Source organism: Camarhynchus parvulus, chromosome 1, assembly GCF_901933205.1.
Source record: "Camarhynchus parvulus chromosome 1, STF_HiC, whole genome shotgun sequence".
Taxonomy (NCBI): Eukaryota; Metazoa; Chordata; class Aves; order Passeriformes; family Thraupidae; genus Camarhynchus; species Camarhynchus parvulus.
The window spans coordinates 94,315,254-94,577,464 of NC_044571.1; the positions used below are offsets into that span (position 1 = coordinate 94,315,254).

General features: G+C 42.5%; 5 protein-coding genes across 11 annotated transcripts; 3 read left to right on the forward strand and 2 right to left on the reverse strand.

Annotated features, from left to right (window-relative positions):
* Positions 1–5,813: 5,813 nt before the first annotated feature.
* SLC19A2 (solute carrier family 19 member 2) lies at positions 5,814–17,521 on the forward strand. Its single transcript, XM_030946769.1, has 6 exons — positions 5,814–6,121; positions 6,258–6,863; positions 9,950–10,172; positions 13,611–13,803; positions 14,683–14,824; positions 15,060–17,521. Exons 1-6 carry the CDS (start codon positions 5,936–5,938, stop codon positions 15,183–15,185), a joined length of 1,476 nt encoding a protein of 491 aa, XP_030802629.1. The 5' UTR covers positions 5,814–5,935; the 3' UTR covers positions 15,186–17,521.
* A 3,706-nt stretch (positions 17,522–21,227) lies between these two features.
* CCDC181 (coiled-coil domain containing 181) lies at positions 21,228–29,994 on the forward strand. Its single transcript, XM_030948379.1, is given in 8 exon segments — positions 21,228–21,352; positions 24,270–24,421; positions 24,942–25,452; positions 25,552–25,781; positions 27,737–27,883; positions 28,497–28,651; positions 29,228–29,345; positions 29,347–29,994. Coding segments are annotated over 7 exon segments (1,335 nt in total). The 5' UTR covers positions 21,228–21,352; positions 24,270–24,292; the 3' UTR covers positions 29,392–29,994.
* Positions 29,995–30,545: 551 nt separating this feature from the next.
* On the reverse strand, positions 30,546–38,982 carry BLZF1 (basic leucine zipper nuclear factor 1). 2 transcript variants are annotated; one of them, XM_030948504.1, is made up of 7 exons: positions 38,820–38,982; positions 37,363–37,419; positions 35,610–36,049; positions 34,776–34,975; positions 33,112–33,240; positions 32,280–32,499; positions 30,550–32,099 (listed from the first exon to the last, which is right to left on the reverse strand). In XM_030948504.1, the coding sequence occupies exons 2-7, from the start codon at positions 37,379–37,381 to the stop codon at positions 31,914–31,916; spliced, it is 1,194 nt and encodes a 397-aa protein (XP_030804364.1). In that variant the 5' UTR covers positions 37,382–37,419; positions 38,820–38,982; the 3' UTR covers positions 30,550–31,913. The 2 variants fall into 2 exon arrangements, with proteins under 2 accessions (XP_030804445.1, XP_030804364.1); XM_030948585.1 differs by lacking the exon at positions 37,363–37,419 and having other exon boundaries at positions 30,546–32,099.
* Positions 38,983–38,993: 11 nt separating this feature from the next.
* NME7 (NME/NM23 family member 7) lies at positions 38,994–128,201 on the forward strand. Of its 6 annotated transcripts, XM_030948728.1 has the most exons (14): positions 39,102–39,123; positions 46,180–46,246; positions 51,025–51,152; positions 56,385–56,492; positions 59,792–59,958; positions 65,035–65,145; positions 69,171–69,221; positions 71,626–71,833; positions 74,812–74,917; positions 87,840–87,904; positions 88,704–88,772; positions 92,452–92,553; positions 112,464–112,571; positions 128,066–128,201. In XM_030948728.1, exons 3-14 carry the CDS (start codon positions 51,102–51,104, stop codon positions 128,096–128,098), a joined length of 1,179 nt encoding a protein of 392 aa, XP_030804588.1. In that variant the 5' UTR covers positions 39,102–39,123; positions 46,180–46,246; positions 51,025–51,101; the 3' UTR covers positions 128,099–128,201. The 6 variants fall into 6 exon arrangements, with proteins under 6 accessions (XP_030804853.1, XP_030804940.1, XP_030804768.1 ...); XM_030949080.1 differs by lacking the exons at positions 46,180–46,246; positions 51,025–51,152 and adding an exon at positions 40,023–40,099 and having other exon boundaries at positions 38,999–39,123; XM_030948908.1 differs by lacking the exon at positions 46,180–46,246 and having other exon boundaries at positions 39,088–39,123.
* On the reverse strand, positions 128,128–142,899 carry ATP1B1 (ATPase Na+/K+ transporting subunit beta 1). Its single transcript, XM_030949305.1, has 6 exons — positions 142,609–142,899; positions 139,944–140,072; positions 132,924–133,079; positions 132,067–132,251; positions 130,118–130,198; positions 128,128–129,515 (listed from the first exon to the last, which is right to left on the reverse strand). Exons 1-6 carry the CDS (start codon positions 142,706–142,708, stop codon positions 129,249–129,251), a joined length of 918 nt encoding a protein of 305 aa, XP_030805165.1. The 5' UTR covers positions 142,709–142,899; the 3' UTR covers positions 128,128–129,248.
* Between the last annotated feature and the right edge of the window lie 119,312 nt (positions 142,900–262,211).

The window sequence follows — 262,211 nt, forward strand, 5'->3', positions numbered from 1 at the left end:
CTAAAACACCCCTGTGTTGTGAACACTGCCCTAGTCACAAATCTAAGCCACAACACCCTTTGGGCAACTATGATGGAAATTAACCCCATTCCAGTGGTGTTCTAGCCTGCCCAGAAGAGCAGGGATGTCTGGGCCCTGTGCCACCTCAGACATGAGGCCATTGCTGATAACAAAATGTTCCCTTGAACAGCAGAGTAAGATTAGTGCTACAATAAATAGCAAAAGTCCAAATCAGTCACTAATGTGCCAGACTCTTATATACAGTAAGGCAAAAAGTATAAACTGCTGCCAATAACAGCTAGAAATTCTACTTAGCACACTCTGATCAGGGGTGTTATCTCAAAATCCTCTTGTCTCACATAGGACACCAAAAAGGACTGCAGTAGGTTGGCCTCAGCTGGCAGCTAAGTCCTCATGCAGTCACTTGATGGATTTCCCCTGGCAGGCTGGGGGCAAGGATTGGAAGAGCAAAAGAGAGGAAACTTGCAGGTTGATATTAAGGCAGTTTGATAAGCAAATCAAAGCTGCACATGCAAGTAAGGCACAATAAGGAATTCATCTGCCACTTCTCATCAACAGGCATGTGTTCAGCTGCTTCTAGGCAAGCAGGGCCTCCTGACAGTTGCTTGGGAAGACAAAGACCATAACTCTGAACATTCCCCCTTCATCCTTCTCCTTTTCCCCTGCATTTCCTGCTGAGCACAATGTCACACAGTCTGGCATAGCTGTGCACAATGTCACACACCCTGGCTCAGCTGTGTCCTCTCCCAACCTCTTGTGCAGCCCCAGCCTCCTCACCGGTGGGGCAGGGTGGGGAAAAGAAAAGGCCTTGGTGCTGAGCAAACATTGCCAGTACCAGCTAAAACAACGTGTCTTACCAATGCTCGTTTAGTGAAAAGACCAAAGCACAGCACTATATAGGCTGCTGTGAAGAAAATTAGCTCTAGCCTAGCTGAACCACATACACAAAGTATTTTAATTTTATTAAGTAGCCAGCTTAGATTGAATTTGCCAAGGCTTTTGAAAATCTATACTTAAACCAGTCAGTTCTGCAGAGCCTTTTACACACTGTGGAATGAAATTCTGTGTATGTTGAGATTATCTGCAAAATACACAAGGAGAGCAAGAATTCCTGCAGTTTTCTCAGAGACTAAAGATGAACGTGACAGCATGAAGGTTAACAAACATAAACTCTTTAGAACTGAGGGAGAAATGCAGTGCCAAAGTTCAGAGTAATACAGGAAATAATTTCTTCACAAATCTGGCTGGATGCCTTCACACTGGCCTTTGATCTAAAGGTCGAAAGTCAACTGCTTTTAGCCTCAAACAGTGTCACAATGGAGTTGCTGCCCTCTAATGCTCATTTCAGCTTCCAAGAGGCTTCAGTGTGTCCAAAGCTGACCATCTGCAAGTGACAATACCACATGGGTGGCTGTGCTCGAAGCCTTGTGCTTTACTCACAGCCAGCTTAACTAGGTGTTTCCAGTTTCTTTCCAGAGGTGGTGGCTGTACTCCTTCACACAGACACTGAAACTGGTTGTGTCTGCACTTGAATTGGAAAGGAGTTGGAAGTATGTGTGAACACAGTTGAGCACCTCTGAAACAGATACTGACAGCAGCACCACAGTAGTTTCTTCAGAGCCTGATGCAGTAGTCCAGTACCCAGACAGGTTTGTACAGAGTGCCCTGTACAGTCTAAAGATGCAGGCCATCTCATGTGGATGGGTACAGACACCTCTGCCTTTTAGAGGAGATGTAGCCTCCATTTTTGCCAGTTTTTCTGCTAGTTGTTCTGAATGTAACACCTGCACTGCAGGGATACCTGCACTGAAGCCAGGCCAGCTCACCTTCACCAAGGTGCCCAGGAGCCTGCAGACTGGACGGTTCCTTCCACACAGCTGGCATATCAAAGCAGAGTGGAGACAAAGCTGCATGGATTAAAGCCAATGCAGATCCTGTTTCTGCGTCCCCTCAGAAACCTGAACTGTGCATCAGCACAGATGCAAAGGTGAATCTGGGCTTTGGGGCTCTTCTTACATTAGAGATGTCCATGAGGGTGCATGGCAAGAGCATGTCTGAGTGAAGGGCCAGGAGAACCCTGCAGAAAAAGCATCAAATGGGAATGTGTTCAGGACTCCAGACAAATAACCAATCTTTTGAGCATCCCCCAGCACCCCCTGAAATGGCCATGAACACTAGTGGGTGGGTCAGAATTTTAGGATGGTGCTAAGGGACAAAAGGAGGACTTGCAACTTCACAAGCACTCATACTCGTGTCTTTCATGACAGGAGAAGATTTTTTGGCACATACTTGAGAGAGAAACAGAAAGCCTCTGTCCATGCCCACAAATATGCTAGGGAAGACTGTTTATCAACATTACCATGAAGCACCAGAGAAATGAGATTGCAGCACTGTCCTATGTGGACCAACTGCTATTTTGTATGAGTCAGTTATTCCTCTTAATCAGTGCAAAATATTCCTCTTCTTGCTGTGTTTATTCGTGCTAGCTCTGCATCATAACCAGTTTATCCACCTACACTTTCCTATCATTACTGTGCCCCATTCTCCATTTGTTTGTTACACCCAGTGCTTGAATCATGCTTTAATTACAATCTCCTCCAGGTAGGGACTCCATCTTCTTGAATGTTTGAGCAGCACTCTCCAAAACAGGCCATGGGATCATTCTCAAGGTTCCTGGGCACATCAACACCATTCCTAATGGGAGCAATACTGTGTTAAGCCCACTGTGATCTACATACACCAAGCATGACGTAATGCAGACCAACCTATTTGTTTCTTCATTTAATAAAAGTCCAGGGTATATGTCTTTTAGGTGCTTGTTTTACTTTGTAACATCACTATTGTACTCTTTTAGCACTTCCCATGAAAATTTTTCCACTGTTTGTAGCAGACTTGAGTGGCTTTTCCATTTTTAACTTGTGTAGCTGACTGCAAATATTTTAAACAATTACATCCATAATGTCCATAATGGAAATGTATACTGCTGTACAACATGACCCATCTTACCCCAGGAGTTATTCTGATATCCTGTGGCAAGTAATTCCTCAAATTCAGCCATGAATGCCTCATCTCTAACAGCTCTCTGCTTCAGTCTGCTTTGGACACAATGCAGAGCTTGCTGTGCTGTGCAGGGCAGAAGGGAAGTTCTCTGCCAGAGGCTTTTGATGGTAACCTGTCTCCTAATGACTCCTGTATTTTGGAGAGATGGTTGGTTGTCCTTATGCTTCTGCAGGTCTTGGAAGCTTGGATTTTAGACTGGCTTCTGTATCAGCTGTGTTCCAATGAACTACAACACCGCCCGCCGCCTCCCCAACCCCCCTTTGCCCCATGCACAGGGGTTTTAAATTGACCCTTTATGGCTGCATAATGTTTATCAGTTTCCTGTTGAAAGCCCCCACATTATCAAAGGATCAACTGGGGGTTGGAAGTGGAAGACATATGCCTTCAAAGTTATATTTAGTCTACTGTTCTAACAGATTGCTATAATCTATAGGCTTTGATCTAAACTAATCAGCCTGCATTTCAGAAATAATTTAGAGTTTTGTTTTGTTCTTGCTAATTCTGTTTCATTCCAACATAGATACTAGTTAATGGAGTCTACTTCCCCAGATTAGTTACAATGGCCAAAATAATAAAAAAAAGGAAAGTGGTTGCTGCTATTTGTCACATTTCTGTGCCTTTGTTCCTTCCATACTCAACAAAAGACAAATCTGTTTTATTCTCTCAAATATTTGTACCATCTTAGTGCTTTCACATACTGAGAAAACATTCTGAACAAACAGCTTCACAAGAGTGCAGTTTTTAAAGTTTTTAATTTACAGAAGATTTTCTCTAAACAACTTGGCAGGACTTTAGGAGAACTTTTCACGCACATATCTTTTATTAATTCCTCCACAATACACTGCAGCCAGAAGTTGAGAGAAGAAGGAAATAAGTAAGATTAAGGAAAGTGTGAAAAACTCTACTTTTCACAGCTTATGTCTTCCACCTTAGAAAAAAATATTGGAAGTGTTCAGGTTTTTACTATCAAACATGTTTAACCTTTCATTACTTTTTCTAGTGGAGTGGGGAGATGGAAAGAGAAAATGTGGAGGAAGGCTAAGAACAGAAAAGATAGAAGTAAAAAATCAGGGAATAAAATTTTATCTTGTTCCCAAAGGCTGAAAATAAACCAGGGTGAGTTATTTTGAGAACAAAACCAAAACCCTGAGAAAACATGGAGCACTTAAGTCAAAATTTTGTTCCAGTTTTTGGGGGAGAAATCTATTTTGCCTGACTGACTGTGTATTTTTTTTTAAGGAAAAGGGCTAAACTAATGTAACTCGTTCTAATCCACTGGAAACAGCAGTTGAGCTCCAGTGGCACAGCTCTAAGGATTGTTGTTTTGGAAAAGAGCAAGGCCACCCATGAGATCCTGTGAGCAGCCTGGAAGCTGTGGGAACTGTTGCCTCTAGGCTGGGCACACCAAGAACTCCAAGGTTTTGTTCTTTCCTCCTGACCCTGTTTGGCATGAAGCAATAGTCAGAGGGTGCACACCACCTTGCTAACAGCCCATATTCCTTTATTACCTGCTCCTGGGCCACATGCCAGCGGGACAGAGGTTCTGCTGAGAGAGACGGAACCCCTAGCAACGTGTTTATCAGTAGTGGCTTCGGCTCATTTCACTCTAACCATGCTCTTTGAAAAGATCAGCCATTCCTTGCCTGTGGCTGAAATGGATGCCAATATTAGCAGGAACTGATTCTTTGTATATAGGGTTTTGCTTCAAGCTAAAAGGTAGTGAAATAGCAATATCTTTTTTTCCTTTTTTTCCTAATAAATCTTACAGGTTTTCTACAGACGAGGATCTGGAGAAAAATAGAAAGGAAATTTTGCTACACCCAGAAGATAAAAGCAGCAAACCCATCAAGACCAAAATATTTAACTGTGTTTTACAGACAGTTGAGTAATCTTATGGCTCAAATCCTCTTTGTAGCTATGTTTACTAAGGCATGATTATGGTGATTGCAGTAATAAAATAGTAATAAATATATAATAGTAATAGATAGTAGTGAAATTCTGCACTACAAGGAATCTGTTCTGGGGCTGAGAAGAACTTGTTCTTTCCCACCCAAGTCCGTATATCCAGATGCCTAGGAGGAAGGATATGCAATTGCACAGGTGGGAGGCTTGACCCCTGGTGTGAGTTCTCTCTGGCATCAGCCAGTTTGGAGAACAAACTGTAGGTATAAAGAAGGAAGCCCTAGGAGTGGTAGCAATGTCGTGGAGATCAAGGGAGTGGAGCAAAAGGAAAGGCAAATCAAGTAGATAGAAAGGAAGAGATTGAACAGAAAATCAGCAAATAGTTCAGAGGATTGGCAAAGCTCTAGGAACAGTATTACTGGGCAAAACTTTAGATAATGACTTCGAATGCAATCGTTTTATTTCTTCTGGTTGAACAACAAGGTGCTGCTTTATTAAACCACAGAAGTGATTCAAGCTCTTATGTCCCGAAAGGGAAGAAAGCGGCAGCGGTCAGCGGCCGAACGCGCCCGGGCCTGGACAGCCGGAGCAAGGCCGGCACAGGCGGCAGGACCTCTCTCGGCGGCAGCACGTTTCCAAAGCAGGCTCGCCCTTGCCCTGGAGGAACGAGGGCAGGCGGAGCTCGGCGGGAGCGGCCCTCGGGGACCCCGCCCCTGCCCCGCCCCTCCCGCACGCTCGGCTGCTGGCCCCGCCCACGGGGGCGGACTGCCCAATCCGAGCGCGGTGCGTGGCTCCGCCCCCCACACGCTGGCCAATCAACGTGGGGCGCAGCGCCGCGAGCCGGAGCCGGAGCCTCGCCTCGGGAGGTGACCGGGACGTGCCCGCCACCGGCACCTCGGGCCCCGGGAGCGCCTCTGGCCCCCGGAGCGCCTCCGGCCCGGCCCGGCCCGGCATGGCGGACTCGCACGGGGGGCGGCCGTCGCGGCGCTCCGCCCGGGCTGCCACTGCCAGCTCCTGCTGCTGGGCGCTGCCCACAGCGCTGCTCTGCGCCTACGGCTTCTTCTGCAGCGTGCGGCCGTCGGAGCCCTTCCTCACGCGGTACCTGCTGGGGCCCTACAAGAACCTCTCCGAGACCCAGGTACCGCGTCCCCGCAGGGCTTCCTCCCCCGCTACATCCCCCCCACCCGCGGGTGTGTGTCTGTGTGTCTGTATATCTGTGCTTTGTTCGCAATACGGCAGTGCTGGCGGTTACCGCCGTCTTTTCCCTCCCGCAGGTGTTCAACGAGATTTACCCGGTGTGGACTTACTCCTACCTGGCGCTGCTCTTCCCCGTGTTCCTGGCCACGGACTATCTGCGGTACAAGCCTGTGGTCCTGCTTCAGGGCCTGAGCCTCATCATCACCTGGTTCATGCTGCTGTACGCCCAGCGACTGTGGGCCTTCCAGCTCCTTGAGTTCTTCTACGGGATGGGGACTGCCACCGACATCGCCTATTATTCCTACATCTACAGTGTCGTCGATATCAACCTGTACCAGCAGGTCACCAGCTACTGCCGAAGTGCCACCCTGGTGGGTTACACAGTGGGCTCGTTGTCTGGGCAGGTCCTTGTGTCAGTGGCAGGATGGTCCCTCTTCAGCTTGAACGTTGTCTCCTTAACCAGCATATCCATTGCCTTTGCCACGGCATGGTTCCTGCCCATGCCACAAAAAAGCCTTTTCTTTCACCACCTCTCAAGTCAGCGGCTTAGTTGTGAAATGAAGGTCATGGACTGTAAAAATGGAGCAGCTGTCCAAGATCATCCTGACGTGCAGAGGGCACCTGGCTGGGAGGATGAGACAAAAGTTCCCTTAAATGGGGAGGGTCATTCAGCAGAGAAACAGGTGAGTTGTGCCCTGAGTTTACACAAGTAGAAGATGCCATACTGACGTGGTTGTCACACATGCATATATGTACGTAGCAGCAGAGATGTAATATCTCATATACATATCACATATCTCATAACAGCAAAAAAGTATCCCTTTACATATCCCTCTTCCTTTCTTGTGGCTCAGGGAGAATTATTACTGGCATCCTTTTGCTGTTTGAGCATAGTAGGCTGCTCCTTAGTTTTTGTGAAACTGCTCTTCATGTCTCACCAAGGCTGCAGTTTGAATGCTCTGGGCATCAGATTGCCATCCAATGGTACAGAGCAAGGGACATCTCTGGGACACTAAACATTAAGCATATGTCCAAACTCTGTGTATGCTTCTGGATGCACCCAGTGACTTGCAGAAAAGGGGCAATTCTTCATGTACTCAGATTTTGGCATTGTTACTCCAGCTGTTGTGTGAGTTGTGCTGCAATATGCTGTGTAATGATTGGGGTTTATCGTATGATCCTGGAAGGAAGCTGCTCTAGGAAAGAAACTGCAGTAGTTCTTGGGGGCACTTGGAAGCAGACATTGATTAGTAATACAAGGGCAGAATGTGAGAAATTGCAGGAAGCACATCTGCATGATATTGGCTTAATGCAGCCTCTGAGAATGCCAAGGCAGTGCCCTGACTTGTGGCTTTTGTGGGCAGCGTAACTTGGCAAAGTCATGTACAGAAACAAGTGCAGGGACTCTTGCTTGGTGGAGAGATGTGCTGGTTCCCACCATGGGTGAGCAGCCTCCAGTTTTGGGGCCCAGTGTGAGTGCGTAGTTGCCTGCTGGGCAGGTCCCTGCTGGCCTCATTGCTCCAGGAAATGCAAATATGTGAAGATTCCTGGCAGGGGGATTCGAGGCCCTGGGGAGAGGCCAGCCTTGCTCCTCAGACAGAAGGAGGCTGTACTGGTTCTGAGGACAAGGCAGAAGGTAAGCACAGCTGCTGGATTAGTCAGCAGTGGGTATTTCTTAGCAAGTAAGCCACAGTTAGCTGGTTTGGGGGAGGCAGCATCCAGGGCTGCTTTCTGCTTCTCCAGCTACAGCTGGGAATTAAAGGTATTAACATTCCAGGGACTTAGTCCTGCCCCATCCAGCACGATCATGTGTGACCAAGGATATTTTTACCCGAGTTATGCTTGCATGTTGAAGGGTATTCGTTAAGACATATTCTGTGCCATAAACATATAACTTATCCATTCCTTTTGTTTACCTTACTCCTCTCCTGTGAGAGTACATGTAGTACCAAAGTAGTGGGGAAAAGTTTAGAAAAGGAGAGAGTACGCCTGCCTAACTCCCCTGAGGCCACTTACACCCGGTGCTGAAGGCTGAGAAGCATTGGAGTGTGATGATTGTCCTTCTTGCTGAGGTAACAGCAACCATATTTCACAAACATGGATGGCTGAAGGAATAATTGTGAAGAGGCACTGCCAGGGCAGGGCAGGTGTGCCTTTCTGCCTTACCAGACACTCGCTTGGGGCTGAGCAGCCAAATCAGTTTTTGCGCTGTGTGTGACCGTTCCCTTCTCTTGTTTTCCTGAGTCTAAACTTGTGCTTTGTGTGAAATCGTCAGTGTGGGAGTCATGTGTAAGGTGACATTGCCACAAGCTCACTTCTTCCCAAGTTGTTCTGCTGTGTTTTGGAGGAATGGTATCCACATGCAGAGCAAGAGTTACACCATTGGCAAGGCACCAGTGGGACTGTGTGGTGTTTGATAAAGATGCTTAGAAATCAGTGACGCTTGAAGGGGTGGAAGAAAGGAAGTTCAGGACAGGTTTCAGGCTGTGGTCTTTTGGAGTTTAAATCAAAGTTTTATTGCTCATGGAAAGTAGTATTTCCCAGGAACACACTACATGATTCCCCCAGGGAAAGGGCATAATGCCAAGAGCTCAAAATTGCTGCTGCTCTCTGGAAACCACTCTGAAACTGGGCATGTGACAGCACAATGTGCAATAGCTCAGTCCTGTGACAATGCTGTGTGTTTCCCTGCAGGGAAGCCAAGTTCACAGGGGCCTGAGGTGCTGTGTGGGCCTCGGGGCTCTGTCCAGTCTCACATTAAGTAACTGCTCCTCTTACTTAGACCAGAAGGAGTCTACACTATGTCTGTACGTGTGTGTGTGTGCAGCGAATGTAACCAGGAACTTTTGTCTACAAAGACATGCTCTTTTACTCTGCTGCTGTTGACATAAAGTGGTAAAGAACTTTAATTGTATGTAAAAAAAAGCAACTGTAGTAGTCTGTATGTAAAAAGATAGTAAGAACTGTAATAGTCTTTATGTAAAAAGCAATTTTGATTACTGTCATCCCCTGTTGCTAGAATTGATCTATTTTCAATTATTTTTAAGGGTCTGCCCCCTTGCATGCTCTTTCTAGAAGGATTCGGAGTGGAAAGGTTTATTTTTTATCTCCTGCCATTTGTCAGGGCACTTGTATGTGCAGGACCTGCCATTTGCAACAGCAGTGTCTGGTGGAAGTAGCTTCTGTTTCCCTTTAGATCCCCAGGTGACATCTCTCACCTTCTCTAGAAGCCCTGATGAGCTTTAATAGGGGTACAGTGTGTGGTAATGAGCTTGCTTCTTTGAGTATTTATAAACTCCCAGTGCCTGTTGGGGACAGATGTAGTTCCCTGTGCTACAAAATTTGGTTGAATTTGAATCAAGAGTTTAAAGTGTCAGTGATACTTTTTGCCTTTATGATGTAAATGGCTGGCTTCCGATCCTGTCTTGTCAAAGTGGATATTGTGTCCTGTTCTCCGGTGTTTCTTCTGTGGTACCCTTCAGTTGCTCACATAACACGTGGCAGTCCCTGCTGTCTGTCAGGGAGAGCCAGAGATGGGGAGATGCTTGGTACTGAACCCTTCCCCTGCATGTAAGGATATGGCCCTGTTTGGCACAGAGACTGTGGGATGAGAAAGCTTTTTATGCATTACTGTGTGGGGGTTTGTATCCAGGAGTGGTATTGTCACTCACCAGTGATCAGACCACCTGAAAGGGGCAATTTTGTGGAGTAGTGTGTTCATAAACAAAGACTTAACATTTCTCTCCCCTTCCTTCTCCAATCTATGCAGAAGCAGAAAGTAGACATCGCAAAGGTGCTCAAAGACCTCTGGCTGGACTTCCTGCAGTGCTACTCCTCCAGGACCATGCTCTGCTGGTCTGTGTGGTGGGCACTGTCCACCTGTGGCTACTTTCAGGTCATCAACTACGCTCAGGGCCTGTGGGAGATGGTGCTGCCTTCTCACAGTGCGGACATCTACAATGGTGCTGTGGAGGCAGCCTCGACACTCCTAGGTAAGCTCCCTGCTTAGCTCCTGCTCGGCTGTGAGAAACGTCTTGTTTCCCTCAAGGTCACTAGAGCATGATTTGGAAGTGCCATGCATTCCCCCAAGCATGCAAGGAGAGCTAAACCCTGGCATTTGGGGTGAGTCTTCCCTGACATGCATGGGTAGGGTGCTCAGTGTGAGTTAGTCATGGAAGCAGCCCTGATTCTTGTAATCCAGTATGTAGGTGTTTAGAGGAACCTCCCAAAGCAATCATCATTCTGAAATACTGGGCACAAGGCTCCAGGCATGTGGCTGACTGTGTGCTCTTGACTGTCACCATGACAGTGGGGTTATGTTTGTTTTAGCTACCCAGAATCAGACATGGGGTTCTGCGCATTTGGTTTTTCTCCAGGAGCCTATGAAGGTTTCCTGTACGCACCCAGCATGCAGTGAGCCATGGTTAGTCATTTCAGCACTGTTAGGAGCAGAAGCTATTAAGATGAAAGAAGTTGGTTGACTTGAAAGGGACAGGTAGGTCAGTGAACACAAGCATTTGTTTATAAAGTTGTTTAATACTGTTTCATTACCAGAACTAGGACAATACTGTTTAAAAAAAACTAACATACCCTTGCAGAGGTTTTCTAGATGTTGCTGCAGCACATCCCTTTTCTTTGATGGAGTCATTGTTCCGTCATCTGCTGTGGGCATCACTTACTTGGGGGCAAAAGAAACCAGGGTACACAAATTATTAGTGCTTCCTTGGGTGTGCTCAGCCCCTTCTTGAAGTTCAGTAGGAAGCTGTGGCTGGTTTATAGTTCTAAAAGCTGGTACACAACCCATTGTTAGTTGGGTTTGAAACTGTTGGCAACTTGATGACTTTGTCTATTCAGTCCTTGGTGTACTAAATCTGCCCTTAAATACCTTGCTGTCATACACTGTTTCTCCACTCTAGCATGAGCCTGTGGCTCTTACTTCTTGTTTGGATTGGCTTCATCTACCATCCTACCTTTTTCCCAGTAGAAGAATAATTGGTATCAAGGAAAAGAAGACCCATAATGTGGCCTAATAGCAGCACAATTTTAAAAATAAAAAAATGGGGCGAAGGGTATTCTTCAAACCTTATAATGAACAACTTTGATTACAAGGTCCTTTTTAAAATGGCCTGTGGACAATGGACGTAAACTCTTGTAAGACTGAAGTTTTTAGTTTCCCATTTTGATTTTTTTTCCTCAAGTACCATTTTTATAAATAGTTGAATGATTTTGGGTGATGTTTTCAGGCAAATTAGCCTGAACAGCTCAAAAGACAGAATCCTTCCAGTTGATAGAGATTAATTTCTTGAAAGAAGCAAAGTTTAATGAATTAAGTCACAACTAAAAGCTTGAAGTGTGTGACAGGACTGGAAGTCTTAACACCCATTAAGAATGAGCATGCAGTGACCTGACTTCCTAGGCACTAGTGCAAATGCTCTAATTTCTGATTTCCAGTTTGAATTTATTAATGAGCTGTTTATTTATCTCTGATGTCATGCCAGGGTTGTATTTTAGCACAAAATCTTTGCTCTGGGCCAGACAAACCAGGTTTTTCTAGCTGTTCTTTGGTAAAGTTAAGCTCTTTGATCTCTTCCTTAATTCTGCAAGAACACAATGTGCCCATCTTTGCACCAAACCTGGCTTGAGTTTCATTCCTTTTGAAGGTGGATAATCTGAATTGCACTCAACTTTATTCAGTGAGGCATCTGACTTACAGAAGAACATGCTGTTCATTCTTCTCCCTGTATTAGAAATCTCTCCTGCTGTGTCCTAGATCTGATTTGCCATTTTCATTGCTCTTAGTCATTCTGTGCTCAGTTAGGAGCAACATTTGGCAACCTTTTCATAAGGTGCTGTTGCCATCCCTGCCCTGCAGAGGGGTTTAAGTTGGCATGGTGACTCACGTAGCTGTTGGCTCCCTGTCCTGGGAAAGAGAATTAGAATTCCTTCTAGGGAGATCAGCTGACTGTTGGGTTGCATCCCTGCACCTTCTTTGGGGTGTGGCAATCCTTTATCAGGTTTGGTTGTGAAACCACTGATCAGCTGAATGTGTCTCATTGAAGGACAGAGACTGAATGTCTTAACTAGGCGTCAGGCTGATACAACCTTGGCACATAAGGAGAACACAATTTTGGTGAATTGCCATGAGATCCTCATGTCTGTTCTCAAATTTCAGAATTGCTGAGACAGTAGGAAGAATGCTCTAGGACTGAGCTTCTTTTTGCATTTCAGAGTTTTGCTACTGGAGGAGCCAGACTTCCAAAGAACAAGATGTTAGTCAGACTTTAGTGGGGGAAAATAAATCCTTTCCCTTGGCATAGTGCTGTTCTTCACCAGTCTGCAAGATTGATGTAAGGTCTGACAGGATTGCAGTCTTGTGCACACTGGTGGTGCATAAGGAATCTTGGTGTGCTTGAAGGTTTTCTAAGACAGCATGCCAGCTAAGGGCTACAAAGAGCTTAGATGGTGCACTGTAGCACTTTTGTGCAGTGGTCTACTGCTGAACACAATCCTGTTTTTCAGAGCTGTCCTGTAAACCTCCCTTTGTCAGTATGCTGTTTGTCTGGTTTGCTGTGTACCGCCATTATGCTGTTGGTTGCTATTTGGCTTATTTGCAGAACAAGGCCTACTTGGAATGGGAATTTTCTATTAATGCAATATGTATTTAGACTTCTCAGTAGTTGCAACTATGATAGTGCATGAAACACACCTTGTCTGCTCATTGAATTGCATGAAATACCACATACTTTCCCATCCTCTGATTTGTCTTTTATCCCTATCCCCTCTTCACAAAATCCAGCCAGAGTTACAAACCTGGCTGGGTTGTAAAGGATTGTTCTTACACAATCAATAGTGCATGATTATAACCCGCTGCATTCCAGGAGATGTGGATTTGGACTCCTCATCTTACTTAATCTTACAGCCCAGTGTGGAGATGACAGTAAATGTGGGTTTTTTGCTTCCTGGGAGAGAGCTCTAACAGCTATGCATTAAAGTGAGTAGTGCCTTTCTCCCTCCTACCCTCTGCTAAAGCAACAATAAATAATTCAGCAAGTGCTTTTGAGAACCAGGGTTTGCATTTCTCAACAGAAATTACCCAAATATTGACAGCACTGCCACAGTCAAGCACAGAGGAGTGAGTGGCAGTGGTCTGAGGCCTGGGGCTGTCATGCTTCTGGAGCCAGAGAGGAGGCTTTAGAGGCAGTCAGCATTGACCTATGTATTTTTTGTCCTGTTTCTGTAAAAGTAAATGGGAGTTTACAGCAGTGTTCCAGGTGAGGGAGGGATCAGGAAGGAGAGCTGCTGAGGTGTTCCCATTTGTGTCCTCCACTTCATTCATGTTTGGCTCTTAGTGGCTGTAGAGCTCCCAATGCACCATCTCCAAATTGCTCCAACTGTAGTTACTAAGATTTATGCTTTCTTTTCCCTCACAGGAGCGGTTGCAGTTGTTGTCGTGGGTCACATAAAAACATCCTGGGCAATGTGGGGTGAAGTGGCACTTGCCCTGTTCTCCCTTCTTATTGCTGCTGCTGTGTATGTCATGGACACTGTTCGTAACATCTGGGCGTGCTATGCATCCTATGTCATCTTCAGAATTATCTACATGATGCTAATCACAATAGCAACGTGAGTATCTCTGTAACGTAAACTGCTCTCAAGGTTACAGCTGCTGTGAAAGCGGTGCCTTTCCTGTGGAACAAGAGTCTGTTGCAAGGGTTTGTGTTGTGATTCAGGTTCGAAACTGAGGCATGGAGATATATTTGGCTGGCAGTGTGCCAAGGCTTAAAAGTCTTGTGACACTGAAGTGGATACCTCTAAATATTAGATAGTGCTGATTGCTAGGGGGATGTTTTTCATAAACGTGGCTGGAGTGAAGTGTTAACAGATGCGGAAAGGACAATGCTTTGTCTGGATTGAAGCATCAACTTCCCCTAACCTGTAGGAAAACTACTTCAATGTTGTTTGTCACTTTGGGGAGGAAAGCTTAGCTGGTTTTGAACCACAAAATCACTCCAAGACAGCTCAAGCACAAGGAGAGGGGTGATGCTGAAACTGGCAACTGCAAAGGGAGTTCTGGTTAGAAGGATGCAAAAGGTTATGGACCACACAGCAACAGACTGAAGCTTTGAGATTCAGCCAGCTCCTCTCTGCAGTCAGAGTGTGTTGTATCTTCTCCACGTGACCAGACCCTTTACATCAGACAGCTGGGCTGCTTCAGTGACACTGAAACCCACACAGCTCCCTTAGAGGTGTGTTGGGTTGTTTGTTTGCTTTTGAAAAAAGGGGTTGCATGTGTCTGTGGGTCTCTTCTAGCTATTAAGTTAGTCCATTGTGGTCGTATTTAGAAAAGGACTCTATCTGTGCAAGGTAATTTAACTGTGGAAAATATGAAACCAATCAGTGTGACTCCTCAAGTTGCAAAGTTGTTCTGTCCAGAAACGTTCCTGCCATTTATACATTCCTCTGCTTTTTCCCTTATGTTTCTGGTCATCCCTTTCTTCCCAGGTTCCAGATTGCTACAAATCTCAGTGTGGAGCGGTATGCCCTGGTGTTTGGAGTCAATACTTTCATTGCCTTAGCCCTTCAGACTCTGCTCACTGTGATTGTTGTGGATGCCAGTGGGCTTGGCTTGGACATCTTCACCCAGGTATGATAGATGCTCTTACCTTTATTGATGGGAGGTGGAGAAGGGAGGAAGATAAACCAAGCTGTAAAGCTTCTCAGCTACCTGTTTCTGGGTCAAGGATTTGACAGAAATAACCACTGAATCCTGATATTTTAGAAGTGGAAGGGAACTCATTTATTTTATTAACATTCCTATGAATCTGGAAACTGCTTGGTTTAACCACTTCTTTTTATTTTCTTTTCCTCTTCTCTTGCAGTTCATGATTTATGCCTCTTACTTTGCGGCCATCTCACTGGTGTTCTTGGTCAGTGGCATCTGCAGTATTGTAGGATCTTACAGAAGACAAGAGCAGCTGCAAAGCAGATCTCCTGAAAGCCAGTAGTGCACTAAGCAAAGACTCTTGGTGACTACACATGAAGATATAGGTCTGTTTTTAATCTCTGCCTTTTCTTCCCAAGGCAATCACCTTAATGGTATATGATCCATATTTATACTATATTAGTAGCATGTTTTAGAAGGTAAATATATTAGCTCTTACGTAAGTAAGAACAAATATCTTCTTTCTAAAATGCCTTTTGTTCTTCTGTTGCATGTATGGGATGTGCAGCAAAGAACAGTAAGTTTTCTCAAAGAATGAGAACCTTGGGAGATTTTAGTCTAACACTGTCCATCTGCAGACAGTTTTGTGATTGTCTGGTCAACTGCTGCTCTCTGTCATGAGATGCTGCTACAGGGCAGAAATGAGGGCACACTAACAGACCTCTCTGTGGAGAGCCCCAGACCTGGGATAGGAGGTAGCCTGAGGACTGTGCTCTGGCAGTGTGGCTCTCTGAAGCTGCCCTGTGATGCTGGATGCTCTGTTTTGAGGACTGGTACACTTACATTTCTGTATGCGCACATGCTTCCTAGAGGAGCTTGTACTGTTTTTCTGTTCCTGTCTGTCATCCCTGCTGCCAGAGGTTTACCTTAGCTGATCATGGTTCTTCCCCAAAAACATGTGTCCTGGGGCAATTTGTGGCACTGGTGGATGGGCTATTAGCAGCACTACTTGTTCCACAAATGCCTGTGCCCAGGAAGGACTGTAACTGGAGGGAAACTTAGAGGGAGTTGAAATAGGCAAAATGCTAATCCACAGGACTCTTGGATAACTTTGGCTTTGTCCGTTAGGGCTGCAAGTTCCTGTGATTACAGGAGTCACTGCCTCACAACCCACGGGCTGGACTGTTTCAGGGATGGTGTATATTAGCATAGCATTGAGAAGGAAGGTAACTCACAGGATTTTAAGCTATTCTTTGTGCCCTTAGAGAATTGTGGCTGTGGTGATTAAATTGACACCTTCAATTATGGTAGTTCGCAGAATGACTGCCTGAGGCTTTGGAAAATTATGATTTATGGTCTGTCATTTTTCCACTGTTATTTTAAAATGCCTTTATGCTTCTGGTGGGTCTCTGTCCACTAGTTCTACCTCTTCTTTCCACATGAGCAGAACAATGAATGTTTAGAGTGGGCAATTCTTTTTCTTGTCCAGTTTAAGCAATTTGGGACTTGCCTTATACTGGTTTTTTAAAATAATTTATTTTTTCCAAATTGCTTCAACACTGAGGAGAAGTTGCAGAGAGTTGTCCTGGGCTTGGGCACCTGGGTACTCAGGCATCATGACCAGAACAGCAACAAATGCCTATGGAGTGTGCTTGTTTCTGTGCAGGTTGTGGTGAGTTTAAGTGTACAGGAGAGCTGGCAAGGGAGAAGGTGCAATGCAGCCTTTCCCTCCATGCCTTCTCTCTGTGTGTTTGTTAGAGCTCCTTTCTTCTTTCAGCTGAAGAAGCAGCTTTGGTTCATCACCTGCTTTTAGTGTCAAGGAGATTTCACAGTATTGGGGTTGGGAAGGTGTTTTTCCCCTGGCTGGGACACTTCCCATCACTTTCTGTGAGCCTCAGCCTTTAGTACACAAGGTGCATGATTAATGTGTTTGGCATGTGCTGCCTGGGATCCAGGGAGCCCTTCCAGGCCAGCTGCTCAGGGGACCCCACTCCCCAAAAACTTTTCTTTCTGCAGGCTGCCTCTTGAAAGAGCCCCCTAAAGAGGGGCTCAGCTGCACTGGCATTTACACACGTAAACGTAACTGCCTTATCCTGAAATGGAAACTTGAAGCTACCCATGTATATATTCCTTTCTCTATGGTTTTTGGTTTTTAAAAAAATAAAATCTGAAGCCATGAAATGCTAGCTGATGAGCTGTCCTGGGATGGGATAGTCTGTCCTTTGAGTTCCTTGGTCTGATGGCAGTTGGAACAAAGCAGGGGGAATGGGTACACAGCACTCCTGTCAAGTGACCAAAAGGAGCAACTCAATTTTAATCATACTTTTCCTACAGAGGTCAAATCTTTGATGGGGAACAGCACAGTTGTTTTAAAAGCAAGCCACAAATTAACTAATGACTTACAGCAATATCAGTGATTTTTGTACCAAAGTAGTGAAACTGTGGCAACTACAATAGAAAGGCTTCTTATGCTGTGTATGTCTTCAAGCCCACAAGGTATGGAAGCCACACCTGGATGTCATTCAGGTTCTGAGCTCTGCTGTTGCTTTGGCATTGAGGTGACTATAGAGCCTGATTGGAGCTGTATGCAAAGTTAACAGTGATACCTAGGAAAACCTGTAACCATGTGGATGTTGTTGGTTTCTAATTAAACAGCTATTTTTGTTAAATAAAAATACTCTGAGCTATCCTGTGTGGAAGATGGTTTTTTTTCTATTTTGATTCCCTGCTGATCCATCACACTGCTGCTGCAGGTTATTCTGAGCATCTTTGTAACAAAGAGAGAAACAATCTAAAACAAAACATACAAAAAGAAGCAACGCTTCAAGAAGCTGATAATTGATGGCTGACTTGTGTAGGTTTGCATAACGCTGTGCAAGTGTCTTGTTTTGGGGATTCTTAATGCTGAGCAGTCCAGAAGCACCACTCTAATTCCAGTGCAGACTGGTCTGCAGAAGGAGATCATCACTCACCAATGCGGGGTAGCCCTGGTCAGGATGCTCCAGTCTAACTGGGGGTGACAGTACGGGAAAGCAGGTGGAGGGTTTCCATGCAGGAGGACCTTTCTACTTACATGGACCTAATTGCAAAATTGAGGCCTTAAAGGAGAAATGCTGTAAGCTCCCCATCCTGGCACACCCTGCCTTGGATGTGGCTTATACCTCATAGTGCAGGGTGGAGGGCACAGTGGTTTGTGTGGATAAGCAGCCCAACAAGCCCTGTGCACAACACCAAAAACAAAAAAGGGGTGTTCTGGGGAGGAGGGGGGGAGGGGAGGCTTTCTTGCACATGCTTCCTTCAGAGCTTTATTGCTGAAGGATAGGACTGTTGGCATGTCAGGTCTGTTCTGAATTTCATTCATCTGCCTTCCCTGGGTGAATACAGGAGTCAGCTGTGGGGGGATGAGTTTCTTGACAGAGTCAGGGATTAAAATATCTGCTTGCATATGTCAAGAATATAATTAGTAGGTCATACAGGTATAGCATTATACTTAAGGTGGGTTCAAGTGTTTCTCATCTGGTGCTGGTGAAAGGCTGCTCTCTCCTGCAAGTGAAGCAAGTCCACGTGAACTGTGGCAATCCTTGCTCCTCCCATCACATCCTGCCACATCGTGGACAGCTGAGAGAGCTGAAAGGGGCACACAGCTGCTGTGAAGGAGCAGAATTTCTGCACTGGAGATAGAGCATGCAGCGTTGTTTGGAGGAGATGAGATAAACACTACATGCGGCTGTCTGCCTGGGGTGCTGGGGCTGTTTCTTTGTTCCAATTGATGCTGGGGGCTGCTGGAGGTGAGTGTTTCAACTGAATCTCTGTCCTGCACTGGGCTTGCTGTGATGCTGGTAGGATGAGGTGTAGTTCCTGGGATCACTGCTACAGTGAGGGACTGGGTGCTGGGCTTGTTCTGTCCTAAAAGCCAGGAATAGTAAGAGCTGCCAGAGGCTGCTGTTTCAGGAGCAGCACCCACTGCTGTCCCCCTGGGCTAGCAGTGGCTAGGCAGGGTTGCACTCAACCCCTGATGTGGCTGTGTGTATGTGTGACACAGTCTGCTGCTCTGGCAGTGCTCTCAGGGAAAGGGAAGGGCTCTGTGTGGAAGCGGTTGTGTTTTCTTCTCTTATTGGTGTGATCATACCCAAGCACTGGGAAGGAAAGAGGGACTTTGACTATGGAGGGGGCAGGAGACTGCATGCTTTGAACCCTGCTCCCAGTGGCTTTTGACAGCATCAATTGACAGTGTTCCCTACACTACATAAAAAAGGTGTTAAAGTGCTTGCTTAATGCTGCTCTGGGGATGTTATGCAGGTTTTCTCTGTGAAACACACTCACTGTCCATGAATCTGTTGTCTGAACATAGTGTCTGATGCATTAGTGACAAGGAAAACAGCAGCCAGTATGCCTGGATCTGTCCTTGGAGCCCGGCACTGCTTTACTGCTGTTTTCGTTGCATTTTTCATAACCATGCTCTGCAGCTTCCTCACACATGGGAACATCTGAAAGCCAACATTTAATGACATGTGGGTTAATGACTGCATAGATCAATTTTGATTGACCGTAAATCATTAAGTTAATATTATCAAATATCACAGCTTGGCATCCCAACAATAGAGTCTAATCCTTGTCTTAATCACACTGATTTGTAATTAGTCGCATAACGCATCTCTTGTGAATTAAAAGGATAGCACTGGCTTTTAAGAGGAAGGATAAGTCTTACAATAAAAGCAGAGCAGAAAGCCTTGGTATTGTACCCAGTTTTCTGTATTTTAGACTGCTATGAACTTGTCAAAATGGAATGTGGAAAGTCAGAAATTCAGCATATTGCCTTCAAGGGTGGGATAACTGCATGCCCTGGGTGAGGTTACTGGTTGAAGTTTCGCCAGGTACAACAGGAACCATTGCCAAGCAGCTAACAGCATTATCTCTGGTAAGTGTAAGGGAGCTCTTCCAGCCCACTAGAACCAGTGTCAAAACCTGGTTTTCTTTTTCACTGTATGGTGTAAAATGAGCAGAAGCCCTGTCGTCATGGAGTCCTGCCTCCTCCTATTGCATGTGGCCTATGATGACAGATGTCTTCAGAGAACTCGTGAACCCCACCTTGAAGGGGTTCAGCTTTTCTGTCCCATATGACTTTGAGTGAAAGGGGGACCCTACTTGAGTTACTCTGAGAGTTATCAGAGCTCTGGCTTCATGGCTGTTTTTCTGCCTGTATTTTCTTTCATTAGCATTAACCCTTTAGTACAGGGGAGGTCCTGCCCTCTGAGGTGTGTGGCCATGACAGTGTGATTGGCACCACGTCAGTGCTGCCAGTGAGACAAACTCCCTCCCTCGCTCTCTCCCTCTTTCCCCCCTGAGAGGTCTATGCTACTGCAGCCCCAGCTGGTAGGAAGGCTGAGGAGGATCATTCCCCAAAATTCAGTGCTGGGAAGCATCTTGTGATGCTGAATGAACTTTACCACCCTGAACGGCTGCTGACAGCTGCTGCCTTTGCAGTGAGCGCTGTGTGTGCTCTGTGGGGAGTCTGGTGGTCACACAGCTCTTTGGGGTCCTGCTGGCCTCAGGGGCACAGCGTCCACTACTTGTGGGGTGTTTGGCTCTCTCTAGAGGAGACTGCAACCTGCCGCCTCCCTCCAGCTCCACTGAGGAGCCTGATCCTTCTCCCTCTGCCAGCCCCCCTGGCTCCGCAGGTAAATCAGGGTGGGGTTTTTTGGCCCTTTTTTTTTTCCAAATTCAAGGAGCAATGTGTGGTTAACACAGAGACGTGTGTCTCTGGAGATTCAGCGCTGTCTTCATTAGCGCTGAGATGCTGGAACAGGTTGTCCAGAGAAGTTGTGGATGTCCCAGCTCTGGAGGAGTTCAAGGTCAGGTTGGATGGGGCTCTGAGCAGCCTGATCTCGTGGAAGATGTCCTTGCCCATGGCACTGGCGTTGGAGCTTCAAGATTCCATTCCAATCCAAGCAATTCTATGATTCTGTGATTAACAAAAGCCCAGATCCTGACACTGCTGCCTCTTGGGCTGATCCGATTGCTTATTGCCAGCCGGAGCATGATGAATAATACAACACACAAACCGAGGCTGCTCCCTGACGAATGCATAATTTAACAGCATCAAAGAAGGGCTTTCGGCTGGACAGGGCGAGCTGCCTGCCCCACTCCTGCCCCTCTCCTGGTGGAGTGTGTATCCCCGCTCCCCTCAGCGTTCCGCTTCCCCACAATTTCCAGGCCTTAGGTGGAATTGTGCCACACGGAAAAGGGGGCGGTGAGGGGAGGCCTGTCTCCATAGCAACAGAGCGGTGCGGCCCGGCCTACTCGCGGGTGCCTGGGGCCAGCGGGAGGCGGCGTTTGTCCCTCGGGAGGCGGTGTTTGTCCCTCGGGAGGCGGTGTTTGTCCCTCGGGAGCCGCCGTGGCGCTGTGCGGTTCCGCCGCTGCCACGGCAACCGCAACGCCCGGCGGCGGCAGCTCCTCGTCCCCGGCCGGGAGCAGCGGCGCCGGCGTGTCCCAGAGGAGCAGGGAATGCTGGTGAGGACGTACCCCACCGCCTCGCGTGGAGTTCGGGTTCGTGGATCTGTGTATGCGTGTATGTTTTAGTGCAGGACAAAGAGACAGAAATCCGTCGCTCTGTCCCGCCTTTTGTTGTGGCTGTGCCTGAGTATAACCGCGAGATGTTACTAAGCCGTGCAGAACAAATGGTCACAGCGCGCACTCTCCACAGGCACACCCCAAGTAGAACAGAAGCAGGTGTAAATGAAGATTTGAGATTTTTCTGAATACTTTCGGTCCCTCTTAATGCTGAGTCCCTTTACTTCATAATATCCAAAATAAAATAGGAGCTGATTCAGGATTTTCTGGTGCCCCTAAGGTACCAGAAGGACATTGCATAAGAAGGATATGGAACTGTTGGAACAAGTCTAGAGGAGGCCACGAGGTTGGTAAGAGGATGGCAGCACTTCCCCTGTGGAGACAGGCTGGGAATGTTGGGGCTGCTCAGCCTGGAGAAGAGGAAATTGTGTGGGAACCTCATTACAACCTTCCAGTACCTGAAGGGACCCACAGGGAAGCCGGAGAGGGAGTCCTTGTCATGAACTGCAGTGGCAGGACAAGGGGAAATGAGTACAGACTGAAAGAGGGGAAATTTAGGTTAAATAAAAGGAAGAAATTCTTTACTGTGAGGGTGTTGAGACATTGGAACAGATTGCCAGGAAGATGGTGGATGCCCCATCATGAAAAGTGTTCAAGGCCAGGCTGGATGGGGCTTTGAACAACCTGGTCTAGTGGGACGTGTTCCTGCCCATGGCAGGGGGAGTTGGGACTAGATGATGTTAAGGTTCATTCCAACCCCTTAACATTCTATGATTCTATGAAACAAGTCATTGAATTGGAAGTTCTCTCTTCAGCCATGGCTACTTTATCTTACAACAGAAGAAATTGATTTTTATGCTGCTCCCCATTATTTACACTTCACCTAAATGAATTAAGCAGCATGTTCAATGTGTTTGTATTGAGTGCCACAGACTGATGTGAACATGTTTTTTAAAGGCACATTTCATCTGGGCAGCTTTTGTATCTGCCTATCATAATAATGAAATCACAGAGAAATAGTTCTTTTGTGCTGAATATGCACTAGAGCAAAGTAATCTCCACTAAGATCCCAGGTATGTCATCACCCAAACCAATAATATTTGTTAAGGAAAGGGCATTTCCCAGCAAAAATCATTACGTGTCATATGAGGTGGTGCAGGAAAAACATGATGGAAATAGATATATAGTGTGGAAAGCCAAGGCAACAGTCTGGATGAGCTCTTAAAGTTTAAATTCTGTGAAATCTAGTGTGAATGAGTGATTCCAGTGACAAGTGGTAGCTAAAAAGAAGTGAAAAAACTGACAGATTTTCTTGAACAACATATGGATCAGAGAAAACAAAGAGCTTTTAAAAGTTTCTATACAAACAATTTTGCAGCAAATGCCCAGCTTTATTACCACTCCAAACCAAATCTTGACTAATCTTTGAGGCTTAAAAGAACATCACTCTTTACCAGCATGAAATATTGAGTTCTAAAGAGCAGAGCTGGTGTTCCTGAGAATAAATGAGAACTCAGAGATGCTCATCAGAACTCAAAACAAAAGCTTGGAATAATTTAAGCAACATCTGCTGGATGAAGGGTATTTTACAAAATGCACAGACGGATTTGACAGTTCAGGTGCAACCCTTGTTGATTCTCTGATTCTGTGATTCTTGTCCGGAAGGGCAGGACAGTCACACAGCAAGAGCTATCTTGCTGTTCTAGGGCAAACCAGAGTCAGAGCTCTCCCTTACACCCCATGTTGTCTTGCCACATCATCACAGAATGTTAAGGGGTTGGAATGGACCTCATCAAATTGTGACCTTCCTGCCATGGGCAGGGACACCTTCTACTAGACCAGGTTGCTCAAAGCACCATCCAACCTGGTCTTGAAGACTTTCAGGAATGGAGCAGCCACAGTTTCCCTGGGAAACCTGTTCCAGTGACTTACCACCGAAACAGCAAAGAATTTCATCCTAATATCTAACCTAAAATTCCCCTCTTTCAATTTGTACCCATTACTCCTTGTTCTGTCACAACAGTCATGATCTTTGGTATATTGAAAATGACACAGATTAATCCTCCTAGAGACACATAGAAGTGGCACCTTCCAGCCTACAGCAGATGGTACAAAAAGAACAGGAAAGTTGAATAATTGATGTTTTCTTCTTCTGTGCTGCTTTTGTAAAAAGAAATTATTGAAGGAATGATGAGGGGCTAAAGCTATAAACAGAGCAGAATCAGCTCTCTAGGCTTGTGAGTGTGTCCGCATCTTTAAACTTTTGCATCTTAGATGCTTTGTACTGAGAGAGCTGAGCTGAGGGGCAGCAGGCAGTCTGCCTGAAGCACCAAGCACTGGCAATTAGGCAGTCCCTCAGGAGCTGGTGGCACCTGTGTGCTATGCAGTACAAAGATTTTTTAGAAGATTCAGTCCTTATAGTGGCTCATCTTCAGTTTTGTCATGAGCATGATTATATCCAGCCTGATTAACAGGTTAATGAGTGTTTAAAGTTATACTGGATTTAAACAAGTTAAGATATAAACAAGGTAAGATACAAGCAAGAAGTTTGTAGCACTTCTAGCTAGCATAAAATAGTGGTCTCTTTGTCCAAGCCCAAGGCTAACTGTTAAGAGATCATGAGTTCTTGTTTAAGCTCTGTCAGAGACATTAAATCCCCTTGAATTGCTTTAACTCAAACTTTCTTCCAGTAGCCAGAGCTGGAAAGGCCAAAACCAGTCATGTTTATGAGCCATTGGTGATCCTTAGTCCTGAGGTGCTGTGGCACTGTCTAACATGCTTGTATTAATACTGCTCACAGCTTGGATGTGGGTGTCACTAGAGTTTGAAAATGTTTTATTCCCTCTCCTTTTTGTAGTATTACTCTAACACATCATCAAAATGAGTGAAAAGGAAGCTCAAGGAGATGTGGGTGATTCAACAGAAAATGCAGAATATGAGGATGATTTTGAAAAAGACACGGAATGCCTAACTGATGAAGAAGAAAAACAAAACCCTGGTGAAAAAGAGGTATTTGTTATGTTAAATACTAGTTGTGTTATTTAGGAGACAAAATTTAGTAATATTTGGAATCATAGGCACAAATTCAGTATTGCGTGAAATGTGTAGGTGCATTCACTGAATTTTGACAAGGAAAGTTATTTGGCTTTATAGTGAAAAACATTTCAGCAAAGTGGTTAGTTTGGTTCTAATATCTGTCAAGCAAAAAATTCAGTGTTCATTGAAAATGTTACTTTTTTTTCAAAAGTACTTCTGTGTTCTGTTAACTGTTTGTATAACACCCATTGCAGTTTTATGCTGTCACTAATCACTTTACTGGTTAGTTAAACTTTGTGTGAATGTGAACATGAAGAAAATGAAGAGACTTGTTAGTGCCAAAAAAGCTGTTAGTTATGATGTGCACTATTTGACAACCTGGTTTAGAATGCAGATTGTTTGTACTGCTCTTCTCTCTCACTGTTTCTTTCCTCTTTCTTTGATAGCTCTTCTTTTGTTGAGAGAAAAGACTAGTTTATTTTAATTTTTTTAGAATCCTGAAGAAAAGGAAGAGGATGTTGAAACAAAAACTCTTAAGGAAGACAATGAAGAAATGAAAGAAAATCTAGATCAGCTTTCAGAGGCAGATGTAAATGTGAAAGTATTATACTCTAATGAAAAGTATTTGCAATCTGGGGCAGATATTGAACAGGACGACCATGGATCTGATGCTGAGAGAGAAAGCTCTATCCAGGAATCCAAGCTGGAAAATGAGCAGGAACTGGATGAGGGAGAGGATGAAGAAATAAAGCGTTATGTCTTGGAAAAGATTGAAGAAGCCAACAAAGAGCTGGAAAATCAGGCTCCTGTGGATGAAAAAAGAGAACGGAAATTAAAATTTGTGGATGAGGTCGATCTTCGTCCAAAAGGTGCTGAAGTTGGTAAAACTGACCTTGCAAGAGGAGACGTTTCAGATGGGCTGTCTCAGCTGAATATTTCTGACAAGGGACAGAAAAGCACATCACTTTCAGGACGTGCTGGCTCACATGAGGAGAGGACAAATGGTAAAGTTCTAGTTGAAAAAGATGGAAAGTTTGAACTCTCAAGTTTATGTGATATTGAAAGCCAGGGTATTTTGGCCCCAATAAGTGTTTATTTTACAGATATTGAAACTCAACAGACTTCAGAACCCACTGCCACTCAAGCGGAAGAAATGCCTCCATCTGACTCTAAGCAGCAGCCAGATTCTGCTTTGAATGGTGCAAAAGATCTGGGAAAACAGAAGACTGAGTCTGCAAACATACCCGTGAAAAGCTCCACTTACACTCTTACTCCCAGACAAAAAGAATTAAGGAGGCAGATAGAACTGAGGAAAGAAAGACTGAAGAGACAGGTAAATATATAGAGAAAAATAAATCACAGTGACCATCCTATTCTTCTGCTCCACAAAGACCATGTGCTCAGGCTATTTACACCATTCTTCCTTGATAAAAGAGGCAGCAATAATAGTTGTAGTAGTAACAACAACAATAATAAAAACAATAGTTCTCTGGGGTTTGTATAGAATCTTTCAAAGCTCCTTTCCCAGAGTGGCATAGGACCATGCCTTGCTCAGAGGAGAAATGAAGTATTTGTTTAATACATCCTTCATAAATGGGCCTTCTTCTGTTATAGTTTTCTTACTGCTTTTGCTTCTTGGCTCTCTCTCTACCTAGGTTCTCTTACAGTCCCACACTTTATGGAATATAGCGCATGGTGTCACATCTGCACATATTATACTGCATTGCAGGAATTTTATATTAACCACAGTAAGGCTGGGGCACATCTGGGTACTCAAGAAGTATGGATTGGGCAATTATCACATGGGAGAGTGTTCAGTCATAATATACCATTTACATAGCAGAGTGACTGTAAGAACCCTTTTAATTCTTTCTCAGTTCATTACACAGAAAAAAAAATGATAGTCAGCCTCTGACAGCTGTAATGAGGACTTCAGAAATCTTTACCAGAGAGTTAAAAAATGTTGATTTTTTTTCTTCTTTTTGCATTATAATGATACAATTACAAAAAGGTAACTTGCTATGTGTGTTACTCTATAAAAGGAGCATGAAGCATCTGCCATTTTTATCTGCCATGATGTACTAATTAAGCTGACTAAGTAGCTTCCAAGGTTACTTTCTATCTGTGGAAAGAGCTCTAGCCTGCTTTATTTGAAAAGGTTGCTGAGGCTCAGTTTAGTAATGAGGGGTATGAAATCTGATGAGCAATTGAAGTGTTTTTTTTGCGCACACAAGACTAGATCTCTTGAAAACATGCTCTGTATATTTAATGTAAAATGTAGGGTAGTGAGGGGAAGGAAGGTTATTTTCCTAACAGCGTGTGCTAAGTTTCTTCCTTTGTTGGCTGAATTATGGAAAAGTAAGGATGTGTTACCTTATTTCTTCATTCTGGAACGGAATTCTTCCATTCTGTGATAGATTTCACAGACATTAAACATTTCTTGACTTTACTAGAATCTATCTGCTTCATTTTGGTGGTGTTTCTTTCATTCCAGTAAATTAGAAGTGGTAAGTTTGGAGGATATAAGGAAGTTGTGTGTAGGTGGGAGGAACATCATGTATTTGCAATATTAGATTTCTCGAAGTATTGAAATGAGTTGGGTTTATATCTTTTGTGTCAAAGAGAGTAAATCCTGGTAAAAAATGTCCTAATCAGCTTTCTGGAGCATTAATTGAAACTTTTTCACTTCCTTGTAGATACTTAACTAAAATGTAATTAATAAGTAAAAGAAACTCTTCTCAATTTTGTAAATATAATTTTGTACACTTGAAAAAAGCCTGAAGCTATTAATACTCCTTAAGTAAATACATTGCAACTTCATGTCCAAAAAAGGTCCTTATAAATAAGGTAGTGCCTGCAATCCATGTGTTGCTAAATATCCTTTAGGGTTCAGTGGTCCATCAAGCCGGAGAGCTGCATTTATTTTTAAAATTTATCCATTTAAAGTGATTCTAAGCTAACTAGAGATATTGGGCAGACTTAATTTTAAGAGTTTTTGCCTGATGCTATTTGAATGTCTGTGAGTCAAGAGGTGTCATGGAAATGGAGGTAATCACAAAAAGGACTAGACTGAAAGTGTCTGAATATATCACAAGCAGAAGTGCTCCAAGCAATTTCTTCCTAAATGTTTTATCAGCTGTGATGCAGCTTTTGAGTATTCTTGTTTCGTCTGTATTTTAGTGTGTGTCTCATGCAATTCAAATGGCTTACTTATTGCCTGCAACAGTCTTTGCAAATTAAGATCTTTCTCTTAAAAACAAAGTTTATTCAGTTTTCCTTTCACCTAAGGAAGAAGAAAAGAACAAGGAACTAGAAGAAATGAGGAAAAGACAGAACGAAATAGTTTTTAAAGCTTGGTTACAAAAGAAGAAAGAACAGGTGCAACAAGAAAAGCGAATTCGTCGTGCAAAGCGGCTGGAAGAGCTGAGGATCAAAGTAAGGTCTTCCTAATCTGGAACTGGGATCTATAGTGCTTTGTTAAATAGGAAAGCCAAATTCTAAACTTGCCTTCTTAGCTAAGTGTATGAAAATTTACAGCAATGGGAAATGTTCTTGTTGCATTGTTTTCAGTGAAGAGGTAGACCTGCAGGTTTATGACTGATCTGCTTAGCAGAGTGGCTTGCAGTGTAGAAGCAGCACACATGAACTTAACTATAAAATCACAGGGGATACAGTGATGCTCCCATATACCAGGAGAAAGCCTTGATTGAGCCCTGAGTGAGCAAGCAGTGAGAAGACTACTTGGAGTGTGTTTCTTGCCATCAGAACTTTTTAGTAAGCAGTTAATGTGCATGACCCAATCAAAACCTGGAGATTCAGATGCTGTTCTAAAGGAAAATCTAAATTCAGTACTTTTTTTAACATGGGGCTTTGAATGCTTGCTCATGTATATATTCTATGCCAGATTAGCATATGCTCTAGTGTGTTTATGAAGTGTGTTTCATGGAGGGGAGATGCCGGCAGAATACAAAAAAACCTATTATAATGAGATTATGATAAAGGTTATTTACTGATAACCCTTGTGTGTACATGTCTTTTTATTAATTAGGAGGTGCACAGGGATCCAGAAGAAGCCTACAGTTTATGGCTTAAAAAAAAGCACCAACAATACGTGAGAGAAAGACGGATAGAAGTCTTGAGACGCCAAACTGAAGAAGTGGCCTTTTATCCAAGCCCAGAGGATTGCGACAGAGCTTTTAGAGAGTGAGTAGGGTCCTTCCTAAGAGACCACATTTGAAACTTTTGTAGTCTATCATCTCAAACTGTAGCTATCTTATGGTACATCTTTGCTATTGAAGTCTTTGTTGTTTTGGAGGGGTTTTTTTCATATGAATATGGCCTTTTAAACTTTTACCCTAACAAAAATATATCAGTTCCTTGATGTTGTTTGTTCACTGCTGTGAAATTATTTGTCAGAACCTGAGCTGAAAAGAGCTAATTACTTTTGCTAAAAAAGGGATCTTCTCCTCTAACCCTTGTTGCCTGTTCTGGAGCAACCTTGGGTTGATTCAGTCCAAGAAATGAGCATAAAGCTAATCCAGTTTAACAAAAGGGGGGAGGTAAAGATGGCTACAGAAGGAGGGGAATTGGGGTGGGAAAGTAGTGCTTCCTATGTTTGGGTATGGCAGGCTTTTAGACTGTCTCAGCCATGACACCCAACTTCACCCTACAAGACATGGTGGGCTACAGTTAAGTGGGGGACAAATCTCCTTTGAATGGATAATGTAAAGCTTGAAATTACAACTGCCAGTACTTCTGGTCCCCTTTCTCTCTCCACAGCTGGCTGAGAAGGAAGAGAGAAGAGAAACAAGCAGCAGAACTAGCTGCTAAGGAGAGAGCCAGGCAGCTTAGATTAGAAGCCAGAAGAGCAAGACAAACGCGGAACATCCACTATGTTTAATTCAGAGCCCGAAATCTTTTGTTTCTCAGATCATTACAGTTGAAAATTTGATGTAGCCACAGAGTTCTTGGTGACAATCTTCTTAATTTTTACGGCTTGATTTTTTGCCCTTTACAGCTACTGACTTTTTGTGGTGTTTTTAAAGCTTTCAAGCAAGTTTAACAATTACCTTCAGTGACAATGATTTTACTATCTATTTATTTGTAATTTAGTCAAAAAGCCTGCTTTAATGCATAACTCAGGGATCTTCTTGGTTTAACCAAATCAAAATGAGTGCAAGATGTATAAATGAGGGTGGCAAATACACATTCCCTTCTTTAAAAGGCACTTTATACTCATCATGGATTCCTGGATGCAGGCTACTGTGTAAAATGTTGAATTTTTGGTGGATTAATATTGCTGTTTGATGCTGCTAGTGATTAAGACTGTGCAAGGTGTTATATTGTTGGAAAATGATGTTTCTTGTACCACTTCCTATTGATCTGTTGACCAACTCTAGACCAGAGAATTGTGTTCTTTTAGGTTTCTGGAAAGTGGTGATTGAAGACTAATGTGTAGGTGATCATGCAACAGGTTTTGAAACTTACTTCTGTGAGTCATATTCAGTAGTTTTCTATTCCATGGAATTAAAAGCTTGTGCAAATTATGACCTTTTTCCAGTAGTAAGGAAGCTAGGATCCTTATATAAATGTTGATGTTTATTATAATAAATTTACCAAAGTACATCACCTTACCCAGCTAAATTGTGAACTCTTGATAGAGATCATGCCAAAATTACTCATGAAATCATAAAGTTAGTGAATGAAGAAGAGCATTCTGTCCAGCTGTATGCCTCAACAGATTTCATGATCCTGGCATTGCTTTTAAATTTTTCAACATTCAGTGTTTTCTGGGAGTACTGCAGCAGACAGAAGTGTAGTAGATGCAAAGCTGATTTGCTGGTAGTATTTTTCTCGGTTATTTTTGGGGCTAGTTACAGGCATATCGAGAGCACTGGTGTTGGACTGGAGGCTGCTCTGTTGCAGCTTTTGCCAGCATAGAGAGCAAGCATGGACACAAAATGAAAATTTCACATGCTCATGGGACATGTAAGTAACAGGTGCCTTCCTCCTCCCAGTACCTTTCCCTGACACCAAAGGCACAAAGAGCTTTCTGTGTCTAGCAAGCAAATTCAGGAGGAATGTTTGCAAAGGTTCACACACACCATCTCCCTAATTGTAGAAAACTACAAAAGAGGTGCTTCTCTGTTCAGTGCCTCACACCAGCAGAGTGAAGAGTTTTACAATTCAATGTCATATAGTTCCATTTATGCTACAGAGAAATCAGGGTCAGAAATGTGATTTCATTAAATCCAGAATTACAGCTTGAAAGCAAGCAAAGGAAGTTTATTGTAGCTTTCTTCATGTAAACCAAATCAGAAGCAGCAACAGCAAGAACTTACAGCTTACATATCCTGATCCTGGGTATGAGATTCAAAGGAAAACTGGGTAAAAGCAAACATTTCAGAAACCTTTTCCCTAAACTAGACAGCTTCATATGGTAAATTTGGGGGTCAAACTAAGGAACTTAAATAGGCTTCTTTGGATTTAGCAGATTGTCTCCTAAAAGTTCTCTTCAAAACCTATGTCAAGAACTTCAAATCTATGTCAAGATTATAAAATCATACAAGTAAAAAAATACTTTTTTTTAACAGTACCTATGCAAACTTAGTGCTTGTCTTCACCTTCCCATAATACTCAGGAAGACCTTGGGCAAGGACTGAGTCCTAATGCCAGGCCAGAATTCAATACTGTGTACTAAAGGAAGTATGTCAGTCTGCCCTTGCTGAGGATCAGCTATGCAGCAACTTCACTCTAGAAGCTGAAACAATGGAAAAGCCATTATTTGAGCTCTATGGCAACACAAGAAAAACCTCACCCCACAGAGTTTTCTAAAACCCACTTGAAAGCAGTTACTACTTATATATTATAGCTAGAGTTCATTCAAGCTTTATCTCCTTCTTGACAGGAGGGCTGACATTGTATATACTCTTGCTTTCAGAACTTACAGCTATGAAGAATCATTGCACATACGCCTTTTTATAACTAAATTTAAAAGGTAGTACATAGACTTGAGGGCCGTTCATCACCTTGGCTAAAATTAAAAACCATTTACCATTACTTTATTTTTAAATTTAGACATAACTGATCAGCACTTCATTTGCTTTGGTACGGTTACACTTCTGTCTCCCTCTAAAGGGAAATTCATTAAGATTTGCTAATAAGACTATAAATGTCAAATAGTCAAGAGCATCTCTATGCTCTATAAATTGGACCAGCATAATGTTTTTTGTCTTGCCTTTGTATAAGAAAATAAGTAGCTTTCCCCATTGAGAAGTGGTAGAAGCATCCCAGAGACTATGGAAATCCTGTCAATCCCTAACTTCATGAGGTAGAGAAGCAGAAACTGCATAATTTCCAATGCGAAACCCACCCATTATGGAAAAAGGACAAAGGGAAGCCTGCTGAACATCAACTAGTGTAATTCTTCAGAAAGAATGCATGTGCAGCTGCCTTGGCTGGGCTTTTAAAGGGCTATCAGCTCTCCTTGACAATGATTGCAACAATTGAAGGTGATATCTTCATATCTTGTATATGGGTGAAACCTTCCAATACTTTTCTTTGTGGAAAGGAAAGAAGATGGAGAAGTCTCAGAAAAAGAAACTTCTGTTGATGTTTCTGGATGTGCAGCTGGATCCAGTACACATAGCATCTAAGGATGGAAAAATTGACACTGAAAATACTTTTATACAATTTAATGTGCTTTTTCCTTCTCTTAACAGCTAGGATTTCTGCTCAAAAGCCATTTGTCATCTTTTTTCCAACATGAAAATGAAACATCTGTTTACTCCGAACTTCAATATAAAGATTAACATGCATCAAGAGCTCTTACCATTTCAGCCATTTTCTCAGCAGGGGTATTGCAAAACTCCACAGCTGTTGAAGTCTTTTTTGGACTGTTAGTGCCAACATTTCCTAGAAGATGTGAGCTTACAGCTTTGGCTAGCTTACAATTCACAGCTGCTAGCTCTGTTGTAGTGAAAGGCTGGGCACTAGGATAGTATGTCTGTTGTCTCCCCCACTGAAGAGAGACCATGAGCTCTTCCAGCAGCCTGTGCAGAAAGAAAAGAAGCACTGCTAGTAGGGTTTGTATTCTATATTGTATAACCAGCACACAGCATACTTCAGAGGAATCATCTCTTCCCAAGGCTTACTGCATAAGCTAAATCTTAAACCAAAGAAATAGACCAAAAAAAGTGTTTAAGAACAAGGAGACAAATGGGCTATGGGCTATTCTCCAAGGCAAGGCCTCACCAACACAGGTGATTAATCCTGGGAACACTTATTTGACATCTGGCAGAATAAGCACTGTAAAGTCCATGTAGGTAGAAGAATCACTTCTTTGATATTTTGCGAGGAAACAGAGAAGACTTGACATCAAGTCAGTAAGTGATTAAAGAAAGAAAGCCTGAGGATGTAAGGGATGTCAGTTCCATAGTTTATTACCCTTAAGACCTCAGACCTCTAGAGAATGAAGCAAGTATTCTATTATTTTTGCTCTTTCAGCTCTAAGACTGGAAAGTGACCATACTATACATCAGCATTAACTGATTTTTGTTGAATATCACAGGAAGAAGGGAAAGTTATTTGATTCTCCTCTAGCCTAAAATAAACTGACAAAAATGAAGTTTGCACAAAGGTAGTCTGGATTGGAAAAATCATACTTGTGTGTATCAATCATCTCTTGACGGAACTGATCGCGTTCATTCAGCAAGTCCTGGATTGCACTTTGTGCATCCCTGGTTTGGCGCTGAAGAATTGCTCTGGTATTGGTCAGTTCATCAGCCATCACCCTGCAAAGGAAATCTCCAGTCAGTAGTGCAAGTGAACAGCTTGAAAGTCACTTTTTTCTATTACAGACCATAATTTGTCTGCTCAAACTGTCTGCTGTTCTCTGTCCCCTCTCCCGTGCAGAGCCTATATCAACTTAATTAAGAATAATTTCTGTTCAACTACAGCCAACACCAGTGCAAGATTATGTTTTGACCGAGTTTAAACAATCTTAGGTCACTTAATATAAATCTAATAACAGACATTTCAAAATACCTTGAGAAAGTGTACATTGACAAGGTTCCTGCGAAAGAAAAAGCTAAATACATTTTTCTTTTATTAACAATTCTCACAAGTATGTTGTAATCACATCTGTTCACTCTTCTCTAAAAATGGAAGCTATGGCTATAGACTGCATCCATTTACCTCTTTGCCCTACTCAGGGGCAATCACCAGATGCCAGATATGAGTGTTTAAGAGCTACAAAGGAGACAGCTGTTGTCACATTTGCTATGCCATGAGGCTTGGCACTACCCCTCCAGCAGGCATTTCAAATGCCTGTGATATTCCAAATGCAAAAACCAGAATGACATTTAAATAACTACCAGTTAGAAATAGGAGATAAAAATGAACCAGAATGTTACAATATTGAAGAGTGTTACTTCAACCACACTGCTGAGACTCACAGCTCTGATGTCAGAGCTCCTCATAATGTTAAAAAACCCCCAAGTTTACCTAGTAACTCTTGCTAAGACTTACAATTACCGTTACACCCCATATGTTACAGAAGTTACCATTCACCCCATATGCTGAAACTTCTCCAGCAAATTAAAGGGAGGAGACACTATTCTATTGCCATTTCCTTCGAGCAGTAAGGTCTTTTATCATATGCATTAAGCATCATAATTCAGTCAGTTATATCCAAGTACAGTAGAAAATTAAAAATCCTAGAACACTATTTACAGATCTGGTAAGACAACTAAGCAAGTTTAAAGTCACTGTCAAATGAGATTTTGACTTTCAGACCTGCTTTTATGGTTAAAGAAGTAACAGTAACGTCCTGAGCAGTAACACCACCAGTTTTTAATAAAGAGGCCCCCGTACTTTTTCTTCTATAGTAGATCGCTAACTCACTATAAGCAGAGCTCCTAAACACATCAGCTTCTTCTCAAATTGATGACTGTACCATACTTGGGGGGTGGGGGTGAAAATCAATTAAATACCTGTAAGAAAAGTCAGCTGCCTTAGAAGACATTTTTATACCCTAAACTGCATGCATTTTTATCAAAATTAAGAGCTTCTCTTGCTTTCTTGACAAGAGCTGTAGTTGAGATTTTAGGGAGGGCTAGGACTCACTGTATTAGCTCTGAAAAGCAGCACTATTCAGATTTACAAGGAGCTTACTTTCTTTATACCTTTCCTATATTCTCAGATTTCACAGTAGGTATCACTATGGCTCTTGTGGCTGTCCTCTGCATACGAAACCACACTGCAATGAGTGTATGTGATGAAAGACTGAAGGAGAATGCTGTTAGGACAGCTCCATGAGAGGGAATACCTGCTTGCTAGGAACTTGCTTCTCCACACATCACATTGTATAGACATGCGCTCCAACTGTTCCGACAACTGAGACATATTCCGGCCCAGGACTTCATTTTCTAGGATGAGCTGATTCTTCTCACGAGCCATCCGTTCAAAGTGATACTGCAGATCATCCCCAACAGAAGCAACAAGTAATTTCTTCAACTCCCGATTGACCTAGAATTAGACCAGACTCTCTTGTAACTATCAATAGAGAATAAACACTCTTGAGAATGCAATGCAACTTATTGCAAATTGCTAACAGTAAATTGTCTTTCTCTTTCCAGAATGGGATGTATCCAGGCAAGCATAAACATTTATTTGAGCCTAGTGTACATCCAACAACTTCTTGTTTAAATTCTAACAGTCAAAGAGGAAGAATGAAAGCCTACTGCAGGAAAAAAGTTTCAGTAGTATTCAACTCCTGAATCGGTAAGATAACAAAGGGTTAGACAAGACATCCACACGTGTATGAAGTAGGAAGTTATAGTCAACCTTTCTACGGTTGGCATAACACTTTCCATTTAGCGATTAAGGAGCAAAGTCTTTCCTCATGAAAGATTCATTTCTCTGCAGCTATCTAGTGTGTTTCTCCTAGCTAAGTCTTTGACTCTTTCATCTGTTGTCAGAGAAGCAGCACTGGAATACTTTGATGTACTTCTACTCTATATCTTAGCTGGTAAGTTCAAAAGGGAACTTAATTGTTTCAAGGCTAGAGTGTCATAGCAGCTCTCTTTCCTCACATTCACAAACTGCTTCTACAAACCAAAACAGTTCAGCTGTGGGAGAGAAAACACCTTTAACTTCTTACCTCGGTCTGTATACGCAGCTGATTAGAGAGACCTTCTTTATCTTGTAACAACCGCTTTTCTGAATTCTTTAGCTTTTCAATTGCATTTTTCAGCTCTATCTGTTCTTTCTTGGGATCTGTGGCTCCATCTGACTGATGGAATGTGTCTCCTTTATGTCCCACAGATTTAGCTACCTTAGCATTTTTAGTTGGAACAACATGGGTGATGGCTGCTTTGGGGACTAATATTCGAATAGCTTCAATCTCCACTGATTTATCTGCATGTACTTTCCCCAGCTGCAGAACTCCAGGACTCAGGGAAGAAGCTGTCTTTTTATGGGGGCTGTGGTGGATGTGATGGCTTGCAGTGTTGGCTCCAGTGATTACTTCCACTGCTCCAGCTGTTTGCTCTGTTTCCATGCCATCTCCAGGTCCTCGAATGGGTGCTGAGGCATCATCAACTGAAATTTAGAAATCGTGGAGGAAAAGTTTACCACCTTTCACTTGGTTATAGCGTCATTGTAAGTCTTCCCTTAATTTCTGCACTTCAAAGTTGGAGATTTTAATTGTACGCTGCATGTGTCAAATAGTCCATTGCAACAGTGATTATCAAGCACAAGTCAGAAAATCATAGAATGGTTTGGACTGGAAGGGACCTTCACGGTTATCTTGTTACAACACCCCTGCTGTAAGCAGGGACACCTTCCACTAGACCAGGTTGCTCAGGGCCCTGTCCAACCTGTTCTTGAACACTTCCAGGGATGGGGCATCCACAACTTCCCTGTTCCAGTGTCTCACCACCCTCACAGTAAGCCCTTACTCAAATGTGCATTGCTCATTAACAACAGCAGTACAAGACACAAACATTGATCTGAATTGCATTAATTTTAATTTGCTGCTGCCATACAAGATTAAATGCAGACACAAAAAAGAGCTTTCCTGGAAAAAAATTTCTTGACAACATTACTTATGAACTGAAAACAAAATCAGGTTTTGGGAGCTGGCAGAATCAGAGCAGTTTCATTTAAAAAGCAAGAAGAAAATGAAAAACAGCTATTACCCAGACAGCTACTGACACCTTAAGAAGTTTAGCAGACTTTTAAGTACTAACAGATTTTAGTTGCCCTAGTGAAGGTTTAAGAAAACCCAGCCCTGCTCACTTCTGAATTACAGACTCCAGCATTCCCAGTAATGCTGCATTCTGCTCCATAGTCCCCAATATACATGACATTTACTGAAATTAATTTTATTTAAGTCCACCAAGTTTTCAGCTGAATGAATTATTATAGTACTGTTTCCTTACAATGGGTGAGAGATACGAAGTTTCTGAGGGCATGGCTACACATACTGCTTTTTTTTCTCATACTGCAGACAGTAATGTGAGCTTGTGTCTTCTATCCAAATATTAATGGATTTCAAAAATGCTGTAATAACACCATTAATTGCCTTACTTTCAAGTTTGCTGAATCAGTACCAACAGGATCTAAATACCAGAGAAGGCTGTCAGACAAGTGTACAGACAGATCACAGTACCAATGACAATCTTATTTTTCAATATCAAGGGGGATTAGAAAAACTACATTCAATTGCTGTTCCATCCAGGCAGCTCTGCTTTTCACTGCAATAATGAAGTCACAGAACTACTTCCTCATAGCTACATAAAAGGAGTAAGTTTAAATGAAAGGAACCTGGTATACAGTGTAACTGTTGTTTAGAATTCCAGTTAAAGTACTTTTTTAATCCAGTCTGCTTAGATGTCATATGAACAACCTACCTTTTTCTAGAGATGTCATTTTCTCTTTAGCAGTCAGCTCTTCCTAACTAGGTAAGTCTGAGGAAGAAATAAGGAGAGCAGCGAAAAAAAAATCTTTAGCAAGGTAACCGCAGCAGTTAATCTTGGATTATCCTGTTTTCTAGTAAAACCTCAAAACTCCAGTTCAGTAGCACAGTGAAAAAATCCACATCAAAACAAATGGGGAAAACACAAAATTATAAAAACTACACTAAAACCCACAGAGTTAAAAGGAGAAGATTGTGAGTCTTCTGGCACTTGTGTCCTTTTTTCACCAAGAGCTGCACTTCAACTCCTTTGCATTGCTCTTCATCTTGTTCTAGTTTCCATTCCTCTTTTTTTTTTCTAGTCTCCCTCCCTCTTTTTTTCAGTGAGCCCCCATCTTACCCTTTCAAAGTCTGTAACACTCCCACAGTACAACTGCATGACTGTGCCAAGATAACCTAAAATAATCACAGAACCACAAGAAAAGGAAATCCCACGCTGTGCTTCAAGCAAATGGAGAGGTGAGGAGGAAACAATGGCAGCTGCACAATTCCTTCAGTCCTGCTTGCTGAAACAACCTTTTTGATAGGGCCAATTCTCAGTCAAAGAGGGAGTCAGTGCCCCGAGGGATGCACATGGTTAGTTTAACTAACAACAAAAGCTGACCTCCAGTTTGGCCCAAACCACCATCCTGGCCATTTTCTCCCTTATCCACCAAAGGTATTGACCATTGACACATTCATCCACAGAGCCTTCCACTCTCAATTATACAAGTCACTCATCCCTCTTTTCTAGGGTCTAAGTTCCTTTGAGATCATTATACTATCTTGTTTGGCTGGCTTTTTTTTTTCCCTGAAAAAAAAGGATTCTCCCCATTACTCAAGGGAGATGCCCAGGGCCCTTGCTTCCTTTCCCTGTACCAATAACTGAAATGGTTTAACTACAACTTTTTGACTTCCATCGCAGCAGCTCTATGCCCTAAAAAGAAAATGGCAGCAGTGAGCACACTGCTGCTTTCGGGGTTTCTAGACTAAAGATTTGTTTTGTGTCAGGCAGGTTTATCTTTTGTGATTAACAGAAGGGCCTTTTCGTCCTTGAGCTTTGTCAAACTACAGACACAGAGATGTCTCACCATCTGTTGCTTCTACAACTGGAGTTGTGCGTTTCCTTACTTAATAGCATTAGCTGCTAATCACCACTGTTGTTCGTTCCTTCTGACTGAGGATCTCTATTTACTTGATGAGAACGAGGAGGATAAAAGCATAGCTGCTCAGGAAGAGGCAAGAATACCCAACGAAAGACTGATTAGGAGCTTTTGGGCTTATCTGCTCCATCAGACACGACCTGCCGGTGATCCTGCTCCTTCGGAGTTCACGCTACAATCTGGCCAGTTACGTGCGGGAGCACTTAAGCCTCTCAACATGTCCCCTCTCCCTCGCTGCTTGCATCATTACCTCTCAGGACGCCGATCTGCAGGATCCAGGGCCTCGCACAGCCACCGCCTGCCCAGCCTCAGCCCCCCGGGCCCCCTGCCCCGGCCCCGACAGACCGGTCCGCAGTAGCGATGTCGCGACAGCCCCCACGGTTGTCACCTCGGCGGCTTCCGCGTCCGGCGGCGGGCGGGGCGCCTCGCGCGTCGTGTCCGCTCCCGCCCAATCGCGGGCCCGGGCGCGGGGGTGGCGCTTCGGTTGCCGGGGCAGGGGCGGGCCGGGCATCGCCATCGCGGCCGTCGTCATCCTCATCACCGTCATCGCCATGGTGAGCAGGGACACGGGGCCGGGGACAGCGGCGGCTCCGCGGGCAGAGCCCCTCCGGGCCGCGGGAGGGACGCGCCCGGCTCCGCCCGGCCCTTGGCTGAGGGGCCCGCGGGGCGCAGCCGGGGGGTGTTTGATGGGGCCGTTCGGGCTCGTTGGTGCCCAGCTGTTGGGAAGCTGCTGCTGCTGCCCCCCCGGGAGCCGCCCTGAGTTGGGAATAGACTGTGCCAGGAGCTCGGGAGACCGGGCGGAAAGGCAGTGGTGCATTTGGAGGAGACAATACGTTTCAGGTGCCACAGTCTTTATTCTTGACTGGATCTGCTGTGTAGTAATGCAGGGCAGACGACAGGATGTCTTTGCAGGGGCAGTAATAAGAAAAACCCAGTTTGCATTTTAATCTCGGGGAGGGTGGTTGGGCACTGGAACAGGCTCCCCAGGGAATTGGTCAGAATTCGGGAAGTGTTTGGACAATGCTCTCAGACATAGGGTGTGACTCTGGGGGCTGCCACGTGCAGGGCCTGGAGTTCGACTCGACAGTCCTCGTGGTTCCCTTTCATCATAGCATATTCTGTGATTATAATGAAACTCAGCTGGGTCCCCTTTGCCCAAGATGGTGTGCAAACCCCAGTGTTATAGAGCTGATTAAAAAATCAACAGTTTGGAGCTGCATTTTGTACTCAAACTCACGTGCAAGACACGTGCAGTAGCCAGGGACATGCGCCTGTGGGTGGGTCCACCCTTACACACCTGTCCTCAGCACCTCAAATTTTCCCCAGCCCCTCCAGCAGCTTATTTTGCACCTTGCTTTTGGGGCATAAACTCAAGATCACCATTTGCCACTTAAATAGAAATGCCACTGTTTGTTTTCAGATAAAGTGGTTACAAGTGTTCTGTTTAATCCAGGTAAAACTGTAATTTTCAATTCCCACGTTGAATTTATTCACGTCGGCAGAAGTCCTGCTTCGTGAGTTGTACCTTAGGTAAAGCATTTGCTTTGTTTACATTGATTGCCACTGAGTTTGACATGTTTCTAACCTTTTATTTCTGAGGTGACACCAACTTAACTTCATTAAACAGTTCGAAATCTTACAGCGACATCTAACAAAATGTTTCATGGCATGTTTGTTTAATTTATTTTGAAAAGCCTTCAGTGATAGGAACTACATGATCTGTTGTCATGATTTCATTGCATGATGATTTTTATAGGTTGCTGAGTTTTTTCCTGTTATATTCTCTGCTGGAAATGATACCAGTGATTATTTGTTCTGTTCTTTGTGGTTAAATATATTCCATTTTATCTTTTATTTGTAGAAGTTCTTGAAGATTTTAACTTTGCCCTTTCCTCATTTCACATTTTTCTTCAGTAAACAAATTTTGTTCTCTTAATATTTTTCTTCTGATAACTGTGGTTTTAAAATTTAGTCATTTTCCACTCTGCCTGCAATTTTCTCTAAATGTGGTGTTTAACCTGCAGGTTTCTTCCCAGCTACATTGTGTTCCACTGCTGCTGAACAGAGCAAAATATTTGTTTCTTGTGTCTTAGATCTTCATATTGTCAAAGTTACCATATTTGTTTCTTTCCTGAACTGTTCTGCACTCTCACTACAACCTAAAATAAATCAGATTTCCTGTGATCTGGCCAATTTCTCCCCTCATATTTGAATTTTTATTGTAATACTTTGCATTTGTTTCTTTCGAATTTTCATATTACCATGCTGATTTCTGCTTCTAAGGTGCTTGCAATCTTTCCCACACCTTAGTTGTCAGCCCAGATTCTGGAAATGTGCTTTCTCAGTTTCATTTTCAGAGTAGTAAGAAAAATCTGAAATAAAGCAGGTGCATGGCAGATCATTGTGGAACACCATCTGACTCCCAGTTGGCAAGGGAAGTATTCCTAATTACATCTTCATATGATGGATGTAACTGCTCTTTAGTTTAGGCCACAATGCCTTATTCAGCTTGTCAGATTCTCAAGTGTCAGATTAAAAACCTTATCAGTTGCCTTTTTGTCACAACTGTGGCTTCTCCCTTGCTCACAGTGTCAGGAAAAGATTTGTTCTTGACAAATTTTTATGATGTTGTTGTCTTAGATGTTCAATAACCAGCTATGTAATAACTCGTTCCACTACCTTCCAAATACTGCCTCTCTTGCCCTTCTCCTGTGCCCTTGAAGTGTGGGACCTTTCTTCTCTGGCTTTGAAGTGTTACAGAGTCCTGTTGGTTTCTTTCATACTTAAAAACCCGCTAATTTTTCCACTCATATACTCTTCATTGTGGCAGTTCCCTAAAATGCATTAAGAATAATTTGGCAGCTGGAAGGTGATGGGAGAACAGATGTTTGGGAATGAGTGCTGCTCATGTGGACACAGGATCCTGGGAAAGGGCTGAGTTATGTGACTGTTGGATGCCATGGCTTTATGCACCTGACCCATCTTAAAGCTGTTCAGAACATCTTTTCTCAGGAGCAAAATCAGAATATAAAAGATGTCTTCTGGTCGATTCTAATACTGACCTACAAGCTGGACTTTAGCCTCAGCATTTTAATTAGATTCTGAAAGTAATGGATTTTGGGTTAGAAAGCTTGACCAACCTTTAGTACTATATTGCTTCCACTTAATCATGTAACTTCAGTAAGTTTTAACGTATATGCCTACTCAGATAAAACCTGTGACAAGTCATCTCATGGCCACAGAAAGAAAAGGGTAGTAACTTTTATTGGAATCAGTTTGGACTGTATTTGTGTCACACCCTGTACTCCACTCATGTGCAAGTGGTGCTCTGGAAGTGGTTGTGTGCACTGTAAAACTGGGCAGGCATATTCCTGTTGTGGCAGAAGCTGAGGTAAAGGGACAAATGTTCTGAAATATCCTGCAGTTATTAGTCAAACAGCACTTTGGCTTTACAGCCTGCTAATCAATGGAGACCAGCTTTCCTTGTCATCAAATGTCAGCATTTCAGATCAGTTCTGGTGCATTCTGGTGTCTGGTTTCTAATTGTGTGAGACTTGGCTGCTGTGGACAGGGAGCAGTAAATTCCCAAAGGGAGACCTGCTTTTCTCCACCCAAGATGTGCTCTCCCTCTTGGCTGCTGGAGTGCTCTACTATTCTGTAATGGTACCTTTCATACAATCACATACAGAGATGTATTTTTCCATGATCTTAACAATGTTAGTTTCTCTTGATTCATGAGTTTGGTGCGCTCTGACACTTGAAAGTGTTTCAGATATGGAAGTGCAGTATTTTCCAGAGAACAATGGGCTCTGTTCACCGCAGATACGGAGCCTGATTGCAGTGGAAATTCTGTGCCTAGGCACAGATTAGAGGATTTCCTTTTCTTCCGCCCTTTGAAACAGTTATTGTTACCCCTGCATTCTGACAGCTGCATTCTACATTACAAAGACTCTTTGAACAACAGGACAGACAAATTATTTCCTTCTTGTGCATAAAGACATCAAGGCACATAAAAGCCAGGTGACTTGTCTAATTTCTGGTTTTGACCTTGTGGATGTAGAAGGACAGAGTTAGTGGAATTTAGGTGTCCAACTACTTTAGTTCTTTTTGCAGAGTTAAGGGAAAATATATATGAAATTTGCTTTCCTGGTTTCCAGAGCTAGCAGTCTTGTAATTTTGACAAAAGACTTATATGTATCAAGGGATGAGCAGTTCAGCCCACTTCAACAGAAAATTTGACACCTTGTGTGTTATATGTTTGCTGTAATTATTATTATCATCAGTTCATTGGTAAAACCCACAGCTTGGAGAACATCAACATGGAAATCATCACCCTTTAGACAAGACAGGGAAGAAAAATGAGAAATTTTTTAAAGTGCTTTGATTCATCACTGGAAAATATTTTTTTTTAGAAATGGGTCATAGGAAATGAATCAGGAATTTCTAGAACTTGACAATAGGGGGGCCTGGGTTTTCATGGCGTGTTCAGATTTTCAGTTGAAGACTTTATAAAGGCAGAACAGCCCATGGGGCTGTGTTGGTTTACAGGAGTTTCTCTTGGGACCCAGTGATCTCAACCATACTGGATGATCTGGTAGAATTGAATAATTTTGATGAAGATCTGTCATTCAGAACCGCTCATATAAGCATACTAATCTCTTCACTGCTAATAGACTTTCCTGAAGAAGTGCAAGTTTATAAAATGACTTTTTGTAATTTTCAAATTGCTTACTTCCTGTTGCAAAACAGCTGCCATTAAAAAAAAAGGCATTTTAAACTCTTCCAGGAAACTTGCAATATCTTTGCAAAAGACACTTTCCTAATGCTTAAGAAATTTTGTTTCTTTGGTCTTCAAACAAAACTCCGTTTCACTTGAGTGACAGCTGGGGATTACATTGAATTTTCCTCAGCTGCGCAGTGGCCTGATCCTGTCAGTTGAAAATTTGCAAGGCAGAACCAACCACAAAGACAATTCTCTGTACTTAATGTCCAACTCTCATTTACAGTATTTCATCACAGGGGAAAAAAAATGTATGCAGCGTAAGGAGAAAATAAGCAGAATGCTATCAGGTAGCCTCTAACTTCTTATTTCATGGTGAGTCTTCCTGTGAGCATCAGGAGAGTGTCATGGTTTTGTCTTGAATGGTGATTGCAAACAGTGGAAATTTGCTTCTTCAGCAGTTAGGCTGTGTGCATTGCATAAGATGTAGCTGATAAAATAACAGATTCTTTGGCACTCTGTCAAGCAAGTTTGAAAACTGTCAAAACTGTTTGAAAACCCACATAACTTCCCTTTGTTCCAAGAGCTCATTTTGGGTTTGATGTTGACATCTTTATGACATTATGTGCTTTATAAAATACCACCCTACAAATACAAAGTTGACAGCTTTAGAATCCATGGGATAAATTACCTCCCTCTGTAGCCAAGTCTTGGCTTTGGCTTGCAGATATTACCATCTCTCCAAATGTAATTTTAGATTAATTGATGGCTCTTCTGATGGGGTGGCTCAAACAGGTGACATTGTGATAGTCAAAGTTACCTAACATTGTCTGATGATAACTTTGATACTGATCTCCCTTTGTCACCCAGAGTTGTCTGTCCAGATCCTTTGGGTTGTGGGTACAGATCTTAATAACTGACATGTTGGTCCTAATGGTATGCTGGGTTTTTTTAAAATATATATATTGCTAGAAACTCAAAAAGTTCAGGAATTACTCAGTGAACGAGTGCCAGGAATAAAGAAAAGTTACAAACTTTCTGTTAGCAATAAAAAAACAATAGAATTTGATGACAGAGGCAGTAGTTATTTAGAAAGATGTTCCAGGCAGATTTGATGTGGGTAAAATTTACAGTTAACCATCAGAGCTCAGCACTTTTTGAAAGTACATCTAAATAGTTCTTAATACAGGAACGCAGCTGGTCTGTGTCAGATCAGGAGCAGCTTGGAAGGATGAGCATTACCTTTGGGCAAAGAGACACCAAGCTATAATTACAACCATAGAATCATCATTTAGGTTAGAAAGGACCTCAAACCTGCTCAAAATAGGTCTAACCAGACCAGGCTGTTCCAGGCTGTGTCCTGGCAAGTCCTGAACATGTCCCAAGATGGAGATTGCACACATCTGGGCATCCTATGCCAGTGCTTGACCACCCACTTGGTAATTCTTTGTTTTTCTAGTGTATGACTGGAATGTTCTGTGTTTCCATGTGTGTCCTTTGCTTTTTTTGCTCTCACTGTGCACCTTCAGGAAAAGTCTAGATCCATCTTTTTGGTGTATTTCACTTAGGCAGTTGCAGACAGCGGTAACGTCACCCTCAGCCTTCTCTAATCTGAGTGGGCTCAGTTCTCCCAGCCTCCTCACGTGTCCTGTTCTCCAGACCCTGAATGCCTTGGTGGCCAGTGGCTAAGCGCTAATGACTGAACCTTTTAGGTTTTTCTGTCTGATAGTGTCTGTTTCCTTTAAGCCAAAGGAGTGGTGACCCTCCAAAAAGTGGTTTTGGCTGTTCAGTTGCCCATTTTAGTGTCAGTTTCTAGTATCCTATGGTGATCTAGTATATCTGGGTGGGATACTCTGTTAGTCATGAAGTGGCTGGTGAGAAACAATGATTGTAGGTAATAACTACAACCAGTTATTACCTATTGCTCTAAGTCTGAAGAGGGCTTTTCCATAAACACTGACTTTTAACTATAATTGTAGCTGTGAGAAATAATCACCAAAAGTACTATTTCCTGACAGTGAGCACTGTGTTTTGCATAATGCATCCAAACTATTTTGAGTTCCCTTGTGTCCTTATACAGATGGAAACCAGAGGCTCTGGTGCCTGAGCAACACACCGAGGTCACTCAGTAGTGTTGTGTGGGTGGAACCCCATAGTTCTCTCCCAGTCAGGAAAATGGAAAGAAAAAACAGCGTAAGGGGAGTAAATTATGTATGGCAGGGCTTTGGAACATGCTGTCACAGTTTAATACTAAGAATGACAGCTTAGCAAGTATTTTCATCTCTAATGAGCGTATCTCAGATCAGATGAGCACATACAAGAGGTAGAAGTTTGGGGTTTTATTTTCTCACATTCTGTGCCTGTTAGAGTTATGAGATAAATTCTGTGAGGTGCCTTTATGAGTTGTCCTGGAGTGGGCAGCTCTGATACCCACTTAAGAACTGTGGTAATGAGAATTTTGGGAGGGTGTGGGATTGGCATTGGGAGGGTGGGCCTCGAGGAAGGCCAGGCATTGAGGAAGGCTGCCTGCCCATGTGTCTCAGTTTTCATGTGTGAAAGGACTTCGTCACCGTGGCTCTTGGGATCTGTGCTTTATCATTTAGTCATTTTTATCTGCTCTTATGAGGTTACTTGTTTTTAAGCTCTAGGTGTACTAGGAAGAGATAGCAGTGGCTTCTAACTGATCATTTCAGAAGTGAATTCTTGAGGTTTAAATGAGGTGCTCAACCCGTCCTTGGGCACCAGAGGGTGCTCATGTCTTTGGAAAGAAGTGGTGCTCTCCTGAGATGTGTTTCTGAGAGCCTGTTGCATGATCTTTGTTTGCATGGGATCCTCCAATGATTGTAACTACCTTGATTATCTTTTTTTTAAAATCGCACTTTTCCTGCAGAATACTCCAACACACTTGGAAGGAGAGCTACATATAAGAGAGGGCTACACATGGGAAGTGGAGAGAGGTGGGTAGGCATACTTGAGCCTGTGTACCTGTTCTTGCACATTTAAGTGTGATCCCTCACTAAATTAAATACTCCTCCTATTTTTAGCCTTTCCTTGTTTTCTTTCTCCTACTGTAGGGACTGTATCATGCTGTATGTTTTCTAGTTATATAGGGGCAATGCTGTCCTCGCTCTGTCCCGTGGTCTCTTTTACAATACGCTCTTTGAACTGTGATCTTTTAAGTTGGAGGACTCCCAAATCACTGGGATGGCGTAGAAGAACTGTGGTCTGGATCCAATCCTTGCAGCTACTGACGTTCTGGACTAGCAGTGTTTCCTGAAGGCAGCTGCAGAGGCAGTGGGCTGGGCAGCATTTTCCCTTTCTGACTTCTTCCACTGGTGCCTGGTTCCTGTGCTCCAGTGAAGGGTCTGTGGAAGGAGGAAATTAGGATGAACTCACTAACCTGCCTCTGCTCTGCTTTGTCAAAATGAATGGAGATTTATGATGCCTAAATAGTACAAATATTTTAGCTGTTAAATCTTGGTATGTTTCCATGAAAGGAGTGATGGTGATGATTATTCTCATTTTACAAAAGTGGGGAAAATAGCCTCCTTTTTCAAAAGGTCCTGAACATCAAGTGCACTAATGCAGGGGACAGCTGAGTAGGTGGAACTAAGCAATCTTATTCATCTATATATGGGATTGGAATCTCAGTCACTGTCTTCATCCAGCAGAGATGTTTGCATCTGAGGGGAATAACATAGTTCAGTTGTGCAAATCTGATAACAAAAGTCCTATGCTTTGGGAGAGAAATAATCTGTAAATTGTAGAACAAATATTCATCAAGTGAACCTGTAAAAAAAGCCTGTTAGGATTGGCAGAGTTTGGGAGTATGATTACAGTCACCCACAGAAGATTTTTTTTTCTTACTTCACTAGTGGGAAATTGCTGAACAGCTTTTATCATGAGAACTGCTGTTTGCATGTAACTTGTCATTAGTCTGACTTCAGAATAAATTTTGACCATGACATCTGTGGGCTGAAATCTGGATTTAGTCCAACTACCTTAGAATTTGACACAATCTGAGAAAAAGTAAAGCTAGCATTGGTTAAGCAGTAGTGCAGACAACATACTAGCTGTTACTGCCCATAGTAGTGAATGAGAAATGTGTCAGCAGAGTTGTCAGCTTCATAGGACCATAAATTGCTACTAGACCATGGCAAGCTCTTGACTGTTACAGGTGGATGCAGCATGTGTGGTCTTCAGAGCATTCACACAGACTCCTGGGTGCTAATTGCTCGTGATATTGGCTGGCTGAAGGACCCACTCTCCCTTAGCTGTGATTCCAAGGCAACCAACTAGTTCTTGCTTGAAAAGCTTTTCAGAAGATTATTATGAGCTGAGATAATCTGAAGATGTTGTAGGCATTAAAGTGCTTTGAAGTGCTGTTAACAGCTTTAGTTTAGGATTTGTAGGTGTTTCCTTTCAAAGCTCTACTTCCCAGCTGCTTGTAGCTTTCTCCAGTTTTAACCATTCTGTGTAAAGATTTCCACATTGATTCTACAAGAGGTTGAAAATTTAATGGAATACCTGAATAAGAATGTGTGGGGAGTAAATCTGAAAAGTGCTTCAGAATCCTAATAAAAACACACACACACACACACACAAAAAAAAAAAAAAAAACAAACCAAAAACCAAAAACCAAACCAAAAAACAAACAAAAAATAAAACCGTGTTCCTTTGGAAAGCTTTAGTCCTCAAAATACTGGAAATTGAAAGCTAAAGGTTTGGCGGAGGAATGGTTTTCTGTAAAAGGAAACTACCTTTGAGTATTGACATCAGTTTTAATGTTAGGCCAAATTTTGAGCCTTTCAGAAATGTTTTTCCTCGAAGTACAGTATTGGATGGATCTTGTAATGGGGTGTGCACAGGTAGCTCAGTGTTTCACTTCCTGGCATGGTGTGGAGGCATTAATGTCGCCGTGGGAAGGTGGAGACACAGCATTCAGCAGCTGACCAGGGCAGAATTAGTTCTGCCACTACTGGCTGATTAAGTGCAAAGCACCTAAACTTTGTGCTCAGATGTGATTATGTGGGATGACCTGCGTTGCAAATCGTGCTCTGAGTCAGGGAACAGCTCTGCTTTTGCTTAAATCACTGTCAGGCTCTGCTGGAGTTAGTGGAGGCAGACAGGCACGTGCTGAGCACTACTGATTGCTCTGAGAGGAATTACCTGTGATCATGTAATTACAAGTGCAATAATATATGATCCTATCATCTGCAGCTTTATAAATGTGCAATAAATGGCCACATGTTCTGCTAAAGACAAGATGTAGCTGGTCTTCTAAAGCTAAACCTGGCTGGACAGAGCAGTGAGGAGCAGTATGGCATCCTTCATGTGTTTTAGAGAAACTGTTTCCAATAATTAGAAAAATAACATGAATCCTGTAAATAAGTATTCAAGTATGACATGCAATTGTAGAGTGAAATTTTCACTACGTAGGCTTTGGTTTCTACAAGGAGAGGATAAAAAGAGATACACTTGTAAAATTCATCAGTACGCTTTTGAGTACAAGGCTTAGGTTGAGAATTGTCTGTAGTCAAGACATTGTCATGGAAATTGCAGTTACCAGATCTTTTTCCTTTTGAAAAGTGATCTTTTGATTTCACTTTTTCACTAAAGAAGAACCTGTTGAGAAAGTAGTGGGAGGTGCAACAGCAGTGAGGGGGCTGCAAAATTGGAGTTCTAAAAATTATTCCTACTTGTGTGTCAGAAGCATGAATAGACGAGGAGGAGGAAAATGAGTTTTAAGAGACAGAGCTAATTGAGTGCTCTATCTACACAGTGTTGTGGATTTAAGTTTTGCCTGGAAAATATCCTGTATTACATAAACTGTGAAGGCAGAAGATGGCTTGAATAACATAGCTTAATAAGCATGCACTGATGAGAATTCATTTTTGTATTTAAGGTGCACTAAAATGCTGAACATCAGAGCACTTTCTGCTGCACAGAATGTTAGACTTCGCTGTGAGCTCAACTATAGTTAGACAATGGAGAATCCAGGCGGGTATGGGCCTTTATTAAACACCTGAGCTGAAGAGAGGCTCTGGTCACAACAGTCAGGGATGAGAAACATGAATATAGAGAACCAGGCCCCATTATTTCTCATGCTTGCAGTAGTACTTTTTAAAGAGATTTTTTATAAATTTCAATTGTTTTAAGTGTTATTGAACTTTATTTTTCAGCTTTATGTCTGCAGAGGGTTGTCGCATTTAAGATGTCCTTCCATCAAAGAGTAGCACTCCTGAACACACTGGTTAAGACTGTCTTTGAACCTAATTAAAGTTAGATGTTTTTTTGGTCTGGTGGTCTGAATCTGCGACCACTTGGTGCCACGTGGGAAGTTTGGCATCGTGCAGGGCCTGCACCTAAAAGCATTCTGCTGAAAATAAAGCAGGACTTGCCAGATGTTGAAATGGGAGAGCAGGAAGGCTATCAAGTCAACCATTTAAAGCAATCAGAGTATTTCTGGAGCTCTGGACAAAGCAGGTGCTGCTGTGATGGTGCTTCTGTCACTGGCCTGCGGGGGGAGTATAACACTGTCAGTGGCTGCTTCTGGCTGAAATTCTTGGCTCTTGCTCCTCAGAGCAGGAGTTTGCCAGTCACTGCTTTTCATTTGCGCTGAAGCCCTCTTCAGGCCTAGGAAGTAGCATTAAATCTGAAGTGGGGATTGGTCTGGGAGAGCGGTGGTTGGAGATTTATGGGCTTTGAGGAACAGTTTCAAATAATTCATAACAGGACTTAGATACCTGGTAGAGGTTGATCATACATTTATAGCAATATCTTCTGGACTTTGGAAGTTGATTATATGTTTATAACAACAGTTTCTGGGCCTAATTCTGAAAATAATGTTCTTGGTGAAAGCAGTTGGTCTGGTCCCACACTTAGCCCTGTGAAGGCCAGCATCTGTCCAAGGAATGCACCAGCACAAATGGTGATAGTTGGTGGGTTTTTTGTAGAAACTATAAAGAGGAAAGATAAAGATACCTCTTCACTGGCCATTTCAGCTTTTCTTTTGGTTGCGAAGCTCTAATACTTTTGTGATTTTTAAAAAATCTTGTTTCTTCCTAAAAACATAAGGTATGTACATGTTCATGCATAAGCAGGCTACGGGATGTTGGAGTCAATGAGCTTCATGATATCTTCACATGAAATGTTTTATAATAACTCGTATTCTTATGCTTTGAAACCATCTTATTTTTATAAAAATACTCTTGCTCTTCCAAAGTATTTTTGAGAGTTCACCAACCTGGTTTGAAGGGGGAATAGGTTGTGAAAAAATGTTTCCTTAAAATTGTTCATTTTAAGAATTTTAGGCAGCTTCAGAGCAGCCTTTCCGGAAAGCTTTTTTGGTGTATTAGGAGAAATACCCATTTGGTATTTCTCACAGATGCAGACCACCAGACCAAAAAAAAAAATCTGACTTTAATTAGATTAAAAGACAGTCTTAACCAGTGTGATAGGAGTGTTACCCTATTTCTATTTGGTGTGAGAATAGTTCCTGTCCGCTGGTCCATCCTGTTCCCAGTGATTTTCATAGAAACAGCTTGGTCTGTGCTTTCCTGGAGGTTTTCCCTGTGACAGCAGAGTTTTACAAAATATAGAACACAATATCAATATAGAACAATATCAGGATGGATCGGATTCAGCTTTTACCGAGGTTTGTGAAGTCTTTTTATTGCTTCATTAGGAGATGATTCAAATACTTTGATTCTTTTTCTCTTTGGTCTGATTTCAGAGTCACTGAGTCACTGAGAAAAATCGAAGGAGCAGCAGACAACAAAGGTGCACACTTAAAATGTAGCAATACTCTGCATGACTCCTAAAGCTGTAATATGTGAGCAATGGGCCCTGAGCCTGTGTCAGGTAATGTCATGCATGCTGAAGTTCCTGACAGCCTGTGTAACCTCATAGAAACCAGATTGCTAATGGCATATAAAGGTGCACTTTCTAGATACCTCAGGGCTTTCTAATTTTGAGAAATACTCTGGTACTGTTTCATGTGAGGTTCTCTTGAGCTGATAAAAAAATCAGCTCCTGATTCCCTGTGTTCTCGATTGTAACATAAACTCTAGTATGAAATTTCTAGTCAAAATCAGAGGAGGAGGAGAGAAGTAGTCACTCCAGAATAGTATAGTAGTGTGACTGTCAGGTGAAGCATTTAGAAAACCAAATCCAGGTCTATGTTCTTCATAGGACAAATCAGAGGGGTAAAGTTTCTCCACCTTTCCATGGGAATTCCTTAGTCCTTGAGCTGCTCTTTTACCACTGTTGCTTCTCATGAAAACCTTTTGAAGATCTGCTTTTGTTTTCCTGTGGACAGAAGCCTTTTGGAAGTCTAGAAGGTTTGCAGTACGAGATATTGTGTCCTGTCCAGCTTGTTAGGAATTCTGCTTCTTGGTTTTGAATGTCCTTGGCAGTTTAGTTCCAAACACACAGTTTCCCTCTGCGGAGTTTTCTGGGAGAACAGTTCTTTCATGGATGCTTGGATTTAGGTTCTAGAACTTAGTCCCATGGCTAAGAATGACTGCTTCCCCCATCACTTTCAGAAGTAAGTACAAAATTTAGGATTTTTATTTCCACTGTACTTCAGTAAATGTTTCTCATGTCCATAGAGCCATCCTATTGCATATTCACATATGCCAATATAAACAAAAAAGCAAAAGGTAGCAAAACCCACATGCATTTGAATGTATTTAAATGTTGTCCTGGGCAACTTACATAAGGAAGAGGACAAAACCTTTCCATCATCACGGTGGGTGAACTCTTGACATTGCTGATCTCAGTTCTAGAATTTACCGTGAAAAGGAGATGTAAATCCTGTATCAGCATGCAAATGTAAAGTGCATAATCACCGCTGGACTTTTTAGTGGTAGCAATTATTCCACTAATGCGAGCATTTGTGAAAATATATTTCTCCCTCATTAGTTATTGCTTATTGAATTGCATAGTCATGAGACCAGAGGCTATGTGTGATTTTAATAAGGGAATGGTACAGAAATGAATGTAAATTAATCCTTTGAAGCAAGAATTTTCTGAGTTATAATGTACTTATAGATTCACTTGATTTGTTATTTCTTGAGCTGTTCAAAGGAGTGTGATTTCAGTGGTGGCTAAGATGCCTGTCCCATTTCCTGAGGGAATGAACTGCTCCCTGGTCAAGAGCTGTGAGCCCTTTCAGGACTCCTTCTCGGTCTGAAGCAGTGTGGTGCATTGAACGTGTTACCCCCTGACAGGTCACCACTGTTCTCTAATCACTCTTCTTTGGAGAGTTATTTTCTCTGAGTTTCCTTTGTTAGGAGCATGGACAGAAGCTAACAATGAAACTTAGCTTGCCTCCCACAGTACTTCCTAATCCTTGAGATTCCTTCCCAGTTTGCAGTCAGGACACACTAGTGAAGGGGTATATAGGAAGGTTGTTTGCCACACCAGTTCTGTTGATTGAGTGGTGTACTGATTGAAAATAAGTGTTCAGAAATTAGAATTTCAGGTCTATGAAGGCTTAAACAGTTTTTTCAATTCTCACAGTATGTGATAGAAAGTGGACAGTTTTTTATGTTTGGTTTTTGCCTTCAAAATCCTACTTCATTAAATAAGTAAATAAAAGTTTCTGTTCTCATTTAAAAACCTGATATATACTCACTTTTAAGAACTTACATTTTGAAATTGTTTGGCATTTTTGATGACTTGGAGTGGCACTTTGACAGCAATGCCTGGCAAGGGCTTCCCAAAATAAGCTCACCATATCATGATTGTATTCCGTATTGTCTTTTATCTGTTTTAAGACTACTTGCACGAATCTGCAATAGTAAGATCAGAGTCCTACTGTATTTTAGGTACTTATTTGGCAGGGTCTTCAATTTGCTTTCAGTGTTGAATTTCTTCAGAGTCAGACACTGTAAAGTGTCTGCCTCTGAAACAATTGACATGTTCACAAATATAATGTTTCCACTTAGAATGTCTCCCATAAGCTTTGAACTTTTTTCTGATACTGTTTTATTGTAATAATTCTATGTCCATACAGCAGAGAAAATTCTAGTTATGTCTTAGGAGAAGCTTTAGAGGGTTTTTTTTTGGTCATTTTAGAAAAATACTAGGTCTCCATATTTTCTGGATACATAACAGTAATGGATTCAAGCTGTCCTGCTGACTGATAGCATTTTCTGGGTGTTTGGGGATTAGCTCTGCAGTTTTTCTTGAGTCTAAATAGCATTTATTACCTTGCTTTTGCTTACAATGCCGAAAGAAGATAATACAGAATGGTGATTTCTGCTATTCAGTGGCCAGCAGGGCTTGCTGAATAAGAAATATGAATAGCTCAGACACTGAATAAAATCTTATAAAATAGATTTCAGATTCTTAATGAAAATCAGATTCTTAAATCCAAGGTTGTGTTAAAAGAAAAAAAAAGAGGCAATTCCTCACCACACAAGGCACACAATGCAGTTTCTCATTGTAAACATGAAGGTGCTCATGATTGATACTGGTGCCTAAGTAAAAAAATCTAATGGTGCGTTCTTTGATTGTTCACATAAATACATTACTTCCCTAAGACAAGTAATTTACGAATTTTGGAAGTTTTACTTAAATGAAAATCAGTAGCTTCTGTGGCAACTGCTACCTGGAAAATATTGTTGAAAGCAATGCTATAGCATGAAAAAGTAGCATATAGAAATGCAATTATATGTCTTCATGTTATGAAGAGGCATTGATTAAAATGGTGCATCTATTTTATTTCATCCATTCAGTAGTCATTTTCTGGAGGTAGTACTTGAGAAATGCCTCATCTCTGGAAGTGTTCAAGGTTGGATGGGGCTTTGAGCAATCTGGTGTAGTGAAAGATGCCCCTGCTGCGGCAGAGGGGTTGCAAGTGGGTGGTTTTTAAGCTCCCTTCCAAGCCAGACCATGTGGAAGAGGTTTTACAGTGACTTCTGTGAGCCAGAGAGAAGTTTAATAAGAGGATACATGTTTACTCCTGAAAGAATTTTCTGCCAAGGTCATTGACATAGAAACCAAGAAAGAAAAAAGGATAAATTAAGAGCAACCTGCAACTGCCAAACTGCTGATTCCAGTAAGCACTTTGTTTGTCTTTCGTGACAATGAGTAAAGTGTAAACTTATGAGTTTTTTAAGAATGTATAAAAAGCATGCATGCTATAATAAAAACAGGTTTGAAGCCTTCTGACAATGGAATGTGTTGCTTTGTATTGTCTCCATCTCAACTATGACAAGACCATTCCATGGTTCTATGGAAGTGGACTGTTTCTCTATTTAGACAAGGTTTTTGGCTGAGAACTGCTTCTCTATAAAATCCATTCTTGACAAGATGATGGTCAGCCAAATCAATTGATCAAATATCTTGTTGTCCAGTAGTATGAGTGTGAGATTGAAGTTGAAATCAGTCTGCCATCCCTAATTACTCCTTATTGCCTATATAGAAAAATCAAGAATGAGTTTTGCTGTAAGACAGAGTTTGTTCTGATTTGCATTTCTCCAGAATGATGGCAGTGGCAGTAACGACGCAAACACATCCAGCTCAAGCAAGGGCCGGAAACCAGGCTAAGTCACTAGGGTGTTTTCATGCTGGATGCTGCACGTAAAAGATGAGTTTAACTCTTGTCAAAGGCTGCAGTGTGTGCTCTACAGATAATACAGGAGTTGGAGTAGCTGATGCTAATATGGTTTCCAGTGCTGCATAACCTTCTACAGAGAGAAATGGAAACTTTGCATCCTTCACAGGGCACTGTGCTGCCCTCATGGCATAAGTGTTTCTGCAGTACAGTCATACTTTGTTTGCAGTGTAGGGAGTACCATAAGAGCTGACAGGAAGGTGGTGCATTTGCCATGATGCTAAGAGGTACTAGTATTCATCGCATTGTAAAATTCTGAATTTGTTCTTCATTATCTCATTCTTTCCTGCTACTGCTTCTCTTAGGACTTTGACCTGTGAAATTGCTTAGTCCTAAGTCAGTTGTAAGCTGAAGATGCTGGAAAATTATAATTCTTTTCCTACTGGTGTTTAAGAATAGTCATGGAAGCTTACAGGAACTCTCTGTCTTTTTGCTTATTAAGTGGTCTTTGTAAAAACTGAAATGCAGCCCTTCTCTACAATCTGAAGTACTGAAGAGGCCCAAGTGGCTTTAAAGTTAAACTCCCAGGGGTTTCTCAATATTTAAAGTGTATAAGAAGAGTACAGATATGTGTAAAGTGTGGAAGTCTGTGATAAGACCGTGCTTGCCCTTACGAGTAGCAGTCAGATTTAGAGGAGATGTGGGAGTTAAAAATTTAGAGCTCCATCTAACTATTCTAGATATCAAATAACTGATACTGCATCAATAACTAACAAACATGTGCCACTAAGAGGAATGAGAATTGCACATCCACGTGCTGTGCCTGATCTTTGTTCTTGCTTTGCTGGGGGCTGTTATCCTCTGAGGATGAGGCATGGAGAGAAGCTACTCATGTAGTTACACTTCTGGAATTACTGCAATCCATTTTCCTCATCTGCACTCCTTAGGGGCAGAAAATGAGTTGTAGATGAGGTTGGGCTGTTTATGCTTTATGTAAATTTCAGGAAGTTAAGTAGTGAATCAAACTAATGCTGTCCTTAACTTGAATATTTTTATCTTTATCTCATCATTACGAGAAATTTAGATATGACTGTTAAGGAAGAGGAAAGTGTTTCCTTGTAGGATGTATAGAAGATGTGTTAAGAGTCTGTAATATAATTGTAGGTGAACACATTTTTTTAAGGAAAGAAAGTAAATCAAATACTTTGACTAAGTTGGGAAGTGTAACAACAACTTCAGCAGTAGTCCATGCTCCATGACTGGTGAAATCTGGGTAAGTTATGAGATTGTCTGGAAAACTGCCATGATCCAAGTTTCATCCTATTTAAAAGATGATAGCTAACAAATGAAAAGATGTCACCAGCTGTGGTAGACAGGAGATAATATGCAGAGTGAGCAAGTCCATTTACAAGTGATTTTTTTTTTTTTACTTTTCTGATAAGAAATGAATCAAGTTTTTTATTTGTGTATTTTTACGTATAGACTATGTATGCTTTCTGTAATAGCCAGTTTTGCCCTTTTTTTTCCAGAGTCAAGATGAGAGATACGCTTTCATTGCTGAATGGTATGACCCAAATGCTTCACTCTTTCGGCGTTATGAACTTCTGTATTATCCAAAAGACTCATCAATTGAAATGGTAAGGATGTAAGAAAAACAATCTGTTGTCATAAATGTAATATCCAATTAAATAGTTCATAAAATGGCAAGTCACTGCCTATACCTAATAATTTTCCAGGTAAGAAAATTTAATTTAAAATGTGTCTTGCTCGGTTTCTAAAATGAAAAGAAAAGCAAGTAAAGCATATGGAATAGCTTTCACATTTATGATTTTTTTTTTTTCTTTCTTAAAGCTTGCTTTGGTGTGGAGAGATTATTTTCACAAATCTGTTTTCATTCAATCTCTACTTGGGTTTCAGAATTGAAACTCAGCAACTCTGGCCTACTGCTTGAGAAGAGTAAGCTGACGCTAATTCCAAACAGGAGACTAAGCTTCAGCAGGAATTGCAGAAGTCTCTGAACAGTAAAGTGTAAGAGATTCTTACCAAAGTAGAGGAAATGGTAAATTTGGTTTAATGAGAGGTAGGACATTTTGGGCAGTGAGATCCAAATTTTTTCATCGGTGGTGCTTGCACAGACCTTTCTGACTTGTTCATACAACTAATCCCATTGCTTATTGACAGCAGTGAAAACCAGCATTTTGCAGTAGCAGGCATGTATAGAAAAATATAATATGTACTGTAAAGATAATCCTTGTGCCAACCAATGCTTTGCGCTTCCTTTTAGGAATGATTTAAGTGGCATGGATTAGTCTGTTCCAATTCTTAGTGAAGAGTCTAATAATAGCCTAGATTTGGATATTCACACTTAGTAATTTCATTATCAAATTTTAACTTTCCTGCTATAAAAGTCAACTGCAGAAATAAGAAATCTAGAGGAACTGACTTTTTCTTACCCAAACTGCTCCTCACTGAAGCGATAATACCCAGTTGTGTGAGAAGATGCATTTTGCACTGATTACTAAGTTAGTTCGTTTTATGATGTCTGTATGTGCAGTTTTCAAAATGTGAGGTTTCTAATTTTAATTTCCCAGAGACAGTTTAGCTGATCAGTCAGGAACTGTAATAATCTTCCTACACAACCATGTGTAGGCTGGCAAAATTATTGTTCATTTCACCTACACGTCTCAAAACCAAGAGCTTCCAAGGTGTTCTTGGGCTTCTTAATGCAGTACCTATGTTTTGGCAGACTTTTGCGTTTTGTTGGTGTGCTCTTAGTTTAAAGTAGTGTGGTGTCTACGCAGCCATAGACTGCATGTCAGCAGCACAGGAATTAGGAGAACAAAAATGTATGTGAACACCCTTAGAGAAAGAATATCTCAAAATCACTTTTGGGGATTAGTTTGTGGACAGATATTACTTTTAGAACTATTTTCTGGATTGTTTATTTTTTATTTCTGCAGAAATTGATTTTTTCATTTTTACTGCCTTATTCTTCTGCATCTTCTAGTTCTTTCCTGTGGAGATGACAACCTACTCTTACCTCTAACATATCTGAGAGAAAGGAGGTGATGGTTATGAGCCAGCTTTCCCCCACATATGAGGGGGATGTTTCATCCCCTTCCCCCCGAACCCTGACAACAGCTCTCCCTTGTCACACACCTCATCTGCAGGTGGAGCAGAGCTATTGAAGCCTTGTGTTATATGAAGTCCTGAGCTTAACTTTTCTTTCTGTCCTTCATGTCTTGTTTGTGAAGTAGAATGCCATTGTGAATAATGAGAGAAGTTTCCAGCTTGCTTTGCAGCTGTAAGAAGACAGCATAGATTTTTGTCAAAGGACAGCAAGCAGTTCTCTCAGTCAAACTGGATCTCTTGACAGAGAGACCCCATTCTCCAAGTCTTCCATAGATAACAACTCTCGTGGGGAATTCTTAATAACGTTTCTTCCTACAAAAGATTTCTTAAAAAGAGAGAAGAAATCTTTAAAAAGGACAGAGTCTTATCAGAGAACTATTTTGTTTTGGGTAATTTACTTCTACATGTACATGGGCAGGAGTGGAATAATTTAGTTTATAAAAAGATCTTTTAAACATATTCAAAAGTCCACTCTAAAGAGGAATCCTTTAACACAGGTAGATCTCTTCATCTTTTTGAGAAGAGAAAAGCACCTCGGGGTGCCTTTCTAGCAACCATTAGTGAAATAACCAAGGAAATACTCAGATTTTTGGTCAAGATATTGAAGAATTTGCTTATGATTGAGACAGGCTAATAGGCTTCTTGGCAAAGTCCTGGTGAAACAAGTAGCCAAATTCAAGTTGGTTTCTTTGATTTTTTTTTTTTATCATGTTGTCATTTCATTCCGTACTGCACTTGAATAGTGAAAACTTAGTAGGGGCATGTATGAGGGGCTAAGGACATATCAGGAGGAAGGGATTCTTTCTTACAATCATGCCTCAGCAGCAGGCAGTATCAAAATAATTTGCAATTCTTTAATCTGCAAAGTTTTGGCTATCCTGAAAACAATTACAGTTCTTCTAGCCTTCTAACAGGACTGTATTCACACTTTTCAGAACATGGAATTTTGCTTTTCAATTTTTTTCCCCTCCCAAATCTGTGGGAATGATGTTCTTTTTTTTAATGCTATTCTAGTGGATACACCATTGCAGTGAGGACAGCAGCTGTAGGTTGAGACAGAAGGGGACGTTTGGCCTGGGGAGGACAAAACTCTTCCTTTCATAGGCTTCCACTTCCCCAGGAATTGGAAGGCATCTGTAATATCTACTTGCAGTGAAGAAACTGTTCAGCAGGTTGACCTCCGTGCTTTGCCAGCCCACCCAGAAAAGTACACATTACTGTCTGGCTTCTTGCTTGGAATGATAATACATAAAGCTGAATTGTCCTGACAGGCTTTTGAGCTTGCAGCTCTGGGCAGTGAGAACATCTCAGCCAAGTGTTGCAATCATCTCTCGGTCCCTAATGCTGAGTCTTACACAGTCAAATAAAGCATAATATCACTGGAATGATGCCCTGAAGAGGAGGCCTGCCAGTGTGTATCCTGCTCGTTCTGGTGCGAGCCACTGGGCTGTGAAACTGTACGGATGTGCTGGGGGAACTCTTAGTGAGGCTGGGCAGAGGCATTCACCAGGCACCTGAACCTTTTATCACAGCTTGAATTAGAACAAGCAAATTACAAACCAAAAAAATTTCAAAGATAGCCCTTAGCCTGAGACTATTTAAATGCAATAAATTTGTAATTGTGGTTTAGTCTTCTAAGCTTTCTTGGTACACCTGTAAGTTCAGAGGGCTTGGAATTAAATTCATTAAGTGATCAGATTCAATCCCATAGTACTAAGGAAATTTCTGACAGTAAAGATTAAGTTGAGTTTGCCCACAACTAAATCTCTTGCTTAGGTAGATTTTAATCTTGTTTTTGCTGCAGTATGATGTGAAGAACCGTCGCACATTCCTGAGGCGCACCAAGTACGAGAGCTTGCACCTTGAGGATCTCTATGTGGGCAGCAAAGTCACTGTGTTCTCCCGGCACCTCACCATAGTGGACTATGGGAACCTGTACACATCTCGCAAGCTTGGGAGCCGCAAAGAGAGGTGAGAAGGGAGATTTTGGAATCTTGTGGTTGGGGTTCCGAAGTAGATGTTTGCTAGAAATTAGGTTTCTGTACTAATGTGGGCAGAAGAGGAGATGGCTGCATGTTTGTATGCAGTTTGAAGGGATCTGATTTTCTGATGGCTGCATAGAAGCAAAGTGGTACCTTGCAAGGCCAGCTTCTCTATGGCGTCAGCTGCTGGCTCCTCTAGGTATCTTGGGAGAGAAGAGGAGGAGGAGGAAAATGAGTCCTATTCAGCTTTGTTACTCAGCCAGGGCAGGCACCAGTAGGGTTCTTGTGATTTGTGGATTCTCCTGGGGCAGAATTGATGAGGTAAATGATGTGTGCTGGGCTTGAAAGGCCTGGACCTTGTGAAGGTTGCAGCTGTCTCTCTGGGGTCTGTGCAGAAGCCAAGTGCCTCACCAGTCTGATCTACTCTCCTTTAGTAGTGATAAATGAAAGTCCTAGAGGACTGCTCCCATTCTCTGTTGTTTTTCCTCACTGTGGAGATTTTTTCTGAGAATTTTTTCAGCTTCTCTTAAGCTCTGTATGCATGAGGACAGAAAGTAGAGTGTGAGAATGTCTGTAAAAATTACAGGTTTGTTTGTTAAGATGAAGTTTGTTTTTGTTTGTTAAGATGAAGTTTGTTTATCATGGATGAAGATAAGACTCATAATATATTTTTGATTTAAAGACTTGCTTTGGAAAAGACTTTAAGAAGCCATCTGAGAGCACATATGAGGACTAAGAATACGAGAACACTAAGGTTAATTTAAAGAAATTTAGATCTGGTTTAATGGCAGTGCAGGTAATCTCTGAATTCACAAATTAATACACTTTTATAATTTCCTCTAGCCTTTTTGAAAAGAACACAGAACATTTTCTTAGGTATGATATTCAGTTAGCCTTAATCACTTGCCATCTTGCTTCTTCCTAGTAAATGGACTAGTTTTAAACTCTTTTTGGAGAGTTGTACATAACCAGACAGAGGAAGAACTGCATGTTTTAACACACATCTTTGTCTTAACTGCACAAAAAAAAATCGCTACGAAAATACATGCCATAATATTTTTTCAGGAGCTCTGGTACTTCTCTAAGCTGGGGCTGGGCATGGTGAAAGAGCAGCAAAGGAGGTAGAGAACATAAGGGGATGGATTGTGTACATGTGGCTACTCTTTCTGTTTGTCAGTGCAGCTTTGGGTAGATTGTAAAGATTTGGTAGATCTTTATATCAGTGTAAAGTTATGTATTTCCTACTCTGCCTAAACTAACATAATGCCTGGTGCTCTTGCAGTGCTCCTGCAGTTACACCAGGAAAAGGCAGCTAATGATAAAACGACATTTTCTTTAGTAGGAGATGTTGCAGTCTACATGGCAACATTTTAATTGTGTTGGTCTTAGGAGGAGGCAAATTTTTGTACTGCTCTACAAAAGGAGGAAAAGGCATTTATGACATGTCAGCTGTTTCGAAAACATTTTAAGAATGTTGGCTGAAAGATAACATAGATATTCAAGTGGTGTTACATATTCAGAATAGCCCAAAGGAACATAGAGAAAGGTACCTTACTCAGGCAAAGGATCCTCAAAATTCAGTTTCTTCACAGAAGCTTTCACTGAGTAAACAGGGTCATATTAAAAGAGTTTCCTTGGGCAAAACAGTTGCCTGTGAGTTATTTGTCTTTTTGGCCTGTTCCTAGCAGGTTTTACAGCAGTTATTAGATGTAACAAGATTTATGCCATGCATGATAATTCCCAAAATAATCTGCAATTGGAATTATATTAATGATTTTAATGTTGCTGTATGAAGCAGAATATTTCTCAAGACTACTGGCAGATCAGTTTGGCTTTGGAAATACATTCTTTGGTCACTCAGTGTGTCCTTAGGCTCAGCAGAGGCTTTTGAGGGAGACTGTGGAGTGAATATTAAAAAAATCTTGAATGTTTTGAGTTAGGGACCTTTACTTTTGTCAGCAAAACAAGCGAATGGGACCCTAGGTACATGAGATGCAAAACAGATATGTAGAAGAAGGCTAGATTTACACAGGTGCTTTCTAGAATTAAGCTAGAATTATTAAGACAGTTTTATTTCAGTTTCTATCTCTACTTTTCTTAAGTCTTGGGTCAGTTTTTCAATATTGTTGTATTTAAGTGTTCTGCATTTATATTCCCCTCCCAGTGTATCATAAGAAAATCATCACAAAGAGTGACTAAAGTGGTTAGGTCAGCATGTGCTTACTTACAGTGTGCCACATAAGGAATCACTGGCTTGGCACAGGGCTTTCTCTTTCTGTGGCCTTGTGATCCTGGGTGATTGTAACCTGAGGTAAAGATTTGTCTGACCAGTGTGTCCTGCCTAAGTGGGCGTTACTTAGAGTCAGTGTCAGGGGTATTGAAAATTATGTTAGAAAACTTGTGTGTCATCCAGAAATACTTGTGTTCTATTTTGAATGGGGTATGTTATTCTTATGCTTCTAGTCATTGACATAATCAGCATTTCTTCCCCTTCAAGACATAAGCTACTGTACGTGCAGCAGTGCTAATATTAGAGGTAAGTAGGTCTCAAAAGCATAGTCACAGCATGCTTTGTGCATTGTTCCTTTGATCAGTTCTCATTTTCTGTTGTTTCAGTACTTGTTGCGGTACTGTCACACAGTCCCTCTGAAAATGTAAGCGAGCTTAATTTTCCTTCTTTCTCCTTGGCTCCTAGACACTAAGCAGTTTTCAAATCTGCAGACTGCACACTGCAGACTGCGTCATGCCAAACCCCATGAAACATATTCCTAATTAAAACTAAAAATAGGGCACATGAACCAAAATCCTATCTCAGAAACAGTCCTCAGCATCCTGAAGTCTGCTTTTTGTATCCTGCTTGCTTCTGAAAAGCTCACACTGAAATGCTAAAATTTAAATATCAGTGTCAGACAAAAGACATTGCAAGGGTTGCTCATTGCAGTTTGCATTACCTCTTCTAGGTAAATTGCTTCATAATGCAATGTTTCTTTGCAAATTTGTAGGAATTACGCTATTACTAAAATCCCTTGAAATTAGAAAAGTAAGGGACAATTTATTTCTAGCATTACCAGTCTGTCTCAGACAACCTATGTAATAACATAAACATAAAGTGTTCCTTGAGGAAATGCAAATGGTTCTGGAGATCTCATTCCAGAGGTTTGATCCTTATTGTTTATGGGAGATGAGAGTGTAGAGAACCTCTTGTGCCAGCATGCAGGTCATGCATTGTGGGATTCTCACTGATCAAACATGCATCTGCTCCTCCTCATGGGCCTCGATTCATGTGGTACACCATGTGGTATGATAAATAATATCACAAAATGAGGTGGAGCTGTGAAATCCTTGGGGAAGAGGGGAACAGACTCTAAGGCTGCATGGAGTATGCTGGCAAACTGTGTTCAGTGTTGGTGAGAGGTCAGCCTTTCCTGCTCTGAAAATGGGGTTAAACCAACTGTAGCCTGCACAGCCGTGGACTGAAGCGCAGTGTTAGTTGACTGCTTCCATGCAGTTTCTGGCTGCAGCCTTAGTCCATCCGTCTTTTTGTATCATACTTCCGCATGGGTCTGAGCCTGAGGTGCTCTGTATATGGGAGCTTTGTGGTGCTTGAGGAAATCTGTTTGTTTCTGAGCTCTGAAGGTCATCTACGCCTCTCCCTTAGTTGCAGATGTCGCATATGTTCAAATTTTCCTGGTTACATTTCCTGGTCCTAACACCTCCCTTGCTCTACATTTGCTGTGAAATAGTCTGTCTCTTGCCAAAGCGTCTGTCGATGTGGGGTCACTTAAGGTTCAGAGCAAATGTACTGGAAGTTCATCCATCTCCTATAATCTCAGCATATTTGCCCTGGATGGAATATATTGCTGCTAACCTAAGGGCTACTTTCCATGCTATGCTGGTATATAAAATAAGAAATTTGCCATTATTTGTGTTTCATTCAAGGAAGTACTGCAATAAAAAATTCCATCTTGCAGAGCTTTCTTTATTGGAAACTGTAAAAGATGGAAACTGCTCTTTAGGATTGTCAGAGATGTGGCGTTTCTGAGATGCAGGGTTGAATAAATCTGTTGGTTTGTAAGCCGAGCACATTTGAAGCTGACTCACCACAAGATGAATGCAAATAGAAAATGCAATTTTACAGACCTTCTTTTTGTGCTTGTTATTTTTGATTAATAATACGATTAGTGCTGATGGTGTTCTTGGTGCTGTGCAAAGCTCACTAAAACAGTCCTGGCCCTGGGGATGTACAGTGTAAAAAGATAATTACCTAGAAGACCGGATGTACTCGGAAACAAAGATGTGGGGGATAGTGTAGAGATTTTTGGATTGATGTCCCTTAGAATACAGAATATAGCTGTCAGTCAGTATAAGAGATTAAATACCTCCTCTTCCATCCTTTTATTGTGTCTATTAACAGTGTCAGCTATTTGGCATGCACATTCTATACCATGAAGTTTTTGTACTGTACCAAGCGCAAGAGGATCTTCTTCTCACAGAGGTCTTCAAGTATTTTAAAAGTATTAATAAAACAATCAAACTCAAACTTTGAGTTTTATGGAAGAGGCACATGTTTGAGTAACATTTTTTTAACAGGAATTTTAACAGCTTCAATTTTATGTTTATGATTAACATTAGGGAAAAAGGGAGTTGAGCAAGCAGAGGGAGTTGAGCAAGCAGATTAACAATTCAGTTGTGTTCTGACCCAGACTGAGGAGCTGTTGAGATACCAGTTATCTAAGGAAGAAGTGGTCAAATCGTGTGCTCTGAGAGCAAAGGGAGAAGTTGGTAAATAATAACTGCTGGTAGAACATTGTGAGCTGACTTGGGTTAGAAAGCCAAGGAAATTAAAATGTGCAAACCTTGTTCTTATCAGAATAATGTGTTGCACAGGCATTCAAGAACAGCGTGGAAATTGATGAGACACTGGGACAGTGAATATGTGACGGTGACAAAATTTCTCTTTGATGTGCTAGTTTTTTGTCTGAATATGAACCAAACATGCACACCAAATGCTCTAAGGGAAGTTGTGTTGGCTGTATCTCTCTAATATATTTTTTTTCCTCCCCAGAACGCTGGCTTTGATTAAACCTGATGGAATGCGTAAGATGGGACAATTATTTGATATCATTATTAATGCTGGATTGACAATAACTAAGGCCAAAATGATGCTGCTTTCAAGGTAAGGAATTCTTAAGGTTAGCTCTATTGTGTCTAAATATTTTTACAATTAAGAATATTCTCTAAAGCTATTCTGTGTTGTCCCATCTGTCAGATCCATTCCAGTGAGTAAAAGAGGTAACTCATGAAGCTCCTCAGTTTCATAGTTCTGCAGGTTTCTGAAAGTATTTAGAGATTTAAACTAAGTATTAAAAAGTGCTGTGCAAATGAGTATGGGTGATGAAATATGTCATGTCTGTATGAACCCAAGGTGGCTACCCTAGCTTTAGCAATCCAGCAGTGTTTTCTACTGACATGTCTGTATGTCCTCACCTCCAGGCTTCCTCATACAGGCGGTATTGCTCTTTATAATAATGTTGTCTTTTAAGTATTTGGTTTGCTTGCTCTCAGTAAATCTGTTGTCTTAATTTTTGCTCTCAGATTTTTTGCTGGAAGTCCTAGGCAAAGCAAGTGATCTTCTGATGGTGCAGGGTTGGACAGGTTTTACTCATGCACCTTCCTAATACCCCAACCTTCAGTGTTCTCCACTTCTTAATGAGCCCCAAGATTTAAAAGAAGGCGTGCTTCAGAGGAAAAGAGAACATAATTAATTTACCTCAGAAGACTTTCCCAAAGTTACTGCATTATTTTTCCATTGCTGCTTTGCCAAACCTAGTCGTATGCAGCATGTTTTTTGAAAGAAAAGCTATCTATCTTACATAATAACATTTTCATGTATTCTTATTATTTATGTGAGAGGTCAGCAACAAGTTTTCCTTCACTTCAGAACCTTTTGGCTTTCTGAAATACTGATAAAATCACTAAAAGACTTCCTCCTCTGCATACACCTGCTGCAATATCTGATGGTAGTGGTTCCAGATCCTCCACCCAATAACTCCACGTGTTCAAACATGTTTCTAATGTTCCTTTGCAATTCATAATGTTCTTTCAAACTAGCTTTTGTTTTTGCTTCCTCTCTCCTGCCCACGAGAGATTTGATCCTGAAGTGTTGTTTTGGGTGATGCTTTGTTTGAGTGTCTCTCTGAGAAGTCAAACTATTGGGCCAAGTCATGTGCTTTAGAGTTGACTCATGCTGAAGGGAAGAAATGGAGACTTGAACTTTTACTGCCTACTGCAGAATAAAAGTTTCTGGTTGTCTTGTATAATTGAAATTAATTATTAATAAGCACAAGAATGGGCTGTGATACTGAATGTGTTTAAATATTGTCTTGAGTATTTTGTGGTTCCTCTGCATACCATCTACTCAATTTCTTGGGACTGTGCCATTTTAAAATGATAGAACTATGGCTTGCCAAAGTCTTCTACCCATATATTTCTGCAGGCTTGCTTGTTCAAATCATCATCATCATCATCATCATCATCATCATCATCATCTACTGCTTTCTTTAAAGGGATTATTAACAACAGTTGTCTGTCAATCACTGTTAAATAGATTCATGCCTTCTGTAGAAGTTGTAGTGAAGATACGGAAGTGTGGGCAGGCACTTGCTTCTTCAGTCTCTTCCTTTAATCCTGTGTCAGTTCAGTCTGTTATACATAGGTGGACACTGTTTTCCATTATTTGAAAACAGAGAACTAATAATGAAATTTAAAAGGAACTAAGTTATACAACACAACTGCGCTTTGATATTTATTTCAGTGGGAATTGTTAACTGAATAGTAGAGCTCAATTTGTTTCCGAAACAGACCTCTCAAATACTTCTTTGCAATCAGAAATGGTGATACTTAATGTCTTCACATACCCTTTTCATATTTGCTCTCCAAAATTCTTTGGTGAATTAATTTCAGAAGAAGGTTTTCTTGTGAAATAATGAATTGTAGGCAAACCTTTTCCCCAGTGTAGGCTTGAAGCGTGAGATTGCAAGAGTTCTGGTGTCTAGCATAATTTTTACATCATGCTTCTGCCTTTGTTTGAAAAGGAAGAGAAGTAAATATACTGTATGGTTGATAAAAATATTTTGGATTTTGAATGGCTCATACTTATACTGAACTAAAAGCAACAAACCAGGAATTACTCAGGTCATTTTATAAAAAAGCTGGAGAAAAATGTGACTGTTCAAATGTGGATAAATGTTAAGAAAATTAAATTCTTCTTATGTTCTTCTTGATGTTATTTCTTTCCTCTGGCAACAGTTGGTTTAAGTCTGGACTGCAAATGGGAGAGAGGCATCAAAAGTTCAATTTCAGATGACAGAACTATGCCTTTCTTCATACTTGGAATCTGTTATTTGAAAAATATGCAGGCAATTTCTGTCAGTAAAGAGAGCTGCTGAAAATGAGCAAACTCATGAAGACCAGAAAAATTTAGAAGACTGTGCTGCAGGTAAAAACAACTTTCCAATTTGGAATCTCACCCTACAGCACTGCTTTATTATGAACTCTGTACCCAGAGTAGAGGTCAGCAATTTTTCTTTTTTTCACTTGTCAGTCCTCTTGAAGAGCTTCTCCTTCTCTGCAAATTCCAGCTTCAAAAAGTGGCACACACCAGAATTTGGAGCAAGCCAACACTGAGCCTGTGTTCTTAACAGAATTTCTGAAGCTGCAAAATAGCAGGTTTAGAGCTGAAAAACTCCATGGATTTTTCTAGCTGTTGCCATGCAGAAAAAGCAGTTCAGTAAGCAAGAGTAAAACGTGAGAAGCAGCTGGAGAAAAAGACAGGGAAGAGAGTAGAAGAGAGTAGGTTGGCTGGTGGCAGGGCTGGTGGGGTCAAAAGCCACAAAACGGTGTGTCCATTGGTGGATGGATGGTAGCTCTGCCCTGTAGTGGTCCCCAAAACCTTGTAGTTGGGTTACTGAGCCCAGTGCTGGTAGGACTGTGGCTGTGGCAATGCAGAGCTTGGGAAGGGCCACCACCCTGTCTGAAAAGGACATCTTTTTGCTTCCAGCTCCTGAGGAAAGGCTGAGTAACAGCTGTGCTGCAGACACACTGGATATGCCTGGTAGCCTTTATTTGCCTGGCAGTGTAAGGAGACCCCTTGCTGGTGACGGAGAGAAACGGGGAGACTGACTCAGTGATCAGAATCCGATTTTATTGTGGGATACAAACGCTTATATACTATTTCAGGGAGACCTGTAATGTGTACTACAATGATTAGGTTAAAATCATATACACAAACTTATGCATATAACAACATCTCTTGCTTGCAGAGTTTAATGGGATTTTCTTTTTCTGGTAAACCTGTTTGATTTATTCTTCTTGCAATCTAGGTCTAATTTTCGAAATTCTGTTTGCTTTTGCCAAGGCATCCTGTTATCAAATCTCTTATGTTGACCAGGCCAAAGTCCATCATCTGTCTTGTGTCCCCCAACATTCCAATAACCCCTCACTGCAGAAACCCCATTGCTTTGGAAGAAAGGAGTGTGTAGTCACTGCTGTGTTCCCTGAGGAGACTGCAAGGCCAAATTGAGTTTTGAAGCGTGAAAGTGTGGGAGAAATCCAGTTTAAATATGGAAGCTATTGTGCTGCCTATGCAACTTGTAAGATTTGAGGACATGAATGGAAACCAGGTTATGCAGTATTTTGTTATGCACCAGTTTAATCAAAGACTAGCCCTGATAAAGAAGTGTTCCAGTGGAGCAGATAAATTGTTTGTGCTTTAAAACCAAACTTCATTTAGCAGTATTCCCCCTCAAACTGATGAATGATGAAAGCAACATAACAGCAAATGGCTCGCAAGAAAGTGACTCTGCTGCATTTATTTCTCAGCCTGAGAATGTGGGGACCATCAATGACCGTGAAATGGGCTTTAGTAATTCCTTCTCAGAGCAGGAGCATGAGGAGTAGTCAGCTGTACTGGTAGCCACACAAAATACGAAATTTAAATGTAGTTTCTGTTATTGAACATGAACACCCAACAGTGTCCAGCTTAGGAAGACATTGCCTGTAGAAACATGTTTTTGGATGGTATTTGAATGAATGATAATTGTGGTTTTCAGGGCGGTTTTATGTATGTATGTATGTATGTATGTATGTATGTGTGTCTACATATATATATATAGCTGTATCTCTGTCTTTTTACTTTTTCAGAAAAGAAGCAGCTGATTTCTATGCTGATTATCGAGCAAAACCTTTTTATCAGTAGGTATATCAATTTCAGCTTGATGTGTATTAAGCTTATTAATTGAACACACAAAATTAATTTACCATTTTTGATGCCATGGGACCATGGGAGAATCAGAGCTTGTCTTAGTTGAGTGGAGCCCTTTGCAAAGCATGCACCTTTTCTTCTTTCTCCAGGGAGAGATCCTTATTTCAGCTATTTATGGTTTTAACTCACACTTTTTACAACCCAGTGGTATCAGGGGAATGTCTTTTGTCCCTCAGAAGTGAAAATACTCCTAGCAGGGCAAAACTTCAAAGCCAAGAGAAGGACTATCTTCAGGATCAGGGTGGAGCTTGGAGATGAGAATTAGGGGGAACACTTAGTTGTAAGAATTGATTTGGTAACAAGTATCCCAAATAATAAGTAACTGAAAGGGTAGTTCATAGGGTAGTTTTTACTGTAGTGCTACCCTTGGACAAGTGTCAAACTTGCATGATGTTAGACTGCTCCACCTGATGTGAGAAACCTTAGTCTTTCCATAACTGACCAGATGGATGCTTATGACCCAGAGATTGAATTGTTTCTACTTTTCCTGAAAGTGCCAGCAACTTTCTTTTCCTCCCTCTCCACTTTGCATTCTACCTCTTCTAGGGAGAAGGTGCCTTGTGTTTTTCAGCCATTTTGGTGCGTGTGTTTGCACTGATGTGGTTGAAAGACCTGGTTTCAGTACTGACACGAAGTGCTTGAGAACTAGCATTGCCAGATGCTCTCCAGCAACAGCAGCTGATTTGTTGTGGGTCCAAACTCAAGCCCTTCAGAAAGACATGGCCCCAGGCTATGTCTGACCATTTGGAGGTCAGACAATGCATGATTTGGAATTACCTTTTCTTTGCTGAGTAAGCCTGCTTGAATATGTTGATAAATAATCAAGAATTTTGCCTGAAGTCTTATTTCAGAGATGTCTATCTATACTAATGGTAATTGTCTGAGGAACTGTAGCCTTTGTCCTCTGTGATGTGCCTGTCTCCCATCCTACAGTCCGACTGGCTACATCTTCTGTATAGGATTTTTCTCTAAATTAGAAATAAATAGCTCTAGAGCATTCCAAATCAAATAGAAACAAGAAACGTCAAGGCAGTAAAGTGTGAAAATATACGACTCATTTATATTTGATGTTGTATCTTGTCTTTAAATTCAGATTTCATTTGCAAGTTCACTAGTCAATGTAAGTCTAGTGAATAGTAAGGAAAAATAACAATTCTATTGTTTGGAAAATAATGGCTTTCATATTAAAGAAATTAAAAAAAAAATTCAAGGATTAGTCTGCGCAGTAAATAGTGTTGTAGAAATTGCTTTTTTCTTGGATGTATGCATGTGTACTGTTTAAATGTCCTAAACAAGCAGGCTGACCAACAGAACCTGATATCCAATAGCTTTTTATTGTGTTGTTTCTTTATGTAATTTTTCATAGTTTTAACATTGTTTCTTTTTCAAAAAACTACTAGGATTTCTCTTCTCTTCTTGACCAGTGATCATTAGGAAGAAGGTAGTTGGAGAAGCATGCGCATACACAGTTACAATTGTGTGAAGCTCTTCTTTTAAACAAAATAGTACAAAACTCAGGGCCAATGTTCTCCTTTGTTGGTTCTGTCCAGACTAAACAGTGAAAAGATAGGCTTATTGGTATGCATGTTTTGTGAAGATACTTAATTATAGTTACTGGTGTTTTGTTTAGTTTTTAAATGGAATGTTTGGGTTACCAATTTTGAATGGTTGTTTTCTATCGTGAGATGGTCAAGACAGGAGGCAGGCTGCTCCTGACAACAGCTTCTCCTTATTTGGATTCATCCCATTAAAATCACTTGAGTTATGCCAAGATGTAATAGCTCACTTTGTGAGTAAGTCCCTTATCCCATGCAAATTTTCAACTCCTTCCCTTCTCTCCCACTTTGGACGTTGGCTGGGTAAAATCCATGGGAGATATCTGTGGGGCAGTGGAGAATTCAGCTTGAAAGCAGTGCTGATGTTCTGTCAGTGGGATACACATCCAGGTCATGTATGAGAGCCTTGAAATGCTGCTGTGCAGAAGAGGAAAGCTTAGGAATCATTCCTGTTAGTCAAGTGGTTACCAGGGTATCTCCTTCACTGTTACCAGGACATCAGTACTGATCCTTTAAAAATTCTTTTGAAATCTAAGACTCTACAGAGTAGCTTGAGTGAGTTTGGGTTAGCTACATGTTGGTTTTTTTCTACAACCATAATAAGGGAATGTCTGCACATGACCTAATCTGACCTGTTCCTCAAAGTAGAGTCAACTTCAAAGTTAGATCAGGTTGCTCCAGATCTTGCCAGTTTGAGTTCTGAGCATCTGCACTGGGTCATGTTTTTATTGGTTTTAATTTGTAGCATGAATCACCATGTGCTGTTTCCCTTTTGCAGTGAGCTTCTCCAGTTAATAATGAGTGGCCCCATCCTTGCTATGGAGCTCTTAGGAGATGATGCAGTGACTAAGTGGAGAGCAATAGTGGGGCCAGCAAACCCTACAACGACTGAGAGTGATACACTGGACAGCATCTCAGAGAGCTTTGGACATTGTGGCCTCAGAGATGCAGCTTATGGCCCAGATTCAGTTGCTTCAGCTGCTAAAGTAAGTTTTTGACTTTCTTGACTGAGGTTTATTTTTACTTTTATCTCCTAACAACCGGATTAGGAATTTCTCATTTTGTTTCTATGCTTGAGTTCAGAACTAGTTTACATATTCTTCATGTGCTCCTTTTTAGCATGGAAAAATAAACTGTCTGAAAAGAGAAATCTTGTTTATCACAAAGGTGAATCTTGGGTGCTTTGATCAGGAGGGCATGCCTGGTCATTTTTAATGTCTCCTGTACATCACAAACAGCGATGTATTGCATAGTCTGTGTAATCTACCTATAGTCTACCAATGTTGGTCATAAAAAGAAAGGGATTAAATGATTAAATTTTTTTGTGGCCTCTTGTGTTTCACACATCTGTTCTCCTTCACAGTTCTCACTAGTGCTCTGCTTGCAGTCTGCTTTGCTGTTATTGTTCAGAATGAAAAACTAAAAACCAGGCCACTTTGTAGTGCTTTGTGCTTTGAGAGGTAGCACAGCAGACATGGCTTTGAGGAGTTTGGTTCCATTTTGCTTTGTTGGCCGTGTTTCTTTTCTCAGTGCTAAGAAAAAGCCCTGAGACTGGGTAATAGATATTACCATTTCTGTAGAATTAAGGTGACTTTTGTGTGCATTGTTGTGGGATAGATATGCTAATAAATGATAGCAAGAATAATGTTTATCTCATGGTTGATTGATGTGTCGCTGTGGTGTCTCAGCTGTAAACCACTTTAGCTGGGGAAAGATACCAGTTGTTACTTCCTTGATTTTAGTCTTCCCTCTTTAAATTGGAACAGCTGCAGTAGCACAGCTGGAGAGAGACCTCTGGTTAAATAGTTAGATGTCTTCAAATATAAGGGTGAAAGTTTCTCTTTTTTCCTGTGTACTACCATGACAACTGCGCCAGCTTCTGAACTGAGAGTGTAGGAAAGAGTATCTATTAGCATAAATTCTTGGTTAGAAGCATAAGTGTGTGCTTAGGTTTTAGTTTGTTATTCTTGCTGCATTTCATTATATTTGAAATGTTGTCCGAAGGCCCCGTTCATCTGCAGCATTTTTATGACACTGAGATTATTTTGCTGAACATCTGCAGGTGTGTGCATCTTTGTGGTGTTAATGATACCTATCTTTAATAAATCAAACAACATTTTGAATTTAGTGCCCCTGTGCCTTTATTAATTTAGTAGGCCTAGTATTATATGGCTGTATAGCAGTTGCTATGGAAACTAGTTGGCTGTGCCTGCAGATTTGCTGAAAAGAAGGAAATATAAGATACAGGGACCTACATTAACTCTCCTGACAGAAAACTGAAGTCTCAACCACGTTTAATGAATGTACTGTAAGATGAACACTTAGAGTGGAAAGCTGCATTGTTCTTTTGATGGCTAAATGACAAGTGAAAGTATGTCTCTGATACACTCTAAGCTGCTGTCTCTCTGCAGGCCAAATTTTGTAATTTCTTTAGATCAGGAATAAAGGGTAAGGAAAATGATTTTTTTTTTAAGGCTCAACAAGATTATAGTTTGGCCTTTCATTATGCAAGTCCTTTAGCATTATTGAGTTAATTTCCTTTTATGAATTTTAATGGATAAAACTAAGTGTTAACTATTACACATATTTTACTGCTTTTTTCTGGCTGCTTCTTTTAGAGTAAATAGCAATTAATAGAGTGGGACAAGTTCCTTGAATCATACAGCATTTTATCAGTAGAAGGATGTAAGGAACAAACCCTATTGTCTCAGGTGCACCCACTTAAAATGTGGATTATTTGCCAGCAGAAAAACAAAGGCACTTTTTCCATCTGTTAAAGATACATTGTCCTGGATCCACTGTCCAAGATCCAAAGCACGACAAGTTTGAATTGTGTAGTTCTTCAAGAAGGGATTACAGAAATGGTTGAAGTGCCATGAGCTAAATGTGAGTCTATTCCATTTAAGTTGAGCTAGTAAATTAAGGGAGACAATTCCAGGAAATGGCCTTTAGCATTGCTACTGTTAGACAGGAAAAAATCAAATACATTTGGTAGTAGTATTTCTTGGATGAAACATTTTCTCTTAAATAGAAATGTATCATTTCTCTTACTGAATTTGACTGATAGGTATGAAATGGAACCTGTGTTTTGCACATTTGTTGATTGGCAGATTGTGTAACATATGTGAATAAATGGTATGGAAAAAGTGTGAAGCTGGCAGTGAACAGTGAAAAAGTATCGGCGAGGAAAGAAACCTGTCTGCCAAGTTCACCCCAGTATGGTCTGAGACACGACGTATATGATGCCTAAATAGTGATGGTCGGAAGAAAGAAATTGAAGGCAAAAAGGTTTCTTTGATTTATCTGAGAAATCAAAGCAATTGGGTTCATCAGCTTCAATTCAGTGAGACTGAATTAATTAATATAATTAATATAATTTTAAAAAATTATAGGGCTAATAAGGCATGAAAAGTGACTCAGCAATTTTAGACAAAGTTTAATTGTTTAAGATGAAAGGAAGAAAATGTAAACAATTTGGAAGGAGGTCAGTTTTGTATATGGAAAGAAAACATACTGAGAAATGGATAATAGTTGTATTTTTGCTTATGTAGTGGAAAAGATGATTTGAAAAAAAGGAAAAATAAAATATGTGTGTAAGGGAGTGGATTTGGAGGGATACTGAGGAAAGAGAGAGCGTATTAGTTAAACTGGGTACACCTCTAGCAAATTATTGTTGCATCAGCATTTTGAGTGCTCCGAGTCTGAACAGATTGCATTGCAGAACTGAAAGGAAGACATTGCAAGGAATACTCCAATCCTGTTTTTGTGATTGTAGCACTGATGCCAGAGAGGAAAAGATACATTTGAGATAATGCTTCAGGGAAGAAGTATTTGTAGGAAACAAAATATGCACTAAAGGTTTATCTTATGTGATTATGGATACTTCAGATGTTGTTACTCATGATAAAAGCTGATGTGTGCAGCTAGATCAATCTAAAATGTGTTTAATTACAATTGTTTTCAGGAGCTGGAGTTGTTCTTTCCCTCCAGTGGAGGTCGTGGACCAGTCAGCAGTGCCAAATTCACAAACTGTACTTGTTGCATTATTAAGCCTCATGCCGTTAATGAAGGTAAGCAATGCAGATAGCAGAGGAGAAAACAGTATGTGTCTATTGTATCCATGACCATTCCTGTGCCCTCTTTTTGGGAGAATGAGACTGTGTGAGCAAAGGGTGTATTTCACATGCAAAAGCTTGCAGATACATTGTCTTTCATTTAATATTTCTGCAGTTCATTTCCCTGAAGAGTGAGTGGGTCATGTGCTTTCCATGCAGATACCTGTTCACTTCAGAATAAGAAGGGAGAGGCGAAAAAGATTAAAACCTATGTGAGGTGTGACATATCTTATTGTGACAGCTTCCCATGTCCTTGCTCCTGTCTGCCCAGCACAGTCACCTGCAGAGGTGAGCATCCTCCCAAGAGAGTGAAAGCAGGACACCTGGCCATGATCCAGGGCCCTCCGCTCAGGCAGTAGCACATCGGATCCAAATGACTCACAAAGGGAGATTTGTGCTGTTACGAATCTCTTTCTGCTGAATGCGGTCAGGATGGAAAGTAGGAAAGGCTTGTTTATGAAAGTGAACCAAAGACCTAAAGCATTTGGTGAATTCTGTGATGCTTTCTGTGCTGGAGAATGCCCTGGGAGTTTACCATATGAATATTAGGAATGTTTAATGCTCTGCTGTTACCATGCAGAAATACCCTCGCTTGTGTGTCCTGTGCTTAGATCCAGTAGCCATGTGTAGGAGCAGTGAGTGCAGTAAAATATTTTGACTCAGGCACTGAAACAGTATTTTTGAAGGCAGAATAAATATCACCATGTGAGAGCATAGGGTTTTTTCTTAGTAAGATGCAGAGCACACTGCAACATTCTAATCACTTCTTTGTGGATAGCTTAAATGGAAAGAGCAGAAGTGGCTGGAGCAGTTTCCAGGCCTTTCACACCTCAGGTGGGATGTCTAGAGAGCTTGCTGAAATTAAAAAAGGCTTTCACAAGAAGGAGTTTCGTAGTTGCTACTGATATTGTGCCTGTTATCTCTTCCAGACCTTGCATAGTATCTGCTGCTGCTATGTCTGCCATGCAGCAAAGACACAGCGATGTTCCTTTTACAGAAATATGGGCAGCAGCTGGGACTATGATTTTACCCAGCTACATGTTTGCACAGGACAAACTTTTCCATGGCAGGATTGTTAGAGTCCTTCATTTGACTGTAAAAATAGCAAAGTGGATGGCTTGGACTGTTTTTTTTTTAGACTTAAGATAAAATTTCTGTTACATATAAAGTTTCAGACTCAGGTTTTGCCTTCCTATTTTTAATCTTACTCATCTCTGTAGATTTCAGTGTGATGTCTGTTCCTTTTTTTTCCTGGAACTTCTCTGAATTTTTCTAAGTTGCCAGAAGACAAATTGTGACCCTATTTGCACATCCCTCTGGGTGTGTGAGTGCCTGTAGGAGGCTGAGGGTGGTGAGGAGAGGAGGTATGAATGTATGTAAACAAAAAATGTGTGTGCACATCCAGCTTTGTAGCGTGAGTGCTGGTCTTAATGTCCCCTATATAGTCCTTTTTCTCACACCACAGAGGGCTGGAAACTCAGAGGACAGCTGCCAAAAAGCAACTAAAATTTGGAAGACAAAAAGGATACCTTGTGTGAGCATTCTCCTTCCATACAGCTGTAATTACTACCATCAAAAACAAAGAAATCAGAATTGACTTCTCTAAGTCAGCAGACTGTTTTAATGCTCTGTTGTGGTTTAACCACAGCTGGCCACCAAACCCCTCACAACTGCCCGCTCACTTCTCTGGGACTGGGGAGAGAATTGGAGGAGTAAAAGTGAGGAAACTCATGGGTTAAGATAAGGACAGTTTAATAGGTAAAGCAAAAGTTGCACACACAGTCAGGTAAGTGGAAACACAGCAGCTGGAGAGGAAAGGAAATCCTGTGTGGCCTTCAGTGTGGAAAGGTGATTTGGCAAAGCCAGAGGCATGGAAAGAAAATCACGTGGGTCAAAGCATCAGAGTGTCTTCTGCGCTGGAGTTTTGATTTGTGCTCTACAAATTTTCAGTATTGATATCTAAAAATAAACCTTTTTGCAATTTCCTATGCACTGCTGAGGCTTTGAACTTGGCTATCTAATTACCATGAATATAAGCTACTGATTGCATATTTACAATTACATGAAGTTTCACTTATGTACTTCAGTTTATATGGAGATCTAGTCTTTATTTCTGTAGAGACATTTGGCTGAATTAATGATTTGAATTTTGCTTTCTGACCCTTTTCCCCAGTGTTTGTTTTTCCTCCAGAGTCTGTTGCATAACTGATTCTTAGAAGGAAGAATCTTCCTGGTTTTCTGTCCTAGAAGATGATTTGCTTTAATGGCAGCTGTAAGCTAGGGTGCTTTTCAGGATGTAATCTCTAGTTCATGCTGGTTAATTCTTGGGCACAATACTCTCTTAGGAAATGACTTTGATAGCTACAGGTGGTTTCTATCCAGTGATAAAGTAGAGGAAAGTTAGTGTTGGTTTTAGCTCTGGCCATGCTGCCTCTCTCCTGATGGACAAACAGAAGTGTCTGGTCCTAGGCAGCCACAGCAGCGCAGCCCAGCCAAACACAGCAGGACCTGTGCAGTGCCCAGGCACCTGAGAATTCCTGTAAACAGGAGTGTCAGCATGTCTACCAGGCTGCAGAGGAACCCTGGCCTGGTAAATGGTCTTGGGGGACTAAGGTGAAGTTTAACCTCAGCTGCCAAGAGTGCTCATAATGCTGGCATTGCTGGCCCTCTAGGAGTGTGTACCATGCACATCTCTTAAAGAAGTAAGGCCATAGCTATTGTGTCAGTTTGGTGTCAGCATAACATCTGTGGAGGATCAGAAAGGGGTAGGCCATGGAAAGCAGTGTAGCTCAGAGCTCTGGACTAGACAGCTTTAGGGAGCTCCCTGGTGGCTGCTCCCAGTGGAGATGGAGAACTTCCCTGGCTGGCAGCAGTGAGGTGGTGGTACTTTAACTCTGAAGAGGCTTTGCAGAGCAGTCCAATTCCTCTTCACTGAGAGCTAGAAGAATGCAAAAGCAACCCGATGCTACTCCAGGCAAATTTGCTCTGACCAGGGCTGCATCAGGGAGACATGATGGGTTTATCCCCTCTAGAATCTATGAACTTCTCAGTGTCTTTCAGTTTCCTCCTCTGCTCCTGAGACCAGTTTTTAGTCAAGTAGGTTGGTAACTAGTAAGCACAGCTCTAGGATTGTATGGTTAAGTCATTTAACAATTTGAAGTTTTTAGTGTTGGTCTGTGTCCTGTAATCCTCCTGCTTCTTGTGCTTCTGATACTTGAGACATGAGATCATAGTTGCAATCACATAAGCATTCTCTTTTTGTAATTCCCCTCATGTTAGTAGATCTGGAGGTATTGGCACTAGTGCTCAGAAGCCAAACTTGTAAATTCACCACAATGGGTAAACATCAGTGTAATGCCCTTAGGATAGTTATGATTCGACTGTTTTGTGAGCAGAAATAGCACCCTATAGATCACTGGGTGGGATTAACTTTTAGTATTTTTATGTGTAACAGTTTAGTCATGTTTGCTCTAGGAAGTAGACTTTGGTATTTTGTGACAGGTTTAAAGTTTCTTTGATGTGGCCTTTAGCTTCTTCCTTGGAAAATTAGCAGGCGAAAAATTTTAAAATAGAGATGATCAGGCTATAAAGACTGAGGTCAGAAGTGTCTAATATGCAAACTGAAAAAGCTGCCTAGAGGAAAGGAAGTCTCTATGGTTTTGAGAGGTCCTAGGCGTGAGACTGACTACCCAGACAGGTTTGCTCTCCTTGTATGTGTTAAGCTTGAGATTTTGTTCTAACGTATCTGCTAAATTAAATCCTTTTTCCTCTTAATTAAAAAAGACACAGTACTGTCTTCCACAGTATTCTTCAACTAAAGAAAATTCAAATCTTACGGAAAATAAAAGGAGCAGGAATACCTTCTTGCCAAGTGAAAAAGATACTGTGTGAAATGTGGTTTTAGACCTGTTCTGAGTGGATGATAAAAATTAGACCTCTTCTATATTAACTTAGTAACTAGTGGACAGCTTTAGGAAGTTGTAGAACTTTTTATTGGTTAACAAAGTGTTGCATGACAGGAAATCATAATAATATTTCCTTCTTTATGCAAAGGCAGAAAAATTCCAAGTGAGAGAATAGTTTGTAGCTCCAAAGACAAATCTAAATGTGACAAAAAGAATACCAAGGATGGTAGTTCAGTCTCAGACAAGTACAGAAACAAGGTTTACTTATGTAGAATCTCAGGTGAATTTACTGTACAAGAGAGAGTGAGGAGTGTAGAGCATGGGAATCTGGCATTGTAGTGGATTATCTGACTGCAGACAACTGAAGGACTGTCCTGACACACAATACACTTGTTGCTCTTTAAAAGAGAGAAGGCATCACTATGAAAATGTTCAGTTCACCTCTGTATAATGCTAAGTGTACTTACATATGTGTAGTTAGGAAACTGAATAAGCTGGAAAAGAAAAAGAGGATGGTATATTAGAGATACAAATCTATTATCACTCTTAGCACTACTTATCTATTTCATAGGTTTTTCTCAAGGCAATTTGTATTCATTAGATAGAAAAACTTTGGAAATTGTTAGCTTTTTTTTACCCTTTTAGGCATAAGTCTGAGTAATTAAGTATTTATATTTTCAGGAGACCTAGAATTAGAATAGGGTTTTCAGAAAGCTGGCTTGAGAAAAAATGAGGAGTGCAATTTTCTCATAAGTTATCTGAAAGTATATCTTCTGTCTGTGATAAGTGTGCAGATAATAGACAGGTGAAGTGCAGATGCTGTGGAGTTTACCCCATTACAGGAAGAACCTTTCTTTGGATTTTGTCTACAAGACAGTGCCAAGTGGAAGGAATTATTTGTAGATAGAATCTGGAAGCAAAAAAAAAAATTGTGGAATGAACAAAAATCGTTGCAGATACTTCAGAGTGGATGGTTTGAGATGTGACCTCAGGGTATTCCCACATGCAACATGGCAATCTTAGTGCTGCAGTCATGTGAGGACTAACTAGTAAAACACTGCTTTCAGCTGCAGGCATTCTTTTGCAGACAGACTTGCCCAGGGAGGAGAGGTATTTTATGTCAAATGAAATGCAGTTTGTTTCTTGTGTTTTCCTTGAATATATATACTATGTAGGATGTTGAAGCATTTGGTGGTGTCTAGTGGTGCTGGGGTTTTTTTTGGTTGGTTGGGTTTTTTTCTCTTTAGAGAAGCTAGAAAAAAGTAGTTAAAGTGAAAACAACCTACTTTGCCACTTCATCACTGTTTTTTAGAATAAAAAAGATTTGGCTTTCATGAAATCAGTCATCCATACGCTTCCATCTGTGTTGTTAATTCTTTGCTGTAGTTGTAATGATGGATATTCCTTGCTGGGGATGTTTGGTTTTGAAACTAAGCCCATAGTGTTTCTTGTTTTACTTCTGCCTAAAGTTTTAGCACCTTGGCATTGGTTTCCCAGCTTAGACTGATTTTGGATTTCAGTGACTACTGGGAAAGTGATATCTATTTTTTTGATGTATGAAAAATATATTTTACATTTAAATAGATTTTGGTAGGGGAGGAGGTGAACTGAATTTGGAAATCCTTTCTAACAGTTTGAGACAGGAAGGAAGAGGAGGAGACACACTTCAGAGTACCAAGCAGATCAAATGGCACAGCCAATCCTTGCTGGAGCTCATAAGTATCCTCCAAGCGGAAAAAATGTATTTGCTGCTGTGTTCAGTAGACTTATAGTGGTGGTGTTCATGTTACTGGAAATCATCTCTGTGCAGGGACAATGGTATTATTGTAAAAAAAAAAAGAGACATTAGAAATGCGTGTTTACTACTGCATTTTGGGATTTTCACTTGTAAAGGGTTAGAGAAAGGTCATTTCTAAGAGTGGACCAGGATAGTGAAACTTCTTTTCATACCAAGGAAACTGATTAATCAGGAGTGTATAATTTCATTGAAATCACTCAGTGGTTGATGGACATTTACCAGCATGTATTTTGTGAAGGAAAATATGCTATATTGATCTCTGAATTCTCCAAGTATGCTTTTTCTAAAGGAAGGTAAAACAGTGTAAGATAGCCTAATTCACTTGGTTATCAGTGCCTTTGTGAAAGTTCTTTGCTGTCAGGAAACCAGAATTTTCCTTTAGTGGAGTAAATTGTTTGTTTAGATCTTTACAACATAGGCATCTGCATAGCTTTAAATGTTTCCCTGAATGTAGGACTGGACATGAGCACATCAAATTAAAAGGGCTTTACAAACCAAGTCTTACCAGGCATCCTGGGGCCAGTTCTTGTCAATATTGTCATTAATGGCTTGGATGGGTGGGGTTAGAGCATGCTTGCAATGTTCACACGTGGTATTGAGTGCCTACTGAAATTTTGAAGGATGTGAACAGAACATTTCTGTGAACAGAACATCAGAACATTCATGATGAATTACAGAAATTATGTGTTGCAAAGATGATGAAGCTGAGTATAAACTGCATAACAGTACTATGGAGAAGGGAAAAATAAATGCAAAGATATAAAATAAAGAAGAACTGGCAGAGTATCAGTGAAAAGTTTGAGAAATTGTTGGTATAGTGATGAAACAGGCACAATCTGTGTTCACTATATACCCACTAGTTCTGCTTAATGAAAATCCAACTAATTTATCATATCCAATTTCTGGGCTCTCTGTTTCAAAAAGAACAGAAAAAGAGAGCAAAAGAATAAGAGATTTAGCCAATGAAAGCTATATGGGTTTAATTTATTTAACCTGAGATATGTAGGACAGGGATATACAGCTTTCTCTAAGTACATTTACAAAATATGTGCATATTTACTAATTTGGGAGAAAGAAGGTTTAATGTAATCAGTAAGGAATACTTTGTAGTGTATCACTGGCCTGATGTTTGGTGATATAATGGAACCTGAAGTTACCAGAAATTTTTGAGAACATTTTAGAAAAATGAAAAAAATGTGACCATGCCTAATCTAACTCACTGTATCTTGAAGCAAAAGGTAAATATATTGAAGTATCTTCTTTTACTACCATTTTTAAATCAGAGTGTAAGGAGAAAGGCAGGATACTGGATCTGAAGACAGCCAAGGCACAGAATATAGGAATATGTGATAGTCTTCTGCCAAGTGGAAAATAATTAGGGAGCTTACAGTGAATTTACTATTGTTCTAGGAGAGTGAGTTGTTGAACTTTCCAGATTGTAGGGGATTGCATGAAGATTTTAACCTCCAGAATTAATTTGACAGTGAAATAGTAGAATAGAGTTATTGTTTGTAATTGCAGGCTAATGCACATTCCAAGGAGTGATTTTAACTACTTCCTCTCTGTAGCTGTAACCATTAATGAGAAGTCCCATGCACAGTGTTCAGCAGGGATAACCAGAGAAAAGGAGAGAAATGTTACTAAGATTGTGAATGGTTTGAATTACAATACTGAATGCTTTCATATAATCCAGTGGTATTATTATATGGATAATTTTGTTATCCATATAATAAGATATCATATTTAATTTTGTTCACACTTAAGAAATAAGCAAAAAGAAATGAAATTCATTATAGCCATAGAAACATTCTACTAGCCAGAATGATTGACCATAATCTTCTTAAGTTGAAAGAAAAATAAAATCTGATTGGATGTGCTAAAGGAGTACAAAGTAATGAACATCATGAAAGAAAGAGCAAAGCAAATGGGGTATTTCTTTTGAAACTTTCTCTTAACACTGAACAAAGAAAGACAGAAAACTAAGCTTTTCTGGGTTTTGGGTTTTTTTGGAGATACACAGCTGTCAGTTTGAGTTCAGCATAACTGTTGCACAAATACTGACTTTTCTTCATAATATTGCTTTCTTCTCCAAATTCTCTTCTCTGGTGGCTCACACTGCCCAGCCAAATTGCTGGATACTTTGTATAGTCTGGTTCTGATCTTTGCCTTGAATTTCTCAATGGGCCTTTTTATCTGAATGCTAAGTGTGACTCTTCCCATCTGTTCCCATGCAAGAATTTCCAGAATACCTTTTTTTCCCTGTGGCTTTTCGTCATTCTGCATCTTATAATGCCCTGTCTGCCATTCACATGTGTGGTCTTGCCTTGTTCATAGAAGTTCAGAAAGTTGCAGCTGAAATTAAGCCTTTGAACCTTTCACCCCCTTTGAATCTGTCAGTTCCCATTCTCAGCGGCGTCACATACTTGGTCATTTTGGTTTCAAGGCCCCCTGAGATTTAATATCTGCATGCATAATTTTTCTTGTGCTAGCAGTATCCTGACTTCTACTTTCCAGTAAGGCCGTGGTGATATCTTTGTTTTCACTCCTTTAACTTTTAGTATTTTCAGATGAATATTTTCTGTAAAGGTTTTCACCAGTGCTTCAGTGTTGACAAAGTTCTCCATAAATGTCTGTAAAACTGCCCTTCAAACTTCTCGAGGTTCTCCTTTAATACAGTACTTAGACAGAAATGAGGGATAATAGAAAATCCCGGACTCTATCACTATGAACAATATTCTTTCAGCATTTCCTCACATGCTTCTCTCTCTCCCATCTGTCTTTTCTTTTCCTCCTCATCACTAGCCTGGGAGGCTTTTGAGGTCCCCCTCTCCTTTGCTGGCCCAGAGTGTGTCACTCAGGAGACCCTCTGTCATTCCCTGGTGTGCCAGAGCACAGGTGCAAGAATGACTGCATATTCTTTCTCACACAGTACACAGTGGGGCTGGAAGACCAATAATTATAGATTATCACCATGACCAAACTTTTGGGGAGTCAAGAAATGGTATCTTTATGCTGCATAGTAAAAATGCATAGAGTTGTGTTATTCCTAAGTAGAAAAAGAAGAAAAGAGAGAGAAATCTTGTTCTTCAGGGTATAGGTTGAGCAACTGATAGGAAGAAGTGCACTTTTTGAGAACAACATTTGTCATTTACTTACTGCCCAGTGTTTTCCAATGTTGTCTGAAACAAAGATTAGCAAGAACTGCAACTGAAGTATATTGCAGGGGGGCCCAACTCTAAATCCCACTTTTCCATCTTCTAGAGTTCAAAAAGGACTTTGCTTGGAGTCAAGCCTGATTGTGATTCTCTGGAGTTTTGAAATAGGACCTTACCACTTGGCAGTAAAGAATCAGATTATTTCATTATACTATGAAGCAAAATTGCATTTCAAAATGTCAGAAAAAACCATGAAATTAAATTCCTACTTATAGTTAGTGATATGTTAAGCACCCAGTATACAGGTTACTTTTAGAAATATATTACTGGATGAGGTGGATCATCAATCTGATCAGTCATGGCAGTTTTTGTATTCCTGTCAAAAGCCCCCTGATATTTAAGAGGAATTATTTTTAGTTATTGGAAGGATTTAAAAAAATGACATATGGAGGCTGAGATGAGGAATCTAGTTCTTGCCTTGATTTGAAAGCAGTCTGCTATCTTGCCTAATGAGCTTTTATCAGAGGAATGGTTAAATTAGGAAACAGGTCAGAAAGGGAAGAGAATGTAACATTCCTATTTGTAGGGCTGGTGGTTCATAGTGCACTGGGATTGAAAGGTCCCCGGTAGCACAGCTGCTGTGGCTCATTGATTAAAGTCAAAAGTGACTTGCATTCAACTGTTTTATTTTATCCCAATGCATAATTCTGCAAACTGTGGTAATATTTTTCAGTCTGATATCTTCCCTGCTATTTTCTGTTTCTTAACGAAGGACAATTTTCAAATATTGTATGTTGTAAAGCAACCAAGTCGTATAATATTAATGTAACTGAGGAAGTCTTGGTACTTTATCATTTTACCTGATTAAAATATATTGGAAAATTATTTCTGTCTATATTGGAAAATTATTATGTCCTGTACTAGGTATGTAGTAATATAATGCTGCCCAGAAGACAAAAACTGTGTGCCCGAGCTCCCTTTCTTTCACTCCTTTTTCTTGTATTAGTGTTAAATTCCCTCAGTTGTATTTAGTAATGCTTGGGATTCTTTTGTGCTTTGAGACTGAAAATTTATCATAACTGGTGCCTAATCTGTGGCTTTGATTTGTGTTCTTACTGTAATCACATTTTAAACATCTGCTGACCCTTTTTGAAGGGTCCTTAGAAAGTTGTTTTTTCACTACAGATTTGGATTTTAAAGTTGAAAAGCACTGTTGAAAGCTGTGAAATGGCACTCTAATTAGCTCATATTTTCCTGAGCCTTATCTGCCCCCAAAGAGGATATGTTCCAGTTCAATAATGCAACTAGCTGAAAGCCTCAGACAGATCCCAGGCTGAGCCTTGAGCTTGCATTCTTCTATTGCTTGGGGATTGCCTTTGTGCTTTTTGTTTCTATTTTGGTTCAGGTAGAATTTGAAAGGAAAGTGTCCCTAGGAGAAATGATATGTGGATTGCCTAAACTGGGACAAGGCAGAGCAAGTCACTGGATCTGTGGATCTGCGCTGCCACTGGCAGCTTGCTTATGCTCCACTGCCTCAATTTCCACATCCTGGAAGTGGATCTAACATCCTGCTTTGCAAACATAAATGAAATCTCATGGCCTTTCTTCCTCAAGGCACTTTGAATTTTGTGGGTGAGGTGTCTATCTGTCTGAATGGTGACAATAAGTCCTTTGGTTAAGCCTTTTGGATGTTGAAGACATGAGCAATCTGTCTGGAGCAACAAAGTGCTCTGCTGCTCTGATGAGTGAGAGTGAACTCAGAAATACAATGTAGAGGAAAATCTTGATAGATTTATCACAATTATTAAAGAAACCTTGTATTAAAGACCTTTATGCAAAATACCTTCCTACTTTCATTTCTATTGCTAAAGGAGACTATCTCCTCTCTACAGAAGAGATAGGTCTTAGTGACTTCAGTAGAGAAACAGTCCAGAAAGCTGAATAGAGTCCCCCTTTTCTTCTTCTATACATGGATTTTATTTGTAGGTTGTAAAACTGCTGAAGACAGAAGTTCTGTAAAAAGCAGATCTCCATAATACCCCCTAAGTTGATGTATTTTAATTAGATGCTTGCTGGCTTAGAGTGCCTATGCAAGTTGTCCATTCTTGACTGATAAAGTGTAAAATGGATATCTGTCAGGCAAAGCAGCTCTCTCTTATGTTTCTAATAGCTCTTTCCCTGCAAGTGAGGGTGACCATTTATCTGCCAATGCCTTGTCTTCCTCTTTGCTTGTTTCTGGTGAAGCAGTTGACCAGAGTGTTGTCTTTGAACTTTGAGAATGAGGAAATGTTTATGCTGTGTCACATATTTAATTAGTTAATTAATTAAATTCATTTATTTATTCAATTTATTTATTCATTTCCTGAATTATTCCCAGCCAGTCACTTGATCTCTTTACAAACTGCCCATTTATCTCTGAAAACAAGACTGAAGGCTCACTGCCTCAGTGGAATCTGTGTGGAAGCATCTGAGCTGCTCAGCCTTTCCAGCAGAGTGGACAAAAAGAAATCAGAGCTCTGGGTTCTTTCTCTGATGTGGTCTTACATTTCCTGCACAAACCTGTCCAAGACCCTTCATTGTCCTGTTACAATTTTTTTTTTTAAATCTTAAAAAATGGGTATTTTTTTCCTCTGGGTTCACAGAAGTGAACTTTCGCCAAAACATGGTGGAACAGTATAGTGGGACAGGAATTGTATTTGCCTCTGCTTGTTTCTGTGTTCTTTAAACACAAAGAACTGCATGGACTGAGTATGCACTGAAATCTCAGATATTCCCTTCAGTAGTTGGGAGATTTTTGGAAGAAATATGCAGTGTTTTGTAGAGGGAAAGCTTTTCTACACAAACCTTAGTATGAAAATATGGTAGCAAATACTTCAGAGACATGGTTTTTCTTTTTCATTTTCATTTCTAAATATAATTTTTGAAAGCCTTTCAACCCTCAGTGTCATTTACCCAGAGCTTTCACTGACCTTTTAATGTAGTAGGAAGCTCCCCAGTCCTATGCCACAGGTAGGCTGTATCTCAAGCATGCTATAACTTCCATACTAGCTTTGTTTTATTCTCATCTCCTAAGTTTGTGCAGTGCTAAATATCCTGCAATTTAAAGACTACTTAATAAAAGGATCTGATGACCAGGAGTCACATCTGCTGTAATCATTCGTTACAGGGTATTCTTCTATGATTAATTCTTTTCTAGATAAATGTCCAGAAATTTGTGGTTTCTCACAAATTGTACTAGAGGACAGGCATTTGTGTTCTATAAAAAAACAATGATTCTGTGAAATTCACTCATACAGAGTACTGTGCTTGGCTGACATAATCCATAATCTCCAAAATTGCCTGATCTTATAAGCACAGGCAAATCTAAAATATACATTCAGTGGAAAATCAGTGGTTCTTGTTTTCTGAAGTTCCATGTTTTGTTTTACAATATCAGTCACTCTTTGAGGATTCTGGAGAGAAAAAGCAAGCAGTATCATCAGCAATAGCATATTTGTGAGCTGTAAACTTTGAAGGAATAGGTTACTTTGCACTAATGTGGTTTTCCCATAGAAGACATGAACTCCTGTGCTAGTTTATTGGCAATATTTGTTATCATCCTGCATTGTTTCTGGCTTAAAGTAGGACCTGCAAAAAGAAAAAGACAGCTGGTGCTCTGAATTCATGACTGATTAAGCATCAGTATTGCCAGTGGGTCTTCATTAAAAATATAAATCTTGGTCTTGCAGCAACTGGGTGTTTTGCAGTTGATCTGAAAACAGCAAAGGCTTCACTAATTACCTTTTTTGGCAGAAATGCTTTTCAACAGCTGCATGGAGTTTAATTATTTGAAACCATCAACATGTAAGCTCATATAGAATATAGAGTGTGTGAACTCAGCCCTGTTCTCTGCTTCCCCTCAAGCATTACACAAACACTATTTTTTCAATTTGAGAATAAGCAGTATATTGGCATAATACCTTTCAGTTGTAAAATCTGCTTTTTTGACATTGAATACTGTATTTTCCATGTTTCTTCAGGGCTTTCTGGGAAGATTATAAAAGCCATCCTCAAGGAAGGATTTGAGATCTCAGCTTTGCAGATGGTAGGTTTCCTTTTGTTTGTTTTTATGATAAACAGAAGTTGGAGTAGTGCTGTATGCATGTCATAGTGGTGCACAGGTGTCTTCCTGCAGTATAAAACTCTTGTGCAGGCTGTAGCAGTGTTTTGGGATCAGCGTTGTCTTGGTGATATTTGTGTTTTAGTATCTGACTGATCAGATAATCTGTTTCTGTTTGCTTGGTGACCTTGAGCCAAGACACTTCACTTCCCTGTATCTGAGTTTCCCCATACTTAGCAGGGGGGTAATTATATCTGTCTCTTCTGGAGCAATTTGAGATATCTTTACAAAATGTACTAGCTAAGATTAATTAAACTATTTTTAATATCCTTCCTTAATTTTTTAAAAAATATATATTTAGTATGAATTATGGGGAATGCTTTTAAAGGTACTTGAGGGATTTTGACACCCTGAATACCTCAGCAGTTAAAGGGATTTGGCACAGAGATTGTTCCCAGGAGTGCTGCCCTTCAGCTGTGGTGAAAGTCTCAAGATCTGACATTCTCCTATCACTCAAATCCCTATCACAAATGAAGAATAGTGCCTTTCTTAATGGGATCAGCCAATGCTACATTGTCTACTTGTATCTGATGTGGAAAAGGTACGGTGTGCTATGTTGCTTGTGCTATCACTAAGTTGCTGACAAGCTTCATATTACAGTAGTAAAGCCATTCCTTTTACCTGGTAAAAGTTAGAGGATTCTGAATGTTTGCTGGTTGAGAATGGCTGTCTATGTATACCTGTTGTTGTTTAATATAGACTGGCTAACATTTTGGTTTTTTAGTTCAACATGGAGCGTCCAAATGTGGAAGAATTCTATGAGATTTACAAAGGCGTTGTCCCTGAATACCTGGTAAGCCTAAATTTAACAAGAATCTGTTTAAAAATAAAATATGCTGAAGTGAGGAAATTACCACATTTCTTATTGCTTGGGATTGTGATGTGGTTTCTTTTGTTGAACAGTTCTAGTCTGTTCTCAAATAAATTAATTCATTGTGAGAATTGTGTTATGTGTGTCATAATCTAAGACAGCCTTTAATGAAAAATGTTCAGCCGAGGAATTTGTAAAATACAGCAGAGTCATGTCCCCAGCTTCCCCAGAAAAGTTCTTTTATTGATTTTGAACTATGAGGCTCCATCACATCTGCATCTTTATTTGATTGGATATTGTAAGAGTGGCTTGGACCAAAATACATATTTATCATTTTATTTACAATGAGGCTGCTGTGTTGGAGGCTATCCTAATGGCATCTTGAACTATTTTTTTGTTTATTTGTAATATATAAGTCATTTGACTTATATATAAGTCAATCTGACTTTCATAAATATTCAGAAAATTTAAGAAGTTTGAGATATGCTGTAATCCCAGTGGACATCTGAGACTCTCTACAGTGTTATGATTTCTTGTACTGTCACGTAAAACTTCCTGACTGCAGATAGAACAATGGGAATACAAGAAGATGAGCTTCTATTCTGGATCACCTTCTCTCAGAGGATTTTGGTTCATTTTACCCATAGTAATTTTTACTTTACTGTGTAATTTACTCATAGTAGTGAGTTTAGTTTCACTGCCATGCTATTATGTTGCAAATTATCTTTAATTTTTAAATGGTTACATTATTGTAAGTTTTCTACATATTTACTAATACTACTCTGAAAATGAAATTTTTATTATTTTTTTCCTCCTTTATGATTGTTCAGTCTAACTTATTTCAACAGGGTTTGTAGATTTGTCTTTAAATGGGTTAGGAGTGCTGTTAATTCACTCTCAGATTGGGGAATACTCATAAGGCATCCTCTGAACATCATTTTTGACAAGTACCAAAGGGAGATTGGACAGGCATACTTGTGGGTATGTGGCAGAATTTAAAAACTGAAATATCTGACTAGTATTTCAGGGTCTGAGGAGTCCTGTAGTGCTGCAAAAGTCTCTGCTTTGAACAAAATGGGAAATTCTCTGCCATTTTCTGCAGGTCTTGGGCTGCACAATCTCTAACCCTCTAACAAGTTGCAAATTTTAGTTACATAATTTAATTGGAGAGTTACTCAGAGGGAAAGGTGACGTTTAAACAAGGTAGGTCAATAAATGAAATGCCTTGTAGGTGATGTCAAGAAAAGTGAGAATCTGGGGCTCCATCCTGCAGGTTATATGTGCTGGATTGACTCAGTTGAAAAGAAATCAAATTCATATTTTCATGCATTCAATATCTGAAAAGTAGGAAAACATAGAAAAGCTAATCATGATGGTAAAGGCTTCTGGAAAAGGCACACATGGGAACAGCAATGGATATTGTCAGTGCAGTCCAAATAGGAAAGTGTGTTACAAAAAAGGATATTGGAGAAAGAATATGACCACTTCTGTATGTGACTCAGAACCATCTGTTTTGGTCTAAATTTTATTTATCATTCCAAAATAACTCAGCAGAAAAGATACTAGCATCCAGAAATCCTTTTAAAAAACTATAGTTCCATTTCTTCTGGTTATTTCTTGTCAGTCAGATAAAGGTTTGACATTGTATTTAAAGTATTCTGTGAAAAGAGAAAGCTGTACAATTGCCCAAAATTTTAGCTTTGTTAGTATCTCCTACATGGGATTTTACATACTGTTGCTTAGTTTTTGTGCTGTTTTGCTTTTATTTCCTACTCTAGCCAGAACAGAAAATGGGGAAAAAGAAGTGAGATTATTTCAGCTCAGAATCCACTTTATTAATCAAAAATCCTCGAGCTTGATCCACCTCCAGGAATGGTTCTGGCTGACCACAAACCATGCTATTTGATGAATATATTTGCCAGAGAAAATTTGATGTAGCTGTAATTGGGAGCCTCACCAGACAAACGTTGTCTGCTATTTAGACTCAGCTCTGGACTTGATGAGGCTGTGTAAGTAGATCAGGCTTGTCTGACACAGAACCACCTGCCTCTGTGCTGTACCTGGTGGCATCTGGTCTTCAGGTCTCAGCTCTGTGCAGTAATGAAGGAGTGAGGAGTCGCTTCGGTCATGTTGTTCACTGTTGCTGGTGGAATCTTTGTGCTGAGACAGAAACAATAAAAGAGGGAGGAACTGTTTACTGTTTCTTGGCAGAATGAAATACGTGCCTCTTTGACCTGTTTCGAACAGAGGATCTGTTGGTGATAAAACAGTTTTTGGAATTAAAATATGTATTTATGTTGTAGAGCATGAAGCCTAGTCTGCACTCCTTTCATGTCTTTAAGGAATACTTCTACCTAAATTTCCTAGGATCTGGTTCATGATAGAGGCACTGGATAAAATTCAGAGAAGGGGAGCTTAGGCACACGTTCTCAGTATGGAATCCAGTATGAGGATAGTAGCTTTTGGAATAGTGCTGCTTGTCTCGGAGTCATTGTGTATTTCTTTTCTGTCAGAATTCATAGAAGGAAGAGAAGGACTTAGTTGTCATTTTCCTTCTGCTCTTTCATCCACTCTGTATGCCGTGGTTCACCTTTGATCTGCCTGTGGCTGGTGGGCATGATTGCAGAACCTTGTTCGTCCTTACCTATCCTCCCTTACTTTCTGTGCATGTTTTGTCCTTTCGTCTTTCCTTGTTGGTTTTGATTCCTTTAATTGTCTTGATTTGTTTAAAACTTGTCTGTCTAGATTTCTAGACAACTATGCAATTATAAGGCCATGATTTAAAAAAGGAAGTCAGACTAGAACATCAAAATAGATTCTTTCTGCATGTGAAACCCATACCTCTAATTAACAAACTCGAAATTGGCACTAATGCCCAGGGTTATTTTAAGCTTATGAAAACTTAGACCTATCTTCATCACCCACACAGAACTCACGATGTCTCTTTACTCTCCTGGAGACTCCAGGGAAACAGATGATTTCACTGTTACTGAGATCCTGGTATTAGTACATCACAAGAATGTTGCCAGACCCTTTCCCTAAAAGGTTGTGCCAGAGGCACAGATACTGTTGACTTGTGTGTTTCAGCTTCTGTAGTAATCTGTGAGGAAAGGACAGAGAGAACCAAAAGCCCAGGAGACATTTTGATGACTTAAAGCCATCAAATGAGTGTATATTTAAAAACAGATATAGGCTGTGCACTGTGCTTCTGGTACGGAACACTGTAAAGTACATTGCTGCCTGTGGAACTGGCTGAACATAGTGTGATTTTTCAGGTTTAAAACCCAGCAAAGTACATTCCAGTGATTCAGTCTAGTTTGACAAGTTACGAGATACTGCCTTGGAATCTAGGTCCAGATCAATAAGGAGGTACCTACAAAAGAATTTAAAGTATTGTGGACGCTGTTATATGCTATTCAGAATTCTGTTGAAGCTGAATATCCAATTTTTCTTAATTTCCACCTTCTAAACCAAGTAGCAAAATGGAAAACATTTCTTTTGTGGTGAGTACTAATGGTATCTGTTTAGTGTCCTCACTTTCTTAAATGCACGTTTCTTAATTGTTCCTGTCCTGTAAGTTTGGGCCTTGTTTTGGGGACAAATGCAGCCCTTGCTGAATCCCAAAGAGTTCAACTTTTTTTCTGTCTTCTTTCTCTTCCAGGAGATGGTTTCAGAGTTGTGTTCAGGCCCTTGCATAGCAATGGAGATTAGACAATTTGATCCTTCAAAAGTGTTCAGAGACTTCTGTGGTCCTTCTGACCCTGTAAGTACTTTCTTGAGTGATAAATAAAGCATAAAATTGATGTGCTAAGTGAATTAAAATGTCAAAGTGTGGTATAGCTGCCCCATGTCTGCTGCATTCATTAGAAATATGTATTACCTTATTATAAGAGGTCAAACACTGACCTTGGTGGACTAATTTGCAAATCCTTTAGCAACCCTTCTGATCTTACCTAAACCAGATTATAAAATACTGTGATGACATTTATGTGAAAGGAAAGCTATCTAGGCAAAAATCTCTGTTTAAGAATTCACAAATATAAGAATGCAAAGCTTCAGAGCCCTGGAATGAACACTTATTTCTTGTGGATGCTAGTGTGATCACATGTTAATTCACTTCAGTCTGTGGCATTCTCCTAGGATGAAACTGAAAGGAGAATAGGTTCCTTTGATTTTTAGAAGGAAGCAAACAAAAAAGTGTGTCAAAGTTCTTATACCTGTTCGCTTCTAGCTTTTGTTTTTCATTTCTTGAGGTGTATAATTACATGTGTGTAATACTGTGTGCAATTTGAAGACACGTGTAAGTACTGTATCAAAAAGTTTGCAGATTTCTGTTAAACAGTGAAGGCTGCTCTACACACAAGAAGAATGAGGTGAAAGGCGCGATGGAGGCAGTAAAGTCAGGGCTTGTATGTTTTTCTTGTTATTATTTAATGTTTTAGTGGCAGACTTGAGGCAAGTCACCAATCTTCTTGGAAAATAATCACACAAATGAATGTTTGAAGGGGAGAACAAGTGATTCAGGATGTTTTTCTTCAGATACAGAGTTTTCATTATAGAAAGCACAGGTTAAAGGCATTATCCAAACTTTTATTGCCTTTTCTGTTTGGTAACATTCAAATATTTCCCTGCTGGGTTAGCATCTTGTAAACAGAGCATAAGCCATTTATCTGACTTAGTTTTAACTGTAGGATGGTATATCAGTAGTAATGTACACAATGTAGTGGTTTTGGTTTCAAATTCCATGTTTAAGGTTACTGGTCTTTAAAACAATCAAAGATAGAGTCATTTTATTTGGGCCTATTACATCCTTTTCATATGTCTGCTTGTTTAATACCTGATAAATTAAAATCAACGTATGCTTGCAAACATCACAGTGGCTTTTATTTATGAAAGACAATTGTTTCTATATAAGGGGAATTTCATTGGCTTTCCTTACTCACATGAAAAACTGTAATAAATATGCAATGTGTGTTAGCAGCTATCGATGAGCTGAGGAACTGAGGGATGTAAAAACTGATGGGTTTTCTGGGTAACAGGAGAAAACCGCAGAGGAGGGAACTAATTTCCTGTCTCCCAGATCTCTTGCTCCTCAGTGACCTAGTGATGCTGTTTCTGTTTCCCTGGTAATGGTTTAATGTCTGACTTGTGAAGTGAAAATGAGTACCTGCCTGCTTCTAGTGGAAGCACAGGCTGTAAGTTTTGGACGCTGACTTCAGAGCAGTTCCACTAATGGTATGTTTGGAAGACAGTGTTGTATTTCTGTGCTCTGTTTTCTGTATAAATTGCAAATTAATTGATTCACCAAGCACATAAAGCCTGTACAGATGCTCTCAAGACTAATCATTGCCTGAAGTTAATCTGTCTCTTCAGACAGTGTTTGTAGCTTGTCCCCGAGGATAAAGGGGCTTTTGTCATTCCCAGCTGGAATTGCCAGAGAAGCTCACACCTGCACTTTGTGGTTACAATATTTGTCTAAAATAGGAGTAGCAGAAACCATAACAGCAGTTTCATTACTGAAAGAGGTTATATGCAGACCATGAAGATAATTTGGACTTGATTGATATTCTAGTGGTTAAGGAACGTCTAAGTGTCATGCAAATAGTGCATTATCATTAAGAGATCTGGATCTCTTTATAGCTTGTCTTTTTACATATGCTAGATTCTGATGTGTGTGCAGTCTGTTCAAAAATACAGGAGAAGACCAAGTTCACTACAAAAATTGACTCATTTGGGTCACTTTTGCTCCTGTTAAAGAGTACCTTATCTGCCATTGTAATCACTGTCATTGCTTTCAAGGCAAAGTGCTATTTGAAGTGAGTGAAGGTGTTGGAATTTGACTTATATAATGAATCTTTGCCAATCCCCTGTTCTGTTAATTATATCTTAAATACATAACAAATATAATTATTACTTTGTGGCGCATCAGATATCTAAACCGGGTGTGAATGTTAACAGCCCTTTCAGTCTGTTCTTGGTTTTACAGGATGTATAGGGCTTAAGAAAGAATTAGAATTCTTCTATTTTGAAGATCAGACTTCATTAAGATAATTTATAACAAGTGTATAATGCTAAAAATGAACTGGAACTCTGGGCTATTTTCTATAATGGGTAATAGTTTGTTAGCACTGCAGGTCAGTAAAGCTCTCTGCCAAAAATACCCTTCATTATAAACCACCTTATAAATAATTTATTGAAACCTCCTCTGTGGTAGTAGGGAAGACAACTAAACAAAAAACCTGGTTTGAGCCTCTTGGTAATCATGTGTGAAGACCGTATCAGACCTGGAAAGCAGGTGATGGAATAAAGATACTTCTCTGGGAAGAGCTGTGCTTGCTGAACGTACTCACTCCCAAAATTACTGTGGTCTGATCGGAGGGTTCAGTGTGGCAGATTTCTGGCTTGTGGAACACTTGTCCCCAGTAGATAGTACATGCAGTAGGATATATGCCTTTCTGCAGATCCTGCTGCTCCTTGCATCCTTCTTGTATGCTGGCACTTTTCTGCTGAATGTCTGCCTGGCTCACTGTACTCTTGGTGTGCTGTCAGCCTCTTTAATCATAGGTCATTCTTTTGTGTCATTGGTGGTCACACCTCAGGCCTTTCTGTAGTCCAGTTGTGATGCTTGTTTTTGTGTTCCAGTTGCATTTTCTAGTCAGGTCTCAGGCTCCTTCTATGCCTTGCTCTTGATGTCCCTCTGTGCCTCTTCCTCTCTGCCCTGGTTTGCCTCTGTGGCTAATATGTGGGCCGTGGAAGTGGAAGGTTCTCTCTACATCTGCTCTAACAGTTGTTTACTCTTTACTTATTTTTGCAGTACCGCTGTAAAAGGCCAGCAGTCATACTGATGCCCATCTTGAAAATGTTTATTTGCAATGTTAATAAGAGCTGTTTAAAAAGGTGTCTGAATGTCACACAAGACTGCAGCTTTTCAGGGAGGGGAGGCATCCTCAGACTGCTATGCACACAAAACTATAAGTTTTGAAATGCTGACATCCTATGAGCAGCTGAGAACTTTTGTTCAGATATTTAAATTACAAATAAGAATGGGGGTTTGTGAAATTACTTCAGGTCCCACTGATTTTCATGTTGTGTCTGGATCATTTAAGCCCTTTAAATTACACATTTTTTTTGCTGGATGCTATTTCACTGTGTTTCTATTGGTGCAGTTGAAAAAAAGGAAAAAAATTGAAAGGAAAAAAAAATTTAAATTTCACCTATGACAAAGAGATAGCTGTTCTAGAAAGCTAGGAAGAGGACTTAAAAGTTAATTAAATCTGATTCTTACAGAACACTTGTCTTTTCAACTTTCAGTGCACACTGTTACTTGGAGGTAAAAGTTATTAACTGGACCAAAGTCTGACAGAAATGAAGTTGTGTTTCTCCTTCATTGTAAGGAAATGAAGATGCTTGGAGGGGTAGGGTTAAATGCAGCACAGTGTGCATTATGAAAAAAGCTGTTTTAAGTTCAGTAAGGAAAAAAAAGAAAGCAACCTATTCTGCATTGATTTAGCTTGCTTTAACATGGACCGGGTTGTAAAATCTGTAATGGAAAACCTTGGAACAAGGGGAAGGTGGCCAGGGAATCCTGTCACCACTTGAGTTTGCTGGCATTGATATTTCATTTCACTAATGTTTGTATATTCTGGGCCTCTGGAGCAGTCAGAGGCTTTTTGTTATTACTTAGGTCTGAAGCTACAGCTTTAGTTTTCACATCTTTGTGCAGCTTCTATATTGAAGTAACTGCTTGGTACCATTTTGTCATGGAGTTGTCAGGATGATTACTTAGTATTCATAAAACACTTGAAAAACGCTGTAGAAATTAAGGTGGGGGTTTTTTGTTTTGGTTTTTTTTGAACTTTGTTCATATGCAAATTAAAAAGTTGGTTATAATACATTATTCCAAGAGTCTACATCAGCTACATGTTCCTGGCTGACTGCATAAATTTTAGTATTCCTAAGAGCTTTTACTTGGAATTGGCAGTACACTAAACGTGACTCAAGTCCCTTCTGTTGTGAGATATTATTAAAGTGATGGGGTGTGCTGCAATATTTCTGTATCCTGTGGACTGAAAGGGGATTTTCATACGCTTGCTTTAAATCCTAACCTGCATTCTTTTTACACTGGGGATTTGCACCTCTAAGTGTAACAATGTATCAAGTCATTTGTACTTTTGCATGAAAGAGCTGAAAGGGAGATTAGATGGTTTAAAACAAAGCAGTGAACTGAAAGAACTGGAGTCTGCTTTAGCTCCATTCCTGACCTCGCTGTGTGACCTTGGACAAAAAGTTCAATATCTTTCTGCCTCAGTTATTCACATCAGTTAAACAGGGAAAGCTATGAGCCAAAGAGCACTGTTGCTGTAAGATTTTTGTTTTTATAGACCTCCTGTGAATCTCTAGCAGTGAAAAACAGGTATATGTGAGGCCTTATATGTTCCTAGAGCTACATTATCAGCACAACATTTTCATGGTGCATCATGTAAAGAATAGTTCAGTGGAAGATGTAAAGGAATATGAAGGCTATTTTTGAGCTTCCAAGTACTCGTTTTCTATTAGTACCTCTATAGCTATTTCAGTGTGGATTCTCCCTATAGCCTAGTGAGCCCTGATGAGAGTGTTGATAATGAAGTACATAATGTCTTTCAAGAGAAATAAGATTGTTTTAATCGAACTCTTTATTGAAGAAGATTTTAATATAATTGATTATCTGCTCAGATAGTCTGAGTCATGTAATAAAAATAAAAACTTTAATTCAGGTGCAGACTGTTACTAGCTTGAGTAGTAAACAGACCAATCAATACCAGTTACAATATCCTGCTGTTTAAGCCAGCAATAGGAAAGACATGATTGAATTGTTTAGAAGTTATTTAGGGTCAATCATCTGACTCTGTCTATTCAGTTTTTAATTTCTACATTAATTTCTGCAGGCCTAATGAAAAAGTGTTCTAGACAGCACTAAGGCTCTTAGTTGGTAGACAGGGTAGTTTTTATCTGCGGAGGTGCATTCTTCCCTCTAGTGCAGCCCCCTTTTTCTGAGCTGGCACTGCTGATTCCTAAAGCCCAAGGTATCTGTAAGTTCAGGACTTCTCCTGCCTTTGTCCATGTCACCTCTTTGTGCACAGGCAGGGGATCTAGAAGATAGGAAGTGCTGAGATAGCTGTGCTCTAATGACCCTTAGCTGCAATGTGACTGCAACTAGGCGTTGTCACCACTGTTTTAGACTGTCCGTATATTGGTGTATGATTTGAAATTTACCTCCAGCAGTATTACAGTTTCTTGCCAGAGACAAGCCTATATCTGTGGATGCCAAACACTGCACCTGTGGTAGTGAATGGCTTTCCCTGGTTTAAAATGCATGGAATCTGCACTGGCTGCACCAGGAACAAAACTCATAATTGTTTGTTCTTCCTCTCAAAGCTCTGTGTAGCCCTGGGAGCAGCTGAGAGTCAAGAATCCAATAAGTAATTTTTACAGGCATGAATTCAGTGATCATAGTAAGTTCTCCTGATGACTTTTTTGCTTCTGAATATGTACTGCAGAGGTCTGGCAGGCCTTGATACCCACCCTACGCCTGCTGCCCTATTTTCTTTGATCACATATATATGTCCTTTGTAGTGGCATGGATGATCTGCTCACAATTTTGAAGTGACCAGCTTAGAGCTGTGTTTCTTGCAGACTGTCTCCTCCAAGCCGCTCTTTGCAGGTGATGGGCAGGTGTTTGATGGCAAGAGGGATTTCAGCCCCAGGGCAATATGTCTTTGTGCAAAGATTAGAACAAAAATCAGAGCAGTAGTAGTGGAGGAGCCCTTTACTTGCAAGTGGTTTGCTTTTAGATGTGGCTTGTTGTTGCCACAAGGTTGCTGTCATATGATGGCTGTTCAGTGTCATGTGGAGCTGGAGCTTGTAGGCTCACTTTGATTCTTGATGGCTAGATTGAAATTTGCTGTTATTAGTGGTGACTGACAGTCTCCATCAGGAGACTAAATATTGACAGAGCCCTCAAGACCTAACTCTACTTTAAATCCAGTATGATTGAGGCATGTTGGCAAAGTTACAGTTGGAAAAAAAATGCTTTTATCTGCCACTCCTTGTCTGCTGCTCCAGAGCTACTGAACTTGAATGTGTTATCAATGCAACTGTTGCTGCCTAAACACATCCTGGATGTGAGCTCACTGGACTTGAGTTCAGTGGTCTCAAATTTGAGTAATTTGCTAAAATAGTTAATAAAAGATACTGCACTGTCTATTACCAGGGCCACTGCCACCACAGAGGCATGATACTGAAGAGTTTGCTGCTTTTGTCCTCTGGAGAGAAGGTGTTTATGCCCTCTGGGGAGGACTGAGAGTATATTTGCATCTCATTTCCAGTTGCTGCAATGCCTTTTTTTATAATTAGTTGACTACCAAAACCCCTCTAGCCTATGTAGTAGGGGTTTTTTTTTTTTGGAGTTTCTTCTGCTACCTGACATTATGATATTTTAGTATCCTCTGATGACAAGACATGTTTTAAACTGATTTCTGGAGATTTGCAGGAAGTTACAATATTTTGTCAAAGATTCTGTATGTCCTTCTAGAAAGTAGCATCAGCTTCAGAATCTTCAGTGCTCTCATCTGCGTTTGTCTTTCCCTTATGTCAGTCTATCTCTGGCTTGGAAGTGTTTCTTTCGGGGTACCTCTCACCTCGTTCCAGGCTGGAATAACTTGCCCTCTTTTAGCAATAGGAGTGAAACTTAACATGAGCCCAGAGACTGAAGGAAAGCAGAGCTGTGCCACAGAGCATTTACAGCATTGGTTACTGATCTTCCTTGACTTGCTGAACTACCATGGAGATCTCCTAGTTACTCTGCAGAATGGCTAATGTGCCAGGATGTCCTGGAGCTGGATGTTTGGGCCTTTCCCGAAAAGTGTCACAGGACTAGCCATTTTGGTAAGGGTTTAAGCTGCACCTAGAATATTTACTTTTTAAGAAAACTCAATTTTTTTGGTCAAGACCTTGGTACTGATCAGCTCTGCAGACGCACAAAGACTTATAATCTGATCTGAAATAATAAAGACTAATTGCATCTGTACGTAGGTGGGAATGAAGACTGAAAGACTGGCTTAGAAATCATAAAGGCTCCCTTTGCACTCAGACTGAGCACAAATCAAATAAGTAGGTGTGTGTTATTAAAGAATTGTTTATTTTAAGCAGCTGTGATGAACACAGGATTCTTATAAATGCTGTAAGTTACATAAATTTGTCTATTCAGCCTTGAGGAGGTGTGTTTTTTGTGATTGCAGAGAGTTTTGGTAATAACTATCCATCTGTGGGTCTTGTTCTGCAAAATGAATGCTTCCACACCCTGTTTGCATTGGATCTTCCTGGTAATGTTCTCTCCAAGCTTTGAATAAATGCCATGCTTCAGGGTGGTGTTACTGATTTAGTATCTCATACTGATGGCTCATATTTTATTTTAAAAGTGACCACACAAAGTTTTAGAAGTGCTTGCCTAGTTTCTTTCAGCATTTGCTTGGTTTGTGTCTAAATAATACAAAATCAATATATCATATCTTTGTTGTATCTCTGCTTAGGTATTTTAGATGGATTAAAGGGAAAAGTTTTGGTTCCCGCTACTGTAGAGAAAGAGGTAGGCTTCTAACATAGCCTCTGATTATGTGATGTCAGCCTAGTATAGACAAATATACAAGGTAATCCTTCACTGCTAGGTTGATCAAATGTAGTCTGCAGGGTTCTCTCCAGGACTTGTTTCTCACAGCTGCACTGGATTACAATGTGATTTACCTGGCCTGTGGGAGGGTTTTAATACTGTTTAAAAATAAGAGTATACCCCCCGTCATGAAAACAGTCTTTGTCATTAATACAAATAGCTGATCATCAGACCTTTTAGGTTGTAGTGTCCTCCTGCAGTCAGAGGATGTCTGTCTCCCTTTCTTTTCATTTTTTTAGTATTTTTTCTCCCTTCATTTTCCTTTACACTGTTCTATTTAAGGTTCTGCTGTAATTGCAGAGGTTCCTAAGAACAGATTAATTAATATATTCAGTCCATAAAGGCAAGGTAAGAGCCTTTTTGAGAATATGATGGTTCTGGGTTTGTTGTTTTCTTTGCTTCTGTTGTGTTCTGTTTGGTTACAGCAGACCGCAAATCACTCTTTTACCTTGGACAGCAATGTTTTTGATATATAAAATACCAGAAAATAAATATTCAGGAAAATAAACCAGCTTATATCTTCATTTTTCCTTGCAAAAAGGGAGCAATGTTTCCAAAAGATATGGCAAGTTCCGAGGTCATTCTGTCTGGGAAAGAAAATTACACTATTACTGCATTAAACAACTATTTTCCCCTTTAGTTTCATAGCACTCTGGTCACGGTGACCTCTTGTGTTTGTAGAATCTTTGATTTGAATAGATTAAGAGCGTTTGCTTACATGCATGCCTCAGGTTTTTGTTGACTGTAGATAGCCTTGTCCTTTACTAGAATTCGTCCCAGCCTCTAGTTGGAACATATTGGTTATGTTGTGCTGTTGCAAATACTTCACATTATGAGGTAATATGAGTGATATTTCATTTTTTAAAAATTAAGAAAATAATAAAGGTATAATTTTTACAAAAATCAAGGTAGAATGTGGTAGAACAGCAAGTGCTTTTTCTAGAGCTCTGTAGATGGCAGTTGGCAAGAGTCAACACAGAAAGCTGCTTGATGAAATTCTGCGATAGAGAAAGTTATAACCGTGTTGAAAAAGGGCAGTAGAACAGTTAACTTTTCCACACAACTGATGCCTTAAGTTTTAGCTTTCATGTTTTCCAGATTCTGTACTGCATTAGTATATAACTCTGAACTTCATATAAAGTGTTAGCAAGTTCTTCTCAGTTTAGTTAGACAAAACAATCTTTTTCCAGCCTGAGAACCAAGGACACTGTTACAGCTTCAGGCTCAAAAAGTATAAACAGCGAATTGCGTACAGCAAACTGGGAGGATGGGACTTCATAACCTGAAGCTGTTATGGGTCAATTAACCCCAATATGTAAATGGGCCAAAACTTACAAAAGTGTGAAAATGTGTGACCCATCATCCATCTTGGGTGTAACCTTAGCCAGGCTCTTGTAATGCCCAAGGTGTATTCTTAGAAGGCCCTTTTAATAAATACCTACTTTATTCCTTTAGCACTGTCTAGCCTCTGTTCTAGGTAGCCTCTCAAGGCATCACAACCATGATGATGTTGTAACTGTGAGTATCCTGAAGTTGGCTGTAACTGTCCTGGAAAGTTTCATGTTTTTCAGTCAGCAGATTATGAATGGTGAATTCCTAATAGTGCATTACTTACTTTTCTCTTTTCCTTATTCCAGAAGACTTCTTGTTCAGGCTCTGCTTGGTCAATACTATCAGTAGTAGAAGTAGTAACAGCCAAACAAGAAAGGAGCTGCAGATCACAGTGTATCTTAGGTACTCCTGATGATAAATTGTCATATGAGAGAAATTGGAGTTATGGAGAAGGTTATTGTGGAAGGTATTGAAAAACACTTGAAAGACAATGCAATCACTGGTCACAGCCAGCATGACTTTGTTGAGGGGAAAGTCCTGCTTATCAAACCCGATTTCCTTTTATGACAAGGTGACCCACCCTGTTGATCAAGGGAAGCCAGGTGGTATAATCTTTCTGGATTTTGGTAAAGTTTTCGACGCTGTCTCTCACAGGATCCTTCTGGACAAGGTGTCCAGCATACAGCTGGATAAACACATCATGGCATGAATGAGCAGCTGGCTCACAGGTTGGGCACAAAGGGTTACAGTTGTAACATCAGACTGGTGACCTGTCACTTGTGAGGTTCTGCAGAGCTTCATCCTTGGCCCTCTGCTCTTCAACATCTTCATAAATTACTTGTATGCAGGGCTGGAAGGGATACTGAGCAAGTCTGCAGATTATATTGAACTGGGAGAAGCTGTTGACTCCCTCCGAGGCAGAGACCCCACAAAAAGACCTTGATAAATGAGAAGGCTGGCAATAACCAACCGTATGAAGTTCAGCAAGGGAAGGTGCTGGATTTTGTACCTGGAATGGGGCAACCCGGCATGTACAGAGACTGGGGAATGAGAAAGCAATGGGGAAAGCAGCGCTGTGGAAAGGGACCTGGGGGTCCTGGTTGATGGAAAGTTGAACTTGGGCCAGCAGTGCCCTGGAGCCAGGAGGGCCAGCCCTGTCCTGGGGGCATCAGGTCCAGCATCACAGCCGGGCAGGGGAGGGGATTGTCCTGCTCTGCTCTGAGCTGGGGCAGCCTCACCTGGAATATTGTGTATAGCTCTGGTCACAACATAAGGAGGGTATAAAGCTGTTAGAGAGTGTCCAAAGTAGGGTAATGAGGATGGAGAAGGGGGAAGCTGTATGAGGGGCAGCTGAGGTCACTTGGGCTGCTCAGCCTGGAGAAGAGCAGACTGAGGACAGACCTCACTGCAGATACAGCTTCCTTGTGAGGATGGGAGGAGAGGCAGACACTGATCTCTTCTCTGTGCTGACCAGTGACAGGACTTGAGGGAATGGCCTAAAGTTGTGTCAGGGGACATTTAGGGTGGATATTAGAAAAAGGTTCTTCATACAAGGGGTGGTTGGCCCCTGAACAGGCTCTCTGGGGAAGTGGTCACAGCACCAAGCCTGACAGAGTTCAAGAAGCATTTGGGCAATGGTCTTAGACACATGGTGTGAGTCCTGGAGTGTCCTGTGCGAGGTCAGGAGTTGGATTGACAGTGCTTGTGGTTCCTTTCCAAGGCAGCTTTTTCTGTGATTCTGTATGTGCAGTTATTTTCTGTTTGAACTATATTAATGAAGGCTTCAAAGTGGGTGAAAACAAATACCGTGGCCTAAGCCTTCCCTTCTATAACAAAACGTAGTAGTCTGGTTTCACATTTACAATGATGATGGGTATTGTTCTTGTTATTATTGTTATTATTCTTCCTCCTCTCATCATTGCTATTATTCTTCCTCTGCTGAAAGCCAGGCTTAGCATTGTTGTGAGAAAAACTGCAGCAGTAGTTTTCAGTATATATCACTGGTCTCATTGCCTGGGGATACTGTTAACTAAGCAAAAGCATTTTAGAAGCTGGATATAAAATGCTTAATTCAATTTCTGAGAACTTGCTGAATAATTTGGGGTGCTGCTTGCTGGTCTGTTTGATTCAGGCTGCCATTCTCTGTTCTGCTGCAGGGCCACCTGAGCTGAATTTTTATCAGCTTCTTTCACTTACAGTATGATATACTGTGTCTGATGTGCAAATGGGACTTCCCTTCAATGCTCCTAATAAGAAGTTTTTCCTTTCTCTGCTTCCATTGATTTCCCACATCAAGGAACTAGAATGTGGCCATGGTGGAAGATGGGTAAGCAGCAGTTCTTCATATTCCCATGGCAGCTCTCAAGTTCCCATAGGTGACCTGGTATGGTCTGAGTTCTGCAGACTGTGGCTTATCATCAGAGTGCTACCCAGGAATTACAAAGCATTACATCAAGGAAAGAGAATAGTTGAGGAGCTGATCAGAGATTTTAAAGATATGAGCTGAAAGTTAGACATTGAACTTGTATTCTTGTGAATTACGTATTTCTTTTGTGCCCCTGGAAAATTACTGTCTCACTGTCTTGGTTTCCCCACTCCAGAAAATGGGGTCCATGCTGTTATTTTCTGTTCTTTGTGTCTCTTCCTATAAGTTTTCCTATGAGATTTCCAGGCCAAGAACCATCTGTTATTATGTATAGGCACATTGACTGATACAGCTAGTCCTGAACAGAGCAGGAGCTTTTAAAAAGCTTTGTAGCACAAATAATGAGTAATTCCTTCCATCAGAACAGGGCTGCTTACAACTGTGTAGGAAGATGGCAGCACTGCTGCCTCCAAGGTTGCACTGGAGAGGCTTTAGGGCACAAAATGGAAGGGGAAGGTCTCTCGCATTTGATGCTAAGAATCAAATGAAAATGATCTCTGGGTTTTGCAGCAGACATGTGAATTTTGTCTTTCAAGCCATCTTCATCTTCTGTTGAAGTGAATGGGCCAAAATTGGTTCATCTTGGGAAGTCTCAGTGGAATTTCAGAGCATTTTTTTCTGCTTTGCAAAGTGTAAAGCTCCAATACCTGGACTGCTTTGCAAATGTAGAATTTAATCTCAAAAAAAATCAGAGGACAAGGTGATTTGTAATTATCCTTGCTCTTACTGGGGAACAATCAGCCAAAATACCTGCAGATGAAAAATAATGTCTTGCAATGTCGTAGTGACTTTTACTGGAGGCCCTTCACATATTTTGCTAATCTGAATTAATAAAATCTTGAAGTATCTTTTGCAGCCTAGTGTGTTTTTGTCCTTGTTTTACAGGTGAATTAATAAATAAATGATATTCTGGGTGCCTTGGGAGGCATTGGAAAAGCATCTCACCTTTCAAATTTAAAGCATCTAATAATGAAATTTACAGTTGTACTGCATGGTCTCATGTCTTGTGGGGTTAGTTGCTTTTCAGTTGTTAAATTTTTTCTTTTTCCATCTTGTCAAGTAACATAAATATCCCTTATGGCACCCAGATAATGGGACAAGATAATGGGACAAGGTGGATATTTTATCTTTGTTCCTGTTTTGTGACCAGCTTGTATTTGGTGTCTCAATTATCTTCAAGGTTTCACCATCCACTCTAATTTACACTTAACTCAGGTGTGTGACTACCCAAGTTCAGCACTTTGGCAATGGCAGACAGGTACACAAACTTTCGGAGCAGGACACTTATCATTAGAATCAACCAAAAGCGCCAAGATCAGTGAAAATACTGTCTTAGGCTGGCAAATGTGCCATGTGTGCTGCCCACAGCAGAGCACCTGCAGAGAGCTGGTGCAGAACCTTTGGGGTGCCAGGGAGGAGGAGTGGTAGGAAGGTGTGGGAGTGAAACAGAGAGAAGCAAAGTGCCTGAGGGGATGGAGGGTGAGGAGGAGACAGTGTAACAACTTGTACAAACTTGCAAGCTTCCAGAAAACTGCCAACACTGGAGTGTGGAATATAATTTTAGGTCTGTTAAGAAAACTTTGAAAGACACAGGGCTTCAGACTGGTAGTTCAGAGGTTGGCTGACTTTAAAATAAACAGAAAAGTAGACGGATTTTTTTTTTTTTTTAGTCAGACAAGAGTAAGCTTACATAATAAAATAAACTATGGTTTGAGAAGTTGCTGCTACTGTTACAAAACTGTTTGATTTTGGAAGGAGTTTCACCTCACGTGCACTTTTTATAGGCCTTGCAGTTGAAAATTTGACTGCTGTTGCCTGGATCAGATAAATTAATTTGCTGAACAAACCTTTACAGCCATCCTCTTTCATGTACAGAACTATGGACACATAGACTTGGCTCAGTTAAAAGTATGAGAACCGTGTCAGAATGGACAGTAAGTGATCTATTCTGCCATCAGCCAGGAGAAGACAGGCTGGAAATCTAGGTGAAGTGCGCAGTACTAAGGGGAGAGATGGTTAGGCTACATACTATAAAGACTTTGCAGCTTTTCCAGGTTCTTGAATTTGGCTTGTGATAAAAATTAAAAGGTGAGGGGAATTTTGTGTGTGTGTTTAAAGGAGGTTACTTCAGCTTGATTTTTTTTTTTTGTGATATGTGGAAAGTACAAAAGCACTTTCAGGTTACAGTGATTCCCTTGAAGTCTGTGTAAGGCCTTTGATACTGACTCTGTATTTGTACATGACATTGCTACAGCTCATGTGGAACACAAAGAGAAAACGTGTCACTCAACAAGTGACTTCTATTCTGGATTGGTTTGTGAAATGTAAGCTGAAGGAAGCCTCTTGCATGCTCTTTAACACTGACCTGGTTTTGTATTTAGAAGCTTTCTGAAGCACCTTTCTGCAGGCAGACCCCAGGTTTCAAGGCAGAATTCTTCCCCAGTTAAAGTTTTTACAGTGTCAACAGCACCACCGTCTTACGTAATTTTTCTCTGTAATAGAGACAGAAGTGTTAGTTTAGGGGTGATGAACTGGACCTTGAGTTGCTGCAGGAGTAGAAAATTGTATTCTGCAGCAGCTGATGTTGATTTCCAAGTGGCCTATTGCATGAAACTGAGCAACATAAACCAAGGCAGAGCTGAGATAACAAATCAGGAGGCACACATGTCACAAGTGGTTTGCTAGAGTTTGGAGGGAGTATGAGCTGCAAAGAAAACATATGAAGCAAGCCAAGGGAAGCTAGCCCTTTTGGTATCATGCACAAGGTCACCTATGACCACAGATTTCACTTTTACACTTAAGCATTTGTCTTTGGATGAGAACTTCTGTGAAGAATCTCTTGGACTGATCTGAGGTTGTTCTCACAGTAACAGTAGCATTAAAGTGTTTGTAGCTTCGATCAGCATTGCAGGAGGTGCTTGTCTAGTATTCTGTTTTGTGTGACAAAGATTGTACTGCTTTTGTCATGTTACTTCTTGCTGATGGCTTGTAGGAACAAATATTTTGTCCAGCTCCCTACTGCAACCATCAGCGTTTGATATGACTGGTGCTAAAATGCCCTGAAAATAAAAGTCACCTGAAGAACTATGATGATGTGAAGAGAGAGAGACACTTACCGTTCCTTAGCTTCCATAATTGCTGTGCTGCAAATGTTGTTTTAGATAATTTTTATGCACTACAGAGGAAGCTCAGGTGCCTTGCTTGGATGAGGCAGTAGGCTTTCCATTGCCTGAAGGTCGGCCAGACAAATTCTAAGGTGAATGGCGGAATTTACATAATTTTATTTGTTCACAGTTAATGTATGTTCTGTTCTCTTGACAAGGGCATAGCTGGTCCTTATGAGGAGAAAGGTGCTTGATGTTTGCCTGAGGCTGGCTCAGTGTTCTGGATTAGGTGGCACCCTCAAAGGGAGAGAGGGTCCATCTCATTGCTGCCAGCTGCAGAGCATGGAGAACTGCAGAAGGAAGAAGCTTCATGAGTGCAGGGTGGGGAAGGCAGAGGTGGGGAGACCAAGTCAACATAAAGCCTTTAGAAAGGGATGAATGAGGAATGCCAAGAAGAGCAAGGAGCAGGAGCACAGCCAGGGCTCAGCTAGAACAGGAAAACAGTTTGTGAGAGTGTGGAGGGATCTGTGCAGTCTGTTACAGCCCAAGAGGTCCTCTGAATGCTGCTGATCTGAAAGCAAAACTAAAAGAAGGAACCTGCCTGCTGAGCAGAGAGGGTGTGGCTAGAGAAGGTTTGATCAAACTCCTTTTTTTATTCTGCTTCATTCAAGAGGGCCGGTAAATTTTCAAAGTTCCTTCATTCTAGTTCATGTTTAAGAAGAACAAAATCTTAGGCTGTAAAGGTTCCTTTGTGTAGTTTTGATCCACTCAATGGCCTTTCTAGATAACCAATTAAATATTCAGGACAGCATTTAAAAAAATTGGCCAAATTTTCTTGAAATTTGCAGTTTTGACTAAATTTTCTTGAAATATGCAGTTTTGGCTGGTATACATGTTACTATTCTACTTAACTTCCATCTAGCCCATGAAAAAAATGCAGCCTTTTGGAGGAAAAGCAGATAATGAGCTTTGCTTATGAATATGTTTATGATGTTTTCAGTTTGATTTTGACATATTACTGGCATTGGTAACATTTTTATTTCCTTTCACTTGTGTAGAAGTAGAAAAATTTTAGAAATGTGCTATGTACTTCATGCAGGCATTGTTGCATTGGACACAGTTACATGATTAAGAGAAACATGAAATATATGCATCTGTATCTCACACAGGATAAGGATCTTCAAAGGGCTGTCTGTAGATCAAAGCCCAGCTGTAAGGGCTGATCAAATAACCTGCTGAATAAGACCAGAGGCTGAAGCCTTTTGGTACAGCAGCCCTGGTTTGTTTTGCCATAGACAGTGTCTTCTTGTGTGAGGTCCCAGTTTTGTGTCATCCCCATGTGCACGTGCACACGAAGCTCCAGCACACACACATCAGTCTCCTCTCATGCATATGGCAGAGCTGTAGCAGCTCTTAACTCCTCCATCATCCCACTCTCAACTCCTTTCAAAAAATTCTGAAAATCATTGCACAAAACACATACTCCAGAAACTAGACTCAGCCAAAAGCTTAGGAAAAAGGTTTGAAAGGGGATGGTGGGGCATGGGGAAACCAACCCAAAGCCCATTGTTTGTATCTCCCTGTTGAGACAGATGAGGCTCTATAAATAAAATGATTGTTAAGCTTCCTGTCATGGACCAGAAGAGTGTGTATTAATACCTGCTATGAGCAATAAGTTCCATAATGAATCTCTTCTTCCCTGAAACATTCCCAAGATTTCCAGCTATACATACACAAGGACACAATATATGAGCTGTACAGCTCTTTGTATCTCCATCATTTACAGAGACCTTGTTTCTTCATGATTCCTCGATGGTGTAATAAGAAAGCAGTGGAATAGTAAAACTTTGGAATTGACAATTATTGTACTTTTTTGGCTGTGTAAATGTAAGCAGAGACAGTTACATGCTGTTTGTTAACTAATGGCAAGAAAGGTTTATTTAGATTCTTACTGATCAGGTCTTAACAGTGTAAAGTGCTGAAGGACCTACCTTTGAGCAGTTCTGACCCAGTGCAATTCCAGGCAGAACAGAATGCATCCCTCTTTGTGCAAGAGTTTCAGGAGGGCACTAGAATGTGTAACAACCTGTGTTGAAAAATGGAAGGAAGAACAGGAGATTGCACAGTGCAACAGCAGGAGCTTTTGCCCAGATTAGTAAGAAAGAGTGAGTCCACAGGAAGAAACATGATGTCTTTTAAGTTGTGAAGTAGAAATGACAGTTTAGGGCAAATGGTAAGTTAAGAGACCATAGCTGCTCTTAAAAACAGAAGAGAAGAAAAAAAAAGAAAAGTGGGTTTGATGAAGAAGAAGATGAGTCAAGGAAAATCTTGTGGAATTTTCATAAGAAACGGCATTTCTGGACGTGTTGGAGGACAGAACAGTTTTAGCAAAAGAGTTTTTGATGGATAGGAAGTAAACAGAATATAATACCAAGCTTTAGCTTTTTAGACTTGAGCTGTCCCTAAATTGTTTCCAAAGGTTTCATAGCGTGATCATTTTTTCTAGTATTCCCGAACTTTCATTAAAATGATTGAAAGCTCCAGTGCTATTGCTAGCTTCCTGGCAGCTAGTTGTTACTGCAATCAACAGTTGCTTGAAGGAAGGCTTGATTAAAGTGTCACATAGTTGTAGTGAACTGGCATGTGACTTTTGTTTCTCCAGCAGACTTCCTTATCTCAAACCTTTAATGAGGACCATGTAGAAGAGTTTTTTTTTCTCCTTGGGGCTTTTTTTCTTTTAAGCGGAACTCTTGAACTTTCCTCTTAAGCAAAATTCATTTGATGTTGAGTGTGTCTTATTCAAATGTCCTTGACATTCATATCAAAAGATCTTGTATAACCTGTGATGTACACACTGTAACAATGAGGAACTGAAACTTCTCATATCATGTTTTGAGTTATACACACTCCAAGCATTAAAGCAGTTTAATTGTCTTCCAGGTGGGTAACAGACCATAATAATCGTTAATTGTTATGACAGGAAAATATATAGGACTTGCTGAGCTAAAGTCCAATTGTCTTGGTTTGGTAATGAGACATAAACAATGGGGGAAGCTGGAAAGTGGACAGAGGGTGTTGTTTGTCAGATAATGCTCTTGTGAGGTCTTTTGGAACTAGCTTAAAACATTCACTGCCATCCCAGAAGAGACTGTGCATCATGGACTGATTTTCATTTGTGCCTGTGCAAGGTTTTCCAGGTCAGTGAAGAGCTACGATTAAGTCATTTTGAACCCATTTGACACTGAAAGTTAGAACGTGCTTGGATAATCCAGTTCGATGACTCTGTTGTGGGAACAGTAACCTCCAGCTGTGACACTGAAACAAACACCTGGGAGTGGCGCAGTGAAACTGCACTGGCCGCTTCCGAAGTGATTACACCCTAATGTACCCAGTGCCTATTCAGAAAGGGGCTGATGAAGGCTTTGTTGGCAAGGAAGGAGTTCTTTTCTTTGTTCAGTAGCTGTAGTGTGAGCTTGTCATCCACACGTCCCCTCACAGGCACTTGTGGGAGAACATCCAAAGGGTTTTAAGGAGGGAAAACTGGATTAATTTCACTGTGCATGAGATAGATCTTGGAGGAGAGTGTCCAGGGTGTTGGGAAGAGAGGCCAAGGGTGTGCATGGCATAGGAAAGGGGTTAAAAGACAACAGTGCGAGGTGACAGTGCAGAGAAGTACAGCATACTCCCCTCCACCATACTCAAGAAAGAGTATGGTGGAGGGGAGAGCCAGTGAAGGCAGTCCTCCGGGTATGAGGGAAATACCACAGTAAAAATGTAGGGGAGGAATGTTATCTCAGGACCTGATTATCTGCTGTAGTAAAAAGGCCTCTGAGAGGCCTAAGAGGTATTTGGCATTGTAAATGAAGAAGAGGATTGAAATGTTAATTTCAAAGAACAAAGAAAGATGTAGATTCTGGACTGATCCTTAGAGGGGATCAGATGTTGGCACTAGTCGCAGTGTCAAAGGAGAAGACTGAGAGGAAGTTCATCAGCTGGACTTCACAAATGTCATATTCTGAAGCAAGTAGCTCTGTGCTAAGGGAAGCAATCTGCAAGGCAGCACATTTGTGTCTGCTCACAGACAGCACATCCAGTGCTTGAGAGCTGCAAAGGTCTTAACGTGAGCTAACTGTGTTAATGCAAGTGCCAGTAAGGTGTTTCTGCAATATGAAGGGTCCCGTATACGTACCAACATGGCTTGATTGGCCCAATTTCAAGCAGGTATTCCTAGCCGTGGTTGTGTTTTTTTCAGCAGCTGTCTATGTGTGTAGTACAGGTTGGAATTTCTCTTTTTATAGAATCATAGAATGGTTTGGGTTGGAAGGGATCTTCAGGATCAAGTAGTTCCAAACCCTCCTGCCATAGCCAGAGACACCTTCCACTAGACCAGGTTACTCAGAGCCCCATTTAACCTGTCCTTGAACAGCTCCAAGGATGGGGCATCCACAGCTTCTCTGTACAACTCATCTCAGTGTCTCACCACTCTCGAAGTGAAGAATTTCTTTGTAGTTTTTTTCTAAACCTGCTCTCTTTCAGTTTAAAGCCATTCACCCTTGCCCTATCATTGCCTGTCCTAGTAAGGTCACTCTCCAGCTCTGCTATAGCCTCCTTTAGGTACCAGAAGGCTGCTCTGAAGTTCTCTTGGAAACTTCCCAGGTTTAACAACCTCAGCTCTCTCAGCCTGTCATCACAGGAGAGGTGCCTCTTTCATGGCCCTCCTCTGGACTCACTCCAACAGGTCCCCGATCTCCTTACGTTGGGGGCCCCAGAGCTGGATGCAGAATGCCAGGTGGGGTCTCACCAGAGTGGAGCGGGGCAGAGAATCCCCTCCCTCACCCTGCTGGCCATGCTGCTTTTGATGCAGCCCAGGATACAATTGGCAAGTTGCTGGGTTGTGCCAACCTTCCTGTCCACCAACACCCCCAGGTCCTTCTCCTGAGGGCTACTTTCAATCTAGGTTTTCTTTTACAGTGTACTACACATATTTTAATATACTACTGATATTTTAATAGCATGATAATATTTTACTTTATAAGGTTATCTTGCATCCATGATACAAATGAACAGTGTGGTTCACGAAGATCTGGTTTGTTTGTGTTCAATAGGTATTAGCCCGTCACCTCCGACCTGGAACTCTGCGTGCTGTCTTTGGGAAGGACAAGATTCAGAATGCTGTTCACTGCACAGACCTGCCTGAAGATGGACTTTTAGAGGTAAGGCTTGCTAGGCAAACATGTTCTCACAAGAAGTTGTAAAGTGAAACGCTTCTCTTGACACTCTTTTAAGCCAGTAAGTGTTTTCTATGTGGAGTAGCTGTGTTGTAGACCAGACTAGACACAAAAAGAGGAAGTTTATTAAGGGTGTTTGACTCAGTTCATTCTGATACTGTAAAAAAATTCATCCATGCAGTTTTCTTGAATGATTATAGTACAATGAAGTATTCAATGGAATGAAACTCAAGAGTCTTCTCTTTGTCTGAATATGTCCTTGGGTCTGAACATCAGTACCTGACAGTGCTTCTGCAGCGACGTTTTCTTAGCCCTTTCTTGGATGACCACCCTGACTCCTGAACTAAATTGTGTCTACAGTGAACTTGCGTGGAGCTTGGAATATTGCAGGCAGTAGGGATTCAAATCCTCCAGATAAAGCCTAGGTTTATTTGTAGACAGTCATACTTACACGCATCAGTTAATATTTCCTGTGTTCTATATTAACTTACTAATTATTATCTGATTTTGGCTTTGTATGCCAAAATTTAAAGTCCAATAAAATGAGAAAATGATAGATTGCAGGAATTTGTAAAGACAGAAGTACTCACTATGAAAACCAGAACAAGCTCATTCACTTACTTCTGTGCCTCAAAACTAAGGTCCATGGCAGGGGGTTGAAGTGGTGTGTAATCTTGGATGGATCTCTGTGTCAATGGAGATGCTTTTCCAGTGCATGCACAGCTTATTTTTTGCTGCCTGTATGTATTTGTGAGTGCTTTGCTGTCAGATATAGCAGAACCACTGAGCAGCAAGTGCTGTCCTACTTAGATAATTTTACATTGCCAAAATGGTGGTTTCATGGGGGAGTGAGGAAGAGCTAACTTCATCTTTCTCTGTGAAATAACCTGTGGGTTAAAGTGCTTTTGCTAGGAAATCCCATCTAGTTTAAGGCACAGACTAGTGAAATTCAACACTGAGAATAGCAACCAGTATAAAAAAAGTTGCAGATTTTTTTACCATTTTCAAGATATCATTAAAAGTTAACAAGTTTTAGTTTTTCCCTTAGGGTTTATACAAGCAAACAGGTATTTTTTTCACCACATGCCTGAAGTTCCTCATCCATGGCTTTCCAGTGGCAGCAGAACAAAAGGCACCGCCTGTAAGGGAAAAATTAAACAAGCCAACACTCAAAGAACGTTTTAGTACTCCATCAGAATTTTCCACTTTCTGTTGCCTTTACACTGGTGCAAAGCAGGTTTTGCTGGTTGTTTAAATTGTGTTCAGAGCTACTATAAGTGAGGCAAGAATTGCTTCTCCAAAACAAAAACTGAGGCTGGCATTCTTTCTCAAGGGTCTCCATTACATGTGTTTGTCTTTCAAATCCTGCAGCTCAGTCATAACCGAAGTTGTTGATCTCGTATTACTCTGACTACACACCTTGTAGTTCCTGGTGCAGTCTGATCATTTCAACACTAGCTTATTGATTGTATTTTTTTGGGAAAGGGATCTAAGATAGTTTTTTACCATAGGCATAATTGTATGCAGAATATTGCTGTTCATCAATGTGTAGTTTCTTTATAACAGCCCAGGTTAAGCCTGCATTTGTAAAGGATGTCACTCTGTGTTGTTTAGTGAGTAAATAAAGCAGTGAATGTTTTGAATTGAGCACCGTGAGTTTGTACAAAGGAAGCCTTGGCTGTACCTGTTGGTTGGTGTGTGGAGTATTTACACTGTTAGTGCTGAAGCAGCTTATTAGACGTCCCTGCCACAGTCCTGACTCCTGCTGTGGCTGCGTGTCCTGTGTGCACACAGGGTGTGTGCAGGGCCTGCAGTGCCCAAGGCATACTGGAGGAAACATGGAGGGACTTCTGCTCTTGACACTGTGTGTGGAAAGCTGAATAGCTTGGTTTGTGTCTTAATTGGTTTTGTGCCTTTTGAACTTCCAGAACCAAATGGAGATGGAAAGGGGAGATCCCTGGTTGACCAAGTATTCTGTGATGGGCCTTAAAATGCATAGTGTTTATGGAAGCACAGCAGAAGCATGTTCCCTTGTAGAAGGGAACACACTGGTGCCTTCCTGGGAACTTTGGTACCTTTAGTGCAAGACACTGTTTATCTTAAGATTTCTCCACCTTTCTCTTCAGTTTTCATCCCCCAGTTTCAGATCTAGCTAAAATTTGAAGAATTTGCAATAGCAACTGCTGTCTCATTGTCCACAAACGGAGACTTCTTAGAGGAGATGAGCTAGGTAATTGAGAATTACATAAAATGCTTCCTGAAATTAATAGCCAAACTCTAGGTGGCTTTGGTGTTTTGCACTTAATTGACTGTCACTGGGAAGGGCAAGGTTGTAACCTTTCTCCCAAAAATCATGACTAAGGAGTACTTGGTGAAAGGAGACAGAACACTGTCTTGGGAACGACAAGGACTAACTAATTAAATAAGGGTCAGCTTGTGCACCTAGTTTAGAACGCTATACTTAAATAATGTAGTACAGCAATTTTTCAGTGTTTTTCTCTTAGACCTCCTTTCCATGGATCTGAAAAAAGGAAAGTTTACTTTTAATCTTAAAACGCCCTCAAACAAACAAACCAACCTCAAAAGCAAATATGAGCCCTTGCTCCCACCAGTATAACCCTTAACTCCTGTCTTTGTTCTACAAATGACTTCACATTTTAGGCAGTGACTAAAGAATATCAGAATTAATGAATAACTCACTTTTGCTCAAGAAAGGAGGGGAGATGCAGTTGAACCTTAAATGCAGCTGGTCACAGTAGTAAAAGCAGTGTACTTTCCTTTGCAGAACTTTAAGTGCTCTTTTTTATTCCTAGCTTAGCGATACAGGAATGTGAATATTGCCCTCATCTCTTAAATGAGTTGTTTGACTTACTAGGTCAGGCACTTACTTATTCACTTCATAGACTTGTGTGTCCTCTTATCAGTACAAAATGTATTTTTACAAGTGACAATGAGAAGACATAAATAGCTCAGAACAGTCTGTTTTCTGAGCCTTGTCATCAGTTTCTCATTTTAATGAGAAGAGGAAAGAAAGGAGGTAGAGTAGAGAAGGGAGTCTGATAGCAGTGGAGTATTTGTGAGATGATGCAGTTTCATTACTGAAGGTTTGACCAGCAGCTGATTGTTGTGTTGGACATTCATTCAGAGCAGGCAGTTGCATTTGTTTCCCACATCCAAAGCAGGTACAGCTCTACCTCTCGTCAGATTTTTTTCCTGTTTTGTATAAAGCAGGTACTATTTGGGGAAAGCAATTACAGTACTCATCTGCTTTCATGTTCCTTGTGAGTCAGGTAGGGCCAGGACTGGAACATGCATATTTTATATGCCAAGGAACTGCTCTGTTTCACAGACTAGGGATGTGTCATCTACATGTGATGAAAGATGGTTCTGTTTCTCAACTCACCGTCTTTGACCTGAGGAACGTTTCTGATAAATATCTTGATGAAATAGAAGCTTGCAAACCATTGGATCTGATGAATCATCATTCTCTAGACAAAAGAAGTTTCCTTAAAATTGATCATTCCTGGAATAGTTCTTAATCAAAGTAGTGATACACGTATTGCGGCTACCAGACTTCACAGTTTATGTCCCTCTTTAAAGAAGTGAAGGCAAATTAAAAATCAATCATAAAGGCCTTATTCACATCATTGAAACTACAGTGAGTAAAATTTCCCACAGGAGGTGGTGCTGTACACACACCTCAGTTCCCTGAGTCTCAAGTGGCTCAGTACCTTTCAGATTATGCAGGAAACCATGTAATTAAAAAACTGGTAGCGCAGAACTGCAGTTATAACAAAACCAGAATTTCTGGGGTTTGGGACACTCTGCCTGTAACTTGTTGCTCATACTGTGCAGTTCAAGGTTTTTGGTTTCGGTTTTTTGTGTGTTTGAGCAGTTCCATAAGGGCATTTGCAATGCAGAAAATCACTCTGGGGGTATAGAATGCACACATCTGGGATGACCTAAAAGGTCTCTCCATTGCAGTGCAGCCTGCTGAGCCACCCAGGCTGGCTTTGTGTTCCTGTGCCGTGGTTTTGGGGCAATCAATCAGTCTCACGGAGTTTCTTTGCATAATTACCAGTTCCTTAATAGTCATACATATGTTTGTGTGTGTGTACTTGGACGCAGGAGAAGATGCTGCCCTCAGCGAGACATGCATGAGAAAGGATTTGCTGTGGGATGGATAAAATTGAGTTCTGGGTGAAACAGCCTTTTCCCTGTTGCCGAGGGCGGCACTGTTATTAGGTGACTAATCCTTGGACAATATCGTGACAATTGCTGCGGGTGTGTGCTTACCCTTGCCTTTGTGTGCCTGCTAGGCTACGAGTGGAACTGCAGAGGGGGGTGATCTCTCAAGCCACTTTTCATGGGAGTGGGGGATGTGCCAACTGCCTTCCCAATCTTGTGTCCCCACGGGCGCTGTCAGCTGGCACTGCGTGTGCTACCGCATGGCCGCCGGGTGCGTCAGGCTCCTCCTTGGGCATCGGCACCGTGTCAGTTTTCAGCGTCATGGGCAGGTCTCCAGACAGGCAGGAGCGAGGACCTCCTCGAGTATCGTTTGCTGGCCTTTCCCCTTGCCTCAGAGCTATTTGTGGCACTCACAGACATGAAAATAACCTATCAAAGGGGGATGACTGTGCTGTTATCAAAGAGTGGGTTTCATCTGTCTCCTGAGAGAGCTGTCACGATGGTTGGTTTTTTCCCTATCACTTCTTTGAATTTCAGCTGTACAGTGGTGTTAAAGTGTAGGGCCAGGGACTGGCTGACTGTACAACAAACTGCTGGAGGCTCTTTGTTCCTTTGCTCAGCCTTGCATCAGTGAGACTGGCTTACTGCTCCTAGGGCATTAAAGCAAACAAGTAATATCACCTAGGGACAGATCAGCTACCGTGATCTGCTGGACAGAGACTCCCACAGCTCTGGCACTGGAAGTTCAGCCGCCTGGATCCAGCCTTGGGGAGATGTGAGGTCATGTTGTATGGTGAGCGGTGACAGGATGGTCCAGTTCAGCAGAAGTGTTTTGTCCAGGCTGGTGCTGTGGACAATGAAAACTGTGATAGTTTTCCTCAGACTTGGAGACTTGGTATAAGCTGAACGCTCTGCTCTGAGTGTTAAGAGCCGTACTGCTCCTAAGCTTTTGGTGCAGTGTGTATTCCGCCTGCTAGAGGCCAGCTGTCCTTGGTCTGGCATTCCAGATCATGCCAGGAGAAGCATATCTTATTTTTCCTTTCCCTTCCCATTTTTTTCAAGGAGGCTGAGGGCAGGGTGGTATTTTAGGAAGCTGTTCAGGGTGGACAGGGGAGCAGTTGCTGTGGAGGGGGGAACACAATACATGTTTCCATAACCACTTCCTGTTACTGAAGCACTCTGCTGGCTGCCACCTTGCCCTTTCCTGTGTTCTGCTTCCTTGGCTGCCCACTGCCATTGTCTGGGCATGGGAGTGTGCTGCAAGGTGCTCACTATCATCCAGCCTGGAAGTGCTTCTGTACCACTAATGAGCTGATCCATGGGCTGAGGTTAAAGTGCATCAGTTTAGGATGCAAGACATCAGAAGGATGTAGCTCTGTTAAACTAGTCCTTTTTGTTGCATCCAGGTATAGTCCAAGCAATTTAATAAAGCATGTCAATGAGTAACTCTCAGAAGCGTTGATGGAATTTGTGTGTGTCACACATGGAGCAAAGGTCTCCTGCATTGCTTGTTACCGATTAACTTGTCTGGTATTATGCAAGCTGCCTCTGCCAGCCGAGAACTACCTCTCCTCATTCACAGAGCAGCTCAGCTTGTAAAACATTACACAGCAGAAGTGCATAGCATGGCAATGAACCTTTCACTGAGGGCATTTCAGCCCTCTGCATTTCCCTCAGGAGTCTTTGAAATATTTTAATAAAGAAGCCATTGTTTCACTCAGTCGTACAGTAATTTTGCAATGAAGTCTTTTATTAGAGGCCCACACTGAGCTGCATAATCCAGGGTAAAATGCTTTTCAGTGTTTCCAGTGAAAAGTAATAAAAATTGAGTGGTTTGAGTGAGGTTGGCTTTAGCACTTTTTTCTCCCAAGTTTTCATCCAAGCAGTAGCTATTTTTGTCTGTCAGCTGGAAATTTCAGTCTCTCCTGGTACAAGATGATTTCTAGAGAGGTCTGTCAGATAATGGTTGTTATGATTCAAGTGCTTCTCCATTTAAACTTTCTGAGACCTTTTATCTAACAGCTGTGGGAACAGGTTGGAAAGAATCTGGAGTGTAAGAAAACTTTAATCTCACTTGGTTGTGGTTTTGCATACCAGAACATGTTAGCCAGCACTAGAATGCTGTCTCACGATGTTTCCTGGTGCTCTATATATACTTGTACAGAGAATTAAGTAACCCTTTTGCCTAGGCCTATCTGAAGGAAATGAAGAATTAAAAATAACATTAATAGATGGATGGATGTTAGAGATGTTGGTGATTTCTCTTTTAAAGATTATTGTATTATTCGGTCACGTGCAGCCTCATTTTGAGCGTAGGTTGTATAATTATTATACTTGTGGGCTAGACAGGCAACCTAAACCAGGAACTTGTTTAAACAGAGTTGTGAAATAGTTCACCTCTTGTGCTTCCACTTCTGGGTAAAATCCGAGGTCCAGTTACCCCTTGTTCTGCCAAGTCTGTAAGTGCCAGAGAGAAGAAGTTAATGAGTGTGAACCAAGCAGCTGCCAAAGCTCTTTAAGTTTCACCTGATCCTGAAGGTAATCTATGTGATAAATAGGGCTTGGCTTTTCGCACATGTTTGTGTTGAGCTGAGCAAAGCAATTTTGTGGAGGGGAGGTCAAGGTGGAGGGAAGGTGTGACACTTCTTGATAACTCATCTGAGGCCCAGTTTGTGTCTTTGAGACTGCTGCCTTCTTTCTTTCCCTCAGCATGTTCTCATTTTTTAACCAAAAAGCCCAGGTCCTTTTTCCATTTCTCCTTTTCCTTGAGCTGAAGCAGAGCAACGGTTGGGCTGCAACTCAGCTGCACCCTGGGCAAACTACAGCAAAGAAGACAATAAAGCTCAGGGGAACAGCTTATACAGCAAGAGCAGTAAGGGCATGCTGTAGTTGTACAGCCATGTAGAAGCTCAGAATATCCTTCACTTCTGGAGCAAGGGGCCCTGCACCTTATTTGGGGGGTAAGAGAAACACTGTTGGTCTAAAACAAATATGCTCTGAGATGCCCATAAATTTTTATGTGGTTTCCTGTTATTGACCTCAGCCATTGCAGCTCCCACCTCTCTCTCAGAGGTCAAATAGACAAATTATTATCTCTGCTGGTGCTTCCTGTGTAGGGTTTACCCCTTCCCGTCTCACTGCAGCTTCCTTCACTGACTACCATCAACCAACAGTAATTAAGAGGAGAATTTAAGTGAGCTGTTTTCATACATGTGTTGAAATATATATGGAACATGGGAGGAAAAACTCAAAGCCAAACGTGTTAATATGGATAGAAAACTGTGAATAAGGTTTCCTATCTGTCATAGATGCTAATACCATGGCATATACTGACACTAGAGTTTGTCAAGCTCTAGAAACTACTTCTTCTTTCGTAATTAATAATAGCTAATGGTTCAAAGCACAGTCTCATGCCACTACTGGTTTTGTGCTGTCTTAGCGCTGGGCTTAGACACTGTGTTGATCTTGTGCTAGCAGCTGTGCAAACACAAAACAGGATGGCACTGGTCACCTGAAAGGATGTTAGCTGTAGTCTAGGGCTCCTTGAAGTCACCCAGCATCTTCTGGTTTCAGTAAGAGCTGCATTCTTCCTCTTTGTCTTTAATCCCTAAGTGCACTGGCACATAGGCAGGAATGATGCATCCACAACTATTCCTGAAATACACTGACATATGTCAGCAAGTCTCTGAGCAAGAGGTATAATACCAGACAAGTTAATTCTCTCTGGAGTATTCAGAATTGCTAAGTGGGCAAGTTTCCTTCTACATTGGTGCCAGTTACTGCTGTTCTGATGGGGAGATACAGTGTGCCAAGACTATCCAGCCACAAACTGTGGGCTTCCTCAGGTAGCTGCCTTAGTCCAGCCATTGAACAGTAACTAGATCTCTGAGGTGTCCTGCCATGGCACTACATGGTTCAGCACTCAGTGGCAGTGTTGAAATCACTGAAAGCTGATGAGGCTTGAAACAAACTCTTGGCCTTTTAATATTGACTCATTCCACAGGGAAATGGAGCTTTCTAGATTCAGTGACATCTCTCAGAAGGTACTTTGAGCACTGTGCTTGGGGAATTTATGCCATTAGTTTGGTGGGATGGTATGTTTCCTGTCAGCACACTGAGCCACAATCCGAGTAGGGGGTAGGGGCTTGTGGTGGTGCATGCAAGGCCTCTGCCGGTAGTGCCTTCCATTGGTAATTTCTTTCAGGATCTTTTGTTGCTGTCTCATCTTCATAATTTTAGCACTCTTGCCATGTGCACCCTATTGGGTCTCCTGCTGAACATCACAGTTGCTCAGGAAGGACTTTAAATGATGGGTGCCTTCTACCTTTTTTGCTTCTTTGCTGCTTCCATCCTCACTTGAATCTATGTGGTTGGAAAACATGGTCTTGTCTCTATGCGATCACTTCCTCCTGTCTTGGCCATAACCTGGTAGCTCGTGAGGACCATGACTGTCCGTGCTTTGTGAGCAGGCTAGAGAGGCTGCTCAGCATTGGCAGTGCCTCTGGCTTGTACAAACACATGCAAACCTGGCTTTACTTAGATACTGCAGATATCTACGAGCAGCACGGCCCTTTCCAGTGTTTTTATCCAGAGCCTGGGACGTGTTTGCAGCTTGCACTGACACCTGTGGTGTACTTATGGTGTCTTGTTTCACCTTAGCTTGCTGCTTCAAGGGCATCCACAGCAACTACTGACTGTGAGGCAGGGAGCAAGGTAAGTGTGAAGTGCAGAGGCAGTGATCTTGATCACTCAGTGAGCTTCTTGGGATCCTCAGGAAAGCAGTACTTGCTGTCATGTTGGAGTTTGTCACGTCTGATGGGAGATGGGATCTTACACTTTATTTCATTCCAGTGGCTTTACCAAGCCATTGATGTGTTCTGATGGTGACCAAAGATGTTACTAGATAAGAAGTAGAACTCCAGGTGGGAGAGTTCTGAACTAATATGTTCAGCTCCAGCTACAGAGCAGTTGGTTTATGATGGGGACTGAGGAGATTCAATGAACTTGTACCTTCTTGTTAAATCTGCAGGTATCTGTGCTTCAGAAGTCAGTGATCTGACTCAGCACAGTAGTTACACATGATTTAAAAACAACATATTTTTGTTTTAAAGTAGTTTCAGAGTTCACCTATTTTTCTTAGAGTAAATAGCACAAAACTCACTTTCTTGGTATTTGTGATTGTGGTATAATGAACTACTGTCTTGTCCTCTCATTCCATCCTGTTTGGAATTCACATTTTTCTAATCTTTTATTTTATTGTTACGATTTCCAAATAGCTTCCCTTGCCCTTCTCTTCCACTGTATTTTCAGAGTTGAACATAACCATACACAATTTTTGAGGTGACAGTGTTAACAGCACACAGCGTAGTGTAGTGTTTATGTAATAAACACTGTAGTCTTTATGTAATAAAACCTTCCATTGCAAGGTTGGTTTTTTTTGGTGCATAGGGGTTTTTATCCCAGCTCTACTTAAGAAATTATTGTGGATAGTTGAAGTGCGTGTGTACAAATTGTTCTGTCTTGGGCCACCTGATTTGCTTTATTTCTTAAATTGTGTGATGCTTGGGAGAGAGGCAGGACTGATAAACCTGCCCTCTTTTTTTTTAACAAACTAAATCCTCTTCAGATTTGTGGGGGAAAATACACAGAACACATACAATATAGTAAATAAGTAGACTATCTTCTTTGACAACCAGTCTTCTTTCTGGAGTGCTTGTGGCTGAAAGGTTGGTATGAATCCATGGTTTCCATATGTTAATCTAATGATTTAGTTATGTGAATCAGCTGAGTGAACTGTAGCTGAAGTGTGGTATAGGTGTCAGGTGTTAGCAAGTGTCCTTCCTAACAGCATTGGTGAGCTCACGCAGATGTACAAACCAATGTTAATGGGCAAAAAAAGCTTTTTGTTTCCTTGTCTTGGATTAGAGCAAAATTTGGGAGAGAGAGTCCCCAAGGGGGCTCTGGTAGGAAGATAAATTCAATCGGCACCCCCCAACCAGTCCAGGAGAAAATACCTCTTTGGAGAAAAGTGGAAAAAAGCTGTTTATTAAACAATAGAACCTAACAATATTAAACAATAAAACCTCTTGCCGCTCTAAAAGAGATGACCAACTGAGAAAACCCCCCATCCCCGGGTTGCAGCCCAGCTCACTCAGTCTCTTATCAGTCCTTCTGGTGCTGGAATTGTCGCAGGCCAGGCCCGGCCCGGCCCGGTGGCCACAGGTGCGAGCTGCTGATGCTCCCCTGGGTGTTCAGTCCAGAGCAGGTTCCAAGAGGTCCAAAGAAAAGGAAAAGAAAAACCACAGTCCAGGGACTCTTCTTTGCCTCAGCCAGCTAAAACTAACTAAAAGCAAAAGGAGAACTCTCTGTCCTGCTGTCTGTCCGTCCGCAGACAACACAGTCCTGGAGCAGGAATGTGGGGGAGTAAGTGCAATGTCTGAGGGAAAAAAAACTGTGCGATTCTTCTCTCCCCCCTTTCACTCTCTGCAACAAGTCTTAAAGGTGCAAAACTTATTATTATTCAGCATAAACAAATGAGACGCTTTGGGGATAAAAGCATCATATAGTCAACTCAGGACATTCCTACTTGTGACCTCAAACTGAGTTGACACGTAAAAATTTATCAGACCTTAATGTTTAGGGAAAGTGTTCTGGTGCTGAAACTTTGGGTCAGCAAAGATTCTGGATCATGTGCCTGGATGCCTACTCTGACCAAGGAGATAGAGTATTGTGGTGGTTTTGGTGAGAGGGCTGTGTGGAAGGCACCAAGATTCCTGACAGGCTCTAAATGGATACAGGGATGGAAAAGGCTTCCATCTCGCAGCTGCCGGTTTTGGTTCTGCAGAGATGAGGAAGGACTGAAAATTACTTTCACCTTTCTGGTGATGGATGAGAAGTGAATCTGTGAACTCAGCCCTTTTCTTGATAGTGTGTCACCTTGTCAGCCCCCTGGCTTCTGCCATGAAGGAGACTAACAGGGTCTCTTACCAAAAACTGCCAGCCCAGAGGAACAAGGGGAATGAGAGTTGAGGTACTATTTCAGTGCTGGGATTTCTTTGAGGCTGCAGTTCTACCTGTGTGGAGTGCTGCTACAGCCCAAGGTGTGCCTGGGTCTGGCCTGTAGACAAAAGTTCTGACTCCAAAGCTGCTCAGCAGGCACCTCTCATCAGCACTGCTGTTTGCATTGTTTTCTGGACAGAAAGAGTTAAATTGTAAGTGCCTGTAATTCTTACACTTGGAATCTTCAGCACACTTTGTGCCTGTGCAGGGCCCTGTGTTAATACCAAGATCTTTTGCTCTCCTTTGGAAAACTGGCTGTCTCACTTGATTTGCTTCCCCCTTTATAATTTTGCCTGGCCTTTCCGTGCTCTTAGGGCACACATTGTTCAGATGATACTTGCTTGTTCTCAGCCAGGGCATTCAACTGGATTTTGTTATTGCATGCTGTATTAGCTCCTGAAACTTTGTGGTAATGCGTGGAAGTGCTCCGAGAGAGCAGCCAACTTCATTAACGTGAGTTTTGCTGCGAGTGAGTGTGACTGAAGCAAAACTTGATGGAACTGAAGCAGCTCTCAGCTCCTCCTCAGTGAAGCAGTTTATGGGTCAGAGCCAGAAGGTCATGGTTATTCACCTGTTGTTACTTCCTGAGCATTATTGCTATTTGTCCCTGAACAGGAGCTAGAGAGGGCATAGCTGCATGCTGCAAAGCAGATAGGTGGTTCCTGGGGTCTGCAAGGGGAGTATTGATGTTAAATTAGATCCTGTCTCACCCCTGGGAAGCAGTGAGCACACCTGAATGTTAGCATCATTGGAAAGGCATTTGGGTGGCATCTGTGAAAAGTGTTGGTTGGTTTCAGATAAGCTTCTGGTGTGGATTTGTACTCTGTCACCCTTGGGTCCTGTAGAGATCAGAGGTGTGCTTGGCTTAGAGAGGCTGACCTTGCCCTTGGTCAAATGTGAGACTTGTTCAGATATTTTGTACTGGCACATCTCTCCTTTCTGTGGTTTGGACTATGCTCAGACCGTGGGAAAGAGAAGAACTGTATTTCCTAAAATAGAGGGTATTTTGGAGTATCTAACCCCCATCTGGATGCTTGATGCAAGTTATCACCAAGTCCCCTTGGATCCCCTTGGAAAAGGACCTGGTGCTTTTAGAATGGGGGTTCTTCAAGGTGTGTTCAGCTGGGGCCTCGTAAGATAGGGGCACCCCAAATCTCTTGGTAGTGCTGAAATCTTGGTTCTTCTGAAGTCTTGATTCTTCTCATAATACCATACCTGTGGTCATGGGATGGGTGACTAAGTTCTGGTGGTTCTTATCCAGCTCTTACCCAGTTCTTATCACTGCTGTGCTCGCAAGGGTGAGGTTCTTAGAAGGATCCTTTCTGCATACCACAGATCTGCCAGCTCTTAACTGGTTTTACTGGCAGCTGGGTGGCAGCTGACCCATATAAAGATAATTATACTTAAAGAGAACATACAGGCACCTGGTTTTGCACAGTATATGAAATGTAGTGTTGCTTGTTCTGGTGTCTGAGCCTTGTCAATACAGTCTGTGTGGGTCTTGAACAATCCACTAAAAGCTAATTGAGGAGGAAGAGGTTTTGCACAGGTTTTAAGTAAACTGAGGACATGCAGTCCAGCCTGGAAATATTGGTTGCACAAAATCAAGGGGCCTTTGGAGACTAAAATAGCACAAATCCTTTTGTTGCTAGTGTCAAGTGAGCAGGCATTGGGCAAGGCCAGCATTCACCTGTGTCACCTGTGCTGCAGGGGTGGATCACTACTTAAATCCCAGGGGTGACCATGCAGCTCCAGCTGAGGCAGCCCAGGTCGGGGGTGGAGGGAAGTTGACTCAGCTCTATTGAACCTGCTCCATGGCAGGGAAACAGGCCTGTGGTGGCAGCAGTTGTATCAGCACCCCGGGCTGAGGATGGACACAGAGTTATTACCTAGGAAGAAGCAGATTCCACTGCACTTGGCCATTTTCTTTGCTCTTGGCACAGCTCCCCCACCCATGCCGAGGGTTGTGCCTGGCCTGTGCTGGACACCTGCCCTTGGCCAAGCTGGGAACAGAAGTCCAGAAGTGCCAGTGCTCAGAGCTGTAAAATTGATAGCTGGTGTGTGCTAGTGCAAGTGTTCGTGCAGACACAGCCTTAAAGGCTTGTGTTGTTAAATATATGTACATGTCTCTCTCTCTCTGCTTTTTGTTTTACTAGTGCTTTTGTGTGTCTCTCTTATTAAATGCAGGTGTCCCATATAACAAGGGAGATAAATTCACTTTAATGGCTACAATTATACTTAACTATGCTGAGTCAATCTGGCAGAAAGAACAGCATGTTCAGACTGGCAATTTAAAATGTAATGTCCTATTAGACAGTAAAGAAAGCAATGCCTTCCTGAGGAGAGTGGATAGAGCACAGATTAAAATAAGGAATCTTGAAGGCATGGTTTAATTTGGATTAAACCATGGATTTGGTGAGATGTCACACCTTGAGGCCCTTGCCCTGCCTGCAGTCCTTCTGTCCCCAGGGCTGTTGACCAGTCCCAGCCCAGATGAGGCTGTGTCAGTGCCACTTGTGAAGGGTTGTTTTGATGTCAAGGCTGTTGTGTATCCAAAGCACTGGTGCCACTGGGTGAGCAGGGTGCCCAGCTAAGAGTCTACACCTGCTTGGGGTGGGGTGGGGTGAGGTTTCCTTGGACTTCGGTAGTTTGGGAATTTTTTTGACCATACTGCAGTCTTCTAGTGCTGTATCACTAGTAGGTCTGACAATACAGTAGGATTTCTAATGGGGGAAGGGGACATGTCTGACCAGGTGCACTTACTTACTGCCTTTTTTGGGGCGTGTGGTCCTTTGGTAGCAGAGTTGTCCTGAAGCCTGGAAGCAGGTGGGACTTTTCAGTGGGCAGCTGCAGGGTATGTAGCTAGGATAGCTACTGCCCTTCCTGCCTGGTTAATTAGTGATCTGAGCAGCCATTCTGTTTTCACTGATGTGGGACGAGAAAGTGATTGGGGTGGGGATGTTGGGTAGAACATTAGGGTGAATTGCCTAATTTCATATGCAATTCCTAAGAGTATGTTGCATGAGCCCTTTTGGACATTTGCTCACTGAAGGAAACACAAGTTCCTTTAAGTTTTCCACAGTGGTTGTCCCAACCCTGGAGTAAGTCAGACTCTTTATTAATAGGCCATGCTTAGACTTTGCACTCATAGAGAGAATTAAAAGGCAGTAAAGTACCTGACCATGAGTTGGGTCTTATACAAATAAAATTGGGAAATTTTTTTTGTTAGTTGGTTGGTTTGGGGCTTTTTGTTGTTGTTTTGATTTTTTTTTTTTAAATTGTCACAAACTGTTCACCCAGGAAGGGAATTGTAGGGGCAGTTGATCCTACCAAACCTTGAGCCATGCAACAACATGCCCACCCAGAATGGTAGCAGTAGGAACCTATCAATTGCTGGGAGCCAAAATGGCTCAGCTTTCCTGCAGTTTTTTGCAGGTGGAGTTTCCATTAGGGAGTATTTTAGGGCTCTCATCACAGCTTTTTAAATCCTTGCTCTAAACATACAGCAGCAAAAGAAAGAGTTGAAGGTGCGATTTCTGCTGGCACCTGCTCCTTGGGAACATGGAACAGCTAAATGGGTGCACTAACCACCACAGCATACCATAACCACACTTTTCCTTCTAGCAGATGGCAAAGAGTTCAGCATCTTGCTTCTCCAGGACTCTGTGTTCCACTTAGGAAGTCTTTATCAAGCCACTTGCTCTAGGCTAGTCCTGTTGTGTCACTTTACATGGAGACATTCTCCCTGGTAATCTGCATTATGCAGCACAAAGCGAGCCTGACTCCTGCACAAAGCCAGCTGTCACATTTTGTCATCTCTGAGCAGCCCCAGCAGGCAGAGCCTGCCCTCAGCCCTGGCCACTGGCCCAGCAGTAACACAGAGCAAGTGGCTGGCCTGAAACTCTTATGGCTTCAGTATGCAGCCTCCCTTCTGGCTGCTGGAAGCTTTAACCTGCACTGAGGATGGACAGTTTTGTCTGGAACACAGAGCCTGTGCCTCCAGAGGTGGAGCACGTGCAGTAAGTGGGAAGAGACTTTTTGGGATTCTGACAGGCACAGGCAGGTGTTCCACAGCAGCATCTCATGTGGGGTAGGGAGAGGGAAAACAAGTAATGAACAGACCCCAGCACTGATGTGTAACAGTTCAATGTTTCAAATGTTTCAATCATTTCAACTCCTGTGTGCTGAGACTGTCTGGGAATGATAATGATCCCCTTTTCTGTTTGAAATAGGTGCAGTACTTCTTCAAGATTCTGGACAACTAACAGGACTGCAACAGACACGCACACAGAACTGTGTGTTCATTCATTTATTTGTCCAATGTTTCAACCTGACTGAAATACAAGATCAACAAGAGCACTGTACTCCTGGCTATTATTACATGTTAGAACATAGAGTTTTGCACTTTAGACAACATTTAACACCATTCTATGGGGTACTGCATTGCTTTTATAAAGTTTAAAATAAAGATTTATTTTCAAACATGTGACTTTGGTTTATTTCATACATTACACTTTCTTGCAGAAAAAATAAAATTGTACAACTGCATAAATATAAAATTCTTCCACCATGAAAATGGCTAAACATTCAATAAAGACATTAGCACCACAGTGTGCGATGCCTTCAGCAGGAAAAAAAAAAAAAAGAAAATATACAAAGCAGAGTTATGCCTATCACTGAGGAGAGTGATAGCCTGACCCAGTCTCTCACACAACATACTGGAGGATAAGGGAAGAGGTGGAGAGAGAGACAGCATTCGCTACAAAGCACAGTACACAATCACCTATTCTCTTTGACTTCACTTAAGTTAGTTTCCCTGCCACCCCTCCAAATAAAATACCCTAACACCACAAAAAAGCCAGAAGCCTTATGGAGTGCTGTTAAATATCATCTCACAGGTGGGCCTTTCTTTGAAAAGGAACAAAATAATGAGGTTTCATGCCAGTTCTAGTCCCATTGAGTATTTACACCTTGGACAGCAAAAGTCTTTGCTCACAAGAAGTAGAAAACAGATACAATACATGGCTTGAAAAATGACCAGAGTATGCACCTATAGTACTGTACACTAAATAAAATACACAAGGCAGCAATACTTAGGGGCCAGAAACACTGCTTACTACAAGTCAGTTATGGAATCATAATTTACAGTAAAAATGGGCATGTCCCAAGGCTCAATTTTGTCTTCTTTTGTCATTTACAGTAGAATAAATATTTGTTGCTATTGCTACACTTTGTTTACATTCTAACCTAGTAAATGCAGAAAGCTAGTGTAAAGCATATAGATTACGTGTAGGTCCCATACGTATGACAGTTTGTTCAAGACTAGTAGGTTTTCTTTTTTGTTCTTTTTTTTTTTAACCTTTTTTAAATGGCTAGGAGAAGGAGGAGGGGGGAAGAAGAGGGTTGTGCTTACGATCAGCTGCTTTTTATGTCAAATTTAATATCAAAGCGTCCCTGGAAGCGGTCCTTGTCGCTGTAGACGATGTTCTGCCCATAGGCCCTGCACTCCACGCGCACCTCCATGTCGTAGGTCAGGTTGCTAAACTGCACGGCCACCAGCGGCTGCAGGTACCGCGGCTGCAGCAGCTTCCCGTAGTAGGGGTAGTACTGCAGCCCGAAGCCAGGGTAGCCGCCCATCCCGTAGTACTCCACCGTGCCGATTTTGTCTGCATCTTCCTCGCGCTGCAGGGGGAAGAGGAGGCACAAGCAATGACAACCACCCAAACTTTGGCAGCCCTCAGCTGTATCAGCAGCCGATTCTCAGCGAGACTGTGACCTCCCATTTGGTCAGCGCTGGCCCCCACTGTGACAGTACGAGAGCCACCAGTGGTTTCAGGACATGTCAGCGCACATCAGCCAGGAAAAGGGCTTTGTGCAATTGTACCACAGGACACCCTGGTGGTTTCTAACTGTGTAACTGGCTGAAGCTTTAAATTAGGCAGGCTTTGTCTACAGAAACTTTGCTGTTTCTCAGCCGCTTTGCACATGCCAAGTATGAAATATCTTCCATGGAGGCCTTTTTTTTTTTGCCTCAGCACAGCACTTGGAAACCAAATGGCTACTTTTGAAGATACTTTTAACGATCTTGCCCTGCTTTTACCCCACTCTGTGAAGGTAGCACTAACTCATCCATCAGCAGGGTTTTGAGAAACTATTGTTAACCCAAGTAAGAACCACTCCATTAGTCTATGGAAAGGCTGGCAAGGGGATAACTAGACTTGGACAAAGGCTCAGGTCATCCCCTGCAGCTTTCCCAACTCTGCTCTGTCCCATTTCCAACTCACCTTGGCAACACAGTGGACAGGGATGAGATTTGGGCTGTATTTTGCCATAACCTCAGGAGGGAGGCTTTCATTGACTGGAGCCTAGAAGAAATCCAGAACAAGGGGACGTTACACACTGGACACTCCTCTGCAGACTCTGGACCACCTTTGCAGCAACAAAGATCAACAGTACTGAACACACACCGTTAACTGGAATCTCTTCTAAGCACAGTTCTGAGGCAACAGCTCTCAGTGGTTCTTGGGACAGACAAGTAGTGTAACACAACTGGAAGCAGGGGAACTTGACCCAAGTAGAACTGCTGGCTGTTCTTACAGCTTCACCTGCTGTGGATACAAGCTGGTCAGGCTGGGTTTAGCTCCATGGTGCCCCTGGGGAAAGTGTTTCATGGCAGCGTCTATAGCTAGTGGGGCTTGTTTTTGCAAGCTCAGGCAGTGGCAGGATTGCACTGGTGCAGGATTTGCCACCTGCCTGCCAGGTGTGTGCAATCAGGACTGGAAATGCACAGGAAAGAACAAAGTGTGGCAGTCTCACCCTGACACTGCTGAACTTCAACACCACCAACAAGGAAGGACAAAAGCTCTGGGTATATCAGAGAAAGGTGTGAGTGCCAACTCTCATAGTCCAACTACTAACCCAGCTGGTCTTTGGTTTTTTAAAGTGCAGCAGTGTTGTTTGACAACATGGCAGTTTCAGATCTGCTTTACAAACATTTTTCCCAATGCAAGAACTATGGAGTCTCTGCTGGAGTGTGGAACCACAAATAAATTCTGCCTTGGATGCGCTGTTTCTAAATGAAATCTGCAAAGTCATTCCGTGACCAGACCCTGCTGTCTAATGCAGTCTTGGAGGTCTCCAGAGCTCCATTGCAAAAAAAGAGAGGAACACACCAAACCCTTCTCTTTCCCAGTCATCAAACATGCACATCTCATGTCACCCTACAGCCACCACAGTACATTCTGCTAAAATGTTTCCACCACGCATCAGATAAACCAAAAGATTGTCCATTTTTGTAGCACAGGACAAGCTCTCTTTGAAGGAAAACATTCTTCAGGACTCGTTAGACGGCACCAATTCCCATCCTCAAGTGCCCTGACAGATGGGAGTGAAGGTGGCCTAGAACGCCATTTGCACTGTTCTCCATCCAAAAGACAGAGTGGCAGGTTTTGCACACCACCTTATTCAACAGCACACGTTTTGCCGCTGAATTCTTAGAAGAAATTTTTAGTATTTTAATGCACTGGGGAAAAAAAACCAGAAGGAAAAGCCATGAATACCGAGATTAACACCCTTCAGCACTACTGCAGACTTCCCTTTGGGTGAAGGGCAGAGCAACCAGTTAGGAGAGATATCCTAAAGCCTCTAGAAACTACATTAAATTAACTAAAGACCTCCTCACCTTTCTTGCAGCTGTGCCTGACTTTCAAATGTAGTTTACTCTTTCGAGCCTGTGTTTCACTCTGGTATTTAATATTAGCATTTCATAAATCAATTAAGCAGTTATGGCAAGGCAGACAAGACTACACTGCCTAAGGAAAAGAATTGAGTGGATCACGGCATGACAAAATGTACTGATGTTACTACAGACAGTGTTGGTCTGGGATGGTGCCATGGAAGCATACAGGAATTTAAAATGGAATTTATTATTTGAAGAAAATGCCCCTTTATAGCAACTCCAATAGCAGGCTCAGAAGTTACCAGATAAATAACCAGGAGGTTGCACTGTGAGGTTCAGTGCTACTTGTTACCAACTTGCAGTGCACACCTTTCACTGCTTTTCAAGCAAAAGCATTTTTGAAACAAATTAGTCAAATTGTCTCACAGTTTATCCTCTGCAGCAAGGGTTTAATACTGATCTCTTTCCGGAACCAAAAAGCAGGCACAGCAAATCTGCAGCCAACCCTCCCTCCTGATCAGGAGCTTTGGCTAAGAAGGGAAGAAAGATACTTGCCTGAGGTTTGAAGCCAATAATTCTGTTGAGCTTGACAAGGATGCATGGTTTGCCATCCTTGTAGCCATAGGTGGGATCATTTAATCCAGAACAGTTTCCCAGCCATTCACGTCTGAATTTGCAGACCTTCTTCTGGCCCTGCGCATCATTATATGGTCCTCTCTCTTTGTATTCAGTAGGTGCCTCTGTCACAGCAGGGGAAGGAAAACACAACCACATGCATTGAGATCTTGTGTGTGTCACTTACACTTCCATGGGCAGGTGGGATTTCCCTCACCAGGGCAGTTAAGGCACTCCACAGACGGACGCCCAGCCCCCCCAACACAGGGCTGCTCCCAGACCAGCAAGTTTTATGGAGCTTTGTTTTATAACAGATTTCTTCCAGAATCATCTGGCTCAGAGACCATTTTTTTCTGGGCAGCTTTTACAAGTGGGTTCCCCTCAGATTTGATACAGATGTATTATGAGGTGAGAGTCTCATTCGCATGACTACAAATAACCTATTAAGGGTAAACACCTCCCAGATGTTTGACTGTATGGCACAAAGAGGACCAACACTAGCTTTAGCAAAGCCATCAGTAAAACCCCTGTGGCTTTCAGAGAGAATAAGGTCAGTGCCATCTTCAGAGTCAGCTGAAGAGTGAGTTCTCCAAGCGAAATGTGGGGGTTCCCAACCCTCCAACAAGCTGCTAAGTATGGCCCAGTGTGGTCTGCCCAAATTAAATTAATGAGCAGTGTTAACACACATGCTGCTGGAGCAGCTGAAAACCAAGACCACCACTGCTCAACCTCAGCTTCTGGTAGACCTGACAGAGGCATCATTCAGTCCTCAGCTGTAGGAAACAATCAAGACTTACCTCCACAGTCCTGAAACACAATGTTTTCAGTTTGTTGCTCATCACTGTAGTCCCTTAAGAAATTATCCAGGTTCCTCACATAGGGTTCATAACTTCTGGGATCAGAAGCAGTAAAGGCAATTTCTGTCTTTTGAACCTGGGGGACTTGAGTCAGTCCTAAGAAAAGCAAAATCAGGGAGAAAACCTGAATTAAGTACACCTCAAAGCTGCACAGCCTCCAGGTGATACCAAGAACATAACTCCTAATAATAATCTCTATTTTTCAGACCTAAGAACTTTGACAAAGCAGCTTAAGCTGACTGGAGGAGAGGTTCTCTTTCCAGCAACAGTCCTAAAGTATTTATCACAGTGTTTGTGTCAGGTAAAAAGATAAAAATCACAAAATGGAGAACTGAGGCTACAAAGTCTAACCTTCCTTCAAGAAAAAGTGCCAACCACAGGTCCACTGTGCACTTCTGCCTCCTCCTCGAGGACAGAAGGGAAGTGGCGTGTGAGACCAACCACACAGAACATAAGTATCCCTAACAGGCTGCCTTCAGTGTTTGCAAACTCTGTGTTTAGGATACAGCACAGCTCTACACTCGTGACCTCCTGCAACAAAGACAAGAGGTTTCCCAAGCCCGGTCACACTCTGCCAGCTGGAATCCATGTGGCCTTTGTGTGTCTCCCCTGTGGGATGCAGGGCAGGAGACATTCTCTCCCTTAGTAAATTCAGCTGCCTGAGCACTTCCTCCTCTCTTTTCACTGCCTAATTGGGTATTTCTGACTGTAAGAGAGCACAGAAGATGATTTTATCAGCAGCTCATCACCAAGGAGGTGAGTAGGAAATGCCACCACACAGAAGAATTGTTTAAAAGGCTCTCCAGATTCTGGGCTGTGCAAACCAGCTCAGATTTAAACTATAATAATGATGCATGGAGAAGAGATTATAAACAAGAAATGCCTACAGATAATGAAAAGCACAATCTTCCTTTGCTCTTCATTGTGGAACTTGGAAGTAGTGGCTCCTATGCAATGTTTAGGTCACATTTTAATTGAAAGTATTGATGCATGGCTAACACTTTAATTCAAGTAATGGGAACCAAGTTCATGCTGCTTTTGTGGCAGCGACTGTAATTATTAAGAGCCTGACTTCAGTTCAGTTTGTCCTCTTCATTTTAGCAAGATGAAGAAAAGGAGCAAGGGAGCAGCATTTGCTTTGACACCTTTCAGAACAGGCCTGTTGCCAAGAAGCTCCTCTGGTGCAAAACTCAGGCAGCTTAGGCGGCTGGCCCCAACCCACAAGAGCTTGTGACTCCAGCAATTTTTCCAAAGCCACTTGAGTGCTTCTGCTCAGTCCCTTCACAAACCAACTCACCACTCCCTCCACCCCCTGCCACTGCCCACTAACTTGGAATTTGTAACCTAGGACAAAGATTACCTTTGTTCCCCTAAACACAGCTCCTGGTCACCAAAGATTGCGAGAAGTCCAGCAAGGAGCTCCGAGCTCCGGTGTTTCAAATTTAATTCCTGAAGCAGCTTTTAACTGCTCAAAAATCCCTCTGCTACAAATGGACCAGGTTGAGTTTACAAGTTTAGAAGCAATTCTCTATTCCTCTAGCAGAATGACATGCTAACCTCCAAAGTCAGTGGCTTTCAACTCTTTTTTGAGCAATTACTCATTTTCTTGCTTCACAAACAGTTTATATATAGAAAAAATACGCCAGTTTCCATTTTAGTAAGGGACTTCAAACGCATCCTGCCAAGCCCTTCTCATGTTACCACTCAGCTGGGAAGAACAGACTCAGTCACCTGAAGTGGCTGTCTGGAATTGCAGCAGAGGCAGGCCAGGCCTTAGGTCCTTTCCCAGGTCTGCCTTTTCCAGAGTTCAAGTTACAGGTGACATCCATATTCACATACATATTCAAGTGTATAAATACAAAACAGAAAAAAAAATCAAGGAAATGTGGCCAGGCTTGTTAAGTTCCAGTCAGGCAAGTGAAGTTGTTAGTTTTGCTCAGGACCTCCCCATCTCTGTTTCTTGTCTTGGCCAAGGTAACACATAGGACACCCACACAGGCCGGGCAAAGCCGATGTGAAGGTCAGCAATAATCCCTGTGGTTTGTAAAAGCCACCCAGTAGAAGATCCCTGTTCTCTCTTTAAGACAGCCTGGCCACTGATAGATGAAGTCCAAAGTCAACCCTCTGCCCATCAGACAAGTGACTTGGCTGGAGAACAGACTGCCATCCCAAAGCATCCCTGTCTTGCAACATCTCCACAGAACTGCCATGAAGTCCAGGCAGTACGTCCAAGCAGCTGCTCCAGCAGCCAGCACAAAGGAACCACTGTTCCTGCCAGGTAGCCCATGGCCCAAGTTGGGCTGTTTTCTGCCTAATTGGGAGCATTTCCAGGGGATGGATGAACCAGACTAGACTAGACTTTGGCACACGAGTGGTTGCTTTGTTTAGGATAGGAGCAAAGTGGAGATCAATCTTCCCACTTACAAAGTAAGAAAGACAATCTTTATGAATATTAAAGACTTGTAATATCTTTATCCTAATTAAAAAACTGTGTTACTGGCTTCTACCATAACCTCCATTCTCACATGCCTGCAACTGACTGGATGCAAAGCCCTAAGCCCTGATGTATCATTTCCTTCTGTACATCCCATAGCCAAACTAAAAGCTGCAGTGGTGTTAGCAGAGCAGCACTATCACTGAAACCTTAAGCAATCTTGTGTGGAAAACCAAGCATGTTGTACAATGGCAGAAGGTAACCTCTGCAGAACACTAGCATTTCTGGAACATTCTCTCACCCCCACTTGGCAACTTAAGCAAGCAGGATGAGAAAAAATGCTTAAAATTGAGCCCTTGCAGTACTACCTGGCATGTATTGCTAGACACCCAAGGAACCGTGTGGCTGGCATAAATGAAGTTTTCAGGGGCTGCATGCACATGAGGAAGCCATTCATGAGCAAGTCCTATGGGGGAAAAGAAACAAACCCACAGGTGCTTTCAGAGCCAGAAGTCTAACAACCCTCTCCCTATCCTCAGACTATAATCTGTATGACACAGCTCTGCATCTCAAGCTATTACAACAGAGATGCACCATGGTGTCACGTTATGCTGTTCTTTCCACACAAAAGAATGAAGTAACTCATTGCTAAAATAATGACAAATTAGAAAATTGCCACAACTGGCACTTCAGAGTGCCTTGTTAGGAAATAAGACTCTCACCTTCACTTGGCTGACACTGTCCATGTAAATGATGAGCAACGCCTTGAGTTGGTAATGGACACTACCTTTTGTTGGCTGTAACTATACAAGGACATCAAACACCAAAAAAACCCCACGTAAAGTCATTTGGATTATTTTCTTCAGCTACAGTTCCACTTCCAAAATGCCACTGCAGATTAAAATTCTATTTATTCAAGTTAATTTAAAAACAGTTTTCCACATAGATTTTATCATTCTAAGCTGCAATAGCAAGACTTCAGGAGAAGTATCCTGAGGGTAAAGAGGAAGAAACTACAAGTGGGAAGTCAGGCTTATTATTAGGAACAGTTGTATAAGGCCGTAGTAACCACTCTTGCTCCATCACATCGTGCTCATTTCCAAGTACCATGTAATCTTTGTTCCAAATGAGTATGAACACTCCTGAGATGACACAGACAACAAACTGAATGATCACTACACCCTCCCCCAGCTCACTATGTGAGGACAGATTTTAAAAGCCACCATATCAAACAATGACTTTCCAAGCTTGCAGTCAACCTCATCCCCAAAGTGCAAAAAACAGGTGTGAGTTTTCTGCAAATGCAGCAAAACCTGCTTGGCTGCAACATCCTGGAGACTGAGATTTTCCCAAGCACAGGTGCTGCTGAGATGAGAGAAGGAAAGAGGTGCAACTTCCCACGAGGCAGTACGCTCTCCTTTGAAGTCTCCCTGCTACCTTGCTGCTGCTGTCCAATCTAAATAAGCCAAGAGGGGAACACACACCAAAGCAGCCTTTCTATGATGCACTCACTGCCCAGCAGAGCCTGAAGCAGGAACACCTGAAATCCCCTGGCTGGAGCAGGGATTCTTCCTTCCAGCCACCACTTACAAAGCTTTGCCTCAGGCTGCAGCGAGCTCTGCCCCCTCAGCCAGCCTGTGACGGAATGCTGTTCCACGGGATGCACACCACAAGATGGCATGATACACAGCCCAATTTGTATTGGGGTGGGGAGGGGGAGAATGAAGCATTCTTTTTTAGGGATGCTTCTTAAGAGGCAATATCCTCATCCTTCACTAGTAGCAGGGTAAGTCCTCTGTGTTCAAAGCAGAGTCCGAGCCCGCAGCACAAGTGAAACTGGGAGCTGGGGCTGTCGCAATGGCAGGGCTGATGGGCAGGTGAACTGCACTGTCCCTTCCCCCACCACAAGACAAAAGAAAAAAAAATAGTGTAATGGAAAGGTACAATACTCAGCTTGCCCTGAAGCCCTGTATAACATTCCTGTTGTGTTCAATGCAGAAACCAATTACCATATTAATGACACTTGGCTACAAAAATAGCACTTTATGGCTTTCAATGTTATACCCATGTCAATAACTCAATACAACACCCTGTAGGTTCTGCTGCTGTTATGAAATCTGTTGTATTTCAGAACAAGAATGATATTATAGCAGCCCCTACAGCATTTTCTCTTGCGATCCTGAAGGCAAGTTAGTTTTCCCTTTCTCAAAGCATTCTGAGCTGACAACAGTGACTTGCCCAAGAAGGACAGAACACTGTAACAAGAATAAAAACAGCTTTTCTGGCTCCCTAGAAAATCCAGGGCTTTATCAAGCTGCCAGTATACTTACTTGGCTCACAAGTTTTCCCACAAGAACCAGGAATTAGATTTGCACAATATCCTACTTTATACAGTTCATCATTTGCAGGTGTCTCAGATCACAGAAAATTCAAGTTTGGGGCTCACCACACATGTGTTTCTTGACAGAACAGCAGCTGTGCTCGCAGCACTGGGGAGAACCCTGCACAGCCAGAGAATACAGGGATTGCTGAGCCCCCTAACAGCAGCACAGTGTGTCTGTCAGTGTCTCTGAAAGTCTGCATTAAAAGGCAATTTTGGACTCGCAGTTTCGCGGCTGCTGCGCTACAGGACAAGGAATGTACTGGATACTAAGTGCCAGCCTCCGCCATGCCCTACACCAGCTTGTCCATATCTGTAGGAAGTGCTGTCAAGTGATGCTCTGCAAAGGATCCTGTTCTATTTATTAATTATTTCTTTGAAGTTTTATGCGTATGTCATTGCAGCTCCGTTCAAATGCCTTGTTTACTGGCTCCCCACTGTCCCACACATTCAAGGAGGTGGATTTTGTTCCCCTTGATTTCAGTACCCATTATAAAAGATTCCTGACAAACTTGTCATTGTTCCTCCATTTTGATTTCTGCAGTACACACTACAAGAGTGTCTTAAAATTAAATTCCTTTCCTTTGTCAAAAAAAGAAGCCCCAGAATAACTGGTGCAGTATGCAATTAAGATATTTATAAAAATCCTCTGCAGGCTGAAGTCTTTCACAAAAATTTTACCAGAGTTGCTTTGAAATTGTAATCATAAACTGCTGTTTCATAGAAAGCAATCAGTTTACGTAGAACAGGTAATTATGTGATATCTGGCAGAACAGCAGGGCTATCTGGGTGAGACCTCAGATCCATGGGTGCCTTTGTTAATTATTTCATGAAGGGGAAAAATACATTACTGAGTAACAATTACCCCAGCATTAGCCATGTTGGCTTTTCAGATGCAGCCAATGGCTCTGGGCAGTATCACTGACGGTCTTTCCTGCAAATGTCAGGGTCCACTGCACAGATTAAAAGTGCTGCTTTCAGTGCTTAAGACAGCATTTGCCCCAGCCATGGTGGTGGCACATGAAGAAGTATAACACACTAACACAGGAGTTCCAGCCTCTGTTCTGTGTTTAAAGCATGTTGGTAGAAGAGCAGTTATCTGGAAAAGATGACTTAGCTGAGCTGTAGCACCATTTGGTGACAGTGACATTCTCTGTGTTTAGGGCAGGGATTCACAGCACAGCACTACAGGCAGTGGGGCTGCAAGACAGCGCAGCATCAGGTCCAACTTGTGTAGCTACAAGCCATCAGCGTCACAATTGTCACTTAAATACCACTGTTATTAAAAGCTTCTGAACTGTTTCACAGAGCAACTGGAGACGGATCGTTAGGATGCCCAGTGCCAGGCAGCCTCAAGGTCATTTGCAATGTGGGAGAGCAGCAGTTGCGCAGCTCCCCCTGCGCTCCAGCCGCTGGCTGCGGCGGGAGTCAGTGCAGCGCAGCCTGGGCAGGCGGAGCGCAAACCTGCGGCAAGGGCCACGCGCTCCTTCTGCCCTACCCAAGGCCAGCTAGCCACAGGCACAGCTCAGGCATCATTTTGAGCAGAGATTTCTATGTCTGTGAGGACAGGTCACACATCAGCAGCTACCAGACCCATCCAACCCTCCCTTCACCTGCCACGCCAATCGGTTGCAATTCCCACTAGTGAGTGCCACAGCATTTCTAGAGCACAGGGTACTCTGGTGTTGGATAAAACAATTCCATGAGCACTCCCAGAACTGGTACTAGTACGCCGCTTCCACTGATAGAGCCAACATTTTATCTTTATCCCTTCACTTACCCATGTGAACAGAGTGGTTCTGAAGAAAGAAAAACCGAACCCAGCTTCCTCATACAGCCTGTTCCCAAAAGTGAAGCCTTTTAGCCACACCCCATCACTTCAGCTTAGGGGAAGGGAAAACCAAAGCAGGTTCAAGTTCCTTACAGAGAGGAGACACTTTTCCCATGATGCAACCTTTAATTCTAGCAGGATTTTCTTCAAGCCCCAGTACTGTTAACACAGAAGGAGGAGAACATACCCACCCCCTACAAATATGTGTTGCAGCAACGACACGCTTATTTCATCCTCCTCCTTGAGGTGAGTAACCAACCCTGCCTTCCCTGAACAGCTTGCATGAAGTCAAACACAGGCCTGCTATTTAGTTACCTGGAGGTGCCACTCGATCCTGGTATTTGGGCTCAAATTCACTGACAGTGAGCAACATCACTTGGATGGTCCCGATGAATATACCTGCCAGGCAACCGTAGAAGATGACATAGAAGAGGAGGATCTTAACTGCAAGAGAAAACAAATACAGAGGAATCAAATCAAGCCGTCATGCTTCAGCACAGCACTTCCAACCTTTGCGGCTTGCAAGGAGGTGCCCAGCACACAAAATTCAGATGTTGCAAAGACATCTATTTAACAGTGAGATTATGCCCTGATGCAGACAGGAAATGAAAGGCACTCCAGTTTGGTGGTGGGGAAACATGAGCCCCTGAATGAATCTGTGAATCAGGGTTTGGGCTTACAAAATATAAAGACTAAACCATGTTCCCCCACACCTTCAAGGATCCCTTGGCTGACCCAGCACCACCAGCATAGGCCCTTGCACTTGCCAGGGTCAGTGATCCAAGTGCCCCACAGCAAGCATGGGTGTGCTTGAAGGATACTCATTCCACATAGCTCTGGGCTCAAAGCTATTTCCAGAAGCAGTACCAGTAAGTGTTTCATTCACATTTACAAGCCGTTGTAAAGCCTGATCTCATCTAGTAATTCAGGCCATCACCTCCAAAAAAGGACAACGGGTAAAGAGTTCAGGCCCAATTAACTTCAGTACTCCATCTCAAATGTAGGAAAGTACTCTTAAGGTGTCAAAATACTGCACATTTACCAGGCTTGTGTACCTACAAAGACACTCTTGCACTGCTCATACCAATTAGTGAATTACATAACAATGAAAGACTAAATGTAGCTTCAGTCTAAAAGGAGCGATGTCTAGAACCATCTTGAGGGGGGACTGGGAAGACCAGAGAAGAATGGAGCTGCAGCCCAGCTCTGGGTATCAATTACTAGTTTACAAGGATTATCTGAACAGATTAACTGCAAGGTAACATGCTGTACTACACATCACCAGGCCACCTACAAGGGTAGGCCAGCCCATGCCAAGCAAGTGTATTGCTCATCAGGCTGCAGGGACAGGCAGGAGCCAAAGACAACTTGAGAGCAAGCCTACTTGATATCTCAGACTGTCCTCATCTAATCACAAACAAAACAGATGTAGTTTATTTTAAACACTTGAAGTGATGAGTTACCAGAGAAGGGGAGTAAGTAGTGGGTGGAAATATTCCTCCTCACTCCCCAGCTCCATCAAAAAAAAACCCTACATCATTAAAGAAGCCCCACAATGAAAGCTGGCATCTGGTTGTTCTAAGTCTATGAAAGACAGGCAAACAGGAGGGCCACCCAGAGAAACAGAGGCTGAGGGACACGATCAGAAAGGCACTCCATCCTCTTGTCTTCCTTGCGTGCACTGGAGGTAGCCAGGGCTGGAGGGCAGAGCTGGGTGCAGTAACGTGGTGCTCCAGGAGTTAAAGCACTCTTTGGTATCCAGGCAGCGTAAAGCAAATGGCCTTGACGTCAGGGATGTGTGGAAATTTTTTCCAGAGCACGGTCATAGGAGGTGCTGTTGTAACAAACCAAACACTAATGCTGTTGTCTGCAGCATAATGCCTTTGAGTTTTGTAACATCAAAAGGCAAACGCTGGGAGGTAGCTTATTTAATCAGGTTGCCAGCCAGGATGCTCTAAATGCCAAAGACACCTTAAAGGTCAAAACCACTCCAAGGTCTCAGAAAATACACAGTGGGTCTAGAAATCGAGCACCACGGGGTTGAAGGAAAAAGCTTCTTGCAACAGGTAGGCTTATAAAAGAAGAATCTAATCGTCAGCCTGCAGATCAACTCAGCAAATGGAAATCAGTCCTAGGCAGATAGGTACGGACACTCTGGGAGAAGGACCTGGTTCAGCCTCCGCATTTAAAGCGCTGCGCAGTTGCCTGGTAGCTCAGAAGCAGAAAATACCTCTCCATGCGCACCCACAACCCCATTCTGCTCACGTAAAGATACGGCAGAAGCCTGCTCTAGTCCACCTGCCAGAGCTGCCGGCTCTGGACGTGGCACCGCCGAGCCGATCCATTACAATAGGAGCTGAGATGAACATCGCAAGGGTGGCAACACTGGCTGTGGTTGGCAGCAACTGGAAGGCTGTTATTTGCGTAAAGAAATTAAAAGCCTCTTTAAGCTAAATGCAATGAATACAGCACAAGCATTTATGAGAAATGCACATAGAGCCATTTCCTTCTTGCAGAGATATTAAAAGTCAATTGCTCTTTCTCAGCGGAGTAAAACTCGCTTAGTTTCATTTATCCAGGGAAAACAGAAAAAAGAAAAAGCCTCTGTAAGGTCTAAGGCAGGTGAGAGCTGGGAGGTCAGGGTCCCCCGACGGCGATGCTCCCGGGCCGGGCCAGCCATCGGGAAGGGAAGGAGACCCAAGGACAAGGTGCCCTCGACAAGGTCGGCCCGACCCCGCCTCACCCCCGGACCCACCTGGAGCCGCACTCGGGGGGCAGCTCTCGCCGGCCCCCGCGGGGCCCCAGCGGACACCGAGGAGAGAGGGCAGGGGACCCCGTCCCTGCCTCAGTCACCCCGCGGGGACACCCTGTTGGCAGCCCCCCCCGCCCCGGCCGCAGCCCCGCCGCAGCCGGCGGAGGCGGAGCACCGGGGCCGTGCTGCAGCGCCCGCCGCAACGCCGCCCCCCGGCCCCGCACTCACACCAGCTGCCCCCGGTGCGGCCCAGCAGCTCCTTCTTCTCCGAGTTCCAGATGAATTTCTTCCAGTTGCCATCACCGTCCTTGGCCTTCCCGCGGGCCATGGCGAGCAGCGCAGTGGGCGAGCGGCGTGCAGAGATCTGCAGCCCTCAGCAGGCAGAGCGGCCCCGGAAGGTGCGGATGGGTGCGCCCGCCCCGGCGGCGCCGGCCCAACGGGGCAGAGCGGGGGAGGCGGCCGGGGGGACGCGGGAGTGGCAGGGGGAGCGCAGCGGAGGGCACGGGGCACGGAGCAGCCGCGCTCCCCGCGCAGCGCCCCTTCATATACACCGCGGGCTCCGCCCTGCCCGCGCTGCCGCCAATGCAGATCCGCCGAGCGCTCCGCGGGCGGGGCCCGGGGCGGGCGGGGCGCGGTGGGGGCGCGCCGGCGGCGGGAGCGTCAAGGAGGGGGCGGGGGGCTGCGGCACCGGCACCGGGGGAAGGGTGGGTGCGGGTGGGCCGCCCACTGCTCACAGGAGCTCCGACCTGCTGGGCTGGGCAGATGCGTGCGTGCTACTGCGGGGGTGCGCGTCCCTTGCCCGGCTGTAGCTGCGGGCGCGTGTGCGCGCACCCGCACACCTGTGCGCGCGCTGGTCCGCACACGTGCCCGCCCGTTCCCGGTATTCCCGCCCCGCCCGCTCCCTGCGGTCCCTGCTCCCCGCAGCGGAGCCGGTCGGCCGGGCGCTACTGAGCACCGTCCCTCTCCTGTTCCTGGCGCCTCGCGTGGCCGCCCGGCCCGCCACACTCCGGCGGGCTCACGTGTAACGCGGCTGCGGAATAATGAGCGCCGACGGCGCTCCCGTCCCGGCCCCGCGCTCCACCGCCCGCGCCCTGGGAGCGCCAGCCGGGAAGGGCGGGCAGGTGGCAGCGGGCCTTGTCCGTCCCCTGTGGCGGAAGGGACGCGACTTGCACATGAGACAGCCGCCGCCCTTGCGGGGTGACCTTCAGGGCGCTGCACAAACGCCACAGCCGCCTCGAGGTCGGGGAATACCCAGCCGCCGGCCGCGCACCCCTGGCCCGGCCGGGTGGGGTTGGGGGGCTCTCTGCAGAGACACCTCTGTCATCACAGGTAACCAATGTGCCTTGGTCCCCTGGTACCATTACAGGACAGTTAAATTAAATCTGTGCATCCAAGCATACTTGGGTTTACTTCTGAACTTCCTGTTGGGTTGTAATATTGTATCCCATGTATTTTCTTACCCTTGATACATTCTCTGAACTTTAGGTCCATCTTTTTTTTTTTTTTTCCTTAAGGTCTGGGGTTGCAATGAATGCACATAAGATGAGCCTTTCCATGGTACTATCTAGCAGGTGCACATTCTGGCAGTTCCCTGCAAGAATGACCTAGCCTGGAATCAAGGACCACCCAAACTCAACATGCTCTTCTCAGGTCTCAAGAAGAAGTGGTCTGGCCACCATCATCACATGCCCTTCCTAAGCCATTAAAGCTAGCATTTAGGGAACAAGCCATAATGAGGCACCCTTCTCCTGGCTACAACCCTGAACCAGCCCCTGAAGCAACGGAGGGACCTGCTTTTTTAGGCCCTCAGTCTTACTTTGCTGGGGCTACTCTAGGTCCAGGCAGGCCAGATACTCTCAAGGTTACAGCTACACTCATGGCAGCAGCTAAGGATGGCTTCCTTAGCTTTAGGCATGCTGCCAGACTTCTCAAAGCCATGAAGGCTTATGGGTTAGAGATACATGGAGGTTGTGTGCCTAGAAGGCCATGTGTGTTTAATTGGGAGTTTCTGGTTTGATGAATACACCTTGATACATTATACATGAAAGGGAGCCAGGTGTGCCACACAGATTTTCATCCTGGGTTAGGAGAATCAGCTCTCAGTGGTGTTTATGTGACAGGAAAGAGCCAGAGAGCCATGGGGAAGAGGATAATTGGAATCTCTCTTTTCTCCTTGGTGTCTGGGTCAGAGCTGGTCTTTTAAAGAGTCCTGGTGATGGTAGTTGATAACAAAAGCAAACACAGACAGCAGTACCTGATACCCAAGCGATCATCTATGCTGCAGGGAGGGCAGTATCAGTTACAACTTAAGGCAGCTGTGATTACAATCAAGCCAATAAATACACAAGCACTGCTGAAGGAAAAACCATCCATTTTTGACTTCCCAGACCACTGTGCAGTCGCTGCTCTTGCCAGATAGCCTGTTTCTCTCAGCTGCTGGGCTGAGAGCTTGCTGCTGCAAGTCTGCAGTGGCAACTGAGCAGCTGAACCAACTTTCCTTCTAAGGCCCTGGGTGCAATTTTATAGCTCAGGTGTGCTACCCTACAAAGGACAGTAGTTAGGGAATTATGTATGGGCGCATGGTGGTGTCACCCAGGCATGAAATCTGCTCACCAGACAGCCTGCCCTGCAATGTTGTGTCTCATGTTTTCTACGGCCTAGGACCCAGTTTATCTGTTCTGTGGGACAAACAGCACATGAGTTAGCTCAGGGCACATCCAGGAGCAGCAGTCTGTTCAGCCCTCTCCTTCCTGCCTTCTGCCTGAGCAATAGGGTCATCCAAAACAAAACAGGCATGGGACATTCAGGGAGGTTCAAGGTGATACTGAAATCAGAGATGCGCTCTACCACAGCATTATTTTCTATGACCACAGAAAGTGAGTTTGGAGAAAGCAACTAGAGAAGATCTAAAGAACTGTATCATAATTACATAGTAAATGGCCACCCAGCAACATGATCTTCCTTGGAGCACGGCACACCATCACTACGAGCTCCAGTGCTGCTGGTGGAAGCCGAGCTGCCAGAGCTCCTGGCTTCATCAGTGTTTGTTCAAGGATCACTGGGAAACTCTCTCCTCTTCCTGTAAGCATTTGTATTTCTGTATAAATACACAGACACGTCCTGTTGGGTTGGTGGTGGCCAGAAGTATCAAATCCCTGTGACTGCACAGGCTGGGGCATGCAGGATGTGGAATGGGCAAAATGCCCTTCATGGGGGTCTCAAACCATTCCTGCCAACCTTTTACAAAACTGAAGACTGTGTCCTGTGCATGCTCAGGACATGCACTTTATCTTGATGTCTATGAATTACCCTCTCAGAATTAGCAGAACTAACAGGCAATGAGGTGCCAAATTTTATTCAAATTTACTGTTTGTTTGGCTGCTCAGATATCAATCAGGCAGTCTCTAAGGCCACAACCCGTATGATCTGATTTTTTAAGGTGATAAGGGCCTGAGGCAATGTTGGAAACTGCCAAGAACAAAATGTGCAAAGCAATGCATGTCCAGGAGATTAGCTGCAGGACGAAGGATGGGGTCAGGGAAAGCGGTGCTCTGACACCTAGGAAGGAACAACCTATGGGATGGAAGCTGCTAAGTGTTTATCTCACTGCCTCGAGCATAGCCATCAAAGAGATTTCCTGCTTCCTTTCCATCTCCTGCTTTGTGGGACTGGAAGAAAGCACCTAGAGCAAGGAAAGGTGCTCACTATGGGGCAGGAGGGTGGACAACTATTTCTAATGTAGCAGCAGAAGAGAAATGGCCAGTGCAGAGCAAAGCAAAGTAAGGATTTGCCTGGCTTGATTGCTGCCCCTTAGTGCCATTTTTGGGGGGAAAGGAGACTGTGCTGCTAATGGTCACACAGAAACTTTGGGCAATGTGTGATCTAGAAACATCTCTAAAGATGGCTGTGGGTGATGCTGTGATGAGCAGCAGCAAGAGAGGCATGCCAGGGCAGGGAGCAACTCAGGTTGTGGGGTCAAGTGCAAGTTATAAGGTGACAGAAGTGTGCAAAATGGCCTCAAGTCAATACTATTCCATGGGCTGCCACTGCAAACAAATGGGGATGGGCATGCCCAGGAGCTGGAAAAGGGCAGCTGCTCAATTGCTTGGCACCAAGCCTGCATCACACACAACAGGTAAGAGAGGACGAGGAACAGAACGGCAGCCCTCAGACTGCTATCAAGATGCCAGGTGGCAAACAGTCTGTAGTCTTCTGGTGGCCTTGAGGGGGAGAGTAGTGACCCTCGAGAACTGCCCTCATAGTCCCAGCAAAGTACATGCCAGTGTTTGCTCCCCATGGCAGCTTTTTGATCCTGCAGGACACTGCCTTGGGATTGTCCTCCAATTTTCTGCCTGGGATGTTCAGGAGAAAAAAAAATCATTCAGGGGCTGCTACACATAACGCTGGCTCAAACAGGGTGTGTTGTCTCCCAGGACAACACTGTCTTTCAAGTCTTCCTCCTTCCTCTCCTTGTCCCTCTTACAGGTATGGGGTCACTAGCGATTAGATTTACAGACATATGCAATTGGTTCTCTGAGCACAATGACTACACAATTTAAACAAATTAACTACATATAGTTGTGCAAGGTAAGGTAACTAAGGTCAAGGATTCATGAACTGGTAGGCCCTGAGAAAGTAAATACATGTAGAAATAACCTCCCCCTAAATTCAGACACGAGGACACTATTCTTTTCCTTAATGTCAGTTTTAGTTATGGTAGAGTGCCTACACAGCTCACTCTTGGCAAAATGAGGTGTAAGACAACAGCCAATAAAACAGTTAAGAGACACTAAGGAGCATGTACGGATGGAAAACCAAAAAGTATGTGAGGCATTTGCCCAAAATTTCTTTTGCCGAAGAGGAAAACAAATAGCAGACATCAGCTGATCGTGCTAAAGAGGATGGCATCCATCAGCTGGATTAAATGGTAACCAGGGAACAACAAAGACAATTTGGAGACAAAGAATGAGTTGGTTGGAAAGACTGTATAAAAGAAAAATAAAAACCAGATACGGATCAGGGAAAGGCCTCAGACTGTCAGAATCCAGTCTGGCACATCACAGCCTCTGTGGAGGTCAGATGCAGCAGTTCCCCATCCATGTGACACCATCAGCAGCAGGCACCCAGTGCATGGCCTGACCTCATGGGGTGCAGCATGTGGGACTCACACTCTGGGAGGGGGTGAGACCTGCTGATGTCCCTGCCTGCCAGCAGATGCATTACCTGATTGTTGGGAGTGGTGTGGCCACCCCCAGAGCTGGAGTGGCCACAACTCCAGTGGGAAAAGGACATAACTGGAGGAGCTGTACTCCCAGAAGTGAGTCCCATACCAGTGAGAGAGGAGTTGGTGCCCACGTGTCTGGGGATTAGTTACAAAGGTGTGTTTAGGAACCAGCAGGAATTTATGTTTTCTAAGTGTCTAACCTAGTGATTGAACTGCTGTATTGCTGACATAGACCCTGAATGTATAGTTCATGGATTGTCCATTAATTACATGTCCTTAATAAATCAATAAACCCTTTCAGTCCTGGTTTGATTTAATTTACGTGAGCTGAGCCACTTTTCCCTGCCACAATGACCAGCTGATGCAGTCCTTTGACCAGTCCTTGTGGGAGAAAGTCTAAATGCTCAGTGATAGAAAAAAAAGATTCATTTTATGTTGAACTGGTGACTAGGTGCAGAACAAACGAAGGGTTTTGGGGTGGGCTGGATGGCAGGTGAAGACAGAAAAGGGGGATGCAATAGAGACTACGTGATGTGTGCCTGGTGTTTGACAACTGGAATAAATACTTCTAGTGGACAGTATGGGGTTCTGGTGATCGCTACAGTGAAACCTGCCAGCTACCAACACTGTTCTGATGGAGACAAAGGCAACAGAAAGTTGGGAAGGCAGCAGAAGTCACATCATATTGCCAGAATTTTGCTTTTGGGCTTAGATGGAAAAAATTACTCTGATCTCATAGAAAATAATATGAAAATACTATCTTGCTTGAAACCTACCCTGTTTTTCTAGGCACATCTGGAAGTGATCACCACACAGGGAAGCAGCATTTCCCAGGAACTAGCTATGAAGCTATCAAGAGCACATGTTTTGTGATGATGGGCACCTGGAACCTTACTGGAGCAGTAGCCAGCTTCCTGGTATGCAGCCACCAAGCTCAGACAGCTACATGAGCTCCTGATGCAGCCAGCAGCTACAAGTTTGAGGCATTGATACAGCTTCAACCCTGCTGGTCCAAAAAAATTGTCCTCATTTGGCTCCTACTGGGTATAGAAGCACTGTGCACCCTCTCAACAGCTGCCAGCACTTTTCTGTTCAGGCAGTAAGATCACAGGACTTCATTCTCCACTTGGCCCTGATCATAAGCCCCATACAGGGTTTCTGATGAAGGTTGTATTTGGGCACCAGCGTGCTTGTCTGCTCCAGTTAGAGCTTTGCTGTCTCCAGTGCCAGCCAGCCTGGGACATCTAGCAGGAAACCAAGTCAAAGAATGAGAACTAAATAAACTCCAAAACTATTTTGAGGCCTTCTCTAAAAGAAAAAGAAAAACAAAAATTCTAAAAAGAAAAAATCAGAGTGGAAAAACATTTTTATTTTTAGCCATCAGGAGCAAGACTTATCTAAGCAGCACCACAAAGGAGCTGGCAATGGGAATGATAAGTTCAAGTTCAACTTGTTCCTGAACATCAGTGGGACGGTACATGATATACAATGCCTGCCAGAGGCCTTTCTCCTTCTCCTCATCAGAGGTCTTTTCTCTGAAACTATTCACAGATGTATGTGGTAATTTTAAAGACTGCTACAGCATTGTCCATACTAGAACTTCTTACCAGCTGAAGGTGGATGTCTCTGCAAACCAGAGAGCCTGCTACCCACTGTGGCCTTCTTGATAGACTTTGGTTTGGCTTGGGTTGTCTGGTTCAACTGTGACATCCTGCAGTGACCAACACTGCACCCTCACTTGAAGTGGCACATGACGTGTAAAAACCAAACACATTTTCACTGGAGAATCCCTCTACCGTCCTGAACATCCAGTTATTATGACCAAAGACATCATGCAGCTGTGATGGAAGCTGTCTGCTTTCATTTCACTTGTATGAATTTGATGGCATGGTAACCACTTTGGAGTCTGAAATTCCTTTTTCTCTTTAAGCCAATCCCATGGACTGCAGCACACTACACAGCCTGAGAGGGATTATCATGCAGGCCGAAGGGGGCAGACACATCCAACAGGTGCTTAAAAAGCACTTTTCTCATTATAATTCTCATATAATTTTTTATTATAATTAGTAGTAGTTAAGAACCTGACCTGTGTGAATGATTTAAAAAGCTGGATGAGCCTCAGTGTGTTTTTAGATGCTTGTATACCTTGGAAAATCTGTTTTGCCTTTGTGCTCAGATAGCCAGGATATGTTTGACATGGACATTTCTACCAGATCTGTGTCAAAGTGAATCCATCCTGCAACATCATGATGGGACCTGGGCACTTACGTTGCTGGTGGCCACAGACTGATCAGGCATTTCTCAGAAACTCTCAATCCTGGCTAAATAAGATACCACAAGTGACTGCCCCGGAGAAGTGAACACCATGAGCAAACAGCTCCACTCGTGTGTCTGCCCTAACAACGGGACAGGTCGTGTGCTGTGATGCTGCTGTTATTGACATAAGGTGACACCTTTGTTTTTCCCTTCTTTAAACACTATTTATCAGCTGAATAACAAAAATCCTTGGAGGATATAATCGTGACAAGACCTCCAAGTCAGCTAGTTTTGAGTTATACTTTTTCTTTCACAGGAAACATCCCCAAAATACCAACATGCAAATCTGTTTTTCTGCATGTTAAAAGAATTCACCAGGCAACCAGGACCAGGAACTGAATAGAAATTTCTTTTTCTCCCCACCCATATTTCCTTTTGGAAAAGCAGTCACTATTGGTAATCAAAGATTAGCTACTATTGCCTGATATTCAGAGCACTTCACAAATGAACACTCCTTACCAAAATGGTCTTAGCTAACCAGTTTTGTTACAAGCTAGTTTTGGTGACTTGTAAGCACATAAGACCGGCAACATCTGGAACATGCCAAAGTCCAGTGTGTCTTCTCCAGCTGTGATCAGTACCAAATATTTAGAAAAAGAGCCTAAGAAGAGGGCAAGTACAGTGACCAGTGTGATCTCCCAGGTGCTAGGAGTCTGTCACCTAGGGATTTCCCAAGGCAGGGAGTACGCTGGCAGCTAAGTAAACTGGGCGTAGTCCCCAGTCTAATCTGTGGCTCACTTTGGAGAAGCAGTTTGTATCCGGCAAATTGCACCTCACCCTCCAGCCTAATGGTGTGACTGCAGCCCCTGCAAGTTCACCTGGGTTGTTGTAGTGTGTTTTTATACTTTGTAATACTTTGAAGTAGTTTTGTTTTGTATCCCCGTACTTTTCCCAAATGGTTTATCCCAGATTGTACCCCTCTCCCTTTACCTGTGTAATCCCTCTTCCTGGATGAGATCATCCCCAAACCCCCACCCTGGCTCTCTGTCAATCACTCAGCATCCCATCACCTCCATCTAGAAGCTTCGGTCCAGGTCCTCGAGTGATTAGCCAGAGGCTAGGGGTCAGCCCCCCAAACCTTGCCCCATTCGCTGTCCTAAATGTCCATCCCCCAGTACCCATCCCTTAGGGTCACTTATTGGTTAGTAAAATGTTATCTACTTGCGGTTTCCACCTCCCTTTAAATATAACCTTGGCACATCTCCCGGGGCTCTCAACAGGAGGCCCTCTAAGGTGTAGGAGCTCCCTAGAGATAAGGGGCCGATTTGGGATTAACCCCTGCTAAGAGTCCGGGTTTATCTTCTACCGATGTCTCTAGTGTCTCTTCTGCTGCAAAGGCGACCAGCCTAGGTGCCCTCAGTACCCTCAGGGCACGGGAGAGTGTCCCCGCTGTCGGCCGTGTCGGAGCTGCTCCCCCGGTGTCTGCCGACTCGGGACTGGGCGGGGGTTCTGAGAGGCTCACAGAAGGACAGAGACACTGGGTGAGTTTTAGAGGCCAGTGGGGTGCAGGGGTGAGGGAGGTGTCACCACAGCCACACACTGCACAGAAAGAGCCAGCACTGGCCTGTCACTGGTGCATTTCACCATGGCCCAGCAAGAGGGTTCAGAGCTGTCCCTGGTCTGGCTAAGTCACCATTAGCCTCAGGGTGCCCACAGATCAGCCTTCCCACGGGTGTGCAGTTATAGGTGAACCATAAACCTCAGTGGACACACCAGATGAGGGAGGTACCGTACCTGTCTTACTGTCACGCTGCTATTTGAGCATCCAGCTATCAACACCACCAGAAAATAAACAACCTGCAGCACAAGAGTGCACAAAGAGAATCTTTTTCCTTCTTCAGATGCAGCCTCCTAGCACATGGCAATTGCTTCTCATTTTTCCAGCAAAATGACCGGCTGACGTGGCCTTTGTGTCACCTGTGGTGACTCACCGGCTCTCTGGTCTGTCCTTGCTGCATGAGGCTTGCCACATGGAAGGACACATTCTGCTAGGCCCATACTTAATTTATAACTGCTAATTAATTGCATAATGGATTAGATAGCAAGGTCCCTGGTCTATATTGTGTTCAAAATGCCATCTGGAAATAGGCTGGTGTGGTTAGTAAGATGGCTGCTCTCTTAAACCTGATATCTTTGTAAGAGAATCTGTCCCAGCATTATTGATGAGGCAGAACTGTACAATAAAGATGTGTATTTTATTCTCCAGGAGAAGGTTTTTGAGATGGCAAACATTTGGTCATTGGGAAGGCTGATTGGCATGCTTCATTCCCATGGCAGGCACTGGGATGAATATCCTGTTATAAATGTAAAGCAAATAGTTTACTCAAAGAGCTTTAAATGTCATCAGTCTCTTAGAAAATGCATGTCAGTAGTGCTCATGTGACTCTGAAAGCAGTGTGGCTGTTTAGTACAACTTTTGCCTCCACTTAGGCCCACTGGGTGTCTATGAGTGAGAGCAGCTGTCTGTATACTGACAGCCCTGTTCAGGTCAGGGAGGCTCTGACCCGCCTCTGAACTGACAGTCTGAAGCACTGGACAGATACTGCTGTTTCAGTTCTTCCATGTTTATCTCGGGGATCAGATTCCCAGGAATCTGCTGCAGTTGAGTTCCCCTAATGAAATGGCACAGGAAAGTCACCCACATCAGGCACTGAACAGCCCTGCAAATCCTCTTCCCCCTGGACTTCCAAGCACACTAAAGACTAAGTGCCCATCCATGGTTCTGGCCCTGTTTCTGGTAGGTGCATGTGGGACATGGGGAGCTGGTGGCAGAAGAAAGAGCAGAGCCGGTGTTTTGCCACCTCAGATATGGCTCTGTGCAGGTGACAGTACTGTCCTTGCCAGCTGGCAGGTGTCTAGAGAGGCTGCAGCTGGGAGCCTTCCACAGAACCATGAGCAGCTGCCCAGAGCCTGTGTCTGCTGCACTTAGGAGAGAGGGCTGTGCATGTCCGGCCCCGTGCCTCCAGCAGCGCAAAGTGCTTTGTAGGTATTGGGGAACTGGGTCTGGCAGCAGCACCCTCCTAAGGCAGGGAAGTCCCCAGTTCATCAGTGAGAGAAACTGTGGGTTTACCTACATGGAGATGCTCCTGAAGTCTAATTTGAATGAACTTTGCAAGTGATGAAACTTAAAAAACTTACTTTAACCACATTAATGCCACATGTCGGCACTTTAGCTTAAGAACATTTGATTTAACCCACCCTTATTAAAGGTGTCCACTTTAATGCAATTGACTCACCTGTTTAAAATACATGCCTCTATTTCACTTAGATGACTTTCCCCCTCCATTTGCTTTTGTAAAGCTATTCAAGAGAGAGAAGGGTCTTGTATGGGATTATCTAAAAGAGGTGTCAGGAGCAGAAATGGGGGAGACCAGACATACACAAATACTCAGGGAAGAAGCTTTTCTCTCCACTGTCATTCTTTCCCTTCAGGAGTTGTTTTCTGCAGATCTAGCACTCTTTTTCTACCCTTTCCACATCAGGCTTTGCAACAGACATGATCAGGAGAGGCAAGATGGGAAGAGCAAGATAGTGGTTGCCTTGTCTGGCTCCAAGCAACACTGTGCAAAAAATTCATGAAAATGCCACAGTCCTTTGAGACTGCAGTCTAGGGATCATTTATTTACTCTTCCAGCACAACATAGACAGTATAATTTCATTCCATTACTTCTTGTGTCTGCCTGATAGTTTATCTTTGGCTGAAACATAAAGTCAGGTATTTGCTGCAGTCAAATTTTCCAGGCATTTTGCTGGATACATGTTTTCAATTGAAATCAGTTTTGCTCTTAGAAAACTACTCTTTTATAATCTTTTACCCTCTGACAGACATGCCTTTCTGAGCAAAATCATAGTCATTGCCTTCTTGGGAGTGCAGCTTTCATCTATAAGCAGTTTAAAAAAACAAAAGGGAGAACACCAATATTTTTTCAGGGGGGCTGAAATTGTTATACCGGAATGAATGCAAACTTTTCCTAACCTCAAATACCTTCTCTTATTGTCACTGCTATTCCTAAGTTCTTGAGGACATAAGGTGAGTCCTTTTTTTATCTCAATGTGTCAGCAAAACCTGCTAGCTTTGCAGGGTGGTGCCAGCCTCAGGCATGCCACAGGAGCCAAAAGGAGGATTTGGTGGGCAGGTTCAAGATTTCTTCATATATAAGCCACAAACTTAGCCTTTTCTGTTTCATCACTCAAATGGCAGCATGAGGCTGGACAGTGCAAAAAGATGCAGACACACATTGGAATAAAGCATAAAAATGAGCAAGACAGAGAAATGGAGAATAGCCTCTCTAGGGTAGGTAATTAACCCTTAAATATTTCAGTCTTAATTCAAGACTTAATTAATTCAAATATAAGACCACCCTCACTGTGCTGCACTGTCTCAGCATTCTGGGATCATCAGAAATGCTCAGAACATGTGAGAGTTCTCCAGTGCTGCATCTTACCATGATACTAAGGACAAGAGTCCAATACTTCTTACCTTTCCCTCAGGCAGAAAGCAAGAGATGGGAAAAGTGACTTAGCCTTGTTCACAATAGACAGATGTTTACCAGGGCACTGGAGACAGCACTCACAAATCAAATTATAGTGATGTTGTGTTTGGACCATGACTCATGGACCCATCTGGCCAAAGCCAGGGGTCCACAGCAGAGCTGGGCACAGTTGTCAGGTAAAGGTCTACAGACATGGTCCTTTCTTGCAACATTCATGGACACCCACCCATCCTGCCTTTCTACTGCCAGGACCTCTTGGGTCTAGACCTTTCCTCAGGCTGCCAGTCCTCCATGTGGAAAACTACAATGCTCTGAAAAACGCTGTAGAAACAAAGTTTGAGTTATTAACCCATCAGGGACCTATGTCCAGGCCCATCTTACAGTACCCTTACATGAAGACAAATAAAACAGAGTATTCAACTAAGCCTAGGATAAATGCACTTGTTTGCCTAATTTTCTCATTTGCCACAGGAAAAAATTGGAATTATTCTTTCTGAGCAAATGAGATTTAGCTTTTCTCATCAGCTTTTCATAATCTGTAGTGCACAGATTAGGAGGAAGGGATTTGCAGGAATTTTGGCTGAAAGTAAAATGACTAAAGGTCAAAACCCAGAGCAAAAGAAGCCTTCGCTGGTCCAGATAAGTTTCCAGCCTCCTTCTATCACCCTTGACTTCATGAATAGTTTAAAAATTGCAAAAAATGACAGAACCAGACAAATCCTTACTGAGGTAGTAGAAAGTGCTGTTCAGGTCAGATGCTGTGACTCACACAGGCTGATCTACTGTAAATAACCAACTTAAAAATGAAGGGCTTATCTGTACTGAAGTGTCACTTTTAGCTTGGTTACATCAATTCAGATCACTGTGGTGAACTTTATGTGACACGAGAGCTGTGAAATCTCCCACGGCCTAAGGCAGACACGGGATGTATGACATACCCTGGGGCATCCTGCATACAGTCAGACCTAAAGGACCATCCATTCTTCTCCAAGACACTGTATGTTCCACTGCACTGTGCCTGTATGCTGGAATTGAAATAAGCTGAGGTGAATGCACCCTTGAGCACGTGGATGCAGTATCCTGAATCAGAAGCCGGTCAGAAGCCTCTCATGTGTCATCCTCAAGCCTAAACTTTGCACTAGATGCATGCCTCTCCTAGGAGCTGCACCAAGGACACCAGACTACTGCATGGACAGAGCAGGTACCAGCAGCATACAGCTGGAGCCACAGCCAGGCTGGACTGCATGCCCTTATTATCTCTGCACCGCATGATCTGCGTGAGGTGGGGCTCGCCTCTGCAGCAGTGAAAGCCACAGAGAAGAGCACCTCAAAAGGAAACTAGTTCTTGAGACAAGTTTTGTTTTGGTTTTTTTTTTGCTGACATAACTGTGTCAGCACTATGGCATTCACAAAGCTCTTTTTTTCACACTCCTATCCAGCTCAGCTTCATGAGCAAAATGGCGAAATGTAGGCCAATGCTCTACAGAGCCAGCGAATCCTTTTTATTTCTGTGAGACCAATCAAATATATACATCTGATCACAGGCAGTGAATGTTACAGCCCATGGCCAGTGGAAGCAGAACATGCTCCATGGAGTGCTGCTTTTGGGGAAGTGGGACACATTTACTTGTGCTCAAGTGAATGTCCTGGAGCGTGGGCAGGGCTCTGGGGGACTTGAAGTGAAGATTACCCTCACTCACGTCCTGCATGGCCCGCCTTCCCCACTCTGCAGCTTTGGGACACTGGCCCAGAGGCTGCTGGTGATGACTCAGGCATGAAGGAGCAGGGAGAAGGAGCCCAGCTGCACGGAGGCACATACAGCACACAGGTCCCCAGACTGCTACTTGTCACACCATGTATGACAGAGAAAAGGAGACTTAAGGGAGATGATGCCACTTGTAGAATATATCCTGTGGCAGATGAGCTGTAATTCTTTGTCTGTACAATGTTAGAAAGCGGGGGTGGTGTTTTTAAAGGTATTTTCTTTACTGGAGCTAAGAATGGCAGGTTTCACAATGAAGCTGTTGTTCAATTAAATGTGAATCAGTGTGTTTGCAGATCTGACTGAGACAGGGAAGTAATAAAACAAAGACACTAAAACTTATCGGTAATTCTTACCATTTCTTAATGATGTTTCTAATCTATCCCCTTGACCCTTCAGTAATTCTGCTTGGTTCTTTGATGCTGTAACATTTAGAAAGCGGCTGAAAATTTTATGCCACTTGTTAGTTTATCATATTTGCTTTACTACAGCCCAAGACAAAGGCCAATATTTCATAAGATGAAAGTCCAACTCCATATTTGGATTCCTACATGAATGACTTGAATTTCAAATGAGCAGAACTCACAATCTCTCTCACTTCCTTTTAACAGAAACTCAAGGGTTCCTGAGAAATCAAGTCTCTTATCAGACTTTCAGATATAGTCTTGGGGATGTGTTTTTTTAAGCAAATCAGAGGCACAGGTCTTCATGAACTTCGTGCCATTCATAAGGGCATTGAGCAGGGGAGGCTCCTTAGACCTCATGCAGATATTTTTACTGTTTCTTTCACATGACTTGAGGGACAGCTTTGCACCCCATTAGGCTGGTTTAGCCCCAAAGGCTGGATTACTGAAGACTTCTGTTGGCCTACAGATGAGTCTGGTGGCAAAGAGGGGTGAGCTGTCTTGCTGCAGCACTCTTGCAGCAAAGCCCTGTTTTCTGCCTGTGAGTTACAGGCTGGTACAAAGCATAGCCTTGACACACACCATCTCCACAGAGAGATGGTAAAACTCACTGGAGAAAACTGTACTCTCTGGTAAAACTCACTGGTGCTGGAAAAGGGTTTGTACAAAGCTGTGGCTGAAGGACAGCTACACCTGCTTTCTACAACTTCATAATGAGGGGAAGAGGAGGGACAGACATTGATCTCTTCTCTGTGGTGACCTGTGACAGGACCCTAGGGAATGGCCCGAAATTGTGTGAGGGGAAGTTTAGGTTGGTTATTACGAAAAGGTTCTTCCCCCAGGGCGTGGTTGGGCACTGGAACAGGCTCCCTAGGAAAATGGTCACCAAGTCTGCTAGAGCTCAGGAAGGACTTGGACAATGCTCTCAGGCACATGGTGACACTTGGAGTGTCAGGATCAGGGAGTTGGACTTGATGATCCTGATGAGTTCCTTCCAACTCAGCATATTCTGTGATTCTGCGATGTATCAGTGCTTCACATTGGCAAAGCTTTCACTTCCAAGAAAAGAGAAGAGTTTAATCATTGGCAGACCTATTCAGGTTATTGTAATGGAATTTAAAATTGATAGTTATATTGGTATGGGCTCGGTTAAGTGAAAAACAACCTTCCCTCCACACATATGCCACATATATTCACAACATAACCACAACAGTTTCACAGCATGCAGCTATAGACAAGATACCAGTCTGAGAATTGAGAATTGTCCTGGTAACTTGCATGCAGTTTGGTCACATGGCACGATTATACAGAAGAAACAGCATAAAATGAAGTTATGAGGTAGCAGATTCAAGGCTAACAAAAGGAAAAGCTTCATCAAATGGGTAATTAAATTCTGGAGCTTGCTGCCAGCAGTGCTATGGATGCCTAAGATAGATTTCAAAAAAATGATTTCACAAAGTTGCAAACAGATCTATTAAGTGCTATTAAACAGCAAGATTTTCGGAAGCTTTCAAGAACCCACAGCCTGGCAAGCACACCAGAAAATTACCTCTATATGCTTGCCTTTTTCATAGTTTCCTCTAAACATTTGCTATCAACCACTGATGAAGATACTAGTCTAGGCAGACATATAGAGAGACCTAATGTGCCCATTTTTAATTTAAAGTTTCCTCTGTTTGTGCTAATTACCTTAATGATGAGGGCTGTAAACCACAGGGGTTCACCAGCTGCTTTCCCCAGGAACTGGGCCATCCCCACAGCCCAGGCAACCTCTTTGAGTGACAAGCTCTAAATTGATCAGGAGACAGTCATGCCATGTTCTCCTGGGTGAATTTATCTGACTGCTGCCTACAGGAAGGTGTAACTTCCCAGGCATTTGCTTCACCTGATACAGACAAACTCCAAGTGGTTCACCCAGCTCAAATGCAAAGGATTGCAGCAGGCCAAGATATTGACTCCAGGTCTCCTATGTGCTTTGCCAGCACCCAATCTTCTGTGCTTCTCAACTCAGGAGACAAGTGCAGGACACGGAAGAGGAGGTAAAATAGGCAAAAAATAATAGCTGTGCAGACTTTTATAGGTCAGGATATCACCACATCCTCCTGCCCCTGAGGTTTACAGTGCACACCTCTCTTTGGTGGCTTTCTTCACTGGTGAGAGCAGATCTGTCTGCACAGAAAACTGAACACACCTGGCACTCCTGCTGCAACAGTGGTCATTGCTGCTGCTAAACATAAAGTCAAACTCTGTTTCAGCAAGGAATTTGTCCTCTGAGTTGTAACAGGGATTGGACTTGCACACACAGGTGAGACAAAAACATGCAATAACATGGTTAGCAGAGAGCTGGGCTGTAACGTGACCCTTTGGCATAGAGCTCTACCTACGTAAATGCTACTCCAGGCATGACAGATGGAGGGAAAGCAGTTTCTGCTGCGTTATGCTACTGTTTCCAAATGTAACAGATCCCAGACAGCAGTGATTTCTCAGATTTTTGCCTGAACCACTGCATCTCTTCCTATGTGTTACTTGGCTCCGTGGACTGGAAGCTCCTGAGGTAGCTCCCCAAGAAACATCATTGGGAAAACTGGGTTTAATTTCCCATTTTGCCCTAAAATTTCTCAACATTGCTTAGGAAACTGAAGAGGCTGCAGTTGACATCTCTGTACCTCCACTTGTCTCCTGCAAATCAGAGCTTGCAGCAATTTTTAGCCTCTTAGGAATGTGAGGAGAAGGCAAAGTTTCAAGGGAAGGGGTCTGGTACTCAGATTTGGTGGTACCAGATATGACCACAGCATATGACACAGGCAAGCCCTGTGGATGGTGCACAGAACTGGGATGAGCTTTTCCCCTGATATCCTGGGCAGGTGGCTGCAAATGAAGTTCACCCTGCCTGTGGGAGACTTTCTGCATGAGCTGAGGTAAATCCAGACCTTTTCTCTTCCAGTGTGCTCGAGCTTTACCTTGGGATGGCAGCAGAACAGATGGGTGACCTGTGTAGCATTGGGTCAATTACTCAGGACCTCAGCTGGGAGGGGAGTCTCTCTGCACCAGCATCACAAGCACTTTGTGCTGGCACAACTGCAGAGCCCAAAGTCAAAATATCCCAACTCCAGGTCAATGCTGAGAAGAACCACTGTTTCTTAAGGCTTCTCCAAATAATGACAAAAGTGCATGTTCCAGAACAGCTTGTTCCACCTCAAGACATGTGGCTATTTCATCTAGCAGTGGGCTTTAGGGGAGCTACTTTAATCACCAGCTGCAGCAGGGCTGAACTGTTTCCTGCCGTTGATTAAGGAAATAAAAGTCACGCAGCACAGGTTTTCCTGAAATCCTTGCGTGAAGCTCTTCCCCTGAGCATGCTCTCCACTGATTGAATTGCTTTGCCAAGCCTTGTTAAGGCTTCTCCATTGTTCTTCACATGCTGTCAATCAATCACAGTTGCCTGTACACACTGGCAGGCTTTGTAAAGACAAATATGCAATTAAGATCCTTAATTAACACCACGTAACATTCAGATGAATTCACTGGGGAAGGGACACTTGAAAGAAATCAAGGAAGAAACTGAGCAGAAAGAGGGGAGGGAGGTGGACCCCTTCCAACAATTTTATTTACAGAAAGACATTATTAATCTAGAATAATATGCAACCTTCTTTAAAAATAAAATTAACATCAAAAGAATCTGAAGCTAACAATCAGCTGTCTCCTCTTTGAGAGTTAAATGCATTAGCTCCAGAAGCAGAAAAGAAAGGGAAAAAAGAGGTTTTTCATTTCTGTGTATCTTAAAACAAGTGGAACCTACCCAAACTGGTGTGACACTGCAGATATTCCACTTAATTTGCATCACAGGTGCAGGTCTTCTCACTAAAGGGAAATGTCCCTCTATTTGCCAGTTAAAAGTATGTTGTTGACAGACCTCATCCTACCCTTCCACTTTCCAGCCCAGCCCAAGCTTCCTCTGCCAGCTTTATTGCCTGGTGTATGTGTGAAAGGCAGCACTGAAGAGAGGGTGAGCAACAGGTAGGCTGGATTTGGGATTGAGAGAAGATGATACCACATTGTTCATCAAGATTTCACAAGGGTGGGAGGGAGCTTGGTGAAATGTGTTAAACTGTTATTCCTAAAGGTAAACTTTAGTTTCCCCAGTGATTTTGAGTGTGTCTGAGAGAGTTAGATACATAGGTGACCTTCTCAGCCAGCTGGACACCCAGTTCCTCTAGGGTATGCCTACAATGAAAGTTTTCCAGCATATGCATATATTGCTAGAGCCATGACAAAAATACTTCAGTAATGGAGAGGTCATTCAGACCACAGAGAAGTTATTTTCTCAGCTACTTAAACAGACTATGCTGCATTTTTTTTTTTCCAAGTATAATTTAAATTATTCTAGGGCCAGAACTGTGATGAGTTGGATGTGTATTTTCCTGTATACTCCCAACTAGTATACCTCAACAAGACAGCAAAAATTTTTAATACAGAAAAATCCATATACATGTTATCAATACCACCATTACCCCTTAGAAAGAGAAAAACAAACCTGGGGACAAGTATTCACTCCACTGTGAGAAGTCACACAGCTTTGCTGAGGAGCCAACAGCAGTAACTCTGATTTTCCCACCTTTTATTTCACTCTTCCCTTCAGTAATCTGTCCTCATCCCTCAGGACATTGAGGATGTCAATGGTTTCTTTATGGTTTTGAAGTTTCTACCCCATCTAGGCATTATCAGAAAATAAGTTTATACCCATGAACTAAACCCATCAAGAAATCACAGCCCAATCTGCAAACTCTGAAGGACAGTGAAGAAACTGAATGGCTTTCAGAGTACAAACAACATAAAGGGCAGCAGTAACTTGTCAGACTTCCTCCTTACTGCTGTAGTTGTCTATTAAACAGACTTGTAAAATATTACACTGTTGTAAATGGATTTGCTCAAATTTTTGTTTTCCCTTTTTTCTTAGCTGAAGGGTGGAAAGAAAAGCATACATTTCTATAGTCCTGGAATTAAGATTGGTTTTGCCTAAATATAGAGCAAACCAAAGGATCTATTTTTTCAGCAGACCGACTGTTTTTCAAAAGGGAGTGACCAAGCAAGCATATATTGCTATGATAAGACTGAGAAGACCAAAACAGGTGAAAGGCTATAATTCCTTGCCCACTTGAACCCTCTCAAGTCTGGCTGAGATTTAACCATTCCTTTGACAACGGTCCAGCCCATTTGTGTGAACAATGCAACAAGTACCAAAGCAGCCAGAGAAAATTCCTAAATGCCTGTGTTGAGAGACCTTCTCTAACTGAAGACAGGATCTGTTAGTCATGGTTTCCTTTAGTGGAGGGCAGTGGGAGTAGGCTGGTCAATACATATGTCAGAACACAGAAATGAAATTAAAAATGTAAAGATGTGGAGATCTTAATTATTTTGGAAACAGGAGAGGGTAGTTACTAATGTCAAGCAGTTTTTGAATATGAGGATGAGTGCTCCAATTGCTGAAGATTTTTAAATAGGAAATGAATAAAGAACAAGCAGGGTAATGATGTATGATTGTATACTTTATATGCAGATGTATAAGGCCTGTGCTATTCTTTAAAGAAGGACGAATAGCATATAAAGAAAATAAGCATCGACAAAGCAAGATCTGGATTTATTACTTATGCAGCAATAAAATTACCTCCCTTCCCATAGTTTTATTTGGGGGAAATTATTTAGAATTTCTTGAGTTTTTAATTGTGGCTTCTCAGGCATGTATAATGGGTCATATTTCAGCTGAAGCATAGTGTTTCTAGCTTTCTATTTAAGTAATACTTGGCTTTGGCAAGGAGAACAAACATGGCCTGGGAACAGTCTTCAATCTCCTCTATCAAATTCACAAACATAATTCTAGGTTTTTATCTGCTGCTGCAGTCAGCAGCTGGGAAAATTACATTATTATAGATGTGATTATTAAAGTAATCCTAAAATACAACATACTGACTTTGCTACAGCAAGCACCACCCCCCTGACACCTGCTCCCCAGCCTGCAAAAATCATCTTTGTCTGCATCACATCAAGGCTGGCTCTCTGACTGGCACAACACTTTTTTGTCATCAGTGGCACACTAGGATACTTCATCCCAGGTTTTGTCCATATACTCAAGAATGTTTGACATGACTATAAATAATTCAGTGCTGACACATAGATTTTCAGAAAGATTTAGTCTCACTTATAATGCAAGATGAAGGAAAGTGCCTGGTAGGAAGGAGGCAGCATGAGAACCACGCTCAAATTATTTTCTTTACCTGAGTGACTAAGCAGTGAAGATGGCACTTCTGAGACTACATCTTTGTGGGAAAATGCACCCAGCTGAAAAGCTGGAATAGGCAGAGCTATCCAAAAAGCTGGAATAGGCAGAGAAAATCCCCGGCACAAAATCCCCAGCACAGCTCACAGCCCCTGATGGGAGAGTCAGCAATGAATAGTTAACACATTCTTAGCCTGAACAGATTTCCTTTCCACAAGTCCTGGTTTTATGGAGGGCAGGATGATCTGAGACAAAACACTTACAAGACACATTTCTCACTGGAATGCATTGCAGAAAACAGGGTTAAAAAAACATACAATCTGTGGTAAGAGGATGGGAAGTTTGCATGCTCCCAGGATACAAGAAGCAAGCAAAAATTCCCAAAGAAGCACAAGGGTAAGTTTCTTAATTCTGTCCATACCATTAGGGCCTCAAGATGAAAGAAATTCAAACAAAAATAGGAAACAATACTGTCTGGCTTCATGCTTTCTAGCCTGATAACAGTGAGGACTGAGTCTCAGCTCAAGGTCTAGGATTTGATATTTTGCTTGTTTCAAGGAGGCTTCCTTGGCTTAATGACCTCCAGAGCAGCAATCTCCAGCTAAGACTTTGACTGGTAGAAGACAGGGGCTAGCTGCCCTTACCTGGTGCCCTTTTCATTATTTCATACCAGTCCTTAGAGCAGGAGGAGCAGAAAGAGCCGTTAAGGCTAGGATGACATATTTCTGGCCTCCTGTGTGACATTTAAGCAAAATCCCTGTCAGCCACACAGAAATGCCTCAGTAGCAAAGTGTGTTGCTGCATTTACAGCAACATCAACTTGCCTTCTGGAGTTCAAGGAGAAAATGCTGCAGAATAGGACTCCCACTATGGCTTTTTCCACTACCATCAAGGGCAGCTTGGGACAGCAAAAGACAGGGACTTTGAGAGTTATTTTTCTTCAAGGACACTGCCAGTGCCCCAGGGGGTGCCATGCCCTGACCCTGTGAACGCGTGGCTGGAGCTGATGTGAGGTACCTCCGGCCTTCGCTCGGCCTGGCGGAGGCACCTGAGGCTCTGCTGTGCTCCTCGCTCCCCCGGCCTGACTCGCAGCTGGGCCTCGCGCTGGTGCGTGCTCTTTCCTGCTCGCTCTGAAGCCACACTACCTTCCCACGGCCACCTGCGAGCACGGGGCCCTTCCTCAGTGGAAGCTGCTCCCTCGCCCACACGGCCCAGCCCAGCCCATTCCCGCCAAGGAGCCGAGCTGCTGGTGCTGCTGCCGTGCCCCGCGGAGGTGCCGAGGAGCGGAGCAGCCCTTCGGCCATGGCAGCGCTGTCTCGCTCTGCCTCTGGTCTGGTATGCTGCCCAAACCAGTTACACCAGCACTGATGTCCTCCCAGCCCCCACGCCCAGCTGGCCAGGACACTGGGAGGCCTCCAGGCAGACAGGGGTGGGGATGGGCCCTGTGGAGTTGCTACAGCTCCTTCTTGGGTGCTGGCCAAGAAGGAAAGCCATGTGGCGCTTTGCTGCATGTGATTTGGGACCAGCCATTGCAGGCGCTTGCTAACATTGCAGGGTTAAGCTGTGGCATCAGCAGGGCTGTGCTGTAAGTCCTGGTGCAGAGCATAACTAAACAAGGGCCATCTAAGGAAAAATGTGAACCTCTCCATAGGGCTGTGGTGATCCCTATGTCTCACATTTTCCAAGATGAATACTGTTTTTTTCCCTGCTCTTAGCAGCCTTTTGACATCTTTCAGTCTCGGAGACCTTTATAGTAAAATTTGCCATGTCTCTCACCTATTTCCCTTAGGGTGAGAACTCTTTTCTAAAAGTCCGGTTCCTTCCTTTCCTTCACATACCCATCCGGTAGCCTGGGATCACACATTGATCTAATTTTTCCTGTCTATTTATTTTGATACCTCCCTGCATCATCTTCTGTTCTCATCTCCCTCTCCTAATTCTCTAGATATTCCCAGATCCAGGGAAGCTAAAGCAGAGATTTTTGATGTGGACTCTGTGGGTCTGCAACAAATGTGTTTCTTGCTAAGAAAAGAGGTCAGGGGAGAGAGAGAGGAGACAAGAAGCCTGACTTACCAGGCTGATGACCAGGCCTTTTTTTTCCAATGCAAGCTTTTCTGAGGACTGACACAGTAGGTGGAAAGCAAATGGTTTTCCGAGAGAAACAACCAGTATTTCATCAAAGGTCACAAGGAGCATGTATGACCAGGTCAGGGCAGGTGCACCACTCCAAGCCCTCTCATGCACCCCAGCACTCCTGTTCCACTGTAAGCCATAGACCAACTCCTCGGGCTGGAAGGCTTATGGTTCGTATTAAAGAGAGGACTTTTCCAGTCGGTTGTTGCTTCCCCTCTTCATTCTGGTGAAAGAAAATATATTATCCTTCATTGTGCTCACTTATGCTTAGAGTTTGTTCATGAGAGATGGGTCAGAGCTCCTGGGCAGACGTAAAGCAAATGTCAAATATGAAGGGAAAAATTCCAAAACAGGAATTTCACACCACCAGGTCATAGCCCTTCTCTTGAAGCAAAGGCCCGTACCATTTTCTTGGTCTTAATCCACTGACGATTTTTCTACAAAAGCATAAAAGCAATATAAGCATTACTGAAGGAACTGACTTTATGCCAGGTACACATTCACACTCATAACTGGTGTCCTAGAGACACAACCATGATTATCCCCTTCTCCCCTCCATTTTGATTGCATTTGAAAAGAGCAAACGGTCCTCTAGATATGAATGACACAAAATGCCAATGTCCTTCACTCATCCTTGCAACACATATGGCAACACTGCTTTGATGACACATCTGTCTCGGCCTGCAGCTCACCTGGTATCGGCCGTTGTGCAAGTGTTTCCTGAGAACCCCACAGTATTTTTCCTGTGAAGCCAGCAGGGGCTGGAATGGGGTCAGATTCTGAATGAAGATCACTGCTTTGGTGGACAGGGTGTGAGCAACTGCCTGAGCCAGCACCACTCTGATGCTTGCCCTTTCTTTCCCCCACACCACTGATCTGTACTGCTGCAGCTCCACAAGCTCTCTGGGTTAAGGCTGCAGGCAAGGAATAGGTAGGGAGGTTTCAGTTTCAGGGAACTTATGCTTGACACCATTGGGGTTACAGTGGTATGGGAGCTAAAGCCCTGCTCACTACCTGGAAGTTTCATCCAGCCATTCCCACCTGCATTGCTGGCATGCCTGGAACAGCCCTGGCTGCTCACAAGACAGACCGTGCAAACATTGCAGACAAAATGTGCTCCAAGCCCAAATTTGTTGCAACACTTCTGGGGTTATAACCTGAATACATAGATGTGCATTGTGAAAACTGGGCAGCAGAAGGGATGAGAAATCAAACCTGTGAGTGCCCAGGTGGCTCGTGTGTGCTTTAATTGGCTCTTCACTGTACTGTGCTACTCCTGGTGACCTTGACTTCAGCAAGAAGGCTGCCAGCTTAGACGAAGCACAGACTAGCAGTGCTTAGCTGTCAAATTCCAGTTGGCGACTGTTGGCAAGATGAGAAAAGTGACTTTTAATCCTCAGTGGTTCATATCTCGCTTGCAATAGGCGCAAATTAGCTGTTTGGTTCTGGGGCTGAGATCTGAATGGGGAACTGAAGCTGCTCTAACCCAAGAGAAAGGATTCAGGAGGCTCTGGTATAACTGCTTGTTTTGCAACAAACCTGTCATGTAACCATGCCCAGATCACCTGGTTTTAGGCCCCTTACCTTGCTTTCCTGAAAGCAGTGTAAGCACTGTTAGCAGACTGCTGGGGGCTGGTACTCTGAGGTCTGTAAGAAGTTTGGCCACTATATAGGCTCAGCAAAGTCCACAAGAAAATGGCTGGCTATCACCAGCACTTGCCCCTTTCCTGCAGCACTTCACATGCGTGGATGCAAGGTCTCAGTTCACCTAGAAAACTCAGGACAGGGATATTTGCTCCAGCTCTGCCTGTTTCCCATGCCCTGTGGATAAGACAGAGCTTCAGGCTCCAGGTTTGGGAACAAGTTACTCTCCTCAATGCTAAGTTCAGTTTAAAAACAGCAGTATCATTTTTTTTCTCACCTCCTCCCTCCCCCCAAGAGCATGAAGTGCCTTTCAGGTAACAGGCCACACTCAAGGATTCCTCAAGATGTTAGCACAGGAAATCTTGGCTTAGAGAAAGTTGCTGTTGTTAGGACAACATATATCACAAATGCTGCCATTGCTGTATACTCCCTGCCTGGTCCCAACCACTCTCCTTATGCTTCACGGCCTCTCTCCCACTTGACAGGCTGAAAATGAGGTCAAATGCTTTGGAAATGGTTTGTACAACTCTTTTCTCTGTATTATAAAAAGGCCCAAATGAAAGTATTTCGGAAGTAGCACTATATAAGTAATGATGCCTAAGCTGAAGTGTTATATTAAAGGTGTTGTTGATCAAACTGCTGCAGCTGACTGACTTTGCACGGACAAACCAGGCCAGTGGAGTCAGTGAGACATTCATGCCTGCAAGGACCGAGGTGCCCTTTTCTCACACACCTGAGCAGCAGATCTGGTTAATGAGAATACATGGCTTACATTTGATAGATGCACCCATTCCATAGCAGCTTTTTAGCAGCAAATAGCAAGGCTGCACTGCTGCCTGGCCAAGGAGGAGGCTGAGTATAACCTATCAGATCTGCAACCAGAGGGCATGGCAGAATGGAAGGAAGGGAAATTAAGTCAAAACACCGGGTACATGGCAAAAATGGGCTGTTAACAGCCGGCAAAGAAAAATTAAATGTGATTAGAACCAGTACACAAAGCATCCAGATCTCTCAGTTACACCTCTCACTGAAGACATGGCTGGTAGCAAATTTTTCTAGCAGTGGTGGGCCTTTCCTGCTTCAGATATAAGATTGCCACCTGCTGACCAGTTGTCCCTACTTTGGGCAATACCCTCGATCCTGAGCCTCCATTCTCCCCCCATTATCAGCAAGACTCCACTGCATTTAGTTTGTGCTATCTGATCAGATTGCAACCAGAGGTCATATAACTGTACAGACCATTAAACACCAGTTCACTCCAGCAGAAGTAAATGGCTCCATTCTGCTGAAGTACCATTACTCACACAGTTCATCTTAAGTACTGGGATATCATCTCAGCAAGGCAGTGAAGGCAATAAAAATGCAATCTGCCCAAAACATGGTTATTGCTGGGGAGATCTGGATGTAGAAAGTATTTCCAGATCCTTCCAGATCTGTGCTGCTTAATATGCAATGAAATGTGTTGTAAGCAGCTAGATCTAAGTGTTTGGGACTGGGATATTTGGACATGTGTTTTTGGTTTGTTGTACCTTGCCCCTACCTGCTAAATGTAGAGTAGGCTTTTAAAAGACTTTTCATCCAAATGCATGTGGAAAAATATCGCTGCTGGAAACCTCTCGCTGTAGCACAGTTCTGTTTGTGCTGGAAAACCCAGCTATCACCACCCAATAAACCAGAGGAGTGATCTTGGAGGGATTCTTCTCAGCAAATGTCCAAAAATAGCAGATATTGCAAGAGGGTAGAAGGTCATGTAACACCCATGCTACAACACTCCTCTGAGTCCTGTTCCTTACCTACGACAAGCCAGCCACTCCTTTTCTCACTGCTTGCTAGGCAGTTTCTAATTCACATAGTCTTTCTTTAGCTGCTGTTTTGCTGAGTATCTCACACATTTTTGAGGCCCAGTTTTCCAAAGAGCTGGGGTAGCCACACTGGTCTGAAATCTGTGCATTTCCGAGTTTTCTCTCTCATTTGAGTCACAGCCTCTGCCTCTGACTCAGACTGGTGTTTCTGATAGGATCTCAGAGAGGGAAGAAACAAGAATAAATAGCATCACGCCCTCCTCACGTGGGTTTTGGTGCAGAGCTGAAACAAGATGAGGAAGAGCCTGGGATGGAGAGCGAGGGGGCTCAGCTGAAACTAACCCACATTTTGAGGATTCCTCCACTCTAATGGGGCACTGAAGCAGGGGTATTACCAGCCTCTCCTTCTCTCATGCCAGGACCCAAAGTGGCTATTACTGGCTCCTAACTAGCGGAAGCATGAGCTGTCTGTCCCAACCTCCCAGAGCTGGCGACAAAGCTGCCCTAGGAGGCAATTAATGCTGCTGGGCAAGATGAGGGCAGGTTAGCATGGCAAAGGTCATGCACCCAGGGCAGCCAGCCCTGGCCCAGGGTGACACTGTGTTTCTTCTTCTCCAGGGAGCTGCACTAAGGACAAGTCAAGCACAGGCCACTCTAAACGAGTAACTCTTTGAAACAGTGGCGGGAAGCTAAACAGCTTTCCTGGCAAGTAAAGATAGAGAGCTTGAGGATTTTGACAATAAACAACTGATCCTCTGACCTGATTCAAAACCTGGTCTGGTGAGATTCAATAGTGACTCAGCCTCAGATTAGTACTCCACACGCCAGGATAAGTTGGCCTCAATTTGGTCCTTTGGAGATACCTGCATGATGAAGAGCTCCTCATATCTGGCACATACTGAGAGTTTCAGGAGGGCACTAGGCTGAAACTGAGTCAGACACTATTGCAGTCAGTATCCTTCAGCCAGAAAGGCCCGATGATAGCCCAGCCCTGGATTCCTTGGTATCTCAACAGAGGTGAGATAGAATGAGAAGAGACAAACAGAGTTTTGTGAAGGTCCCTTTGGAAAGGCCCCATATACATGTGGATGTCCTCAAAACATTATCAAATGCTTTTATTAGATACCTACAGCTTATTTTCTTCACTCTTTGGGGTGCTGCAGCATTTAATAAAATCCTGCCTCACTGGTTGCACAGTTTCCAATCTCATTTTTGCCTCCACTAAACAAGATACAGTTAGGGGGGCAATGGTGTAACCAGCAAACCTCAGTACTGCATTTGGAGTTTATTTTCTCAGATAGTAATAATAAGCCACACCAGCAAAAAGCCTCCTGCTGCTGCTTTTTCCTCTTACCACTGCATTTACAGTAAAGCTTGCGCTGATTACAGTTGACTGGTGGGAGGAGAGGGAGAGAAAAGGTATTTTCCACCCTCTTGATAGCTCTATCATTTCCTAGTACAAGATAAGGCTAGGTTGTGTCACTGATCCCTGTAATACAGGACATCCCAGGATAGACAGGAGCAGGCTGCCCATTCTGGGTGAGGGACAGAGCCTTACAGAAGAAAGGAAAGCAAAAGTTCACACAGGACTGAATCCACACTGGGAGATCATTTTTTTCTTTTCAGCAGAGTTATTATGGTAGAGATGACCTCTAGTACGAGGCAGGAACAGCTGTTTATAACAATGTGTGTTCATTAACATCTCTTCAATTGAAAGGACAAAATAAGCTGTTGAAAGGGAAAAAAGACCCAGCTACTTTCTCTAAGAATTCAAAGACTTCATAGCCAACATCTGAAGGTCACCACGAAAGACCTCCAGGAAACAGACTTAGAGTTTGTGACAGTTCTAAAAATAGACAGTAATTTTCAAATTCCTAAAATTTTTCAAGCCTTCCTATAGGCCCTAATGCAACAAACAAGAGGAAATTTCTTCTTTTCCAGATGACAATTCTTTATCTCAAAAGGGGACTGAAACAAGGAGGGGAAAATGAAATACAGTACACTGGGAAACACTGAATGTTAACATTTACCTGTTTTGTTACATCTTATTTCTTTTGATACTTGTTGTCATGTAGGCCTCTACTGTTTGCCTGAGTTCATGCACAGGAGAACTTGACTCTTGATTTGGAAGGTATAGCTGCAGTATATTCTAATTTTCCCAAGGCCCACCCGAGGAAAAAGAAAAGGAACAGTGTGTCACTTTACACCTTCACCTCATTCTCCTTGCCTTGGGCTTTTGCCTCAGCCTGTTACACGTCACAGTTTGAATAACACTGCTTGGCAGCCCATTACATCCATGGGACAGGCACATGTTCCCAAAGGGAATTTCCCTCTGCTCTTACATTAGCATCTGGGTGCCTCTTGGTTTACATAACTCTGAGAAACATCTGGGGTTTAAGATTCCTAATACCTCAATTTGTTAGGGAAATTAAACACACTTGTAGGATAAGGATGCTGTTTGGAACTTACACCACTTGTTGAGTCAGAGGGAGGAGGAAGAGAGGAGAGGCTGGGTTAATGTGTGCAATTCTGCGTCCCAATTCTTTTGATAATGGTTCTGGACAGCTGATTGTGCCCTTCCTGAAGAACACAGAAAATGCCAGAAGACTGATTTCTGCCAGCTGAGCTGAGGGTCAGGCTCTCTGCACAACTGAGTGCACAGGAGGGCACGTTTCAGGGAAGTATTTTTAGTGCAGGGGAGCTGACAGAACCAGAGAGGGAAGGCACCTCTCCAGAAGATATATTGGGCAAGTGTAGAGCATCTGTCCACCCCATCCCTCTGCCAAAGCACTCCGAGCTGGAAAGAAGCCACTTCTTACAGCAGTGAGCAAGCTGCTCACCCACCTGCCCAGGCTCCCCCTTCCCCAACACCTCTCCACATTGCTGCAGAGCACCCTGCCAGTTTTTGATCCACAAACACCTGCTTGGCAGGAGCCCAGCCCAGGTAAGCAGGAGGTGCCCCCGCAGTCACAGGCAGCCTCGGTGCCCCCAGCCAGGCCATGCAAGGCTCACACCAGAAACCCAGCTGAGGATCACTGACGAGCATCCATCCTTCCCAGGAAGACAGTTGTTTTGAGTTTTTTAACACAGCTTCTATTGTTCGGGAGATTGAGGATGTAGTTGAGGCTTATGACATTTTTACTCTGGGATCTAATTATGGAGGAGGAAAAACAAATCTGCGTACTTATTAACTCTTCCAAATCCAAAATAAGACATAAGAAAGGCGCCAGCAGAGGCTTGTTTAGCCATTGCCCAGGTTCTGACAGTGGCTGCTACCACATGTCCAGGGATATGATAAGACATGGGAAGATCCACAGTGGGTACTTGTGGAAGACACCCGGTCAGCCTCCAGCACTGCTCTGTGCCAGTGGCAGTGGGCCAGAAACCGGATGATACAAAAAAAATCTGCGTAGTTGCAATACAGGGAAGTTTTGCAATATTTTCCTTAGAGCTGCAATTCCTGGTATCAAGGGGTTACTTAGGTACTTAGATCAAGGGGAAATGGGATTTGAGCTGTCATGACTGCGTAAAAAATCCTGAAAACAGAACTGTCTTCACCAATGTCCCCCATAGTCAGGGGGCATAAATTTTTTTTTCTCTATTTATTTATTTATCTGCTTAATCATTTGATTTCTGAAGTTTGAAGGTTTCTTCCTTGATGACTAAACACCTGAGATTAGTACCAGTGTACACAAATATTTTTTTTTAACAAAGAGAAGCTTTTTTCTTCCATTTAAGGCACATTGTGTCTCTTCAGAGACAGCAAGCACATGGCTCTCCCATGATCTCCAGTAAACTCTCTGCCTACCCCAGCAAGAGTCTGGAAACACTCATATTTAAAAGCAGATCACAATGAATAAAATCCAGCTTTGAGGCCACCTACAGATGTATATAAACTCAACTAGAAGAAATACTGCTGACAGACTGTGCATTAGATTTCTCTTTCATGGCCACTGGTACACCTTAGCTAGCTAACTCACTACTTAAAAACAAGATTAGGTATTTAATGCAAAATCTGTACAGAGAAGACTTCAATAAACTTGATTTCTCATGCACCTTGAATCATCTTATATGCACTCAGTTCCACTGTTAACACTGTAAATCTTTTAATGCAAATGAATGTTTAGAAAGAACCAGTTGGTTACAGAAAAGTTTCCTCTGTGTCTGTCTTGCAAATCCCACTGACATGTAGTGTTTGATCGCCTTTGACCAGCTGGGTTAGGGTACTTTGTACTGTGAGAATACAAAAGGAGTTTCTGTTCTGAGGAGTACATTTTTAAGATCACAGACTATGAAACAATGAGGCATAGAGCCAGGTATTGTACAGGACATTAGTACTGGTAATTATTTTTCTTCTCCAAAAGCCTTAGATTCACCTGAGGGATTTTTTAAAAAGTGAGGGAGTAAATCAGAACAATATGTTTAGAAGTGCTTTACTGTAATCTTTGATACCAGCTAGGTCCACTGATACTCAGTTGAGAGGACCTACAAAAATTATTTCCCATTTTGCCATTTCTGAATGATACAGTTACTCTCTTGTACACTCTGAGATACCTGGACATACCAGTTTTTAGGGACCTAAATATAATCACACATTTTTCTCAGGGTGGGATTTTCTTTATTTTAAAATGCATGTAGTTGAACAAAGACTGGTTGAAATAGCTTAGTTCTTTTGTAGATTTTTAGGTGAGTGCCTTTCTCTGCAAATGGGCTATTCAAAACCAAATAATCTTGTAATAATAATCAGTGATATAGATAGGGAGTGGAACAAAGAATTTTTCCAATCTTAAAATCATTACATTCAGGATTCATTAATGCCTGGGGTTTATATTGGCATGTATTTAAATCTTAACTGTGACCTCTTCCAAAATGTGGTCAAAGTAAATGAGATTACCCCCTCTGCCAAAAAGATGTGGCATAAAAATTGAATGTTACTTAGCTTAATTAATCTGAATAGCAAGCTTTTCCCTTCCTAATTACATTGTCCAACTCTGGTTTTTCAAGCTGCTGTTTAGATAAACCAATTTGTATGTATATGTGTGCAGTGTCAAGAACTATAAAAAGAATTAAAATTCTTCTTTCATTAAATTCCAGAAATTAGCTTTTGATGTTTTATTCTAGGAAGTCTTGTAAAACAACAATCTTGCAGTGAAGAAAAGGAAAGAAGTTGTCTCCAAATGAATGCAGTTTTAATGAGAAATTATTTTTGAGCATAAATATTTTTAAAAATCTACAAGTGTTTTTTAGTGTAAATGCGATACACAGGTGAATGAAAGAACACCAATTTTTCATTATCTGACACAACTGTAATTTATGCAACAGCATCCTTGTTAATCACATAGGAAGAGATCAGAAAGGAAGAGGTTAAACTTTTAATTGGTTGTTTACTGTTTCAGTTCCAGGCAGCATTTATATATCTGCATAACACTGATGGCTTAGGAATAATAGTGGGTGTACTGACTGTAAATAAGCTGCAAACTACATGCCTATGAACAAGTCATGATTCTGATGTAATAAATCACAAGTCAGATGCTCTTGTGGTTTGTGACATCACAGGAACTCAAAGTGCTATTTATAGGCTCTATCATGCACTGTCCAAGATTATTGCCAGTTCAGAAATTAAAATGTTTAGGATTCTTTTCTTACAGCCTTTCTTAGATAGGGTGACCTATTTGCAGCAAATTTGAAGCAATACAAAGGCAGGACTGCTTGGGGCCGCAGGTGAGGTGAGGCCAGGCACTTACATTTGAGGGAACCTAGTGGGGTTGAGTACACGGAGTCGTGCTGCTAAGCTGACTACCACTGTTGCTCTTTCATAATCAGTTTTTCTTCCAGCTTCACTTAGGTGACCTAAAACATCAATACAGAAATATTTGAAGAGTGCAGAGAGAAAAACACAGAAGGTCGATGAGGATAAGATGATGAGAAAGCAACAGAAAATGATCTGAAGAGACAGAAGGCTAGAAGAGTCAGCCCTACTATGATCTACTACTATGTAATCAGGTAGTGCAGTTTTCAGACCTCACCACCCACTGCTTGTGGTGGCTCTTCAGGGGGAAGATGGTAACAATCAAATTCTTTGATAGGGTACAGAGTTAGATGGTTTTGCCTGCATCTGCTTTGGTTGTAGCAGTTTACACAGCTTCAACGCAACTGCCAGAGCAGGTGAAGCATTGTTGCAATTCAGGGAAAGGCTACATGCATGTTCCTGTGCATCAGATACCAGTGTATGATGGCAAGCATTGTCTGCTTCTACTGGCAGCCTTATTCATGTCAGGATCAAAATATTTCCAGGATCAGTCCCTCCACAGAGGTTAGGGCAGTGGTGGTGCATCAGCAGAGAAGGGCAGGCAGCTGCTGCCACAAAAAGTTCTGCTGAGTAGCCAGTAGTTCTGCTGAGTTTTGTGTGTGCAAGGCTTCAGAGAGCAAGAAGTCACAAACATTTCTAGTCTGATCAAAAAGAGACACTGCAAAATCCCCAGGCACAATCACGGATTGATAAAACAGACAGCAGGAAAAGAGATTTAAGATAGAAGAGAGAGTAATAGTGAGCCTCAGAGGCTTATAACTATTTAATTCAATCAGAAAAAGGTAACAGATGTTTAGTTAAAAGCAGCATTTCTGTTTAATTACTAAAATTATGCTGAAATATTTTGTTTGCACCAAACTGACTGCAAATTTCCTCTGTGCTCAAGACATTTATATGGTTAAGCAGCATACATGGTAAACAGGTCTGCTCCTCCCCACAGCTGCGCCTCCACATCTGCGGTGCCAGCCCCTCTGAGGTTTTAGGTCCTCTGGACAGAATCTCACAATGGCCAACACATTGTTGTGGCTAAGAAATGGTTAAAAAATCCCATTTAAAAATGCTTTAGGGAAAGGAGGTGGCCTTCCTGATACTGTGTTGCATGAAGGTTTACCACAGAGTCAGCAGCACTGCTATAACCAGGGTGATCTACACTTATCAGCAAGGTAATCTTTGGGTACCTCCCTCCCTCTCCCTGTGCAGCTGGAGGAAAATGGACATCCCCAGGCACAGACCTCTCCTTTGTTATCCTACTGGACTGGAAGACCAACCTATGCATATTTTGTTTGCCTGTGATTTTTGCAAGAAATTAGCCTGCCAGCCGACACTATTGTTGTTGCTTTTCAGAAGAGGAAGCCCATTTCTCTGGTATGAAGGCATCAGTACTATTTCCAGCCAAAATTACGGGCAAAAGGACTAATCACAGGTGCCAAAGAACTAAAACCCAGAATGCTTAAGTAAATCCTGTATGAAATGTGCATGATACAATTTCCCTGTTCTTCCAGGATCAAGTGACTGATTGTAATTAGTTGAATTGTTGAGGTAAAACCCATCTACTAAAGGAACTTGTAAAGGATTTCCTGAAGGAGGCCTCTGAAATTTCCAAGTCTCTTTTATGTTCACCAAGCAAAACTGTAAAGCAGCCAAATAGTCTTGAACTTGAAGTGTCTCCTCTCTCCCTGCTTCAGAAGGGTGGAGGTGGTGCTCTCTTGACTTGAGTGATGGCTGCAGCTCTACCCTTCAAATGACTCCTGTATTTCAGTGGAAGCAACGCTGGTATAGAGCAGGAAGGAACTAGGAGAGACTTGTCACTGCTGTGATAAAGAATTGCTTCTGTGGGGAAGCTTTATCAAAGAGGTTTGCCCTGCTCTTGGGCATGAACACAGTCCATCCTACTTTCTGGCAAATGTTGCCAGTCAAGCAAAAGAGTCCCAGTACGGTGCAGTAGTTAATTCAGACTTGGCATTTCCTAAACACATTAATCTCAGTAGAACAGACTCTGCTATCTCAAGGGCTCGAAAGGGAAAGCAAATGCCTGGGACCTGCAAGGCTGGCAGGTCAGCAGCCTGGGTAACAGGTTCCAATCAAGCACCAATGGCTGGAGATACCGACCAGAAGCGGCTCCCAGCTGGCAGGGCTTCAGCTTCCTGTGTGACACAAGGCAGTGGCGCCGGGCCAGACACCAGCACACAAAGTACCCTCAGTACAGCAAACAGACATGCTGGGGACTGTGTGGCCTAGCAAGGGCTGGGCTTTTCTCTGGGTTTTTAGATACAGCCTCCTACTGCTATCTTGGCTGCAAGGTCTTTGCTTGTTGGGGCCATGAGCAGAGGACTATGGGGTATAAAGCTATTTAGAGATTTTCACTGGGGCCAAGGTGGGTACATGGAGAAGCAAAACTGTGCTGCTGGCTTGCTGATATTACTAACCTCATCCTCCACACTACTCCTCCAGAGATTTGGAACCCTGAACAGCAAGTGTCAACCCTCTAGAGACATCTGTCCCTCACACCACTGGCTGAGGTTTGTGTTTCAGCACTGGAACTGAATGCAGTGCTACAGAACGAGTGGAGCCACCCCTCTGGCCTAGCCTTTTGTGCACTTCCTCTCTGTTATACATTACACATTACAGAGTTCCGGGCCTGAACATGAGACTGGGGACACCTTCAACTTGAAGAAGTTTTCTCATTCTTCTGAGGTCTAAAATGCCATGCCTAGAAATTTCTGAGACGGGAAGAGTTAGCCTTTCGAATAAGCAACCTGATATTCAAAGCAGTTGTCTCTGTCAGATTCCAAATCTGTAGAACAGGGTTATGCAGGGACACAAGTGAAGAGAAAACTCTTGGATTAATGAAAGAAATGAGTAACAATAGATTTAATTAATCATTAACCACACAAACACCCTTTGGAGCCACTGCCAGCCAGCTGGAAAGTTTCTCTCTTGCGTAACAAAGTCAAACTCTAAATGCCTTATTGCTCAATGGAGATTTTTTTTTTAAGCCTTAGGTTTGCATTTCATCTGGAATTACTGACCTTTCAAAAACATTGACCCTTTTGTGTGCACTTATGGTTTTTTCCTTCTGGTGAAAGGATAAGAGAAAAAGTTCAATGACATTCAACTGATAAAAAAGGTGTAGATGTCTCAGAAGTATTTCTGTATGACTTCTGCTGAACAAACAATGTGCCAGAACACATTTTGAAATGTGGACTCTGAGTTGATAGCTCCCAAGGATGTACCTGCTCCTTGTGTCTTTGAACATATGCTGGAAAATGTTAAAAAAATTTTTTTTTTTACTTTTCTCACGATAAGAGGTTTTCCAAAGACTACACAGGCAGGTAGCTTGAGACAGAAAAATGTCAACCTGAAGAGACAAGATGGCTACAAAAAGGAGAGCAAACAGTACTGAAGAGACCAGGCAAGGTAACACTGAGCAGTACCTATAACCTAGTACAGGAGTGGCTTATCTTAAACCAGAAAAAGGCACTCCTTTTCTGGAATGACTACAACTGCTGGTAGAGCCAGATATGTCAAGGAAAGGCACCACCAAAGTGAAACATGAAGAATGGTAATTTTAGTCTAGTGAGCAAATCAGCTCTTTTAAGACTGTCATTCCAATGGCGTGTGGATTTAATATAGCCCCTTCAAAACAAGAAAATCAAATACATACAAAAGGATGGGCTTCCCTTCTCATGTGATGTAGCCTACTACCCTTAGTGGGACACTCTAGTTCATCCCCACATAAGCAGACGAATCTGTTCCACAGAAATGGATTCACTTGGAGTGCAGTTTCCTTGCTCCTCTTCCCAGGACACCTCCTCATCACATACAGGTAAAGAAATGGTGGACACTGATTCCTGATCCTTCACTAGTGCCCTGGTGTTTGGGAACCCAAGCACTAGAATCTGAGCCCCTTTTCCACAGTTCCCAGTAAGTTCAACAGTAGTAATTCTCACAGGCTTTGGCCTAGCTTTGGTTCACTGCAATGAAAAAACACATCATACCCCCTTACCAATACTTTTGAGACCATATGTTTCTTCTGGAAGGAGACATATTTTACAGTTGTCAGCCACCTAAGCAATAAAGCACCTTGCCCTACAGTACAAATTTGCTGCCCTTAAGATATTTGACTATGCTTTTAAGATCCAAACCTACCCTCTTGATACTTCTCGATACACATTCATTCTCCAAGTTTCAATAAGTATTTTGAATCAGACAAGTATTTAAGAAGGACAAAGAAAATCCCATTGGAAACAAATACATATTCATACACATTTTAAAGCTATGATCACTGTTTAGATTCTAATCACTGCATCTAATAAAAATAAATCCAACAGCCAAGCACCAAATTCCACAGTGACATCAGCACCATAAGTTATGCAATGCAATTATGATTTTACACACTGGGAGACTATGGAAGGAGCAGAGAACAGCAAGGAAAGCAAATAACAGAGAATTGCAAGTGTATGGAAAACAGTGTGTTTCCTTCTTATTTTGCAGTTTGTAACAGCCTTGTGTTAGCTGTTTTCTCTATTTTTTAAATTTCCATTTCCAGTCAACATACAATAAGCACTACTGAGTGATCATATGCATAAGGCTCTATATAACCATCTATAGCTCTGCACCAAATTAGGGTTTTTTGGACTAACTGCAAAGAGCTGACCCCCAGTGAGACAAGCTAACCAGCTTTCAGATCCAGGCTATGCAGCTTGCATGGAAACAGGAAGTGTCCATTTCTCTAAGCCAGGAGCCCTGGACTTGATGTTGTTTTGCATTTCCATAAATCCTTTTCAGTGGTCCAAGCCCTGCTACTCTGAAGCAAGAAAGAGATGGAAAACTGTCCTAGAACTGGATGTAGATGTTGCAGTATTGCAGTAAAATGCTGTTCATCCAAGAAACTTGAGAACAAACAGCGGCCACATGATTCAAATAGGCTTTTGCATTATTCATTTCTGGGCCACATTGAACAAAGCTCTGATAGACAGAGAAGTGGTGACAAACATCTAGACCCTAGGATGGATCTAACCTCTGGAACAGTTTATTCTGTGAGTCTCCCATCAGGCTGTGTTCTTCTCTGCCCTGTATAGCGGAGCATGGGACAGAGATGCTTGTAGCAGGGCTGAGTCAAGGGTCCTGTTTGTAGCTGGGTCGAGACTCATCAATTCACACCACCCTGGCTAAACAGTCATGCTATTAGCAATGGCAGAATGACAGAGCCTGCTTTTTTCACCACTGTGGACTTTAGACAGGACTTTTAGATACTCCAAGCTTAATCTTCTTGGAGAATAAGTATTTATTAGGTTGTAACACAAAGATAAGTAATTTCTACAGAACCTGGGCAACTTCTTTCTGTCATAAATGAGTGATGTGTATCTGTTATCTCAATTAACTGATGTTATACCAAGTGAAAGAGATCATGTTGAAAGCTGGAATCTAAAGGGAGAAAGCACCTTAGAGATCCAGATCCAGTTTTACTGTCCCTTGCATACATCAGAGGAACTGCAACAAAGATAAGGGAGTGCACTTTGTTGCTGTGATCAAATCTGCACTGCTTCTCTTTATCCCAACAGGTCCTGATTGAACTGCTCTCCTTCCTCAAGCACACAAATAATCCAGCTGAATCACACTATTTCCAGAACAAATACAGTTTGCTGGACTGGGGCCACAGTTCTCATCATCTTCTGGAGTTAAGCTCACAGTGTTTCAGTTCTTACACGTGTGCTTGAGTGCTCAAGGTACGATCATCAGTCATGATCTATCACTGTTTAGAAACCTCTATGTTTGACACAGAAACTACCTTTTTAAACAAAACCAAAAAATATAGGCAAAACCATAAACACTGAGATTATAGAAAATGATCAATCAGTAAATTATTTGGGATGAAAAAAGAAACCTGATGAAACTTTCACAAAGCAAACATACTAGATTTTCATCAATACAGTGCCAAATCATTTGTAGTTTTATTAACTAAGAGAACTTACACTCAAGTAAATCTAATGTTTCAACTCAAACCCAACAGGTGCTGTTTAAAAATATTCAGCAATCTTATATGTAGTACTTATACCATAGGTCATTCATAATGTAATTTAAAGTTAATGAATTTTACCAGTGTGCTATTCAGCTTTCCCCTCTGATTTTGGACAAGGAATATAGACATCTTAATTTCACAAACCTCTCTCCTGTTTCAGCTTTGAAATTGTGAACCACTTTAGCTACCTCAGGATATTTCCATCAATAAAATTTTGTTAGAAGTTTTGTTATTTGCACATTTTGAGTGTAGTCACTGAGAGATATAGGTTGGATCCCACTGCCAGCCCTGAAGCCACCTGTTTATACACAGGATAAGCCGGTCTGTCCTGCCACAAAGCCAAGGAAAAGAAGTAGGGGTCCTTTCCCCCTCTTCAGCCTACTCAACCCAGTACACTCTTCACAGATACTCCTAAACAGAGCTGCAGGGTCAAATTACACCTATAAATCTTTAAAGGTTCTTGGGGCATTTGTTTTCGCCAAACTGTCTATTTCCCTTTCCAGGTTTGGTTGTTTGGAACACAATGGAGATTTCTGTTTATTTATATAATGAGATTACGTCCTGCAGCCTTGCTCTGCTAGAACTGCAGACTTAGTACAAATCACAGAAATATGGAGCTGGAAGGACCTCAGAGGTCCCTTCCTTATGAAAAAGTAAACAGGCCACCACCATCACAGACTGACAAAGCTTTGTTCTTGAGGGACTTCACAGCCTTCAAGGCTGCTTCACTGCTTCTTTCTTCCTATTTTCAGAATAAATCTCCTTCTCACTTAACCAAAATCTTTGTTTATGCAAACAAAGCTGGCCACTATTTGTGGCACACCCCTCCTGTCACAGAAGCAAAGAACAATTAATCCCTGTCCTTTTTATAGCTCTACTAAAAGACAGTTTCCTATGTGCACATCACATTATTTTTGTTACTCTAATTCTTGATTCTCTCATTCCCTCAGTCTACCTCTTTTCTTCCGTGGTTGTGTCTTGTCTTTGGCACCTTGTGGGCATTTTATGGGAACACTTGTCCTTTACTGGATTTGTAAACTGTCACTTCATACATTGAGACTTCACCTTGGTAAGATTGTGGGCTTTAAATTTGGGGTTTTTTAAGTAACATAATAATGTATCAGATGACAAAGCTCCTAAAAGCATAGATGTCAAGGAGAATAAACCTTTGAGAGTAACAGGAAGAATTCAGACTGCAAAAGAGCAGAGCAGAGCACTTGGTATAGCACATCCTTTGCCCTCTAGTGAGAAGCCCAGCGAAGAGAAGCAGCTCAGGGAATTGCCTGCATGCTGGCACAAAGAGTTCCATGAAATCACTTGTTAAGCCGGAAGGGGAAGAGGTGAGGTTATGTTCAGGATGCGGATGCAGGCTCCTTAGGAGAAATGGCTTTGGTCTTGGGTTGTCATTGAACCTCTTTGTTCTCCTCTGATTTATTGAACAATGTGATTCTGTTTCTCTCCATGAATGTGACTCCTTATGGGTTATTGCAGTTTTGTTTATTTATATAAAACTAACGCACTGGCCCTTTTCCCCCCCTATCTTCATAGCAGATGAGCTTGTGTGATCTTTCACAGTTGTACTGTGCTTCTCCAGAAGAGCAGAGATAGCTAGGTCATGTCTGGATCATTATCATAAAATACAGTCAGGAGGAAAGATAAAGGAAGTCAGGCTGTTGTTAATAGTTCCATGCAATGTAGGACAGATATTTAGGCACTCACTTCTCCCCTCACAGGGGTTCAAGTTGTCATCAGCCTGTTCTCTACCTTGCCGTACAAAATCACTAGGTGTTATAGAACTTGCAGGCAGGCCTGAGTTTAACAAGTTTTATGCTTACAGACAGCATCCTAGTGAGATTCAGGGAGTCGAGTGAGCTGTTTAACAACAGAGATGGCAAGTCACTCCACAGTTAGTAGCCTGGCACACTTTTTCACAACAAGCCAGCTTTATAGGCCTCCTGTTTGTCACTGTCACAGAGGCTGGGAGAGAGTGTCAAAAATGCATAATGGAAATGTGGTGGTCTAGGGAAATTTTCAGGCCACTTAGTCCAATGTGTTTACCCACTTAAATATTTTGCTTTCTCTCAGCCCTTCTTCTTACTGTTTCCTGTGATCCTGTGATTCTCCCCATTCTGCCTGCAGTCACACAGCTCTAGCTGTTGCTTGATCTCATTTCTGTGACATTTCAGGCACTCTTCCTGCTGACTTGTTCCATCTGGTTATTACCCTTTGAGTGAGAAGTAGCTCTTGCCTGCATCTCTGCTGAGTCTCTTAGTCTGTGTGCAGAGTGTCTCAGCTCCTCCTTTCTGAACAAGCAATCTTGAGCAGGTTTATAAATAGGAGCTTTCAAATTAATGAGAGAGGGTGCGGGGGTGAGGAAGAGAGAAACTGCATGGAAGTCACTTCCGTGGCAGCTCCTAATGCTCCTCAGAATGACAGCTTTGCAGGCACAGCCAGAGAGGGACATTTGGAGAAGGGATGGTTAAGCACGGCAAGGGGAAAAGGGGTTTAAGTCTTGCCCTGCCACAGCTTTTATTCCAACTTAGGAAAAGTCATACCTCCTCTCAGTTCTTCATAGGCTGAATCCTCTTCCTGCTTCCCTCTCAGCAAATCTACTGTAATGGCTGTGGGGCTAGAATGGTCTATTCCTATGCACTTACTTGCAGATCAGTTGAACAAGACTTGTCCCTTGCTGGGATCTCAGTATTGTCAGGATAACACAGGCTTCTGTTTAGACGCAGTGCCCTGGCTCATTCATATAGCATCCTCCAGCTGGGGCACAGCATGCACCTTGCACTTGATGACTTTTCTCCCCCCATTCTTTTTCACTATCCCCTCTTAGGGCTGGTAAATAAAACAACACGAGTCTGCTGGGACTAAAATCCTTGTAATGACTTCCAGCCCACTTTCCACAGGGATAAATTATTTTCCTTATCTGTACTATGAAGACAAAACAGGGGCAGGGTGACCTAATTCATACGGCTGGCATGTAGGTCAGCAGCTTCATGTTCAGACAATGCTCTGCATGGGCTACATGGTTTGTAAATGCCAAGTGTCACTTTATTTGGACTCCAAACTAAAAAAGCAGGGACCTACACCAGAAGGACAGCAGAGCAGTGGCTGTGAGGCAGCTCTCTAATGCCATGTGACTATGTGTAACAAAAAAGAGGTGGGAGATGGACACATTAGAGGCAGTATCAAACCTGAACACCACATCCCACTCCTGAGAAGCTTTGCAGGAGTTACAAGGTTATTAAACAAGTACTCTCCACTTGCAAGTCCTTGGACTCAATGTGACATCTGCAGTGCTTAACAGATATATGGAGGTGACACAAGGTCAGATGTAGACTAAAAACTGCATTCAAGTACAGTGGGTCATGGATGATTGTCTGTAACTGTGCCTGATTGCCTCCAAACATGAAGGTTCTGCTGTAAATCACAGGAAGTACTGTCTTTGTCTGCAGTGGAAATAATTCTGATTAATTCTCATGCAGGAAAGCCAGAATGCAGATCCCTGTACATACAAAAGAAGTCATACTCCTTCATGCATTATTTGTGTACCTTACACAGACTAAATCTCAAGCACACTGTTCTCTTCAGCCACCAAATTAGGACTGATTCCTTGGAAAGATGATAGAAGGAAGTCCTCTCCCCCTCGTATTTTCTTCCTCAGAAACTCCTTTCTGAAAGAAACTCCTTCCTGAAAGTCTCAGAAATTTTAATTTCCAGTCATGGAAATGTTTTAAGATCCTCATATACTGTTTCTCCTTCTGAGAGAAATCCTTGTTTAGTCCACAGTTAAAACTGATCACTAAAAACAAACTCTCTGCTTTCCAAACACCCAGCTGCAAGAACTGGCTGTTTAGGAAAGCAGTAAGAACCACTTAAAACATTCTGGCAATGTGAGATATGAAGCATTAGTGGCAGGTTTTCAGGAACCTGTTCAGCATTTTGATGCATATCCAATCAGCAAGAGAGCAGCCCTCATTTCCCTATCCTATCTTAGAAAGTCAGTATCCAGTTTGTTCCTATGTTTCTATCCATCAGTGCTAAAAGCATGTTTAGTAGGAAGATGAGACTTTCTCTTTCTTCTGGATATTCACTTCTCCACATAACCCTTGCAAAAATTTTCATGACTCTTACAGTGAGCTTGATCAGCCCAGTAGCTTACTGAGGAGGTGTAAGGTGTGGTAATGATGTCCTACCAGCAGGTTGCATTCAGGCAGCAGTTTGGAAGGAGAATGAAAAACTGAGTCCTTTTATTTTATTAGGGGAATGTGATGCTCCTCTGAAGCTGGTTGGCAAAGTTAAAAGGCTGATGGCATCTTTAATAATAGGCTGAACTGCAGCCAGCTCACACAGTTTAACTGGAGACATACTGAACTTCTCAATGAAGCACTACACTCCTACTGCCTCCTGTAATACAGGAGAAACAGGTTTTCTACACACCAAAAGGAAATTTGTTCTGGTGGTACTGGGACACAGAAAAAAAAATCTCCAGTGCTGTTCCTACTGTCATCACTCTAGGAAAGCCACTTCTGGTAACATCCTAGGAAAATGTCTCTCTGTAGTAACACCGAGAGGAAAGGAAAGAACTTCTCCCATCCAAAACATATGTTTCATTACTTGCCCTTTTCAGAAGCCAGTTTTCTATCCAAAATTGCTTCTATGGCTCTGAAATATTGGGCTAAGTGCTTGTTTTACCTCTCCACAAGCATCAGCCACACTTTCTGCTTTGAAGAGCATGATGCACAGCTGTAGGTCCTGATTGCTACCCTGTTTCCTGACTGCCAGATCACTGCTTTATGCACAGGAACACATTGTCTAACAACAAACAAATGGAACTGGACTAACTTCACACCTACTTCTGTACTACTTGCAGCCAGGAAAAAATATCTTCATTTCACCAGGGGATCTGTTTACTGATCTAGTGCTGTGGTTTTCAACCCACACTATGTGAGATTCCAGAGGTCTATGAATTATTTTTAAGGAGTCCATGGATAAAGACCAAGAAAAGAAAACCTACTCTCTCCACAGGAAGCCACATCTCTTCTAGAATTTTTAGTGGCTGACAAATTGGAAGAAGTCAAAAATCATTTGTCTGGTGTAACAAGATAGGATATGTTCCCTCAGGCATAAAATTTTGGGGAACTGCTGAGGAACTCTGCCAAGTTGTAACAGTTGCAGTGCCTAGTTAGAACCTGTCTGTGAAAACAGCATTTGTGACACTTCTAGGGGTACACTGAGCATGTAGCAGCTATTTCTTAGTCCATGCCTGGATGAGAGACATCCCATATAAATGGCAAGCTTTCCTTGGGTGTCACTTTAAGCCAGTGTCAGAATCAGAAAATCATAGAACTATAAAATACCAGGTTGGAAGGGACTATAAGGATCATCTGGTCTAAGCTTTCTTGCCAAAAACACAGTCTGGACAAGACAGACAACCACAAATGGACAAATCTTAAAAGTATCCAATATTGGGAAATCCACCAATTCCCTCAAGATATTATCCCAATGGCTGATTGGCTTCATTGTGAAAAATTTTCCTCTTGTGTTTAATTGGAAGTTCCCCAGAAGTAACATGGACCCATTACCCCCTGTCTTTTCCATGTGATTTAGGGAAAAAAGGGAGTCTCCACCTTCTTTTCAGCCACCCTTTAAATACTGGATAAACCTGGTGATAAGGTCTACCCTAAGCCTTCTTTTCTCAAGACTGAGAGAAGACACTTCTCTCAGCCTTTTCTCATAGGACAGGCTTCCCATACCATTGGTCAGCTTTGTGGCCCTTCTCTGGGCCCTTTCCAGCTTGACTGCATCTTTTGTGTATAGCAGGGACCAAAACTGAACACAGTACTCCAGGGGTGACCTGACAAGCACTGAATCCAGTGGGGCAGTGACTTTATGTCTGCTGGTGATGCCCTTGTTGGTGCAGCCCAGCATCCTGCTGGGTTGCTGTGAGTGAACAATGTGCTGCTGCAGAGCATTGAGCCAGGACCTCCAGGTCCTTTTCCACCAAGCTGCTCCCCACCTGGGTAGATCCCAGCCCGAGCTGCACTCCAGAATTATGTTTTCCCATACTTTACATCTGTCTTTGTTGAATTTCATAAGGTTTTTGTTAGCCCACTTTTCCAGCCTATCCAGGTCTTCCTGCAGGGTAGCACTGCTTTCCATAGCGTCCATTTTCCATTCACTTTGATATCACTGGCAAACTTCATCAAGGTATGCTTGATCCCATTATCCAGATCACTTACAGAGATTTTAAACAGCCCTGGGCCCAGCACTGATTCCCGAGGGACCCCACTTGTGACAGGCTGCCAGTTGAAAAGGAGCTATTTATTACCACACTCTGGCTGCTGCCTGGCTGTCAGTTCCCACCCTACGGCCCAGACCCCTTGTCCAGAGCAGACACATCAGTTCCCCTAGGAGGAGGCAGTAACGAAAGGAGAGAATGCCCTAGGAGAATACTGTATATTAAATCACGTGAAAAATCCCATGTGCAAAAACCTGCTCATTGCTCTGACCCTTCCAGCTCCCCATAAAGCAATCAAGCCTTCTTACATGTGCATGAGCCATTCACAACCAACACTCAAAAATTTGTATTTTGGAAAACACAGGTAAAGTTGCACTGTCTTTGCAAGAGCGTACACTGACAACAATGACATTCTGTCCAGAAGAATAGGAAAAGAGAATTTTCCAATTTCAAACTGTCTAAAAATCAAAAGGTTGGCAATGAGAAGGAGGAAAAGCTCTCTCAACCACTTGAGTGCTCTACACAAATGTCAACTGCACATTTGAAAAACTATACTTTATGGAAAACATCAAAGTTCTGTATAAACCCACACACAAAAATAAAAATGTTGCAGAATAAAATGTCTTTTTTACTCTCCTCCAGGTTGCTACCCCAAAAGTCCTTGTGGGATCAGTCCTATAAATTGAACTTTTTTCCTTCCCTTCACAAGTATGCCACTCTTTGGTACAGTGCTGGATGTTCACTTGGCACCTTTGACATAGGAATCTTCCCCCCACACCTGACAGCTTTGCCCCATACACATACCCCTTTTCACCAAGCCCTTTGCTCTGGGAGGGCAGAAAACAGAATGTGAAGGAGGACTTAGAATCCAGGGAGCTCTGCAGAGGAAGAGTTTTTCTCTTATTAGGATAATGCTGCTATTGGCACACCATTGTTCGAGTAACAGAGTTAAAAATGAGTTGATTATAGATACCTATGCTCTGTATAGACTTCTGGAATGGTTTTGATGGGCTGTCTGTGCCTCCTCTGCCTAGTAGCAACCTAAAATCCTATTAAGTGCCTGTGTTTTTTCATCACTATATGGCCTCAAAAAAATTCTCGTCTTGCCTGTAAAGCCAGACCTATTTCAAAACTGATGTACATAAAGATAGAAATGTCTTAAGAGGGACCGTTTATCCTCACTTTTCCATCAGTTATCTGTCACAGTTTCCAAAGCCTAATGAAAAATCCAAACTATACTAAATACCACCATTGATGATAACACACAGCTCCTGATATGTGCTCTCAATAGTCTGCAAATATCTGTCTGGAGATCATTGCTCCTGGTTTTTGGATGTATTTCCAAGGCCACAAGAATCTTCACACCCTTTATTGCTGGGTGCTCAATGGCAGGTAAAGGATGTTGCAGCTTATGGGAACATGGAATTAATATCTTATTAGATGTCACACTGATCTCTGAAATGGAGGTGATGAACCTCAAAATATCTAGAGAAATATCCACCACTTGAAGAATAAACATGAAAAGCTCATTGGGTACAAGGAACAGGTATAAAATAGGTATTTGCACATAACTTTTTCCAGTGTATTACACATTAAATTTTGGACTGAATGATCTAAAAGTTCTTTTCAGCCTGAACAATTCTATTATTCTATGACTTCAGCACTAGTACCTGGAAACCAAATCTAAGCATTCAAGTTTGAACGTCAGCAAGGAACTTTATACAAGAGCAGCTCACAGGCCCCGGTCTTGTCAAGGACCAAGTGACAGTGCCAGCCAAGCACTTGTATAGGGGGAGCTGTGTCTTCATGGAATTCTACTTGTATTAAGCAACTGCAATTTCTGCTTTCACTGCAGAGCACCAGCTCAAACCACCTTCCCTTGCTGTCTTGCAGCATGTGCTGTTTGCTGAGTCTACCCCAGCTAGAGACTGCACACTGGTATCAGCAGAGGTACCTGTAGAAGGCCATGTGGCCTCTGGGTCCTTGCTTATAAAGTTTTATACTATGTCTCTGCCTAATTTCAGGACTTTTCCTTCAGTTCCCTTCCCCACTCTTGCCCACAGGCAGCAGTTGTCTCCATTACCTTTTCACTAACCTCACCTATTTCTCCATGGAGCTCTATTAGGCCAAACTCATGCAAGCCTCATCTACAACAGAGAGCACTAATGGGATCTTATTACCCGCCTGGCAGCCTTGGATCAAGAAGTTACCATGCTTATAATGTTCTGGAGTGGAGTTGACAAAGCATCCTAATTTTTCTCTTCCAAGCATTCCTGTTTATATTTTTCACTCTGGCAGTGGTGAACTTTTTCTTTCATTTAGGCCTTGTTTTATCATAACCATTAGAGTTAATCTTCTCACTGCTATCATGACAACTTGATGGCCCCACTCTGATGGCCCCGCTGTCCTGAACCTCATCTGGGAAGCCCAGGTAGCAACTTGTTTTCAGGGATGGATTTTGCAGGGCTGCGTGGCAGTTACACTCAATTCAGAAGTGAATGGGTGTTCAGATGCTTTTCAGCTGTGTCCTTCACTGCTGAATATCCGAGTGGAAGCTTAAACTGAGGTGAGCTCCAGGTATAGAAACATCTAGGTTGGAAAAGACCCTTGTGATCATCAAGTCCAACTGAATGCATCTGCCTGTAAACTGCAGCAGCTCAGGGGCAAAAATGTGACACCTCACACAGAGGTGAGAGACCCTTCTCTTTGATCCCACCCCTTTGTTAGATGTCTTGCCCAAAATCATAGCTGTGTTCTCTGAGTCTTTCTGTGGCCTGTGACTTTGGGAATTTGCTTGCTTACTCTCTCTTTCAACCAGCTCCAACTTCCTCCTTTGTCGTAATTTCTCTCTTCCTTGATTCATACCTTGTCATAAACAGTAGGAGGTAAAGTTGTGCCAAAGGGGACACTGTTTGTACAAAGTGCTGTACAAACACGAAGCTGTGGATAACACAGTTTTTCCTTTAAAAAAATGCTCCCTTGGCTCTGAATGGGAGCTCTTTTCACTATGACGTGGTAGCACAATGAATTCCCTGCACTGAGACATTGCTCACTGCCTTGAGACAAGGCACAAAGGGAGGGCAAATAAATGAACAATACGGTGGAAGAAACAAAGAGCAAAATAAAAGCAAGCAAGCAACAAAGCAGGGGGAAAAAGGAGAGGCAGGCTGCAGTGTTGAAAGCTGTGACACACAAAACAAACACCATGTAAAATGATGCAGAACTTCTGCAGAACTGGGCTGGCATTTCTATGGAAATGGGGAGTCCACTCTTAAGAGGATGTTGACTCCAAGAGCAAGGACAGAGCTGGCAATTAAAGGACAAGTTTCGCATTGGCCTATTGTATCCCATTCCATGGGATCCTACCAGGGTGTTAGAAGGACTTTTCCTGCTTCTGAAACACAGCCATATAGGGGGTAACAGGTTAGTAATGCACAGCAGCAGCACACAAGAAAAAAAAATATACTTTCGCTGTTGCGTGGGTCCTCTTTTCATTTGTTCCCCCAATTCAAAAAATAAATATTCCTCACACCCACCAGTAGCTGTACAAGACCGACTGACTCCCTTTAGAGAGCCATGGGGTGTCTTCTACCCCATAGTCATATGGGCTTGCATGGAAAAGAGAAGAAATGAAAAAGATAAAACATGTACTGCAAAGAGCTGGGTGCATGGGCTGTTGTATTGAAGGCTGTCACGAAAAGAAAGAATCACACCAGCAAGCTCAAAGCTGTATTCACAATGTCATCCATTTCTGCAATTTTAAATCAGGTATTTCTTCTTGAATAGCAGTTTGCTCCTACATCCTCCTTTCTGATCCCCTCAGACCAGCCTCCTTTTTTAATTCAGTCTCACTTCTCTTCCCTCTTTTCTCCCTATTTTTCCCTTATTCCATCTAGTCATCAAAGCAGCTCCCTCCTCACTGAGCTCCCATATCAAATTGCCCAAAAACCAGCACCAATGTCACTGCAGAGGAATTGTTATCTGCTGGATGCTGAATAGTCCTATGCAGCCTTTGGATGACAGCCTTTCCCACAGCCTTTCCCTGAGCTGTCTTTTGAGACTTTAGAGGCTTTTTAAATACAGACACTCTGCCTTGGTGTCATGTACAAAACATTGAATAGAACAACACCTGAATCTCAGTGTTTCTGTAACACAGAGCTCTTGCTGGGAACCATCTACCCAGTATAATGTACAGTGTGCTACATGCTCAGCTGTGCCACACCTGCTTAACTTGGCTTAAAAAACCTTGGTTTTCTTCACCTTTAATCACATACTCATGCTCCTGCACCTCACTCTTGCTTGAACTGAACCCAGTGTTTGACCACCTGTCTCTTGAATTAGTTCAGGATGAAAAATAGCTTTCCCCTCAAACATCTGCCTGACATACAGCATCAATGCTTGTACCAGCACCAATAGGACAACTGAGCTGGGAGAGAATGACAAAAAACAACTATGGTGAAATGGGAGAATGATAAGATTTCAGCTGGTTACTGCATATCACAGCCTTACTGCACTCAGCAGTTGCAGCCTTCTAGACAAAAATCGCTCAGCCAACTGCATCCTTAACAGGGTCAAAAGCTCAGCCCATAACTTTGAATCTTCCCTCCAGCTTCCTGCAATTAGACAACAGAAATGTATCTGCCAAATAACAAGCCCTCCTCCTTCTCAAAATATGCAATTTTTTCATGACTAGCCATGACCTGCAGTGATTCCTGTTTATTGCTGTCTGCCTGGAAAATCTCATAGGGTAACAACAGAGATGCCTGTTCTTCATGGACATTTCTTTGCAAGGTAACTGTGAGGATTTCAAAGCCCTTTGCAAACATCCTTTGGGGATGACTCACAGCACCTTCTCTCATTTATGTTTAATGCTAAAATGGAGGCCACAGTGCATCAGTATAAAGAATGTGATGGCAGCAAAGTCTTCAGCAACTGCTACTTCTACCTCATCCCCACTCCTCCTTTTTGCCACAGCCATCTCCCAGCTAACTTAGCCTCAAAACAGTGTGTTATTTATAAACCTGGTGGTGTAGCTTCCAACTGAAAAACAAACAAACCCAACACTGGGTTTTTTGTTGTTCTTGTATTGCTTTATAATCTCAACAGTTACCAGAGGGACAATTCTGCTTGGAAAATATTGACTAATGATGAGCGCAGTGGTAACGTGCAGTGTCAGAGGAGCAGGAATGAGCTGTGGAGGAAAGAGAAAGCAAAGGAGAGAGTGATGATGATGGGAAGTGAAGTAGAAATACCTAAAGCTTGAATTACCAAAGAAGACTCTGTGTCATCAAGCCACATTCCCAGGCACAGAGAAACTGAAAACTTGTCCACAGGAAAAATGTGAGTTATTGGGAGAGAGTAAAATTTTAAGATATTTTAAGATATGGTGACTCCTGCTTATCTCTTCCCTCAACTCCAGCCATGGTTCTGCCCTGCTTGTGTGAAATCACAATGAGAAAGTAACAAGTAAAAATACAGCTGGTGGTTGTTCCACCTAAGTATATTATCAATAGTTGGCAGCTCATAAAAATTTCTAATCTGGTTCCTAAAAAGAAGAGAAACCATGACACTCAAATGCTTGAGCCAGGCCTTGTTTTTAAAGGTAGCATGCACACACACGCACATACACAAAGAGGTGACCACCCTCTGCCTTTTTCCCTTCCTTTTTTTTCCTCTTTGCCTCTGCTACCATGAGAAAATTGTACTAGCTAGGTTTAAAATGGATCTTACAAAGAAATGTGTAAGTAATTTCCATGGATTAGTTTTAAAACTGTGCAAAGGGCTGGGTAATCACCTCTTAATTTTCAGAGGGCTCTTTCAGTTGAAGAAATCTCAGATCTGTCACTAAACTGGTACAGTGGAACTTGTGAAAATGTCTGCATGGATGCTCAGCTTTCTGTGATTAGAACCTATGTGTATAAAGATTGAGGGAATCATTTTCAGTCCCCAAGATATTCCACATTTGCTCCCTGAATGCAAGCACAGGGCACCCTCCATGTGGGAGCTGTTTGGACAGTAGGGTGCATGGGAGCAGCAGGGACACTTCTCCAATCCCATCCACAACTTGCTGTGGGAAATTTCTCCCTGTTGTGCTTCCAGAGGAACAGAAACACCCTCCAGCCTTCTATGGGATTCAAACAAACCTTCCACACATACTATGTGTATCAGGAAATGGAAAGAGAGTAGAATATTTTAAAGCTTTGCAACTCGTATTCAACAGCAGGGCCTAGCAATTTACTGAGCAATGCTGTGCAAGCCTGTGATACAGTTAAACCATCTTCCAGGTTTTACTCTGCAAGCTAGCTTGGCTTCCCCATTTTATTGCTGTGCTTGCTGAGCTTAATATCCATTCCAACCTTTGGATTACAGAAGGCACTACAATCTCCAAGTCAATGCCCTTAATAGGCTAGCACTGTTCCCAGGACAAGTATTCCTGAACATCAACCACCTTCCCAACATATGATACTCTTTCTGCTTCCACCTGCCAATTTCTTTCCATTCATCACCTCCCTCTAGCTGATGCCCACATTCCCTCACTCCTGTAGATGCACTGCCTTGGCTCCCAGCTGCGTACAGCTGGCAGGTCCCCAGGGTCCAGACAAAACTGTGGCTGTACTCCATCACATTCTCTCAATTAGAGTTGATGTTGGTCTCCTGCTAAGGAGAAAAAAGAAGCTGCTCACTTTTCATGTGCTTTTCTGTCACTGTTGAAATAAGCTACAACTTCCATGCCAAGAGTATCTGAGGCACAAGCCTTCTGGCCACACTTCCATCTTTTCCTACTTTGCCACCCCCTTCAACTCCTCTAGCACAAAGCTTGTGTAGCAGGTTTTTGTTGTGCTAGAAGAAAGTGGATTTGGCTGCAACACAGAGAAAAATGCTCCCCTTGCTCTCCTGGATGGATGTAGGTACATGGGTAGTTTCCCAGTCAGCATAGCTGCAGCATACTGCAGACAAAAACTAAAGATGCTGTTGCAAACATTATGTGTTGGCACACAAAGACAGAGAGAGAATCTCCACTAATGAAGCTAATATTTACCCTCACTGACAATTTGGGGGGATTTTTTTTGTCTTTTCATCTGCTTGATGTGAGAGTCCATCATGTTAGCGCTAGGTCTGACACATTTGCCCACCCTGCAGAGGAGGGCAGCTGGAGATGGAAACAAAGATGCTCAGTACAATCACACGGACCGCTATCATTTGAATGAAAAGAGTGTCCCTGTTACAAAAGAGAGCTGGTTAGGTCTTTCCCTCCCTATGCAAATGAGAATGGGCAGGGATGTAGCTGAGAGAGGGGAAAAAGTAGTGCAATGCAAACATAAAGAGAAATAATTGAGGCTATATTTAAACAGATGCAAGGCTGACTCTAGGAATTAATGAAGCCACTAACTTCCATGAGCAGGAAGCCAAAGCACATGAGCCAGCTATGACCCAGCTGCCCATTTTACCTGTTCCAGGGTGCTGAAGAGTCACACTGCCTTCTGCTGCCTCTACCTCTGGCTGACTGGGGACAGAATATGTGGACAGCTGCTATTTCCAACATCAGGGCTAACACTATGATCTTCCTTGCTCCTCTGATCTCTACACAGGGTCACCACCACTGCTCTTCTATCTGTACCCTGTCCCTTCCTTCCATGTTCTGTCATAGGAGCAGATCTCAGGATCACAGATCAAAGGAGGCATGTTGGTGCATGAGAAACTGGACATGACCCAGCAACACATGCTGGCAGCCCAAAAAGGCCAAACATACCCTGGGCTGCATCCAAAGCAGTGTAGCCAGCAGGGTGAGGGAGGGGATTCTTCCCCCATGCTCTGCTTTGGTGAGATCCCACCTGGAGTCCTGCATCCAGATCTGGGGCCCCAAGATAAGAAGGACATGGAACTGCTGGAGCAAGTCCAGAGCAGGCTACAAGGATGATCAGAGAGCTGGAGCACCTCTCTTATAAAGACAGACTGAGAGAGTTGAGATTTTTCAGCCTGGAGAAGAGAAGGCTCCAGGGAGACCTTAGAATCCCTGCCGGCACCTGAAGGTGCTGGCAGCTCTACAATAGAGCTGGAGAGGAACATTTTATAAAGGCATGTAGTGATAGGAAAAGAGGTACTGGCATTAAGCTGACAGAGAGCAGGTTTAAGTTAGGTATTAGGAAGAATTTTTTTACTGTGAGGGTGGTAAAAAACTGAAAGAGGTTGCTCAGAGAAGCTGTGGCTGCCCCACCCCTGCAAGTGTCCAAGGACAGGTTGGATAGAGCTTAGACCTGTTCTAGTGGAAGATGTCCCCGCCCATGGCAAGGGGTTTGGAACTTGATGATCTTTAAGGTCCCTTACAACCGCACAATTCCATGATTTTATCTCATTATCTGTTCCTCTTAGTTAGGGCAGCTAAATTCACATCTGCCAAGTTGCTGAAAAGCCTGACACTGCTCTAAAAAGGTGCTGCATTTATTTAAAAGTGTGCTTCATTTGCAGTGTGAGGGCTTTTGATCTTACCAAGGACAAGCTCCCATTTCAAAAGCAGGTTATCTGCTGTAGCTCCTAATGGGACGACAGCTGCCAGCAGCCCCTGGTTAGAGACATGGTGAGCAGCCTCACAGCAAGGAAGGGTGCTTGTTCTTTCCTGGCAGAGACACAAAAGCAGCCTTACTTCCAAGAGCTCTGTAACAAACCAGCCCAGTGTTTGTCCCAGGTTGGCCCCAACACCTGGCGCAGCACGTGGCTGAATTGCATTCTGGTGAAAGTCACCCTCAAGTTCACATGCAAAACTGGCTTCTAACACAGCTGGGTTATTAATTTGTTGAAAGACAGAGAGAATTGCTAGGGATGCAAGTAATAAAAGAAGCAGTATGTTTTAAAACTTAACAAGAAATACTGATAGGAGATTTCAATAATTTCCAGGAGGAACCCATCACAAAAGAAGCTCTGTTTATGGCAGCTCCTCAATGCCAAAACATTTAGTCTCATTACTGTAGATGCTTAAGCAACCATGTCTTAGACTGCTTTGTTTCAGAGCAGAATTGATTGCTAAAGATTATAAACTGAGCAGTAGCAAAAGTTCTACAAAGGAAAACACAAAAGACCACTGTTGAAGAGTTATAGACAAAATATCCAAATATTGGGAGAAAATGCTCACAAGTGTAGACTTATGATCATATGACACACAAAAAGAACATCACAAAGGGGACAAAATCATCCACTCATGGGTAGAAAATGCCAGGATTAAAACTGCCTATGAAACCTTTGTGCCCTGCTGGTGGTAAGGCACTGCGATATGATCTCCAGCTGCAGGATCACAAACTCTTTTGTCTGAGGAACCCACACCATACTCTGCACAGGCAAGGGATGAACATGAACACTGACACTGCAACCATTGATATGTGGCCTGCACACTACTGGGTCATGGCATAATAGGTCTCATCTGAATCAGATGCAAGCAAACAATCACATTTTAATCATCTTTTCAGCCAAAGCTCACAGGATTTAGCGCTGCCAGGAACGATTAAATTCATATAGAGGACTTACACCAGCTGTGGAAGGACAGACCACACTTGACTCATCACGAAGTCAGTGAAGCACAGACAGACTGTGCATGATATACAATCTGCCAGAACAGAGTGTCCCTTCACTTCTTTAAAAAGCATTTGACACAGCAGAATAAGTATGTACCATTTCAGCCCTGAGCATCATGCAGCCATGGTGCATTCGCCCTGGTCCTAGAATTGGTCTTACCCTCTCATACAGCCATGGATCAAATAAACAAACAGGCTGATCCTTACTGTCCTCATTCCATATGGATCTCTGCACTTGGCATTCTGCCCACAAGCTGAATCCTGCACTGAATGCACAACTGCTATTTTCCCTGGATGTATTTCTCCCCAATATTCTTAGCACACTATCACACCGCAGGTCCCCATGGCATGATGAAGTTCTGGGTCAACTTACTGGGGCTAGCTCTTAGAAATCACAAGGCCTAACTCTCTCTGTCTGGCAAGTCTAAGATATAAAAGGAATTATTGTTTTTCAGAGTTCTTCCTCACTCAATAAAAGTGATCAATAAATGCAATTTGAAATCTTCCATAAAATGGAATTCCTGAAGAAAAACCTATAGTCCGTTATAGCTTCACTTATCTATTTAGCTGGCACAAAACTTCTGCCAGCAATGCTTGCCTCTCTAAGGCAATGCAGCAGCATCTTACAGCTGTATCAACCTGTGCACTCAAAAGCAGGTGAAACCAATTCAAACCATGACTGGATTTTATTCCTGATTTCTCTTCTGCTTTGTTTTTCTGCAGCTGAGAGCATTAAACTGAGGAGGAGGTAAACATTAGCTTTTGCTTCTTTTGATGTGATTTGTTGCGTAGATCTTCCACAGCTCCCTGTGGGACTAGCCCCTGGCACTTAGGTCTCTGTTTGTTCTCTCTGCTCCCTACCTCCCCATTAACCTGGTTACATGTATCTGCTAATAACAGAGGATATGCCTCCAAAATTCATCCAGGAGGCTCAGAGAGAAGTCCTGCCTGATGTCTGCAGGCAGAGAAGTAAAGGAATTCAAGGGCTACTTTGAGAATTATTAAGTATTCTTGTTAGAAAGGAGATTAGCTTCGTGAAAATCACAGCTGGTCTCTCTTTTTCAATTTTCACATTAGATTTAAATTGACTGCAAGTTCAATAGCTCTGAGGGTAGAAGACAGCTCGCTACACTGAAAAATGGTCCCTTTTTGTTCAGCTTCAAGAGATGAGGGATATCAGCCTGTCCTTGGAAATGAGAAGCAGAAGTTCAACCAGAGAGGTCATCTAGTTTCAGATGCAGACATGGACAAAAAGTACTCTCCTGGCCTATAGGTCTTCTGTATTTATATTTAGCAAATTACTTCAAGCCTTTTTCATTCTTTGAACAGGAATAACTCTTACAAAAATCTTTAGTCACCTTTTCAATCTCCTCCTGAGGACAAGTTAAGAACAAGCCTGTCCTTCTTGTCTTAGTCCAAACTTCAATTAGAAAACTCTTTTGATGCTGAGATCACTTTATTTCATTGGAGAATTATTACAGCATTACTTTCATCCCAAGGGTGAATAATATATATTCATATCCACAAAAATTTGTTCCAGCACTGGGATGCATCTCATTCTGGACTTCCCTGACCTCCAGGCCTAGTTTTGTCTTCCCTTACTTTTTTCATTTTGGCCCATTACATTGATTCTTTTTCTCCATCTTTTCTCTTGGTGGCAAGAGAAGTAGTCTGGGAGACCACCAACATTGCATGAGCACCTTTGATTGGTCACTTTCTCCAGGCTCTAGTGTAAAAGAAAGTAAAGCCCAGGCACTATGCTGAGCTCAGCACTGCCTTCACAGCTTTATAAAGACAGGCTGACATCACAAAGCAAGTGAAGGTTCTAGTATGGTTCTGGTAGGTTTTTCTTTGACAGTGGTCTTACTCATTCACTTTTTGATGGAAACCCTTTATTTACTACATCTCTACTGTCTCAAGTAACAGCAGAAAAACCTTTTCTGAGCTTTACATTTTCATGTTTCACAGTAATTGCACAGGTATTTTTCTCTGGATTCTCTGGAGAGCATGCTTTTCATTTTTGTTTCTGCAATTCCAGGTATGGTTTTATGTGTGCCTTTGTTTGTTCCTGCATAACTTCCCATGCTTAGGGATATTATGGGGACAATTGGGAACCAGCAGAACAGGGTAGTTTAAATTTCTGATCTCTCTCACACATTAGATCTTTAGGAAAGTTTGAGCCAGGCTACAAATATGCAGTTTATCTCTTCTCTGTCCTTTTTGTAAGCTGTTCTGTGATTTCTTGCAAAATTGCTGGCTGCAGTCAGATTTTTTTTTTCCCAGAACTGGCTGCAGTAAACCTGCATATGCAATCCAGAGCTCTTGACAATAAAGGGAGGCTATAGAGAACAATTAACATTTGAGATTTAAAGAGTGAATATTTGGGTTTTTTTCCTGAATTCTGATCTAGTGCAAAGGGTCCAATTTCTGCATGTGCTTTTATCCTGGAGATTTTAATTAGGTATGTTGACGAGCATGTTAGGAGAGTGCAGGCCTCCTCTGCTAAAGTCCAATGGTTTACAGGAAATCTGGAAAAGCAGGTTGAACTCTCTGACTTGCTGAACATTTCAATATATTCTTAGATAGTCTACTCTATCCTCTTGTTCTACAGTTTCTTATGAGTCACATGGGTGCAATAACAGTCTCTTTCCTCACAAGGCAGTTGGTTAGGTATTTGTAATATAAAGTAGTTAAGTGATGATGGTGCCAAAGGACAGGTGAAAGGGGAAGAGGAGAATGGTCTGAGCCTCATCTTAAAATGACAGAGGTGAGGCACAGCCCAAAGCCCAAATCATCTGTGCCTGTGACTAAGGTCAGACTAATGTGTCTGTGCCCAATAGACTCCAAAAACTGAATTAGGAGCTGCAGGAACACAATGGCACATCCTTTTTTCTGGCTGTTCATATGTATTTCTCATAATTGTAAGGGTTTCTGTGGTATCATATAAAAATTATATAAAAATCAGGAACACATCAACATTACCTCTTCAGCACAAATGCAAACAGACCCTTTCTTTTCCCAGTTAGAGCAAATGGCAATAGCAAAAGGGATGTTTTTGTAACTGTCTCAGGTGAGAGTACTGCTGTAGTGGTTTAGTCCTCTCTCTCCTGTGTTTGTAAAGATCTTTACTAGAGAGACAGTACTACTGTTATTGCTAATGAAATATTCTTAGCAGTGTGCCAAGCACATTAAGCATCTGCCAGACAGAAATATTCACTCAGCAAGGTCCATTCTTACATTTCCAGCTGAATCAAGGACAGAGCCATCTCTCCTTGGAGGAGAGATGCCAATGAGCAAATAGACTCTTGGAAGGAGTGAGGAGTTGTGATAGGAAGATGTAGCCAATCATCTGGCTGTGGACCTCTTCAATAACAGACATGAAACACAGGGCTACAACCCTCCTTTGCAGTTTGAATTCCAGAAAGCCTTTCAGCACAACTATATGATGTGAATTTAATGCAATATAATAAGAACCAATTTGTGCTGGAAAAAGCTAGGCTGTTGCAGATAGTGATTAGCAAAGCTAACATTCTCCACCACACAGCCACAGCTGCGCTCACTGTCACCAGCTTTGGGACCCTGTGTGTTCCTTACCCAGTCTTCACTGCCCTATCCCTTCTCTCTGCCCTGGGTCTCTTCTCGATGCAATACATGGTCGTCTGCCTTTGCCTCCTACATGAATGCCTCAGGCAGACTGCTGGCCTGCTGGGTCATTGAAGTTCAGCCCGTTTCATGGGAATAGTGAGTTGCCTCCCCGAGGAGAGGAAATGGTGTCTTCTTACTACATCGCAATAAAAATAAAGTAGTTGTTGCAAACCTCTGAAACTTTGTCAACTGCCCTTCTTCACATTGGAGAGAGTAATGCAGTCACTTCAATGAGCAGAGGAGAAGCACTACTTAAGGTTTCAATGATCTACTCCTAGAGAGCAATCCTAAGACAGCAGTGAAAGTCTACAAAATGCCAAAAAGCACTGAAGCATCACTTTAGATTTTCACCTTCTAGTTTCAGAGTTAATACTTAACTTTAGTTTCAGAGTTAATACTTAACTTCTGAGGGAATTAATATTTTCCCTGAGCCTCAGTGTCAAAAAACCTCTATGTTTATGTGTGATAGTCCTCTATTAAAAAAAAAAAAGTGGGGGGAAAAAAAGCTTGAAAACTATGACTGCTTCAACATGTTGAACATTTATCAGAGCTGAACTGTATGTCTTGACATGTCCTGACCACACACTGCTTTAACTGAGATCCCTCAACCCCTATGGACTGGCACAACTGTAAGTTTAACTGCTAAAAAAAGTCTAAGCCTTTAGAGCAGTTTAAGATAACTAAACCCCTTAAAAGTCATTAGTACTAAAAGTTAAGCAAAATTAAAAAGGTATCAGAGATTCTGTATTGCAGTCACTTTAGTACTGCAACCTTCTCAAACACAAGCATTTCCAGTTTAATGACCCCATTGCAAATTTTTTGAAGGTGTGCACAAGTGTGAGGATCCCCATTGTGATCTTTTGTGGATGATCAATCCTAATGTAGCCCACCACAAAAGTCAGATTTGAAGCTGCTGGGGTTATCCATCTTTTAATATTTATCCCAAGAGCAAGCTTAACCAGCAAATATGAAATACTGTCTCGCTGGTTTTGTTGATATACTTATGAAAAGGTTATATGTTTACTATTTTTTGACATCACTTGTGTCTGCATTTGTCAGAACTTTTCACATAAATGTGTTAGGTAGCAAATTGAAGGGAATGTGTGATAGTATGAGGTGGCTTGAGGTTGATATGACCACATAACTGATGAGTGGCAAATCCTCAGTCATTCCCAGTTTGTTCCTAGAACTCAGAGTTCTAGGAGGAAACACTCTTAAATACTTTTAAATAAGTGAAGTTTTTCTGAGGATCTTATGCTGGTATTTATTCAGCAGTAATACCATCTTGCCTTACTGAACAAATTAACTGAGCTGCACAGGAAAAGTTACCATTGCTGCTCTGAGAGAGGAGGCAGGTGTCAGTTCAGAAGGATGGGAAGAAGAAACAGGAGAATGGGAGCCAGATGTGCTGAGACCCTGTACTCATTCACCAGGTGCCAGGGAAGGAATCTGGCCCTTTCTGCAACAGCAACAGCTCCAGCAGTACCCTGAGTTTCTGTGCTGGTCAAGCAGGCCCTGTGGCAATCAGGCCCCAGCACTCCGCTGCCCCAGGCAGCGCTGTGCTGTCCATGCTTGCAGTAGACCTGTCCCCAGCTGCTCCAGACTTGTGGCAGAATCACAGACCTGCTCCTACATCTTCTGTCAGAAGAAGAAAAATGTAACTAAAAGAGCCTATGCATCTCAAAAAATGCATTTTTGCCTTTTCTTTTTTGACACAATTATTATGATGAGAGGTTTAATATCTTGCCATAATGCTTGCTTTTTGCCACATATATGCTCCTTATTCACTGTTTAGTAATATTTTCACTAACATAGGCCAGAGGGAGAGGGGATGAGAGGAAGAAGCTTGACATAAAGAAAATGATAATACTTTGAAGCTTAATAAGGAAAAGTCATAAGTCCCAGGGGAGACAGTTTAATGAGTGGAGTCTGGAGGTGGATACGGCTTTCCAGCTGGTCACATTGACATCATAATTTCTGAATTGTTTCTCTATACTCTTCACACCACTGTCATGACATAAATGGGAGTTGAATATAGTTGCAATGGCAGATCTGACTTCTAAAGGGCTGCAGTGTTAATGGTGGTGTGTGAAGTACATTTCACAATGCTTTTGAGGTATTAAAAGGAAACTAAACAGTGACAGCATCAAAATTTCACCTTAGTCCTCACAAGGATTATCTGATATAGCTGGAACATCAACTCCTCATCAGCCCTTTCCCACCTGAGATTACAGAGAAACTACTTCTGGTAAAAAACTCATGACCACTGACTTTCCCTAAGAGAAAAATAGAGTAAATTATGTGCTGAACATGAACAATAAACCCAGTTTTACTTATGGACCTAGAGAGGAAAATCCTTTGCCTGTGGCTGACCTTCTTCTCTCTAGTGCCTGTCCTCTTTGCCTGAGGCCTGGCAGGTGCTGTGTCACTGCTGTGACACTTCAGACTGTGCTGGTTTCCACGTGAAAGGCTGGCACATTTTTTGCAGAATTTAGTTTGCAAACTCTAGGTTCCTTCTAACCAGGGAGAGCTGAAGTGTTTCAGTCCTGCACTTTTTCAAATTTCCAGAAATACCACAGTAATGACAAAGGTTCTTAAAAGAAGCAGGGCAGCTTTGCACTGACCTCAAACAAGGCGAAGGAGTGAATGCACCAGAATGCTTCAATTTACAGTAAGATTTCTGATGTGGGAAGTGCACACATTTTGCATCATCTTGTTCTCAGAAATGGATGATAGTGAAGCTGTTTTTTTTTAAACTAAGGGAAAGAGGCCTGAGGTACACACTCAGCATGGAAAATTTCAGTCTGAATGATCAAGTCTGGTGAAGTTACAAGCAACTTCAGGGGGAAAAATGGAAAAATCCAACCAACCAACCAACCAACCAACCAACCAAAAAAAAAAAAAAAAGAACTCTTGAAATGGAAATGATTGTGCAACCCTAACTGTGGGTGAAGGTAGCTATTGCTGCCTAAGATGAGTACATTTGAGAGGCTGCCTTCTCAAATAAAAATAGGGCATTGTTTGGCATTGCATTCTTGAATAGCTTAGCAAACACAGAAGGCTGAAGACTAGGAGAAACAAGGTAGATAAAAAGCAAAACAAAACAAAGGCCTACAGTAAGTTGAGAGACTATTTGCATTTTCCATACAAACTGACAGGATGTTACAGTTTCTGGAGCATGGCAGGGCTATATGTTCCTGGTTTTAGCAAAAAGGTTATAAAAATTCAGTGACTGAGTTTCTAGGTCATAATGCAAGCTGTCATGTATTTTTCTTTCTGCCTTTCAAAGTGCGATGACTTCTCTGTTTCATTTAAGTTCTGGAGAACTCCTTTTAACTTTTCAGGTGTGCTCCTCATCTGGGTTAAGTAAGTGCAATAGCACTCAGGAGAGGTCAGGATGTAGCCTATTTAGCATCCTTTTCACTGATAGCTTACAAATAAAATTTGGAGTTTAAGATACTTTGTATGCACAGTCTATCATTCTCCATCCAAGTTGCCATTATTGGATAATTAAACAGGACAGGAGATTAAAATGCACTTGAATTAAAAGGTTTGGACTTGTCACTACATGACGAGTCATTTGTCATTAAATGACTCATCTGCCATTGATCAAGGCTTGCAATTTTATTATACTTTTCCCTAAGACATGAAAGAGATGGATAATTTGTCACTGCTGAGTATTGCTCTTAAAATATTTAATTTTTTTTTCAGTAGCTATATACATATGTGATGGTTCTTTGTATTTATTTCCTGTCTCACTCTCCCCAAAAACCATGTAATTCTCTTCAAGCCTCTTGTTCTAATAGAAATCTTAACCTGCCACAATGAATTAACCAACATTTTACTTTCTCACAAAGTAAAAAAGCATTTATGTGTCTCCTTAGACCACATCCACTTCTGGAAGTTGGATGTTATTAAAGGTTTGAACTTGTTAATCTTACTTCAGCAAAACTTCTGTTCATCCTACCTAGCTGCAAGTTCAGGGCAGCTGCAAATGAAGTGAAGGTCTGTGTCAAGTCCGGAGACAAAATTGCTGACTGTGATGTGGGCTGTGCTTCTGTGAGCTCTGAGGGTTGATTAACCCAGCCCTGGAGACTGTGCATCAAAGCAATGCAAAGTCCTCTGCGGATCATGAAAGGTGGCAGTCAGGGAAGAGCTGGACCCAGGCTGCACCAGCACCAAGATTAACCTTCTAGATATCTGACAGGGGTGGAACAGATCCTCTTTGCTCTGTGCCTGTCCAGGGAAACATTCATTTCTTGTGTAATGTTTTTCTGTACCTGTGTGTTAGTCTGGAAGACCTTCCACATAGAGTAGAGAAACAACAACACTGGAAAGAGGGTGTTCTGCAAGGATTTTGCTTGCATGGTGTGGGTGTCCCCAGCAATAAGCTGCAGTGACTCTAATAAGACAGTGATGCCACCTTGAAAAGGCACAGGCTGGGAAAACCATGGAATTCTCAGGGAAATCTGTATATGTGGTGGATACTGATGAACGTTTGGCTTGTCAGCTCCTGAACCAAAGCAATATATCTGCATTTCAGTAGACTGCCCATGCTAAGACCTGATGCATTCCTAGATCTGTGTACGAGAAGCTTTTTCAGTCACATTGTATTTTCTTGCCCCAAGGATTGTAAGGTTTAGTAGCCTCTGAGGACTTCTGCAAAGATGCAAAATATCTGGAGGATACAGCTCTCGCATGCCCTGCTTTTCTTTAAGAAACCTGGGGCAGCTAGGATGCTTGCACAAGACACTCAGGGCCACCAGAGCACTGGCCCCATTTGCTCTGGTGCAACACTCTGGGTCTGAATCCTTGGATATCCCTGGTTCACCAGTAGCACACTGTCATCAGCAGGTTGTGAGGCATCACTGCCTGTGCCCAGACTCACTGCCACCCTCTGCCCAGCCATACAGTACAGCCAAGGCACTGTGCATTCAACACAGCCCATCTGCATGTCAAGTAATCTAAATTTACCCCTGGATTTTTAACCATCCTTCCCAGGACTCTCCTTGCTGCACTGCTGACCAGTTTGCCCACGGCTCTTGAAAACACACACATTCTTTATTCTTTGTGAAAATAAACAAGCTTTTGAACTTTGATATGTTAATCCTGAAAGAAAAAAGAAGATACAGGAGCAAGCCACCTGAAGAAATGTAAGCCACGGCCTGTCAGTGAGTATTTAGGTGCCTGTATTCCTTCTTGGATTTGGCCATTTGCCTGACAGCACTCACCATCAGACTCAGCTTTTCATCAACTGTTTCCTACAAGTCACAGTGAAAGCAAACTCCCACAGACTTCCACAGGGTTCTGCCAGTGTAAGGCCATCTTTTTTCAAAGCAATCCTCCAGCAATGGTAAGAAGAGAGTTGGTAGAAAGCCTAGGCTGGGGATGTTCTTCCTTGAATAATTAAATAATTGGCAATGGCATACTTGGTGCTGTTATTAAAACCCCATGACTCAGATATGGTTGTGAAAATGTTAAGGACCTGATTTATTTTACTGATAGAAGAGTTGATTTGTGTGCTTGGGATTTTCTCTTTGCAGGGTCAGAACAATTCAAACTCTTTATCTTCACTACTTGCCTCTAGCTAAGTTCACTTTTTGCTCTCCACAGGAGTGGAAAGTTTTAAATTAACACATAATACACTGAATTTGAGAAGGAAATCATGCTGCTTGTTCTTTATTTTCAGAATCTTGTAGCTAAACTACAATGATGTTTTGACCTTTTATTTAGGATAGTTCTGTAAACAAATGGGGTGAGCACATGCATGATCATTGCAAATAGATGCTTTAATCTATTTTGTGCCTCAATGTGACATTGTGGGGTGCTCACAATCTTGCCAAAAACTCGATTACCTGAGTCAGCACTCATTTCCAAATACAGAGCCTGAGACCTGGTCCTTAAGGGCTCTCTGTGTTTGGTGAGCATGCAATTTATTTTTTTGAACTGACACAAATTTTCCCATATCAAATAATGCATTTTATTTCAGAAGACATACTAGGTCAATGGTTTGGACTGATGAAAGATTAAAATAGTAACATGTCCTAACTAAAACAATTCAGAGCTAGAAAAGCCTGGTATGGAGGAAAAAACAACCAATCAAACTCAATGCATACCTAGAAAAAGTGCTATTATACCCCAGCTCCAACAACTTAACTCCCTTTTCCCTTGCAATAGGCAAAATTGTGATTCTTCTCTGTCCCACTGGCAGAAGAAAAAGGTGATTCTAGCTGATTTGCAGTATTCAGCATTTGAACAACATTTGAACCTTTCCTAATTCAAATGCCAGAAAAGTGTGGCAATACCATTAAGCCTTATGAATGAGGAGCAAGTGAGATTTCAAGGAATATGGGATGAGTGTTTCCTTCTCTTCCTCCTCTAGTTTCATGCCATTTGTCTGTCTTAAGATCACGCTACCCTGTCCTTTACTGAACTGCTGTCCTTCCTGGTGCTCTCAGTCACCTTCTGTGACAAGCCTACACCCACTTGCTGCAGAACCTTGTGTTTAATTTGGCCACTAGTGGTTAACCCAGAAGTTCCATTTCTGGGCCAGCTCCACTTGGAACCACCAACACTGCTTCCAAGCCTTGACAACAACTGGCATTTTCTACACACTCAGTGCCAGATATTTCAGAATAGCTGGGACTCACAGAAGCCTGGCAGAGGTGCTGAAGTCCCCACTGTTGCCTGCACAGACACCTGTGCAACACCAGGCAACACAGGTGAAGAGGCCTTGCAAACACTCACACTCCTTCACCCCTTTCCCAAACCCACCCACCTACCACTGAAGGTCTGTGTCCCCAGTTCTCTCCCTCTTCATCTGCTCTGTGTACCTTCAAGGAGATCTCAGTTGCTACTAGTCTCTTTGTGCTGGGCCAGTGCTTGTGCACCCTCCCAAACTTCCCCTCCATGAGAACTCCCAGGGCAATCCCCATACCCAAGCAGGACTCAGGATCTTGCCCCTAAACTCACATTCCATCTCCTCTGCTCCTTTGGAAAGACTGAGGTACGTACACATGAAACTATGGCAAGGGTATCAGCTGCAAGACTTTCTCCTGTCATTTCATGCATGAGTAAGAGCTTCCAGTCTTCCTGCCACAAAACTGAAGTTAGTTTGTTGCATGCTGTTAGAGCGTAACTATGATTAAGTCCTGTAATTGCTCCATATCAGAGGTGGGTAAGTGAATGTTTACCAGATACTGGTACTTTGGAGTTTGCTCAATATTATTAGGTAGATCGGCATAATAAAACACTTAGGAACCCTTTGATCTAAAGGCTGCACATGTATTTCAGATCTAAAATGTCCATGGTACCAGAACATTTGCTTATGTGCGCGCTTCCAGATTGCCATGCACAGCAATATTCTTCCTGGATTTCCCTTCAGCTCTGTTAAATCAGGCATTTTAGAGTTCAGTGTCAGCTGGCTTTTCCCTACACATTGCCACAACCCATTCATGAAGAAAAAACCTATTAATTTTTTGCTTAAATTTAGTATTAGAATTTGAATAAAGCAGCATTTCTTAGCAACACCGTGTACAGTACAAATCTTCAAGGATTTTTAATGTACTTGCTTCAAGGTGATCATACTTGTTCTCAGAGAGGAACTTCCCTGTAAACTATGCCATTACACTTCACCAGGTATTTTACCTTTGAACCGGGTTGGACCTGCTGTTACTGGAAACAAGTAATTGTACTAACTGGATGGTTAGTTCCCAGAATAGTAATTTTATAACTAGGGAGAGTACTTCAACTGCAGCCTTTCAAATCTCTGACTATAACTTAACTACTTGGCAGCATTCAGGGGACAAAACCCTCCTGAGTGCCACCTTAGTAAGTTCTTATTAGCAATGCTAATATTTGGGCTTCTGGAAAAAAGATGATTACAGGTTAAATTATATTGGGATAGCATCATGTGGCTGATTAAAACTGAAACAAACTGCTAAGGCTGTAAAGAATGCATCTATTTATAGGCCTGAATCCACTTCTAACACAAGAAGAGAAAAATTTCTGAAAAGTTTTCTCATTTTATGTACTACTGTGTACAAGTAACACACATGGTTTCTGTTGGGCATTTTTCCAAAGGAAAAGGAAATTAAAAGAGGCAAAACGAGGTGAAATACATCTTCCTTTAAACCTTCCTTTCGTCCTTTACTGCCTTTCAAGTGGTCATTTTATGATATGCTGTCCCACTGTTTTCCCTACAAAAGAGAAGGCAGAGTGACATTTCCTACCCTTTCGCTCTCCAAACTGACAGCAGTTCACCCCTGTGGTGACTCCTTTTTCCCTTAGGCAGACAGGTAATTTACACAGAGTACGTGCTCTGGACAAGTGATGGACAAGTGCCACAGTGGTCAGGGAAAACATCTGAAACCCTAGATACCATTCTGAGCTTCAGAGGGCACCCATCTCTCCTCACAACAAAAATAGGCCAGAAATACTGTAAGAATAGACCTCTCTCATGGGGTTTTTGCACATCAGCTCCTGTTTGAGGCCAGAGATGTCTGAAAAATTGAGAGAGGTCTCAATTGAGAGGAAGGTTAAAAGAAATTTTGGTGCTCATAGGACAGGAGACATAAAAAGGAGAAGTAGACAAGTGAAAAAAAAAAGGATGAAAGGGAAAGGGGAAGGAGAAAAAGGAAAGGACCTTGATGTTCTAAAGAAGGGTTTGGATTTGGGTTTATTTTAAAATTATTTTGGTCATCTCCAAGAGCTACTAAGTGTCAGTCATCAGAACAAGCACTTCCCAAGGCCCTAGCTCTCCTCCTCCACACTATCATGATGCATTGCATGCAGTCCCCTACAGAAGGGGAGTGCAAAGGTGTTGCACAAACTATGAAATCGGAGTGGCGGGGCTTTGTACTCCCTATGTTTTTATGCTGCAGAAAAGGATTACATACAGCACAGGGAAATGAAACAAATCTCCTATAACCTCAGCACAGGATATAGATCCCTGCTGGGGGATCTGATGCTGCCATTGGCAAAAAGTGTCAGCACCCAGTGAAACTGGTTGGAGTCTAGGGCATGCAAAATGAAAGAAATGCAGAACTGGCTCTGGAATATTCATTTAGAGCCCTTGACAACAGTGGAAATCCCTTCCTGGGTTCAGCTGTTCCAGACCAGACTGGAAATGACAGGCAAAAAACAAAGCAAGGAGATGTTACTATTGCCCTTTATTCATTTAGAGTTACTGTAATGTAAACAGATATGAAACCTGAGAAAGCAAAATCTCAGAGTGCACCTTGTGCTTTGAGGATGTTTAAAAATTGCCAGTCCTTTATAAATAGAATAAGCAGGAATTAGGGAGGGGAAAAAATCCCCTGAAGATATTTCCTGGTTCCTGGAAGAAACACGACTTACTCAACTTGGACCAGGTCCAGATGCACACTGTCCCCTCCACACAAGGCTTTGCTTTTGGTAATGCTTTGTATCCATGTTTGCCATTTGAACTGGCGGCACCCTGAACAGCAGCAGCAGGCACAAAGAAAAGGTTGTATGGGGCAGATGGTGGAAAGCCAGGCTTGGCTAGGGGGCTGCAGACAGTCTTGAGAACTGCATGTGAGGGCCAAAGGAGGAGGAGGATTGACCAAGATCGCTTGGTGGCTTGGCCCTCAACCAGAGATAATAAGACATCCTCTATTTCTCAGCCATTTTCAGCTTCTTGATGGAAAAACCCCAGCTTTTACCCAAAATCCATTTGTGGTCAGTCTGCAAAGTCAACTGCTCTTTACAAAAAATTGCTATTCACTTATCAGCATGGTATTTCTGTGAAGTTCGTTTTTGGATATAATTTCCTCATGTTTGTGGTGCTGTAAATCTGGCTGCACACAAGGGCAGAAATATCCAAGCAGGCGGTTGCCAGAGTTCTTCCTCCAACATAGCACAGGATCTGCTAGGCCAGGTCGCACTAGCAACCACCAAGCTTTGTATCTTGTCTGAGGCATCAGGCAATGCCGCCTTCTCAAGAGGCAAATTCAGAATCCCATTAATGATTCAGTGCTGGCTAAGAGGGAGAAAATTTCCTTTCTCCCTAAATAAATCAAATACTCAGCATCCCAGACCTTTTGCCATCAAATTCCAGTTTTACCTCTGCTTTGTTCTTCACACACACTTCCCCACTCACATGATGGCACACTTTTCCAAATATTGGGTGAATTCTGTCTAATGGGAGCCCACACTCTTAAAGGGTCTACCAAATCCCTTGTCCCTGTCATACCACATGCCACAGGGCACAGCCCATACCAACCTACAGCCAGAAGCCAGGCATGTCCAGCTGCCCTGGGGAGAAATCAGGTGAGGGAATGGATGCTCCTATTGTCTTGCTTACAATTCAGACAGGATTTAAGATGTTGCAGGACCTTCCAAATAAGTGAATGCAGTCATTTTATGAAGGTGATGTTGAGCAGGTCAATTGGACTTGTGAATAGCACAAAGCTTTGCAGGGAACAGAAATGCCTTGATGGCTTCAATGATGGTATAAGCGACTATGTAAACCTATTCACAGATTTTCCAGACAATAGCAAGCTCTTCAATGTTTACTGAAACCAGTGCCAGCTGTCGAAGCCCTATCCTATTGAAATCATGGCCTTCAGCCACTGCATCTCAGTTTCTCATTCATGAAAAGAAGTGGCAGAGCCTGTGCTGCTCATTCCTGGCCCTGGTAAAGGGCTAAGGGACTGAGGGACTAAAAAGCAGGTCCTGAGACTTGTCCCACCTTTCCTTGGGCTGGTGTGACATATCTGCCGGCTGGTGCAGCTGGCTCTGACTGCCCTCTAGTGCAGGGATCAAACCTGCTGAATAATTTAAAATATGGGGTTAGATATGAATGGAACAGGCACCTGTGGCTGAATGGTGAGCCAGTTCTTGCTCAAGTGTCAGAGGTGTGGCAGGCAAGGAGAATCCCAAAATGTGTTCCAGGTGGCACATTGACCATGAATATGAGGCCGCCAATATGCTTTAACACTGCAGAACAACCAGCTGTGTCTGTTTTTGCAAACAGAAATTCTCATGCAAATCACAGGTAATTCAGTAAATTATCACCAAATTAGAAGGATCACATCATCATTTACATTTTAGAAGTGTCAGAAACAGCTTTTGGGGGTAATGTATCTAAGAGAATGCTTGGCTAGTTCAGTCTCTGTCTCACATGTTGGTGATTGACTACTAAACCAATTCATGAATCTTCTCACCTTACAGGAGGTTTTATAACTTTTCCATAATAGAAGACAATATAGTTTCAAACTACTGAAATCTATGAAAGCCCAAGAAAAATATCCTTCTGTGCTACAGTGGAATCAATTACTCCATATAATTTTAAATAATCTTGCTTTTTCTCTCATTGCTTCAGGCTTTAGAGACATTGTTAAGACAGAAAGCAGAGCAATCTCACAATTAGATTCAGCCAACCACCTGCAATTAGATACAGAAAGATAAAATTACATTACTTGAGAGAAAAGATCTACTAAGAGTGGTTCCACAGACATCCGAACTATTTGTCTTCTTCTGTACACCTGGTGTATTCTGTCTATAATTTTTATCACAAGACAAATGAATTTGAATGAGCTGGGTTAGGATGACCACATTCTTGGAATCTACTTGATAGCTTCCTGTTGAAAAGACGTATTATAAGGAGATGAAGTTAATAATGGGAACGATTCCGAAGAATGGCAATGGACTATAAAGCTTTTTATCTTTTAAAAACTTTTGTGCCAGATTAGTTCACTCAAGATCATCCAGGACATGGTATTTTTTCTGTGAGGGGCCAATATCTGGGCAAAATATGAGAAATGTTATAAATTTGTCCTGTAATCCATAATAGATAGAACTTATTTCATAAGCAGGGTGCTAAGGAAGCGCCATTAGACAGTCAGTGGTAGTAAGTGCCTTGGCTCTGTGGCTGCAGTTGACTCACATGAGATGTATTAATAGATCCTACGTGCCTCAAGCTCCCCAATACTCACTGATACACCCACATATTTGCACAGCCTGCTGCCCATACGCAGATTTGGCCAAATCCCTGTGAAGCTTCTCACTCTTTCCACATTTATCCAGCCTAAACAAGCTAATTACCTGCAAACCTTACCATCTCATACCCATCCCTCTTCCCAGCTCTTCTAATTAAGTGGCATCTACCATGCTCTTACATTACTAAAAATCAGCCCAAAGTACTGTGGCCCAAAGTAATTTTAATTTCAACAACTTAATTAGATGACTGTACAGTGTAAATTAATATCCCTCTCTGGTTCCTGGTGGGGAGTTATCCACATAAAACCACATCGTTATAATGTGAAGGTATCAATTCAAGGACAGACACCATGGCACAGAGTCTTATTATGGTCGGTGCTGGAAGACATTGTTAGAAAACGTTATCACTGCTGCACCTATTCTGTGACTACTTAGAAGGTTTTACCTTCAAAGGCACTTTCTAACCAACAATAAACACACCTGAGCAGCTCCTTCTGGTCACCTGAGTAACTACTTCTTTTGAGAGTAGTATTTGTGTCAGTCCTGCTGGTGTATTGTTTGTGAGATCTCCACTAACTATAGTCAAATGATCAGGCTTCAGCAGTAGACCCAGGAAGAGAATCCCAGATTCATAAATGTTTCTGGCACCATACAGCCAGATTTTCAAGTTAACAGCAGGAACATCTGCACACAGTGCAAATTCTCAGTAATAAAGATGTGCTGACTGCTTGGTGTGAATTCTCACTGGCTGAATACATAGACACAGGGTGGAGGTGAATGTTTACCACTGGGGCAGCAAACTGATACTGACTGACAGCAGAAAAATAAGAGGATTTCTTTGAACAGCTGTTTCTTAAAATGAATCTCATGATAAACACACAGGTCTGGTTAAATCTTTGTAGAATTAGACAAAATGATTGTTGAATAGCTGCTATTTTCAACCTTAGCTGGCTTATTTCCTCAGTTGCCTTGGGAAGAGTGTCAGTGTGCAAACTGATATATACAGGCATACTTGCTCTTCCTCTCTCTTCCAGAGGTATTCTTAGCAAGCACCTGCTGCAACTGCTCCTGCCGTTGAGAAACCAGGCTCATTTCAGTCTGGGCTTTTCCTCTTTATAAATGCAGTCATACAACAGCATAAATTCAGCAGCTGTGTAACAATTCATTGTATTTGACAACAGCTGGAGGAGAAAGAACACCTAAAAGGACAAACCGCCAAACACTTCATCTTCCTTAATGTAACAGGTAAACACACTGTAAATGGAGTTGGTGAGGTTGGAGCAGACCAGCTTGCATGCCTGAGAGCACAGTCTTGAGTGCACTACTGATCACAGCTGAGCAAGTCTCTCTTAAGCCCTCCTTCAATGTTTCATTTCCACACTTTCCTACAGGGACACTGCCTAAGAAGTATGCATAAATTTCATGCCAAAATGTCTCTATCTAGCTTCAAATCAGAGTCATGGGAAAAACTTACATTGGCCTCAGAAGAGTTTGCACAAGCCTTTCATATATCCTAACCTACTGCTGATAGTTGTTTGTGTCCCTAAATGACCCAGATGTCCCAGATGATAGCACATGACCAGTGTATCATATTAATCATAGTATGGAGCAATAACTTTACTGTTCCTAAACTGTCTGGAACCAATAACTAGGAATGCAGATAAGCACAGCACACGGTACTTTCACAAGGGTGTAAGGGAGCTCCATGGACAAATGGGTACTGACCCCTCTCCTTTAGGTCCTGTTGAAAATTCCACAGCCTGTGAACCCTAGTCTGATCCCCTTTGCTCTCAGAAGCAGATATTGCTCTTCTGAAGTCAGTGCAGAGCTATGGAGTAGCTCAAGCAGAGGAATAAGTTAATATTATCTATTTTCTCAGTTACATGTTCTTATGTAGCAGTAAATGAAAGCTTGAAGGGACTTAGGTTTAGTGAAAAGGGAGCAAGAAGACTGAAACTTATTGTAAGGTCAGAGCATGCACACAGGCTGGTACTCTGGGCAGCAAATGGTAGCGTCTTCCCAAGCTACCCTGCAGTAACATCTGCATGTGTCTAGATACAGGCAAGGAAATGGTCTTCTATCATTACTATTTCAGAACAATAGAACTAACAAGACACAACTGCTGTCCAATTGCAATTACTATTTTATAACACTGTGTAAGATAAAAGTTCCCCCACCCCCCGCCTTCCCTAATATCATATTTAAGACTGAGGTTTTGTGAATCAGAAAACCTTAAATTCAGTTTTCAAAGCAATATTAACCCTGCCCACCAGGGCTAGTCAGACAGCAGAATGTGCCAGACTATAATTCTAGCAAATAATTTGATGGAGTAATTTTGTCTTGCCTTTCGCTTTAGGAATACACACACAAAAGCCAACAGGAACACAAAAGCAGAACTCAAAGGAGAATTCTCTAATACAATTGTTTGAAAAGCTTCATTTATATCACTGATTAACTCACAGTTATTCTTTACAAGCCCAGTTCCAGTTCTTTCCATCAAATATATCTGCCTTTAGGTATTCAGTATATAATTGCTTCCCCATAACAGCAGGTAGTTCAAGCAGTCTTACAGTTCTAGCAGTCTAGCAGTTCTTACTCCTCTGTGTTTTAATCACTTAACCATCACTGGGATCTTTAATATAGAACACTGTGGTTTTAAAGATGTCTCAGTCACATTGTAGGTACAATGCAAGCGTGCTGTGAGGTTGAACAGCATAGTCATGAACCCTCCCCACTCCTCTGCTGGGCTAGGAAATGTGCTACCAAAATCCGTGCTACTTATTGCCCTGAAACTGTCCTGGAGTTCCACCTCCACCAATATCTTGTAACTAAAAATGGAGCTCTTGCCTCACCCCGAAGAGGTCACTAATTAAAATCAGTATTTTTAGACTATACGTATACTCAGATACACTGCAATTGATACTATAAATATTTTGGGGTTTTATTTTCTTATACAATTAGTCTCTAGAAAAAGGACAGAAATTTCACCTTCACTGTAACGACAGCCCAACTTATGAAAATATGTACTGGATATAAAACAGAGGAAAGAATAAATCAAACGGCATTCAATGACTTCAGTAGCTAGCTTTTCAACTACATTAGTGGGTGATGGCAGAAACAACAAACAAAGCAACAACTGAGCAGCTGAATTTACTGCATCAGCTCCAACTACATTTTAAAGATAATTTTATTTTCTTACTTTTTGCCTTCTATTTTTATTTTCCCTGCAAGCAAAGAAGGCATTTGTTGCAATTTCAGCCAAGGCTAGAGAGAAATTTCAGGGAAGAGAAGATGAGAGTATTTGCAATTTCATCAAGTTCCTAATAGCTCAAGTGAGAAACATATTTATAACACCAGTGCTCTGGGTTTTCTCATAGATGGAGACATCATGGGAAATTTCCTGTTCCCTCATGGATCTGCACAACACCTGCTCACCACCTCTTCACATGTCCTGATGTTGTGGATCAGATATGCAAGGTACAGAAGGCATATGTGAGTTATCTTCTGACTTGGAAAGGAATCTGAAAGGACTACAGAAGGCTACAAAAAATGCTAAAAAACTGAAAATCAATGGAAGAGGAAAATCACACTACTTCACCATTTCTAAGACTCATGGCAAATGGGAAAATGTTTTCTTTGCTGCACTGTCCAATACATTGCTTGCATTACTGGCTGACACAGCTGTATGATACCCAGCTGTATGATTTTCTTGATGCTGATGCATTCACTTTCATAAGACTTCTTACAGAAAAAGGCTACAGCTGTTGAAAGTGTTTCATAGATGGATGATGGATCACTTGATAGCTAAGAACTGAATATAGGTCTTTGAAACCTTGACTAATGATTAAATTATTGTACCCTCCTTCCCTTTCCATCCACAGGGTGCAGTTATCAAGTATCCACTCTGACTGAGAGCAGCCCAAGTAATGAAGTAGGATTTTGATCTGTGTGCTTCTGCTTTTTTTGTTGCCCCAAACTCATCAAATATCAAAATAAACTTGAGTAAGAAGGGTTCACTGGGTGGACAATTTTAATGCAAAACATTTGACACTGGAAGTAATTTCCTGCAATGGACCTTGTTTGTAAGCATTGCATTCAGGGAGGTTTTGTGTGCCCTCCAGGAAGGGCTCTCTAAAGAAAAAAGATGCAGTAAAGAGAACTAAAGAAGAAAATCATTTGAAATTCACAATAATCAATTAAGATGCCCTTGATAGCCATTCTAAGGAGCCAGAAGTGCATTTTGCTTCACTGTACTTTTGCAGAGAAGATAGGTGCTTTTATAGGGAAGAACGCATTAATATTTCAGATGATAAGCTGCTTACGTTGTAGACTTAAATTTTCCTAGTGCAAACAAGAAAGCTGTTCTCAACTTTTAGCTTTTGTCTGTTATTCAGAAATATGTAAGCCCTGGACAGGAGCATGTCTGGTCTCATTACAGGGAAGAAACTGAGGGTTGCTACAGTCAAACAAAACAATTCAGTTAAGCTGAATTCCTTTTGCTGTATATAGGTTATTGAACTACACAGGTCTTTGTTATTTTATATAAAACTAGAATAATGTACAGTTATCTGCACTCAGACTAATATATAACATTGTTTTTAAGTTACATGGGTAGAAAAGAGATCTGGATAAATTTAGTAGCCTTACTGTAAACTGGTTACAACTTTGCTGGAGTATTACAGGTTTAATGGAGACAAAGTTTAGCGACTATTTAGTGAGTTCATGTAACTGTAGGTCCTGTGAAAGGTGAAGAGACATCATGGTGAAGCCACACTGAAACTATTTGTTCACCAGATAGGGAAACTGGCAGTCAGGCAGCCAAAGCTTCCCTTTCCGAATACCAGCCCCTGTGTCAGCTGAATTATCTATTTGGACAGCTCTACCCCATCTACTCACTTGATCTTTTCCCCCTCCTCTGCCAGGTCCTTGGCAGATACTATTTTGGGACACTATTGTTTTGCCAGGGCAGCCATCTCTGTGATCTCTGCTTGTAGAAGATATCCTGCCCGGCACTCCTAGAAGAGGGTGCAGGTACTGATGAGGAACTCCCTTGCTTTCACTGCTGCCTAGAAAAATGTTTTCTGAATTTTATTTGGAATTAGGCATATGAAATCATCATAATCTAGGAATATGCTGATACTCATACTCCACTATCAATTTACACTCCACTAGAGTGGAGCTCAAACCCAAGTCCACATATGTATGTACAGAAAGGTACTGCACACCTCTATATAGTCAGCCCATCTAGCCCCATAAAAGTTGTTTTGGCTCAGAAGATCTGAGAAAATCCAGAATCATTTGTGTTTGCTTGGGAAGCCAGGGGACTCGAGCAAAAATGCTAAGTCTATCTAAGTAACTTTTAACCTGAAATCCACTCCCATGTGAATTACTGAAGTTATGATATATATTGTTACCAATAAAGAATTCCACAGCCATGTCTGCTGAGGAGCTAGAAAAAAAAAAGAAAATGATCCCTCCTTCAGGACAGTATCCCCCAGCTCCTTAGAGCTAGCAGGTATGGCAGAAGCCAGTAGAAAGGACATAACCAGCTTATTACAGACTCAAATCTAGTCTAAGTCTAGGATATAAATTTCATCCCCTAATGACTATAATGCAGCCTTTTGGAGCTAGTTGGTATGATAAACATATTCTGCTCAAGTAGTTCCAAGCCACTGTTTTCTTCTACAGGCATAACTATTTCAGTTGGACGTGTGTTCTCTCTTCCCACCCTTCCCCCCGCCCCACCACATACTGAAATGGTTGTATTGGCATCATACACCTTTATACAAATATAATCTTCATTCACAATGGAGATCACAGAGCTTTAACTCCAGGATATTTAAAGCCTCTGCAATTTCTCTCTGTCGACGAACCACATAATTTCCAACACTTGGAGATTCATCCATCAGAGTTCTTGTGATTTGGCTTGTCACAGTTTTGGAGAGCTTCCCAAAACCTGCCGTCATGAAATACTGTCTCAATATGCAGGATCCTCTCCTATAGTCCCACTTCAGAAAAGCAGCCAGAAGTTACACACAGGTGCTCCTGGCCTTCAAAGCCTACAGCCCTTTTGCTTCTCTTCCACAAAGCTGACCTGTACTTGCTCCAGCTATTCTCCCCCTCTCTTCTTTCACTGAGGAGTTTGCTCTGCTCAGCCTGATATTCCTGGGTCATAATCCATGTCTTAATATCCATCTCTGGGTGTCACATGTGCAAGCTAAATGGCAGAAAGAAAAGACTCCATTCTTCATAACATTTCTTGGCAAAAAATGATCCAACACTCTGCCCTTCCATGATCCTCTTACAGGCTTGTGTCTTCTCTGTCATGAGAAGCTGGAACACATTGCATCAGGCTTCAAAGATCAGACCGCTTGTGGAAGATGCTAAAATATCCTCTCAGCAGAGAGAGAATTACCCTAATTTGCAGTGCTGTTCATTATTTTGGAAAAGACAGTGAGTTTAGTCCCAATAGCTCAAAACCACTCCCACAAACTCTGATCGTATAATCCTGGCCCTACACGTGGCACTTTTTCTGCCTCCGTGTACTGAGGAATCCTTTCCACAGCCTCAAGGAGGAGCTTGGCTGGGACAAATACTGAAAGCAGGTGGGCAGTCAATGACTTGAGCTCAGAAGCATCACTTTGAGTTACTCCTTCACTTTTCATCTGGGACTTAATTTACCAACCTTCCCTACTTAACTGTTGTAGTGTGTTTATATACTTTGTAATACTTTGAAGTAGTTTTGTTTTGTATCCCCGTACTTTTCCCAAATGGTTTATCCCAGATTGTACCCCTCTCCCTTTACCTGTGTAATCCCTCTTCCTGGATGAGATCATCCCCAAATCCCCACCCTGGCTCTCTGTCAATCACTCAGCATCCCATCACCTCCATCTAGAAGCTTCGGTCCAGGTCCTCGAGTGATTAGCCAGAGGCTAGGGGTCAGCCCCCCAAGCCTTGCCCCATTCGCTGTCCTAAATGTCCATCCCCCAGTACCCATCCCTTAGGGTCACTTATTGGTTAGTAAAATGTTATCTACTTGCGGTTTCCACCTCCCTTTAAATATAACCTTGGCACATCTCCCGGGGCTCTCAACAGGAGGCCCTCTAAGGTGTAGGAGCTCCCTAGAGATAAAGGGCCGATTTGGGATTAACCCCTGCTAAGAGTCCGGGTTTATCTTCTACCGATGTCTCTAGTGTCTCTTCTGCTGCAAAGGCGACCAGCCTAGGTGCCCTCAGTACCCTCGGGGCACGGGAGAGTGTCCCCGCTGTCGGCCGTGTCGGAGCTGCTCCCCCGGTGTCTGCCGACTCGGGACTGGGCGGGGGTTCTGAGAGGCTCACAGAAGGACAGAGACACTTAGCTGCTGACAGCAAGATGACAGCAACAGGGATAGTGTGAGCTGAACAATTCCAAAGACAGGAAAACATCTCTGTGCATCACCTCAGATGATTACAGAGAAGACCTAGAAATAGAGAAAACCCCATCTTTTCTTGATTCCTGGTATAGAACTTACATTTCTAGTGTTTCTCTTTTTTTCTGTGTGAAACTAATCACTCTTATCAGCTTCTCCTTGAAATGCTCAACCTCCTTTCCTGGTTTTGTCAGACCCATCCCCCAAAAAATCCAAACAAACTCAACATTATGTAGACTGTGTTGTATAGCTCATCCTAATCAAAAATTTCTGGCTAAAGAAAGAGAAATCCCCATAAGAGCAGAAGTAAAAGTATGATGTGTCCCAATAGAAGTGTGAGCGCAGAGGTGCACTGGGACCTCAGTGCCTTCAGAATCAGAAAATCACAGGTGCTGCTGGCTGTAATGAAAGAACACTTGAAAATAGAGCCATGAGAATATGATACAAGGGTTTATTGAGTGTCACAACAGCCTCCAGAAATGCTCTGCAAAGATATTTCACAGGGCACTGTATTAGGCTCTGAGGACAGCACTGACTGACCCTCCACTGGGCACTTTGGCTTCAGCCAACAATCCACACTTGGGGAAAGAACCACCTTTGGGGATATAATAAAGACACTGATTTCAAAACTAGAAACCTAACAGCTGTAGAACTAATTGCAGGCATAGCACAAACTGTTTAGGAGTCTAATTTTACATGTAAATGGCACTTAGGCTCTTAGATCATTCAGGTTAGAAAATTTCTCAGTGGACCATCTGGAACGTACAGGAGCAGTAGTCCTGGCTACATACCACAGACTTTTTTGTTCTCCTGTAGAAACTCAGCTGCCTGGGAGCAGGATGTCTCTTGCTGCTCTATAAGGAGCAGCTGCCCATGAACCCACATTTCAGTGATGACCTCACACTGGCTCTGTGCTGGTCATTTCTAGGAGACTAGTCCCATTTTACCACATCGTAGAAAGGAGAATCTTTCTCACTTGAGATGAATGTGTGAGACCTTGCAACTGTGAGAGGATGCGACCATGTCCTGCCCCCTTCATCTCCTATGCCTGAGAGATGAGCCCTAAAGATGAATACCTGCCAAAGAGCCTCCACCTCACATCACGTACCATAATAAAAAACACTGGTGTTTTATTTGTGTTACCAAATTAACAGAAATTATCATCAAAAAACTATCTTGGCAGTGTCTAATAATAAGCTTTTTAGAGGCCTATATTTTTTGCCATAGCTGCAACTCTTCAAAAATGTAATGCTTTGTTTTGACTTGACTAAGGGCTGGGGTGGGTAGGTGGGTGATCTGGAATCCATATGGGCCACTTTATGTACCTTAATCACAGCAGAAGCTTTGAGTTACTGCAACATCCTCTCTGTTTTTCCTGTTAGCAATGACAGAGCATCAAATTGAGAATAAAAAAATAAAATTTTCCAGTTTAATTAGTTACAAACCACTTTTACATAGCATTTCTCTTTCTAGAAATACTGAGCTTATGAGGTGTTTGCTGCCTGGTAACTGGTCTCTCTGACTAAGTTTTTAGAAATAAATAGCTCAGCATGTTTCTTTTAGTTATTCTCCCATTGACACAAAATAATATTTTAGTTCTTTATTCCACTTTTCTGTGCTCCTGCTTGTTTGCTCTTTTTGAGTTCCACTTGTCAGTATTTGGACAGGAGACCTTAAAGAGAACCCTGCTCAGGTGTTGATCCAATGCTCTCACATGGTATCTTGCAGCCGTACACCTCTGAAGATGCTTTCTAATGCTCTCCAAAAGCAACGACAGAGCAGCTCCTTCAAAACGCCCTTTATAGAGTGTCACTATTGAAAATAGTGTACCTAAATAAAAATTCCTAGTACTTCCTCCCACCATGAATGTCCTAGCAGCATCTGCTTGACAGTTTTCTATTTTCTGAAGCAATTTGGTCTGTCATGGTGTCATATGGTATCCAACAGCTGCTGTCAACCAAGAAGTAGCTTCAGTGGGTGAAGTTTCTTCTGGGCAGCCCTGGAATCTCCACATTCTTGCAGTCCTGGAGAGGGTTTCCTGTCCTACAGGATGCATCACTTCCTTTTGATTCCTGCAGCCAAACTTTTGCCAGGCAGGTAGGATTTTAAGACTTCAGAATTACACAAACACCATTTGGGAATGTTTGAGAACAAAATATGATTTACTTGGGTACAGTACAGCCACATTATTCACGCAAATCCACTGCCAAGGGAGTCTTGTCATAATACAGCATCTATTTAGGAAAACAGAAAAAAGGAAAAAAAGCCCACCCTTCTCATAACTGGTGGGACATCATAAATCCTGGGATCCAGCAGTTTTGGCCCTACATCATAGGTCTGCTGATTTCATTATGCCTTCTATCTCTTTACCGAGACTTCTGTATTCCTGCCAAATGTTGTTTCTGTGTCCTTCTCTTCAGGCTTGGATAACTGCACTCTCCCTTTTTTCAGGTCATTCCAGTGCTCTCTGCACTGTCAGCTCTCAAGTGCGCCAAGGTGAGCCAGAAAAACACCAGAAATGCCAGAAAATGGGCCCAGATAAACACTAGCATGAAAATAGTGTGGATGGCTGTGGATGGCTGTAACCTGACTTAAGCACACACCAAAATGACCATTTAAATCTTTACTCATATACCCTTTAGGCCACAAATCAGCTTTGTCTCACTGGTAGAGCTTCTTTAATATAATTTTGTTTTCTGCTGGTGTTTCTAAGATTGCAGACAATATGAAATGCAAGAGATGCTGTTATTATTATTGTGCTGCAGCCTGGGAGGTGTGGAAAGAAGCCACCAGCGTGACCACTTGGTTCTGATTACAACTTGTGTAGATGCTCTCACAATGGAGACTGACTGTGGTGCCAGATAGTCTGGGGAATAGCGTCCGATGGGCTTTTAAGATAAATGCTTTTAATTTCAGTAATTTTTCATTTCTTTGATTTCTCTTGATAGTGAGTCAAGTCTTCTAGCTGAGCAGCATCTATTGTTGTTGCCCAGTGGATTTGATTTCTAGTTTTGCAGATTGCACAGGAGCCATCTGGGTTCCTGGTAGATGTGGAGTATTTGACATGGTGCCTGACCATCTACAGTGACTTCTGCACAAGCAGGGAAACAAGAGAAACCCTGCCTTGACTATATTATGAAATAGGAGGGTGTCACAGGGAAAACACACACACACAGAGGACATACTATTTTTGCACTCATGCTATTCTGGACAGTCCCTCCTATTGATTACATTACCATACACTTCATGTTTCAAGGAAGGAGAAAGCAACAGGTTTCATCAGCCTTACGTTCAGAGGCTGATATGTTTCTACCCAGAGCCAGAGGAAAATGGAAAGGGAACATCTGAGAACCTACACGAAGAATCAGTAATAACACAGCAGTCAACTTGCCCTTGCATCAAGGCCAGCTGAGGTTTCCTCACTGTGCTAGCAAAACTAAGAAAGGCTCTGCTGGACCAAGCGTCCTGGCATATCCATGTCCTAGCTCCACGCCTCCACTGCCAGCAGCACTTTGGTCTTGCCCCACTTTGGTGTTGCTCATGGCTCAGCACTGCATCATCAGCAGGAGAATGGGCTGCTGGCAGGTTGTAGGCAGGTGAGGACACACCTGCTGGCTGCTCCTGGAGGCTTGGAGGGGCCAGACACCGTGAGATTTCCTAGATGCTCTCTAGGTTTGCAGACTGGATTTGTTAGGCACGGCAGACAAAGCCAGGACCCAAGCCACGTGCGTGGCTGCTGTTCTGCCATTGTATTTCCATACTGTGTGCTGTGGCCCGTAATAGCCAGTGGGGTGCTTTCAAAGTGAAAGCTCTTCAGTGTTATTAATGAATTATGGTAAAAGCAGCAGTAAATAGAGGTTGCTTTTTTAGTCAGTAAGTGTTTTAAGGTCTGATTGGTTTTGTTGCTGCAGTCAAACATTAATTGGGATTGGACATTGTTGCTTGTCTGGAGGGCCAAGTAAAACACCTGGATGTGTGGAGCAATGTCATTGTGCATTACCAGGGGACTCTGTAGGAGTCAGAGGCAAAGGTGCAGCACAATTCTGACATGTTGTCATAGCATACCACCACATTTTAAGGCTTTTTAAAATTGAGAGGTGTGCTAATGGAAGCACAGAACACATGTGCAATCCCAGTGTGATCCATTCAGATAATGGAATAGATTTATCTATTGAGATTGCCTAATTCTAATAACCCCTCAGCTTCCCTTCCATTAGTGAGTTACTTTTGTGAAGCTTTTCACTTGTTTTGGCCACTCTATTTCAAAGTAAACAGCTTTTTGGAAAAAAATATGCACAAAGAAAGTAACCTGACAGTTTGTATCACACATTTGCCTAAGTTATCTTAAAATGCTGCAGAAAATTTATTACACAAATACACCAGCTACTATCAATTTTCCCTTTTCAGAATCTCTGAAAAACACAATCCGTTTAGAAATCACAAATTAGGCAACTAGTAATGATGGCATTAACTTAAAACTATTCTTTCAAAATTATTTTTTTTTCCTGGCTTTTAAAACTCCAACTTTCATGTTTTAAAACTCTTCTCAACAACCGTCAGGGGAAGTTACACTAACTATATAAAAACAAACCTGAACTTTGGTTAAGCCCATAACTCTGACATAGAACCTCTGACTACTGAGAAACTTCCAATAAAACAAAGAAATATGATGGTAATTGCCACAGCTCTTGAGGAACTTCACACACACACAGAGAATACTCTGAGTAGGAAGAATCAGCGAGTGGCTGGCTTAAGTAAAAGACTGAAGTGAAGACTGAAGCTTCATACTAGATCTAAGCCAGCACCAAGCTTCAGACTGGCCTAGAAAAACAGCAGGAAGAGCCTGTAAAGCTATTTCCTGATGAAGGAAGACCCTGTCGTTCTGGGCTTAGGATATCTCTGTAAAGCTGCTTCATACCCTAAATCTGCCTTTGCTGTCAGCAAGATATACCTGAAATCACATAGCTTTGTAGGGATTATTCAAATCAGAGAAAGGAGTTTAAGGAATCCAAAGCATTGAAAAAATGCCACTCTTTATATGCGTGTTTGGGAAAACAGTTTGGTTTTAGTTTGCTCTGGTATTCAGGGATCCAAAAGAAAAGAACTGAGCCTTAACATTTTTTTCCAATCCAGAACAAAAGAGAAGAGGAATGTGTAAGATATTCCTCTCCAAGGCCTACCAGGTGGGCCACAGATACCTCTTTCAAGGTGTGCCTCAAGGTACACTTGGCTCAACAATTGCATCTCCACAGGCCACTAAAAAACTGCTTTTTTACCTCCTCTCAATTTTTTGTCTTTTCCTAACTTTATTCCTTCACCCCATTCTCCCAAACCTTCTCATCCCTACTCCTTTTTTCCATTCATTTTCTTTAAAAGATCTTTGTTGTCCTCCCTCCAGTTTTGCCCTCACAGTTCCCCTTGTCCCATCCCACAGGACTTATTCTACTCAGGGTATAGAAGAATTGACCCAGGTTTAGATCCTGAAGCAGAGAACCTTCAGGGTCACTTTAAGCTGCTTTTTTTTTTTTTGTTCCCCTTCATACAGGTCTTTACCCTTCTGTTGATTTCTTTTGACATCAAGTCCTCCTCAATAGCTGATTTAGCTTGGAATCATATGGCCCAAGAACAGCCTACTAACAGGTGAGTCCTACTGGGGAAACACCTCTTTCTCATGGACAATGGACACATATTCTCCCCTCATCTCCCACCTGATTTCCGAGTACAGTCTGTCTTGAAGAAGTGGCTTCTCATTTTTTAGACACCTCCCTATACAATTATAAGAATTTTATATATAATTTCCAAAACAGACATTGCTTTGCTGCCATCAACTCCTTTCCAAATACTGTTGGGCATTTGGCACTTCCATGGCCTTTCAACTGATGGCCCATAAGCCTTCTGTATTGAGGGTTATATAGCCTGATTTAGCTTTTCCCCTCGGGTCTGTGTCAGCAGAACTGAGAGCACATCTCAACATCCTGGATAAAGTACGCGAACTAGGTTAACTCTTTGCCTTCACTTACAATGCAGCATCTGACAGTGAATGTTTAGCACCTGGTGTTCATCCTTTTGAGGCTGGGGTAGTTATTTGTAGCTCAGAGCAGGGAGTTCACACTCAAGAGACTTTGCCAGCCTTTGCTGAGTCAAAATGCACCAACAGAACAGGACCAAGAGGAAGTTGTAGAATCAGTGCATTGCCCATGCATGCTCCACTCCACAGGCTCCACTCCTGTTCCTGCTTAGGGATACCCTAATAGCACCTAAGGGCTCGCCCAGAGTTAAGGGTTAACTGTGCTGGATGACACACAAATGAGGGAAGTCCATGGCACAAAAAGTTAAACATTGACACAGTTAGACAAAAGAACAAGAAACCATTATCTTCCCCAGATCAAAACCAGGAACTGAAACAGTAGCTGTGACTTGTCAAGGTCACTCAAGAATTGAACAACGGAGATTGGAAGAGAGATTTTTACTTCTCTGAGTCACAGCTCAGTGTCTCAGTCACAAGACCATCTTTCACCTCTCGCTCTTTTCCCAAGGGAGGAACATGTCATTCCTATTTGCTTACCTAGCAGCAGTCCTAGCTACAGGCATAGCGTCCTTCTACGTGAGCAAAGTACCAGCAAGGGTGGAGTCTGAAGCAATAGGGACACATGAGCATTTGCGTCTCTGCTGGAGGCATATGACACAGCTGGTGTGCATTAGAAAGGCTGCCTGATTCCTATAGCACCCTCAGATTTCGTGCCCCATAAAGCTGATGCAGACAAGGAGAATTTGCAGCCCGATCCCCCTCAGATTAGGTTTCTGAACATTTCTTTTATGGCATGTGGAGAGAATCTGAAGGAGAGCTCAACAGCACAGATATTTTCCTGGCAAGGGAAGAGCTTTGAAGCTCTCAAGTGGTCCCAGAATAAACTTCATGACTTGGGAATGAACACTATGTGCTGACAACGTCATCAGTTCATGTCTTTAAAGGCCAGCTTTTCAGAACAGCTTTTCTTGGTGCCCACTGTAAGGCTATGATCCAGCCATATCTTCTGGAATGAATGCAAGGGGTTAAATGGGCCACCTCCATGGGCTGCTTCTGTGGGCATGCATGCTCTTCTCCATGCACACCAAGGGATGGAAGGCACTAACTTGTGAGAAGAAGGTGTGAGCTGGTGTAGGGCCAGTCCTGCTGGCTCCCCTCACAAACTTGAAATCCCACTGCAGGAGGAATGGAGGGGAAAGGGAATCATTAGGACATAATCTGCCGAGGAATTGCAACAAACACAGAGACATGGTTTAGGCTGATATAGCATATCCTGACAGATTAGGAAAGGCCCTAGAATTACCTAAAATAATCACATAATGAAAAAGCAGTAACTCATATTAAGTGATTCCTTGCAGAAGATGGACAGGGATCTAGATGGGAAGAAGGTACTGGTCAGATGGATGTTATGAGATGCCTGCTGGCTAAGAAACAGTTTGGAGGATTAAAAAAGGTTATCTAATGAAAGTAGATGCAGGGGTAAAATTCCAGCTCTGTTGAAATCCAAGACAGAAAAAGACTTCGGGGGAGTCTAGGTTTGGCTGGAGAGATTTGCTGTGCTTGCAAGCCTGCAAGCATTGGTTTTGCTCATAGTCACAGCATGGTGCATGTGTGGTCCTGCCATGAATTTGAATGCCATCTAGACCAGTTTATGAGGAAAACTGCTGGTTACAAAGTACAAAGTTCTAGTTATATCACACACCCTGTCTTCAAAACCTTTCAAACCTTGGGGGAGTTCTTGGCTTCAGGCGGGAAAGCTGAGCAAGCAAAGACTTCCCTGTCCCTCCATGTGGTCCCACGAATGGTTTCTTAAATATCTTGAAACAAAGTTGTTTTTCTGCATGAAATTTGGTCCATTCAAGGCCAAGTTTCGTGATCTGCTCTTCAACTGTAACAGCAGTTTCACTTCTCATTCCTAGCAGGTTCCAGGCAGACACTGTGCAGTAGAAGCAATAGTTTGGGAACTACAGCTTGGGGATGAGTGACTGGAAAGATGACTGGTGAAAAAAGGACCCAGGCTTGTTGGTTGACAGGGGCTGAACATGAAGCAGTGTGTGCCCAGGTGGCCAATGACACTAACAGCACCCTGGCCTGTATTAATAATAATGTGGCCAGCAGGACCAGGGCAGGAATTGTCCCCTTCAACCAGTGTACCCTCCTGGTAAGTCTGCAGCTCAAATCCTGGGTTCAGTTTTGGGCTCCTCACTACAAGAAAACATTCAATTGCTGGAGTGTGTCCAGAGAAGAGCGGTGGAGCTGGTGAAGGGTCTGTGAGGAGCAGCTCAGGGAGCTGGGACTGTTTAGACTGGAGAAAAGGAGCCTCAGAGGGGACCTTAGTGCTCTCCACAACTGCCTGAAGGGAGGTTGTAGCCAGGTAGGGGTCAAACTCTTCTCCCAAGTAACCAGCAACAAGACAAGAGGAAATGGCCTCAAGTTGCACCAGGGGAGTTTTAGATTGGCTATAAGGAAAAATCTTTTCACCAAAAGGGTTGTCAAGTATTGGAACAGGCTTGCCAGGGAAGTGCTTGAGTCTTCATCCACGGAGGTGTTCAAAATACGTGTAGATGTGGTGCTTAGGGACTTGGTTTAGTGTCGTACTTGGCAGTGTGAGGTTAATGGTTGGTCTTGATGATCCCAAAGGTCTTTTCCAGCCTCAACAATTCTATGATTCTAACCAGTGTCAATCTGCAGAGATGTTCCTGGGCTCAGGACATTTTCTGACAGCGGGAGAGCAGAAGCAGCCACATAGCAAGACAGGTTTTTTTTAACAAGGAGCCCTACATAGTTCCTGGCCTTGTCAAGTCAGAGCTCCAAGTTCGTGACCATTTTTCCTTCTTACAGAGGGAAGAGGGGTAAAGACATTATTACTGTCTTACATCTGCCCCCAGGTTTAGGAACAAACCAGTAATTGCAATCAAATTACAAGCAAAAAGCTGGTGACAGCTGGGTAGGTTTTGTAATTGACATAGCAAAATCTCTGCGAGGTCTCCCCACTGAGATTCTCTTTCACCCTCCTCTACCTGGTGGGAAGCAGAGCAGGAAAGCACAACAGAGCATGACTACAGACAAATGTGTATAGATGTTGTATCTGCCTTGAGCTGACACAACCTTTACTGTAGTTCAGTTCACCACTTTCCCTTCCTTTTCCTCATGCTGTATCCCCATACTGTAAGTTGATGCATTGCCACATCACCACATACGTATTAAACCCTGTCATGACAGTCTCAGAGCCAGTGAATTCCCACAGATACTTTAATCACAGCCCATAGAAAGGGTAGCAGGAAACCAGCAACTGGAGACAATTGATGGAGAAGGGGATATGACAATTAGGCAGCCTGATGACAGAGGCCAAGCAGGGACACAGGCAGGGAAGAGAGGATTGCATGACATGAACATTGCTTGTGACCACTGGACCACAGGGTTAAACTCTCTTGCTGTTACCATGATGTGATGCCTCAGAAAAGAGGGTACGAGTCCACGTCAGTCATTCAGATACCAGGGAAGAAGAACCTCCCTGAACAAAGCAAAAAGGGTTGCAAAGGAGCAGCTGGTATATATGAAGTGGACTTCCCTTTAATTATCTTGCCAATAAGATAACTCTCCAAAAGGTAAGACAGAGGTGTGGTGGTAGAGATAGTGAGATATGAGCCCCCAGGTTCACTGTAGTGTGTGAGCTCCTTAGCTGGAAGAGTGGATCGAGAGAAAAGGGGGGGAAAGTGGGACAGATCTTTGGTCCCAGTTTTGTCACAGAGTCTGTGGTGCAAAGCAGGCAGAAAATTGACTGAAAGAATTGCACTGAGGCAGAGTGTAGCAGTGTTCCTCAGCAATTCAGTCTTTATTAAAAAAAAAATAAAATCAAACCAGACACAGCTCACTGCTTTTCCTTTATAATCAACCAAAAAATAGACTAAAAATTTGTATGTGCCTTTATTTCCCCCTCCTGTTTATATAAATTAAATAGTATTTTCTTTCTCCTTCTCCTTTTTCTCATTTCTTGCAAGGAGGAATGTAGGTGTGTTTTCTTTTGGTGTGTATTTTCATAGTATTTTGTAGAAAACCTTTAATGCCTTAGCAAGCACCTGTCATCTTTGACAGCAAGTTCATAAACACTGACATGAAACACACGGCTTTATGTCTCTTGCTTATCTTGCTATTTAGAAACACAAGAGGGGAGAGCACACCCCAGTCTCTGGCCACTATATCAGAGTCCAAGGGAGATATATCTGTGGCACAGGTAGCACAAACCCTAAACTCCTTTTAATAACATTACCTTTGGATCCATTTTAATCTTTTTGCAGGGTGATGTTAGCTGGATAAAATGTTAGCTCATGTCACTTTGCTCTCACACTTCTCTGAGACAAATATTTACTTGATTAATCTGAAAATCCGGTCATTAAGATTAATAATTTATCAAAATATATAATGACACTGACCACATTTATGTGTAATTAAGTAATTTTCCTTGTACACAATTGCTGCAAGTGCACCAAAGTTACATCCATATAAATGGAACAGTAACACAATGATTGTGGAAGGCAAGAATCTGTACCTGGCTCTACAGTCAGATATCATTTTCACTATATCACAGTTGGTTTTGAGACTCCCTACTTCTAAAGACACATGTATTATGAGAAAGGTCTCTATTTTCATCACAACTGAAACACATAAAAGTTCTGATAGTTCAGAGAAAAAAACACAGCTCATCCAAGGGCTGTAGCAGCATTGCCAAACCCCTTTCACACTGTACATAAATTTTGATTCTGAGGACTTCTTTCTTCTCTGACAACTCTTTTTTCTCCTCTGTGCATTGTAGTGATGGGAATTGAATGTGGCTCATTGGCTCGCGTAACAGCATCAGAGGTTTGTGTCCCAACCTCTGTGGCGCCACTGTTTGCCAGATGGTCTGCAGTGGAACACAGATTACACTCACCAGCTGTGCCTGGAATGGGAGGGGTGGCAAAGGGTAGACAGCAAATGCAATGCTGCAGAAAAAACACAGAGCAAAACCTACCAGCTGAAGGGGCCAGGAGGTGGGAATTAATTGCGTGAGTTTTGCTCGTGATGAGCAAGATTTTCCAAGTCTGTCATATCACTTTCTATCCACTGTATAAACCAAAAATCTTACCCAGGGCTCTCCCAAAGCCCTCTTTCCATTTGTACATGTATATTGTCTCAGCTGGAGTCATAATAACTCCTTTTTTCTGTGTTCATCCTAGCACCACTGCATTGTTGCTGCAGTGATCTACAACTGTGATAACCATGTGTTATGGATGGAGCAACAGGAAAATCATGGGAAATCAGAGGTCGAGGCTTGCAGCAGGGTACCTCAGCCATGTGCTTCAGCTGACAAGGAGAAGGGAGTGAAGAGGACATGAATGATCTTGAATGAAGCAGACTAAAATGGAAGGGGAAAATGAAACTCAGAAGAAAGGTTGCAAAGACATTGACTTTATGGTGAGGCAGGGAGTAGTGACTTGGCAGACAATTTGTTTTACTGTAGACTCCCCAAACAGCTCTAGCCAAGTCATCCCACCAGTTTGAACATAAGTTTATCTTCTGTAAAAAGCTTCTGAGAGAGGAACAGTCACAAAATGTCATGGGCCATGGTGAATATAAAACAGAATGGCAATCACCTTCTAAGTGATAAAAACTAGGCTGAACAACAACCAGAAAAATAAAATGTTTTTATCTGAACAATCTCTACAAAGCTGCAGTTCCTGGAGGAAAGCTAACAGAAACAGACAGTGAGAAAGTTGAATCCGTTTCTGCTTGTGTCTATGATGGATCTATACTCAATATATGCAGTTACTATACTTTCAGGAAGGTCTTTTATCTCCTTTGTTGGCATCAGCATTGCAGGGCTTATCCCCAGTTGGCAAATGTGGTATCGCATGTCCTCCAGCATCAGGGAAGGACAACAGCTTTCTGCTGAAATTGTGTTTTCCTTTCCCTGCTGTCATTCTCCTCCCACCAGGTGTTTTCTGTGAATCATTGCTTTGCACCCTAAGTTCTACTCACGTGGCTGAAAGCACAGACTTCAATTTAGGTAAAGTGGAAAAGACCTCTTGGATATGGATGGTGCCAAACTGATTTGTGATTAGGTAAATATAGCCCTGGAAGCCTCTCTAGTCACTGAGTGCTATCACAGGAAGCCACAGAATGAAATGTCTTTCATTTGAGTGAAATATTTTTAAAGCACCTGGCCTCTTTCCTTGACTCTCCCATCAGAGACTGTTTCTAAACCTGATTTCTCTAATGGCTAGAACTTTTAATTTCTAGAGTAAATTTCTTTATGGTCACTTTAGACTCAGTTGTTCTTGGGATGTCCTTCACCTGTAATATCTGATTTTTACACTCCAATAGATTTATAGAGAGGAAATCTAGCCCCTCTTATCCTTCATTTTCCTGGCTGTAAAAGCCAGTCTCCCTTTGTCTCTCTACATAGGCTAGGAGCCTCCCTAGCCCTGGTCACATGTGCTCACTCTTCTCTTCACCAGCCCCCACTGAAACTCACCTTTCTAGGAAGTGGGCAACAAGAATTGTACTCCATTTTTCAGATGAGACCTCTCCTGAGTCCTCAGCATACGAATAATCACTCTTCCTTCTCTTTCTGGATACATTGTAGGGTATTATTCATCTTTACACACTTGAAACATTTTGGGGCTCACAGTCACTGTGCAACGACAGTGTGGTATATTATTAAGAGCAAGTTTTTGTCATTCTCTGGCATTTCCAGCTGTTGAGCCACAACAGTGTTGCGTTACAGATGCTGATAACATTTCTGCATATTAAAGCTAAGGCACTAGGAAAGCCAGCTACTGAATTCCACTCTTCCAAACTGATGCCTTCCCTTTCTGCACAACCTGACTTTGTCTCCCCATCAGCCAGTTCTTTATCTACCTTCTAACTTTTTCATAACCTCTATTTTAGATATTAATTTCACTTATGGTACCATGTCAACTACGTTATTGTAATCTGGACAGGTAAGATCTCTATCATTTCTCCAATCCAAAATAATTGTTTTATCAAAGAGAAATATCGAGTTATTCTGGCATGCTCTGCCTTTGACAAACTAATATTGCATTGTTCCTCACTGTTCATTTGCCTCTATGGTTTTTTTTTTTTAATTATTCCCTCCTACAGATTGGCTCTAAACCTGTAGGCACTGTGGCGGTCAGAAGAATGGGTCTGCATTTCCCTAGATTACACTCTTTTCCTTTTCTTAGAGATAACAGAAGCACTGCATCTGTTATTCTGCAGTCAGACAGTGCCACCACCAACTTGACAGATTAATTAAAAATCCGCCCTGTCAGATTTGCCATTTCATATGCCAGCTATCTCGATATTCTGAGATATTCTGGTCCCTGTGACTGGAGCTGATCAAGATGCTTACGTTCCTGTTTCATCTCAAATACAGTAATTTCCTTTTCTGCACACACAGTGTTTGCTCCATATTCTCCTTTGTCAGAATTATTGAAAATTGGAGTTTTACTCATTTAATTTTTGTTGTCCTTGGGTCACAACTAGGATCCCCTCATTTTTTTCCCCAAGCATGCACAGGTCCTTTCCAGATTATGTCACAAAGGAATAATTTGTTGTTTCTTTTACTTGCCTTTGCAGGATGCATCTCAGGCTGGCCTTTAATCATTCTTAATTAACCCTCCTGCTCAATAGCACACAGCAATCCTTGCAGCGACCTGCTACTTTTTTCTGGTGCAACCTGTGCTTTCGGTGCTACATCACTCTGACGGGCCACTGACAGAATTGGTTTGGAGCCACTGGAAAAGAGATGTCAGAGGAACTTGCCTGGGCTTAACATCAGCCATGTTCTAAACTATTAAGAATTAAATGTATTTAACAAGTGTGTGAAGATATACCCTAAGTCCTTCATTGAGATTTAAATGAAGGCATTTCTGCCAACGACCCAGTTGCTCTGGGTCAGGAGGAAAGAAGCATTTTTCTTTCCTTGCCTGTTCTACACGTTCATTTATTTTGTAGATTGTGTCTTTTGTATTTTTAGAAGTGAATGTTGCTAAGGCAACCAAACTAGCTGAACATTTTGTTTCCCTAAGAACAATACATGTTTAAATATTCAGGCAATTTTCCATTGTTCGGCAGAAATGGTGAGATCAGTCAGATTATCCAGACCAGATGAGAGGAGTCTAGGTTGGCCTTCTCTTACATGTAAAAACCTTCAGTGTGCTGACAGCCATCCAACAGCTCTGTCCAAGGGGGAGCAATACACAGCAGACACATAGACTGCCCTCATAAATGGGGGAAATATTTTGGGTTATTTCCTTCTATTACACTCCCTACAATAAATTAATGCATGTGTATATTTCCAAGTAGAGGAGTTACACTCAGTCCTGTGTTGATGCTGACACAAAGCCTGCTCCTGCTCTGAAAGCACAGTATCAGATAATGATAGTATCTACAGATCAGAAACGACAAATAAAAGATCTATCCCCTTTATCACATCTTCCCCTCCTGTCAAATCCATGACTTTTGGGCACATTTCAAGCATCTGGAAAAGATTTACACTGCAGTCTTCCAGCTGCTTCCTGATATGCCCAAAACTGGGCTGGTGATGGGATCCTGCACGTGACTCCCACCCGTACACAGCTCACCAGCCTGGCTTTCTGGCTGACTTTGCACCAAAGCAGATTCCAAAGGAGCTGGCACAGCCCATCCTACTGGCTGATCTGTGATGGCAGGAACTCCCATGTTGTAAGTGGTGTTGAGCAAAGAGCAGTGCTCATGCCCTGCCAGAGAACCACGCACTGAGACTGAGATACCTTGAAGTCAGCTTCTGACATGAATATTTTGTAGGGTGATCACTAAGTGTGCTTAGTTTCACTTTTCCCTCTGGCATTGTGAGATGGCTAAAACTATAAAAACCTGAAGAAAATATGATTCTGGCTTAAAATGTTTTGCAAAGACATGCCAAATATTATTGTAATGCTGAAAACACCAGGAAGAGAGGGGTAAATAGAAGAAATAGAAGAGATTGAAAGTGTGAAAAGCAGTCAGCATGAGATGCTGCAAAAGGCATAGAGGTAGAAAACCCATGGCACAGTCAAGAAAGGAAATGATCCAGAAGCAGGGAGCAGCCTGATAGTAGAGGATGGAAGGTGCAGAGGAGAGTCACAGTGGGAAGTTAAGTGAGGAATACAGGACTGAAGCTGTCAGTAAGAGCAGAGATGCTGCACAGTGGAGCAGGCACTCCTCCACTGAGTGACACACAGCACACGCCTGACTGACGAGTGTTACTATGAGATGGAGCTACTGATCCTTTCCAATATCTAGCTCTGGAAATGTGCTACTCCCTCTCCCTTCTACATATCTTTCCAGGAGACAGGAGCAATAGAGAATTAACACTGGATTGCAAGTCATCCATCTGAAAAGAGAACTTAAGAAACCACTTGTTTTTCATAATTTGGTAGTTTCTGTGCACATATCTGTGCTCTTCTCTTTCTCTTTTTAAAAGCAAAGCACATCATCTAGAGCATTCCTATACTTTGGCCTAACAACTAACCAGCGCAAAGAGGGTTATGCTGTTCAAAGAACAATGGGAAAGTTGTCTGGGTTATCTAGACAGATAAGGTCTAGATATCCAGATCCAAGCATACCAAACAGTAAGAGAAGTGTCCTAGGACTGGCAAAGATACTGGGTTGAAATGGCAGTGTTAGTCTTCAGGAAACTAGCTGGTTCCTAGGATGATGGACAGCTAGGGAGAGCCTGAATAACTAGAAAAGACCATGAATCCTGGGTTAGCTTGGAATTCGTGGGTGCCATCAAAGAGCCATACAAGCCATACAATTCACAGAACACCTAGCCCTTAGACAAGCTAGCCTGTGTGGCTGTTTTCCAGCCTCATCATTTTTCCTGAAAGACAAGAATAACAAGACAAGAAAAGGCAAGAAGATAAGATTAGATGTGGCCCAGGATGGATACATAAGCTGCACCAAGGGAAATTTAGGTTGGATGTTAGGAAAAAGTTTTTTACTGAAAGAGTGATAAAGTGCTGGAATTGTCTGCCCAGGGAGGCGGTGGAGTCACCATCCCTGGATGTGTTTAAAAAAAGACTGGATGTGGCACTCAGTGCCATGGTTTAATTGAGGTGTTAGGGCTGAGTTGGACTTGATGACCTTAAAGGTATCTTCCAGCCTTGTGATTCTGTGATATCACATCATGTGCAATTAAACTGCTGCCAAAAGCATTGTTTGGGACGATTTCCTTTGTTTCTCCTTTACAGCCCTCACTGTCCCTGCAGACTGGACTGCCTACCTGACTATCTCCTCAAGCCCAGGACTTGGCCAAGCTGGAGGACCAGGAGGATGATCAAAGTCCAAAACAGGGCTCATGGGTGAACAAGCTCTTTAGTCAGAGACAAGGGTCGAGCAGAACCTTAGAACTCGGCAAATAAAAAGATGGAACTTCTGGCAGAATGGCAGAAAAAAGGTCTAGGAATGGGGCAGACTGCTGCAACCCAGGCTCACAGTTAGAGAGGTTGGTGAGAGTCATGATCCTTCGCACTGCAATACCTCTGACTGCAAAAAAAGGTAATAGTTTCAACTTTTGCCCATGGTCTAAAAAACTTTGGTGCAATCAGGGCATGGAGCACCCAGGCTTAACGTTCTCCTGGGGCAGCCGATTGTAGGAAGTGATGGAGGGGGAAAAAGAAGTGGGAATTACAGCTCAGAGTGCACTTGGAAAGGATACCAAAGGGACAAGGAGCAGAGGGGAAATACAAGGTGTGCTTGCTCTCAGTGCAGCCTATTCTTGGAGCATCAGCAAACAACAAATCTTTTGTTTCATTTAGTGCAATACAACACCTACTGATTCATTAAATGTCAGTGTCTTTGCCCATGCCAGGTGTTACCTATAAATAATTCTGTTACCCAACTACATCATGTGCCAAAAAAGGGAAGACTGAGCATAACAGGACCAAAACCCAGAAGGGATCATTTTAATTTAAGAAAGAGCACCTACTATGTAAATAATTACTACTTGGTCACCACAGGAGAAAGAAAGGGGAAAATCCCACAGCACTACTGTTGGACCACAGCCAACACAATGGTGCATCCACAGTGCCAGCTGTGCTACGCATCTGCAGTGAGTCTCTCTGGGGCAAGAAGCCCAGGGATATTGCTGCACAGTTTACTGTACGCTTCCCAGAACCTGGCCTAAGACAGGATTAGTTTTAAGACCTGGCACTACCAGTGATATTACTCGTATCACTTTGAGAAAATCACTTGCCCTCCATCTGTCTCAGTTTCTTCACCTGTGAAACAGAACCTGAGAACGGCTTTGCAATGTATGACTGCTTTTCTGGCTCTGGCTTCCCCACCTGCTCAACAGCTGCGGCACACCAGTCTGCAGGTGGTTCTGCTTTGTGTAGCTTTAAGGGAGGCAGGTCTTGCTGTAAGAGACCATGGCTGTATGAATATATGAGCAGAGCAGTCAGTGTTACTGTTATTATTACAGACAGCATTTCTCTGAAAATGTTATTATGGCCTAGATAAGGCAGCCAGTGCAGATATGGAAGCCATGCACACCTACCACTTTCAAATCCCATTTGTATTTATAAATGTGAACTCACTGCAAGGTGATTTACTCCTACCTTTCAGTAAGCCAGATAAAATACCCTCTCTGAATACCCCATAAAAATATCTGAATAGTTCTTTTGTGACCACTCCCCAGTGTAGCCACCCCCTGTCAAGGCTCTGTGGCCTCTGCCCTCATTGTGAGTGCTCCATCTAACCTGGAAGAACAACCTCTGTCACACACAGCAGAAAGGATACTTTGCGTAAAGGAGCAACCAGAAACTGCATGTAGGACAGCTACGGTTCTGCATGGAGCAGTGAGCCTCTCAAATTCTTTTTATTATCAGTTTTCTGAGGACAACAGCTTTATATTCAGTTGATAAAAGAAACACAGCTGTAGGCTTAGGGAGTTGTATGGATGAGCTTACTTTCTCTTTTTTTACATACCTGGTCTCCCAGCTACTGCTCTTATTAGGCATTTAGGGAAAAGCGGGGAGGAGACCAGGAAAAAAGGGGATGAAACAGCAAAGATGAAGGCAGATGCTCATGTTAGTCAAGTGAAGTAGCTGATCAGATTTTCTTTCTACACAGTAACTTGAATTTTGCCATGCAAAAGGAAGAAATTTAAAATAAAGTTGTAACCCTGTTGTTCTCACCAACAGAGCAAGCTATCTGCAAATCACATTTTAAAAAATGTTGCATACTGAAACATGAATGATAAGGTTTTCAAGAGTGAGGGAAAGGGAGGTTTGGATTTTACTCTAAATTTCACTTGTTCCTCACAACTCGGACATACTCCTGATTTCAGTGCCATGAGTAAGAGGCGTTACATAACTATGCAAAATGCCAGAGATGTGGGAGCACGAATCCTGTCGGGGCTCAGGTATTAGACTATGACTCTGAAAATATTGCCATGATTTCCATAGCAAATCCACTGAGTCACGGAAATGTTAGGGATTATTCACAGATCTGAATTTCCTTGGCTCCTCTCCTGTGGGGGGAGCCAAGGAAATGCAGATCTGGAAGGAGAACTTTTGCATGAGCCAGCTTCTGCTTAAGGCAAGAAGAGAACACTTTCTGATCTATCTGCAAATAGCCTAGGTGTCCTTTCAACTAATTGCACAGCATGAACAAAAGTTTTTACAGACCCTGCCCCCTGTATCCTAGGTACCTGGGTACAAGGATGCCTTTAGTATATTCAACCAGCTTGGCTCTCCAACAGCTTTTTTGTACTACACAAATGCAGAGAACTGGCAGCATATTTGTCCTTTACATTGGCCAAGCATACTGGAACTTCTTGACAGCAGGCCCAGGGCTAAGGACACTGAGAGATGGGAGAGGAGGATCTGCATGAGTGAGGGGATCTCCACACAGGCTTGAACAAGCAGCTGCTTGCTTTGATTTCAGAGCGATAATGATCTGCCAAATGGCATCTTAGGGCTCAGCTGCTGCAACACTGTTTTTGGAATCAAATTACTAGAAAGGTCAAAATTGTCAACATGTGCTTTAGGAAGAGGGAAAATACCAGGCAAAACCTGTAAGCTTCCACTGCTGAAATATTGTCTGCTGGACTAGCAGATGCTAGTATTTTCTTCCTTTCACTGTAGGCAGAAGGGTGTCCTCTCACCAAGGGAACAGAGAAGGAGGTCATTCTGCTTGGAGTTCTTTCAAAAATGTGCAAGGAGGCGGAGACTCTTGTGATTTTTTCATAATTTAAAAGGCATGAAACAGTGTTAGAGGGAGTGAATAAATAGATTATGTTCTTCTTACCTGACACGTCCCTAACCTGTGCATTCTGTAGGGCCTCTTTGGCACTGTTTGACATGGTTGTTCTAGTGTTAAAAATGTATATATTTATTATTGATCCTACATCTAGCAGGAGAAAATGACTGTGGAGTTGGTGCTACAGCCAAAGGACAAGGTCTAAGAAGAGAATTTTACTCACGCCTCCATTACATGTGTTGGGGCATAAGCATAATAATTATTACACTACAGTTCTTCAACAAGAAGCATTAAAAAATAAGAGAAAAAAAACCCAAGCAGACAAAGGCCTCCACAATGCTTGAGCTACAGCTTTGTCTTTCTTGTTTACCAGACTCCTCTGTGAGGCCCTCTGAAGACATTTGATGACTCAGAATTCCATTAATCATCAATGTAGCTGGTAGATTTGGGCAATGTATTTTCCTTTTACAGGATTCAAAGAAAAGTTAAAAACATCTGTTGAGGAACAGCATAGAGCTCCTAATGGAGGCTTACTTTGGATGCATCATGCAAATGTTGCCTCTTTGAGCTGGACCTCACTGATTAAAAGCCAACCTTTTATTCTCCAGAATATGGCTAAGACAACACTGAACACAGGGAAGAGACTGTGTCAGCTGGTGTTGTCTGCCCTAAATTTTGAAGTTTATCAAGACAAACAGTGTACACACAGGCCTCTCTCCCACTGATGCATTCAATCATCTCTTCCCATGCAAGTTAGCTGCCTCTACATTCCATAGGCCAGTGGTTCTTTCATATTGTCCTGCACACCCAGGATGGATAATAGGATTCACCTTGATATGACAGTGCCAGAGTCTCTGAAGTAATTTGGTCCATGAAAAATCTTCTTTCTAATCCCTGAGAATGTCATGTGTATGAGCTGCAGCCTTTCTGGTATGAATTCTCCAGAGTGGATTCAATTTCACACAAGTCCTAGCAAGACAGACCATCCTAGGCCAGGAATTCATACCCTTCACAGTCTTTAATCTTCAGAGACACAAGAAACCACTGCTCTCTCTATAGCACCCAACTTTAAATCTATACATAATTTTTCCTTCCTAGAGCAGGGAGGTTCAATCTGGGAATCTGGAGGTCAAATGCTTTAAACTGTCTTACCCTATGTCTCCCTTTCCTGTTTGAACATGCTTATGTACAGCACTGCTTGTACACATACAGTCTTCACGTGCATCATTAAGTTAATGCTTTTCCACAGCATTTTTCCTCATCCATTTCCCCTCGACCCACAAAATCCTGTCACCTGAGTTTAATGAGCCATTGAACTTGGCTTAAGTTTAGGTTGTTAGACACTGTGTTCAAAACCGTTAGTCTTCCAGTGCCTTCCCATAACTTCCCTTGAGCTGTCTGTTCTCGGCCAGCTACCTAGTCATGAACTCTACATCAGAATGACTCCTCACCAAGACAGGCTTAAATCCACCTCAGAGCAGCCTGACAGACAGGAGATATTTGTAGTATTTCCATGGAGACAAGCAGACCAGGTTCCACTTACCCAGAAGGGAGTGGCTCTCTGGGGTGCTGCAGGGCTGAGAACCAGGGAAGTGCTCACAGAAGCCCTCCAGCCTCACCTGAGTGAGCACCAAAGGACATGCTCCAGTACAGCCAGGCACACACATTTGTGTGGCCTAGCTGAATCTGGCCCAAGGTCATGAACAGCAGAGGTATCTCTCATGCCTTTTATTCTTCTGAGATTTCACCTTTGCTGTATGCTTTGCATGCTCCTTGTTTCAGTTGCAGCATGATTATTATTATTGCAGACCACTGTTTCACAGTCTGGCCTTTTTCTTTTTTTTATTACTGCTTTGCATTGCTGCATTGGTTAAAATACTGCTACTGCAATCAAGAATTTTGGTTAACAGCTGAATAAATGCTTCAAGACATGAATAATTATCCTAATTTACTCTATTAACTCCACACACAAAATTTAAAGACTTGCAAGCACCCCCACTGGAGACAATACTTCAGAAACAGAAAATATTAGGAAAGATGTTGCTCTGTGCTCAAGAAAGACAGTTCAGAAAGGTTGTATAGAGGTCACATTTAGTTCGCTGTTAATGTTTTGAAAGGGGAGAATCTTTTAAACTTTCAGAAGTGAGTACCTGCCTCAGGACAATGTCTCCTTGACTCTATTTTCTCCAATGGAGACCCCTCACTCTTCAGACCTGCACAGTTGTTTGGACCAGACTGAAATAGCTGCAGTCATGACCTTGCTCTCACCTTTCCCCATGACCACCAATTTCTTTGACAGTTAGTATTTTTGGGGGCAGTGGAAGGATTGTGTCTACCTGATGATGAGGCCAGGACTTGTCTTTGTGCAGGAATATAGCAGATGTAGTGAAAAACACAAATCCTCTGCTCCTCTTTTCTCTCTGGGGACTTTGGCATCCAGCTTGTCCATGCAGAATTCCCTCAAGGAATGGAAAGGGCTCAGAAATGAAAGAACTGGCTTCAGGCCAACACTTGGTCCTTCAGGCAAACTCCTGAGATGCCCTATACATGAAATGAATTGCAGACCTCTGCCTCTGAGGGAATTAGAGTTAATAGCTTAATGTTCTCAACAAAGAGGAAAAAAAAATTAAGCTGTGCAGGCATTTCCATCTTAAGGCAGTTTCAGGAGAGATGGTTGTTAGGGAGAGGGAGTAGGATCCCATTTTGTATGCAGATTTCAGTGCTGAATTGAAGGTCTCTTATGGTCTCATGATGCCAGGGCAAAAGTATCAGTATCTGGCCAGTCCTTTTGCAGTGATCATCAGATGACCTTGAGATTTACCCAACCAGGACAGTACAGTTTCTATAAATATTACATTTTCCAGGACTGTGTTTTCAGCTGTACCAGAGACAATCCTAGAGAAGAATTCAGTCAGGCATACCCTCCAATCCTTCTTACCCCTTCCCTCTCCCCCAGCACTGGCCCTCCCTTACTCTGGGTTATAAAGAAAACCTCTGAGATTTCTGTTTTAGCACTGACCTTCTGAGCTATCTAATGATGAAGATAGGAAGAGGCTGCAACCAGACAGTGGAAAAAAAACCCCTTTTGCTAGCAGGGAAATGTGTGAGTAATATACACACTGTTGGACGGTGGCCAAATCACTCTAGTAACGGCTGTTAGTTCCCCTTACGAAGAAAATGATTAAATGAGAAAGAGAAGCTGCAGTCGGGTGTCAGAAATGCTGAGTCGCAATGGGAAAGTGCCGCATCCAATGGAAATTTACCCAGGAGCCAGCGACCTTCACATGCTGGGGACGAGGACCGAGGGCTTGTAGGGAAATCCTGCCCTTGCTCACACACTGCTGTACTGCCTCCACGTCACCACCCAAGCAGAGCACAGCCTGGAAAAGCAGATCAGAAGATCAGCTCCAAGACAGAGTGGGCTGCCAGGACAGGCTCCATGGCATGACACAGGGCACTGCTCTCCATAGTGTGCAAGGATGTCTGGCCCCATGGCACTGCCTAGTCCTCAGGGATTACTTGCCTCAGGTAATTAATTGCTGCTCATCTGGCTCCTCCCCTGCTGCTTTGGATGCATAGATTTGAAATCAGACAGCTGAGTCCAGCTGACCCATACCTGGGGCTGCCACAACAGGAGACAGCAGGCAGCAGAGGTGACTTTACCACTCTGCTTTTAGGCCTGTACCTTGGGTCAAGATAGAGCTTCCCCAGTGCATGCACTGTAGCCATTTTCACATGATTTCAGGCCCATATTAGAAGCAGAATGCAGGAATGCTCTGGCTTCACCCTTCTCAGAGGATCTCAGGATTGGGATACCACCAGAACACCTCATCCTCTGTGCCATGTACTGGCACATAATCAATGGCTTTCCTGCAAGTTCTCAGCCTCTCCCTGAGAGACAATGAGAAGTGGGGGAGGATGTGCAGTAACGCCAGAGGGCAGAGGATACAAGAGAGTAAGTAAGAGTTGTAGTTGAAAACAGAAGACAACTAATTGCATTGAGCTCAAAGATGGAAAAAAGAGGACAAAGTAGCTGGTGCTGCAATGATGGGGATGATGGCTAGATGGTGCTAGCACATCCTTCTGTGCTTTTATCACGAACTAGTACAACATTATTGCTGTTTTTCCTTTAGACAGAGGTTTCATTTCCATTGCAAGAGCTGGAGAAACTACTGTCTGTTGATGGTATTGCTAATAGAGAACTGGTAGCCCCCAATGGAGTTCTTGTTCACGTCAAAGATGAAGGGCTTTTGGAGTATGAGAAAGCTAATTCTCTCTTTGCAGTACTGGGGAGTGATAAGCAGCTGTCTCAACCCAGTAGTCCCGTGTTGGCTAAACATGACACAAAGTATGATATCTGCCTGACGTCATCCCTGAACTCATGCCTTCTTGTGCTGTGCTGCAGAATCTCGTTCTTAATCCTCTGGACTATACTGGATTAAGCTCTCCTGGCTGTGCTGATAGAGCTGGCTCCAGTCACCAAGGCAACAGCAGGCTCCTCAGCGCCTGCAAGGAGCATATCCACATGGTGAGGTGAAGATCCTGGCTCCAGCACACCCAGTCCTGCAAGCCACACACTTTCAATTTGTACACTGTGTTTTTTATTTGGCGCTGCATCCTGCTTGTAGCAGAGCATCTGTACAGCTCTCCAGGACCAGGCTGGAGAGATCCTGTGCCCACTGGGCTGAAAACCAATGGGCTTCTGGGACACCTGCTGGTGGACTGGTGCTTGACACCCAAGGTCCTGAGAAGTTCAGGCATACACAAAGACTATTTCCAAACTCCAGAGCTTGGATTAAATGTCTCCTATTCTCTTAGTGAATATCGGTCATGAACAATGAAAACTGAGGGTAAATCAGATCTTGAATATAGGTTCAGACCTAAAACAAACTCCCCATATATTGTGGCTTAGACAGAGCCCAGCAACCACTAGAGGGAACAGAAGCTCATAAGGAATGACAAAATTACAAGATTGCTCTCTAAAATGAATGCAGCCAATGAGAAAATACTAGCAGACGTTCTCCATTAGGACTGGAGATGAAATATAGACATCTGCTGATCTGGTAAGAAGAGGAAGCAACAACTGGAAATGGAGAACAAGTATTTTGAACAAATTTTGTATCTTTGCCTGTCCGTCTTCCAAGCCCCATCTCCAACTCCTGCAGGCAGAGGATTAAAAGTGGATACCTTACATCCAAGTCTCCTTGAAGCTGTTGATAGGAAATTAGGCAAAGCTACAGACTAGGACAGCATATATTTGGTGGAAAATAAGATATCCCCTCATCAAAAAGAGCTTACAAACATCCCAAACCCTCTCTTTGCAATGGCATATGTTGCGCATGGAATCAGAACCATCTGGGTTAGCTGTCCTGGGCTTGCTCCTGGGTGCTCTGTGAACACGTAGCTCTGCTCTGGGCTGTACTGTCCAGCCAGACTTTTTCCACAACAGTGGAAAAAGATCAGTACCAATATGATCAGGTACAAAGCTAAAGTAATTTTTTTTCCGAGAGGTTAGAAATAGCCTCAACTTCAGCAGCCAGTTATCCAGAACTGAGAAAGATAGGAACTAGCAATTGAGACAAAACAGTATACATCCCTGCAAGTCCTTGCCTGTCCTCGGGGTTAGTAAGGAAAGAGTTTCACCAATCCCTGCTGCTGACTGCTCCTTCAGAGCTGCTCATGATGCCATAAGTATCCTTTGGTATGTGCTGGGACAAGAGCAGCGTGCCTTGCTGGGTACTCTGATTCCAGGCGCTTCACAGCAGCTCTCCTGCTGGCTGATGGTGCAGAGCAGCCAGGAGCCAAAATGGATACAGGGCAGAGCAGTCCTTACATAGTAATTCTCAGTAAAGTTTAAGGTCAGGTGAATAGTACTGTGAGAAGGAATTGCACTCTTACTGCCTCCTGTGTCAGTCATTTCAGCTTATGTTAAAGTCTTCCCTTTTCTAGCTCTTGGATTTATTCGCCTTCATCTTCTCTTTTACTATCTCAGGTGCACTGACTTCCAAAGACTTGCTGCTGATTCACACTGCTACAATCAAGAGGAGAAGGACTCCACATGATTGTTCCCAGGAATGAATCCTCCACAGATCTCCTGATCTGTGAAGCAGCTACAGGGAAATTTGAAACAGTAGTAGAAACAGTCCAATTAGTGCCTTTTGTCCCCATGACTCATCTTGATCCTGTTAACTGTGACTAACCTATTTCCTAACAAATGCACTTTTTGGTCCTGCCTCCTTCTTATGCACAAGTTTTCCTCTAATTCCTGTTGATGCTACCCTGCCTGGCACAGAGTGAGCCATTTCCCCTCATTCCCACAGGCAAATCCCATGCAGCCCTGTGCAGCAGGTATCAAGAGCCACCTGGTCACACTGCAGAGAGAAACTCAGTCCAGCTGAGTTTCAGACATAGCACAGCTGAGCAGCAGACATAGCACAGCTCCAAAGGTAGGTCGTGTATGTCGTTCTTTTCTGGCCTCACTTTTCCCCTGCAGGAAGAGGAAAACCTTGGTTTTAGTATGGCTACAATCACCATGGCTGCCTGGCACAAAAATCAATGGAAGGGCATGAAATCTAGTCCAGTCCCTGTCATGGCACTTCTCAGGTGGGAAGTTGCCTTTACCCTTTCCTCCCACCCTCAGGGCCAGTCCAGCTACCCCCATTGTCTGCCAAGCACAGCAGCAAAATTTTTACCCAGCTGCAAGGACTTCACTCACAGACTGGCTGAGATGTGCTTAGATGTACACACACGCAAGTGTTACTGATGCACTCATGGCCTGTCTTCCTCTGCCCACATCTTCAAATGTCAGTCTCATAATGGTTCTGGGGCTGACTCACTCCAAGCACAAATTCTGGCCTGCCCATGACCTGCATGTCCGAGAAACTCTCCTCAGCCAGCTTTATTTCAGACCTTGGCTGTCGGCAGGAATCGTGTGTCTGGGAGTAAAGCTCAACTCCTTTATGACTGACAAGGAGGCCTCTGGGTATCCTTTAACCTAATGCTACTGTAGAAATGGGCTGGTGCCACAAAACACAGCAGTAGGAACAACTCTGACTGAGGTCAGGGAAATGCCAGCCTGCAGTTTCAGATCTTCTACAGAGGTGGAATGACCATATGACTGTCTGGATCCCAGTTTAGGCTTGGAATATGAACCATGAAAAACTAGCAGGGTAGTTGAATCCCAGACCTGGAATTGGGATTCTCCCTAATCTTTTCAGACAGATGCTTCAGGATTTTTATGTGAGACCCTCCAGTACCCAAACAGGAGCATTATGGCCTCATTCCATAGAGCTGTAAATTCTCTTATCAAATGTTCAGTTCTTGACCTGATCAGCATGGGAAGCCTGCTCCTAAAACAAAAGGTGTTTGCACAGCACACAAGGCTAAGAAATAAGATTCTTCTGTACAGCAGATTACTAGTACCTTAGAAAAATCTGCCCTGTCCAGACTTCAGTCATTTCTAGAAGGTTAGGTTGTGTAGTACTTTGCACCCTCAGATGTCACTGAGAACTTTGGTCTTGATTTCTGTGGGGACAGGGTTTATTTTAAGGGCATTTCATCTTATCAGAAATCAAAAGCACTTCATACACTCTGTGCACATGGGCATAACCGAGCCATTCAGGGAAATGCTGTCTCTGTAGGACAGCCATGGGCTGACAAGACATCCGCATGCATATAAAAATCACCATGTTAAGGCCTTAATTTTTCTGAAAAGTTTTGCCTGTAAGTGCTATGCAAATTAAGCAGTTCACCTTCACTTTCCCCTGGTGGAAAATAGGCTGAATCAAGAGAGGACTTACAAACAGGACTCGACAAAGTGTGTAATTCTTTAGAGCAATTAGGGCCCCAGCATGGGACAGGAGCTGTGCATTTCACCACTCTTGCCTGTGCTCATATCTTAATATCCTCTTGAGAAGTTTGACATTGCTCAACTAATAAAAAATGGCCAAAGCATTTGAACGAAGCGAAGGCCAAACAAAAAATGAACTGTCTCACAAGTCAGCTCTGCAGCTCTTAAGCCAACCCTCCTTCCCTGCAGCCAGTCTGATGCCAAGATATTGCCATACCTTTGGCAGACATCTGAAGGGGAAGTGAAAGTGTGAAGCCACACATTGCCTTAGCACAACCTACACTCATGCAGGTGAGAGCTGGGGTGGTGGGGAGCCCCAGCTTGAGATATGGAGAGAAACTCACCCTATGCCCAAGGCCTCACAATAAAATCATGCACTTTAATATCTGCACTGCACATAATCTTTGATGGTCTCTAATTTTTGAAGGGAAACCTAAATATAAATCTGAATAGGGAGTAGGATGCATAAATACATACGTTATTTTACTAAATAAATAAACTTTTTCTAACCTGTTACCTCATGAGCATATCTTTAGCTACAATGAGATAAGAGTTGTGGTGGCTGTCTGTTTGCAAGCTCCAGTAAGAAGTGTTTTTGTCAGACAGCTTTCTTTTCTCTGATGTTACAAAACCGAGGTGGTGGTGGACTGCAATGTGATTGTCAGTGAACCTCAACAAGCCATGAGATGGTTCAAGCAGTGCAGACTAGTAATTAAGCATTAACAAACATCAGTCAAATGTACAGCAAAAGAGGATATCAGAGAGCAGCAAAACAGGATTCTGCTGCAAAGCCCCAGTGAAGTACAGAATATGTCACATCTTTCATGGCAAACCACTTTCCCTTAATAATTTTGGTAAATCCTGTCCCTTCTCCAAAAGACTTCTTTGCAAAGAAACAAGAGGGGTGAGGTTTACACAAGGGAAATTTTTGAGCATGAAATGCAGAATATGAAACACAACATCAGCCTGAAAAGTCCAGCAATCCATTATCATAAGCTTATATGAGCCACATTTTCCATGTTTCTAAAACACAACCAAAGCAGCTAACATCTCTTATGTGGCAGGAATCCCAAGAAAGAGGCAAGCCAAAGCAAGACTGGGCAGTCCTCCAGCAGAATGGGTTAGCTTCAAAAGCTGAAGTGCAGTTAAATCTTTAAGGGGGAACAAGGGGCCAGCTTTAGATGTTGTTTTGTCAACCATACATGGATTTCCAAGCTGAGGAGAAGTTCCTCTCATCAGATTAAGACTCCACCATTAGGCTACAGTTTTCTACATAGGAATGATGGCATTTAAGCAACAGGAGCAAGTTTTATCATTCCATCAAACAGCATGGCTGACACTTGCTATTTCCAGTATACTCTCTGTTCCACACACAGGGTAAATTTCCCCCCAGGACAGTAACTACTATTTACTTAGCAGGAGCTCAGAGCAGAAAGAAGAGAGGACTGCTTCTACAAATGAAGAGTGCTTGGGAAATTCTGAGTAGGACAGTGTTACTAGCATCTTGCAAGAAGTAGCATAGACACTGTGACAGTGTCTACTCTTGTGGAAAATAGCTCAGTAGGGAGTTAATTTCTTGTCCCACCTGAAAACTGTAATTTCCACCAGTACCAGACCATCTTATATGAGGCTGCTGATCCACTTGCAATTGGCTAAATCCCTTGAGATTCTCCCAACCATCTTGTTACTCCAGTCACTGATGGTTTTCTTGGGTAGAGCTAGTTAGAACATGCTGTAAAGCAGATCACCTAGTAGCCATCTCATCAGTATGGGGTTACTCTTTCTTATTGCTGTTTTGCCATGTCTTGTTCATACAGATAACTGGTGGCAGATGTAAAACAAGTGAGAAGAAAAATAGGCCTTTAAAATAAAGATTTTTTTTCCTCTGAGCACACTCAGACAAAAGACAGGGTTTCAGAGATCTTGTGGTGCTCTTAGGAGAGAGACAGGGAGAGATAAGTCATTTTAGGGAAGCTTTGTAAAGCCAAGTAATTCCAGCTTTAGTGATCTGCAATGTGTATGTTGCATTGAGCAGGATAAAGGGGAAAGAGGCTATAAGCCTGCTTATATCAAGCAAGTGCAGAGAGAAGAAGCTATTCATAACACGAAAACATTGTTGTGACACTTAACCTTGCTCTGCTGACAGCCTCAGTGAAGGCAACAAGAATTGATTCAGTTTGGAGACTGAACTCCTACCTCTCTCCCGGAGTGAATGTAAGGGAGTAGGAGCACTAGGAAGGAGGGGAGGAGTGGAAAGCAAAAAAAACTTTGTTCTTCTCTTATTGATATTGGCAGACAGCTCCCCTGGTGTCCTCACATTGGCAAAGTGCCTCCCCTCCTCCTTAGCAGCTGCCCCTTGTTTCAATGTATTAAAAACAAGATAATAAATCTATCCAGAAAAGACATTTACATGGTGTCTAAAATACAAAGAGTGCCCACATCAATACAAATCAGAATTTTGAATTGGCTATTCTGACTTCACAGACTATATTGCCCAGAAGTTTTTAAAATAACTACGTGCAGAATTTATGTTATTTTTTGGAAAAGTAAAGAGGAAAAAATACTGACCAGAAAACCTCACTCAAAGCCTAAACATGTCCTTTAACCAGCTGTTGTAAACACAGACGACTGTCTTTTTTTTGGGGTGCACTGCAGGGCAAACACTGAAGATTTCATGGAGGAAGAAATCTGGGGAGTTTTTCAATGTGAGCATACGGAAAGAAAACTTCTATTAGGAATCTTGTTTGAAATAGAGGCTGAGAAAAGATGGGCTGCATCCCCACATACTACTGCACACAGTCACACAAAAGATACTGAGTCCAGAAAGTCCCATGGAAAACTGTTCTCAAGTCCTTACACACTGCATGCTCCACAACATTTCAGAATGACCTGTTTCTAAAGCAAAATACTAACGGCCCCTAATAAAGCTAAAAGCCAACACTATAATGGGCCACGAAAAAAAAAACGGGAGAAAGGAGAATTACTGGCAGTGTCCAAGGTCCCTGAAAGACCTGGGAGTTTGCTATGGAATTTCCTAGCTGTTAGCATGTGAAAGAGAAGCAGGACTGCCAGCACCTGAGTCGCATGGCATATGAAGTGTTTGGGTATCAGATCCAGATTCAGAAATATGGAAAACAAACCCCACCTTCAGGGATAAGACCTGCTGAAAGAGAGGATATGACATTGGCAAAATGGTAGCAGAAAAGGAAGACAGGAAGGAGAGAAGGTACAGAGAATGGGAATGGTGTAAAACAAGGAAAGAAATAGTGGTGAACTGCTAGGATTTTTAAAATGCCAGTTTTGTTATAAACTCAGTGTATGACCTTGATGACAGGTAAACCTTTCCATGCTTTTCCTCAGATTCCCATGTCTGTAAAATAGATACAATAATTCTGTACCTCAAGATTCTTACACGGAAAGTGCCAGACAGCTATTAAATATACAGTGTAAAAAAGTATCAATTAGGCATAAAAGGAAAAAGCCAACTCAAAAAATAATCACTAGTATCTGTGGAAAAATGTCATTTTGGGTGCCATAAAGAGCTATGCCATTTATATTCTTAAAAGGAGGCACGGCTGAGAAAAGCAGCACTCTCTTATTACCACTGAGGTCCCAGCAGACTTTCCTACTTAAAGAACACACTGTAAATGAATAAATGCTGATGTGATTGTGATAGTGATTGATGAAGGAAGATCAAGATCTCATTGCGTTCAGCACTGTGAGCACCTAATAACCTTACTTGAGAGCCTCGTATTCAAACTTCAAGGAAAAGACTGTAAAGAACAGAGTAAGCTGGTAAGAGATGTAGATACACCAATGAAATTGCTTTTTCTGGTTGTGTTTCATCTTGGTGAAAAGATAAGTGATCCCATCATCCTGGCCTCATGTTTATAGGAATCTGGATCTGTGTGTTGTGTATGAAAGCAGCCAGCAGTGCTCTGGTGTGGAGGGCAGAGGCCATATCAGGGAATTCGTTGAGCAGTAACTATATGCAAATTATTACCTCTGCAGTGGATGACAGCAAAGGAATTTTGGCAACATTCTCTCCAGGATTTTTCTGTTCCTCAGGGAATCTTCTGACTAACTGAAGGGCACTTATGAGTTACATTATTTCATTATTTCTGCAGCTTGGGCACTCTTTTGCCGGCAGCGCTGCAGGGATCTTAGCATGAAGCTTGGGATTTTGCCAGTCAGCTCACTGAAGTACTGAAGCAAAGCAATGAAGCCAATGCACCAAAAATGCTGATTGTACTACAGTCTGGGAGAAATTCTTTTTGTATTCAACTCACGGCAAAGCCTGTTACGATGTCATAAATCCTCTGTAGCAGGGAGAGAGGGAGAAGAGAGAGAAGCCTGCTGTCTCTGCTTTTCCTGCACTGTCTATTCTCAGCACTGTGCATCACACTCTCCTTCATCATCCTCCATCACTTCTGCACAGTTCAGGAAGATTCCGACATCTGGGTCTGCAGTGTTATGAGTTAGCAAAGGCCTTTTCCACCACAATCCAAAGATCACAAAAGCCAGAGAGAGAGTTTTTTGCTGTCAAACCACGTTTTTGCTCTGAGTAAACTTGACAGAATAAATAGAGACCCTCATATTGCCAATATTAAAAATAATTTTCAGAGTAAAACAGCACTTTAAATGGGGAAAAATTACACAGGGCTCTTGGAAGAAATAAAAGCAAATGTAAATGTCAAATTCAGTTAATGTCAGGAAATTGTATATTAAGAGAGATTGGTTCATAGCAGTTATTATAACCACTGGCTAAGAAATAGCTTTTTGTTTTCTGCTGAATAGTTGGTAGTTTTTTTCCCCATCTTCTCCCACAATAGCACAAAACTGTGAGTTCACCTGTGAAAAGACAGAGAGCAAGAAGCAAGCAATAACAGTTAATAGCTGGAGAACATGGGTATTTGCTTCGAGTTGCAAGACATCAATTGTCACATGCATAATGAGACAGTAACTTTACAACTGAGTTAACAGCATTAGGCCAGAAATACCAAAAATGAGCAGAAGGCCAAACAGGACTATGAAGAGACAAAGTAATTTGTTTAAGGATTCAGAACAGTAGAGTGGCAGAGCTATCTTGAGCTATGACTAAACTCAGTGTGTCAAGATTTATTAACCCAGGATTCCAGGATTTACTAAACCAGCAACTCCGTCTGAACTGTCGATATTCTGAAGATTAGGTTTAAATACACAATAATATTGTTGGATGGATGATATAAAAAGGGTTTTAGGCAATTCACACAGTTCTTTTACTGGGTGCAAGGTTGCCATCTGGAGAGCTTGAGCACTACGGGGCTAGGGACACGGATCGTTTCAAAGGCAATTAATCTAACCCATTCCTGACATAAAAGAACACTGGTGCACCCCTTTTAATTGATGAGTTTTGGATTCATCATAAAAATAATGAGGTGAGAGCTGGGAAATGTCTGAGAAACAGCCTGACTTTCATTGCATGTGTGGCATGCATCTGCATCCATGTTGCTAAGCATTCTAATGGCACAGAGACAGGACATGCCTCCTAAAGTGAAAAATATACTATTTTCAGTATCATGCTTTGAAGGGTAGAGTGATAAAGAGGGCTACAGAGCAAGGAGTGCTCAAGTAGCAGAGTAACAGCAGCTTTGATTCTGTTACCAAATTCCTCTGGTCACAAAGATATTACATTGCGCTTGTATAACTCATGCTTTCTTTCTGCAGGTGGAAAAATGACAAGGTGTGCATTCTTCATCCCTGGAGATATTCAAGACTGGATAAAGCTGTGAGCAATCTGGTCAGATCTTCAGCCAACCCTGATTTGAGCAAGATGTTGATCCGGAAACCTCCAGAGGTGTCTTCCAACCTGAAGTATTCTGTACCCGTTGCAACTTAAGGATGGTGTGGTGTTGCCTCCCATGCTTAGCAGAATAGCAACTTCTGGCCTTTATTTCCTGGCCAGAGCCAAGTATCTGACCTCTGCTGAAGAAAACATTTCCATTTTTCATGCTTCACCAGAAAGAGTTGTTGGGTATCGCTACAGAAGCAGCTCAATCGCATAGTGCAGGACTTATCCACAAGCATTTCCAGTTAGCGTAAATAATGAGCTCCTAAACCAATGAGTGCTGACACTTCGCATTGTGCTGTGTGGACATAAAATGTAGCGCAGCATTTAAGTGATGAGCAGAAATTTCTCTTAATCTTGTCATATTCCCTTGAAGGCAGTCATGAAGTACAACACAAACTATTCCCTAGTGCCTGTCATGCCTTATCTTATAAATAACCAAAACATACAACTTTGCTTCCAGAGATTTTTAAAGTTCTGCTGCTTCTTTTTTGTTGTTTCCATTTATCAGCAAGTATTTTCTCTTCAATTACGCATATAAACCACATAACACCAAGGTTATGAACCCTCAAAGCTACTCCTCCACGCAACCTTTTCTCATGATAAACAGGAGTTGTAAATGTACTAAAGCTGAGAAGAGACACAGGGAACATGCTGCCTGTTATAAACAAAAAAATCTGCCAATTTTTTTAGGAAAGAAAAGGTTGCAAAACCAGTTACACCAGTTGCAGCCAAGGTGAAGTTCTACATGTTTGTTATGGTAATCACTGGTCGTTTTCGCTAATTGCTCCTTTTGTATCGGTAAGACCCTGCCTGAAGCTAAGTTGATAGCCCTTCTCTCCAAACAGTGAGAGGAGGGGACACGGTGGAGGGGGGCATCAGAAGATGCAAAACAGCCTCGAGACCAGCATGCTCTAGGAAGGAACCCTGCCAAACTTACCGAAAAGACCTCCAAAACAACGAGCCAATAAAGAATTAAGAAGTTAGAGTGATGTCTGGACCTGAGGAACAGAGTGCTGAGCCTGCAGAGATGCTGAGAATCTCTGTTGCCTCTCACCCTGAGCACGGACCTCATCTGAAACCAAGACGCCGAGCTGGGAGCCACTTGGAAGTTGGGGAACGTGGGGGTATGGGCGCTGCTCTTGTGAGGCTAAGATCCCCAGCTCTGGCCCTAGCGGACAACACTGCACTTTGCCACCTCATCGGGGTCACTCTGGGAGCGAGGACCGTGAAACCGCGGACCCGTCAAGCTTCCCAACCTTGAACTGATCGCTCTTAATAAAAGCAATAAAGGAGAAAGTCTCCTGCCCTGCTCATTTAACCGCCCTAATACATTTGCTGGAGCTCTCAATGCAACAAATAAACTAGAATGTAGCACAAAGAAAAGGGTGTATTATTCTGTAGGTGTAGTTGGCGAACTAGGGGAATTCAATGTGATTAGAAAAGCTTAAGGTAGTAACAGCTCTCTGGGCACTTTCCTGCGTCTCGGTGAACACAGTTACTGCTGGTATCTCGTGTGGTGTCAGGCACACCAACAAAATACAAGAGTGCTCACACAAACAAGCCCTGTCATGTGGGTTGGCATAAAGCTCAGTAAACTGTGTGGTGCAAAGCCAAATGTTTGAAGGTTGAGAGCAGGCTCAGAAAACTTCATGGCTCAAGCATATATAACCTAGATAGCAAAATCATGTTTCAAGGGCTCTCAGTTACGCTTCTTGTGGCAATGAGCAGAAGCTGTTCTGGCCCAGTCTCCTAGAGAGGTTAAATTAATAGTAGACAACTTGGAGTAATACTGGTCTTTGTAACTGCTTGCAAGAGCAAGGTGATGGAGCAAAGTACACCGTGGCTGAGGACTGATCACGGCAGTGCAGAACTGCTGCAAAAAAAACCGGCCATCACATTATTCTTAAGGACTAGGGGGGCCAACTTTTGTGAACATCAGAGTAAAAAAAGCTGTGTCTTGACAGAATGGTGCAGAATAGGTTAAGCAAATAATTTTTGATTATATGCAAACTCTATCAGAATGGTACCTGAGCCTGGGCCATGTCAAACCTGCCTGTCACACTTACTGAAACAGTTCATCACTCAGTTGAACTGCAGGACTATCAGGACCTTCATTACCTGATTCAGTTCTGTTTGTTTGAACAGATAGAATCACCACAGAGACTGGGCATCAGATATTGTCACACTCCCCATATCTCAATTTTTTATCTGCAACCCCAGATATTTCCCAGGGGAAGGCAACCTTCCAGTGAGCTGTCAGCGCTGTCACCTCTGTACAGTAGCAGAGCAGGAGTTGCACCTAATTAGCTGAAGAAAGTAACAACAAGGATGACTTCCAGCCACCTCCTGCTTAAGACTATGAAGCAAGATCTGTAAATGCCATGTAAAGAGGGACCTGGCAACAGCAGCTGTCAATCACACTTGGAGAAAGTTTATAAGTGAAGGTGAGGAACCTGTAGCATGAGAAGGCAGATCTGACCTAGCTTTTGTCCACCCGGCTGAGATACCGCCAGCAACAAAGACAGGGAGTCTTAGCAGCATGAACCAATGGCCACTCAAATGGACAGGGACCCTGGTGGCTCTCTACTCTGCAGTGCTGGCACAGGGGGATAAGTTCCAGAAGGAGGGAAAAACAGAGACAGAACAGCAGGGTCTTTTCCGAGGCTGAGCAGACAGCCCTCAATTGGCACAACTACAGAAAGCCGAATTTATTATCCACCCACAGACTGGCATTGCCAGCTTGAGCACCCTCATTGGTAGCTTCAGTTCTCATAGGCAGCAAAGAGGGGTGGCATGTAGGAAGGAAGAAGGGTGAAGCAGTCTAGGAGCTGGGAGGGCACAAGGACAACAAAGCAGGGGGAGTCAAGGAACCGGATACCACCACAGGACCATGCTATTATCTCAGTGCAATTGCCAATGAGCTACTTCTGGAGCAGGGCAATCTGTCCTGTAATGACAGGGTTAAGTTTAAATTGGCAGAGAGCTTTTGGGACTTTTTCACTTCCACTGTCAAATCTCTGGGGCCGGCAGTTGCTAATTACAATAATATGAGGTGACAGTCACATGAGGAGTGATGGATGGGTGAGCGGGGCTGAAAATCCAGAAGGTCAGATCACAATGAATTATAGTGGCAGGGTGCAGAAGCCCCTTCCCCAGATTTTCTCTTCCTCTCTCCCCACTTCTTCCCCCCACCATCTGCAGCATCTCCAAAGCAAAACAGTAAAGAGAAATCATTCTCATGAATAGAATGCAAAATAAGTGGATGGTGCTGGGAGCTGGGTTTCAGTGTCACTCCAGCTATCCAAATTCACAAAGCACACAGCCAAAAGGGACCAAATAGGCATCTCATTTCATTTCCCACATAACACGGGCTGCCAGACAGCATCTGACTTCAGTGACTGTTACAGCAAAATCATTATGAACCCTTAAGATTTTATTTTGACACAAAGAAGCCTACACAAAGAAAGTACAAAACTGAAATAAAACATCACGAGCTCTGAGTATTCCTACTCAGCATTCACTTTGCATGGCCCTGAAAGATCACGCAGAGATAGGGTCCTTTGCATGTAAAACTGAGATACTTCTAAGTCACATTGTCAGCTCTTTTTCCCCTTGTCTACCTCAAAAAAAACCTGGCTTTGGTTCAGCCCATTCCCATGACCAGCAAGTGAATTACAGCTACTGCCATTCTCACATAAAAGATCCGTTCAGCCCTGACCTCAAACTTACCCCATGGGTCTGTGCAAAGTTATTATTAGTTCAGATTTTCCCCTCCAGCATTTCACGGTGATGCTATGAGCTGTTGGTCACAGACTATGGGAAAAAGCCATGTGAGAATTTTCTAAAGATACCAAAATTCTCTGAAGGTGAAACCCACTTTCCATCCACAACAGATGGTTTGCATGACAAGCATCACAGCTGATCTCTTAACACTGCTCAGTCGACACCGATAGTCACACCCCTGGAAAACATCACCCATATTAAGCCCCAGGTCAGTAGTCCATGGATTTTGAAAATCTGTCTGCTGCGGCCATTTCTAAAAGTTGTCCCATGAATTAAACTGAAACAGAAGTAACCAATCCTTACATGGAAACAAGCATTGTGTTGGACTTTCAAAATTTAAAAAAAATGAGGCTTGTGCCTCTGTTGTATCTCAGATTATGAAGAGTACCTCAATAATACTTTGATTGCATTTTGTAACTTCTACTTTTAAATGTAACATTTTTCCTCCCTGTTTTATCTCAACAGATTTTCTCAATGCTTCAAGAATCAGCTGAAGCTACACATTTTGAGGCCAAACTTAAAACAAGTTGAAAGACAGGGTAATTGATCATATACAAAATTCCTTATGTATTAAGTTTAGTAGTAATTGCACTCAAATGTTTAATGAGACCACTAGAGAAAAAGTCTCTTTCTGGAAGAGTCATAAAGTTTAGAACATTTCTGTCTGTGCTGATCTGGTGATGACTGCTCTTCCAAGAAAGGTCTCCTGCTGTATCAAGTGGGAAACAACAAAAGCACAGAGATAGACAAGTGGGAATTTAGCTCAAAGACTAAATATAACTGTTATATTATTGTTTAATATAAATTTTTATATTAAAGTCCACAGACACATGTGTGTGTTCAAGAAGGATGAGTGATGAAAAGGGGATTACTCAGCTCAATTTATAAAAAGGTCGTGGCAAACTGCTGCCTATAAATCTGCGAAGAGGTTCAGCACTGATTCAGCCTGAAGCATCTGGCTCTTTCCTGAATCAATGCCCACTGAATTTCCTGCATCCTCAAGTCTTTTTAAATTTCTTTTGCCACCTTCACCTTCAGACACTGTACTCTAACTGTCTAGGCTTAATACAGGACTGGACCTAAGATTTGGTATGGATGTCAAGCTTATCTGCTAAAAGAGATAGTGGTGACAGCAGTAAGAACAGACTTTGTTAGCAAAAAGTACTCAGAAAAACCACCTTGCTTTTAGAAGTAACGTGACTTGAAAGGTACCATGCCCTGTCTTGACATTTTAAACTGTAATGGCAAACACTTCTCAACTTGGCTTTTCCTCATTGTAAGGATCCTGGAAGGGCCACTGTAATCACAACTTCAGGGATTGAGTATTTTAACATAAATGGTAAGAGTTACTACAACAGGGCAGCATTTACAGTATGTGGAGCAGGCTAGGGAGGAGCAGTTATGCCTCTGCTCTGACGAAAGCCTGATTTTGATTAGGATTAAACCATAGAGGAGGTTGTTCAACTTTAGCGGATCTGAAGAACAACAATGAAAAAAGCATCAATTTCTGTTCATAAATTGTGCATGACTTCTTACAATACCTATTTAATAGTCAGGTTACCAGGCTCCTCATGCCTGTATTTGACAAATGGATGTATCAGAACTGGTTAAATGACCCTTAGCAAATCTATTTGAAATTACTTCTGTGGAGAGATCTGTGGAAGTCTGTAATGGTGGCGATTGGTTCTTGGGTTATTTAACACCAGAATATTCTGGGTAGCCATTCTAGGATGTTTGTACAAGCTCTACTGTTGATGAAGATGCCTTCCATGGCAAAACTTAGCTCTTTTCCAGTATCCAGGTTTTCCCTACTCAAAGGGACGATGGGGAAGGTTTGTCACAAAGGTCTGTGACTGTTGCTTTTGAGCAGTTTTTGGGGGTTATTTGATCTAGCAATGATGATTAATCTATGATGCAGTTGTTTGCTGATTATCTGAAAATTAAGTTTCCAAAATAATAGATCTCAGACTCACAGAAGGAAAATAGTTATCATGGCCTCTAGATGGTTTCCTAAACTGAAAAAATTTGTTTCAGTTGTTTCTTTACTAATGTTTCGGTGCAGCTTTCTTATCGTTTCCTCAGAGACTTTGTGACTTAAGTTTTGCTTTTCCTGTTTGCTTCTATTTTTTAATCCATAATTTAATAATACATATGCTGGAAGGAAGCTACTACAAAAGCAATTCAAAGGCTTATGTTAACTTGAAAAAATAGCACTGCGGCAAGCACTTTTTTTTCTCCAGGGCATATTCCAGGTGGTATCATATCAGAATTTTCTACAGCTATTTCCAAACAGAAAACAGCTCTGCAATATCCTCCAGTATCACAGTATCTTAAGTAGTAGCTTCCTTTTCACATGAAAGGAGCTACACAAAGTAGAAGCCAAACTAACATCTCTGTAGGGAAGGAGCAGGAAGAAAAGGTTAGGAAAACGTGTGCTTTCCCAGGACTGGAGTGGGATTTTAAATTCCAGTCTAGATGTTGAAGTTTAAAATCTCTTTCTAGCCCTGAAGTACTGGTGAACATTGAGCAGATCACTGGACCCACTGTGGAAGGGGTTTTAACCTTTCCTGTTTTTCAAAAAGGTAGTTCAAAAGGCTTAATCAAAATATGTTGAGAACATCAAGTGAATAGAGCTACACAAAATATCATTAATAGCAGGAAAACTTGATAAATTAACTCCAGCCTTCACCATATAAATTATTCTGAAAGAAGAGAGTATCTTTGAGCTAAAAAGTTGACCAAGATATATCTTTACTCCTTATGAAGCAGTCTTTCAGCAGCTTTGTCCTCCACAATACCAAGGTCTCTGTAATCTCATTTCAAAAATATAATAAAAGCACCTCAAATTCTCAAACTTTTATGATAACTGATAATGTAGGAAACTTACTTTTATGTATATATATATATAAATTTCCTGCATTTCAAAGTTTGAGGATATGGGGTGCCTTTATTATGATTCTGAACATATATATAAAAATATATAAGCCATGCTGCAAAGATGACAGGAAAAGTAATCTGTAATTTAATTCGATTTACAGCTCCCAGATCATGCAGCCTCCCTGACGCATCCAAGCCACTCTGCTTTATCAGAACTGCCAGCATCATACTGAGACAGTGTGCAATAAAATATAGAAAATATGTTCACAGTGTGTGACCTCAGGGATGATATGAGCTGTCATGAAAACTACTTTCTTGTTATGGTGAAATGCCACCATGCAGTTCATTGGCTTGGAAGCAGACATATATTGCTGCTGGTAGTGGTACTGCTTCTGCCATACCTGTTTCATGTACAGAGGATTTCAGGGCTCAGCATTACACACTCAGCCTCCTTCACCAGCCCAAAATGCAAAGCTTCACTTCTGGCCATAGTCCTGAGTAATAAATATGAGAAGGAATCTCTCCTATGCATTTAAATGGTGAAGCGCTGTGAGATAACACCCTCATATGCTCCTTCTGCCTTCAAAGTGAGGTAAAAAGTGGCTGCCCTTGAGCCAGTCCTTTGCAGACACAGGAACTTAAACTCTAATAAAATCACATGACACTACTTTCATGCAACTCAGTTTTGTAGACACAGATCTAGTTGTACCTGTCACTGACCAAGCCTGAACCCTCACTTTTCTCATTTCAGCCCTAGCATCTTTGTGTATGCCAAATAATAAATAGAGCTTGTTATGTTTGCCCAATTACCCCATCATAAAAAAACCAAACAATATTAGAGGTAGTAACAATTTTAATTGAATAGTTTAGAGAATATATAAAATTGGATACACTTGAAATATTGACAATATAATTTGATTAAAATAAGGGACAATTTGGTTCCAATAATAGCGCATAAGCAAAGGATATCCGCGGGGTACGGAGTGCAGGGCTCTTGGACCCCGGCCACCTCATGTACGAGCTTGCCAAGTGAAGATTCCCCCCTTATAAGCCAGGTGTCAATGTCATCTCCTCCCATTTTCGATTCATCACACTTCTACCTCCGCCCTCATCACTACCTTTACGGCACATGCTCCACCACTCGTTTTGGGAGTCGCAAAAGTCTTTGGGGGTCATCCATGATGAAGGCCTCTTCTCTTCCTCTTTTGTCCTTTAATTCACCTTTGGGTTACACATGTGCATCAAGCCAGTACAATGTAAGCCAAAACTAATATATTACTACATTTTAGCATCAAAGTAATAAATCTCTTATAATTAGCATTTTCTTGGGACCTAACCAGATTTTCGCTTCTTTCTGTTAATTTTCAGTAACCGCTATCTCTTGCTTTTCCTCCTGTCCTTGAACATCTGCCGGGAAGGGGGGTGGAGCCCCTCCTCTCCCTTTCTTTTTTGGCATTTCAATTTTTTAACTGTTTTATTATTTCCGAATATTAATTACTATATCAATATTAATTACTGTTTCAATTTTATCAGCACGAACCATACCTATTTACCACAAGCTTTACCATTCTTTCTCCTATTTTAGTATTCAGCTCGGGCTGGCTACTGTTATTCATTTAAGTAATACTTCTGCATCTGTGCTTTTAGTTCAAAGCACTGAAATCTTTCTGCATTTCATGCCTGTGTCATGGCATGGCAAGAAAATACTGCAGCATTTCTTCTAATAACACCTGCATCACTGAGTAATGGTGCATCTACTACCTTCAGCAGGAGAAAAACACAGAATAATTCAAGTTGGAAAGAAGATTCTTCTTTAGTCCAAGCTGCGTTAAAAATTGAGCTAACTCCAAAGTTAGGCCAGGGAGGCAGGGTATCAAGAATAATCACTTTTATCTGTCACCGCCGGGCAGGACAGAAATTAATTTTTTTATGTGATTTGTGGGAGGAGGGGACAGGGAAGATGGGGGGGGAACACCCTGGGATTATTCTAATATATAAACATAAATCACCTGTAGTCCACTCCTTCCCTTCTGGAACATTCCCTGTTCCCCACTTCCCCACTGGACCTCGCCATAAGACCACCCTCTCCCCACATTCCTATAGGTGTACCCCCGATCACCCCACCTTGTCCCCTCCTCTGAGCCCTTTTCCCACTGGCTGGTTTGTACCCTGACCCTGCCTACCCTCTCCCCTTTATAAACCCCGGTGCCACCCTGGTTCAGGGCTCGAGCTCACTCTGACACCGGCTCGTTTCGACTGAGTTTGCACCCCTGCTTTCCTCCCCTCCTTGAACCCTCGGACCATCCGCTAATAAACCCAGCTGGACCTCCACTGGTGCCTCGAGTCCTCCACCTCCCTGGTCGTGCGTTCGTTATACATCCGGGACTATGCGCGTGGTGGAAGAGGTGGAGTCGCTCCTACGGGACTCACGGAGGAGTGACCTGCCCGCACCCATACAGGACGTTCCCCTGTGAGGGGGACACCCCAGCAGTGATTTAAATGCAACGTTGCTTAAGAGTTGATGGGGAAAACAATTACCATACCATATAGATTCCACAGCAAGGAACTAACAATGAAAGATTGATCTTAGCACCTCATATTTACTACTTCATTGACACTTTCTGCTCTTCCAAACATTGGATATGCAAGGCTGATATTTTTAAAGTCAAAGGGTAGGTAATTTCAGAGGGATTGATTTTTAAATATCAGGGTTTTCTTGCAGTGCAAACTGTAGCAGAAGACAATGAAAGACACCAAGCTGCAGATTAGTTTGCAGCTCAAAAGTACGGGCTCTTCAACTGTTGCGCTTGATTCAGTGGCCAGAACAGAATAAGGCTGGCCAGGACATGTCTAAACTGCCACAACTGCTACAGGGAGTTGTTGTTCCACATCTGCTGTGTTCACTGTCTTCCCTGCATAGCAGCCAAGCCCCTTCTTGATCACAGTGCAGCATGGAAGTGCCGCTCTACCCACTAACTGGGATCAGGCAGGGTAGACTGTATGTTAGAAGTGAAAACAGACACCTCAAAGCTTCACACACGTGTCAAAGGTAGGCAGACTGCCTACTCTCCATAGATCCTTCCTTCCACCTTCTCTTTCCCTCTTGCCTGTAATATTGTGGGTTGTGTAAGAACTTTGTTACTAGCAATGGTGCTTATAAAGGGTTATGTGAAGTGAGGATCATATGTATATGAGAATGTGGTTCTTCCTGCTAAAATTTCTTCCGGAATGTGTCTTAGGCATCTACAGCAGTGTGCAGCATTCCCTGATGTGACTGTGTGTTTAAGGAAGTAAGAGGGGGAAAAATACACTATTGAGTTATCTGAAAAACTCGTGTGAGATTGTGCAGCTCATGTACTCTGGTGCTCATCAGATAACTACAAGGGGTTTTAATCTTGAATTCTTAAATTTCCACTCTCTTAAGACATTGGGTACCCGTGTCCCCCACTAATTGGGTACATAGGATCTAGAAGAGGGCAGCTGAAGGA

What these genes read in the sequence shown, in the direction of transcription:
- SLC19A2 (XM_030946769.1), top strand. Translation starts at nt 5,936, where the DNA reads ATGGCGGACTCGCACGGGGGGCGGCCGTCGCGGCGCTCCGCCCGGGCT. An exon ending in AGAACCTCTCCGAGACCCAG is followed by an intron (nt 6,122 to 6,257) that starts GTACCGCGTCCC and finishes TCCCTCCCGCAG; the next exon opens with GTGTTCAACGAGATTTACCC. An exon ending in GTCATTCAGCAGAGAAACAG is followed by an intron (nt 6,864 to 9,949) that starts GTGAGTTGTGCC and finishes CAATCTATGCAG; the next exon opens with AAGCAGAAAGTAGACATCGC.
- BLZF1 (XM_030948504.1), bottom strand. An exon ending in AGCTGCGTATACAGACCGAG is followed by an intron (nt 34,976 to 35,609) that starts GTAAGAAGTTAA and finishes GTCTAATTCTAG; the next exon opens with GTCAATCGGGAGTTGAAGAA. An exon ending in GAGATGATTGATACACACAA is followed by an intron (nt 32,500 to 33,111) that starts GTATGATTTTTC and finishes CTTTCTGCACAG; the next exon opens with GCTGCTGGAAGAGCTCATGG.
- NME7 (XM_030948908.1), top strand. Translation starts at nt 51,102, where the DNA reads ATGACTCCTAAAGCTGTAATATGTGAGCAATGGGCCCTGAGCCTGTGT. An exon ending in AAAATGATGCTGCTTTCAAG is followed by an intron (nt 65,146 to 69,170) that starts GTAAGGAATTCT and finishes TTACTTTTTCAG; the next exon opens with AAAAGAAGCAGCTGATTTCT. An exon ending in CAGTTGCTTCAGCTGCTAAA is followed by an intron (nt 71,834 to 74,811) that starts GTAAGTTTTTGA and finishes AATTGTTTTCAG; the next exon opens with GAGCTGGAGTTGTTCTTTCC.
- ATP1B1 (XM_030949305.1), bottom strand. Translation starts at nt 142,708, where the DNA reads ATGGCCCGCGGGAAGGCCAAGGACGGTGATGGCAACTGGAAGAAATTC. An exon ending in GGATCGAGTGGCACCTCCAG is followed by an intron (nt 133,080 to 139,943) that starts GTAACTAAATAG and finishes TGCTTTTCTTAG; the next exon opens with GACTGACTCAAGTCCCCCAG. An exon ending in TGTGTTTCAGGACTGTGGAG is followed by an intron (nt 132,252 to 132,923) that starts GTAAGTCTTGAT and finishes CTGCTGTGACAG; the next exon opens with AGGCACCTACTGAATACAAA.